The sequence below is a fragment of the Camelus dromedarius genome, chromosome 30, assembly GCF_036321535.1.
Source record: "Camelus dromedarius isolate mCamDro1 chromosome 30, mCamDro1.pat, whole genome shotgun sequence".
NCBI lineage: Eukaryota > Metazoa > Chordata > Mammalia > Artiodactyla > Camelidae > Camelus > Camelus dromedarius.
Window position 1 is genome coordinate 8882669 of NC_087465.1, and position 288358 is coordinate 9171026.

At 38.6% G+C, this 288358-nt stretch overlaps 3 protein-coding genes across 6 annotated transcripts; 1 reads left to right on the forward strand and 2 right to left on the reverse strand.

The window, feature by feature from the left end:
* Positions 1 to 53743: 53743 nt before the first annotated feature.
* On the reverse strand, positions 53744 to 80063 carry ARMC1 (armadillo repeat containing 1). Its single transcript, XM_010986862.3, has 7 exons — positions 79869 to 80063; positions 76337 to 76557; positions 71171 to 71262; positions 60926 to 61115; positions 56586 to 56702; positions 56425 to 56499; positions 53744 to 55673 (listed from the first exon to the last, which is right to left on the reverse strand). Exons 2-7 carry the CDS (start codon positions 76517 to 76519, stop codon positions 55482 to 55484), a joined length of 849 nt encoding a protein of 282 aa, XP_010985164.1. The 5' UTR covers positions 76520 to 76557; positions 79869 to 80063; the 3' UTR covers positions 53744 to 55481.
* An 8573-nt stretch (positions 80064 to 88636) lies between these two features.
* Positions 88637 to 121736, forward strand: MTFR1 (mitochondrial fission regulator 1). Of its 3 annotated transcripts, XM_064480845.1 has the most exons (8): positions 88637 to 88707; positions 95986 to 96123; positions 102681 to 102779; positions 109088 to 109203; positions 116416 to 116651; positions 118304 to 118571; positions 119129 to 119297; positions 120162 to 121736. In XM_064480845.1, exons 2-8 carry the CDS (start codon positions 96061 to 96063, stop codon positions 120228 to 120230), a joined length of 1020 nt encoding a protein of 339 aa, XP_064336915.1. In that variant the 5' UTR covers positions 88637 to 88707; positions 95986 to 96060; the 3' UTR covers positions 120231 to 121736. The 3 variants fall into 3 exon arrangements, with proteins under 3 accessions (XP_064336915.1, XP_064336914.1, XP_031297418.2); XM_064480844.1 differs by lacking the exon at positions 120162 to 121736 and having other exon boundaries at positions 119129 to 120138; XM_031441558.2 differs by lacking the exons at positions 88637 to 88707; positions 120162 to 121736 and adding an exon at positions 88722 to 88801 and having other exon boundaries at positions 119129 to 120138.
* On the reverse strand, positions 115273 to 226783 carry PDE7A (phosphodiesterase 7A). Of its 2 annotated transcripts, XR_010378471.1 has the most exons (20): positions 225686 to 226783; positions 170125 to 170185; positions 166925 to 167008; positions 147430 to 147581; positions 145611 to 145674; positions 139678 to 139773; positions 137782 to 137882; positions 134968 to 135099; positions 134683 to 134774; positions 132612 to 132756; positions 131920 to 132016; positions 131162 to 131242; positions 126636 to 126908; positions 126323 to 126554; positions 122642 to 125180; positions 122261 to 122373; positions 120610 to 121699; positions 119217 to 119380; positions 117003 to 117350; positions 115273 to 116623 (listed from the first exon to the last, which is right to left on the reverse strand). XR_010378471.1 is itself a non-coding variant. In XM_010987163.3 (13 exons), the coding sequence occupies exons 1-13, from the start codon at positions 225821 to 225823 to the stop codon at positions 129196 to 129198; spliced, it is 1452 nt and encodes a 483-aa protein (XP_010985465.3). In that variant the 5' UTR covers positions 225824 to 226775; the 3' UTR covers positions 127621 to 129195. The 2 variants fall into 2 exon arrangements, 1 of the variants encoding a protein (XP_010985465.3); XM_010987163.3 differs by lacking the exons at positions 115273 to 116623; positions 117003 to 117350; positions 119217 to 119380; ... (3 more) ...; positions 126323 to 126554; positions 126636 to 126908 and adding an exon at positions 127621 to 129404 and having other exon boundaries at positions 225686 to 226775.
* Positions 226784 to 288358: the final 61575 nt, after the last annotated feature.

Sequence of the window (288358 nt, forward strand, 5' to 3'; positions counted from 1 at the left end):
GTTGGGACAATATGAGAAAACCATGACGACTTTAGCCTAGGTCTGAGAAACTGTTTTAGAACTACTACTGGATTGACATGGATATAATGTTTATTTTCTAATATATTTACCTTCATTTCTGATAGATATTGGCAGGTAACCCTGAAGTCAAGCTTCTCATCAAAACAATTTAGTCCCCAGAAGAGGTATACGTGTTAAGGTCTAGAATGCTTTGCCAATAGACTATGTTTGACTCCTAACCAGGGGCAATGCTCAAAATATTCATAACTGGTCTGCATTGGCACCAACGAGTCAGAATGGATTCCTGGATGTCATTGACTAGAGAACAGTCTGAAAGGTTCCTTGATGGGGAGTCCCAACGGATGAGTTCCAGGGCAGGGGCCAAGGAAGCCAAAATAGCAGGGGAGTCCCCAGGGTCTTGAGAAAAGTGGCTATTTACTGACCAATTGAGATATATGTCAATATTGTAACTACTGTAGATACATCTGTGTGTACTGACTCATATCAGCCTTGCTCCTTCCTCTGAAACATCTATCACACTGGGCTAGACCTAGAGAAAAGGTATTTTTAAAAGAGACTGGTGATTTGCATTGAAAATGCTGACAGGTATCAAATGCACCTGAGGACTTCCCGTCAGAACACAATGGGTCAGGTGGGAGGAGAAGGAAGGAAAGAAAGAAGGAGTTCAGGGAAAGCCATAACCTATCACAGCAATTAAAGGATTTGGCTGCTTGGATCTTGAGAAAAGGGAAGCAATATTGACTAGAAGGGAAACCTTAAACAAAAAGGGGATGAGGCAGGTAAAAGCTTGCCTTTCCCCTGGGTGACAAGAATGACAAGTTGCTGGCCACCAGGAGCAATGAGGTAAGCACTGGTTTCCATCAGCACCCCAAATCCAATTTGAAATCTTCATTCCATCTTCAAAGCAATAGATGAAAAAGTTTACACTGAAGACAAAGCACCTGGAGTTGAATCACATCATCAACCTGGGGCTGATGAGACACTGGATGGATTTCCTATTACGTTTCAACAAGCCGAACATCTGTCTTAGAGTGAGCTTATTCAGCCTCAGCCAAAAGCTTTCATATCCAGGCATACCCATCATCATCTGAGGGCGCTGAACTGAAGGATACTCTGAGGAGGCAAGACAGACCATCGGGAAATCGTTTTAACTCATGAAAGCTTATCCTGAACAAGATAAAAAAAAAACAAAAACACACCCCAGCTAAAGCATCATGAGAAAGAAGCTATGGCCTAGAACCAGGTTCTTCTTAAAAATGAGCCCGCACACTGTGGCTGTGAGAAAGTCACCTTTCACTTTCTGAAGAGGCAGCAGGTACCAAAGGGTGACTGACGTAATGAAGGCACAAAACACTCTCTCACTGAGGCAGAGGAAAATGCCTGTATTTCTATTTTCATACAATAGGCATCAATAAACGTTGACCAAAAAATAAGGGGATAAATACATCCAGCTCAATTCATTGTTTTATTCTGAAGATAGAAGGGAGTTATGACTTAAAATCTCATCTTTAAAAACAGTGATGAGCGTGAGGTCTGGAGATGATAAATATCTGCCTCAGCCAGCCTCCCCTGAAGAAATCCTGAGGGACACAGAGGACAAACTAGTGGTTGCCAGGGGGGCGTGGAGTGAGGGGGCAGGCAAAACAGGTGCAGGGGATTAAGAGGCACAAACTACTAGGTATAAAACAAGTAAGTTACAAGGATGGAATGTACAACACAGGGAATACAGCCAATATTTTATAATAACTTTGTATGAAATGTAACTTATAAAAGTATCATATTACCATGTTGCAAAACTGAAACTAATATAATACTGTAAGTCAACTATACCTCAACTTAAAAACTTGTACCCTTAGGGAGGCCTCATAGGATCCTGGAACTCAACAGAATGAACTTGGAAAATCGTGACAACATCCCACAGTATGTATCAGTCTCTTCCATTTCCATAGGTCGGCCTTTCTTTAGGCTCTTCTACAAGGAAGCAACATTGGGAGATTATTGACTGTGCCAAAATAGTTCCCATCAGTCCCAGGACAAGTAAACAAATTCGACCCCATGTCTTAGTTGTCCCCAGAGATCTACAAGAGAAGACCTATGACTCAAAGAAATAACACTTCGGAGCAGGCACAAATTAAAGCTGTGCCTTCTTTCTCTGGGGAGAACTCATACACAAGCTCCCAGATCCAAGTTCTGAAATGTTTTTGCAAATGGTGTGGAGAAAAATTTATCTCACTTTCTCAGCTGCCCTTAAAGCTCTGTTTGCAGCCACCTGATCAGATTCAGTCTCCTTGAGATGTGACAGACACCTCTCAAAGCAGTGCTATCGTGCATTTCACAGAAAGCCTCTCTCTGGAAGGCAGAGTTCCTTGGAATGGTACCACATTGGCCAGAAACCCTTATTTCCTGCAGTGCAGCATCCATCCAAGAAATAGTCTCTCTAGGACCAATATTGCCAAGAACAATACAGAAAAACATGTTGGCATTCACAAACTTTGAAGGTAGCCCAGAAACTGAGATTCTCAGCCCACTCACAGAAGCAAAAGACACCCCCTCCCCACTTCTTTGTCTAGATTACCTACCACTTACCTGAGAGATTTAGCCAGCCCACTAGTCACTAGTGAACAAAGACTAGCTCAAGGAAATAGGTTTTTTAGGGGAAGAAAAAACAGCAGCTCATGCTCAAGAGTCAGAGACTTAAGCAGAGTCAGATTCTTTTTAGAATGGTACCTCTCAATGCTGCTGGAGCAGACTCTGCAGTGTCCATCTTCTACTTTGTGACTGAAGTTAGACACTCAGGACAAGGGTCCCCAATAGGTCAACTAAAACTAATTAACTGATCTCAGTCTTGATCCAGTAGCATGCACATGTTTGGTAAAGCTAACTCAAAGTTTGTCTCACCTTTCAACTGCCCTTGGGCTAGAGAGAGTAAGGGTGTGACCAGAGGTGATTATCATGGTCCCCTTCCTGGATCTCTATCCCTCAGCCTTTTTAACAAGGAAAGAATAAGTGTACAGAAGCGACAAGAGATTTAAATATTGACAAGTATTGTTATAATGTTACTTCTTTCCATTTAATGGCAGGAAACCTTGGTCAGAACTTTCTAAATTTCTTTCCATACTTCTCAGTAACTACGACCCAGCCTAACATCCTTACAAACTAATTAATGTCCTCTACCTTCTTTCTGGCTAGAATAACTCCTTACTATGAAAAAGAGGGACTAAACTCTTAAAAGGATTATGTTATTTCAAAATATTTACATATTTTAATCTATAAATATTCCCTAAATAGTAAGTGTTTTGGTACACTGGACTAATAATTTAGCTTACGAAACTATTAATGACTGGTTTAATGCAACTTCATATGTGACCAACTTATATTTTGGACTAATCTAGACAATAATATTTCCACACACTAGGCTCAGTTTCATAAGCCAGATTTGCAGATATTTTAATAGAAAATTTTGATCTGAAGAAGAAGACTGGCAAACACCCTGGAAAAAATAATGTTAGAGATTGGAATCACAGGGCCATCAAGAGAGGCAGAGTAAAATTAAGAAAGATGGGCAAGGAGAAAATATCTAAATACCTTTTAAATTAGATTTGAAAAGGAGATGGAGGAGCAATGAGCTGTAAAGATAAGACAAAGGCAAACTTTCAGATTTCCAGATAAACAAGCAGACATCATTCACACCCAGTGAGCTACGTGACGCAGAGAGGTCATCAAGCCTCACGAGGAGCAATGCTCCCACCTCGCACGTTAATTATGAAAGGAAGTCTAGTCCTTGTCTGCCATATAGCTAGTTAGATTTCCAGTTTTCCATCTCACTGCTCTAAGGAATCATTTATGTTGGCTCAAGCCACCAGAGACTAATGGATATTCCCCACTCCATAAACCAGCCGCCACATTCATGTGTTTCTATGGAGAGGCTGGGGAGGGGAACACACACACAAGGTTTTTCACATAACCAAAAGTACCATTCACCAACAGTGCCGATGGGCATGCACTCCCACGTGTAAATCCAATGGGCATATATATCTCTAAAGTGTTGTTGTTCACCTTAATAACTTAGGCAGATGCCTATCAGTTCTGGTTGTGAGCACAAAGCTGCGCCCATGAGGAGAAAGAAACTGGAAGCTGCACTGAGACTAATCCTCGCATCACAACAAATTTGAGAAAATAAACTTTGACCTTCAGGTCTGCTAAGGTTCCTAGGACAAAGAAGCCTGGCTGGTTGCTCAGGACCCAGATCAATTAGAAAGTTGAATCAGATTGCTTGTGGCTTTTTCTTTCTACCAAAAATACCAACGCTGATCATTTTCTTTTTCATCAGTACCCGCATCAAGGGAATTTTTTATTATCACTTAGACTTTATCTTACAAAGAGATTAAGCACAAAAAAATAGGGGAAAAGAGCAAAACAACTAGGCTATTTTCTCACATTTAAAAAAGGCAAAAAGAATATTGAAATTATAAATAACTTTTCACTTGACTGAGAAAAAAGTTCAATCACTGTTTAAAGCTGAGCAGACCAGGTTTAACCCAAGATACCAGGCACTCAATGGCACCATCTTTTACTCAACTGAGTAGACCAGTCACACTTAAAGAAAAAGATGGAAATCTAAGTCATACAATTTTGAATTAAATTCCAAGCTCCATGAAGTTAGCACCAGAATAAAATGAATTGTTGGTTATTCTAGCTTCATCAAAATAAAGTTCAGATTTTTATGCTTGTGGCTTTTTTGTATGCATATCTGCTTTTCTGAGTGTTTTTTATAGTTGGTGTTGTCTACTGAGTTCAGCAAATTCCAGGATGATGCTGGCTAGAAATTTTGCTCTCTAGCTTAGAACTCAGAGGTAAGCCTAATCAAATTTCTTTGGCAATAAAGCCAGAAATTCAGTTGTCATGACCCTCTCATAGACTCAGGCTACTCCTGTGGTAATTTCCAATTCAGGAATAGGAAATTAATCTCAGGTGAAAGCATTTAGCTCATCAATGTGGAGCAAACCCAAGTTCTTCTACAAAATGGTATCAACCTGGACTATTCCCATGCCTGAGTCAGTGTAGAGAGTTGGCTCTCTGTGAACAATGATTCCCTGCAATTCATGGAGAGTCTTTTACCCAGCACCGTGGAAAAGTCACCATTGTTTTTTTGGTGGTGGGTAGAAGTGATACATGGCGTTTAACTTTTCTTTAATAAAATCTTTTGTGAATAAGAGCACTCATCATTTTTGAAAAGACACAATATCTCCTTTGTATTGTTTTTCTTCTAATATAATAATTCATTTTTTAATCCCCTCTCTAGTTCTTTAAGAAAGCTGCAAGAGGGAAAACATAAGAATAAAAGCTCTATGGTAGCTGTGAAAAACAACAGTCTAGCAGACACTGGAGGAAATGGGACACAGAATGGGAGCTCCCAAAAGCTGTCTCCAAAGAACTGTGACCATTTGATCTGTCTTGCAACTCACTGAAAAGCTCCATTCTCAGGGCCTTTCTTTATTTGACACGATTTAGAACACACCCTGTGCAAACAGTCCTATCTGCAGGACATTTGTCAAAAACAATCAGTGGCAATTGTTTAACATTGCTGCTGCTTGAGGCAGCATCACCAATCGGGGTTAAACAAAAAATTTAAAAGAAAAAACTGGGTAACGACATGTCTACGTGAGCTTTGAAAATTCTGAAATATTACTGGCAGCAAGAAAGTCATGTGTCTGAGCAAGGCTCTGTGCATACCCAGGGCTGTGTACATGTCCAGAAAAGACCCAGGAAGGCCATGATTTTACACCCTTGGCTGACCATGAGATTCTGCCCAAGCAGAGAGTGAAGCTAAGGCAGATTTATAAATAACTTGCCATAGCATTGAAAGTGTGCCCCAGACACACACTTAAATACACACACACACACAGAGTCCATTAGCAAAGTCTGAGAGTCTTACTAGTTCAAAGAATTGAAGGAAATATCCATTTAATCATTAGCTGATGATGAAGCTAACCAAGCAGAGACTTCAGTGGCTACACATAACTTTATAGACTTTACAGAATTAGCTCAGGAATATCACTAAATAAATAAGCAAACAGTAATAACAAATAAAAATAACTCAGGTGGGGTGGAAGGGGAGGAATAAGGAGCAATATGATTTCCAGAGTTGTCACATCATATTATTTAAGGTGCCCGATTGCAATAAAAAACTACAAGATAAACAACGAAAGGAAACGTATAACCTACACACAGGAAAAGCATCGGTAAGAGAAACCATCCCTGAGAAAGTTCAGATGTTGAACTCACTTGACAGAAATTTTTAGGCAGCTATTATAAATGCATTCAAAGAACTAAAAAAAACTGTGCAATGTATTAAAGGAAATTATGAGAATAATGTCTCAATGAATAGAGATCAATAAGACATAGAAATTAGGATGGAGAAGGCGGAGGAGGAGGAGGCAAAGGAGAATCCCCTGTCCTTGAAATCTGATCAAGTTCCTCATTTCTCACTTTCATTGTCTTAAGTCCTTGACTTCCTTCCAGCAAGCCTGTTTGGCCAGTTTAGCAAGAGTCCCACTGCTCTTACTATCTCCTCTTAGACATTCCACATCCACTGACACCATCACTGTCTGTTGGCTATAAATCCCCGTTTGTTCTTGTTTATTCAGAGTTGATACCAGGCTCTCTCCTCTACTGCAGTAGTTGCAACGGTCTTCGATTAAGTTTTCCTTATTATTTTAACAAGTTAGAATAATTTTTCTCCTTATCCCCATATAAACACAACTGAGAGAATCTGTCACTACAGACAAGCCCTACAAGAAACACTAAAGGGAGTCCTTCAGGCTGAAATGACAGGACACTAGACAGTACCTCAAACTCATTTGAAGAAATAAAGAGTTTCCTTAAAGGTAAATACATAGGAAAATATTAAAAAATAGTATAAATATATTGTTTACAATTCCTTTTTACTCCTTTCTGCTTTTGAAAAACCAGCAATAAAGAAAGAATTATGGGGGAGGGTACAGTTCAGCGGCAGAGTGCATGCCTAGCATGCATGAGGTCCTTGGTTCAATCCCCAGCACTGCCATTAAAAATAAATAAATAAACCTTATTACCTATTCCCCCTCAAAATAAAAAAGTTCAAAAAAAAGAAATAATTATAAAACTGGGTTGTGGATTATAATGCATAAAGATATAATTTGTATAACAATATCCATAGAGGCAGGAAGTAGATTAGTGACGAGCAAAGGCTTGGAAGAGAGAAATGGTTGCTATGGCTATGGTGTTCTTTTAAGGGTGATAAATATCTGGAATTAGATACTGATGATGGATGTACAACTCTGTGAATATGCTAAGAAGACCATTGAATTGTACACGTAAAAGAGCGAACTTTACGGCATGCGAATTATACCTCAATAAAGCTACTATTTTTAAAAAGTCATTTCTTATCAATGTCTTCTTAGATGATAAGCATGAAAACATTTCCTTTGAGAATAAAAATGTCTTCCTAATATCACCTGCCTAACCTTCATGGAAAAAGATACAAAATATCAGGTTCCACTCTACTTATTTCTTATAATGCTTAAAACCTAGCTTTTAGTTTATGTGTATTCAATGTTGACTTTTCATTTTCATTCATTCATTCAAGAAATATTTGTTGAGTGACTATGGTATGTCAGGCACGGGGCCACACACCAAAATGCAGCAGTAGTCCCTGTCTCAAGAAGGTTCATAAAGGACTCAAAGAAATAAACACAAAATGTGCTGAGATAAAGATGTGCCAACTGCCACCATCACATCTTGCCTTCTACCTTCTGTACATACAAATACTCCTTCTCTCAGTTCACTGCAGATTATTCTAGCTATTCCTTAAGCCCAGCGCCACATTCTACAAGGCTATTTCTCCAACAACTGTCCTTTCTCTGCTGCATCATCAATTTTTCGCTCTCACTAGATTATTCTCATCAGCATATAAACCTTCAGATATTTCTCCCCCATATATTTTTTTAAAAACTCCTCTTGGCCTCACTTCTTTCCTTCAATTACTTCTTTTTTTCTATCATTTCCTGTAAGGAAAAACTCTTTGACATGGTGCTCAGTTACTTCCAATTTCTCCACTCTCGTTTTCTGTTGAACATGACACCGTTTTTCACCCTCACTGCATCACTGAAACTACTCTTCTCAAAGTCACCAGTAACACAAACACCACACTCCTGGTAATATCCCTGCTTTCTTCCTGCTCCTTCTAAGTCTCTTCTGCTCAGATGTTTTATCTCCCCAATCTCAAAAGACGGGAAAGCCCCAGAGATCAGAGGTTGGTCCTCTTCTCTCTACCTACATTCATTCTCTACTTCATTTCATTCAATCACAGACCTTAAGTACATCCATATGCCTCAAGTTTAGGTCTATAACAGGAACCTCTCCCTGAACTCAAACCTGTATACCCACCAGCCTACTGGATATTGCTGATGGATGCCTAATAAAAACCTCAAAATCCCTATGTCCAAACTGAGCTGCTGATGCTCTCCCCAAAACAAATCCTAAAATCCTCCACGTCCCATTCAAAGCAACCACACCCTTCCACCCAAGGCAAAAGCCGTAACTCCTCTTTTGGGTCACCTCCTACATCTGGTCCATCAGCAAATTCTATCAGCGTTACCTTCAAAACACATCAAGAATCTGAGCACGTCTCACCATCTCACTATCATGACCTTGACTTACAGATCAAGGTTACCTCAGTTACTTCAGTAATCTCGTCACTAGTGTCTCCCCTTCAGAAGAATCTATTTTAAAATCAGTCAGATCATGTTACTTCTGTGCGCAAATCCTGCAAAGATGACCTAATTCCCTCAGAGTCTTTCCTATGATATAAAAGATCCCATACACTCAGCCTTGCATTCCTTCCCCTCTCTCATCTTCTGTAGCTCTCGCCTTCTCCCCACTGCAGCCACACTGGCCCGCCTGCAGGTCCCTGAACATCTCAGGTGCATTTCCACATCAGGACCTTTACACTCGATGGATCCTCAGCCCGGGATGCTCTTCCCCCAAGTAGCTCCTTGACTTTGTTCAGACCTTTATTCAAAATTCACCTTCTCAGTGAGCCCTTCCCTGGCCACCCTATCGTATTTCAATATTCTCCCAGCAACTTATTTTTTCCCTCATTTTTTTTCTGTACTTATCACTAAAACTGTATCTCACTCAGCATCTTATTTATCATCTGTCTCCCTCTCTAGAATGTAAGCTCCATGGGGACAGATATTTTGTCTATTTTGTTCACTGCATGGACTATGTGCAAGTCACACGGCACTCAATAAATGAGTTATTAAATGATTCATAAATGAAGGCAAACATGATACTATGAAAACAAGGAAGAAAGAGTGGAGTTACCATAAGAAAATGAACATGTGTTTTAGACACAAATCATAATTTGTCTCTCATATTGTGACAAGTTCGACAATCTAATTCTTACTTATTTTTCAAGCTTCAACTCGTATTTCTCCTTTTTTCATGAATTCTTCTGAGTCCTAGTATTCTGGGACTCTCACCTTTGCTCATCTTCTAAACCCTTATAATTGACATTAATCAGTTACCACTAAAGACCCTGTATAGTACTTTGCTATATGTATGTGCATGCAGATATACTTGCAAACTATTTCTCCAACCCTCTGCCATCTCTTTCAGAATGTGACCCTCATCTTACTCTTCTCTGTATCTGCCAGTTCCCACCACTGAGAATTCGTGCAATTCTGTGCATGTGTTTGGTCTGTTTTTACTGTACAGAGCATCAGGATGTTTTAAAACATCAAGATTAATCAGTGCTCAGAGCGCTGGGCACTCCTGGGGCTCTCCCAGCAGAAATCTCTCTGAATTACAGGAGATGATGACAATGGTAAGGCTGGGGGTACAGCTTTTCTCTTTTTTCCCCTCATTTTTTTTCAATTGTGGAAGCATATATATAACATAAAGTTTTTAGTGTACAGTTTAGTGGCAGTAAGTGCATTCACATTGTCGTGAAGCATCATCACCAACGTCTTACATAAACAAGTCCTTTAAATGCCTGTTGCAGAAGCAGAGGAAACCTCTTCATACTCTGCCTTATATGACACCATTATATCAATAGCAACACCCCCCCAAATTCCTGGGGGTTGAAAGTTATCCTTGTATTTTTTCAAGTTATCCCAGGATTTTAAGGGGCATAATTACTGGGAAAAAGTCACTATAAATAGCATTGAAAACTAGATAGAAATAGGAAAATATAGAAAAACATCCAAAAATATTCAAGGAAAACTTGGCAAATAACTTTTAAAACTATTGCAAGTAAAACTAAAGATAACTTCCAGTGATTTTACATAACCAAGAAATCATCAGCATAACAAAGTTTATTTTCATTACCCAAAGGTTACTTTACAACTCTATGTCTTGCAAGCACTTCACAACAAATAATTCTCTGCATATGTATAACTGAATTGCCTTGCTGTGCACTTGAAACTAACATTGTAAACCGACTACACTTCAATAAAAATATGAATTAAAAACATAATTCTGTGCAAAAGATGTTTCCATCCGTCCATTTAACAGCTGCCCTCCACAAAAAGTGGCCTCTTTATTTGCACGCCAGATAAATGAACAAGGCAGCTGAACCGCTGTAACCAAACTCTTTACATCACCATTAGCTGCCAGAGAACAGTATCTTCCCTTTAACCACACTCCTTTTCCTCTCCCCATAATAGTTTTTTTAATCATAAATCGTCTATTAAATCCATATACCTAAGTTCAAACAAAAGCATTGGGAAAGTTTGTATAAAAATAAGGGAATAGAACATGATTGTGTGTTAGGAGTCACAGAAAGATGCCTAAGAAATCCATGTCAACACTCGAGCTTGGATTTTTGAATAAATGTTACATTAAACTATACACTGGGCTTTCAGTTGCTACTTCTCGTGATGACGTTGGGATCTGACCCAAATGAGCAGGCAAAAACATTGTTTTTATTTACAAATCTACTACCTTTAGAAGCAAACAGATGCAAATGTAAGAGCAACACACTTACAAATGTCACCACTACTATGGAGAATGCAGGTGTTTCAAAACAAGAAAAAAACCAGGGGTGCACATCATTTAACAGATTCACATAGTTGAAGATAAGTGTCCAAAGGCACCTACGAGTCAGCCTCAGGTTCCCTCCATAACACAGCGATCTGCAGACCTGGCTTCACGCAGCTCCCGCAGGAGCCCTGGAGAACTCTCTCCTCGGAGTTCCACCAGCCCCCTCACACAGGTTGTAGTCGCCTCCCAAGGGTAGGCCGGGCACCATAAAGGACCAGATGGATGCCTCTGCTCAACTACCTTCATCTTCCCAAGGTTGCACTGACCTACGCAACACTCCTTTTCCTCCCCTGTCTTTTCCTAACCTCCACTTCAATTTTTTATGAGTGTTCTCAACAGAAACCTTAACTAAGCTGTTAGCACCTTAGCCCGGGACGTGAGTTCTGCTGGGTGGTTCCAGGTACCAGCTAATTTGGTAGCTGTTCCTGAACAATTGAGGTTTGTGTAAAGATGATGTCCTGAAATCCTGGAAATAAGAAAAGGAATTCTGCCAATCATTAAGGATTAAACCACCATTTTAAAGCTGACACGAAATTTAGCGTTAAATTCATTACTGGAGTAAGACACGGTCAACGTAGCACCCGTAGAGGGAAACTACAAGCACTTAATGCTGAGGCTGTTCTCCTGGACTCTAGTTAGCTGGTTTCCTTAAAGCTGTATCCAAACACGGTCCCATCCGTCAGTTGCAGTCAGTTGCAGTCACTTGCTGCCTCAGTCACAAAAGCCCCCTGTCATCTCTGGACAGGATTCTGACAGCTTCCAGAGCATCGGTTCTGTCACTAACACTTATTTCTTTTCAACCCACATAAGATTACATTAATTTAACCAGGCTAGCGACATTCTTTTTCTGTTAAGATCAACCTTGAGGCCAGACCTGTCCTGACTCGGCGGTTCTCTGCAGGGTCCGTTTCGAGGGCTCCCCCTCCCACCCCTCTCGGCCGCCTTAGTCGGTGACTCCGTTCGCAGCAGCCGCGCCGGGAACACGAAACTGTCTGCCTCAGTTGACACTCCGTTAACTTTGGAGGTGCATTACTTTAGAGGAGTGCTTCTGCTAAATTGTAGCTGGCACATTCAGGTTGATTACCGCCCTTCTATCTGACCTGACATATTTCTTTCTCGGCGGTAGGAGCGGCCACCTCTCGCTCAGGACGCCCACCTCTCATAGGAGACGGCGGCGAGCAGCCACCTGAGCTGCCCGAGTCGGAGAGCACCCCCACACACTCTAACAACTCATCCCATGCTGAAGGTGTAACGTGGTTATTTTCCACATGTTGGATACCATAGGAATTTTCATTGATTCATGTAGAAATGACTTGAAATGTGTTAGTATTTGCTGGTACTTTCTAAGCTCAGTTAACCAGCCTGTGTAGGACACCATGCAACACTGACTGGACTTGAGATCAGTTGGAAATGGGAAATGAGAGAAAGCTGTATAGACGAGGATGCAGAATGAGTTGGGGGGCGGTGAAGACTTAATCTGTGAAAGGAATTTCATGAGGGGGGACCAGATGGGAGGAGCTTGCAAGGTGGAGGAGCAGGGAGAAAAATGAAATTGGTGTTAAACACGCTGCATTTTGAGATGTGTGAGGCACTCATGAAATGAGAACTGGGAACTGAAAGTCAAAAGGGAAGTAGAGGCTGAAGAAACGGTTTGAGAATGATCATCCCAGAGATCGTTACTAAAGCATGGGAGTGGTTGAGATTCATAGAAAAGAGAGAGCAGAGAAAGGAAAGAGAACGCTAATTGCTAAGACACGTTGCCATGCCTCTTTTGTCTGTCTCTTTGGGAGCACAAGTCCATTCACGGAAGAGTGGGTAATTTTTGTGACTAGAGTTTAGGATGGATGGAAAGACAAAGAGGAGACTGAGGCATTTCAGTCAAGGAAATCATTTTCTCAGCTACAGTAAGAGATAACAAGATACAGATTTTAGCAAGTCCGGCTAAAATTGTCTTTATCACCAATGCCCCTCAAACTTATTTTATTCACACTGGACAAGGGAGCCTGGTAATCTACTAGTCAAATCTAGAGAATGAAAAATCTAAGCTCAGTTTAGTTTTTAGTTTATCTATGGTGAAACAACAAAAACCCATCTATATACTTTTCTTGTAAGATCTTGGAAAGGTTCACACAGGATTTTGCATATAAGCACTGATAGAGTCAATCATAATCATTACCTTTCCCACGATAATAAAATTTGGATTGCAAATTTTAACTTTTACTTTACTACACACAAGGAACTTGATTTCTATCTGCTACCGACCAACCATTCTGAGGATTTCTAGAATGTAAGAGTCTTTGTGCTTACACTTGTCCTATACCTATAAATCTATCCCTGTCCTGCACAATGAAAACCACAGATTATTCACTTATTTTCTGCTCCAAACCTCTGGACACCCAAAATTCTTTTACCAAGTCCTACAAACATTTGGCAGAGTCTCACTGAAAGCTGCAGTTCTGTGTATCTATCTGTTTTTGCTAACACAAGCACAAGAGAACAAAGGTTACATCAACCACCTTCCAGGCTCTGCCCCACCACTGATTCTCTCTCCTGAAGCCCAGCCCACTCACACCCTCAGAGCTTCTCACGAGGCTGAAGCAGTAGTTACATTACAGTTAAGCCACCCAGCAGAGAGACTCCCAAACACACACTAGAGAAGGTATTTTTCTCTGTCTCCCATAACAGCCTGAGGTGATACACAGTCCTCAGGGTTGGTGGCCCTGCTCCAGGAAATCATTCAGGAACCCACATTCCTTCCAGATTCTTGTCCCACTCTCTCCAAGGGTGTTGTCCTCAGTCCCATTTTCAGAGCTGACGAACCACACCACAGTTTGCAAGAAGGGGAAGGAGAAAGCACATGTTGCTTCTGTTCACATCTGGTTGGCCAGAGGTCGGGAAATGTAACCCTTAGTTGGGCAGCCATGTGTCCCTGAAACTGGGGGCGGGAGGGCTCCTTAACTGACAGAAAGAGAAAATGGATGTAGGGGGACAATTATAAGTCTTTGTCACAGCTGGTTCAGATTCAGGTGTAGAGAACACGAGGTCCATCCAGTCTGGGCATTTCTCACACCAGATTTCTTGTGATTCCCCTGCCATTGCTACAGTGCTAATCTGTCAGCTGGAATCTTTTCCAGTCTCAAGGACTGTGCCAAGTACTTTAAATACATTAACTCATTTAACTCTCATAACAAAGGTATGTAGTGGATACGATCATGCCCATCTTAGAGATAAGAAAAGCTGAACTTAGAGGAGTAAATCAACTTTCCCAAGCTCAGACAGCTACGTGGCAGAGAGCGGAGGACCGAGTAGAGTGAGGTGGTCACGTGGCTTCTAGAGAGATTTGAAATAAACTAGACCATTGAGAAAGCTCTGAGCTAATAAGGATGGAATTGAAAGCTGGGCTCCCACAGGGAACCAGAGTGGAGACAGGGAACCAGGATGAGAGCAGAAGGCTGCTCTGACTGGAGGATGCGTGAGGCTGGAGGTACTGGATGAGCCGTGGTCCAGTCTCTCCAGGGCACTGAGTGAGTTTGATCTCTCTGGGGCCCATCAGACCCCGAGTCTAGACATAACATGTCATTTTCTGCCCGGCGCCCTGGAGCAGGACTCCTGCATGGCGCCACAGTCAGTTTCCGTGTTTCAGGACCAGGAAGCGGTTCTGTCTGTGTTCAGTCACTCAGCACATGCATTGTGTGTCATCCTTTAGTCAGAATCTGTCCGGGCCTTGGGACTGTAGAGATAAGCAAGAGCAAAAGCATCCTCCCCTCACAGAACATGAAGTCCAGCAGGGAAAACAGACAGCAGACATTGTGCTGCTAAGAAGGCACAACAAACATAATGGTAGGAAAAGTACTGGCTGGTGAGGGCCACCGCCTGCCTGATGTAAAGGGGCGGGGGGCCCACTCTTCCCGGGGAACTCAGGGAGCAGCACACTATGAGGGAGTGACCCTGAAGCTGACCATGAGCAATGACAAGGATGAGATGAGATAACAACCAGAGGGGTACTCTGTGTAGACCACAGGACACAAAGCATTACTGCTTTAAGCCATTCTCTCTAATGGCTACAAAAAGAAGACAGTATCAGAGATTTTTTTAAAAAAAAAAAGTAACCATATTATTGTACCATTGACTTTCTTCTCAGATTCTCATTTCTAAGATCCTCACTCTGATTTATTTTAATTTGATCTTTTTTAAGGACTGTCTTTTCCTGGTGATTCTTGCCTCCATAATATTGATGCTTTCATTTAATTCCTTCAACTTCGCCCATCTGATTCTCCTCCCCTGAAGCCACCAGTACTCATGACAGACAACACCTTGTAAATAACCCGTCGCTCTAAAATGTCAGTTACATTCACCACTACTAACGAAGTAAACTGCAAGAATATTTGTATCCTCAGCCCGACCAGAGCACCCCGGAGCCCTCTCAGCCTAAAACACCTTTGGCAAATGTTCATAGGATCAGAAATGTACCATCATAAAAGAAAATAAAGTGACTGATAATCAATAGTTCTGATGTCATTACTCACACAAGCCAAGACTAGAGTCTGTTAAGTAAAGAATGGTGAAGGGCACTCAGTGGGTGTCTCTGGAGTGTGGACCCTCATGACTGACCAAATTCAGAATTAACTCAGCTTAGAGAAACTACAAAGAGTTAAAAAAAAAATCCCCTGGCAAGAAATAAGAAAAGGTAAAGAACTGAAGAAGCAGTGCTTGCATCTTCAGAGGGTTAAGTTGTTGTCATCTAGGACTGTGACGCTGTACAAATCAGAAATACTTTATTTATTCCCCCTGACACCTACCAACCACCCGACCACCTGCTACGTGCCACACAGTGTCCTGGGTACTGAAAACGCATTAACAGGTAGACACAGTCCATGCCACATGGGCCACGATACACACAAATAAATCTATGATTATAAACGGCGATAAAGGCTATGGAGGAAAGTTAATGGGTTTGATGAGCATTTTGAGAGAAGAGTATTTTTGGCTAGGGGGCCAGGGAAAGAATCACTGAAGAAGCTATTTAAGCCCAAAATGAACAGAAATAGGCCAACGAAGGGATAGGAGATGAGAATGGCAGTGAGCTTTGAAAGCAGAGGATGGGAGTTGACAATCAAGGCTATGGGAAGAGGAATCAAGGCTCCTATGTAAGCAGGACACTGAGGCCACCTGTGTTCTGCAGCCAGAAGCCCAGCTCCCCTGGCGACGGTAAGCCAAGAGGGTTATAAAATCTCTACCTCTCAACCCAGGTCTCCAAGTTTACAGTGTCGTCTTCTGTCTTCAGAGTCAGATAAGAAGGAAGACGTTACCAACAGTGTGAATTCTGACTGCTGAGGTGGCCATTATGTCAATCCTTGAACTCTCCAGGTAGAATCGATCATTCAGTTCAGTATTCTGGGTTCACGGAATACTTTGACCACACTTTACTGTCTCACCACTGCTGTATTATAATTACACCTTTACAAATGTTCTCCCCTAGCTTTTGTGGTTACAATACACTGAAATGCTATAGTTTTATTCCTACCCCTGGAGTCTAGAATGCTGCCTAGAAAGGAGTAGCTATTCCATAAACATATAATAAATACATGAAAAAAAAGTCAATGAGTCATTACGTTCTATAGAACTCCCTTATATTTCAAGGAGATATGGGTTTACATGCATTTTTTTTTATGTGAAAGTGTCTAAAGATAATAATGACAAATTATTTCTTTATATTATTGGTTGATTCTCAAAAATCTTAGTGAAAGAGAAAAGAAATTGAAAAATATGCTGATCCAAGCACTAAGTAGGCAATCGTTATTATAAAAATATCAGTGCATTACAGTCAGCTGAAGGTACAAAGCCCTCCACAGGCCACCTTACTTCAAAATAAAGGCATACATCCTTAAAAGAACAACATCAACACTGACTTATTGTGTGCTCTCATTGCGAATATGATGGTTTCAACCAAAAAAGACTTATATTCCAAGCTAATACCATATGAATGTAATTATTCTCACAAACATTCTATTTGGAATCATTGCGTTTTGCACAACCATGCCAGCCGCCTGCAGTCGCTGAGACGCTCTCACCACCGACAATGGCTGGGTATCAAGTGTAATGGGACCAGACGCAGCAGACAAATTAAAATGTGTGTCTTTGTCGAATGATACTGTTTCGAGGGATGTAAGTGACATGGCAATTAATGTCTGTGAACAACTGGTTTTAAAGATTAAAGAAAGTGATTATTTTGCCCTGCCAATGGACAGATCCACCTAAATGTGCTGAGATGTTGGCATTTTAAGATACACTTCCGTGAAATTCTATGCCTGAGAGCACATTGTTTAAAAAAATTTAACCCAGTCTTACAACAAGAGGAGATCATTTTGAAGTATGGCAAAAGGCACCCCAGAATTGCAATATATGAACCAGGAATTGTGTATTGCTGCTTATATGGTCAGAGCCAAATCACAGATTTATTAAAACAGGAAATCATCTGATTATAAAGAATGATTCAGATTCTTTTTGCATATGCTATTTCTTTTCTTCCCATAATAGTGGTCTTTAAAGTAGGGACAGAGACAGAGACAGAGAAATGTTCCCATGTATTAGCAGGGCTCTCTTACCAGTAATAACAGGAGCACTCCTCGAAACGGCTGTGTGATCACGAAGTCCCAAAGCCATGAATACAAAACACGTATTACACAAAATACAAAAGTCCAAAGAGCAATTTCTCTTTAAGCCAAAATGTCTCCACTAGCAAATCAGCATGGTGAGCTCTAGTGATCAAACCCATCATGGCAGAGCCTTGACATCCCAAAAGTATGTGTCCTGTGACCTTCCAGATTTTACAAATAATCAGGAAAAATAACACAGAACTGGCAATGGACTGTGTTTTGAAAAATACTTTCAGAGGTAACAACACTCATCACTCCAAGAGATTTACTCCTCGGGAAATGAGGCCAGTTCATTGACACAGCAAGTATCTACTGAGGTCTTTGTTTTATAGCAACTAAGGCAACTAGGAAGATGAAGGGAACCACACTGTAGATGTAAAGAGGGAAAAGGTAAGATTACCTGAAGGTAGAGTTGCTTTTTGGACTGGATATGGTACGTGAAGATGATGACAGTGGAATCATGGATGACGGCTATGTTTCTGGCTTAAGTAATCACAGGTATATAATGCCTTTATTGTGTTACAGAAAATTGGAAGTGGGGAGGGCAGAATGAAATTTTAAAGAGAAAACAAGGCTCTTAAGGAAAATCTTCTTAAGATATTATTGACTGGAAATGTAAGAAAAGATATGTCAACTGCCAAGTATCAGAGCTGCATCACAGCTTCAGGATATATGGCATTCATCATTTGGATGGATATGAACATTCAGGGCTTGATTTATTGGCTTTTTGAGTATCCAAGTGCAAGTATTAGGAGTTTCAGTGGGTGGAGACAAGAGTGAAGCATGCAGATTGAAGCTGAGTAGATTCTTTGATATGCAAGTCAGGAAAAAATTACAAAATATTTACCCATCATCAAGTAGCTTATTAGCACTGTCACACCACATATCGTTGACAGTGAAGAGTCTAGGCAGGGATGTTCTACCATGTTAGTGCCACAGGCAAGACTCAAAGGCAAACAGAAATGTTTGGGGGGAAAAAAATTAAATGACTTCCCTGTAATATGTAAGGCTGAATGGCGAAGACAACATCCTGTCCCATAAGCTCATGTAATAGAAAATCCTTGTTTACAGTATTGGTCTCTGTTATCATTGCACTAATTGGCATCTAAAAGTCATCATGTCTACCTTCATCTTTATTTAGAAACATCCAGATGTGAAATATCTTGATGGTACCCGGAAGCAGCTAATCAGTAGTGCAGGGATTCTTTCTGACTTGGAAAATCAGAACCTGGCAGATAAATGGGCTTTCTGTCTTGGCTCTCAAATCAATAGGTCAATTGGTTCTGGCTCCAAGTATTTAATATATATTTAACCTAAAAATAATAGACTCTTTTGACTCAATTCCATGAATCTCTACTAGTAAGCTATGTCTATAAGTTATTGAGAAGAGTCCAAAAAATAGCTGACAGGATAATTTCAATAGTGAAAAGGCAGGGAATCACTTTCATACAGGATCCTAGAGACATCTCTGGTTCATTTTCCTCTCTAAGTCTAATAGATTCTACCCCTGTAATAGCTCTCAGACCTTTCTCCTCCTCTCTTCCCAAGACCCACTCTCACCATCTCACCTTTCAACACAAGGGTCTCCCTGCTCTCCAACACTCTTACATTCATTCGGCATATATGATTTGAGCAGCTCTTTAGGCAGTGGGCACTATTCCAAATACTTGGGAACAAAACAGACAAAACTCCCTGTGCTGAAGGAGTTTACATTCTACTGGGAAAAACGTACAAACAAGAAACACAGTAAGTAAATGATACAGTATGGTAACAGGTGGTAGGTGCTACGAAAAGACCAAAATGGTAATAAAGTGAGGTCAGGAGGATGGAGGTGGCAGTGTGGGAGGGTATGCTACCGTGTTAGGTACTCGGGTCAGGGCGTCTTCCTGGAGAGAGTAAAATCTGAGCAGAGACCTGGTGAAGCGGAAGGAGCTGGCAAAGCAGATACCCGTGGGGAAAGCCTTGCAGGCAGAGGAGATATCAGCCCAAAAGCCAGGGGCTCAAAGAAGCCCTGTGGCTCAAGTGAGGGAGGGAGGGAGGGGCGTAGGGAGGAAGGGGCAGGGAAGTAAAGTCTGGCTCTTTCCCTCTTCCCACAGCAACACTCAGGTCAGAAATGTAGGTGTCACCAGAGCTTTCGCTTCTCCACCGCCACTCATTCTATCATTATATTGTGTTGATTTTACCCCATCAATATCCTTCTGTCTTTATCTTATACTCTCATCATTCCTTATAGGGATTGTTGAAGTAGGTCTTATCTGTGTCCACTGGTTTTCAGACTGCATTCCTGTGAATTTCAGGAATTTCTCAGAAGTGACTCAGGGCTTGTGGGGGGACCCATTTATCATCCTGATAAGGAGATATATCACAGAAGGTTTTTCAACATGTTCATTGGGGTTGTCTCTGGGTGATAGGATTTCAGAGGCTCTCTACACTTTTTTTTTTTAGAACTTTTTGTATTGCTTACTTTTTCGGAAAAGTGTGTATTTATAATAATATTACACAGTTGAACCTTGGACAAGGGGGGTTAAGGGTGCCTACCTCCACATAGGCAAAAATCTGCATATAACTTACAGCCGCCACCTCCATACATGTGGTACCTCCGTGTCAGTGGATTCAACCAACCTCAGATCATGTAGTACTGTGGTATTTACTACTGAAAAGAATCTATGTATAAGTGGACCCACACAGTTCAAACCTGTATTATTCAAGGATGCACTGTAATAATTTGCATAATAAAAAAGTTAATAATAAACCTTTTCATCTGAGGGATGATGCCTTACCCTACTTCTTTTTTTTTTTTTTTCTATTTATTTCTTGACATGGAGAAAAGCATTACATTGTTGAGTAAAAAGCAATTTGTAAAATGATAGAGTATATATTACTTTTACAATTTTTTAAAAAACAGCAATGTTGTGTTTTATATGTTCCAAACATTTTAGAAAAACTAGAACTAAAACCTTAATACAATCACATTTTTACATGGAAACTACCTTTGTTAATGCTGATTAAATCTCCTACCCATTCTTGCCTCTTGATTTGTACTCTTCCCTACCAACTCACCGGTCACATCAAGAATCCCAAGAAAAGACATTCATGCAATCATTTTTCTGTGTATGCAGCTCTAAGGTAAGGGAAAAGGACCCACAAGATGGCATTGGAGAGACTGCATAGGGAGAGCCTGCCCTCCTCCAAACACCTCCTTATGTGGATGAAGGCAGGGACTATAAACATCACCTTGAGGACTCTCACCATGGTTTTGTCCAGATTCCCAACCACAATATTATTGTCTATTTGTTGCAGCGGTTTAATACTTGCCCTTTAATTTCTATTTTCCACACCTCAAAGCCTGTTTTTCCTCATGTTGAAGTAAGTGCTTTATCATTTCACTCTCCCCCCTTTGGAATTGCATTCTCTTTATAATAAGGGGTTAACTGTGGACCTTTCCTTACACTTATTCCTAGAAAACCTGACCAGAAAAGCTCTCCTCAGTGAGCCCTCAGTGTCTTTATTTTATATCTAAGTCATCTTCCTAGTCAATGAACCTCCCTAAAAGATTAATGTAGTTTGAACTTTTATAGAGGAATATCATTTGTGCGCTGTCATATTTAGCACAAATGGTGCTTCAGTCACAGCTCAGTAATATCCCAGCATATTATTTCCAAGGCATTTGAGAGTTTAAAGAATTATTGAAGGGCACGCTGTACTCGTTCGGTAATCAGGCAGAGAGCACTGCCGTCTACATACGATTTCGACAAATGGAATCACCGCTAATTTCATCGCACATAGCAAAATAGTTGTGATAATAACCCAGGTAACATATCCCACTGGAGGACATAGATGAGATAAGAGTCTTTTAGAAGACCTCCAAGAAGTATTGAAGAGGGAGTCCTAGGAGTTGAAGGCAAGATGCTGAGAAATCAGCTTCCCACGTTGAGGACATACCCTTGACGCTGTGGTTTTGTCAGCTCTGGGGCAAGGCCATGGCCCCCATCTGGCCATCAGTTGTCTGTAGAAGGAGCCAGACTGCACTGCAACATGTGGCAGGATGAGGCCAGCAGAGCCACCGAAGAGGGAGAAGGGGGTGACCTCATTTAGAGGGGGGCCGTAACGACACTGAAGAGCAGGTATTTGGTGAGAAAATTCCGATTACTGCAGCTCTGTAAACAGCATAGGTGAGACCAGTTAGACTATTCTTTTTTAAACATTTGAGCTGACAGATTTGTCTTAGAGGAAGGAAAGGTCTTGCTCACTGTCAGGTGTCACCAAATCGTAGTTTAAAGGCGTCAGGATGTACGCTAATCAGACAGAGAGAAACCTACTGTCATGAAAGTTCCTTTCACCTATATTGCCCAACTCTATTTCAGATGTTGACTTTTTCTTACTAAGCTATCCACCCTAAGCCATGGTCGTAGTGAAGTCTCCACATTATGAGAATCCTGAGAGCAGAGCAGGGATCTCTTCTGCTTCTGGATCAAGAAAGGCAAGATACTGCCTTTTGGGGAACTAGTTTATTCAAAACACATTACAACTCCTCCTGCTTATTAAAAATCAATTCTCTGCTATGGGAATTAGTGAGAGACAGTCCCCTATTTAGACAAAAACTGTTCTACCCTTGGGACTCTTCGTTGCCTCCCAACAACTTCACGTCCCTCCACTCTACCTGCTGCGTCTTTGCTCAGAGCCACCAAAGCAGTTTCGCCTCTTAGAGAAGAATGCTCCTGAAATGCTTTGCGGGCAGCGTCTACCTTTCATAATTAAGGCAACGTGAAATCATTTCAGTAATATTTTGGTAACTGTCAACTTCTAGAAAAAAAAATAGTAACATGGGCAGGTAGCACATAAAGCTCCTCTGAGTTTTAGGTTAGATATAAACTAGATGAGAACCATAAGGAGTATACAAACGCCAATAAACGGTTCACCCAAGTAGAGCGGAAGCGACTATTGCCAAAATCCTTAGACGTACAGGAGCCCCACCTTGCCGGTGGGGAATACATTTCAAGACCCCCAGTGGATGCCTGAAACCACGGATAGTACCGAATCTTGTGTTTACCATGTTTCCTCCTATACATACCTACCTACCATAAAGCTTAATTTATAAATCAGGCACAGTAGGAGACTCACAGCAACTAATAATAAAAAGGAACAATGCTAACAAGACCTGTAATAAAGGTTATATGGACGTGGGCTCGCTCTCTCACATCTGGTGTTGCGCTCACCCTTCTTCCTGTGATGACGCGAGATGATCAAACGCGCACGTGATGAGATGGAGCGAAGTGAATGACGTGGGACCGGTGACACCGTCAGGCGACCCTTACTTCACAAGCCAAAATGCTGACGCTGGGGTTTGCAGCAAAGAGAGGGCTTATTTGCAAGGCAGCCAAGTGAGGAGCCGGAGGGGAGAACGAATCTCAAACAAAGGCATGGCGCTTGGGGGGATATTTGGGGCATAAAGAATAAAGCAGCGGCGCGGTGTGAGGCGTGCGCGCCTGGGGAAGGACGACTGGAAAAGGCGCGGCGATCAGCCTCCTGCGCAGACATAAGGAGGCGACAAATCGCTGCACGTTCAGGGGGGGCGTTTCCGGTCCGCCGGCGTCCGGAGGTCACGGAGCAGCACTCGCGCATGCCCAGTGGGAGGCTCGGCGGTCCGAGCCCGTCCGGACCGGCTCAGCTCCAACGGGACGCGGCCGACTCTCCACTCCGCTCGGACCCCAAGTCCTAGAAAATGACTCGGGCAAACGTCTTACTGGCTAGGCTGCCTGCCGCCTGGAGGACACGCTCAAGTCTTGAAATACCTCGACTGGTGAAGGCAGGGGAAATGGATTTAACCCACGGTTTTACGTGGGGTGATCCTGGACCATCAGGCCACGGCGGACAACGTCGCCAGTTTGGAATCCGGGTGGTGGGGACGGAGCGGACGACAGATTTCATCCGCCGACTCAGGAGGGTGAGAGATTTTAAATGCATAAATTGTTTATTTCTGGAATTATCCATTTAATATTTTCAGACCTTGGTTGACTTGGGGTAACTGAAACCACGGGAAGCGATAACACGGATAAGGGGGGGACTGTGGGTAAGAAGATGGTTTTTACAGATTTCCTTAACATACGGAGCCTGTATCTTATGGTATTTGGCATCTGGTATTTAACCCCAGGAATGTTTTCCAGTACCTTACTCCTCCCCAGGTAACTTATCCTACGATGACTTCAACTCACCAACACATCTGTTTCCCTGGCTAGGTCACTGTTCAGGGGTGGCCAGAGGCGTTACCAAGATCCAGCAAACCTGAAATTCAGAATACTGGTTCACACATGTTCTTTCTCCCACTAGATATAAATGATAAGGAGCAACTGCACTGTGAGTTGCTCGAAGTCACTTTGCAGCCACGAGGAGAAATCAGACTTTGGGATAAAGTTGACACTTTAGGAGGCAAAGTGGAGAGAAGGGGGGGGGGGGGGAGCCTTAATAAAATGATTGAGCTCAAAATGAAGCCCCAAAGCCTGGCTTAACTTTCTATTTTTCAGTGACATAAAAAAAAATCAACCTCTTTTAATTTCAAGGTAGTTTGAGACAGGTTTTCAGTGATTTGCAACAACAGTTTTAAACATACTGGTAGATCCAGAAAAAATTTGAATCATATCTGTTACAAATCTAAATCAAGAAGTACCACATCAAAGACAAAATAAAGCATTTTGGCCTATAATTTTCTACAGTACTTATCACCGGGCCACCCAGGTGCTGTGACCAAGTGAGCAAGTTAGAACAGGCTACCATATCGTTTCTCAGGTTCTGCTGCCAAATACCCTTTTATTCTTTTAATTTTTTGTCTCTGAACAAAACTGGAACTGAGGATTACATACAATTTTCTCTTTTATTCAAGGCCCAGATGGCAGACTGCAAAAACTTGATTTCTGGTCTCTTGGTAGAAATTTGAGGACTGTCAGCTCTTAAGATTTTAAGCAATACAGTCAAGTGACTATAGGCATTGTAGTCTTGGGAACTGTGCTGTCTTCAGTTTTATTGTTGCTTTGTTTTGTCCTTAATAATTGTAACATATCTTAATATTCATAGGCTGTCCTCAGAGAAAATCAGCAGGGTGCCCCCTGGTATCTGACAACATGGATTGTTTACAAGCCAAGGATCCCCAAGGATCGAGCTTGGAGCAGCTGGAGCTTCTGAGGACTGGTGTGATGGAGCTCAGTGAGCATGTGGGAACATTTGGGAATTGTGCCATGAGATGCTGCCTTGAGGGAGGGTTGACAATAGGAGAAGAATGACATGTGACAGAGGCAGACGGGGACAGAAGGAATTCAAGTTGTCCATGGTGCTTGGGAGAAGGCTTTTAAAGCTCATGGATTTGATTTGTTATTAGGTTTTAGGGAGGGGAGGGGACGAGTGCAGGCAGGACTCTAAGATGGACCCAGGTTTTCCTGCTTCTTTCCCCCACCCCATGCACACCCTGCATGATCCTCAGTACTGTGAACCTGATGCGTTTTCTTCCACAGTTAGATTGTCTTATATGACACAGGTCATTTTAAGAAAGGAAGATTATCAAGATGTACACAGCCTAATGGGCTGAACCCTTTCAAAGCTGGGAGTTTTCTCTGGCTGGGAGCAGAAGAGGAAATTAGAGATTTGGTGCATGAGAAGGATTCATCTCACCATTGCCAGCCTGAAGTTGGAGGAGCCCCATGGCAAGGAATGCAGGTGGGATCTAGTTGCTGATAGCAAGTCCCAGCTGACAACCAGCAAAGAGATGAAGTGTCAGTTCAATGAATGCAAATAACAAATATGCCAACAACAAGCTTAGAAGTTGATCTTTTCCCAGAGTCTTCTGACAAGAACTCAGTCTTGGCTGACACCTCTATTTCAGTCTTGATTCATCCTGAACAGAGAACCCAGCCACATTGTGCTGGACTTCTGACCCACAGACCTGCGAGCTAATGAACAGGTGCTGTTTTAAGCCTCTACATTTGTGGCTATTTGTTACACAGGGATAGATAACAAATACATTTGTCAAATCAAAACAGTAAAGAGAGAAAATTACTTTGGCAGGAACAGTGAAGAAAGAGGTAAGAAGGTAGAGCTGAATGGAGGAAACCTACTGAAGAAAAAGTTACTCTCATACTAAGGGCAAGTGGCAAACAGTTCAGTCACATAGTTCAGACCTACATATCTGAACCCCTTACTGAGTCTGGGATGGGATCATTTATCAACACAGAAGATATAGGAAAATCACATAGGAATGAACACAGTCTTCATAATTTCTAAAACCCTGTGGTTCTGAACACTGGCAGCAACCTTTGGGAAAGATGAACAGTACAGCTTTCATGGGATAAGATCATATGATTTTCTCTTATCATATGATCATATAAGAGTATGTTTAGTTTTGTGAGAAACTACCAAACCATATTCCAAAGTGACTGTACCATGTTCCATTCCCACCAGCAATGAATGAGAGTTCCTGTTACTCCACATCCTCACCAGCATTTGGTGTTGTCCGTGTCCTGGATTTTGGTCACCTTAATGGGTGGGTAGTGGTATCTCATTGTTGTGTTAATTTGCATTTCTCTGATGACATTTGATGTGGAGCATCTTTTCGGATGCTTATTTGCCATCTGTTTATCTTCTTTGGGGAAGTGTCCATTATGATCATTAGCCAAATTTTTAACTGGGTTGGTTGTTGTCTCATTGTTGAGTTTGAAGAGTTCTTGGCACATTTGGGATAACAATTCTTTACCAGAATTGCAAATATTTTCTCCCTCCCAGTCTGTGGCTTGTCTTCTCAGTCTCTTGACAGTGACTTTTGCAGAGCAAATTTTTTCAGTTTTAATGAAGTCTAGTTTATCGATTCTTTCTGACCCATGCTCTTGGTGTTGTATCTAACAATTCATGCCAAACCCAGGGTCATCTAGATTTGTCTCCTATGTAATCCTCCAGGAGTTTTACAGTTTTGCGTTTTACACTTAAGCCCACAATCCATTTTGAGTTAATTTCCGGGAAGGGTGTAAGGCCTGTGTCTAGATTCATTTCTGAGTGTGTGGCTGTTCAGTTGTTTCAGCACCATTTTTTGAAACGGAAGTTTTTCATTTCTCTACCACCTTCTTTTTGAAGGCACCTGCTAGTATGTTAAAGTACACTTGTTTCTAACAATAATAACAAATCTCTCTAAAAACTTAGGATGCAGGAGTTTCACATAAAGACCCAGAAACAGAGATGCTTTTATTCATTTCTCTCACAACTGCTCTCTGAGCTGGATTAGTGGTGTGACCTCATTTTACTAACAGAAAAGCTGACAGAGAGAAACAGGAGGAAAGCTGCCTGTTCACCCTACAAAGCCCACTGCAGAGTGAGAATTCACTCTTAACGGCTGCCTGTGCACCTGAGTGCCTGGGCCATGAGGGTCTACTGTTTCTACACCGTCATTCATAAAGCAACCAAGAGGATGCATGCTGGGTTCTCTTGGTCCTGCACTAAGGAAACACCGAAAAGTGATCTTTGTCTCATATTATAAGACATATGGGAGGAGAAACCCTGAGTGACCCAATCACAGGGAGTATGAAAGCCCCTTCTCATCAGGAAAGGAGGCAGCTCATAGTTTGCATCCTTGTACAACAAAAGCAAAAAATACAAGCCCTGTTCTTTTTCCTCTCTTTGGCAGTCATGCTGACCAACAGACATTCTAAATTGTGAGCCTGAATTGGAGGTGAAGAGAAAGAACAGTTGCACACCTTAAAATATTATGCTCATTTATGAAAATGATTCTACAGGAAATTTATAACGAAAAAGCATACTGGGAAGTTGGCAAGTCGAGAGGTCTTTGTACCAGGACACATATGAATAATTTCAGAAGCAGAAGGAAGATGATTAAATACTACCTGTCCTAATTGAACATAATACTGCTGATTTTTGTGATTTTGTGACATGATTTTTACTTGTACGTGACTGAAAGAAGAAAAATTTTATATGACAAATTCACTGATTCTTCAAATTAATATTCTGAGATTTGTGGGACTGTGTACAGACCTTTCTGGCTTCGCCGCCTGGCCTTGCTGCCGACTCGCTTCGTTTGCTGGCTGCCCCGATCGCTTGGAATCCGGGCTGCTGTTGCACAGAAGTTCCCACGCAGCCGGGGGGCCTGACACCGTGCTTCCAACAGCTGTCCGTGTGGCCCCAAAGCCCTGGAGTCAAACTTGCGTAGTTGTACAAATTGTTTATATGTTGACTCTAACAACTACATTTGAGAAACAATGACTCAGAAAGAGGAACCTTCCAAAAAGCCACTGGATTATCTGCCAGCTTTCTTTTTTTTTTTTTTAAGTTCAAAAACAGCTTTATTAATGCATGTTTCTTTCTTTTTTTTTTTTCAGATAGTATTTTTTTTTCTTTTTTATTGAAGTCTAGTCAGTATATGGCTTAGTGATTCAGTTATACATATATTCCTTTTCATATTTGTTTTTGTTATAGGCTACAAGGTACTGAATACAGTTCCCTATGCTCAACAGTAAGACCTTGCTGTTTATCTATTTTATATATAGTAGTTAGTATCTGCAAATCCCAAACTCCCAATTTATCCCTCCACTCCCTCGTTCCACCCTGGTAACCACAAGTTTCTTTTCTATGTCTGTGAATCTGCTTCTGTTTTATAAATAAGTTCATTTGTCTCATTTTTTTAGATTCCAGATATAAGTGATATATGGTATTTTTCTTTCTTTTTCTGGCTTACTTCACTAAGTATGATAATCTCTAGGTCTATCCATGTTGCTGCAAATGACATTATTTTATTATTTTTTATGGCTGAATAGTATCCCATTGTATAAATATACCACCACTTCTTTATCCAGTCATCTGTTGATGGACATTTAAGTTGCTTCCATGTCTTGGCTATTGTAAATAGTGCTGCTATGATGGTTAGGGTGCCTGTATTTTTTCGAATTAGAGTTTCCTCCAGATATATGCTCAGGAGTCTACCAACATTTTTAACACAGAGAAAGGTTTTAATTAATATACAGCTAACTCGATCTCCTGCCCTAATGTATTTTGTAAGTGTGATTTTACTTTGCTCCTAAAACTAAGCTTCTAATATCTCTATCAAAGTTCTTATTTTTCCTCCTTCCCGGTGACATTCACCCCTGCTAGGACTTAAACTTCTTTTCCTCGATATACATTTTGTCTCTGTACTAACCTCTTGTACTATGTCAGCATCTTCATCTTTAGCTACATCCTGAGAAGACAAAAGTAGGGTACCCGGGAGTTAGAAAGATCACAGCTTGCAGTGGGGAGGACGTGGTCAAGGGGACAGTCATATTTGTCACATATGAGCTGAGGGACTTGGGACAAGTTCCCTCACAGTCACCCCTATGCCATAGATTTTGCAGGAGCATTAAATGAGACACTGCCTGTAAGACTCACAGCACTACGTGAATAGCCAGTGTGGAATTGGGTTCTGATTTCAGTGAATGCACTTAACTTCTGTGCCTCAGCGTTTTCGTCTCTTAAGTGGTAGTGACAATATGTGGAGTAGCTCTGAAATGGAAGTAAGACAAAGCGTGCAGTGTATGGGAAGCGCGAGCACTCAGAGAACGTCAGCCCCACACCCGGGATCAGTGCAGAGATGATCCCACACCCGGGATCAGTGCAGAGATGCCCCACACCCGGGATCAGTGCAGAGATGCCCCACACCTGGGATAGGTGCAGAGATGACCATGGGGAGAAATTTTCTGGGCTGGAAAACACTGTGACTTTTGTTTTTATTGTGAATCGATGCATCATATGTCTTTTTATGATAACGGCAGAGATCCCCACTCATCGACTGGTTCCTTTTAAACAAGGCAGAAACCATCACCACCTGAAGGTTTTTAGACTGGTGTTTGCTCAAGTGCACCCTAGGGCACGTTCATGCAGGGCGTACTAGTGTCAAAGGGGAGGCAGTTCAGTGGTCAAACATGTTTTGAAAATATGAGTTAAGCAGGGTTAAACAGATTCCTTGAACCTAGAATATTTTAGAGTTTTTAACGTGCAAATGTCCATCACGAACCTCTAAAAAGGTAATATACTGTAGATTGTTCTCCAAAGTCCATGAACCTGCCGTTGACATGCCCCTAGGGCGCACGTCTTAAGAACCCATTGAGAGAGGGAGGTGTGGCTCAGCGGTAGAGCGCATGCCAAGCACGCGTGAGGTCCTGGGTTCAGTCCCCAGGACTGCCATCAATCAATCAATCAACAAACAAGCAAACCTGATTACCACCCCCTCCCCCCCAAAAAAGAACTCGTTAATAAATGCTGCACTCAGTATGATTACTAGCAGACCATGCTGTCAATTGAGGACCCAGATTTATTCTCTATCAGTCCTGGAGGTCCAGAGTCTAAAATCAAGATGTAGACAGGGCCCCATTCCTCCTGGGGGATTTAGGGGGAAATTTATTTCCTCAACATTTTTAGCTTCTAGAAACTCCTACAGTCCATGGTTCTGGCCCCTTCTTCATGTCACTGCATCTCCTTCCAGTCATCACGTCTCCTTCTACTGACTCTGGTCCTCCTGCCTCCCTCTTACAGAGACCCTTGAGGCTACCTGGGCCCACCTGGATAATCCAGGATAATCTCCCCGTCTCAAAATCTTAAGTTAATCACATCTGTAAAGTCCCTTTTACGACATAAAATGATATACTGACAAGTTCCAAGGATAAGGACTTGATGTCTTTGGAGCAACTACGATTTAGCCTGCCCACCACATCAGTGATTTCTCAATTCATCTCAACCGTGTGTGGGTATATTCACTGTCTAAAATGTACAGGGTGTACATTGGTGCTATCAGGGATCATAAGGATAATAAAGCCAAGTCCCCAGTCTTAAGGAATTTATGATCTAACAGGGCAAATGAAATAAATCCATAAATGATTTCGAGTTCAGAGATTCATATCAACAAGCAAAGGGGACAGAACAATATGGTCTCTCAGAGCCAAGCGCAGGAAATTAAGTAGGACGCTAAATTCAGAAAGTGCCAAAAGTTAAGGTTGTCATGGTAACGTGAACTCAGCAACACAGCAAAACCTGTTCCTCAAAAGTATACACTTAACAGCTTTGCACAATTATGATCTGCTGAAGGAGCAGCTTTCCTTCAGTGGTCCAGAACCCTTTACAGCTATGGATGAGCTCTTGTTGTGTGGCTGGAAGACAAGAAATGACTTGCCTCACCAAATTCAATTTCACAACTATTTAATGTCATCTATGTGTAAGATGAGTAAGACCTGGAGTTAAGTGCTGAGGGGATACAAATATTAAATAAGACATAACTCCTGACCCCAAGAAACTTTTCATCCAGGGCTAAGTGTGTAAGTGGTGGTGGAGAAAGTCCACTGGACAGAAGGAAGGCTAAGGAGGGCAAAGATGCAAGAGGCTCACGCTCCTGGGGATGACGAGAGGTCTTCTGGGTCAGGTGACATTTGAAATGGATGGGAAATTTGCAAGAAGGTGCTAAGCTGGGAGCACCCGCCGATGGAAAGCTCAGAGCAGGAAAGAGCAGAGGATGTAGGGTACAGTAACAGTCTGGCCGAAAGAAAGATGACATGAAAGGGTCTTACAAAGCCAGGGCCCAGAATGATAGGCAACGATGTAATTAGCAGCTATCAGTGTCTTCAATAAAGATAGGACACAAATGTAAAAGGTCAAAGGACTCTTTCCAATCTCTGCCTTACCTGATTCCCACACTGTAAAAACTTCCTTTCCAAAAAGCCCTTTATCTGACTTCCTGAACTTCTTACTGTTCGCAGTGTGTCGTGGCCACATGCCTTGGCACCCTTGTTCTCTGCACCTGAAATGTGAGGCAGAAATTGTATCAGTTTTCTAGATGAGGAGGGTGAGAATCAGAGATCAATTCCCCAAGGGTACACAAGGAAGGAAGTGGTGAAGTAGGGGGGGGGGTTGACATGTTGTCTGTCCAACTAACAAACCCCAAGTAATCTCTCACTTTGATTATTGAATGCATGGTGCTGTATTACAATTACTTATTTGATGTCTCTCTCTCCCCCATTAAACTGTATCTCATGGATACGGTTCAGACCTTGCTCAATTTTGTTATGTCCAGGACCCAGTTCAATGACTGACACACAGCGAATCCTAAGTAAGTTTTGCTGAGTGAGTGAATACATGAATTTATGTGAGCAGTTACTGAAGGCAAGGGGTTCTTTTCCATAGGGCAGTGATGCCAATTGTGTACGCTCTTACAGCAAACTCTGTGGGCTTTATCCATCAACTGGTTATTAATAATAATAAAAAAATAGATATGAGATTCCTGGATGTTCCTTCCCTCATCTTGATTTATGCTTTCATCTTTCCCTTCTGTTCTGCCCAAAACTTGTTCCCAAGAGTCTTTTCATGCTGGCATCCTTGGAGGATAAGATCATATTTCTAACATCCATATCAACTGGTTTTTATCTCTCATGGTCCAGAGACCCCACCTAAAGCGTCTATGTAATTTGTGAGTTTCCTGGGTACCACTGACTTCTCAGAGCCCTGTTTGAACAGGAGAGGTTTGGAGTCCTCTCTCTCCTCTTCTGGAAGCTTTGTATCATCTAAGGTCACCACGACGACCCTTTACTTTCTCTAACTACAAGAAGAGAAGACATTTGCACCTTGCCTGTTACTTCACCTAACCTTGGAAAACCCCCAGCCTCCTCTGCCCCTGTGTTTTCATCCTCTGAGGTTATGAACTCCGCCTCGTGCTCTTTCCACAAGATCTGTTAGATTAGATGTTTCTCAAGAGACACATCGTTTACTCTTCGAGCACGACCCTTCCCTGGTTCTAGTTTCCAAGTACTGGAAAGACCGCTAGCATCTCTTCAAACTGCAAACTAGAAACTTTGAAGTAGTACTGAATTTGTCTTCTGTTCCATACTCTGAACACTAAATTGGTTGCCAGATTCTGCAGTGTTTTTTACACCAATTTTTTCCCTTACTCTCCTTTCCCTTCTGATCCCTGGCTCATCACAGGTTTGTTGAGTTGACTAAACTTTCCCAACACTCTGTGCCTTTACTGCAGGCATATTACTGTTGACAAGGGATTTGCTGCACCTTCTGCTTCAAATGGGGCCATTTCACCCTTTAAAACACAATGGACTCCCCCTAGCCTTTGGGTCGTGTCCGAAGTCTTCACTGTGCACATCAAGTCATCAAGATGCTCCGAATTACCCGACTTCTTCCCTTCCTTCCATGTTCCAAAGTTTCCCCCTCTTGTCAGATTTGTCTCCTTACCGATCTCACCCCGCTCTGCACTATAAGTTTCTTCTCCTGCTTCTCTGTTCATTTAAGTCATTTCAGAAAGTCTCCCTCCCTCACAGCCTCACCAGGTAGATCCCACACTTTCGGGAAATCTGGTCGGCAGCACCCTCAGAATGTGTTCCGAATCTCCACATCCACTGCTATGACCTGGGGCGGGTACTGCCACCTCCTCCTGAGAGGACAGCAGCCACCCCTACACGTCTCCCTGCGCCCCCTGAACTCCACCTCAGCACCACAGCCCCATGGATCCTTTTAAAAATCAAATCAAATCACTTTCCTCCTCTGCTTGCAGCCCAGATGGCTCCCCAGGTCTCTCCAGGGCCTACAAGGGCCCATGCAGTGCGGCCTCGTCCCTCTGACCTCCCATCCCAGCCGCCCCCTTGCTCAGTGCACGCCCGCTGCACGCCTGCAAGGCAGGTCTCAGAGTCTCGGCATTTGCTCTCCCTCCTCCTCCAGGCGCTCTCACCCCATTTATCCACCCCTTCAAGTCAGTGTTCAAATGTCATCTCATTCACCCCGTCGGTCCCTGCTCCGCTCACCACCTTGGCGCTGATCAGCATCGAATGCACTAAGATTAGTCTCTTTGCTTATTATCTGTCTCACTTCTTTCCCAACAGGCTTTAATCTAAAGCCCCCAAATCAACCCACTGAAAATTACCCTGAGGACAAGACCATTGTCTTTTTTTATTTCCCCTCAAAACAGTAACAACAGTGCCTGGCACATGGCAGGTACTCAGCGCAAACTTGTTGAGTGAATAAAATCAAAGCCCTAATGTGCTGCAAGCCTTATGTTTTGTCCTTGTTACTGTAAAAACTTCATAGAGACACAGGACATAGGAAGCACAGGCTGGACAGCGCACAAGCGCACATTCAGGGGTTTCACCTGTTCATAGGTTTTATTCGTCAGCAGCAGAGCCATGCAGCTTTGTAAAGTCACAAACAGCAATGAGGTCGGAAACTAAAAAGGGTCACTGAGACACCGGACACATAGCCAGGAGTCCAGACAACGACACTAGACATGGTCCAAAAGTGGGACAAGAAGAGAAGTTATTGTCTAAGAAGATGTCTGCCTAAAGTGCGAAGAAAAAGTCATTTCTAATGGTCTTAACCTGCAAATCTTGGGACCTAGTAAAGCGTCAGGATTTTTCCCCGTAGTTCCTGCAGAGACAGAGATCAGAACGGTGCTCACTCCTCAGTTTCTATAACCCATTTGATAAACGATTCAGTAAATAATAAAATAATCATGGGGCTTGAAAAAGAGTTCTGAATTTGAGATGTGACACCTTGTTGTCTTAGATTGTCATTTCCACCATTTGTGTAAAACGTTTATCAGCCGTCACATGGAATAAATGAGTCTGAATCCCTTGGCTGAGAAGCGCTATTCTATAACAATTCCCTGCCAGCATTAGCCCCTCCACGGGAAGTGGCAAAGACGACGAGATGCTGGTGGGTGAGGGGAGCCGCCATACGGCGACCACTGCGACCGGAGGCCGAGCGGACAGATGGGCTCCGATGTGCCCTGAAGGCACACAGACCCCGCTCCGCGGGAGGGAGTGCGTCCCAGGGCCCCGCTTGCCTCCTTGAGGACACCCTGTCCCTGGGTTCCCAGACTTCAAACCTTCAGCTCCTTAATCTCAGGGCCCTGGAGGAATCGCGTAGGAGGGTCCCTAGGGGGAAGGACACTCAGTCCTGCCTGGCTGCCCACACAGCAGCCAGCCCCGGAACGGCTCGGCCAGGTAGGCGGGAGCCCGCGCACAGGTGTGGGGACGCTGCAGGGGCGGGGCGGGCGCTTACAGCCACCGTTGCTGTTCAGTGACTTCTAGAACTGGAGAAAGCGCGTCTTCTGTCCTTGGCTGCCACTGTTCAAGAACAGGCATCTCCCTAATACTTTTAAAAAGGAAAGGAGAGTTTATGGACATGTTCTTAAGTTTAACCTACAAGCGTCGTCCACTCTGGCTACAATGTAATTGTAGGATTTTGTTACTAATTTCAATGGTGGTGGTCCAGTTTTGAAAGTGTTCTTCGGTCAAAAGTTTAGATTCTAAGTACACAAAAATAAGCAGGCAAAATTGTTCAGTGCAGCACTGATATTACAGCAGCAAAAAACACGAAAAACAACACCCATCCATAGAGGTGGTTTAAGAAATTATGTTGCAAACATACAATGGAATAATATATAGCGTACAGAAACTAAGCATGGAAAGATATCCATGGTAGAGTCAATATAAAACTTAAGTTACAGAGCAGCATGAGTGTGATATGATCTTATTTCATTTAAAATGTAAAGGTTTTCTAGAGAAATACCTAGGAGGAGATGAACAGACTGCCTCAAAGGATTATGGAAAACTTCCTTTTCTATTTCATACATTCCTGTATGACTTAAAACTTTGCAACAAACATCTATTATTTCTAAAAACAAAAACACATTCAGGGGTGTGTGTGTGTGTGTGTGTGTGTAGTTAAGTTTGCTGAGCTTTGAACATAATGAAATTAAAATAAATGGTACAGAGTAATGATGATTCATTTGCCATTAATTATATCTGTAGAATAGACTTAGGCCTTTTATCACTTCATAAGACATACATAACCCTAAAACAAGAAAACTGAGGTCTTTCACAGGAAAAAACAACAACTTTTCTTTTGGCTCAAAAGCACCTGCAACTGTCTATTAACTCCAATTACCCACTCAAACAAATAAGAGAAAACGAAGCCAAAAACGTAAAGATAATATAAATTTAGGTGAAAACTGCAGTTTATGGAGAAATATCCTTTTTCCCCCATGCACTTCCTCTTTTCTTACGCTGCCCACCACATACTCCATCAAATCAGCTCAGGCTTCCACCTGGAAAACTCTTTCTTCCACCTTCTTGCTTCTTCCTAAGTGATGATGGGAGTAGGTTGTAAATCCCCACAAAGAACACACTTAGTGAGATTCCAAAGTCTGGTGTTCTCAGATTTTCTGCGATTACTTATGAGAATGGTAACTGCGATGGAAACACATAGACCAGCGTGTACGCTGCATGGCATTTAGACTGACTCTCGTTGCAAAATACGCTAAAGAAAGAAAACGACTTTAAGATGGATAAAGAAAATAAAATCCCCAGTACAGCCCTCATAAAAGACCTGAGAAATCACTTTAAAGCTCTGACTGGCTACTCTTTGTTTAGAAGGACCCAATTATAAAGATTCGTCTATTTTTTTGCTAAAGCACACTTGTAACAATCTCTCTGAATGATAAATTTAAATGAACATATTTCTCTGCTGCCATCTCGTGGATTATTTAGGTAATGCAGTCAAGGCTCGGGAGCAGGCAAATTCCCTCGAATTACACCAGATACGAAAAGGTTTCACGTCATATGAAAAGAGTTTCATATCATATGAGATCTATCTACGCTCATCGCCAGAAGAGCACCTTTTAGCAGGTTGGTGCTCTGGGCACCATAGATACAGTAAATCAGTTTTAAAGAAAGGTGGGAAAGCAGGGCAGTAATATGTGCTCTCAGTAGGTATTTATTTACCTGTGATTGTAATTTAGATGGTTGTGTGGGAAGAGAAGGGAGCCAACCGGTAGATCATAGCTTGTTAGTCAGATCCTGGCCTCTAAAATACTGTTTCTCCTTTAGATTCTGTAGAACCTACCTTTGGAAGGCTCTAGAGACAGACTATTAGATTGACCAGGAGGAGAGCTTGGAGCTATTAGATTTAGGGGGAAAAAGGGGGGGGGGGGGCACAACTAGTTAAATTAAAATTTCAGAAAAAAAAATTGGAACACACTAAAATTGAAAATGTATTCATTGTCTATCTGAAATTCAGATTTCTAATAAGCAGCCTGAATTTTATCCAGCAACTCTAATTATTCCCTTTTCCAAGACATCTCAACTAGAGGAAAAGAAACAAGCTGCTGGTTCCTTTTAAATTATTAAGATAAAATAGCATAAGAAAACACCGAGTAACAAGTTTTCCATATGTTATGGGGAAAAAGAGTAAGGTTAATTACATTACGGTTATAATTACAGGTAGAACCGAAGGTCAGGTAGAATTATTCAGTTCTGTAGTTCAGATACTTAGTAAGCACCACTGCATGCAGGCACCGGGCTCGACACCAGGAAGAGTGAGATCAAGCTCGTAGTCTAGCAGAGGGAAGAGACAGGGGAGATGATACCCGTGTGACATAGAAAGGAACACAGAGGACACGCGGATTTCACACCTCTCTTCTACCGCACATAGAACCTAGTCTCGTCACCGATGAGGTGTGACTATCAGGTAAACAAACCTGCACTGACTCCTGGTTAACATCAAAACTATACATTATCCATCAGATGATAAAACGTCAAAGCTGGAAATGCCCCTAGAGATCTCACCAAGCCAGACTGTTTGATGGAGTAGAACCCGGCACAGCGTGAACATCACAGCAGCTGCCCCCTAGTCTACAGACTCCAACCCCAGTCTTCTCCTGGCTGCTGCTTCCTCTGGTGAGGTCTGGCCACGAGGAAGGGCTGGCCCATATCTCAGGTTCCAAACGACGAATGAATTCATGCTTCCAGAGACCAAAGCTACCAAAGCAGAGGGAATTTTAGGAGGAACTACCAGAGAGACCACTGCCACGTGGTAGCACTCCAATTAGAGCAAAGTGCCCAGCAGGCTTAGGAAGGCAGACAGACAGTTACCTAGTCAGAAGTGTGCTTGTTCAGCAGGTAAAATCTCCTATTCTGTCCTTCGCCCTCACATGGTTGTGCCAAAAAGCTAATCTCTGGATTTAATAGAACAAACATTAGGACAATTCACGTTGCGTTGACAGTTGGTTCACAAGGCAGACTGACTTAGACATGCCTGAGGCTAGTTGTTCACTGCCAAGAGTCCTTCTTTCCCCTACTTGCCACTTGAACTTAGAAGAATAAGGAGGAGGGGGAAGAGGAAGGAACAGAGCTGAGATTCAGTATCTGGGAGAGAAGTGGAGCACTTGTCTCCATTTTCCCCTCACTTCCCTTTCTTCAAGTCCTCCTCTGCAAAGTCCTGGGTGTCACATTCAGCAAGTCTTGTCTCCATCTCCCCAGTAACCCCTGTCTCTACATATGGAAGCATGGGCTGATCGCTTCTAGAAATAGGAAAACCCATTAAGACGATTCCCATTAAAATGTGAACAATAAATCATTTCTAATCTTCTCAGTCCACCCAGCGATATTTCTCTGTCTTAACAAAACTGATGAAATTTTAGGCATCAGCACAGAGATATTTTTTAGTCATTAAGAGTTTCTTTCTCTGCTCCCACCATCACCTCTAATGGTGAAATATGGAAACCCTCAGACAGACAGTTTTTATGGTACACAACTGGCTAGTCCCTAGTTCACTGCTCTTCGTTTCAGTAACATGCTCAATACTCATTCACCCATTGCCCCTTGACAGTCAAAACTGTCCAACTTTTCTAAATTATATGATTGTAGAAAATATTTATGTTTCATGCCTAGGACTCCGCCTGTTTTGCTCTGTTAAGCCATATCATATAAGCTCCCGTGTCAAACTAAACTACGTCCAAGCAAGCCCTACTACTGAACTTCTTAGCTTTGTGAGCAATGAGTCGCCTCTTTCCTGATGCAGTTTAGATTTCCTATCTCTTTCAGTCAAAAGAACTTGATACCATTAGCATACTTAGGAATATCGGAGACAATAAACAAGGTCAGCTGCTCTAAAAAGGGGGCTGAGAACCAGAAAGATTCTTAAAAATCAAAAATATTTTTTTTTAATAAAATTTCCCATAGAAGGCCTAGAAGAGAAAGTTGAAATAAAGATCCCACAGTGTAAACCAAAAAGATGAAGCAGTGGAAAAAAAGAAAAAAGTTGAAGAATGGAGAATAAACTGAGGAAGTCTAATATTAGCCAAAAAGGAGTTCTTGTGGGTAGGGGGAGACAGAGGCGACCAAAGTACGAAAAATCTTAGAATCAAAAAGACATAAAACTGCAGAATTCCAAGCAAAAAGTAAACATCCCAAAGCTTCTAGAGAATAAAAACAGGCTCCCTACAAAAGAATGGAATTAAAGTAATACTAGATTTCATAGCAGGGTCCCTGAATGATATAAAACAATGCCTTAAAAATCAGAAGGAAAAAATAGTATGGACATACAATTCTATGTGACATAGTACTGGGCATCCAGATCAAAGCAGTAAGATTTTTTAAAAGATAGGAATTGGAAGGAAAAAGCTAAAATGGATTACTTGCTGATGATTTGATCTTCAAATCAGTCAACTCTTAAAAATAATAAGAGAATTGAGCAAAGTTCTTAGAAAAAAGATAAATTCATCGATAGTGTAATTCTACACTCACCAACTAGAAAATATAATTAAAAGTAAGATACTATTCAGAGCAGAAAAATCAATAGTGAGGGAAAAAGATCGTATAGATATGCAGTGACTCCTTTGACACACTCCGATGGGAAAAAATTAAATAGAATCTGAAAACAGTAAGACTAACCCAGAATATAGCGAAAAGAATTCCACAATGAGTGGATGTCACCTCCAAAGTTTCTGCTGAGAAAGTAGACACTTGGGAAATAATTTTGATACAATATTTGACACAATGTGGACAGTGGAAATTACCCAAGCTGTCACATACCCAAGACAAAACAGAAGAGAACTGAGTTAACTTAGCAACTCAGGGCCCAATTTTAGGGCCCACAGATGAGTCTGGCACTAAGGCCCAGGTGGAGTGAGCCACCGAGAGAATGGTGGCTTTTACTCAGCCTTCTTGATGGACTGTGAGCCCGTCACATTTCGCTTGTTTCATGAGCATCATCTACAAGCCACACTAAAAATTAATTAGCGAAACAGAGTCATCACTGCGATTACAGGACACAGAGAGTCTAGCATCAGGAATGTAATGTTTGCCATAGACCTGTCTGGCGAGGCCACAAAGACAGGACGAGTGCCTGGCCAAAGAGGATGCTGAATCAAAGCTCCCCTGAGCAGCTCTTCCACAGTGAGCCCGCAGTGGAAGAGGAAGTGCTGGGAGGCCCGGTCCCTCCGAACCACGTGATCAGACTGGAGAAACAGGGTGGAGGCCGAGCTGAGGCTTCCATCAGATATAGAGCAGCTCATCTGATTAATTTTTTATTTGGGCGGAGGATGTAACTAGGTTTATTTATTTTTTAATGGAGGTACCGGGGACTGAACCCAGAACCTCGTGCATGCTAGGCATGTGCTCTGGCACTGAGCTTACCCTCCCCCTGAGCAGCTCCTCTTAAACACGTGAAAGTCTTATAGGCTAAGAGCGCCAACTGCAGACATTGATGGGGCTTAAGATTCCCACATGATTCCAAACAGGGACACTGTGGGAGACACAGATGGGGTAGCTGCCAGTATCACCCAGGGTCGCGTCTGTGGTCCTGCTCATCCCTGCTCTCTGGTAACAGATGTTACCTCTCTCAGGCCCCAGGGCCGCACACGGCTGGGTTCATCACAGGGTAACTCTCCTACCTCGGCCATGATGCTGGTCTGGGGTTGGGTGATGGCCAAACCTGTAAGCAGGAGGCAGACCCCTTATTGCCTCTCTCAGGGCAGCACTAGTGGGGAGGATTCAGGAGCAGCCCGAGCCTTGCTCTCTACCTTTCGGGAAAAGCTCTTCTGGGGTAGCCTGTGGAGGCAAAAACGAAGTCACCGTGTTCACAGGTTCCAAAGGGACCCAAAGCTCTAGGTCCAGCCAGCCCCTGGGCTGATTCTGCCCCCGCCCTCACTGCAGTTGTCCTTATGAACCAACACATTCTTTTCGGCTTGAATTAAAGTTGGGTTACTGTCATCTGAAAGTGGCCTGATGTCTGTCATATGTGTAGCCAATTTACTGGAGAGACGCAGCTCTTTGGGAGAGAAAATGTAAAACAATTTTTTGAACTATTCTCTCTAGCTGTACTGCATCGCGTCTCCCTCTCTCATCTTTTAAAGATGTGTACAAAATAAATGCCTTTCAGTTTTCACAGAGGTCAGGACACTTTTTCTGCAGAGAGCCAGACAGTAAATATTTTAGGCTTTGGGGGTCACATGTGATCTCTGTTGTAGATTCTTGTTTATTTTCCAGTCCTTTAAAAAAAAGTGTCCAAACCATGGACTGGGGCTGAATTTGGCCATGGATTATTAAAACACTTTAGTGTTGAGCTTCAGTCTCATTGCTGGGAGAGGCACGCTGCATCCTGAGGGTCCCAGCACATTCCTGCCGAGTGTCCTAGACTGTCAGGTTTGTGTGTCCTCTGACGTGGAGCAAATTCCATAGCTAGTCACACAGACAGCTAGGTCCAGGTGGCTACCAGGTAGCCCAGCCTGACCAACAGAGCCAGGATTAGCCTGAACGAGCAAGGTGCCTGGGGCACAACATCTCAGGAGGCTCTCACGCTTAGTTGCCAAACCTGCATTTGCGCGAGACCAAGTCCTTCCCTTAATTTTGCACCGTGGGCACCGTCTCTTGCCTCATCCTCCCAGCAGACGACCACCATCTACCTGCTCATTCTCAACGAAAGGGGAACTGGCTTCCTTGCTCGAAAAGCACTGGGCTCTTGGCCTTGGCTTCTCCTGGGACATAGCTCACGGCATGTATTTATATTATCTCAGCCCATGAAATCACCCCCGTGGGGCTTGAGGGCAAAGGAAATCCACGTGAACACACTGAGGCTCACGTTTTTATTGTGTGGTGAGTAATAAAACCATTTGTCTCTGACCCAGGAGTCTGATGCCTTCAGCCAGCAGACATGAAACCATCAGGCTAACTCGTTAGCCTGCAAGATAAATCAGGCCCCTCATGGTTCTGGACACTCACATCTGATACAAAACCTCCGTGCTGATCCGCCCTCCTGTGTCCATCTCAGTCGTGGGCTGGGAGGCAGCTCTGGTACTTGTAACAGCACTGCCTGGCCTTGTGGTACCGTCTCTCCTTCCTTCTTTCGGGCTGGAGTTGGGAGCAAGGAGGGAGAATTAGCGGAGGGACATGTAACCGCCTGCCTGGTGACGGTGGAGGTGGCAGGGATTTCTCATTTCTCACTTCTACTGATCGGACTTGGTTCTATCTGATGCTAGTGGTCTCCAAAGGGGCTATGGTGGGTGTTCCTTGGGCCACTGTCCACCTCTCCCCAGCCCCTTCCATTGCCAAGGAGCCCCTCGGGGAGAAGGAAGCTGTTCTCTCACCCAGGCATGGTAAATGTTTCTTGAGGTGGGTGGTCCTCTCGCTCAACCTAGGTGATTGTACAGTTCCTGCCCAGTGCCTTCCCCAGGAGCCCAAAGAACCTCTAGACAACCCTTCCATGGCCTCTGAGGGCTGCGGAGTTCTAGAACGGGGCGGCAGTTACCACCCTCCTCTGCCTGGGCTTCTGCATCCACGTCCCTCTGCCTCTGCTGCCGGGGCTGCTCTCGTAGGTTTCCTGCTTTTGGTGGCCTCCAGGCAAGAAAAGATACTTGTTTCTCTGTACGCCTCCTTCCCCGCATTCTGCAGATGCATTTCATTCTCTTTCTAGTGTCTGGCCCTGCTCCACTAAGTGACAATCCCAGAAGCACTTTTGATTCCAGGCTGGTTATCTTAAAGCCTCGCCCTACTCCACGGGCTGGGGAGAAGCCACTCCTCTCCTCCCTCCCCCACGAGGAGGAGGGGAAGTGGCTGCAGGCTGCAAACACTGTTTCCCCTCAAGTTTCCTCCTCAAGCCTCTCCTTTCATAAACTTGTGGGTGAAGAAAGTGATTGATAAAACAAATCCAAAATTTGACAGTGTTAGACAGTGGAACATGGAGAATTAGTACCCTTTGTTCTCAGTTTGGGGGCTTTGCCAGAAATTCCAGAATAACAAGAAAGTTCCTCTGAAATATCCTGATGCAGATTATTTGTAAGATGTGGGCCTTTTAAAACCACACCAGAAACAGTTGTTGGCATTAACTTTGCATCACTGTCAGGGTCTCTAAACTGAATCCCACAACAGGAAACTTCGCACTATTGTCATGGGATTCAGTATATATAATGACAGCCCATATGAAATCTGCTTTCAAATTTAAGGGAAATTTTTTCAAGAGAAACTTAGAATGCATTCAAACAGAATAGACAATTTCATCAATTGAAAAAAAAAGCAGTATTTCCTTACTAGAAGTGTAAAACTATTTTCTGACTCAACAGAGTGCTTGCAGTTATTTGAATATTCAAATTACTTTACTGTCTTGCGCCCCAATAGTAACACCACCAAAAACATCTCGTGTAGTTTTCAGGGCGGCCCTAAGGGGTCTAGATCTTTAAAGCGGTGGTTCTCAAACTTCATCATGCATGAGTCAGACCCCTTGGAGAGCTGGCTAGAAGCCTGATTTTAACCAGCCCTCCAGTTTCTTGACTCAGAAGCTACAGTTTCTGACTCAGAAGCGCCTGCTGCAGGCAGGGAGGTCTGAGAACTTGCATTGCTAACAGGATTCCAGGGGTGTCAGTGCTGCTGATCTGGGAGTCACATCTCGGTGGGCTCGGGAGAAACCACTCCTGGCTTTCTAGCTCAGAGCATCCGGTGGGCCCAATCCAACCCGTCATTTCTTGATTAAAACAGTTTTGTGGTGACACAGCCACGTGCGTTTACCATATTGTCTTGTGGCTGATTTCCTAGTACAAATGCAGAGCTGGGTGGTTGTAACAGACTTCAAAACCTTCGAAGCCTTTTTTGGGCCTTTACAGAAAATTTACTATTTGGTGCTTTCTAGGAAAAAATTATTGACCTCTAGTCTAGTACATCATCATCTAGGGCATCGCCAGCCCTGCCACATCATGTCCTGGATGGGACGGGGGATGATTCCAGAGGATAATGCTGTAAGCATGGGGCTTATTTCACTAAATATGCAATGTGATCAAATTCTGTAATAACCTTGACTTCACATGAGTCATTTACAGCTATATATAAACTAAAGATATTTGTGCGAAACTTTGCTTTATAGTCAGGTCATTGTTTTAATTCCTTTAAGAAAAAGACTTTTTTTAAAAAAAAAAAAGGTCTCCCTAGACCTTGGAAGATAAAGAACTGTTGCCAGTCTCTGTGTTATCCAGTAACCAAGGAAAATGGGAAGGATGCAGCATTTATTATAGTGGAGTTTCATCTCATACGGAGATGTATACACAAGAGAAAAAAAATCTCATGGAGTCAAAATTATGCTTGGAAATCAAAGTCACCTTTAAAAAATACAGTATACAACATTTACAGACCATGTTGGAGGCAGACTCTCAATATGTCCAGCACAGCCAATTTTTCCTTCAGTGTTCAAACAGATGGCTCATTCTTTGGGTGAGCACCAGATGAAGTAGTTGGCTTGCATTTGAGGCCATCTTGTGTAAAAAATACTTATCTTTAAACACTAGAATCACACTCTGCATAGTGAGAAGCTCACACTACAAGGCACAAAGAATCTATGACCAACTGAGGTTGCCGTGGATTTAATGTCTCCCTTTTAACACTTGGTCTGGGGAAGACTCAAGAGAAAAGGAAGACAGAAGTGACTGCATGACTTAAGTTCTCAACCTGTCTCTCTGGCCCAGCACCTACAGTTGGAGTCATAAAACTTGAATGTGCCTTTGATGGGACTCCACTATGTTCATGAAAACAGTGATCATAAAATAAAAGTCCTAAAATGGTGGTTTACATCCTACTCCAGGCACCAGTTTCTCTTGCTATTCTCTCTGCTCAGATTATAAATAAGAAACACTCCCAGGTAAACTCAAAGGGAAAAAGATGTATTTTTAAGATATGTCAGCATCACTAATGGCACTAGTACTTTGACATTGTCATCTCTGTTTATGTAAGGACTTTTTAGCTCCAAATAATCCAAGCTGAAAGCTGACTGGCTCATTTTTGTCACCACCCACCCTCTCAGATCCCTGAATAGTGATGGCCGTAGCTGAATCAACACCATAGCGAAATGCAAACCCTCCTATTCCACAGAGACAAAGCTGCTGGGGGCTACTTCCCTCTGACAAAGGCAGCTTAAACAGGCTATCACGTTAACTCTCCAACTTTATTTAGTACAAACACCAAATTCCAAGGCCTGCCAAATGATCACAAAGATTGTTTTAAGCCACATTTATTCTTCATGGTAAGTTCACATAAAATTATGTTTTTTAAAAGGTAATTCTTGGTTTAAAAAAATTCTGTTTAAAAAATTTTTAAGTCTAAGTTTGACTTCATTTGAAATAAAATGTTGTCTATATTGAGCCTTACATTAATTTTGTGAAGATGGCTATTAACCTTACTTTGCAATATGAGAAACTGAAGACCGTAATTAAGTCACAAAACATTTAGTCTGGAGCTGGACCTTGAACCCAGGTCTCCTGGCCCCAGCACACCAAGTACCAATAGTTGGTTCCATTACTATGACTACAACCATGTGTGGGCATGAACCATAAGGATGCCCCAGACACTGCAAAAACCCTATCGTTAACTCCTCTCAACCCCTTCAAGAACCATTGTCATAGAAATGGATCTGGACAAAGCTGGCAAAAAAAAGCCAGTTCTTCAGAAGAGGTTTTTACGAGACTAGATATATTCAGTGTAAGATACGGCTGGGAAATTTTTCTGTAACTCATAATTTGACTTGCTGACTTATTACTGATGTATTATTAATACATCCATATGATACTGATTGGGAACAATGAACACTGTTTATTCTAGTAGATAATTGTGTTCATTTAAGTTAAAGAAGGGTTCTGAGTCAGAACTTGAAACTCAGGAATTGGACTTTTCTCTCTTTCTCTGCCTCCCACCCCATTCCCAGTCACTACACAGGACTTGGACCTCTTTTTAACTTGAAAGAATAAAATATAATGAAAATCAGGGTATCTCTATTTATAAATTTCATGTATCATGCAAAATTTTGCTTTAAAGAAATTCAGATTTATTAACATTGATTTTATAGTGCACAGTTATATATTCGTTTTAGATGTGCTTTTGGAAAACTGTATGCCTGTACCTTTCACAAATATATGACACTGCAGAGCCCTTGCACAATTATAAATAAGAATTACAAACCAGAAAGCCTTAACTGAACAAGATTGCATGGAGGCAACTATTAAAACACCTGTGTATCTGAAATCTCAGAAGTGGGTAGAGAATCAATATGCTTTCACCCTTTTTCTTCAATAGTTCATCTGCACACACAAAAAAGGGGAGGGGGTTAAAATTTACTAAGAAAACTTTCAAATCTACAGTTGAAATTGGAACCACTCCTTAGAGAGCACACAGGCACAGACTCTTTGTTTTGTATAAGCTTATATTGAAAATAAACCAAAATATCCATTACATCTGTGTCCTTGATAGTTACAAATTGTACGTTATAGATCCCTGCATCCACATATGCACATAAACTGGCTCTATTTACTTTAGTAACGAGATTGCTTCTGTAAAGTAAATGATACAATAAACGTTCAACTATTTCAAATGCTTCCTATTTCTATTTTATGGTCAGTGATACGTCTTCATTGTTTTGAAAATGTAGACAACTGAAATTAAATAGTCAATACCATTCCTCTACAGTAAGCGCTAATAGGTATGTTTACACATGAACACACTTACTCCTTTGAAACAAGTGAAGAAAAATTACAGCCATAACTTGCTAAAAAAGTCGTGTAAAAATGCCTTTCTACTTACGGCATTTTTGCCGCTGTGGTTGTGAATTAACATTTTTAATTTGGAGAATTTATAAATACACAGGAAGTGTGTGACACCCAGGAACCAAGATTCACAAACCAATGTAACTCCACATTTATGTAATAATAGAGGCTGTAATTTATAGCATCTACCAGATAACAATGCAAGCTTATTATAACTATCAAAAGCTCCTTCGTCTTAAAACATTTATACTTTTGAATAGTTGCTAGCTCTAAAATTTTTATGTCCATTTTAAGTATTCAATTGCTTCAACTTAAGCCTTCTCTCCAGCAGTGCCTTTGAGAAATTTCTGAACTATATTCTTGCCCTTTTAATATTTATCTTCTTACTTTGATCATGGCCTAGATTCTAGGTATCCAGAGAATCCAAACACTGGGGGGTATATGTGTTGTTGAAATATTTCAAAATAGGTAATACTACTGGGGACTGAAATAAAAAAGAATTTCAAGGCTAAGAACTCCAAATCTATAGGGAGTGTCTGCCATCAAATGGGTGGCACCATTTAGGGAAGTCAGGGCACCCTGCCGTCTGTGATGGGAGACACTTCAGAAAGAAGCCCAAGGGCAAAACGAACACGCTAAAAATCATGCAAAGTCGAGTAACTAATGAAACAGCAAAGATATTCAACCAACAATCAGAGGTTTTACATATAAGCTTTTACTGTAAACTTCAGTTTGAGCAGCTTCTGAAACCAGTTGGTTGGAGGAAAGGGGCTTTCCTGAACTAAGCAATGGCTTAAAGGAACAGCTCTCAGAAGATCTTTAGATCTTAGAAGAGCAAGAACTAAGTCATGGTTTTCAACCTTGGCTGCGTATGAGCATCGCCTCAAAGCTGTTAAAAATACCCATGCCCTGGCCCCATCCCTAGAGACTGGTTCAAGTGTCTGGAGTGGGGACGGACAATGCTATTTATTGAAAGCATGCAGAGAAATCCTAATGTCTAGCAGGGTTGAGGCCTTTTGAACTAGATGCATGAATCAAATGAAAGGATCAGAGGAAGCAGATGGTAATATAGGAGTCTGATGATCTTTCATGGAAATAAATTCATCCATGCTAATATAAAAAATATGAGTGCCTAGAACATTCAGATTGAGCACAATTCTCATTCTGGTTAATTTTAAATAGGCTTAGGAGAAAACTAATTCAACTTGCCTCCTCCGTCCACTAGGAACTTAAGAACTGTAATATAAAAAATTTCCTAACAGGTAAATCCAGCAAATCTGTTCAGCCCTAGAGAAGGACCCAGTGGAGTCCACCTATCAAAGGCCAGACCTTCCACCCTCACTCTGGACTCCACTTGAGTCTGAACCTCATTCTATGTTAAATGTTCTAGTTTCTGTATCTTATCTCTCTCGGATCCATCCCACTAACATTTAAACATTTCAGTCTCTCCTGTCTTAAAACATGCATCCTTAGGTCTCTCATCAACATCCTCGCCCACAATTCTGTTCTTCCAGTGTCTCCCGACTCACTGTCCAACAAGCCCACCCGTGCAGCTGCTGAGAATCCTGGAGTCTCCCCCAACAACGAATCACCAAGTCCCTCTGTGATAATGCCTAAAAAAATCTCTCAAACATGTCACCTCTCTCCATGCCCTCTGCTGCTTACCCAAGTTCAAGCCACCATCGCCTCTGCTTGGCAAGTACAGTAGCAGCCTTATGCGCTGGTGTCCTCAGATCCGCTTCTCTCCTCTCAGGTCCATTCTCCGCATTGTAGCCTACCTAATCTCACCTTAGACACATGGCCAAATTCGTGCTTCAATTTTTTCACATGTAAAGTCCATTTTTTTTTAAACAGACCTCATAGGATTGTCGAGAAGATCAAATGGATACTAGACAAAAGTAATTAGCAACTGTGATGTATAATAAACGGTGGCTATCATTAGTTTATTAATGTACAAATATTTAATAGCAATTGAACTAGTTGCATTAGGAGAGGAAATAATACAATACTCAGGGACTAAATCAAAGGGCCTATGAAGACGTGGTTTATCTGGCCTCCTCCAACATTCCAGTCTCGTCTTAGGTTCAACACACCAGCCTCACTCTTATGAGCCTTCACAAAACTGTCCCCTTTGCCTGGAACGCTCCCCTGTCCCACTTGGTCAATGAACTCTCAGGTTCAGGCTTAAACTTTAATCCCTTCAGGAAGCCTATCCTGACTCCCTCAGCCCCTTCCCAACCAACCTGCGGTCTGGCCCTGCTGTCCTGCTTCCTGCTATATCACACTTAGAGTTGCCTGTTCCATGAGCTTCCCTCCCACTAGACTGCGAGCCCCATGAAGGACTGTGTCTGTAACTCCATCCATCAGCACTGTGAATGGGACAATGTGAGTTTTCAAAAGTTCAATAACTGACTTTAACGATCTAACTGAAAAATACCTGTGTCAGCAGAAGTTGGTAATTGTTGGTATTTCTCTATTTCTTTGTCTCCTTTGAGATTCACCAACCAGAAATGCTGTACACATAAAGAGTATCTTCACTTTTTATTTCTAATGTAAGCTTTCTAATATAAAAGTTGTATTTCTTAACATAACTTACTGAGGGGACAAATCTGCTTGGCCTATTTTGCTGTGACAACATCAGGAAATGGAACACTAAAGAAAAGTTGACCTGCTCTTCCATCCTGGGTTATAACTAATAGCTCGGGATCAGGATCTTAATTTAGAACACATTGTCTTTAACTCACTACCTTATGCGAGTCTACACTTTCGACTTCTAATCACAGGGTGAGAAGATCCCCTAGATTGTTGTCTCTAAGTTTTACTACACACTGTTTCCACAAGAAGTTAAAGAAGACTAGGAGTCCTCACACTGAGCAACATTAAGTATCTTCATCCAGAAGCATCTTTATACTTTGCTTTTTATCCTTAAGCTAGTTTTCTACTGAATTTAACTCTCAATGGGACCAGAAACATTTGGTTTTTTCCCACTAGGTACATTCTGCTTTAATTCCACGTATGTCATGTGAATCTAACGTAAAACAAAAACCAAACCAAAAAAAAAAAAAAAAAAGACCTTATATTACCTGGGGAAAATTAATACATTAAAAAATAAAATCAACCACAAAGGTATAAATGCCCACATAAAGTTCGTTTTACATAGCTTTATTTTTACATGCAAATTTTCTTTAGACAGTACACTTTTTCTCTGATTCCTTTTCCCCTTAAAAAGTTATCTCCTAAAACAGAGTCCTGACTTCTAGCTCCTCAGTCTGCCTTAGGGTTGTCACCCTATTTTTTTCATTCATTGGCAAAGTCAGTATGGCTTCCTCTCTTTCCCATCTTCTTCCATCCCCTACCACCATTTGAATTCCCTACATGTCACTTTCTTGCCCACCAGTCCTCTAGAAGCCAGCAGTACTGAGGAGGCTTGGACTTAGGCATCAGCGTGGGCTTGGGAGAAGGGGCAGAGCGAGAGGAAGCACGCACTCTGAGAGTGGTCCACGCTGTCGTAACCCACAAAATGCACACGCTTGGGAACGCAGAGACAAATGACACAGCCAAGGGGTCAGAGGTACAGCAGACCAGGTAAGTGCTCCAAGAGTTTAAATGATGGGGAAAGAGGCTGGCAAGGGCCAAAGGGGGCAGGGAAGGCCTTGAAGAACAGATAGAGCTCGATCACTTGAGAAGAGGATGCAGTTCAGATGAGCACAGGCGTACAATGCACTTACTGAATATGTCAGGTCAACTAAAAATACAAGTGTCCGGTCAGTTAGAAGAGTAGGGAAGGTTACAGAGAATCTTGAAAACATAAGAATATATTTGACGTAATAAAAGTCACTAAAGGCTTAAAGCCAGGAGAGTAGAAAATATATATAGCAATTATTTTGGTCATTATTTGGTCACTAAGAAGGACCGCTGGGCTTTAAATCCCAAATCTGACACTTGTTACATTTGACTCCAGTTACTTTATTTCCAAGTTTCAGTTTCCTCTGTAAAAGGAGTACTAAAAACCCCAGGTCACCGAACCATTGTGATGATTAAAGGTGATGATACAAGTAAAAGGCCCAGTGCAGAGCCTGGAATATAGTTAGTGCTCAAGTAATATTAGTGTTATTACTAAGCTGGCAGCAGTAATCCGGATGTGCAATAATTAATCCAAACAAGAGAAGGGCCAATATGCCAAATGCCCATCCCCCGAACATAGAAATGCACTACTCTGTTTTTACCACCATAACTCATTCATCAACACTCCCCAAGCACTCAGCGCACACAGAATTATGCTCCATACTGTGGAAAACACTAATAAGAAAATCTAATACTCCCTTCCCTTACAGATAGATCTTGATTTCAAAAAGAATATACTTACGGAAAGTAATGGACCATAAATGACAGGTTCCCAAACCAAAGTAGGTACCACAGCAGTTAAAACATGGTCACATGAGGAAAACGTGGTTTCCCTCTTCAGACAGGCCAGGTGCTCTCCACGTGTTCCCCTACGTTGTGGCCTGAACAGACGTACTTCTTTCAGGTACTGAACTTTTCTGGCCTCCAGACAGAGTTCTTGATTGCTAACAGCCACCTGGGTTAAGTCACTTGGCCGGATGCAGGCGGAGGGTCTGGACTGGAACGGCGGTGGCAGAACCGGGAAGGCTCAGCAGGGCCCCACGGTGCAGGCTGCCTGTGAATGCGGTGCTTGGGAGCCACACCACTGGGTCTGAGGGGGTCTCCACCCATGAGCTGTGACCTGGGACTAGTGAGTCACTTCCGTGCTGTCTGATTTGCCCCCGTCTATGAAATGGAGATACAACAGTACCTACCTCACAGTTGTTAAGGATTGAGTAATCATCTGTGAAACACGTAGCACCGTGCCTGGCACGGGGTTAGTTGCTGTTGAATTTACTGCACGCCTACTGTGAGCTCAGTTCTAGAAGAAATAAAAACTCACAGACTTGACATCTGGCAAGTAGGCATGGGGGGCTAGCAGAGATGATGGGACAGTGGAGACTGAGAGGGCATTTACACAAAGGTAAATGACATCCTCATGACAGGTGAGTTCTTCAAGGGACCACAATTAGATCAAAACCCAACAGCTGAGGACTGAGCCTCAAAAACAAACAAAAAAATCCCTCTGAAGAAAGATGAGGAGTCACGTAAAGTGTGATTATAAAGGTGTATCTGATCTACTCTAAATAGAAAAGAAGCAGGATGCTACAAAAATGAGAAACTCATAACTGGAAAGGAGATAAATGCCATGAATTACAAAAAGAATAAACATGAAATTGTAAAAGAAGACAGCTAAATCATTAAGAGTGGGAGAGGGAAGCAAGGAAACCCACTGTGGAAAACAGTATGGATTCTTCAGAAGACTAGGAATAGACTTACCGTATGACCCAGGAATCCCGCTCCTGGGCGTATATCCAGAAGGAACCCTACTTCAGAATAACACCTGCACCTGCACCTGCACCCGATGTTCACAGCAGCACTATTTACAATAGCCAAGACATGGAAGCAGCCTAAGTGTCCATCAACAGCTGACTGGATAAAGAAGATGTGGTATTATTTATACAATGGAATACTACTCAGCCATAAAAACCAACAACATAATGCCATTTGCAGCAACATGGATGTTCCTGGAGAATGCCATTCTAAGTGAAGTGAGCCAGAAAGAGAAAGAAAAATACCCTATGAGATCGCTTATATGAGGAATCTAAAAAAAAAATACAAAACAGAAACACTCATAGACATAGAATACAAACTTGTGGTTGCCAAGGGGGCAGGGGGTGGGAAGGGACAGACTGGGATTTTAAAATGCAGAATAGATAAACAAGATTACACTGTATAGCATAGGGAAATATATACAAGATCTTGTGGTAGCTCACAGCAAAAAAAAAAAAAAAAAAAGTGACAATGAATATATGTATGTTCATGTATAACTGAAAAATTGTGCTCTACACTAGAATTTGACACAACATTGTAAAATGACCATTACTCAATAAAAGAAGTAAAAAAAAAAAAAAAAAAGTAGTGTTTTGCCAAAAGGGCTGCCATAAAATGAACCTAAAAAAAAGAGAAAAAGGTGTATCTGAGAATCAAGGGTGAGAATCATGTCAAACTTCTAGTAACAATGATTCCGTCTTATACTTGTAAATTGTTAGTTTTTCAGTTACTCCTGGTGATTTAACTGGATTCTAATAATGACTCCACAAAGGAGAGAAATTAACTCTATTTTACTAATGAAGAAAAACCTCAGAAATTAATTACCCAAGATTACATAACTAGTAAGTTATAAAACAGGAGATCAAAACCACTACTATATACACTCTCCTATAACGCTTCTATAAGAAACAGGACATTATCAATTTCATCCAATGGAGCAAGTACTATACCTCTACCACCTTTTAAAAAAATAAAAACCAAATGACGAAGGAATTTGCTTAATATTAACCAATCAGAAACAAACGTGCCCAGAAAATAAAAAAATACCTAACATTCTTCCTATTTGCCCAACAAGTCAATTAGTACCTTCTATTTACTTTCATTGATTAAAAAAAAAATTCTTTGTTCATTCTCTTAAAAAAATATTTGAGCATTAAATACTAGCCAGTTATAGACTTTCTTGGTTCTCAAAGAGCTAAGCAGGGGAGAGACACTGGTAAATACAACTTTAATTTAATGTGATAATTGCTACAATGCATATATATACAGGGGCACTGATCCAAACCCGGGGAGAGGCAGGTGTGGTGCTGGGAAGGAGATGAATGGAAGAGGCGTGGGAATTAGTTGGGTAACACACCGACAGGGAGCTAGAAGGTGCCAGGCAGTGTGCATGCAAACAGGCTTTGGGGGAATCAATAATGCTTTACTGCAAAAATGCAATATCCACTCAATTTTAATTATGTTATCTTTTATTATTTTACAATATATTTCAAAAAATGCTGTTACAGTTGCCTTAACTGCTCTATGAGACCTGGAGTCAAAGAATACTGGGAATTAGAACACACAGACATCAAGCTGCAACACCTACTTGTGCGGAACCATTGCTACCAAAGGGATGTCGTTTTTTAAATAAGCAGATGTGTGGCGAGGCAAAATAAAATACAAACTTGTTAAAACACAACAGTAAACTTTGTTTCCATGGCTATAGAAAGGAGGTGGTTTTGTTTTTTTTTTTTTTCCAACACATCTGGTCTGGCAGCAAGCTGTATTATGCATTTAAAGCAATACATGCCCTGAAAGCTTATATTTTCAGTTGTGCGTGTCACCTGAAATCAGAGCCTAGACACATGAAAAAGTATCGCTCTCAATACCCTCAACGCCCCTCCCTCCATAAGGTCACAATGTTCTTGAACTCAAGACTCTTGTTGGTGGAGTATTTTACAATCGTTTTTCTCCAGAGACACTAGATCTTTTAGTTTTCTTTAAAAGAGAAGCGATAGAAATGCAAGGAGACCCTCCAGGGTCCCAGTCTCACTTCACATTGTCCAAGTAGTAAAATAGCAGCTCTACACGTTGATGAAAAAAAAGTCTTCAATTTCTTCCTATGAGTTTTTCATCGTATCAGCATTAAGATTTATCTGGATTTAGTCGGGAGTTCCAAAAGAAAACTTTTAATTGCCAAATATTTCAGAAATTTAATAAAGCATTACATATATGTAATTAGCTCTTATCTACCAAAAATATATATATATGTATATATATTTATATTTATCTTACTTTCACCGAAGTCGTCTTTTTTTTTTCTGGCTGTTAACATGAGAAACAAGATTAAGTGGACGAATGCTGGCTTTATTTCTTTATAAGCAATAATTTGAGTCTTTTTTCTTTTCGTTTGATATGACTACATGTTCGTAATAGATTCACAAAAGGCAATACAAGGAATAGGCATCTGCCAAGCAATTCACGTTTTAAGGTTAGACTCTACCAAACACCACTGTGGCATTAGAGGCATTCCATTTTTGTTTTCCTTTTTCAAGTCTGTTAGTTCTTTACTACTATTTTTTTTTTCTAGCAGGGGATAGTGTGTAACCAAAGTAAGGCCTAAAGGCCATATACAGTCACTCCCAGAATTTGGGTGGACATAACTCTCAAGCACTGACGTAAACCCAACTGAAGAGCGGTCAACTAGAACCACATTTGGTCACATCCAAATAGTCTCCAGTAGCCCTGCTGATGTACGTGTTTCCTTCTCAACTGATTTCTGTGTTAATCTTATTAAAATTGTAACAAGTAAGACTGCCAAGTTTTTGTAGCGTTGTATTTTTAGGGGACTATTATGTTCAAATGAATATGCTTTAATTCACAGAATATCATTTGTAACGTCTCTTCTATAAACATGGTTGGCAAAATAAAAAAGGCACAAAAGGGGAATGATGAGACATGCTTTCAACTTTCAGTGACGAGTACCAAAGCAAGTCTCTTTCATGAAAAAAGGCAGAGAACAATGTTCAGTAATTCATGCATAACTTGAGCTAAAAAAAGCCACTTCTCTTCAGACAGGTCCTAAGGCTTCAGAAAGCAAGTTTCCCTAATCACGTGCTTCATGTCACATAAAAGGTAAAGCTGTACATGTGTATGTTTGGTTTAACAGTGGACCCATGTTTTTTAAAAAGTGAGGCAATTAAACAAAGGAAAACAAAGCCAAAATATCTTCATAAACAAAGCAACTCCACCTGCAGCCTCTGTCCTTTTTACCACTCAGTGGGTAGAATGTCCAGTAAAATGCGAAATGCAGCATACTCAATCATGTCGTCTAGAAACTTTTCATGATAACTTATTGCAAATTGCACTTGACAGTTCACCACAACAATGGAAAACTGGCCCCTTGTTTGTTCACACAGTCCTTGAGCCCCAAACTGAAGTCACCAGTAAAATGATCTGGATAGAAAGTTTGCAGCTGTGCTCAGCCAGCTAGCTCCACCCTCCGGGTGTGAGCCCACCCGGGACACTGCTTTGTCCTGCTCCTTCGTGGGACTCTCATCCTCAGGCAGGTAGTCGGGCAACTCTGTGTTCTGTTCTACCTCCACAGGTGTGTCTTGGAATGGGACCAGCATCTGATACACAGAACATGTTAAGAGTTATGACAAGGTCAACCTAACTGATACACAGGTACACGTCATAAGTTAAAAGTCAATTTTACTTCTCATCCTAGTCACCGTATTTATGCTCCGAGGCTATATTCCTTTCAAAAGTATCCCCTTACATGACGGTGGACCCAACTGTTGAGCAGGATGCAAAGCACAGAAAGGAGGAACTACACAGGGAAATTCTGACGCTTTTCTCCAGGGGCTCCAGGAATAAATGTTCAACCTTTTGTCTATTTAAAAATGACAAAAGCATCTGGCTGTTGGGGGCCCCGAAGGGCCACTGAACCCCCTCCTTTCTATGGGAACTCAAATGAGCTAAAGCCACATAGATTCCTTTTGGCTCTCACAAAGCTAGAGGAAACTGTAGCAAGAGGCAAAGATTTTCACTCTGCACACTTGCTCAATGGTGGGGTTGGGTCTTTACTTTCTGGATTGGCAACACTGAGGTTAGAAAGGATACGGAGGCAAGGAAACCACATATCCTTTATTTCCATATAAAATCAGCAAGACACCTCCGCCAAGAGCAAGGACAGACTCTGAAATCCACACGAGGGCTCTCTCTATTTCTAAAAGTGTTTACTGTTAATCAGGAAACCTCAGGGTAATCTCGCTCAGTCACATTCCTACACAGGCAGCTACAGGTCTAGAAACGCTAGCAACCTGCCAGCCAGCAGCAGTAGTCAGAGCTAGGCGTGAAGCAAACTGAAGGAAGCTTTACCTCCTCTCCACTTTCACTTTTCACGACTTGCTGAGCCTTCATAACCTTGGTTGATGCTATTGCCGATGCCAAGGCCTAGGCCAGGATAAAGAGAAGACAATTTTGAACACTGGCGTGTCTCCCTGTAACTGCAAGCGTACTCAGCCATTTAAAATACCAACCTCTGCCTTCAGATCTGAACGGATTCGCACCACACATCTTTGAACGGCCATTTGAAAAGTAAAACTAATGACGCCTTTAATTTTTAACAAAGCCTCTTCACAAAGATTTCGCCGAGACTGAAAAAGTAAAAGCAAACTGTGATTAGAATTGGCAAAACAATAAAGGTCAATTCAAACATCACTGAACCCATCATTATATCTGGGAGGAAGGATGGAGCAGGGGGCCAGGGGAAGCAAATGTCCCTATCTGAACTCTACAATCTCGTATCTGAAGGGACAGAAAGGCTTGTGCCTAGGCAAGTTTATTACAATTTGTAAGATCAACAAAATAGTTCCTGCTAGATTTTTTTCTAGCTTCGTCACTAATATTTAATCATTTTAATCAGAAGTAAATGAGTCAATGTTGATTGAAATCTTTAATCAAACAGAATGGAAGAATAATACAGAAAACAAGCTGAAAAGCAGAGGTTCCTCTAGCTCAAGGGTGGGTCCATTATGGTCCAACAGCTATTTTTGTAAATAAAATTTTATTGAACAAGCACCTGCACCTATCTGTTTACACACCATCTAAGTCTAGTCATGCTCTAGCAGAGTTACTAGTTGCAGCAGAGACCACATGGCCTGCAAAATCTCTATTTACTAACTGGCCCTTTAAAGAAAAGATCTGCTGACGCTGCTCTAGCTTAAAAGTCTCCAGGGACAAATTCCAACAGACTGAAGTGAGAATTGTGAACGGTCAGTGTCGGAGTCACTATTTTTTAAAGCACTTAGTATTTATAACCATCACTGCGTCCTTCATTTATGGCATTGTCCATGGTTACCACCGCATTCTCCAAGGTCATCAATATCCTCTTTTTGGTTCTCATTTCCCCGACAACACAACATAACACACACCCTTCAGTGCGTCTTTGACTCCTTAATAACACACTGCCCTGGCCGTCTACTTACACCGCTGAGTAGTTCATCTCCATCTCATTTTATCTCCAAGGTCCAGTGCTACAACTGAGTGATTTTCTTTCTACTTCATCCCTCAGTAGACTATTCCATCACTTAAGCCATCACTACCACGTAGAAGCAGACGTGCATCTCTAAACGTGATTTTATATATATAGGATTTTATTTTCATTTGTCTACAAACACATCCACTTGTGGATAACAAGCAGTCACCTCTAACACAAGATCCAAAAAGAAAATGGATTAAAAAGTAACTACAGTTTCTCTTCATCCCTCCCTGCACCTCCAGCCCGTACATCAAATCATCTCCTCTAAATTCTCCTGTTTCTGTACTGAGACCAAGCTCTGTTTTGGTACTTGAGAGGACAGGAACCTGCAAATGACTCCAAGTCTCTGGATCACAGCCTAAGAAGCAATGCCTTCAAATTATCTGATTCATTCTCCTCTTCTGTTGAATAAAGGCAGTCTTCAAACTTATTCCCACATCCTTCAAAACAACTCACATCTCTGTTTATCTCCCTACTTAAATCACTCTTTCGCTTCTGCATTTCAGCGCTCCTCAAGCAAGGATCTGAGATACAGTGGTGCGTGGCCACACACAGACCCACAGACGACTCCTGTAGCGCACTGCCCCTTCTGCAAAGCCCTTCAGGCAATGAATGCCAAAAGGGTGGGTGTTTATTTATTCCACGTATTCCACACATAGTAAACTTGAAAGTGAAGACAAGTTTGCATAGCACATATAGCTATGCAGAAAGTCAGGATACTACTGGTCTAAGCTGATGCTTTATTTTAAATGTGAGGAAAACAAAAAACAGAAATGTTAGGCAACTTGCCTGGTTTATCACAAGTAAAGAGTCTGACGCTAAATTTCAACTATGTGTGACAGCGAGAAACCAGATTCATGAGGCTAATTTGTCTTTATTTTACACAAATTAACACATCTGCCAGGGGTGGAGTTCAATTTGAAGATTTGATCTCAGGGACAGGCTATTTCCCTGGTAACCTTGAGATCTTCAACAGAGTAAACAGGATCAAGCATAAGCCACCAAGGATGAATAACCTCTTGATCGGGATGTAAGGTGACGATTAGGTTGTGAGAATCGTAAGCAGATCAAATTAGGAACTGGGCCAGGAGGTAGAAGGGGTAAAGCTAACTGTCTGCCAATGTTAGGAGAGAAGGGAGTGGAGTGGGGGGAGGGGGAGGGAGATGGAGGGAGGAGGGGGGAGGGGGGAGGAGGAGAGGGAGAGAACATGTACTCTTCCAGTATCCACTGGCTCACTCTCCTAAGTCTTTGCTGAAATGTCAGTTTCTCCAGGTTTTTTTGAACCCTCCTATTTTAAACTGTAACCTACCACCCCACCCCTCAGCAGTTCCTAGTTACCTTGCCTTTATTTTTCTCTACAAAACTTACCACTTCTAATATACCGTACAACTTGGCTTACTGACTTTCTCCTCCAACTGTGTGAGCTTAATGAGGTCAAACACAGGATTTACAAGAGCTTTTGCTTATTTTGGTCCCTGCTGTACCCTTGGTGCCTAAAATAGTGCCTGGTATGCACTATGCGCCAGGCTATGTCACCAAAAAATGTTAATATTACAGCACAGTTTTAGAGTTAACTTGCTTATATTTTATTTCCGATTTAAGCAATTACATTCTTAAGACATTTCGGCCTGTATTTTGTGTGTGTGCATTGTTGGGTTTTATTATTTGCTTTGTGCTCGATTTAAAAAGGAACTGTATTATTCTTATTCATTAACATTAAACAGATGGTACTTGTGACATTTTATGTATCTTAATGTCTTTCACTCAATCAATTTACATTTACCAAAACCTGCTTTCTAGAAACTTTTCAGACCTTGTGGCCCCAGTTTCAGTAAGATAGCTGTTGAGTTATTTGGCAATGCCGCGGATAACATGCATACAAAAAGTTTCCCCAACCCCTATTTACTGACTCCTAAACCCTGAGGCCCAATATTAAGAGCAAAGTAGAATGAGTTGAGAAAAACTACACTGTACTACTCTAGAAGACGGTACAAGTGTCATTACTGTCTCCTTAAACATTTGGTAGATGTAACTAAAAAACTGTGCTCTACACTGGAATTTGACACAACATTGTAAAATGACTATAACTCAATAAAAAAAAAGTTTAAAAAAAAATCTGGTAGAATTCACCTTGAAGGCATCTAAGCTAGAAATTGTCTTTATGGTAAGGTCTTTAACTACAAATTCAATTTCTTTGATAGATATAGAGCTATTCATTCAGGTTCCATTTCTTTTTGAGTGAGCTTTTGTGTCTTTCAAGAAATTTTCCTGTTTCATCTACATTATCAAATTTATTAGCATAAACTAATTTAAAATAGTCACTTATTTTCCTTTTAATATCTATATTAAAAATCTATAGAAATGTTCTCATTTCTGATACTGATAATTTGTGACTTCTCTCTTGTATTCTTGATCAATTTGGCTAGAGGTTTTTTAATTGATCATGTCAAAAGTCAGCTTTAGATTTCATTGATTTTTCTCTACTGCTTTTCATTTCATTGATTTATGCTTTTTATGTTTCTTCTCTTCCTTGGATTTAATTTGCTCTTCTTTTTCTAGTTTCTTAAGGTAGAGGTTGAAGTCATTGAGATCTCTTTCTTTTGTGTAAAAACATTTAGGCATTTGGTGTTAATGAATTCCCCTCTGAACACTGCTTTGCTGCTTCCCACAAATTCTGATAGTACATTTTCGTTTTTACTCAGTTCAAAATGCTTCCTAGTTTCTCCTTGACTTCTTCACTGACACATGGACTATTATTTAGACATGTGTTATTCTGTTTCCAAAGTACTTGAGGGATTTGTTACTCCTAATCTGCTGTTCGCTGTGCTCAGAGAACATACTCTGCATGGTCCTAATTCTTTTCAATTAAGAGTTGTTTTATGGGCCACAATATATTCCATCTTGGTAAATGTTTCATGTGCACATGAAAAGAATGAATATTATCTTGCTGCTGACTGCAGTATTCTATTAATATCAATTAGGTTAGGCTGGTTGTAAGCGTAATTTGAGTCTTCTATATCCCTTCTGATTTTCTGTATACTTGTTCTATTAATTGAGAGAGTGCGCTTTAAATCTCCAGCTCTGTGAATTTATTTCTCCTCGCGTTTCTGTCGGTTTTTGCTGCATACATTTTTAAGTTCCATAATTGGTGCATAAATATTTAAAATTGTTATGTCCTTTGATTAACTGACCTCTTTAGCACACGTGCCCCCCTTTATCAGTATAAAACACTGATACTGGGACTTATTCTTAAAGACTGTTCGCAGGTGACACTTAAGTAACTAGTTAACGTGGTTTCTCTTCCCCATGTTATGAACCATGTGTTTACAAAAGCCTTACCGTGTCATCAAGACCATCTATATGCAAAACCACTGTTTTGGCACGTTTGTTTGTGGTTCCCAGAAAAAACTGAGCTTTCCTTCGACGTGAATTCATTTCATTGAAACTATCACCATCTGCCATGTTAGAAGACTGAAGAATGTCATAGATTTCAGAGGCCAGCAGTTTTGTTTCTCCTGGAGTTGTAGTCCTTGAAAGGAAACATATAAGTTAATAAATGAGTCCTGTCACTTCTACTGAATCTGTAATTTTATTTCTCAACTTTGTAAAAACTTTGTTTTCTTCATTTTGATGCTTTGTTCAGTTTGAAAAAAGTATCAGTGAATCCCAGAATAATCAATAATGTAGAAAATCATGTAGTGCATAATAAAATCTTCTAATTTCATTTTAAACTTATGGTTCATTAATATTCAAAATCCATCACCAGAATGGTATAAAAGCACATTTAATAGAAATCATTAATTAATAAGAAATCAACTAAAAAGATCAGGATATAACATGTCCCCGGATTAATACTAACATTCAACACTCAATTTGACCTTGAAGAAAATACAACACATAAAAATCCAAAAGGAGGTGGGTGGGTATACCTCAGCGGTAGAGCACATGCTTAGCATGCACAAGGTCCTGGATTCAATCCCCAGTGCCTCCATTAAAAAAAAAAAGTTTAAAAAATTAAATTAAATTTTTAAAAAATCCAAAAGAAAACAAATTAGAAGAGAATCATTTACATTACTTATTTCAACAAAAGGATGTCTTAGTAAATTCAAACTGATCTTCTCAATTCACATTTTTTATATACCTTTTACAAAGTATGTATATATCATTAAACCACAACTCAAACGAAAGTTTTCCTTCTTAAACTTTTAAATCCTACTGTAGCTCCTCAAGTAAACATCTATTGTCAGGCTGCCCGACAGCACTTCTGGCATCAACAGAAATGCTCTGTCTCTGCACTGTCCACTCACATGGTTCCTGAGCACTTGAAATGTGGCAAGTGCAACTAAAGAAATGAATTTTATTTACTTTTAATTAACAGCCACACATGGAAGTGGGTACCATAACTGGAAGCACAGATGTAATGGTTCTTATCAGCTGAATAGCAGAGACAAAAGTACACAACTATAAGAAAATAATCCTCATATCACCTCTAACTGGGCTCAATTAAGTCCAAACCCTTTAGCGCACATTCAAGGCCTTTAAAATCTGTCCCCTTCAGCTTTACCAACATCAGCTCACTGTGCCCTTTTATGAATGCCTTTCCCTCAGTCAGAAGAGCTTCACCTAGACCACGTCCTTGAAGGCTCAGCTCAACCACCGTCTTCTCTATGAAGCCTCCACACCCCAACACCCCACTCCTCCCCTGCATTTAAAGCACTACGCTTGCACTTATACCATGGATCTTAACTTTCTATTTCTTTCTCTTCAAGAATAGGGATGTATTCTCGGTCCCTAACAAAATTTTTGGCAATCCATTTGTTTAATGAATGAGCAGAAATACTTCAATTTCTGATATTCGGACTGTACACATTCTAGCTCTACAGATCATCAATTCCAGGGGTGCTAATATGGCAATATTCTGGATCCCCAATTTACTATACCGAGTGTTTTTCTGGGCTACTGTTGACGACAGAGATCAATTACTTTTGAATGATTTTGGCTTTGCAGGAAGCTACCAAAAAGACTGTTTTTTTAGGAGATGTCTCAGCACTTTTCTGAGAGCTGTATTATAGTTTATTAAAAAGGTCACTGCAATTCTGAGATATTTTAAATACTAGCCAACCACAAGCTGTAAGAAGCATGAGGACACTGGCAGGAGGTATTCATGAATTAAAGAGGGAAAAAATAGTCTCTGTTACCCTTCTCTACCATGAGTATTGTTTTTAGATATCTGCATCAGATAAAAGAATGATCACAACACATAACAGGAGATTCAACTAATGACCTTCTCATAATAATTTTTAAAACACACACTCTTTCAGAACTTTTTAATGTGCTTCCTAACCAACCAGCAGCGACAAGAGTCATTAAAAGACTGTAACATCATATTATCATCTTCCTGTTCTGCAGAATAAGAACTGTAAGACTAGTTCTTAATAACCAAATAGGACTACTAACCCCTTTGAGAATCTGGTTTAAAATTACAGACTGTATCACAGGAAAAATGCAAATTAAAAACTTTTCCAAATCGATTTGTGAGTTTATCACGTGCTCACCCAAACCAGCCATCTTATCTCAACCTCAAGGAACACAGACAGTTTAAATCTTTTTTGGAAACTGATCTAGAACTGGAGGGGACAGGAGAATGGCAATGCAGCAATTCTATCCCATGTTTGAAAAAATGCAACTGAACAGTAACTGCTGGCAAGAGTACAATTGATACCATCTGAAAAAATTAATAGTGATTAAAAACACACAAAAATATCTACACTTTTTGACTGAGAAATTCTTCCATTAAAACTTAAAAAAATAATCCATGAAATAAAAGTAATCTAAACTATAAAAATTGCCTTTTATGCAGTTAGGCAATGAAGTTTTAGAACAGTACCGTCCAATGTAACTTTCCTGAGATGACAGAAACGTAGCCACCAGCCACATGACTACTGAACACATGGAATATGGCTAAAGTGACTGAGAATCGGGTTTTGGTTTTTTTGGAGGTGAGTGAGGGCAGGTAATTAGGTTTATTTATTTATTTGTTTGTTTTTTAATGAAGGTACTGAGGATTGAACCCAGGATCTGCTAAGCATGCACTCTACCAGTGAGCTATAACCTCCCGTACTCAAAGGAGCTGGTTTTTAAATACAATTTTAATTATTTAAAACTTAAACTGCCACATGTGGCTAATGACTACCATACTGGACAGAGTTTCAGGGAGAAAGGAAGACTGCTTCCGCTGTCAGCTTCCTTAAGCTAGCTTTCCTTTTCCTGATTGTTGCTCCTACTCTTCTGACAAACCATTTCTTTAGCACCCTTTCTGACTGAGGTCCTGCAAAAGAAATTAGCTCCACAAAAAAACCATCTGAGTGACAATTTCTGTAATTCTCCCAAGATGGTACAGAGCTAGACTGATGGCATATGAGCTAGATGGTATAGAGCTATTCTCCCCAGATTCCCAGGGCAGAAGAAAATCAGTGTAGCTGATGGATTCCTCAGGGCTTCTGGACTTAATTCTCTCATAAACCTGTTCTGGTGGTTTCCATATTAGTAGCAACATACTAAGGAGAGAAACTATCATTTACTCATAAGAACAATCTGCAAAGGTGATACAAACACAGTTAACAATTTTACCTGTGTAGCTCCAGAGGCCAATCACACTAACTTTCAATTACAAAGTTGCAGATTTACAACAAAAACTATACCTTATCTATGGAGTCACAAAGGCTACATCTACTTAGATAAACAAAGCAATTACAGACCACAAACTGGCAAAAATGGTTATAGAAAATAAATACTCCCACTACCGCTATTTTTCACTCCCTTTATTTCATAGTTTCAAAGCTTCCTCATTTTCATACACTAATAAATTCCTTTCTGGAAGATTTTCAATCTTTATCTACTTAAAACCAAAAGATTCTAAAAGAATAAAATAATCAAATCAACATGACAGTCTCACTATTATTCTAAGCATGTTCTTCCGGTATATCTTGTAGAACTAATTTTATTGCTGCCCCTCCTACGAAACAGTTAAGGGAATACCTCTAACTTATAGTCACAGATGTCTCTTAAAACTAAGTAAAATTCTGTCTCAGGCAAAATGAAATTTGCAAAAGCGTTTAAACAAAAATGAATTAAAACAAAGTTTCTTCTTGACCTGGGCACTATATGAAGTATCACAAATATCTCTGCATAATTGCTGTTCAACAAATTATAAATGATTTCCTTATTTTTAAAAAATGCTTTGAAAACCAAAAAGAAAAACCCAAGATTAAAAAAAAAAGAAAAAAAAAAAGAAACTTACTGTTCAAATACTGTGATTCAAAACATTTAAGTACAAAAAGTCTACAGTTACATGGTACATTTGGCCATAAATGTAAGAAAGACTGCATAATTAAACCAGTATTAATTGCTCTAATCTTCTTAGGCAAGTGAAAATTGAAAGAGCTGATTAGTGTCCTGGATTTAGTTCAGTCTTTAAAATCTGACACCTGAAAAAAAGACTATCTTGAAAAGCTCCTTCATCTAAGTAACTGGAATTTACTCTCAGTAATTTACTATTCAATAATGAAGTATATTGATTCCTCACCATTTTTTCTAATTAGTTATGTATATTGAAAACGTTCAAAATGTTATTCATAAAATACAACTAAAGGTGAGCTCTGATCTTTATTATATATCAAAAATAATTTTAATTTTGAATATATTTCCTTATTGGTCATAAACACCAATTCACTCTAATTCTAGATGCTGCTAATAACATTTTATATTGCCCATAAAAGCCAATTAAGACTTCCATATACTTCATGGAAGCAATGAATATACCATTTTATTGTTGAAGACTTGCTATGGTCTTTTGAAGAACTGCACAACTTTTCCCTTAGGAGTTGGTTTTGCATTTTTTCCTCTGTGCTGTTCACTAAGAAAAAAATGTTCTTGTAACATTTATGCAATCCAGAAAATCATCCCTTATCTTTTAATGTAAAAAAAAATCCTAGAGAAAGGTTCCAAGAAGGAAGTCAACAGCTCTGTTTAGGGAACAATGAAGTCCAAGGCAGGGAAACTATGATCCTTGAGCAAAAGCCCATTCATTTACACATCATCTGCGGCTGCTTTGACCCACAAGGGCAGAGCTGAGTATTGCAACAGAGATGATAAGCCCAGTAAAGCCTAAAATAATTACTACTTGGCTTTTTATTCTATAAGAGAAATTTGCCAATCTCTGTTCTAAAAAAAAAAAGTACAAAAAAGAACCCCCATAAAAATCAAGGCAAAATGTAGCAGCATTTTCAAGAATCACAAGAGAACAAAAAGGTGAACCAGGATGGTCCAGTTGTCCTTTAACTATCAAAATTATAGAAAAAGAGTTTTAAACATGAAAGAACTCAAGGAGTATTTGAAGCTTACTTGAGCAACTTCAACCAACAAAGAAATGATTGGGAAAGCTTTAGCAAAAGGACTAATGATAAGCATTTTATATATCTTACTGTAGATCTAAATTTAAAATAAAGGTGGGAAAGAGAATGGAAGAATATATAAATGTTCTGACAAAGTAGACATAATGCAACTTAAAAAAAGAAAGGAAAAGGGAGAAGAGGAAAGTAGAAAAAGTCAATGACCACGGAACACATAATAGGTGGGAGTCAAAAGATTACCATTAACAAGATTATACTGTATAGCACAGGGAAACATATACGAGATCTTGTGGTAGTTCACAGCGAAAAAAAATGTGACTAATGAATATATGTATGTTCATGTATAACTGAAAAATTGTGCTCTGCACTGGAATTTGACACAACACTGTAAAATGACTATAATTCAACAAAAAAGTTTAAAAGAAGATTACCATTAAAATAAGCAAGATAGTGAAAGTTTAAATAAGAGAACAGACAACTTAGAACCTTTTTTAAAGTATAAATACAAAGGCAACTACTAAGACAAATCTAAGTATCAGAAGAAATTTTCAAAATAAAACAGCATGCAGAGAAACACAACTACTGTAACATGATGTACCCGGTAACTATAACAAAAAAGAGTTAAGATGAAATATATCAGTAACAGCAGTAAATATAAATGGACCTAGCTCATCAATTAAAAGAAAAAGTTTTTCAACCAGACTCACAAAGCAAGACACAATTAAGACAAAGTGATTCAGGAATAAAGGAATGGGGAAAAAAAGAAAGGAATGGGCAAAGGTAGGCCAAATAGAAACAGCCTATACTGACATCAAGCAAAGGAGAATTCCAGTCCCAACTCTGAACATTAAACATGACAAAGGACATTTTTTAACACCTAAAATACATAATTCACAATACCTATATATAAGTTATGAATACATATGTACCAAACAACACGTGTGGAGAGGGAATGATAAAGCAAATACTGATAAAGTTCAAATATTAAAACAAACAGTAAAATGTTAACATTTGGGGACTACAGGTACAGGTATCTTGGTACTATTATGCTGTCTGTACCACTTTTCTGACAGTCTGATTTCATGTCAATCTAAAGTTTAAGTATATGTATGTATAAGCACATATTTAAATGAAAAGATAAATGGCATTATGGATTTTTATATTTTCTAGTCTTTATAAATAAACCACAATAAGATTTTAAAATATTTAAAAAAAAAAAACAAAGGAACACAAAAAAGGCATAAAGAAATGAAGCACACTTTCACTCAAGATTTTAGCAAGAAGAATAGACCACCATTACTATGGCACTGTTTCAAAATCTAGAATTTTAGGAAGTTCTCCAAATGAAATGAGATATTTTAAAGTTGAGATGCCACGTTTTATTAAAGTGGCTTTTATTTATAGCATACTTCATGTTAGATATTCACAAGTGCTTTTATGAACTGCATCTTGTATCAGAAGTATTACTTCTGAAATACCAATTAACAAATGTCCTAAACTTGATTTAAATGTTCCCCTAAATTGACATTCTGAAAATTCTCTTCGCAGAGGGATCCAGGACTAAAAATAAAGTGTAAAAAGGTTCTAACCTCTAATGACAAGTGTTTATTTATGGAAGAGAATAAAATTAGAACACAATACCAGATTCATTTTGAGTGACAGAGACCTTAAATTTCTCTCCACAGTTAAAGAACTGAAAGTAACAGTGACTTTGAAGTCAATCCAATTGTCAATCTGTGAGCACCAATTTGACGTAAACACAAGTCAAACCTGCTGCTGAATAACATGTTAAAATCTCAGCAAAATTCTGTACAAAACATAATTTGGTGAATAAAGGGCAAATATTTTAGTACACAGAAACTTCCCTGTTTTCCCCTCTGCTTCTCATGTTAAGAATAACCTCTACTCTCCCTACCTACTTCTGCCTCTTGGTTTCCCCTTGGATCACTCTAATCAATAAAGCAGCGTCCCTCCACACAGATTATCTTTGTTCTGTGGGTCTTTCCCAGGTATAGGAAGATCCTTCTGCTTCCTCCTTAGTTGCACGGTTCCATAGAATCATAGCTAAGTCTCTTCCTAACTCAGTACTCCTAAACAGAGAGAAATGATCTGAATCCCACGGTGACTGCCCGACTGTCATGGGGCAGCCACATCACTGAAAACCATTAAGATATATAACAGATCTCTTGTGCTACGTACGGCTCACCAAGATGACCTGTATAAGAATGGGATGACTATTAGTCCATAAACTACTTAATTTGGAATAGTGATAAATCAGTTATCTGTATCTGGCAACACAGATGTCAAAGTACAAAACAGTATCTTAAGAATATATGTTTACAGTGTCAAAACCATTATGCATATAGAAAACCCTGCTCTATGATAAAAACTTTTCATTTTGATTTTTAATACAGGTACCCAAAAGAAACAAGTACATGAGGAGAAAATAAAAATGCCAGAGCAATCCAATTTCCTAAAAAAGAAAATCATGTCCAAGCCATGAGACATTCACAACACAAAGTTAAACATGCTGAACCAAGACCCGACTCTAATACTTCATTGTCTTAACGTTTATAAGCCAAAACACAGTTTTATTAACCTGCTAACATTCAAATACACTGATAAACTTCTAGGATGATTATTTTGGTAAACAGAGGTGACTTTTTAAAAAGCTTGAAAGGCAACCTTCAAATCTGAGATCTCTAATAGCCAAATGAGCTGAAAAACGTATATAAAAATAATTATACCCTATCTCTACTTTTGAGAGGGTGATAGGACCAAACTATAACGGAGTATGCAATGAATGTACAACTGTTTTTACTACTGGAAGCACCAGTAATGATAGCCACATTGTCCTAAAGATATACGTTATTTGAATTAAAAAGATAAGCCTCTCATGGCAGCCACGGAGATACACTGCTTATCTCCCTCTAAGAAAGACACTTGCCCTTCGGCTGCAGCAAGTATAGTAGCACAGCCACCAGCAGTAGTGGCTCTGAGATCTATTGCACCATTCAGTCCTTCACTCCAAGGCCTGGCTCTTCCCCAGCAGACCCCAGCCAACGACTGAGCAGTGGGGGCACTAGGGCCGGGCCACTTCTGCCCAATGCCTGTCTCATCTACAAAGTAACCCTTGCTATGGAGCTCCCCCCTTGAACTGGTTACCTATTTGTACTGTAATCTGAGACTCTCCTGGCCCCACCCAGTTACCAGACCTGCACTGTAGCCTAAAGACGGTGATCCATTCCTGCTTCATTCCCCTGTCTATACAGACCTTACCTCACAATAAACCTCTTCCATTTATAACTCTATCTCAGGATCTCCTTTCCAGATGCTATTGCAAGATAACACAACACTTCTCTTACAAAGATACAAGTAGTCTACCTACTATTCTGCAGAGGTATCACTCGCTCACAGATACATATATATACACCACAACCTTAGCCAACCAAGCTAAGAAACTGTTTCATAGGTTCAACCTATAGTACCTCTAAAACTCGCTCCAAATCTTTAAAGTTCAGATTTGAAGTATATTTAAATATATCAACGTTAATTTTTCATCTTATTTCTTACATTTAAAAAATTTTACCACCTATTTTCAGCTTCAATAACCATACCTATCAAAGGAATACACAATCTTAAGTTCATCATATTAATAAAATACCATGCTTAATTTATTATTATCCATATTATGCTTAAACCTTTCAGTGTTTCAAAAAAAACTAACATGGCAGTTAAAAATACTCAGTTATATGGCATTAAAGCACACTAGGAACAAGAATAATGCAACCTTTCATTTTGTACAACACTTTAGAATTTACAGAGCATTTCTACACATTATTACCCCATTGAATTCCCAAGCACTTTGAAGATGTTACTGCAGGCTGACAGATAAGGAAACTGAGGGTCAAAGAGATCATATGTCTCAAGTCATAACCAGAACCCAAATTTTTATTAATGGAATTCACCTCAAACCATAAGCAATGATTAACACGATGACGGCAGTCAACCTTTTCTGTTATTTGTTCCTAGCTTGTCATTATCAAAGACCAAGGCACCATAAACTACCTTATCAGGTAGCTGACTCAATGAGAACAAATATTTAAGTAATCTTTCAAAAATAAGATTAATAAAACAAAATTTATCTAGAAGCCAAGAACACTAAGAAAATAATATTCTGCCTTGGAAGTCAGTTTAGATGATTCTCTACTGATACAATTTAACTTAAAATGTGAATTACAGAACTTTTCTGAGCACTCAAGCCAAAGAAACTAAGTTTTAAAAATCAAATTAAACGCTAACTTATTATAGATTTAAAGGCAGTCATGTCTTGCTTGAGATCAAGATACAAAGTAACATAAAACCTCAGAAAGCATTAGCTTTTTTGCTTCCAGACACAGTGGAAATATCAAAACACTTAATCTTCCATTTCAAGTCTTCTACAAGGAAATCAGCAAGGTCCAAGAAAGGGGCAATACCTGACACCCCCAGAGGCAACACAGCTGAAGGACTACAGACAAGAAACCTGGCCTCTCTGTATTTTTCTCATCCATAAAACTGTTATCTGTCAAACCCAAATCAAAAAGTTGTAAATAACAGGATGAAATGACAGATAGGCAAATCTTAGTAAAATGAAAGGTATAATTAAAAACCACCCATTTGCTAAAATTCAAATTAAATAGCTCTACATCTCTTAAGACACCTCTCAATGGTGCTCAGGAAAACATCACCAAAAGTTCTTTTTTGTCATGATACTGGTCAAGGTTCTTTTGAGTAAGATTTTAAGATCCTGAGATGAAGTAATGAAGAATTCTGTACTACACTATAATATTGCATATTTTCAAATGTCACATGTGTTGCTCGGCTAGCAAGTCAATTCACATACACTTAACAAAACTTCATTTAAGTTGGGATTTTTCTTTTTAAAAATATTATTCGTAAGTAGAACGTTTATCAACATTTAAAATAAAATTTGAACACTTTCAGAAGGACTACTATTAATATTAAAAAATAATCAGAACACTGACCATCAGAATATTTCTGGACATAATAACCCACAGAAGTATGACTTTATATTAGAATACAAATCTCAGCAAAATTTTGTATTAACCAGTGAACATTTAACAAGATCCATTTTTCTATTCCATTAGGAAACACCATCTATCGTACTTACTTCTGTATGACATTTTGCAAGCTTAACATCATACCCAGTTCTCCTTTCATCTTTTCTCTGTTAGCACGGCATTCTGCCAAGTATCGAAGAGCCTACAGCAAAAACAATATAGGTTAACTCGTATGTCTAGATGATTCAAAATTATACCTGCTACTAACTTACTGCAGGAGGAAAAAGAGTGAAACATTGGTTTTTGTTTTTAGAATCATTTGGTTTTGAAGTGTTTAGAAACTCTTCTTTAAGTGTGACCATCAAATCAGTCCTCTAGGGGAGAAAAATAATCCAAGCTGAAGTAGCTGAATCTGGTCTTTGAAATGAAGGTTCCTAACTTATCTGCAAGGTCAGAATTAGGTTGTTCTGATTCTATTTTCATCATTTCATCTTGTCAAGAATACGAGGAACTGCATTCCTGATTTATTAATTTCAGGGAGTAGTCCCAATAGCCACCATTTCCCTAGGTGCTTTTTACATATTAATTAAAATAAACTGCTGAGGGGACAAAACATACTACCACCTTATGGAATTAACAGTTTAAAGTTTTACAATTTATCTTTAAAATATCTTTTTTTTTTATTGCTGAAAAGCAAAAGATGAACTCACTCTCACAAATTTCTATTTTGTGAATCTAACTTTTCTAGGGTGCTTTTCTCTTAAGATTTAAAGTACATTTTTGCAAGTATTTGCTTCATATGCTGATTCTTAGGGATTTCATTAGCTGTTCCATAGACCTCCTGTACCATGAGACAGAGCTCTCATCCTTCACTGAAGACTATTCATACCTGATTTGCAGGGGAATACCTCTGGGAATTACACCACCCAGAACCATCTCAGGCCACTGACCTTCATGTTGTCTACTGGTCCTCTATACTACGTTCCCAAAGTGCCAGCTCATTACATGAAATCACAAATTCAACAACCTGTCTCTGACTACAATCTCCTACCCTTTCTGTAACCACTACCTTAATTTTTACTTCAGTCCACAGAGGATTCACTGCCAAGGGAACTGCCTTCCCTCCATAAAAAACTAACAAACAGGACAACATTTATTAAACACGCTGGACAAGAGGCTGGACTGGAATCCCTGGAGAAGAGAAACAATGAGGCAGACCCGACAACTGCCCCATCCCACTGCTCTGGAGGCGGCTCCAGACTGCAGCACGGGGAGGGAAGGCCAGCAAAGCCCAGTGGTCTTGCTGAGCTGGAGAGGCAGAGATCAGAGTTGGGGAGGTTAGGGTGGTACAGAGTAAGTCCATATTTGGTCTTTGTCCATGTCCTGGCACAGAGCTCCTAAAACTTTTGGAATTTTCTGATAGGAGTTTCTTTTGTTCTCTACAAGGCGGTTCTTTGGATCGCCCTTGGATGAGTTTATGTCAAATAAGTGAGTTAGGTTAGGGCCCCTAGATAGCCTCAGGAAGGGGCTAGTCACTAGAAAGACCAAATGACCAGAGGGTGGGAACTTTCAGCCCCACCCACTGACCTGGGTGGGTCGAGGGGCTGGAGACAGAGCTCTGTAAAAATTCAACAAGGAGATACAGTTTCTGACTTGATGAATACATTCACGTGCCATAGGGTGGCACACCCCAACTCCACAGGGATAGAAGTTCCTGTACTCAGGACCCTTCTAGATCTTGCCCTATGTACCTACCTGTTCATTTGTATCCTTTGTAAGAAAAACAAACAAACAAACTGGTAAATGCAAGAAAAGTGGCTTCCTGAGTTCTGAAGCCACTCTAGTAAATTATCAAACTGAGGGGGAGTCAAATGGATCACCCAATTTATAGCTGCTTAGTTAGAAATCCAGGTGACCTGATACTTGCAACTAGCCTTTGAAGTGAAGACAGTCTTGTGGGACTCATGAGCCTTAAACCTGGGGAATGTGATACTTAACTCTGAGTGGTTAGCGTCAGAATTGAATTGCTGAACACCCAGCTGGTGTTCACAGAGGATCAGAGAACTGGCTGGTGTCAGAAAACACCCCAGGCAGCTAGAATTTGCGGAGCAGAGTAACAGAGGAGGGATCTGCACAGCAAGGGATCGTTTGTGTCTCCCCAGCCAGAAGTGAAAAGATCTCATAACGCAGGAGGAATCAGGGTGAATCCCCAGCAGAGCATCCCCTTAGTAGTGGTGATATCACAGAACACAGGCTGCTTTGGAGTCACTCTACAAAGCCTAAATGCAAGTCTTGAAAAAATCAAACTGATCCCAAGTAACCTACCTACAAGCAAGAACAGGCTGAAGAATACTTGTAAGGATACCAAAAAATCCAAACCCCAAACCACAAAATCTGTCTGGCATCTGATTAAAAGTGGCCAGGCATGGAAAGCAGCAGGAAAATATGACCCATAATCAGGAAGGAAAAAGGTCAATAGAAATAGACCAAGACATGACAGAGGTGAAATTAGAAAACAAGAACACAAAAACAGCTATTATAAATACATTCCACATGTTCAAGGACGAGTAGGAAAACATAACAAGGAGGCGGGGAAGAAATGGAAGACATTAAAAAGACCCAAATGTAACTTCTAGAGAATAAAAACGTAATGTCTAAAATGAAAAGCACACTGGGGAGGATTAATAGCAGATTAGATACTACAGAAAAGAAGATCAGTGAACTTTAAAATGTAGCAACAGAAACTACTCAAAATTCAGAATTGAGAAGGAGGGGAAAAAAACTTAAAGAAAAAAAAAAAAAAAAGAACAGTGCAATAGTGACCTGTGGGACAACGTGAGCCTAACACACACATAACTGGAGTCTCAGGAGAGGAGTGCGAATGAGGGAAAAAAAGTTGAAAAAATAATGCATGACAGTTTCCCCAAAGTGATGAAAACTACAGGTCCAAGATCCAATAAATTCCAAGCAAAACAAGAACAAACAAAAACACAGCACAAAGAAAGCCATCCATATCAAGCACATAACAATCACTTGCTGAAAACCAGTGATTAAGTCACAAAAATAGCAGGAAAAAGGCTTAAATGTTATATAGAGAGGAACAAAGATAAGAACCACAGCAGTCTTACTAGAAATAATCTGAGCCAGACAGCGAAACAACACTTTGTAACGCACCAGGCAAAAAAGCCACCAGCAAACCGGCATTACAGAAAAGTGTTAAAGTTCTTCAGGCAGAAAATAAAAGACACCATTAGAAACATGAATCTGTGCTAAGAAGTGAAGAACACCAGAAAAGGTAAATGTGACAGTAAATATAAAGTACACTTGATTTTTAAAATTTTAATCTTTTAAAAGATAATTGTTTAGAGCAAAAAAATACTGTAGATTTTTTACATATAAGTAAAACGTATGACAAAAAATAGCACAAAGGATGGGAGGATATGGAAATATAACGCTGTATGATTCTTACATTATATGTGAAGCATGTGATTTACTTAAAAGTAGACTGTGACAAGTTAAACCTAGAGCAACTGCTAAAAAATTAAAAACAAAAAGGTTTCTTTCTTCTTATCCTTGTTGCAATTCTCACTGAAGTAGGACCCAAACTAGGGGCCATGCAAATTCTCCCATTTGTTACTACCAGTCACTCACATTAGTGTCGGTTCTGCCTATCAAACTTCATTCTGTGAAGGGTAACATAGGAAATCTGCATTACGTAGTTTGATTTTCAAAAAGGAAAAAAAGCCTGTATTATTTTTCTGTATGAACTTGTGAAATTAGACTAAATGAGAAATGATCATGGGTCCTTAAGTAAAGGACAATGAGTTTTAAATTTTCTATTACATTAATTTTCATTTAAACTCTGTTATGAAAATTTTAGAAGACACAAAGTATACAAAGTGTGTGGTCACCCCATGTACCCACCATTCAGCTTCAACAATTCGGTAATTGTTGGCAATCTCGCTTCATCCATCTCCCCTGCCGCTAACCACACTGGAGCACTTACAGCAAATCTCAAGAGGACGTATAATTCCATTTGTAAATACTTCAGCACAACCCTAAGAAATTAATGGGTCTTTCTAGTTAACTTAATGATAATACTATTAGAATACTATGCAAAAGCAATTATGGTTTTTTAATACCTACTGTCCAGTCTATATTTATTTCAAGCTATCTAAAAATGTATTTTCGGCTGATTTGTTCAAATCAGGATTCAAATCAGTTCCACATATTACACCTGGTTTGATATCTCTTAAGTCTCTTAGTCTATAATAGTTACTGCTACTCTCCTACACCTCAACTGCTTTTTTTTTTTTAATGAAATTTATTGTTCACAGACCTGAATTATTTGTCCTCCAGAAATGATCACTTTCTGGATTTGCCTGACTGTCTGGTATTATTCTTTAACATGTTTCTCTAGTCCCCTCATTTCCAATATGGTAGTTCCTTCTGCATTAGTTATGATCCTGTATATGTTCTCTTTTCCTTTCCGTCTTATATTAAAACGAGTGCCATGCCCATCTACTGATGAATGGATAGGCAGAATACGGCACAGCCATGCAATGGACTGTCATTCACCTGTAAAGGGGAATGCAGTACCTTGCAGCTACTGTGTGGATGAACCTTGAAAGCATTATGCTCAGTGAAAAAAGTCACAAAGACCACGTATTATATGATTTTATTTATTAAAGATCTATAGGCACTTTTGCTGGCATAGGCAAATATAAAGAGACAGAAAGTCATGGCTGCTTAGGGAAGGCGGGTGGGGACTGAGGAGAAATAGGGAAAGAGCAGTTTCTTGCTGAGGTAATGGAAGTGTTCTAGAATTGACTGTGGTGATGGTTGCACGACTCTGTAAACATACTAAAATCCACTGAATTGCATACTTTAGGTAAATTATATGGTACACGATTTACATCTGAATAAAGCTGTTACAAAACAAAACAGTAAGTGCCTCTTTAATGTGAGTGTTTTTCTGTACTGTTATGATTTAACCCTTAAGATTTCTTTTTAAGTGAAAAAAGGAAGTTGCAGAACATTCCACACACATGGTATCCTATGATTTGTGTCAAAAAATAAAAATACAGTGTGCTACCACTTGTGTAAAAGGACTCTACACATACATATATGTTTGCACATACAAAAATACATCCAAACTTTTCATTAATTCCTCTACAGTTACTTTTAACTTTTTACCATGTCATCTAGTACTTTTTCAAATTCTCCTTTACTGCAAAATTATAACACCAAGACTGAGATTCCTAAAGGCAACTTACCAGCAAAGCTGAGTGGACAACAGGGGGGTTGGGATGGTCCATAAATAAAATAAGGCCGGGCAGACATCCCTGATCCTGGACGATGGCTCTTCGATTTAATGGATCTGCTGCCAGATCCCGCAGCTGGTTCACCACCGAGAGTGCATCAGGTTCTTCATTCATGGTGGAGGAGGAGGAATTCATCTTCTATGCCACACACATGAACAAAAGCTTCTTAAATTCTGTAGAAAGGTTTTGTAAAATTAGTTCTAAGCTGCTGAGGTATGTTATGGCATTTGTTAAATAATCAGAATTATAACACCTTCAGAAAAAAACAGATGAATCTAAATCACACAGAAACTTAAGAATTGGCAATTCCAGTTTAAGAAAAGTAAAATGAACATGAGAAGCTGACTTTAAAAAAAAAAGTTATTTATGTGTGCAGTGTTTAAAGAACATATGCCATCTTCATTATTCCAACAAGTTCCTTTTTAGCAATACATATTTTAACACTAAAGTCACAATAAACAAGAGCTTTACAGTTTACGCTTATAACCTTTGCTACACTTCTCAACCTGCAACGCTGCCAATGCTCCTTTCCGCTAGAACATTTCTGGAGCCTAAGACAAGTGCCTCAGAGAAAATGGCTAGCTGACAGCTTTTTTCTTATTCTTCAGTGAACAAAACCCAGTCTACTGGGTTTACAAAAGATAAAATCCCCTTAGAAAAAGGAGGGAGTCAAAGAAGGTTATGAACAAAGAAGCCAAGAAGGGTATCTTGCCCTGTGCCTCAGGCCAGTGAAGTCTGGGAGATCAGGGTGAATCTGAATGGAATCTAAGCACACCTGCCCCCGGAGTGTGTCACACTCAGAAGAATGAAACAGAACCTGAGGTGAGGAATTCATCTGGCAGCTAAGCAAACAGTCACAGAGAAGTTAAGTAACTTGCCCCAGGTGACAAAAGGTAGTTAGTATAGAACTGGGCTAAAACCTTATTTACTATCTCCTAAACTGGTCAGCAGTCTTTACACTTCCCATATCTTCCTTTTAAATTCAGCACACTCTTTTCCCATAAAAGCAAGATATTTTAGAAAATGTAACACGATAAACATATACAAAAGCCAAAATACAAAATATCAAGGAACAATCCTCATATAGGCATAAAGTTAAAAACAGTAACTCCATTTAACCAAATTACACATTATATTTCTTCTCAGAAGAATGTAAAGGTGTAAATACTTTCCTCAAATTAATGAGTTAGTTTAACGCTAATTACAGAAACAATGCTAACTGGGGGAGGAGGGCTGGGAACACAATTATTCTGTAACTCTAGAAAGGCTATTCAAGTTATTGGAGGGGTGGGGGAAAGTAATTAAGCAGAAATGGCTTCCCCATGTATTGAAATACACAAAGATACAGAGAGTAAAGCAGTGGTGGTGGGTGGTGGGGCAGTGGCTGAGAGATACTTCTCCCAGGAAAGTTGTTTATACATTAGTTTAAGAAAGCAGGCTCTCAGTGAGTCAAACCCAGGCTCCACCACTTGGCAAATGTGATTTTAGGCAGATAACTTAAACTCTTGGTCTTAGATTCTTCATCTATAAAATGGGACGAATCATAGCAGCTATCAAATGGATATTACCTGCCAAATACTATCGTGTTAAAGCCTCATTTTCTCTTGAGTCCTTTATTTCGCATTTGCTTGAAAATTCAAAAATTTTTAAGTATTTTATCTGGGTTTTTTTCCACAGCTGTTGTGAGTTAAGATCCTTTGCAGTGGTTTTTAATTGCTTATAAGTTATATCAATACCATTTCTTGAATAATCTTACTATTTTCCATTGATGTTTGACTCCATGTAACTTACAACTGTTACTGAGCATTTACAATGCGCCAAGTACACTAAGCCTTTTACATGTATTAATGGATAGTATTTGGCATGGAAGTTTCTCAAAATGAAAACAGTTACTTAGGCAACTTAAAAAAGGATTTAAAAAAAAAAGCAATAGACTGCACAGAGAGAAGATTAAAGGGTTTGGGGGCAAGTTGCCTCTTAGGTACAACATCCTCAATATCCCTGTTTACAAACCAGCTTACTCATGAGCTTTTTATGCGCTATCACCAGCACAAATCCTATCCAAAAGTGGAATCTGCAGAACCAATCACTGGCCCAAAGGCCCAAGAATAGAGTTGCATTTAAGAACTAAATATCATAGATGACAGTCTTTTGCACACAATACTGGCCTTGGATCTGGAGAGCTCCATTCTCATCTAAGGAGTACTTAGAAAACTTAGTAGGAATGAGTCTGGAAAAGTTATGGCCTTTCCTGTTTCTTTGAGGTGAACCAAAGGCAAGAGTTAAAACTTCCAACCTTACCAGTCCACTGACTAGGAGCAGGCTCAAATTAGGATCTGCCAGGAAAAAGTAGAGAATAACATAAGGTATACCTTTTAATTTCTCTTTTATTTAGCTTAATGTGGACAAATAAATCATTATAAGACCATGAACGCACCCCAAACTCTAACAAGAACTCTGGTCACCTAAGGAATCTTTTATAAAAAAAAAAAAAAGCCAGCAGGCCGGGTGAGGCCTGAGAGTCTCACTGCCAACAAGCTCCCAGGTGAGGTCTATCTATGCCGCTGGTCAGGGAACCACTTTGGGAAGCTAGGAGTTCGCTGATGTGAGGCACCTGTATAATTAGGCAGCTGCCTGAAAGATGTTCTTTCAGCCAAGATTTACCACTCAACTTAAAGAATTATTTAGCTCTTACATGCAGAATTAAATATAACATAAATACACAGAGCCGCAGAAATTACACACTCAAAACCTAAATTCACACCCAGTTAAGCGAGTTTTTAAAAAGTAACGTTAAGCATTGACACCAGACCTGGCTTTCCCTTTACTAGCAACTAACTGTAACTCTTTGAGAAGTTGGGTTACCTCCTTTGAGCCTCAGTTTCCTCTCATAACAATCCTGAGGGGTTGTCAGGATCAAAGAAAATAAAAACTTGAGATGGTGTTAAGACTACCAGCAACTATCAAACAAGAACAATACCTGAGACAGTGGGGACTCCTATTCGGCCAGGTGTTGGGGTACACTGCACTACCCTCAGACATCAGTTCACTACCACGAAAGGAGGTGCTACATGCACGAACGCCCCCAAGAACAGTTTTTAAAATACAGAGACGTGAACACTGGCCTCGCCTGAATGAAGCCAAACACAACCATGTCCTCCTCTTAATAGACACGCAGGTGCACAAAACTAATAGTTAACAAAGAACAACCTGGAGAGAAGAAAGGAGATGACAGCCATCAGTAATTCTAGGGTTCGTAAAAATCGGAAGTGCAGAGGATAGGGGGTAAATGAACAAAGCGAACATTTTCACAGGTCACAGGGGAGCAAGGCGCTTTAAAACGCCGGAGGGGAAGCACTGCTGGGTCCTGAGAAGACAGGCAGAGCGCCCCCGCTCAGGCCGACTCGCCGACTGGGTGCCGGGGCCGCTTTCTGTGGCCTTCCCGGCTCCACCGCTTTGTCTGCCGCCCCGGGACCCTACATACCGCTCCAGCGCTTTAGGAGTCCAGAGCCTGCCGCAGCATCAAGGCCACACCAACGAATGAGGTAGAGGGATCCTGGAGGCACGGAGCAGGTCCCTCCGTTCGGAGCCGCGGGCTCAGCGACGGCAAACGACCATACTGCCTCTAAGAGCCAGAGAACGAGGACGCTGGCGGGGAAAGACTCTACCGACTCTCCCCCGTGACCCAGGCGCATCCGCCGGTTCTGCCCTCCCATTGGCTGATACCATTCCAAAGCGAGGATAAGACATCCAATCCGCGAAGACCTTCTTAGACTAAAGCGTTCATTGGTGACCAAGAGAGATGCCCGAAGTATTGAACCAGAAGGCCCAATGAGAACCCAGGAAAACTGAATTGGCCCAAACGACTCTCCGTCCATTAAGCGCTGAGCCGTGGAACTTGATTCCAGCTGAGAAACTTCCCCGACTACAATTCCCAGCTTTCCCGCTCTGGAGGGACGCTTCCACTCCTACGTTCAGAAATTCGAATTGAACTCTTCGCTAGCAGCTCTCTCAGTTCCAATAGAGTAGTTTCGTGGTATTCGCTTCTGTGAGAACCTTAAAAACAATTTTTTTTTTTTGCAATTTTACTAAGAACATTAGCACTGTCTTCCGAGCAGCGCGAAGGTCGCAAAGTAGCTTTTTGTTTTAAATAGAAACTTCTTTTTGGAACGATTTTTTTTTTCCTTCTTGTAAAGGAAAGAGACGACCAGAGAGAATATTCTCCAGTTCGTGAAGAAGTATTTTAAAAATATCGTCTGCTTAGTTCATCAAAGTAAGTGTTTAAATAGTTGTTTTACCGACGACAGTCACTTAAGTTTTTGTTTTCTTTAGGTATAGATTTTTTTAAAAAATATTTGTCTAAATATAAGTGTAGTCTAAATCCCACAGGACAGCCTGAGAATACGCTTCTATTGTATTCAATAACCTCTCTGGATAGATTCCAGATTTTCTTCCACAGTTTGATTCCGCTACGTAGCTCATCTATTAAAATCAGAAGGAATTTGAGAGGCCTCTAATGGGGAAAGAGTGTGAGTGAGAATAAGTGTCCTGAGCTGTATTCTGTGCTAATGTCTCCAGTACTTTGATTCCTCTGAAAGTGAATTTACAAACCAACGATTTTACTTATGTTCAAATTTATTTGCCTTCCCTTATCCTTGGTTATCTTTCTCTTTTTCCTAATAAACTCAAGAAGAAACAGTCTCTTTCACAACATTTGACCAATAGCAAAAAGGTGTGTTTTCTGCTTCCCAAAGACAAAAGAGGGCATGGTGGTAAGTGAACAGAGTCCAAAATAAAAAGAAAAAAGAGATGATGCATAATGTTCAGTGGTAGAAGCACTAGCCTCATTAGTAACAATTAACCAGACCATTAGCTGCTGGAACTGGGAAAAAAAAAAAAAAAAAAAAACCAAGAGAAAGAGACAGAGAGAAATGAAAAAAAAGGAATCATAAATGTAGAAAGCTATAAAAAAAGTAAATATAAGAAGTCCTAAGGACGGAGTCAAGTTAACCCATTTGACTGAGTGAATCAAATTTAATTCAGTATTGTTATTAAAAATAATAACCCAGGAAAATAAACTTGCTATTTTTGCTAAGGTTAATTTGTATGTTAGAAACGGGGGAGGATTTCCCCAACTAGTTATTGATGCCATAGCTCTATATGGTCAATAGAGTCTTTGTCTTTTAGAAGTTAACAGTCTAAAATTAAATATAGTCATGCTTCTGACATTAAAGTATTCAGAAGACCAATTCTTCCTAGCAAACTGCGATTACAGAGAGTAGGTGGCATTAAAAAGCAGGGGATGTATTCACAAAAAATAATTACCAGTTTCATAAGCACCTATAGATTACAAGCCACAGGGAAGTCTTTTAAGATTTTAAGAATTTATATCCCCATTTTAAAAACAAGAACTGGACACCAGTGACGGTACACTACCTGCCATCATGAGTCACTGCTTATGTTTAGCCTCAGATGTGTTACAACAGGACACAGCTGGAATGTCGAGTTTCTTAATGGCTGTGTTGCTTACGACACATGAATCAGATATTGGCAGTTTCATTCATTCGACTATTTAACAACCATTTCTGAAAGACATACAATGTGCCAGAGACTGTTAGCAATGGATTCAAAGATAAGGAAAAACATAATCACTGCCTTCAAGGAGCTCATGGTCTAGTGCAGTAGTTTCCAAGTCTTTTTGATCAAGCACTCCTTTCAGCTTAAAAAGATTGTTTTTGAACACATAGCTCTGATATATGTATATGTATTTATTTATTCATAAGTTCTATACATATACCATCAAAATAATATGTAGACTTAAAAACACGTCAAAATAAAAAATGTTAAAGGATGAGGAATAAACAGAAGCACTGGCTGTCTATCTGAATGAAAATGAAATTGTATCCATATATTACATCATTTACCAAAAAATTAAATTCCAGATGAATTAGATACTCAAGTGTAAAAAATAAAATATTAAAAATCCTTTAAGAAAATCTTGGCAATTACATATAGCAATGAAGAAGTCTGGGGGACCTTAAACAAAAGTGGGAACCAAGAAGTTAGAAAAAAGAAATGGACACATTTGACTAGTTTTAAAAAACAATTTTTTGTGTAGAAAAAAGATACATAAGCAATGTCGGTAGATAATAGATTTGGGGGTAAATTTGTAACTCAGTGGGCAGATAGAGAGTAACATCCAAAAATTAATTACAAATTGTCAACCTTATCAAAATTGGGTAAAAAAAAAATAAATTGGTACTTAATCAAGAGAAAATCCATCTGGCCAATAAATATGAAAAGACATTTCAACTCACTTGTAGTTAGGGAATGCAAATTAATATAACAAGGAGAAAACTCACTTGATGCTTATCAGACTGACAAAAGTCAAAATGACACAAAGCTGCTGTCGGTGATAATGGGTAGGAAGAAGACTCAGATGTTGCTGTGAAAATGTAAATATTACAGCCTTTCAGAAAGCTATCCAGCAAAATCAGTTATAAAAAATAGTATATATTGACCCAGAAATCCTGTTCTCAAGAATCTAAACCATAGAAATAAAAAGCACCAGTATATGGAAACATAAGAACAAAGATATTTATTGCAACAATGTTAATACTGGCAAAAAAAAAAAAAACCCACCAACAAAAAAGTCCAACATCAAATGAATGCATATCAGTAAGTGGGATGTTTTAGTAAATGATGGTATCTTTAGAGACCATGGGCCATTATGAAAAATATGTTAGAAAGTCATTAAGAAAAGGAAATTAGAACTATAGGAAGAGACATTGATGAACTTGCACAGTGTCAAGTGAAAAAAGTAAGATGCTTAAAAGTATGTATATTATGATCTGATTTTTGAAAATAGTAACAAATCCTACCCTATACATGTTTATATATCTTTGTATGATATTGTATGATCATGGGAAATATATAGAAAGATATAATCTAGGTTTTCAGCATATACTACCTGAATGAGTAGGCTAGGATCTGGGAGACTGGGAGCCCACCATGCAGAGAAAAGCTAAAAATAAATTAACTTTACTTGGGGTGGGGATATAAAGTAGTTTTATATATAATGTGATAAATTTGCATTAGGTAAAATCATGTGTAAATGAAATAATATGTATTCAACAAAAATCTATGTGTTAGATTAAAAGGCAGAAGGGAATTTGGCAGTTCCAGGAAAGTACTTTTGCAAGTATAAGAGTGACAAACTGGGGATCACCAAACAGTTATATCCAAGAGGATATGTAAGGGGCAAGATAGGAGGCTGGTGGGGTAAGCAGCGAGCCCTACTTAGTGACTCAGTGTCTGGAGGACCTCGTTCCAGAAAGCTACCTTAGTGCCATGTGGTTCAGACAAATCTGAATTTGATCACTTGCTGGCTGTACGACTTTGTACTAGTCACTTTGCTGCTAAGGACCTCAGTCTCCTCTGAAAAACGGAGATCATGGCATCTGCCTTCCAAGACTGCTGTGGGAATTAAATAAAAAGTGTAAGTCAGAGCACCTAGATCAGTATCTAGAAGATGTTCTATAAATGTACATTTAGTCCCAAGTCTCTCTGTATAAAAATCTGCAATCTAGAAAAGATCTGATAAAAGCTAATTTATAATGATAAAATTCATGAGTGCTTGAATACTAGGAAAAAAAAAGACAAGAAAAAAGATCACTGGTCACCTTTAAAGAATTTGAAGGAACCAACTCATTTTTCTGACAACTGCTAAATAAAAAGAGAAGTTAGCTTTGATCACCTGTCCTGGAGCTGGACCTCCTAAACAGTTCCAGTCTCCCTTTGTCTTAAGTGCCCCTCACATGGGTTCTTCACTGTCCTACCCAGTGGTCTTTTACCAGCTAGGTTTTCCTGGATTCTAACTCAGGACCTCTTGAGGCCCATTTGAGTGTGATATATTTTCTGTAGACAGGCAGTCACGGGTGGCAAAAAGCAGAACTAGAGAAAGAGTCTCGATTTCCTAGGAAGGTATTGTGTAAGACTTGGAGATTATTCAACCTGTCTCATCATATGGGATTTGTCATTAAACCTAATATGAGAAACAGACTGATGGACACATTTGGACATTTGTTTGTCCCCTATTTTACTAATATCTGGATCACAACCACATAAACTGACTGTCCTTCATTGGATTATTAATTGGGCCCCTTGTGATAAGCCAGGAATTGCCCTTAGTACGGTCAGTTCTCAGGGCTACCTTTGAGGGTGGCTATTTTACCCACTGTGCAGGTCAGGAAATTGAGACCAAGGCAGGTTGGCTAGCTTGCCCAAGGCTGCACAGCTGGCAAGTGGCAGAGACATATTTGAATATAGGCCTGTCTGACTTGGAAGCCCACATTCTTTCTACAACAGAATTCAGCCTGACCATCTGCCAATAAGAACAAATAGGAATCTGACCTTTTGTTAAATCTCTACAAGGAAGCTGGCCCACAACTGGCCTTGGTCACTTTTCTATTGCCTAATATACACTTAAAGATAAATCTCTTTGCCAAAATAATGGCATTATAATCCTTTAATTTCCTGTTAGGAGTCTGGAGGCATAGAAAGGTCAAGGGACTTTTTCAAGGCTGTACATTGAGTAAGAGTAAACTCTGTTTTTTTCCCTCTCTCCTCTATTCAGTAAATACTTCAACTGGCAGGTGAAGTTTCAGTTACTCTGGATTCTGCCAAGAAAGCTGGGCTGTTAATTTTGGTAAAGAACTCCAGGATCAGATACACTAAAAAGAAAAGAAAAGTCTATTTTCTTCTAAAATCCCCAAATGGATTGCCCTGTAACCTCTACATTTCTGAGCTTATCCATGTAGAACAATCACCTAAGATTCTGGGAAGGGGCCTGAGCATATGTATTTTTTAAACAAACTCCAGAGTGAAATTTAAGAATGACTGATCTCGTGGAAGAGTCAGAAACTGTATTACTTATCTACTGCTTCCTAACAAATTACTCCAAAACGTAGCAACTTAACACAATAATCATTTACTATCTAGTCGTTTCTGTGCATTGAGGAATCAACATGTGGCTTAGCTGGATGTTCCTGGTTCAGAGTCTCTCACAAAACTACGGTCACGGTTGTCAGTGGGGCTGAAGCCATTTCAAGGCTCAAATGGGAGAGGGTCTTTTTCCAAGTTCACTCAGATGGCTGTTAGCAGGATTTGGTTTCTTACAGGCTGACGTAAGAAACCCAACAGGGCCTTAGCTCCTTGCTGACTCTTGGTCAGAAGCCTCCCTCCGTTTCTTGCCTTGTGGGCCTCTCCATAGCATAGTTCACAATATGGCTGCTGGCCTCTCTCAGAGTGAGTGAAGGAGAGACCAGGAGAGAGCAAGCAAGATGGCAGCCACAATCTTTTTGTAACCTCATCTTGCACATGATATCCCATCACTCTTGCTGTATTCTGTTCATTAGAAGGAAGTCACTAGGGCCAACCTACCCTCAAGGAGAGAAAATTACACAAGAGCATGAATATCAGACAGGGATCTTTGGGGGCCATCTTAGAGGCTGCCTGTCACAGGGATGTAAAAATTAAAAAAGAAGGTGGTAATGTATGTCCATTAGGGGAGGCTAGATTCAGTGACACCTCAGAAGCAACAAGTACACCCACTATCTAGGTTTTGGTTGGTTTCTAAATACCATTCCAGGATTTCTTGAAGAAATGGAGAAATGGCTGACTTTAATGCCAGGGCAGGAAAAATACAAGATCAGCCTGCAGCCTCTTGTAGCTCAAGAAAACAGGAGACGATCAAAAACCAGAAGGACACACGAGCCAACCTGAAAGAGTTTCCAGTGGTCCAGCTGGAACAATTTGAACAACAATATAAAAATCGTAATATAAAATATAAAATGAAGTATTAAATATACATGAGAATGTATAAATAAATGAATGGAGGGGTGTGCAAGAGACTAATCTCCCTTACAGGAGAGTTCCAAATAATTTATATAGATATTCTGCTCCAGGGATTGAAGCTTAACCTCCTACTCTCCTTCAGTGTGGGCTAGATTTAGTGACATGCGTCTAAAGAAAAGAACAGAAAGAGGAAAAAACTTTATAGTGGAGAAACTAGTGATCACTACCGTGGTCAGGTGATGAAGGTTAACATCGGCAGTAATAAGCCATCCTGCACCCCAGTATTACATGATGAGAAGGGCATCTCACCCATGTGGTACTTTTCTCAAACTTTATCATCCCACTTGCTTATGAGAAAAACACTAGGAAAATTCAAATCGAGGGACATTTTAGAAAAATACCTGACCAGACTCCTCAAAACTGTCATGGTCATACCAAGGTTATAAAAAACAAGGAAAGACTGAGAAACTTTGACAGACCAGAGGAGTCTAAAAAGATATGATGACTAAATGCAATGTGGCACCTTGGATTAGATTCTTTAACAGAGAAGGGGTTAGTAAAACCTGAATAAAGCTTGGAATTTGTACCAGTGTTGGCTCCTTAGTTTTATAAATACTATGGTAATATGAGATGTTAGCCTTAGGGGAAACTGGGTGAGGAGTACACAGGAACTTTTTATACTATCTTTGTAACTTTTTGTAAATCCAAAATTATTCCAAAATAAAGTTGACTAAAAACAAAAAGTGAGACACCCTGCTTATAATTTTAAAAGTGTGATGACTGAAAGATTTCCCCCTAGATTAGCTTCTGGCTCAGCACATTTCAAACCCTCTTTCTCTTCCACCAGCCACATAATTCTAGTGCCATGTGTCACAAGACACATCCATTTGTGAGATGGAATAGAGCAAGGCTAGTTTTGCTGGAAGACATTCCAATACAGGGAGAGCCCAGCAATAACATGATGGAAGTGGCTCAATTTCATCTCAGTTCTTTCCCTCGCCCAGATCCGCACAATGCCCAGGGCCACTCCAGGAGACCTAGCATGGAGGGAAGTGTGAAGGAAAGGAAGTTGGAATGGAAAGAAAGCCTTATCCAGTCCCCATTGAGGAGAGCTTTAAGACATCTTCCTTCTGAAGAGTAGAAAACTAGGTATACTCAGTGCTAGGAGCCCCCCTCCGGTCTTGGAAAGTGCTGGGGCAAGTCATGGGGCCTGGGTACAAGCTTCATTACCTTCACACAAAACCCACCCTGGAATGATCTCAGGATAAACAAGTGAACTTTGTCAGAAATGCCACGGTGCTTTGCCCTCGCCCCTTTAGCTCAGAAGTTTTAGGTCCCAGCCGAAGCATTCACTCTTCCCGGATGTGCTCCCTGAATACCCGGGGGGGGGGGGGGCAGGCTAGGCAGGTCTCCCAGGCTCTCTCCAAGACTCCATTGTATCATTTGACTATATAAATTAAGTTTGTTGTTAGCCTGTAGGCTCACTCAGGGCGTGGTTCAAACTTTTTAAATTCTTTGTACTGTCATAGTGGGCCACCAACAAGCCCTTGTTGAGTAAATGAATTAATGCTTTTGCTGAAGGAGGGAAGCCCTCGCCAGGAATAGACTGGGCACCCAGGATAAAAACATCAGAGTCCGAGGGCTGCTGATTGACCTCTGGGATCAACTACAATGGGAGGGTAAGAGAAACAGCCAATCAGCAACCGCCTCTTGAAAGGGTATCCAGAAATACAGGTTTCTCAGTCTACATATGAATATTTAATCAGTCCTACACACGTTACCATGCTTAATATACTGTTACCTATAAATGTATTTTCATGACAATTATTTGAAATCCCATGTCCTAGGATATTCAACTCTTAAAAATCACGTCCCAATGAATCAGGCTAAACAGATGCTGGAACTGAAGACTTAGTAAAATCCTCATCCATCAGGCACTTTGTACAAACCCACATCCTCACTCCCGCTAAAGACGGACACACCCGGGATATGAAGTCTGTCTGCATAGGCAGGAGATAGGCCAGGTGAACCCAAGCCCCTAAGCGCGAGATGAAAGGGCCCAACGTATGTTAGCTTAACAAGGGCTTAAGAGTCATCAGCTTCTTCCAAGGTAATACGCACTCGCGGATACACTCAGAATTTGGGCCTTCCTACACATGTAAAGTTTGAGGTTTACAAATCACTTTCCAGGGCAGAGAAGCGAAGACAAAAAGTGAGGTCCACGGGGAAAACGCACGCCCCTAGCCGCGTCCTGCGCATGCGAGCACGGCTAAAGGCGGCCGCCTGCAAGTCCGGCGGCCACCTCGCCTTCCGCTCCCGGCTCTCTGTGCCCGCCTCTCGGCCGGAGGAAGCCGCTGATTGGGCTGTCTGGCCCCGGTTCGGGGCGGAGGTTGGGAGATTGGCAGCAACGCCCCGGGACAGCGAAACCCGAGGTGCTGAAGAAGGCGCCTAGCTGCCGCGCGGCCGAGGTAAAGTGGGGCTAGGGACTCTGGAGAGCGGTTGGCGGGGGCGAGGAGGCGCCCCGGGGCCTGACGGCTGTGGGAAGCCCTGGCGACTGTCAGGGTAGGAGCTGAAGGAGCCGGGGGCAGGCTGGCGGGGAGGGCGGCGGGCTCCGCGGGCCGGTTGGGTGTCTGCGCCGCGGCTGAAGGGAAGCGGAGATGTTCTCGGGCAGCCGGGGTGGCTGAGAGCCCGGGTGGGGCTGGAGCTTGTCGGGGCGGAGGGAATTCGGCCGACCCTCCCGGAAAACGGGCTCACCCACCCACCTATTCACCCCACCGCTGCCCCCCCGCCTCCCCCCGGCCTTCGATCGATGGTCCGGAGCCCGCAGTTCGCGCGCTGGCGGCCGGGCGGCGGTCCCAGGGAGGCCCTTTGCGGCGGTTCGTTTGGGTGTTGCTCTTTCCCAGGACTCGGCGGTCCGTTCTCCGCGGTGCACTTCCCGGCCAGGCCCCGGGGCCGCGGGAAGGGAGGGGCGCACCGACCGGGCCTCCTGGGAGGTGTCACCAGCCTCAGCTGGCTTGCGTTACTGTTTCCACCTTTCGCCTCGCGAAACTTGCCACTGTGTCTTCCTGACCAGGACCAAGATTTGCATTAAGCCCCAAAGGAAAAAAAATTGACCTTTGGCCATTGGAAAATACGTTTTATTATGGGAATCTTCAGATTCTCCAGAGGTCGAGAGGATAGTATAAAGAACTCGGTGTACCCATCACCCAGTTTCAGCAATTATCAATGAATGGTCAGCCTTGCTCCCGTTCCCCGGGTTATTTTGAAGTATCGCCGAGGTATATCATCTCTTTTTCATGTTTCTACGAATTTCTCATGATCAGTAATCACGCTTCTTTACCAGTCGTTTTGAGTTGAGTAAAATAAGGCACACTTGAAGGCGTAGAGAGCGCCAATTTAGTTTGCTCTCCAAGACTGTGGGCAATTCCCCGCAGTTTAATTGCCTGGTGCTCAGGTTTTCAAAATGACTGAAAACAAAGGTACCAGATAATCTCGTCTTGGCAGTAGCTTGACTGCTTTTGAGTAGTAATAATATTGATAATTTGTACTTACCGAGTTCTTGGTATGTATGAAGCACTGTGAAATTGTTTCCACCTGTTAGTTCATTTAACTTGTATAACTGCTATGTGAAGTAGGTATTATCCCGTTTTACAGATGATGGGAAAAAGAAGTTAAGAGAGGTTAAGCAATTTGCCTGAGGTCACACTGATGTAAGGGGTAGGGGACTGGGATTTAGGATGCTAACCCTGATCACTGCAGAGTTTTTGCTCTTTTAGCCATAACTGAATGTCCCAGGAATTGTGGAGTACATGTAACTGCGGTAGACAGTTCTGTTGAGCTTCAAATCCATGATGAGGGGGAAAAAAACCCCTAGGTTTTTGTGAGTACAATAGTAAGGTATTTTTGTTTGCTGGAAAATAAAAGGTTAATACAGTTGAATCTGAAGTTCCGAGCAAAATATATAAGTGTAGTTCAATAAATACAATAAAAAAATTTTAATTCTATAGAATATGGCTAGGCTAGTTAAGAGGGGAAGGAAAAGGGAAAAATATACATACATCAGTGAATAGTCTCTTCTAGCACTTAGCATATACTGGCTATTTATACTGGATACTTTAATCTGGTTTTTTTGTTGTTTTTATTTTGAAGTATAGTTAATTTACAATGTTATGTTAGTTTCTGTGATAATCTTTTCCATTATAGGTTGTTACAAGTTATTGAATATAGTTCCCTGTGCTATACAGTAGGACCTTGTTTTTTCATCTGTTTTAAATATAGTAGTTTATATCTACTAATCCCAAACTCCTAATTTATTCCTCCTCCCTTCCCCTTTGTCAACCATAAATTTGTTTTCTATGTCTGTGAATCTGCTTCTGTTTTGTAACTAAGTTAATTTGTATCATATTTTAGATCTCACATAAAGTGGTATCATATGATATTTTCTTCTCTGTCTGATTTACTTAGAATGATAATCTCTAGGTCCATCCATGTTACTGCAAATGGCATTTCATTCTTTTTTATGACTGAATAGTCTTCCATTGTGTATATATACCACATATTCTTTATCCATTCATCTGTTGATGGACATTAGGTTGCTTCCATATCTTGGCTATAGAAGTAAATAGTGCTGCTCTATTTATAATAGCCAAGACATGGAAACAGCCTAAATGTCCATCAACGGATGACTGGATAAAGAAGATGTGGTATATTTATACAATGGAATACTATCCAGCCATAAAAACTGACAATATAACGCCACTTGCAGCAACATGGATGCACATGGAGAATGTCATTCTAAGTGAGGTAAGCCAGAAAGAGAAAGAAAAATACCCTATGAGATCGCTCATATGTGGAATCTAAAAAACAAAAACAAAAGCATAAATACAAAACAGAAATAGACTCATAGACATAGAATACAAACTTGTGCTTGCCAAGGGGGCAGAGGGTGGGAAGGGATAGACGGGATTTCAAAATTGTAGAATAGATAAACAAGATTATACTGTATAGCACAGGGAAGTATACACAAGATCTTATGGTAGCTCACAAAGGAAAAAATGTGACAGTGAATATATATATGTTCATGTATGACTGAAAAATTGTGCTCTACACTGGAATTTGACACAACATTGTAAACTGATTATAAATCAATAAAAAATGTTAAAAAAAAAAGAAGTAAATAGTGCTGCTATGAACATTGGGGTGCATGTGGATATTTTAATCTATATATAATCCCAATCTTACACTACTCTAAGTGAGTCTCTTCATCCAAATAGTGTTAGGCAAGGACTAGAAAGAGACAGATGGGTTATTCAGAGGACAGTAGAGAAGACCTGTTAAATTGTTAGGATTCCTACTGTAGGGAAGTAATTCAGAAGTCTAGAAATAATGTTAGACTCATACATGAAGGAACTTGAGTGCCAAGTTTCAGGTGTTTGAACTTGAGCAAAGAAGTGACATGATTGTAGCCATATCTCATAGGAAGATAGTGAGCCGGCTGTGTCAAAAATGGCCTCACCTGAGATGTAAAGAGATTAGGGAATTGACTTGGTGAATATAAAAGAAATAGATATGGGTAACAGGTGAATTTATGGATGTTAAGGAAAGGAATGAAAAAAAAAATCTGAAAAAGAGAGGAAAAGACAGCGTGGTACAGTGTGGTACAGTGGTGCAGTAGGTTCTGAAGTGCTGGTAAACTTCAGTTTCCAGCTGTTTTCTTGGGCATTCTTGGTGATGAGTATTATTACTGTATCACTGCTTTTTGAAATGTTAGCTACTGCTCTGCTGTTCATCTGTTCTTTTATATGTTTATTATGTGCTATTGATACAAATTATACAATTTAGATAAGCAAGAAAAAAAAATGACACTGTAATCTAATCATGTAATGATACAGAAGTGCGTAAAAATAAAGGGAAAGTGGAGAATTCCATCACCTGGCCTCAGACACAGCCAATGTTATCTTTTAAGATCTTTTCTTGTGTGTTTGTGTGTACCTAAAATATCTATTTCACCATTTTTTCTGTGCTTTATTTTTTAAAAAACAATCGTATATATTTTTTTCATTTAGATTTTTATCATGAAATCCTTTCATGTATACCTTTTTGTTTTAATGGCCATAAACTTAGAATGGGTATGTTAAATTTATTTTAACTATTTCCTTATTGAAGGACATTTAGTTTGCCTCTAGATTTTATCTTTTAAAGCTAATGCTTCAGTAAATACCCTTGCTGGCTTTTGTAGATGTAATTCTTGGTTTGTTTGTGGGAGACGGTGAGCTGTGAGTCTCTCTACTCTGCCATCTTGACCTGAAGCAACTTCTTTTTACCCTTACTGGCTTTTAAAAACTAAACATCTTTACTTACAAAGGAGTGATTTACTGAGTTATTCCATAAGGCAGTTTTTATACACCTAATATGCAGGGAACAGTAATTATTACACAGCTTATCAAAATCACCTTTATATTGAATTTTCATCATTTAGTTTGGCCTAAGGAAGCACTTTTAGTTAGTGAAAAGTATTACTGACTTCCAAGTGGTTGTGTGTTTGTTTCTACGTATGTCCGGGATCACTCAAGATATTTGAGCAGTCTTTTCAAAACAGTCTTTTAAAATTGATGCCAGAATACTTAATTCATTTGCATGGGAATGCTTAAAATGACACTGTAAGGAGACAATTCCTATGTCATTGACAGTAGGGTTATAGTTCAGAGATCCTCACGTGAAAATGGCACACCTTTAGTTCAAACAGAAACGTAAGTCTACCTCTAAGCTCGTTTATATCAGACAGAAGGTTAACCTCTAAAAAACGTTACAGAAAATGTCCTTCAGAAGTTCGGTTCATATCTAAAACCCATTAACTCACAAGAATTTTCATCAAATTTTAATTAGCTTGTGTTCTTAGACTTCTTATCTAAACAGTTCTGTTGTTGTTGGGAGATGTAGTACAGGTCATGAGATTTATTCATTTTGTGGACTGAAAAAAATTAAACTTACTACATGTCAGACTCTGTGCTGGGTACTGGGAATGTATCAGTGTACTTAATTTTGCATGAATAGTATAGGATATTCTAAGTTATTACCAGTAAATTGTACCCATAGGTCGAATACTATGTCATTGTTTTATAGTGTGGTAAAGTCTTCTGAATTAAAGTCTTAGCCAGACTGCTGTGAATTATAGAAGTTGTCACTAGACTTGAGTTTCAAGTTTAATTTCCAGAAAGCAGGATAGGATGTTGCCGTAGAGTTGACAACATTTTATTATAAGTAAACATTAAAAAAAAATTCATCTACTGTCCCCACATCTTTTAAAAAAAGCCATTTTCACACCAAAAAGGTAAGAAGGACATATTTTCAAAATAAAGGACAGTAACTTTTTTTTCCTGTCTTTTTTGACAGTAACTTTAAATTGAATACGTTTTTGTTTTCTACTTCACGGTCCTTATTTTTCTTTTGCGTCTTGTTTGCAACAAGAAGTTTCTGAGGTTTCTATCCTGGCTTCTTACCCAGTGTGAGTTGGCCCGTCCACTCTTACTTAGGTTTCATCTCCTTTTTCTAAGCCAGTGCTCCCTCATCTTTATCTCAAGCCACAGACTCTCTTCCTGGCAAGAGTAATTTTTAAAAATATCTTTTAAAAACCATCCACTTAAAAAATGAGCAAAAGACACTTCACAAAAAGAACATATCAGGAGGGAGGGTATAGCTCAGTGGTAGAGTGCATGCTCAGCATGCACGAGGTCCTGGGTTCAATCCCCAGTACCTTCGTTAAAAATAAGTAAATAAGACTAATTACCCCCCCCAAACAAAAACCAGAAATTAAGAAAAAGAACATATCAAAATGCTCCCCCAAATATGTGAAGAACCCACTAAAATTGCTAAAATTAAAAAGACCTACAATACCAAGTATTGACCATTGACGATACCAAGGATTGTAGAACAGTTGGCGCTCTTTTTATTTACTTGCTTGTGGGAGTGTAATTGGTACAACCACCTCAGAAAAGTGTTGGTTTCTATTAAAGGTACAGCTACATGTCTATCTCTGTATACCTTATGATGTAGCAGTTTTACTCCTGGGTATATACTCAAAGGAAATTTGTTCTCATGTGTACCTTGCTATTTTATGTGCATGAATTTTTTCAGCTGCTTTTTTTTTGGTAGTAGCTAGAAAGTGGAAATAAGCTAAGCGAATTATGGTATAGTACCACAACAGAATACTACACAGCAGTGAAAAAGAAATGTGACTCACAGAAGATGTGTAATAAATATTGAAAGAAGTCAGACACAAAAGAGTACATATAGCATGCAAAAGTGATATGCTGTAAAAGTTAGAATTGTGGTTAGATAGGTGAGGCATGGATATCGACTGGGTAGAGGCCCAAGGGAGCTTTTGGGGTTCTGGAAGTGTTTTATATCTTGACCTTTATATCTTGAGGTTATGCAGGTTTATAAATACATAAAAATTCATCAAGCTGGACACTTAAAATTTTCTGTGTAAAATACCTCAATTTTTTAAAAAGTGATACATTTTCAGATCCTACATAAAACCATCCTTTTTCTCTGACCACTTTTTTTGTCAGTCATTTCCAGCTTTGATGTTGTTTTTAGCCCTTTGCACTTTTTATTCACATTTACTCTCAGTATTCATTCTTATAGGCAGTAATAGATGTTGGTAACATTAAAACTTTGGTGAGACAGGTACATTTTAGTCATGACCGTTTCTTAGTTATCAGTAGATTATGTGTTCTTAGAGTTCTTAAGAGTACTTAGAACTCTTCCATTACACACTTTCATCTGTCAGTAGGGCTGGGCTCTTTTCTTGTTCATGTTTCACCCCATGTCTGGCATATTTGTGGCACTTTTATTCTGCCCCCTACCCTGCCATTCTTTGTAATTGTTCATCAAGTTCTCAAAGTGTAGACCCCAAGCTTTATTTCTAGTTCACAACGAAATGAGCTTACATCAGAATGTAAATCAAATATGTCATTAAGTACACTGCCTTTTTTTTTTTAAGCCTTCCTTGACATTGATTTATAGTCTGGTGCAAGCTTCTTGTCATGTTGGAGACCAACATTTCCAGTAAACTGGCTTATGCCGTATCAGTTAATGATTGTATCAGATAAACAGTATATTGATGGGCAGGGGAGGAGGGTGAGTGGCAGGGGTTAGAGTGCCAGTGAGTGTGAGAGGACTTTTTATTTTTGACCTTATAGCATCTGAATTCCTGGTTTATATTTCTGGATTGATTTTGTGGGAGGCAGAATCTCCTTGTACCTATAGCCAGGTAGATTTGGCCAAGCAAAAGCTGGCAGTATGGACAGCAACCCAGGAGCCAATGAGCTAGAAAAGTGGGAACTGGTAGATTCTGTCCTGTCTGGGGTGGTAGAAGCAGTTGCCGTGATGTCTTCCCAGACCAGTTCTGCTGCCATTTGGGATGTTTTTCCTGGCTGTGTAGCTTATAAGTCAGGTTCTACTGAGATTGTTATCTGCTAGGTGTCTTTCCAAAAATAAATCAACCACAGTAGGTTTTTTTGCTTCCACTTAGAACCCTGCCTGGAAAAGAAATGCTAAAAAAAAAAATATTATTAGTTTACTTAAAGCAGATCACGAGCAAAATTTGTTTTTTCTTAGGTAAATTTATACACACAAAGGTTTAAGATGTTGTAGACTGGGCTTACTTTGTGAGATGTGTTGCAGACAGTAGGGATTCTAAGTAATAATTATTTCACTTTAGTATTTGCATTTTAAAATTTCAGTGTGCTTTATGGACCATGTGCTGCTATGTATGCCTGCAGTACTTGAAATGCAGATTTGGAAAGACTGCCATCTAAATGCTTGGCTGGATTAAACGCCTAATTAGGATGGTTTTTCAACAGGTTGGAAGCATGCAATCGGTGAGTGCTCAAAATTTATTTTTAAAATCCAGACATTAAGAATTTTTTTTGAGAAAGTGAAGTGAATCTATATATGGCTAACATTTTTTAATTCAATGTGTTTATGTACTTTTTAATTTGCTTACTATTTAAATCATGGAAGTGAATCTTTACCCAGCATGCTAATTGAGGGAGTAACTTTCTGGGTTACGCTGAAAATTTAACCAGTATTCATGTGACTGTTAAAAGCAATGCATTTCTTATTAGTGAGGAAGAGGCTTAAATATATGTAGAGATCATTGAATGAAATGTTTGACTAATACTTGACAACTCTGAATGTTGTAGAACTATTAATATTGAATGCTGTTAAAATGTGGTTTATCATATAGCTGTTTAAAGTAAAAGGTAAGTCATGTCTCCTAAAATACAACAACTATAGATACAAAGGGAAAAATTGGTATCATATGGTTATTCTATGCCAAAGATGTTTGTTCTAATCTTGACATTTTAAAAGATATTTTCTCCTGATACATACTTGTTTTTCAGGTCCAGTGTAAAGGTGGAGTATTAATTGTGCCAGGCATACTTTGTGGAGTATTTGTTTTTCACTTTCAAATTCTGTGAAATTTGTTATCAGTGACACACTGAATTAAGTTTTATACATTAAAGATATAGGCAGGTTACATAATTTGAATATAGGTATACTTTTTAATGCACTACTTCTACTTTTTTGTTTTTATTTTGTGTTTCTTCATATCTTGCTAAGAGAAGTTTGAACTTTTAACCCCACTACCCCCCCCCAAGTAACATTTATTTTCTTTGGAGATAAAAAGCAAAGAACCGAATAAAATTACCCTTTTTTATAGTTGCATAGTTTTGAGATTTTTATATTTGAGGATAAACAATGGGAAAATAATCTGTAAGCTTAATAGTATTTTCATCTTTTTCGGTTACATCTTCCCATGATTTGAGCTTCACTTAACGCAGCTCTGCCGCCCTTCTCATTTGTTACTTGCCACCACTTGGCTGCACAGGGTGGATTAACATTTCAGTACTGACAGCAGAATAATTTCTTTTCCTTTCAGAAACACAGGAAGCTTTTGTTGCTGATGATCCCCCCAAAGTGAAGCTTTACAATTTATGATTCCTATTTATTTGCAATTTTGGTAAGAAGTATAGTTTAGTGGAAAGATTGTAGGTCTTGGATTCAGACAAACTTGGGTCTTAAATTTATTGCTGCCAGTTACTTTCTTCGTTTACAAATGACAGACAGAAAGAACTGCTGCTGAGTGAGCCTGTGGGTTACAGATAGTGTGTGAAATACTCAGCACGGTGGCGTGTGTGTGGTGTGGGCACATTCAGTGACACTCACTTTCCTGTGGCTTTGCTCTGTCATTCCCCTGCCCCCGCCCCAAGTCCGGCAAAGGTGACCAGAGCTGATTGAGGCCAAAGGGCAGAATTTTGTTTCAGGAACGGATAACACACTTTATTTAGCTTAGTTTACTTATTCAGCTTTGTTCGTTTTTGAGCTGTGAAACGTGATATTCACCAAAGAATGGTCCGTGTGAAACAGCATTAACCTGTTCCCGATATTGTGATCACAGCTGAGGGCCCTTTCTACTAATAACTGATGGGAAGATCATTTTTTCAATGTAACGTAGAGTTATCAACTTTAATCCATTCACTGAAAATCCATATAAAAATAAGTTTTCTTCTAACAAGAAGCAGTTTAAACCTTTAGAGTTCTTTTCTGTCTTAGTTTCCAGGAGCTCTTAGCCTGCTACCTAAGAATAAAAGGGGGGATGTAGTCTACCAACATTTTACCTTTGGGTATGTGAAAATAAAAATTTTAGCTCCACTTTTCAATGCTAAATACATATTTTCCTCACTGGTTTGACATATAAACGAACTTGATACTTTGAATGTATTCAAGGGTAGAAACTGTCTTCATCCTTTACATATTTTATCTGATTTTTTAAAAGTGCAGGTTTTGAGATGAGGGTTTTGTTTTTTGCCATTAGGGCAACTGGTGATGATTGTTGGCTCTCTGTATTTCACTATACTGTATATTTTATTTACAGCACCCCTGTAATAGCTACCGTGGATGGGCTTCCTATGCCCAGTTCTTTAACGTACGTGTATGTTCACTCGAGCAACCTTTTTTTTAACACAGGTGAGGGATCTGAGGTTCAGACTGTTTAACTGACTTGTCTGAAGTTACCCGACTAATGTGTGGCAGAGCTGTAATATGAATCCAATTCTGACTCCAAAATCCTTCCTTTTTTTAGTGTACTTTGCTACCTCTTATAATAGAAGGCAAAGAAGGCAGTATTTATTAAAGACATTATATGTAAATTACTCATCTGATGTTCATAGGCTCATGAAGTAGATGCTGTCCCCATTTTTACAGATGAGGAAAGGGAAGCAGAGGGATCCTTACTTTGCCAACATTACACAGGCAGGAAACGGGAGAGCCTACTTTTAGAGCCAGGCCTGAAGGCTGCCGTGGCCTTTGTTTTCTTTTGACTGCCTGCCTTTTTGTCTCAACATTTGTTTGTATTTAAAACTATATACTGTCGACCCTTGAACAATATGGATTTGAACTGCTTGGGTTCACTCATATGTAGATTTGTTTCAGTAGTAAATACTACAGTACTTCACAGTCGAGTTTGGTTGAACTCGCAGACATGGAACCCCCGGGGAAGGGAGTTAAGTGCAGATTTTCGTTGGGGAAGGAGCATGGTGTCGGCACCCCGAACTTCAGTGTTGTTCATATCAGCTCTATTCACATTTGTCCAAACTTTCCCCTCAGGCTGTTATTACTATATTTATGTCCTTAAGTAAAAATATTTTTAAACTAGAGAAAGCAAGGATAATATGAAACTAATGTGATTCTGATTAATCTCAGTATTTTATGTTGGAAAGTTATAGCAAATATCTGATCTGAGTTAGTAATATATTTCCAGTAATACTTAAGCATTGTACCCTTGTTTTCGTTTTGTGCCTTGGAGAAAGAATGTGAATGTGGCTAGGAGCGTAGAGTGAGGAAGGAGAGAACTGAGGGAAGTGCTATCTTCACTTGGGGATTTCAGAATTGTTATAGAATTTCATCTTCCCATCTCTACCCCTGCTCCTCAAGACACACTTTTTATTTTTCCCTGGCTCCCTTAGAATTAAGAATTTACACTTTGTTGGGTCCTGTCCTAGACTCCCTGAAAATTTGTTCATGGTATGGGCCTTTTTCCCAGAAAAATGTTGTATGTACATACAGTTTTTTTGTATATACATACAGTGTTGCATATAATTTCAGGGAGATGTGAGCCTCAGAACAAGAACCTTGGGTTAATACTACATAGTTTTTCTTGAAAAAGATACATTTTTTAGAATTAAGTTTATACTTCCTCCTGCTAAATGATGACTCTCAAATAGAAACATAGATTAAACTAGTCTATAAAGCCTGAGTGCAGTCATCATGTTGAGACAGATGACAGCTTCAGATTCCAGCCACACACTCCAGCACTTTGACAGTAGAATTTCACATTGTTAGAGAAGAACAAATTGCTTTCCTGTTGTCATCCTCCCTCACTGTCATCAATTTCAAACTCTGTTGCTAAACGTCATGCATGGACTGTTATTACTAGATTCAGACATGCAAACACCCCCCCACCACACAGATTCATTATTACATTATTTATCAGTAGTTCTTGTAAATAAAGCAAAACAAAGTTTTTCTGTTTAATAATGACTGTTATTTAATTATTTCTTAATGGAATTGAAGTCTTGTTTTTTAATGAAATCGAATTGTCTAGTAATGACAGCTTTCTCCCTGCCCTCTCTCTTACATCTGAAAAAATATTAATGACAGTTTATCTTTAGAGGAAGTCTTTCCTTCTGCAAACAAATGTGCTGACAAGACATAGTTCAGCCACCAGTCAGGGCAAGAGATGTACTTGGGCCATACAGCCTCCCAGTGCACAGATGGTGACTTTTCATGCCATCTGTTCATTATTTCTTCACAGCCATTTATAATTTCTCCCCCTTCATGAGGGCTGAATAGAAAAAATGAAGGAAGACCTAGTTTTAGAGTTCCTGGAAGTTAGCTGCTCCTTCCCCTTACTTTACTTTTGCAACAATCCAGTAAAGGTTATGGCTCCTCTTCTTTATAAATATCCCAGTGCTTAGCTTATGTAGACCTTTGCTTATATTTTTTGGTGCTCAATGCTATGCAGTTCACAAGTGACAGAACAGCATTAAGTTAGTCTACTGTGTATACTTGAAAAAATAATCACATAAAGCAATCTGTTCTTTTACTTGTATAAGAAGCCTAAATAATCTACTTATACTCCTTCTCAGTAATAGCTGAATCTTTGGGCCACTTCCTCATGTGGAAAGCACCTGGTATCCTTCCCTTCTGATACTAAGCAGATGGGGAGATGATGGTTGAAACTTAGCCCTGAAGCATGCCTAGCGAGGAATGTTAAAAGCTGGCAGAAACCTTAGTTCCTGACCTTGGCAAGTCCTTTCTAAACTTTTCTTTGTGAGCTTTTTTGTCCTCTTCATCTGCAGTTAAGATGTTTGCTTACTGGAGAGATGGAAGATTCCGATTATGTAATTGTCACATTGTGATGCATAAGTAGCATTCTACTACTCCTGCGTCATAGAGCAGATTTGACTTGTGGCTAAATAGAAGACATGAGAAGAGAAGTGGTTGAGTGGTGTAGTTACTATTGCCCTATGGATATTTTTTAAAAAGTTTTCAATGCCTATTAGTATGTATAAGGTAAAGAGTTTGCTTAAATACTGTCTATTTTAGAATTACTTGCCCTGTTCTTATTTTTTCTTGGCCTCTTATGTTGAATCAGTAAGACTGATTCCCTCTAGTCAGATGATTTTCCTCCTCTTAGTTCTCATGTGTTAATAACACTGTTCACATGATGATCCTCTGTCTGGTCACTGGTGTGAGTGATTTGCATTCCTCAACTCCAGGTGATTCTCTTCTAAGCTTCACAGTAACTTTGCCCCTTACATTCTTTGTTTAATATTCATATTTCAATATTGATGTCTTGTTAACTTTCCAGTGACCAATTTTCCAATCTATACCATCCTTTTACATTTCTAGAGAGTTATCGTTTTTTGTTGGTTATAGTGGCCAGTGTAGGTTATAGAACTTTCTGGAACTCTCCTAGGTCATAGTCAATAAAACTTTGAATATACTGATGATGAGATTTATATAAAAGCTGAGGCAGATGCCAGAGGTATTATATATACCCCGTGACTCATGCCGTTAACCTTAAATTGGATTTGATTGCTAACAATCTTGAGAAGTTAGATTGCCTCTCTGCTCATTTTACAAGTTGTGCATGCTTTATAATGATCTAAAGGTCTAGTTAGGGTTACATATTGGAGCCACCACTGTTTACAATAACATTGCTTGGTCATACTGTTGATGATAGGGTAATTCCATTCCTTAAATTAGAATGGGCATGGAGTGACTTTAAAAAGGGGTCAATGTCCATTGCTCAGAATACATGCCAACTGATTGGGCACCATAAATTTAGTTTTAGGATATAATTGAATGTTTAATGAATTAAGTAAATATTTGTATCATTTTTTTTAATTGCTTTTAATAGCATACCACCTCTCTCTACCTCTTCTGTCCAGGCTTTCAGGTATAGCATTCAAAACAGATGGATAGTTTTTCTCTTTAAGGAAAGATCATATACTTGGGGAGAAGTTTCAAGGTACAATTCGTAATGATTTAACATTCTACTCTGTGTTTTTTGTTTGCTTTTTGCTTTAAGGTTTGTGTTTGTTTTTGCTTTAAGCATAGCATAATGTCCTCTGTGTATTACGATTTCCTCTGAGAAGCTGTGCTCCTTGGGGCCATCGCTAGCCCATTAATGCCTTTGTGTGACTAAGGAGAAGGCATCTCTGCCTGAGACAAGGCCTCACAGGAAGAAGTCGTGCAGCTGGCTTTTGGCCCCTGCTCACCCTTGGCCAGCCTTTCTTGTGTGGCAAACAAAATGCAGCGTCCTGCATGGTACAGATTGAGATTTTGAACTTTTAACTTTGCATTTGTTTTGAAAGTCGACTGTAACAAAAGTAACTCATAGTTTTAAAAAATTGATGTGTATAAAAAATTCTTAAACTAAAAATATAGCAGAGAAAATAAAATAGTGATTCCTTTGCAGAACAGTATGAAAACCTAATGAAAATAGAAAATTTTACCCCAAATGTAGTATTATTTTACAATTACTAGTTATTCTTTTACATTTTTATATAATGTCTTACATTTAACTTCATTGCATTAATAACAACCTGCTATATATATTCTTTAATTTTTTTTTTCTTAATGGAGGTACTGGGAATTGAACCCAGGACCTCGTGCATGCTAAGCACACACTCTACCACTGAGCAACACCTTATTTGAGAAATAGCAGCTCATTTCCTGTAACATTTAAAGCATTCTGATCCCATAATTAATGTGTCAGCATGTCGTGCAGTCAGTTGTCTAATGCCTTGTATTAATGGTTCTATAAGTTTTATAATTAAACTTCTGATTTTTCCTACTTCCTCAGGTACTTTGGTCTGGGAAGCCATATGGTTCATCTCGAAGTATTGTAAGGAAAATTGGTACTAATTTATCTCTGATCCAGTGTCCAAGAGTTCAGTTTCAGGTACTGTATTTTATATATTTCAAATTTTATGTTAATATGTACATTAGTAATATAAATATGCAAGACAGCTTTAAAAGTGCTTTTTGAACCTCTCCCCCTTACTGATGTCACTATCAGTAAAATAAAAGAGGATCAAAACCACAGTTAAGTCTTTCTAATTTTAGTTCCTCTGTGAAGTGATCATTTAAGCTCTTTAAGACATTTATCCTTAACAATACATATAGGACGGTTTAGACGCATGGAATAATCTAAGCAGTTGCTAATTCCCAGGTGACCTTGAACATTCTCTTCTAGCATCAGATCAGGAGCAGCTCAACTCTTTGCTTGGAGACAAATTCCTGTTTTCTTGATTTGGGTTTTTGTTCCTTACTGTTACAGGGTTAAGACATATCACATAGCTTCGCTCTTGTTTTTCATTAATTCTCTACAGCAATAATGTGACAAAACCTTTCAGTTCAACATTTAAGAAAATAAAGTTCAGCAGGTATCTATTCCAATTTTGAATAATAGATTAGCATGTGAAATGTGGAAGATATGTTGAGCTCACAATTCAGAAGCTCACAAGTGCCCCTGAGAGCTTATTAGGGATTGTCTTATTTATAAATCCCTCCTCCTTGTACGTATTAAAAAATCTGTTCCTAAGTGAGTGGTAGAAATTGGCGTTTGTTTAGATTGACTAACAAGGTTGTTCCCTGTTGTGCTGCTTGCAGATTGACCTGCAAAACCTTTGTGCACCCATCTAGAGACTGACAGGTTAGAACTTTGCCCAAGTAATTTTTATCAAATGATGGACTATTCTTTTAATCAAAATGCAGAAACCTGTGGTAGTAATTTGCTCAAGCACAATTTCTGAGAATTCACTTAAAGACACCAATCACTGATTACTTTATTTGTCAGCTTCCTTCAAGTAGCTATTGTGTTAATTAACTAAGGCTTACTAATTTTCTTCTGATTGCTCAGTTCCATTAGAATTTTATTTTTGTCTGTCTGTCTGCTTAACCTCCTTGCAGGAGAACTTGCTTCAGCACTTGTGTTCATGTAGCTAGAGACATATGAAAGGACACGGAGATAATCTGGCATTTTCTGGTAGCAACCCAAATCTGCCTTGACAGTCAGTGGGCCAGAGTACTGGAGCCAAGTTTATTTCCTTGGAAGAATTCTCTTTCTCAGTGTTATTAGTCACTTAGAAGGGTCTGAGCAGAATAAGAATTTTAGATTTAGTATAGGAGCTGCATTTGAAAAGAGTAACATAAGGAGAGGAGTAAGGTAAGAGAAATGTTGGTGACCCACTTTAGAATGTAGTGGAAGACAGAAGACATTTGTTTATAGTGGGATTTTTATGTCCAGGCAGTTTTGTAGCATGCTGCATCTTTTAAAATTCAACATCAATATTAAAGTGAGTGTTTTATCTGCCACTTAGATATTTTAGATCTGCTATTATTCCTCTATCTTCTGTTTTTTAAACTACATCTATTGGAAATATGAGAAACGTAGTCTTCAAAAAATAGAAAGGATGCAGTTTAGAGTCATAAAATTACAATTCATTTTTGCAGTTTTCTCTGGCTTATTTGGGGGTTTGATATGGAGTGTATTTGGACTGTCTATAAGAGTACAACATGAGTAAATACTACTATAGAAAGTCTGGAACCGGGGAACCACACTTGGATCCAGGGAGGGTAGACACCACTATAGGGCCATATTTGAGAGATGGAAGTCGATATAGATTAAACTTGAGAATGAGGCAGGAGTTAGGTAGTCAAAAACCAGTCCTTTGTTGTTCTGGGTGATTTCAGTGTCTTTTGGGCTCATCTGAAACTTGGTCTCATATTTTCTTTACTTCCTCTACTCCTGTTGACTTTCACTTCCATTCTTTTTCTAGTACCCACTCTCATAGGCAACACCTCAACTCTGTCACCCTCACGGTTTCACCTCTGAAATCTTAAGCCTCAGTATGTTCTTTCTCAATCACGCCATCTTTTCACTGTCATCAGCTGACCCATGTGTCTGCAGGCGAGTAACATATAAATGATGAGCAGGATGGGCACATTACTTTGTGAGGGTTAGACAGGATGATCCGTGTGAAGTCCTGAGTGTAATAACTGGTACATAATTCGTGCATAATGGAAGTGTGCTAGTCATGCGATTTTATTGGTAACAGTGGTCCAGGAAGACCTCTCTGCAGGAATGACATTTGATGATTAGAAAGAGCCAGCCCTGCAAAGAGCTGGGGAGAGGGAAGGAGGTGATGGTGGGGCTGTTGTGGGCAGAAAGAACACTATGTGCAGAGGTCCTTGGACAAGACTGAAGTCATTGTTTGAGGAACTAAGACAAGGCCCGTGTGTCAGGAGCTCGTGAGCTGGGAGATGCAGTTGAGGTCTTTGATGTCTGAGTCATTTGAGGATAAGTACCTGAATTCATACCGCAAGTCACTGTTAAACCTAACACTCTCCCCAGTTACTGTCTGATAATCTGGAATGTGCTAACGTGACATCGTACTGTATGTGATGTCCGTTTCTTGAGATTTTTAGCTCTAAAATGGCTGTTAAGGATAACTGAATCCATGATACAAGTATTACATTTTATCAATTTGGTAGCATGGCTTAGTAATTTGAAGCCCAGCTCTGTAAATAACCAATGTTTGTGACATTTTCTTCGTTCTCAGTAATTGACGTCTTAAAGACTTGTTTCTCCATGGGGACACTGTCGCTTACCTTCTTAGATGATTTTGAGAGACAGACACACATTTCCCTCCCTCTGGTCTCTCTGGTCCTTTTTCTTCTACCTGTTCTCCCCCTACGTTCCCCGCCCCCCATTCTAGGTGTGTCACAAGTAGAAATCTTTCATAAATGTTCTATTTTTTAAAAAGTGGCTTAGTGGCTGAGTCTCAGCTAGAGTATTTGGTTGGTGTTCTTTACACAGGTGCACTGCTCAGCCTTTTGGTGTCACTGTATGTCCCTGTATCAAAATGGAGATATTCTGCCTTCAGTGTTTCTTACTATGGCGGAAGTTAGTGGAAAAGGAGGAATAATGAAATCTGTTAGTGAAAAAGCTAGAAGTTACTATTTTAGTATGTTGCTTTTAAGAATACATATTTTGCATTTGGCTGTAAACAAATGGTGGTAAAATAAACTGAATATATTTACTCTTACACCCTTCTTCGCAAGAAACTGAGAGAATCTTAGTTCCCAGTACCAGTGTGTTTATTTTATGAAAAGTCACATGAGGACAAAGTTAGCTGCTCTTATATGTTATTCTAAGTATTTCAACTTCTGTACAATTGTTAGATGAATCAATTTCCTCAGTTATAGTGTACATTATCAGAATATTTAAAATTACCTAAAATTACTTTGGTATAATTCTTGAAATATAATTGAATCTTGGATAATTAACATTGTATCAAATGTTGAACTTCTCAAAATCAGTAAAAAGTACAATGCTGTTATTGAGTTTTGGTCTGAATGAAATGCTTTTTATACTTTTCTGAAAGAAATCTGAATACTTAGCAACCAATTGTGCTAATTTTTATTTAAAATTTTATAATGCCCTTGATTTAAAAAATTTTTTTCTCTATTCCCTTCACTGTGTTTTTTTTTTTTTCCCTCCCTTACTAACAATAGCTGTGGTAGGACAGGACCTTGCTGGAACCTTCAGTAAGTTGATCTTTCCTTTTTCAAACTTCCCATCAGTCACCCATGCATGCCAGTAGTGGGCTCTAAATCATGCTTCTAAGAATCCACGCTGTCAGTCCCCTTGCCTACACTGACCTCACCTAGACTGGTTCTTGACTCAGTGAATTGTCCTCTGTTTCATACTTCAGTTACTGAGTGTGCATTTCAGCAACAAATGACGCGGCCTTTTAAAAAAAGATTAATGTTACTATATTTTCAGTTTTACTTTGTTTTCTGTATGAGTTTGGTTTCCCCAGGATTTTGTTAGGCTTCTTTTTTTAGTGGCATAAATCACTGTTATGTAGATGCATGACTTAAATATTAAAACTACTTTGTTTTGTGGGACAGGATGTCAATTAGAAATGATAAAGATATTATCAGTTCTGGAACTGGTTCTTGACAGTATCATTAACGTTTTCATCTCATTGAGCACATGTTATAGACAAACTGTTATTTCAGTGATTGAATATAATCAATACTTAGACTGCAAACTAAGTCCATGGAATAATTTTTTTTAAGTTTGTACAAAATCAACATTTCATGTTTAATATGTGAAGTTATTACAGATATAAAACAAATATTGTTTGGTCTTTATAAAGTACTCTGAAAAGCTGTCACAAAATTGGGTTTAACTTTCATATTTTTGAGTATTCTTAGAAAAATATCATTTTGCTTCCTTTTATGAACAAAAATATCTGGGAAGAAAACAGTGCTTTTTGTAACTTTATGGGAAAGTAAGAAGTCTTGAGGTCAAAACTAGATTTTATTTATCTTAAATAAACCTTTCTTCCTACCAACCAGTAATTGTATTGGAAAAAAATTTTATTTACTAAACAAAAAGTTATATAATCAGATTGATCTTCATGAACTAGCACCTTGAGGAAGGCACCCTCAGGTTTCTTTATGATCTGTCACTTATACAAAACAGCCCATTAAACACTGTGTCTTCTAAGAGCTTCCTTTTTGGGGACCTTCCCGTTCCTGGATCTCCATGTAGCCCACTTAGCGTCTCCCTTTTATAATGTTATGGGAATATTAATACACCATTCTGTTTTCAGTAATGGATAGAAGCAGATTCTATTACCATATTCTCAGGCTCTTGAGATCAGGTGTGATGCCGAGTTTAGTGATATTATTTCAGTTGTACAAGATACCCATTTACTGAGTGTTTGCTTATTGACTTATTTGGATACACTTCTAAAACATACAATGGCAAGGTACAAAAATCTTCTTTTTGATTTTTCTTTGATCATATCCCTTGACAGTGTACTTGCTAAAGTTTTTACTTTTTTTCTCTTCTAACCACAATTATTCTACTACATGCCTCTAAACATTGGTATTTTTGAAAGCCTTTTCAACTTAATTCCATTATTAGTTCCTTTGTTTTTGTTTTTTGCCCAGGTTTAAGTTCTTAAATTTCTACTCTTTTTAAAACACTTGTTTTTTCTCTTCCCTGGACCCTTGTACTCCCCAAAAGCCATAATTTAAGGTATTTTAAACACTTGATGTTCTTACTGAGTTACTGTTAAAATGTCAGTTTTTTAATACTACTTTGTTAAGTTGATAATGTTAGGTAATTATGATATCAGAATGGATACACATAATAGCAGTCAATATGTTTAGTTAAAATTTTATTCCTAATATTAAAGATATTTAAAATTTTAACCATATTACTATTCTGTGGTTGTATGGTATATTTTACAGTTGAGGAAGAAGTATTACTTAAGTGTAGCTTCCAAAAGCTTCATTTGGCGATGTTAGTATTAAGAAGGTTCAAATAAAGCATGGGTTACAGTAGAACCTTTCTGATAAATACATTAATATGTAATTCTCTTTGGTCTTTTAAACTTTTTTCTTCAGTTAAAAAGTCCGCATTTTCATTTTTAGTTAAACCTCACTTCAATTTGTAGGAAATACTACATTGATCTGATAACTTAATTTTTAAATTATTATTCATTGGTCATCTGCCTCTGAGGCATTATACTTATAACAGAACTTCAATAGTTATATTTCCATTTTTTCAAGGTAAATTTCAGAACTTGAATCCTTTTTCTTTATTGTATTTCAGAATATTCTGTTCCTTCATCTGTGTGTTGAAGATCAGCTCGAGAATTCTGTTCTATTGCTATGTTTTTTTGGTTCTTTAATATAGTTAATACTTTTATTTAAAAACAAGAGATTTAAAGATTAAAAAATGTATTTTCAGTATTATAATAGCATACCTATGTAATATTCATTTCAAAATGTTCCCAGATTCAGCACAAATCGGTCATTTGTTCTTATTCCTATACTTTTTTTTTTTTAAACTAAATCTCTTCAGAAAAGAACTGATGTATAATGATTAAATTCTAAAAATTTTCTCAATGTTTTAGGACGAACAGAGGGTTTTTTTAAACCAGTTTTAGTGACCTTAAAATAAAAAATTGAGTAAGGTTAAATTATAATTCAGAGATTGCATACACTGTTAGACAACAGTATGACATAACTAAAGGTCCTTTTCCATGGAGACCTTCAATGGGAACGCTAGAAACTGCCTGTGTTTGTTAACGTTAGAGCTCATGATTTTCCTTTCGGTGATTAAATGTTTTATTCTATCATTTTGGTGCCAGATGAAGAAGTTTCCCTGTTTGTAACTTACAGCTTACCAGCCCTACAGCCGAATGGAGCCCCAGCCACCCAGGAGAGGATGCAGTGGCGTCTTTTGCTGATGTTGGGTGGGTAGCCAGAGAGGAAGGAGAGTGCTCGACAAGACGAAGGTTAGTCTGGAATCTGTCAGAGCTGAGATGCAGTATTGATTATTTTAAGAGATGATACATTTGCATTGTTTCCTTTTTTCGCCTAATTTGATCTCTAGTACCTAGTTATTTTTTTCAAGTGGTCGTCTTCTGTTCATTTTAAAGACTCAGCTACTATTTGTAAAGTTTCTAGTTAAAGAACTGTGTCCTAGGTCCATAAGAATTACAGGATCCCCTAGCCTTCAGAAGTTTACATTCTAAAGTAAGAAACTGGAAAGAACTGTCATAAATATGTTTAGATTGATGGAGTAACTCTAATGGTCTTACTGGGGCAGAGCAATCCCTGTGGATCATATCAGGGAATTTGTGTACTCATTGGAGACCGTTTCCTAAAAACTGAGAGTCAAGATGAGTTTTGATTCAAAGGAGGCAGTGTGTAAGATTTAGAGAAGTGCTTCCATTTATTTGAAAGAGCCTGAATAAATTGTTGACTCCTCTTCAATCTAATAAACACTCAGCTGGTCAACTCTTCATTCTTATTAGGCATCGAGGAAACATAGATAAAATAAGATACAGTCCTGGCTTTCCAGGAATACCTGGAAATACTTGCCAGAGGAGATGAAACAAGGAAATCAGTAATACTGATGCTGGAAATACTACTAAATAAGTACAGAAGGCCTCTGTGGGATGAGAGGCTTGGCAAGGCTTCTCAGAGGAGGGGATGCTAGAGCCGAGTGAGGAGGGTCAGTAGGAGCCACTCACATAGGATGGTGGTGTTCCAGGAAAAGTGAATGTGTTTAAAGGTACTCATTAGGAGACCACACGGCATATTTAGGAGACTCCAAATGGCTCCATGAGTCCAGAGAGGAGCAGAGAAGGAACAAGCTTGCTCTTTATTTGGTTTTCCTGTTACTTTGTTTTCAATTCTACTGACATCTGCGCCTAATTTTCTCCTTCTACTTGGAGTTTTTCTTTTTTTCTAGATTCTCTAGGTGAGAGCTTATATTAATTTGAGACTTTTTCCTTTTTCTAATATAAGCATTTTAGTGCTATAAATTGTTTGGTTTCCAAATGTTTAGCACTTTTCCTGTTATTGAGTTCTAGTTTGATTCTGTGGTCAGGGAGCACACGTATCCAGTTGATCCTTGAACAACTTGGGTTTGCACTGTGGACTTAGGACTGCATGGAGGATTGGAGTCCCTAATTCCTGTGTTGTTCAAGGGTCAGTTGTATTTCCATTCTTTTAAAAATTTGTTGAGGTTTTTTTAAACGGCTCAGGATATGGGCCATTTGGTTTATGTTCTGTGGGTATATAAAAGAATGTGTGCGCTAGGGGGTGAGTGGTACAGCTCAGTGGTAGAGCTCGTGCTTGGCATGCACAAGGTACTAGATTCAATCCCCAGTGCGTATGTTAAGGGTAAAAATAATTAATAAGTAAGTAAATGGTAAGTTAATTAGTTAATTAACACATATGTAAAAAAAGACCAGAAAAGAAATATATACTCTGTTATTGTCAGTAGAATATCCTGTAAATGTCAGAGACCCTGTTGGTTGATGGTGTTGCTGAATTCTGTACTTTTTTTTTCTTCCAACATTTGTTTTTACTGAGTTATAGTCATTTTACAATGTTGTGTCAAATTCCAGTGTGTATCTTTTTTGATTTTTCTATTTGTTCTAACAATTTTTGAAAGGAGGGCATTGAAGTTGTAGTCACGCAGGTCACTGAGACTCTGCTTACGTTTCTTCCTGGTCTGTTCACTTTTTGTGTTTTCATATTGGATGATTTCTATTGTTCTGTCTCTGAATTCATTGATTCTTCCATCTTCTCCATTCTGCTTTTGATCCTATCCAGTGTGTTTTTAATTTCAGTTATTTTACCTTTTAGTTTGAAAATCTTCATTTGGTTCTCCTTTATATCTTGGAGGTTTTTGCTGAGACTTTTTTTTTTCATTTGTTTTACAAATGCTAGTAATTGCTCATTTAAGCCTTTTTATTATAGCTGTTTCGAAATCTGTCAGATAATTCTAACTCTTGTCATCTCAGAGTTGGCATCTGTTAATTGTCATTTTTCATTCAGTTTGTGTTCTTTTTGGTTCTTGGTATGAGTGATTTTTTAAATTGAAATCTAGATATTTTGAGAATCTGAGACTCTGGACCTTATTTAAGCTTTTTCTTTTAGCTGGCTTTCACTGATAGCACTCTGGCAAGGGAAGGGTGGGTGCCATCTTGTTTATTCATTCAATTTTAATATATTAATTTCTAATTGCATCTAATTCTTAATTCTGAGTGCCACACACATACCAAACTGAATAGGTGTTAAATAAAAATGTATAGGTTCATAGGATTTGAAAGTATTTCAGGCAGCCCTTTTTCTTACACCACAATGTAATCTAATGACCAGGTGAAAGTTTTTACAAAATCTGTAATATAAGAATAGTGAATAAAGTGAGACTGAAGACTTAAAGATACCCAATTTAAGTTTTTCAATCTGACATGAAGTGGATGGTGCTATTAAGGAGTGCTGGGGAAGAACCCCAACCTCATACAGGATGACAATGAGTAACAAGACTCCAAAGGAAATGACTCAGCACGCAGGCAGGCTGGCTTGCCAGGGCTCCCAGATGGAGTGCAGACCAGAGCAAGTTAGCTTCCTGCTCGCAGCACAGCAAACAGCACGTGCTGTTCATTCCCACTTTGACCTTAATTATTTGACACTAGACAATAACTAATAATGTACATCACTCAAGCACTGCATTCAAGGGACAAGCGTCATTTCCACTAAACGTCACTTGTAGAAGGATCCAGCTTTTAAGATACAAAACAAGAGCCTAGAATAGCGAGTAAGAGGAATCCCACCAGTCGTCTGGGTCTGTGGCCTCGTGACATTCCTGCTCCATCCCCCACTGTAAATCCTCTGATGGGCAACTTCCCTCTGAAAACAGCTTTCCTAGTCCAGGTATCTCTAGCCAACTACTCACTCACTTTGCAAAGATTGTTAGTTTTCTATGCAACTTTTTACTTTCAGAGAACTGAATCAACCAGTCCCCCACACCAGCCCCCGTGTATCCCATTGGCAATAGTGTCTTTTTATTCATTTCTAGGCTGTTCTCAGTTGAAACAGTGAGACAGTAAGCGCCATCCTGGGAATAGCACCCTCCACAGAGCACTGGGCTGATGTAAAACGATCTCAGATTTTGGTTTTCATTAACTGTGAGATTAAGGGGAAGGACCCCACAGGTGCACTATATTTAATTGAAGATTTTCTTTGAAATGATCAGTGGAACTTGAAAAGCCCTTCATGGTTCTGTACGTTGTGCTCCCAAAGTGGCTGCTAACCTTGACACGGATGTTGAAAAGATGAGAGCGAGGTCGCGTGCAGGGCCACTCCAAACGGGCGCCTGTGCCCTCGTGCCACAAGGCCCTTTGGAGCCAAAAGCAAACAAAAGGTAGAAAGTACGAGCACAAGCTGGTACACAGGAAGTGTTTTTAAGAAACGGCCACACTCTGGCTGTCTTCTGCTTTGGGGATATCCAGACTTGACGCCTCTTTTGTTTTTGTTTTTTTGTTTTGTTTCTTAAATTTCTCTGTATTATACACAAAAATTACAGTAGGAAAGAGCATTTTTCTTAGTTTGGATTACTTCTGCCTCTATATTCTAGCTCTTAATAGCCTTCTATTCTGAAGGATGACAAAACAGATTGGTTCTGAGAATGAGTTTTGACTGCCTTATAAAACAGATGTCTGTGGGAAAAATGTGTGTGTGTTTGTATTTTTAAAGGAAGGGACATGTCTGAGAATTTTCATAAAATCTAAACTTTTCCATATACAAGTATATTACAGAGCAACTCTTTTTGTTTCTGGTTCTCGAGCTCCTGTAAATGTTGAATCTGTGTCTTTGAGAAGACGTGATCATTTCAAGATTACTTTTTTAGCTCCTAAAAATCTACATTTAAACTCCCACATTTCCAGTGATTATTTTGTTTGAACCCACAGCCATCAACGGTATTTCATACATGGAAATGCAGGATCTATGCCGAAGTCACAAAACTAGCTATGGACATAAAATACAGATGATCTGCTATTGTTACTTAAATCATTTTGCTAAAAGTCCTAAACTTTTTCCTTCTTACCCTGGTACACTGGTTTTCAAGATTAATGAGTACTTTATCCTTAATTTTCAGTAGATGGAAAAACAAATGATAAAATTCATCTGTAGGAGTTACGGGGGAGAGGCAGAAGCTTAATTCTTCCCTTTTAAAAAAACATTGTAGTTTGCTGTTCACTATTCATTAATTTTTCTCTTACAATGTATTTTGCCTAGAAGGATCTTAAGGAAAGAAAGCTGTTTAAACTAAACGCCTTATAGTTGATCTCATAATCCAAACTGTCATATTATCTTGTTCCAGTTGTGGGTATTGAGGAAATGTTCGTGGGATTTGAAGACTGACTGACTTGAATGATAGTGTTTTAAAGCAAACTTAAAAGCACTTAATACCATTGGCTCCTGTGATCTAGGAGAATCTTAGGTGGGGGTATGTACTCACTACTGAAGAGACTACTAGTTCTTGAACAGGACGGTAACATCATTTTTTGTTTAGTAGCACTGAAGAGTCTGGCATTCAAAATTTATTTGCTGTTATAATGCAGACTTGATGAAGTATCTGTGCTCGTACACAGAATGAAAGCAAACCATCATCCTCGCTTCCATTCTCAGATATAAAAATTTTCATTCTTTTAAGTGAGTTTTGACAAACAAAGCAAAATTCAACATTCATGGAAAATGGAAGAAGGTAGGGGGAGAGGTGAGGGAACGCTGAGTCTGCACCTGCAGTTCTGTTTCTTCCCGCTTCCATCTACTTGTCACCTTCCTGATACCCCCTCCCCCGATGCCTGTGGGGCAGCGTGTCCTCTGTCCTGAGAACACCGCTTCTGAGCACTCTTGTTGCTTTAAAGTCATGAAGTCACAGTCTCTCTCCTACTCTTATTTCTCCTCTGGTGTTTGGAACAAATGTGATACTTTAATTCTACATTTATTTGAGATTTCTGTATTTTACCCAGATCTCCTCAGAACTAGTATTCTGTCTCTGCCACTGTCCCACCTATGAGTGTTTTCCCTAGTTCTTTCAAGAAAAAGTAGTATTTTAAAAAATCATTGTGTTGTTTTTATTAAAAACATAAGCTGTCAAGAATATAGTTGAGGAAGCATATTAAGAATATGTGACCTTATACTGATTAAATCAACCCATGCAAATAGCCTGCCCCTCAAAAGAATGTTATTCAGTAGACTAATTTTTATCTACTTGTAACCTAATGTACAGAGATGTTTAACAAAAGTATTTGACCTACCCTATGAAAGGTGGGTAGAAACCAGAATTTTGGCTGTTACATCAACAAAAAGCCACAGTGATTTTTTTTAATTGTTAATGTGTTATTAAAATTTTTTCCTTATTGCAGGATGATTAGAGCACATGCGTCTAATCTCTTATAACAAATAATCTTTCAAAGAACATTTTAATATATTTAATCAGAGTGTCAGTATTATTTCTTATAAAAGTTTTTACCTTTGTTTAATCTTCATGTACTTTTTTAGACATCTCATCACCTATTTCTTCCCAGTGTGGGGCTAAGAAAGGGAATGGTAGTTGAAACTTTGCAAGCCAAATATACTTCCCTATCCCACAGATATTCCTAATTAAAGTTAATAAAGTTAGTATTGATTGAAGTCGGCTGCTAATCTAAATCTAAAGTAGAGCCTGAAGTAAAGGTAAGAACCAGGATATTTATTCTCCAGGTGTTTTTGTTTAATACTACAGGTAAAAAATAATTTACAAGCATCCTCAATATATGATAGTATAATTAACATGGCATAATCAGAATTAGATATGAAGAAAAACACCTGAATTCAGTACATAATACCAAAAGCTAAAGGTCCGAGAATTCACTCAAAACACAAGGTAGAACGAATTAACACGGCTCTCCAGCACAAACAAGGCAAGACAGCAGTGTCCAGTTAAAGGAAAACTAAAACAGAATGTAATGTTGGTGAGCGCTGTAACGGTTAGGATTAAGTGTGACTGCGTGAAACAGAAGTCAAAAACAATGAAGAAGTTTATTTTTCTCTCAAGTCAGAAACATCCAGAGTGGAGAGTATGAAGCTGACAGTGGCTCCACTGTGTCCCTAGGGACCCAGCCGGGCTCTCTGCCATCCTTAGCACTGGCTTTCACGTCAAGGTTAGCTTGACTCTCGGAGGCTCGTGGGGCTAGAGATGAAAGGACGCGCTTTCTCCTGGAGCGGCCTTCCTGGCGGCTCACCCACGTTCTGCCTCCAGCTTGTCAGTCAGCACTTGGTCACATGACCATGAAATGGAAGGAAACTGGGATATGTTAACCTGATTGTTGTGATTATTTCAAAATGTATACACACATCAAATCATGCTGTACACCTTAACTACATACAGCATGTGTCAGTTATACCTTGGTAAAGCTGGAAGAAAAAAAAACGGATTAGAGGCTGGAAAAACCTAATTGTAGAAAATAGGAGGAAATGGTAAGTATAGAAATTGACAACTGAAAAGGAATCTGAACTTTATTCTCACCCCCCAAAGACTTCAATATAGAGCTGTGGAGCAATGCATGTTAGAAAAGCCTTTTTTTTTTTTTTAAACACCCAAGTGAAAATGAGATCATGTATATAGTTACTGCATGAGTTCCACTATAATGATTACTTTTTTCTCCTTTGTAGTTTCTTACGCTGTAATTTGGCCCATATTGTTACAGTATGTCTTACAATTTAGTACATTCTATCACATGTGGAAAACACTGACATCCAAGGGTAGAAGCCAAGACCCTGGGGAAGGGCTAAGAGATTACTGATTTGATTTGTCACACATAACCAGTAATTAGTTTATCATTAAAAGTTTCTTCACCTTAGTTCATACCATCAAAACAAAACGTGAATTAGCAAAGACACTGCTGGAAGCTGTGTTGCCTCTTGTAGTGCAGGCTTGTGTGTATTGTGTGGAGATTAAGAAGAATGATGGCAGCAAGAAATCTGGCCTGGCGCGTTCCTGCGTGAGGTTGACAAGTGCTTTGTTGTTGAAACTTACAGCAAGGGCTTTATGGACGGTCAGCCTGAAAAGTGGTTCTCAGATGTTAGGTTCTGATTAACTTTGAAATGATTGATTGTATTCCCTGACAAAGCCTGTGACAGCCAGCCTTCTGTCTTCCTTGCAGGACACAGGTCAGGTCAAGGCAGCCCCTTCAGGATGACCTTCCTTTCCTTGAGAAGCCCCCAAGCAGGCAGTTTTCCTTACCAGACCTGTCTCCAAAGGAGTGTCAGCTGCAGAGCACGACGCTGGCGAACGAGGAGGCACTGCAGAAGATCTGTGCCCTCGAAAATGAACTCGCTGCTCTCAGAGCTCAGATTGCCAAAATCGTGACCCTGCAGGAACAGCAAAACCTCAGTGCAGGTCTGTAAGTCCTACATTTGTTTTAACCAGGGAACTGGGAATTAGAAGAATGCCACTCATGTAAAATTTATTAACAAGTAACAGCATTGATTGAGCTTGTTAGAAAATCTGGGGTCAGTCCTCTATGCGTGGTCCAGTAGAGGACCCAGGCAAGTTTAAGTGGTTTTTGTTTGTTTTGAACCACCTTGATGCTGTCAGAGAGGATACTGAGTATATGCATTCATTTAATGGTTAAACTGCTACTCCTGTGAATGCTGCGGGCACCTTAGCTGTCTGTGATAGTGGCACCATCCACGTTAGACGCGAGGTAATCTCTGTCAGCCCTGACGGGGCTGAGTGCTGCTTCCCTACCTGCGTGTTCTGCGGCGGGTGCTTGGCCCTTCCACCTCCCAGGTCTGCTCTGCAGTGAGGACAGCTGCCCTGTGTTACGAAGTTACGTGGGAGTAAATGTGCAAATTATATGAAATGTCTTCAGCACATTGCAGCTACTTAACGGTCACTTCTCTTCCTCTTGCCCAGAGTGGAAACTGAATTCAGGTCGTCTGACTCTTGGTCTAATACTGTTGCTTCTGTGTGGCACTGTCACTCGGGAGAAGAAACCGTGGTGTTGAAATCCTAGCCCATGAACCTGCTGGCACGTAGTGGTGGTGTTTCCTCGTGTTGTTCCCGAGTCCTGGCTCGACTCAGTATAAGCCAACTCTAAAAGTTAAAGGACAGGATAGTTACTCTGCCTCTGAGTCACTGTGCTCATGGCCCCAGGGTTTAATGTAACCCCACGCATTAACCTCATCCAACCTGTGTCTGGCCAGGATGGACCGAGGGCGCATGCATTCGGGCACCTGCTGTCACTTAAGTGAAATTTGTGTGTCACTTTTATAGAACCGAAGTCCTGCCCTTTTCTTTTTTAAATTATAAATTGCACTCCTCTTTTGCTCTACCTCCCTCTACTGGCAGACTAAGAAAACTGCTGTAATAGTGAGAATTGGGGGATTTACATTAGGTGTTATATTTACAATCCAAATCCCTTGAGGAAAACTCTTGCACTGAGTTCCCCCTAATCAGTATAGTTCACCCAAAAAACAACTCACTAACCTCCCATTATGCAGAAAGATGAATTTTTAGGTCCTTATTTTAGAACTACTTTAACTTCTTATTTTGGAAATTAACTAGAACTTTTTTTCTTACAGAAATTTGTTCAATAAATCTAAAACTTTCCTTTTAAAAACATTCTAGTTAATGCTTGATAAGTCATATATAAATATACTTAAAATGAAACAAATTTATCAAAGTTTTTTCATATAGTTACTCCAGTATTAAATGGTCAAACTGTATCCTGAAGACAGTTACATGTGCAGTGCGACTGCTGTGTGTTTCATCTAGAAGTGGGGACAGACTCTGCAGCCGGCCCACGACAGTGCCCTGTTAAGTGGAACACTTGTATCTGGAGGGTCTGGGATTAAAAGATACAGAGACTGAGATTCAGGCATTTAGATTCTAACCAAGTAGCTGACACTTCCTTTCTACTTACATGATTGAGATTCTTTTTGAGGATATTATTTTCAAATATAAAGTCCTTAACATAACTTTGCTTTTAAAATATTTTACTTGTCCGTAGCCATCAGGATTGAATTGGTTTTTCCTTATTTCTGTAGGTGATTTGGAATCTGCCACAGCTGTCGCCACAGCACCGCCCTCTGCCCCGCCAGCGCCCCCTCCGCCCCCGCCCCCGGCGCCCCCGCCCCCCCCTCCATCAGTGCTCCACCAAAGCACATCTGCTCTTGATCTGATTAAAGAGCGAAGAGAGAAGAACGCCTGTGCTGGGAAGACTTCAGTCAAGAACAATCCAAAGAAACCTGACATGCCAAATATGCTAGAGATCCTGAAAGACATGAACAGTGTCAAACTTCGGTCAGTAAAAAGGTGAGGACACACTGCCTTCTTTCTTACGTCCCCCCCCCCTTTTTTTTTTGCCTTATAAAACCAAGTACTAGGCTTCTTGATAATTTTGTTTTACAGCATGACTACCATGAATAATTTGTTTTTAATTTAAAAAAAAAAAAGACATGCCCCATTGGCTCCTATACGCTGTTAGCTAAGAGATTAGCAAAATAAACACTTCCCAGGTTACTTTTTCACCACCCCCACCACTGCATTTAAAGCCTTTTCGTGACTGTGCAGCCATTCATCCGCTATAGCTGTGCTGTGTACCTACCAGGACAGTCGCTGGGCACTTGGAGAAGAGTGGAACTGTGATCGCCCTGAGGGCGTGTGGTCACTGCTCCTGAGAGGAGCTGACCTTGGGTTCATCGGGCCCCTTGTGCTCTTCTGTGGAGCCTCTAAGTCTAGGGTTTCCACGTCACTGCGTCAGTATTTGTCTGTGTCTTTTTTGAGGGTCTGTGATGCTGTCAGGCCCACAGAGCACCTCCCAGAGGGACACCAGCATTGAGTGTCCGGCTGGTTTCTGTCACTTCTCTAAGGTCAGAACAAGACGTGAAGCCCAAGCCAGTGGATGCTGCTGACCCTGCTACCCTCATAGCAGAGGCTCTGAAAAAGAAATTTGCTTACCGGTATCGAAGTGAGAGCCAAAGTGAAGTTGAAAAAGGAATTCCAAAGTCTGAATCCGAGGCCACCTCCGGAACAGTGTTGGTGAGTGCTGGGCAGGCCTCTCTCTGGGGCAGCTGGTGGTCCACTGCTGTGCACCTGCGTTTTGCAAGACATTCAACTGTGTCCTGCAAGATTCAAAAGGATGTGCTACAGGATTTGGTTCCTACCTGCAGCTAGTTTGGTTCCTACCTGCAGCTAGGTTACTTAAAGAAGAGCACAAAGAAGGAAGCAAAATTAACCTCTGGTTTCACTCCTTAGCATGAGAAATTTAACATTGGAGATAAACTATGTTTTATTTATATTTAAGCATAATGACGTGAAATTCATTACAATAAAATTTATACCTTAGGGCAACCTGAATGTTACGATACAGAAATTCAAGTAAGGGAAGATCGTTTTCTCTTAGGGCACCTGTGACAGTCTTCTGAAGAGGGAGAGGTTTGACCAGGGCCTTGCAGGATGTGGGCCACGCCACAGATGGAGACTGAGCAGATGTCACAGACACTCTCGGACAGGGATCCAGTCCCTTCAGTCCAGTTACTGTCGTGGGGGCTATTAGCTTGTCTGTTCCAGAGAAGCAGATATCTTAGAAATTCTAGCATCTTTGAAACTCTTCATACATGGAAAAGGAAACTTTGTACCATTCTTCTTTTACTCAGAGAAGTAAAATTGGACTAGCTAGGGTCTTGCTAAGATGATAATTTTCTTTTCTAGAAACTAATCTTGTTACCAAAGTCTTTGACTTTGTTGACATACGTTTATAACAACCTGTCAGTTCATAAAGGTTTTAATATTGTCTAGTTGCTGGATTTTTCATGCAGAACATACCCAGCCCTTTGATCCATGATTGGGAGGGGGCATATCAGTACTGTTACATTAACCAGTGTCTTTCTGTTTCTTTTCTAGTTTGGGCCACACATGTTGAAGTCTACAGGAAAAATGAAGGCTTTAATTGAGAATGTTTCAACTTCCTAACAGACAATGAGCTGAGAAGGACTATCCTAGTTCAGCTGTTGGTTTGTTAGGACTGCTTGGCTGGTAGAAATCAACACTATTTGGTAAATACCTGCATTTAGTGTTCAGTGGTCTCCTTTTAAGTCTCATTAGAGGGTTAAGCTATAACAAAAGCACTCTTAGGTTTGCTTTTAAGAGAAGGTCAGTTCTGAAGTTTTCTATAACGTGTATATTCTGACATAACATGTTTTTAATGTGTAGCCAGGATATTTAGGTTTCCAGTCTCAAAAATAGTTAGATTTCAGAACAAAGGAACTTTGTAGATGTGAGTTTTAAATTCTTAACACTAATTTATCTGTACAGATGTTTTATGCGCATGTATTTAGACATAAAACAGTACCTGACATTTAGCAGAGGCAGTGATGAGGGTGCTGCTGGTGTCGTTCATTCTCAGCGATCGTTTCTGCACAGCTGCACAACCAAGTTGTTGGAGTGACATGTTTGAGACTGTAGTGTCTTCTTGCCTTGAACAGAACTTTCATTTTAGATTCTTCCTCACATTGTCTCGGAGGTGGGGTTTGAGTGGGAACTGGATAATGTTCGCTGCTGAAACTCCATGAAGGAACGTCAAGGATCGTGAAAGCTGTTCTCGCCTCAGTGCCACCCAGTGCTGAGGAAGGGAACGTAGTTTTCCAATAGTGAGGAATCAAATTATTGAATTAAATTACTTTTTAAGTAAAAACCAGAATGTACCATCTTTTTTTCTTTCAGTTTAATAAATGGCATCACAAAATGACTTGTTACTAAGTTAATACTTCTGGAAATGTCAGCATAATGGAGTTTAAAAATTTTTAATATTGTCAAAAACTGTAGCTTTATAGTGGAACACTGAATAGGCAAAAGAATTTCCTGTAAGCTGCTTATCATTGGTCAGAATGCTGTTCTGTTGCGTTACATTGTGCAACATAAACTGTAGTGCTACTAGGAGTGGAGAGTTGCCTTTCTCAGCCAGGGCTTCTAAGGAATTGTGACAAGTGATCATTTTTAAATGCTTCATAAGTCTTCATGATTTTCTGTATTTCTGCTAAACTCAGTTATAGTTAGTCAGACTACCATGAAAACATATTTGGATTTACTATTTAAATCTAGTGGGGGCAGGGGGAAGTTGTACTTCCTGGGGGGTGGGATTCAGAGATGGGAAGAACAGACATTCACTGTTAGGTTACTGAAAATATGTGCAATGTTCTAAATAATAGCAGATAATAGTTGAAGTTAATGTACATGGTTTGGTTATTCACCTAAAATTTGAACTGTGGCTTATTTTACACGTTGTCAATGCACATTGTTTCTCACTGTTTTATATGGTTTAAAAATTCTGCCTTAAAAAGAAATCCAGAAAATTCCCCTGATAGACATACCTTGACCGCCTAAGAAATTCGTATTTGTATCAGTATTGAATTTGGGCCAGTGCTCCAAGATAAGGAAGGTAACTGTTTTGAAATAAAGCGAACTTTTATTTTCCTCGGACCATAACATCTATAAATATGCTTGCTTTTTCTTCACAATAGGTAAGATTCTTTTGATTCTACATGAAGCTGCTTTAGAATAATCTGCTTCCTGCATTTTTCAAGTGGAAATATATTCCTTATAATACATCACCTCTCACTCACTTATCTCTCAAAGAGATTTCAGCATCAAGAGAGAAAGGCAGTCACGTGAGGGGAGCTTCCCCGGGGCTCTCAAGCCTATATAACCCGCCCCCGGGACTGAGTGCTGGATGCTGCTTACCCGTCTTCCCGCGTACCCTCGCATTCACTTTCTGGCTCCCCCAGCAGCACAATGCCTGAAGTGGAAGAGCTTCAAAATGATTAAACTCTGCTTTATAGCTGAGGCTCAAAAAAGTAAGTAGCTGGTACAACGTTTTGTCTGCTGGGGCTCTCTACACAGCTGACCCTGGAAAGCTCTGTAAGGGCTGGGGCACGGACCCCCCGGGGAAGAGTCGCGGACGGCTCGCTCTGCTTCAGCAACAGAAAAGCAGACAGCTGGCTCACCCGAGGGCGGGAAGCCGCGCCAGGTTTGGGTAGTCCAGGACTCAAACTTTTGTTTCTTTGATTCCACATATTATGATCTCTGATCAAACACAAACTTTTCCCCACTTGCAGATCTGTAAAATGAAAATACGGTACTATGTTTACTGAAAAAAGTCCACATGTAAGTGGACCCACGCAGTTCAAACCCGTGTTGTTCAAGGGCCACACGAAGCGCACTGGACCTGGAGTTACACGTGATCCATGTGCATGATCCTGGCCAAGTCACACCTCTATTTTTAAAATGGGAATAATGTTCAGCTCAAAAAATTGTTGAGGATTAAAAAATGATTTTGAACATTTTCTATGAATGGTATATAGAGTGCTAAGGAAGTTATGACTTACATTGTTTCACATGAGGGCACTAGTTCTCAGTGGACTGATTTCTCCCAGGAGACGTGGTCCCTGGCACCTGGAAAAGGTGTCATCTGTGCACAGGGCTGGAGTGGAGCAGCGGGTCTCACAGGCTTTCATTCTGGTTGTCCTCCCAGTCATAGGCCCTTCTGTCCTCCTGCTGTATTAAGAATTCCGGTGAGTCTGTGTCTTAGTGGTGAAGGAAGACAATATGAGGGAACTACTATTAGAAACAAGAGTTTGGGGAAATCATCCTCCAATAACCTCTCTGAAAACAGAAGTCCCCGCTGTGGGTCAGATCTGGGAGAGAGAAGTTTAAACTTGCAGGCGTTGCCCAGTAACAGCAGCTCTGGGGTTGTCAGGCAGAATGAGGCAGCTGGTGACCATATCGTTCTCACTGTCACAATACTTCCCGTGAGCCTTCCGCCATTCCTAACCCCTCTGCCCCTCCTCATCCTGGAGCATCAGCGTTCTTCTGAGCTACCCCCGAACCTGCTTCCTAACATGGTTAGTTCTCCCTTGCAAGCTAGTTCTTCACTGGCACTAGTGCGATCACTTGAGATCTGACAGCATAACCGCAGAAGGATCTGGAAATCTTGTATGTTCTCCTCTGAGACTGTTGTCCTTAGTCCACTTCATGGGGCTGGAAGCCTTAATAACGTCCCTCTAGCTTCTCAACCTCCTCTCTGGTAGACGCTCCAGCCTCTTCTAAAGGTCACAGAGAGAGAGCCTTCCATAAGCCCGGAGTGTAACCCGAGCAACTCAGACGCGCTCAGGAAGGTAAATGGAAGAGGATCCAACAGTGCCTCACCCTCCATCCAGGGAGCCGTGGCTGTTCCAGGGCCGTCCAGCCCCTCAGACCTGCTCTCCTAGCTGGAAAAGCCTTACTTTGGGGACAAAGACTTCATGACAGGATTTCTACCACAGCTGTGAGCAGCAGCCTTCTGCTCCTGCTGCCTCGTCACCGTCCCTCTTCCTTAGCCAGTCACCCTGGTCATCAAAGGACGAGAAAGGATGAGGTGGAGGCGTGGGGGGAGGCGCTTCTGTAACGACAGCTGTGTTAGCCGTGAGGGAGGGGGTGCATATGAGACACCGGTCTGGGGTCCGGTCGTCCAGGCTCTCTGACCTTCCCTCTGCAAGGAGAACACCTGGTGACGCAGAGACTGGTCTGTGACCCGGGATGCAGCCTTGGTTAGCTGGTCCGATCAGATTCTCCCTTGGGAATTTGAAGAGGAAACCCTGAGAAGGGGGGCAGTTGGTATCTGGAGCTCAAATAAAGATGTCATGAGGTACAAGTGTCCACGGGCAGTTCATACAAAGCAGATTATGAAGAAATGAACAAGGCTGTTTTACAGGTTAGGAAGCCACCGAAAAGACTGGGTGACTGGCTTTACATGACGAAAGACCCAAACCCAGCCCATCTAGCCACAAAGACAACACTTTTAGAAACTACACTATCCTGGCCTTTCTAAGCAGACACTCCAAGGTAGAGAAGATTCGGGAAAAGGACCAGGAGTGTGGGAGAAAGCAGCAGATGCAGCAAAAAGCAACATCTCAGGATGCTCAGACCCCAGCTTCTGCTCCTCCAGCCTTCACAAGGGCTCGTCTGTTATGAACACGAATCTTCAAGATAAAGTCCCCAGTTAACATGCACTTATCTGAGTGAGCCTCTGCTCCCTGTCATGGAAAAAACTAATCCCTATCTTGTGATGATTCTTAGACGGAAATTCAAAAGTCCTGTTTTCTGCAGATGTTCACCTAGGATCTTAAAACACATCCCTTTACGATACTTTCCTCAAAAAAGTTTACATATAGAACTTATACAAATTTCAGCTAAGCTATAACGGGGGGATACCATGCAGCCAGCCTCCTGGTTCTTTACAGGACATGGCTCAACAGTAAAGAAACACTTCAAATTTATGCTCAAAAAGCTCAATGTAGAGCTCAAAGGTAAATGTAATATAAGATGAACTATGTTAACAAGACTGCTGATGGTACCAGTGGAAAGTGTCAACAGTGTGCTCCAGTTTTATGTTACAGCTAGAAATACTCTAATATTAAACACACGGGTTTCAGGATGACTTAGAAAGTAGTAAAGGAGTAAAAAATGTGATTGTGATTGAGAAGTATTTTACATACTGAACATCTAAGACTTGTATTTTAGAATCAAATTTGAAAGCTAAATGATTTTTACCAGTCAAGGATATTAATAATAAAAGTCAAGAATTACTGGAAATGGTGTCATTTTCAACATGAACCCAACAAAATCATTCATTCTCAACAGCTCCCAACACTTTGCACTCATTTTGTACAATATAGAAACCTGCCATATTATGTAACAAATGCTTTTCACACATCATCTTGTCACCCAAAGGTTTTGAGAACAGAGATCATGTTCTGCAATTATTTATACCTTCATTACATCCAGTGCAGTGCTCTGCCCATAACAGCAACTCAGATACTGGTACCACATGACTTCAGCACAGACAGACTGGTTTCAACATAATTTTCTGTAATGGTAGACTGATAGCTAAAAAGGAAACAATACCAAGTTAATTTGTTCAACGTGTGTTGACGGCACGATTTACACCAGCCCTGTGTCGAGCACAAGAGACAAGATGGAGGAGAGCTGCGTGTCCCCATCAGCCCGCCCCCAAGTAGTGATCCCTCTTCCTGGAGACCACGACCCTCGGGGGCCTTCCAAAAGACAAATCCTTAGCAAACAAAGAATGGCTCAGGCTCAGCCTTGCAGATATCTGAACAACTGTGTGTCCCAAATGTATGCTGATTAATATGTGCATTTATTTAAAAACATTACTGAATGCATATCAGCTGTCGGTCACTGTCCCAAGCTGATTGGGAGGAGATTTAAACAAAAAATTTATACATTTTTAAGAAGAGTACACATGAAAACACTGTAAACCTCTGATGTGAAGTTTTAGGAAAACTGAAAGCTTTAAGAGTCAAGGAAGTTTTTTTGGAAAAAGAGGCTGTTATAGGAACCTTCAAAGAATTACTAGCACCTCTAACTTGTACCTAAGGTACAAATATATTTCCCAGGTTTGCAAAGGACATAAAATAGTTACTTCTCTTGAACAAAGAGGATTGTTATAAACCATCACATTTACTGAGTACAAATACTGCCCAGGAACCAGTTGTTTTAAGTGTTTGTTGTGTTAAGCTGAGGCTTACCAGGTTTTCTCTCCGAGGACCTGTGCCCTAGAGCAGAGGAGATGCCCCACCACTAAAGGCTGGCCCAGAGCCCCCAAGGGCTGCCACAATGCTCTACACTTCTTTGAAGTCTCCTATTTTTATCTTAAAAATTCATGTGAATTTTGCATTCTGTTTCATAATGTTTAATTACTTATTTTAAATATGATCTTCTAAATGTACTGTTTCCTCAAATTTTTCTAGAAAATCAGTGTTCACGGAATATAGGTCCTATTTAAAAAGCAGGGCTGTAGATGGTAAGCCCTCATATATGTAACAAAACACAACTTTCCAATGGGTTTATCACATCTTTAGGCGGGAAATGAGAGCAACATTCAGGTGTCTCCCCTTGAGAATGGAAATAAGAAATCAATCCTCTGAATATCAAACAGTGAAAAACGCAAGAGGTCAGAGAAGAAGCAAGCAGTCACACACCGGCAGACAGAGCCCGAGCAGGCTCACCTGAGACAGGCTGACAGTCTGGCATCTACTGGACATGCCAAACAGAAGCGGACGTGGAGGAGCAGATGCCGGCAGAGAACCTCCAGCATCGTCCTGGGAGCCCTGGTCCACAGACACGAGTGTCAGCAGGAGCATCCCCATAGGATGCATGGGGCAGCTTGTTCCCCAAGCTCAGAATCCATGTTCACCAAGTAACTGGCTGATCAGAACTTAGCTTCCCAAGAAGATCTGCCTGAAGGGAGAGAATAATTGATAGTTATATTTCTCATTGTAAATTACACTAAAATAAACACCTTTTAAAAATATCATTTACCGTGAGCTTGGTTAATGTAAGTTTGCTGTGAGGTAGTTCCACCCTCCGTGTGCTGAGATTCTAGGTCTGTGAGTGGGTTGGATCCTTATCAGATTCCAGACGCATGAGATCTGCCACGGTGATGCTGCCTCATGTAAGTGGCCAGTTAACCTTCCCCAGGTCACCCTCAGCTCTGCCACCATCAGACTTCTGTACCCAGCTGTCTAGCATGGTGGCCACAAGCCCATGTGGAGACTGGGCACTTGAAACGTGGCTAGTCCAAACCGAGATGTGCTGTAAGCATAAAATACACGCCAGATTTGAAAGACACTGTAACAGAAAAAAGAAGGTAAAACATCTCCTAATTGTTTTTTATAATGACTATATATTGAAATGAGAAAATATTTTGGCTGTATTGGAATAAATGCTATTAAAATTAATTCCATCTGTTTCTTTTTCATTTTTCAAATGTGACTACTCAAAAATTGACAGTCACACAGGCTCACATTATATCCTATTGGACATCACTCTCCCATGCAAATAATGACTTTTTAAAAAAAAAAAAAAAACTGTTTGAGTTCAAAGTTTGCACTCATCCCGTCTAATGAAATGGACTTGGAAAGATCCAGAGAGGCCCGGTGGTACCTTTCTTACACTGACAGTAATCAAGTATAATTAAGTGACCATTTCTCACTACTTGAGTTTTAAAAGGCCAACAAAACTAGTATCTTGGTACCTGCATGAGGCGCTGGGGTTCCCATCTGTGGAATCCAGAGCTGACTTCCCTTGGGGATCAGTCAGGACTCTGCAGACTGCGCCTGGGCCTCAGCTCACTCCCCGTGAGGTGGAGATGACCCCCGCAGGACCGTGCCTGCACCCGGCTCTGCCTGCACCCATGTCTGATGAGTGAATGCCAGAGCCAAGAAGCTAATTCCCTGATTTCCTAGTAATTTAGCATCATGAATTCCAAAAGATTGAGTTAGAAGGTAAATATCAAAGATGAAAATGTGAAAAGATAGGTTTTTATTCATCAAAAGTTAAACAGCAACAGGCACGTATTAAAATGAGTACGGCAAAGCCTCTGACACAGGGCTTTACACTCAAGCTTTCTCCCAAGAAAATGGCTGTTGCAACAAACTGTAAACATAATTAAGAAACAGTCTTTTACAGTAACAAGGGAAATACAATTGAACTAAAAGAAAGCACCAGTTTCTCTTAAAACTAGATTACAGTTGTGCTTACTATACAGAAAACAATGTAAAACAAATTACAAAAGTGGAATGTTGTAAGTTTAAAATTAGTCCTTAGATTTTGTCCTATAAAACATCTGTTCACATCAAAAGGCCCGTCAAAGGGTAACGTTTCATCAAAGGGAGGGACAAGAAAACAATGCACTTTTTTCAAATCAAAACAAGAAGTTTGGTCACTTAGCTTTGTGCATAGTTTAAGGCAACTGGAGCGATCAGTCGCAGCGCACCTCCCTGCCCCTCCCCAAGTGTGGCTGCTCATTATGTCACATTCTAAAATAATAAATAAAAACGGACGTTTCCAATCCCTCCCACGTGGATAAATAGGACACATGCACAGTCACACATGCACGAGCGTGCCCGCAAACACACATCCGCACACACACACCACGCCTCTCACTCACTGCAGCGAGAGGGGACTCTAGTACCCTTGCTCTGAAGGACACACGTGCCCATCCCACTTTATTTCAGATTGGCAAATACCCTGAGCTGATTATGGTGTTTTAAACATTCCACCTTTTTCTTGCATGTGCAGGTCAAGTGTACAGTAGTGAAAACAACATGCAATGTCTTCACTGCAGAATCATAATACAGCTAGGACACTGGTGTTCCGCCCCGCCCTCCCCCAATTAAAATCTAAGTTAAAAAAATTGCATTGCCGAACAGCACTGGAGTGAAAGCTGGCGGTGCTCTAAGATAAATGCTCAGTTTCCAGTGCACAAAGTAAAACTGGAGCAAATGGGAGGCTTTGGTGGCATCCAAAGAAGAAGAAAAGGCAAACCGGGGGAAGAGCTGCAGTTTTAGGTTTGATCTTTAAAATTCTTAGTGGTTCTTTCACAATCATGCTCCAAGGCAAATTTAGAACCAATATTTCAGAGTTGGTTTGTAAACATCGAGTCTTGCCAGAGGTGGCAGAGGCTGGGCACTTCACAGTTCCATTTTCTCCGAGAGAACTTAGTGGAAGCTACAGACACACACTGCTGCGTCGGACTGGTTAATTCCAAGAGACTCTGCTGAAGGCTTCAGTTCAAGTCTCATGGCGCTCTGAGGAGCATGGGGCTCACCACAATCTTCCTTCGGCCTTCCCTTGGTTTCGCTCCTGCTGGGCTTCGCATATTCGAGGTTTCACACAAAAGCCAAACGCATATTGCTGTGTGTTCAGGTCGGGTAATTAAAAAGTGGGTTCAAATGATCCAACAGAGGAAATCTTGGAAATAAATAATGCTGGCATCATTCACTTCCCTTGACAGTCAAGGGTCAGTTCTCTCACCTCAAGACCCCATTCACATTTCTAAAAACCTCCAGGAGGCAGTCTGTCTCACCGATCCTGGGGGTTATGATAATCGGTTTTCCTGAGGTAATAACTGTGCGTTCAGCTCCTCAAATGCAGCATCAGTGTCCTCACTGCTCGACTGTTCTCTCTGCAGTCCCTTCCAGCTGGCTTTATTCAGCCCCACGTGCCCGAGCATTGTCTGGGACAGCCTGGTATTGGAAAACCGGGCCCATTCTGTGAATAAAGGCTCCACTAGGTAAGTCATGAAGCCTCGAGAAAATAAGAGAAAGAAGGTGTTAACCTACATCCTGAAACCTTATCTTTAAAACACCTATATAGTGTTTACGCTCTTAAGTCCTATTCCTATTTCAGCCAGCTCTCTGAAGAACGGGGCACAGCACAGTTGGAGGGCGGGGGGACCAGGCCTGGACTGAAGTGCAGCTCCAGCTGGGGTACCGCTCTGTCCCCTCGGGGATGGTAATCTGCACGCCCGTCAAGATCACAGGTGGCCATTTTAAGTAATTCAGAGAGGGGAGGGCATAGCTCAGTGGTAAAACACATGCTTAGCATATACGAGGTCCTGGGTTCAGTCCCTAGTACCTCCATTAAAAAATAAATAAAGGCTTAATTACCTATCCTGCCTCAAAAAAAAAATTAACTCAGAATTTATGAAGCCAAACCTCATGACAAAAAGTATGTGTCTACAAAGAACAGAGGAGATTAAACCATTATTAAAGTGAACACCAAAGTGTACCAAGGTCCTACTTTGTAGACAACTCATATAATCATCTCCCTTAATTCACAGTCAGAAAGAGAAAATGAGTAAGTTCGGGACTGTCCGCATCTCTAGGTTATACAGCACGTTGTTCCCGACTCAACACTACACAGGGTAAAAAGCAGCACCGTAGGAAATACCTCAACAACCAAATCACATATATTAGGAGAAGCAAATAAGACTATCTTCCTGCATTTTTGATCTGTTGCGGACAGAGGAAATGTACATTCAAATTCTATCACTCCTTGTTTAACAATTTTTAAAGTTTCTTCATCTTTAAAACTTTTCTTCTCAGCAAAAGACCACGTGGCCCACAGACAATATGGGTTCCGTTTAGCCAACAAAAAAAATTTCACTGGAAGTAAAGCAATAGCAGCCACCACTTTTAATTACAAAAGTCATATGAGGTCTGATGGTTGAATTTTTTCAAGTGTACAAATTATGGTATCTGCAGTAGTAGTTATGAGATTGGAAATAAGGCTTTCTTCCATCTCGTCCATTCCCTCTACACACGTTAACTGAGAACCTACTATGTGCCAGACACTGTTTGGTGGGGGGAGGGCAGGGATAAGCATGAACAGACAGACGAGATGTGCCCTCAACGAGTTATGTTCCGGTGAGGAGGAAGAGAAAACACGGAAACATGTCATTACTGCAGTCAAAGAGCATCATGGCATTTTTGGGCAGCCATCCTCACACCTCTGTGTTAGGCTGATCCAGACACCCAGAGCCCTGTCTTTTCCAGGAGCCAGAGTTAAGTCATGAGCAGCTGGAGTTCTGGACCCAAAGGCAGAACTTTATCACAGGTTTCACGATTCTTCTTACTTGATTCTCCCCTTGTTCCACCTGGTGAGAACTTCTGCATCCTGTCTCTAACATCCAACAAATTAGCTCTCACTTCTGGCTCTCTGTTACCTAAGATTCTTTTAGGTCTCAAGCACCTGGTAACAAAGAACAGGCCGGGGCCACAGACACCATCAAACAGGCCCCAGTCAGAAGGTGGGACTCCTGTTTATTTGCTGCTCAACCACTTGTGCACCCACTTAACTTTCTGTGAACTTAAATCAAATGAGAGTAAATTATAAGAGCCAAAAAAAAAAAGGAAAAACAAGGGCAAAATTTCTTAAATTATTTAAAAATTAGAAACAAGCATAATTTTAATACTCATATTTCAAATGTATATCTCTTCTTGACAAAATTAAAATCAACAGGATTTTTTTTAAACCAGTTACATCTGAGTATGCATAGTTACCAATCTGGATGTTGGCAATAGATTCAGTCTGACGATCACAAAGTGGACTCACACCCAAATGATACTTTTTTTCTATATCTCCTAGAAATTAAAAAAAGAGAGAGAATTCTTAATGTGGAATATACCTATTAGTTAAATATATAATTAAAGTCTTCATCTTACTCATAAATTCCTTAGGAAAAAATGTAACATACCTAGTGCTCATGAAAGGACGAACGGCTTCTAAATTAGTTCTTTTTTAAATTTTAAGTTATTCACACACAGAAAAGGTTACCAAACTGACATCCTATTTTAAATGGCGAGGGTGGAAAACTTTCACTAGGTGTTACCCCAAGACTGAAACTCTGTCAGTATTTTAATTTCAAACTTAGATTTCTAAAAGGAAGTTGTATGGAATAAAGATCCTTTCCTCTTGGCTTTAGATCACAAAATATGTCTTACCTGTTCACACGGCCATGGTCCCTGCACAAGACAAGAATGGAGCAAGGGCAGGAAAATCCTGTACAGCAAAATTTCCAACCTGGTCTACGTCTATTCATCAGTGCGTACACACACATTTTGATTATTCCAAAAGAAAATTCTCAAAACAGATGCTCAATTTGTATATTTGTATATTATTGGTTATATGTACATTTACTGTGAATTGTCACTAAAACTATCAAACACCTACTGCTGGACTCTGCAAATGTCTGAGTTATTTTATTCATATGACGCTAAAAAATGAACTGAACAGATTATCACCCAATACTGTAACTTGCCTTGGTGGAAGAATTCCTCTGTTACTTTTTCACTCCACTGCTTGCTTAATTCCCAAGTCCGACATGGGTTACAAATATCAGCACATTTCAAAGCCATCTAACAAGCAAAACAGTAAAATTGTCTTAAGAAAAATAAATAAAATTTGAATTGTATTAAGTTTAAATATACTCTAACAGTGAGGAGAAGAACCCCTGAAAAAAGAAAATGTTGCAACAGGAAATTCATTGTCTTTTATACTGATTTTTATGATGCTCCTAGGTCTACCAGTGATTTTTGTGGAAATACTGAAAGACTGCTAAAATCATTATATATATAACATTATTATACATGTTTGATAATTCCAGAGAGCCAAGCATAGGACTGGATTAACCAGAAAGTTACAAACAAATCATCCAATTCTCCCTCATTTTTCAGACGTGAGAATTTCCTAAAATAAAATGCTGTTTGTTGATTGGAACCCTCATTCTGCAAAAACTGTTTTTGTCAGAAATCCCAAGTATGGAAAATACAAAAGCAACAGTGCTTTCCTAGGCAGCAGACTTGCCTTTTCGAAAGTTTTGCTGATGGAAGGAAACACCACGGTTTCCCCCCAGATTTAACCACTCAGAAAACGACACAAGAATATTTCATTTTCATTCTAATAATCACATTATCCGCCTAAGAAATAGGACCTTTCCAAGCCCCATTTTACCTGTAAAACCAAATGCCTATGCCTGGCGTCTTCCAGGCGTAAGTCGCCTCTGTCCAGATGGGCCCTGAACAAGGACAGGTACTCGTTCTGGCGGCTGATGTCTGTGGCCAGTATCAGAGCGCCTATCTGAGCCTCCATCTGTTGCCTGGAGTTAGAGAAACAGAAACAGAAACACAACACTTTCAAGTAAACAGTTACTTCTTGACTTTTTTTCCTTAATCTTAGTACTCAGAAATCTTTATAGGGCCTAAGATACTGTAATTGCCATTCAACCATTAACCTATCATAAAAGATGGATTTTAAAGAATGCATACGAAAAAACCCACTAAAATAATCAAAACTAAAACCAAGAGAGTTTGTAGGAAAAAACTATTATGCAAACATTCCAAAAGGAATGCCTTTACTTTGCCAGCCAAGGTGAAATTATACGGCTGAAAAAGGAAGGGAAGGGAAGGGAAGGGAAGGGAAGGGAAGGGAAGGGAAGGGAAGGGAAGGGAAGGGAAGGGAAGGGAAGGGAAGGGAAGGGGGAAGGAAGGAAGGAAGGAAGGAAGGAAGGAAGGAAGGAAGGAAGGAAGGAAGGAAGGAAGGAAGAAAAATCTGTGAAAGATTGGTATGTTGTTTGGGAAAATTCTTTGCTGGGATGGGCTGAGGGTAAACAACTTTGGATTCTTTTTTGGAGCCTGAGATCTGAGAGGCAGAAGAAAAGTTCTGATGGAGGAAGAACAGCCTGGCCAAAAACTGTCTTCTGCAGACATTTTGATGATGTCTGATTAAATCCTGACAAAATTCCACCAAACAATTTGATAAAGTTTAGCTTTAACTATATTTTCAGGGTTAAATTCAAGAATCAATTATCTGTATGGCTATTCAAATTTCCTGGAAGGGAAAAGGTAGCATGTTAATACAAATAACAAATACATTATTATATTATTTTAAAAACTGTCTTAAGTCAAATAAGAGAAATTTTTTAAAGACTCTTGCCTCTGTTTCAGTGGGCCACAGAAAATACTATCTCTATATAATGATCAGTATAGAGCTGTCAATAACAGATTAAAAGGCTCACAATATTGAATATTAAGTAAAATAAACTCTAAATAAGGAAAACACAGAAGAATGCTAGTATGTAGTATTCCTTATGTTCAGTTTTTATTTGCATTAAATCTGATAATTCAGCAAGGGTTAATCATCAAATACAAAACATGATAAAGAGGGAACAAACAATTTAATCTGAAACAAATAGTTTAATCTTAGTCAAGAAAAACAGAATTTATATAAACAAACACTGTGTGGGCTAAGCAATTTTTCTATTTATACTACAGTAAGAAATAACTTTACTTACCAGAAATATTGTCATAACTCCAAATGGTATCCATGAATAAAGATTTAAAAAAATAAAAAATAAAGTCCAGCTTTTTTCTTACGGTCATTATAAAAAAAACACTTCAGTTTTTTCTAGAGGTGTTTTAAATTGTGAAAGGGAAAAAGGAAAGGACGATGATATGATTTTTCCTTAAAAAGATTAGTACTTTCTGTTCTTTCTGTTCATTATTTTATCCTGTAACTCTGGAAGTGACTCCAGGACTATGCTATTGAGGATAGAAAGTATTCTTTTTACTTTTTATCAGTTTTGAAAACTTCCTGAAACAGATTTTAACAATTCTATTTCTTATACAGAATGTTTGCTTTCTAGATGTAATTTACCTTTACATCTAGAACTTACGGTTTTAGTCAAATGAGCATGAAATGGAAATATGTAATACTATTTACATAAATAAGCAGTGAACTATGACTGAGCCATTGTGTATTTGGAGTAGATTTTATACTATCCATGGAGTAATCGTTCATAAAATTTCAATAAAAAATACTATTGACTGTACTGTAAAATAGGTTTAAATAACCAAAATGTTGATATAAATTTGTAAAACAAAATAATTTACCCGTTAAATTGAATAAAATCTGAAAACTGTGGAACATCTGAATATAACATAATTTTTAAAAACTTTATAAAATTGTTTTGCTAATTTCATTCCTATAGTTTATAACTAATTAATTTTGTCTTAATCCAACCAACCTGCTTTCTAATGGCATATGTGAGAATAAACCAGATTCTCTCAATAATCCCACTGCAGATCTCCAGTGGTGATTTTCCAGTACTGAGGTATTCTACAAAAAAAGGACATATTTTGAGTTACTAAATGGTCTTTTTCTGAACATAAAGAATTATTTGTAAATAACATTAATCTGGTTAAAATTCTAACATTCATTGAGAATTTGTTTCCTACCTTCACTTCTTTAAAACATGAAAGATTTTCTAGAATGCAAGAACATTCAATCTGGATGATAATATTGTACTAACCTTGTATAAAGTTGCCAAGTAATGGTTCGTTTTAATAAGGAAAGGTTGATTAACACCTGGATGATCCAGATCATGAGTGGCAGCTGCAATTAAGCTGAGCAAGATGTCCCAAGGAGTTACAGAGTTGGCAAGCTACGGCAGGACAAAAAGAGTAACTGACGACAGACATTTCTGAAACAAATCTACTACCTCAATCGTAGCTATCAGCCCCAAGTGACAGTACTGACAACCTCCCCTCCTTCCGTGTTTCTCAGGGTGTTCACTTAGGTCACTGAGCACCTGCCAGGTGCTGGTCTCCTCGTCACGCTGGGGGCAGATGTGATATGACAGTGTCCCTCCCATGGGGCGCTGACGGATGCAGCTCCTCCTTACACTGTTGTTGTTGGCCATTTTAAACAAGCTTAACTCAGATGACAGCTAAAGTACAAACCATCTTTTTGAGAAATATTAGCTATAAAACAACAGAGGTTTGAGGGTTTCTTTTTTTAACAGAGGTTTTTGTTACTGTAGCTACTACCAAATAGAAAAGGTTTAAAGAAAATTTTTATTGTAGTGAGAATACTTAGGGTGAGATCTACCCCTTCAACAGATTTTTCAGCGTACAATACAATAGACCTATGTATTGTACACAGTTACAATGTGTCAATCTCTGGTGTACAGCACAATGTCCCAGTCATGCATATGCATACATATATTTGTTTTCATATTTTTTTCTTTACATTTTCTCGGTGACTTTATTTATTTATTTTTGTTTATTTATTTATTTATTTTTTTTGCGGGGGAAGTAATTAGGTTTATTTTTTAGAGACGGTATGGGGGATTGAATCCAGGACCGTGTGCATGCTAAGCATGTGCTCTACCACTTGAGCTACACCCTCCCCCTAGATTTCAATTAAGAATCTAAATGCAAGGTTATTTCTGAGGTCCTAAATGTTTAAGGAAGCTACTGAGTCTCTGTGGAATTTGTAATAAAATCCCTTCCCAATGGGTGGATGCATTCAGCACAACATACACAATGTATCCACAGCAGGAAAAGCCATCTTGTAAACTTGCCATTATTCTTTACTCTCAGTAATTATTTACTAATTTTACTTGATACAATAAAATAATCACAATAAATAAGGTTACTGAAAATTTCCATGATAAAAAAATAACCGCCTTGAGTATATCACCTGCTTTTCATGAACCACCGCTCATGTTCTGGCCAACTTCCACTCATCTTTCAAGGCCCAACTCCACGGACACCCCTGCCCCACCTCCATTATCTGCCTCCAGCCCCTTCCCCAGCAGATGACTGAATTGTGCTCCTACAGCACTTTGCATGTCTTGCCACAATAACACTCCGCAGAGTGCCCCAACAGTAAGAGGTCTGAGCGTACGCCACCACTATAGGTATACTTATTTACAGATCATCATACTGAGCGGACATACATGGCACATGATAAAATGAGAGTGAAAACTGAAAAATTTAAAAATATGAGATACAAATAAATTTAGATTCAAATTCTAATATATTCTCTCTATGCCAGAATGGATCTTTTCCCATCCTGTGTCAAGTCCATCTCAGTTTGGGAGAAAAAACAACAAAAACAAACAAACAAAAACTACTGAGAGCCTGAATCCCCTAAAATACTGTAAGCTGTTGGCAGACAGAGAATGTAAATTATTTATTTTTGTGTTACGTATAATCGGTATTATGGAGTTCAATGAATGAGAAGATAGTAAAGACAATAATTTGTTCTTTAGGATATGCAAAAGCACTTAAAAAAATAAGGTTTTTTTTTTAAAGCACAGCTTACTTACAAGGTTCTGGGTGCATGCTGGGAGGGAAACCAGCTAACTAAACCAGGTTAGCCAGTTGACGCCAACTCCGAGAACATAGCCACGTGGCTGCCACGTTTCTGATGTTTCAAGAGATTGTGGAATATGTGAAAACACCCCAATTTATAAAGTATATAATTTCATGACTTAAAAAAAAATCAGCTATGGTGGCGTTATTTATATGCAGTAATAAAATGCATATATTTTATGTGTATATTTTTGACAAATGTATACTCCCAAACACCCCAATTTTTAAATTAAACTTTAAAAAACTCTAGGCCAAGCCTGAAGTGCCTGTTTGAGAGTCTTGTGGGAGAAACTGGTACCTAATCACCATCCAGCCAGGCAAACGGATTGATGGAGGAAAACACTGAATTCTCTGGGGCACAGAGGAGGGTCTGTGAAGGATTCTCCCTTTGCCTCACACTGTCCGCACACAACGAGAAGGAGCTGGGGTGTGTGCAGGCACTGGGCAGGACGGCGGGGCCGAGAGTGTGCAGGGACGAACGTGGACACAGACGCTGTCTTATGCAGCTCTGGCTGTACTAATTTTAAGCACCTTTTGCCCATGTAGCTCTAATAATTCTTATTTTAAACAGTTTTCATTAACATAGCCAGTGAACTTATCCGTCAAAGCTTCAATTAAGGACATAGATAAAGTCACTAAGCCCTGAAACGCAAGCACCCCCTTCATCACTGAACCGCCCCTGTGGAGTTTAGCATCAGTGCCAATGTCTGGACGCAGCATGGGAGGGTCCACGGGTCCTGGCCACCCCTAGACTTCTCCACCTCTCTCTCCACAATGATCCCAATTCTCTGGCTGTGCACTTACAAATACAGGCACATCTGGTAACCTGATCCAGCTACGTCCTATTCTCGTGAAGGACACTTCTGATTTTGAGTCTGATTAAATCACCAGCTCAAGGGAAAGTGTCTGCAATTAAATCAAAGGAATCTCAGGATTTTCACCCACTGTGTACGTCAAGTCCTTACCTTAGGTTCCTTTAAGTAACAGTGCATGGCCTGAGTAACATCTGCAGCGTGGACGGCATTGTGGTAAGGGTTCTGACTGTGGTAATCCTCTTGAATCATAACTGCATCAAAGAAAAAAAGACCCCAAATTCAACTGCAAACAGGAGGCATGTACAAGTACAAAATCTGCAAGGCTTATGAGCCCTCCAGCTATGCCTCACATGTCATCAGCTAACCGTGCAGATTCAGAGACGACGGCCACTTCACATTTACCTAAAGCACTGATCCCGCTTTGACGCCTAACCTGTTTGAAACTTTTTTAAAGAGAAAGTATTCGTGTCAAAATTATAATAATTTTTATTTTCTCTTTTAAAATGATAATCACTGTGCCAAACTCCTTTGACTTTTTTAATTTAAAAAGAGTTTCTTAGTTTAATAAAAACAGTACAATTTATTCAACAAATATATACTGTGCCAGGTACTGTTCTGTGAACTAGAAATTCATCCATGAACAAAATTCTAAAATAACACAGACACTGGGGTATGTGGAAACAAGCTTCTGGATGTGTCATCAGTGCGGTGAGTGTCGGATCTGAAATTAGTTTCTCGGTGGTAGGCAAGGCTCTTCTGTTATCCCGCCTCCTCTGCTCACTGTCTGTTATGCCGGCATAAAATAGCAGACGAGGACTAGGGGCAGAGTTGTCCCCGCCACCGTCAAACCTGTACTTGGGCCCCAATGGCTTAACATTCAATCCAGTGTTTCCAAGCAAAGTGAGCTGAGCCCAAGATGGTGAACTCACTGGTGAGATGGAAAGAGTGTTAGAATTCTGTGTTCACTTTGAGCCCATCCTTTAAAATAGCCTGAATACTGTGGTTAATATCTATTTTTGTATGTGTTTTATTATCTAGATATTAGTGCAGTATTACAGGGACATAATTTCTAAATAAATATGCATTGAAAGTTTCTCAAAAGTCCTAGGTAATAAGTTTTCTTAGTTTGGTACTTAAGAGGAAAGAAAATATTATCTTCTTCCTTAAAAAAATTAGAATTCCCACACTAATTTTTTTTCTAACATATTTATTTGGTGAAAGACTCCAATTTTGCTCCTAGCAGAGTGGGCCAAAGTAAATACCACTCTTCCTATTAAAACATATTCAAAATAATCTTTGAAGTTTACTGTCAAGAGATTTCTGGGATGAGAAAAACGGAAGATCTAACTAAGTGTGATGTACCTGGTCGTTTAAAGTTTTAGCTTCAAAACTCCAGGAGGGGACAGAAATGTGTCATTTCTGTCAGGAAGCTGTGGCTGATCTAAGAGACTGACTGCAAAACGGTCCCAATTCTTGGCCAGGCCCTCCCACCCATGGCTTTGAGCCTTCAAAGCTTCCCCACCAAGAGGTGTGGTCCACCCCCATCTGACTGGTTCTGGCCACCAGCACGTGGTGGATGTGAAGGCGAGCCAGTGCTGAATCGGGCTCCAGAGGTCTGGGCACACCAGCTCTCTCCTACAAACTGGACATCTCTTTTTGAACAAGCTTGCCTTGTTGTAAAGTAAGTAATTTTTTCTTTTCTTTTCTTTTAACGTGACTCTATTATGGTGCCAAATTCCTCCTCTTCCTTCTAACGGGAGACCATGTAGAGCAGAACCAGGTCAGGCCCAGTGGCCCGGCTGAGGGCCCGGCCGAGGCCCCCCACAGCTCACCTGGTGTTAAGGGAGGTATGCAGACAAGCTCAGCCAGACCAGAAGAGCCTCCACAGCCCCCCAGACTCGAGGCTAAATAAATGTGCGTTGCTTTAAGTTGCTAACTCTGGGCTGGTTAGTTTTAGAGCAATAGCTAATTGATATAAAACTAAAGAAAAGTTAAACAAGTTCTTGCATGAATCTTATCACTGTTAAGTGAGTTAGAATCACTTACCTAAAAATCTACGAAGTTTCATCATATCTAAATGGAAGTACTCAATTAATCCATGAAGATTGAATAAATGGAAGGTTAAACTTACTAGGCTATTTCCTGAAAAGAAAGAAGAGGAGACATTAGTAGGAATACAAGCTAACATAATTGTACTGTGCTTCTAAATATGGGTTTGAATATAAAACAGAGTACTAATTCCCACTTTTTGTCTATCTAAAATTTACACCTTATTTTTACCAGCTATGAATTTTAAGTATCACATCTTTTTTCCATTCTAATAAAAATGACTCTATTTTTCCAAAACCAAACCACCAGAAGATAAACATTTTTGAATAGTTTTTTAAAAAGACACCAAAATAATTAGAATCGATAGAAAACTTTGAAAATTGTCCCACAATGAGTAAGTTTAATTCAATTTCCCAAAGCACCTAACACCTGGCTACACTTCACCTCCTTGTGAACATCCCTCTACCTCACTGCTCTAACTGAGTGAGGGGGTCCCCGAGCAAACTGCCTGGCTGCAAACCTGTGAAGTGGAGGTTGTGTTTATTCCTAAATATACAGGGCCAGGAGAAGGGATCAGTGACCTCAAGATCAAAACTCTGAGCTCAGCCACTTGCCTCTCCCAGACTTGCAGCAGAAAATCGGAGAGTTGCTGAAGGTGTGGTCGTGTTTGGGGTGTTGTGCTCCCCCCCACCCCCCCAGGATCACAAAACAAGGCAGAATTCTAGCACTATAAATTCATAGTCAGCTATCTAGCCATCTTACCACATTTTTCTAATGAAATAGTTCTTTCACTTTTTTAAATGCCCATTTTCAAGGCTTCTCTACTTTTTTCAGACCTGGAACACACTCACTCTGCATTCCCCCTCTCATCCTTGATAGCCTCATACTTCATGGGAAAAATACAAGCCTGTAAGTTTCCATTTCTTTCAAAAGCCAGTCCTTCCACAGCTTCTCAGGGACCTTCCTCAGTCCGTCGGATACATCTACCAACCCCCCAACCCTGTTCCCACTGAATCAAAACACGCATCCCTCCCCCCCTCTACTGCCCCCCCAGTTACCACCCTCTATGCCCCAAAAAGTGCAGTGAAGATTATCTTCACCCTCAACTTCCACTCCTTTGCAACTGGAGTCACACCAAGTATAGAAATTAAATTTGGAAAAACGACTATTTTTATAATGTTCAGTTTTCCCTTCCAAGGTACTTCTCCATTTTTTATACTTTCTATTATATTTTTCTAAGTTTTATAGATTTCCCCTATAGGACACACATTATTTTAACAGTTAAACAGACTATATGTTTTAAAGGTGTGTGAGCTCATAAATTACTGCCAGTGTTCAGACAATAACAGTAACATGAACATGATTCTAGTGTTCTCAAAAGAAATTTATTATTCTAACAAACATGTATAAAAGGCCTAACTAGTTTCACAATGAAAAATTATACTAATAATATTTATGAAGAATTATAAAGGACTATTGGGCTAACCTAATTATCCCAAACTGCCTAAACCACTGTCAACAGAAGCCCATGGCTGAGGAAAAGTTAATTAACTAGAACAATATTTGCCTGAGTAACACTGAAAAAGGATGTGGCAGCCAAGAGTCTTCTTAAAAACCACCTGACGTAACATTTTCAAACAGAAAGAAAACACGATTTCAAATCTTTTAAGAAATTAAACGTTAAAATGCATTCAAATCCTTATAACACTCTACTAGTACAAACATGAGCCCATGCGGTCTGGAACCATTTGTGAAGAAGTGAGCTCTGCTTCTGTCATCACCACTCTATAACAACCAATTTTTCTTGGGGTATATACATAGATATTATAGAACGTATATTCAAAAACCACTCTGGTTTAAAAAAATGGGCAGAGGATCTGAATAGATATTTTTCCAAAGACATACAGATGGCCAACAGGCACATGAAAAGGTGCTCAACATCACTAATCACCAGAGAAATGCAAATTAAAACCACAATGAGATGTCACCTCACACCTGTCAGAATGGCTACTATCAAAAACACAAGAAATAACAAGTGCTGATGAGGATGTGGAGAAAAGGGAACTCTTGGTGCATGTTGGTGGGAATGCAAATTGGTGCAGCCACTATGGAAAACAGTATGATGGTTCCTCAAAAAATTTAAAGTAGAACTACCATATGACCCAGCAATTCCACTTTGGGGCACATATCTGAAGGAAATGGAATCACAATCTCAAAGAGATATCTGCACCCCCATCTTCACTGAAGCATTATTTACAACAGCCAAGACATGGAATCAGCCTAAGGGCTCATCAGTGGATGAATGGATAAAGAAAATGTGGTGTATATTCAATAGAATATTATTCAGCCACAAGAAGGAAGGAAACTTGCCACATGCTATAATATAAATGGAGTCTGCGGGAATCGTGCTAAGTGAAGTAAGTCAGACAGAAAGAAAAACTCCGTATGATCTCAGTTACATGTGGAATCTGAAAAAAATAAAAACAATCTCGAGTTCATAGATACAGAGAATAGACTGGTGGTTGCCAGAGGTGAGGAGTGGGGGAGTGAACAAAACGAGTGAAGGGGGTCAAAGGGCACAAACTTCCAATTATAAAATAAATAAGTCCTGGAGATGTAATGTACAACATGGTGACTACAGCTAATAATACTGCACTGCATATATGAATGCTGTTACAAGAGTAGATCTTAAAAATTCTCATCACAATGAAAAGAAAAATTGTAACTACATATGGTGACAGATGTTAATCAGACCCACCGTGGTGATTACTTTGCAGTATATACAAACAGCAAATCATTACATTGTATACCTGAAGCTAATATAATGTTATATGTCATTTATACCTCAATTGAAAAACAAGAATGTATATTCATTGTGTATAATTAGGTAATCATATGGTTTTCCCCAAATTGTTTCCCAAACCTAATGAAATAAATTGCCAACTTCTAGGGTCTAGAATAAGTTTATTTTTTCTTCCAGCTGCTTTATTTGTTCCATGGCTGCATGTTTGAGCTTTCAAAATGTTAGAATAAGTTTTAAGAAAGCTGCAACCCAATGGTAAAACACTCTTATCTGGAATTCAGGCAAACAGCAGTAAGAAACACATGTGACATCCTCCACCAAGAATCTTAAAGGAATCTGGTTAAGAACCAATCTATCAAAGTGTACTACCCTATAGAAACGAAAAACTGCATGCAATATTTTTCCTCATTTTCAGTTCATAAGATACCAACCAACTTAATACTAGTGAATAAGAACACAAGTCAATGAAACAGTTCAAACAAGAACCAGGCACAGAACTTATTTTATATGATAACAGAAACACTTTGAAAAATTTTTTTTTTAAAAATTTTTGGGGGGTCATTAGGTCTATTTATTTACTCTAAGTTTTTTTTTTAATGGAGGTACTGGGTATTGAACCCAGAACCTTGTGCATGCTAAGCACATGTTCCACCATTTGAGCTATATACCCTATCTCCTCACAAACACTTTTTTGAAAAGAAAATTGCACTTACAGAAAAGCTACCCTCATAAAGATAAATCATAAAGGATAGCCCCTGCCAAAGGTGTTACAGCCCTCGACAGTTTTTAGGATGTGATTCTAGGTGGAGGCTGGCAGGATTCGGCTCCCGCCATAACACAAGCCTGGCCACAAGGATCTTCAAGTGCCAGGCAGCTTCTGGGGGAGACAAGCCAGATCGTGCTCTCTCATGTTACCTAAGTCATTCCTGCCAAAGAAGTTATCAAATATATCTTACTGGACAGTCACCTCTTTTCTCCTTGCAGTGGACAAGCTAGGGACCATTTGCATGAGTGAGAATCACTAAGCTTTCCTTCTTCCCTGTGCTCCTCACAATGTCAATTAGGAAATCACCAGAGTAAGAAACACAGAGCACACTGGATCAACAAGCAAGAAGGGGAAGTTAGATACTTGGATACTACGGACATACACCATCCAGAATTCATTTCAGGCTAAAGCAGCTTTGAAAGGAAAGCAGTTCCAATTAAATAATGCAAGTTGAAGGAATTTTCCTCTGCCTGTTTGTTCCCTGACAATATCTCTTCATGTACAGAATTTCTGTTACCTTTGGGTGACTGTACTTAACTGAAAATATATATCACCATCTGCAAATGCACAGGTGGGGAGCTAACCATGGGTGGTCTCTATTAACCCGTAACGACTCTAGGAAGAAACCGTTTGGCCATCTTCTCCACAAAGAGGAGTGAGAGGGTTAAAGGAAGACAAAGTGCTCAGTTAACTAACGTGGACCAGTGGCCCTTACTCCTGCCCAACCTACACCATCACCCGCTCCACTCCCATCACCAAGCCCCTGACTAGCAGGACACTTTCTTTTTAAAAATAAAATCAGAGAAGAACAATCAACTATTTCAGGGAGTGACAAGTGTTCCAGGAGACTAAGAACAGGCTGTGAGCTGTGAGTGTTTATATGAGGCTGGACCTTGAAGGTGTTAAGGTCGGCCTCGTCTTATCTGTATTTATCTTGTGATTGCGACTAAGGAAATATTTGTGTTGCATTAGGAAAGCGAGTTTCCCAGACCTTCAAGAAGCTGAGCCGCCTGTATTCTCAAAAAGGGGAAGGCTGAAGGGAAGGACAGCTGTGTAAATGATACCAGAGCCCTTCCGCGTGGACAGGCCAAAGTGGGGGCAGGGAGAGGGATAGGCACCGTCACCAGAGGGCAAAGGAGAGGGAACAGGAAGGGAAAGGGGGAAAAACAAAAAGGCAGGGAAGCTGCAGGGCGGTTCTGCTAATCAGGCCAGCTTCACTGTCTTCCCACCTGCGCCTGGGTCAGTCCGGTTCACTTCCGGTCCCCACGCAGACAAGAGTAGGTGATGGCAAAGCACCCTCCCCGTGCCCAGCCGCACAGCTCAGAGGGAATAACACAGTAACACGAAAAAGCTACACTCACACTGATTCTCAAGATGAATACAGTCGTATTTGCTTGTCCATTTCCCACACTTGGCTTTCTTCTGAAAGGAGCTTTAATCCAAAGTAAAATTTTAAAAAGGTGAATTCAAAGTATAGTAGTGAACCACCTATTTACTTCATTCTCAACAGTCAGAACTGACTTCCTCTCGGTGAACTTTCCACTCTGCTTCACTTGTTTAAAAGATACTAAGGCAGAAGGGGCAAAGTCTAGTTGCACTACAGGTACCATCAATTTTCTTATGCCAAAAATTCTACCCTAAATAGAAAAATGATTCCTAAAGAGACTTCTGTTCCTGTTTCCAAAGAAAATAAGGGAAAATGAACCCTCCCCCAAAAAGCAAAACTCAGGAGGAGGTTAACAGATCAGAATCACCTGTTTTTTTCAAAGTACTCATACTTTCCATAGACTCTGGTAAGCCCCCTGAAGAGGCCCAGAGCTCTTCCCCACCCCACAGGGAGAAGCAGCACCACAGGCACCGCCCCTGCGGAGCTACCATGCCCTCTCTCTCTGTGCCACACCCTCTCCTCTCCTCCGGCTGCAGACGGAAAGCCTGGGCACCAGAGCTAGAAGCAAGGACATCTCTCAAAAGGTCGTTACTCTACCACATGTCTGGGGCTACCAACACTGGAATACAAAATCGGAGGATGTCACTGTAAATGGCTACAGTCCAAAAGAAACTGAAAAAGAAAAATCAGAAAAAATGACAGTAATGTTCACTCTGGGTTATTAATAGTCACATTAAGTAGGGATGTCCAAGTGATGACAATGATTACCTGTGATTACTGCTAAGAGTAATAATCAAAAAATAAAATTTTAGATCGATTCTTTAGGCTTATGGATCCGTCAATAAAGAGGGAAGAAAATGCTCCCTCTGCCAGCAGAGGGCTCATAACCTAAGTAAAGCAAGCAGCAACCCACCAGCAGCTGTACCATCAATGCAGCAATCGAGAGAATACATTAAGTCAGATTCTTCACTTACCATTTGTTAGTCTATCAAATAGAAAGATATCAAAATTCCAATTTCCAACTTTTTCCAGCATACACTGAAATGAAAACCAAACATTCCTACTGTAATTTAATTTCAGTAACATTGTCTTTTGTAGATAGTCCATAGGGAAATCAATGAAAATAGCTGATTTACTTTAAGAAGTGTTAAGTATCATTCTTTTAATCAAGACCTTTCCAAAAGGCTCTGAAATATGCCCAAGGGGATAAACTCTATTTGAAAAACCAATTACTATTTTGTTTCCCAACTAATAAATGTATAGGAAAGGTTAGTGTTTTTTTCAAGTTACTCCTATTCTCCCATGAACGGTCAAGAATTCTAATATAATTTAATATCACAGACGTGTAGTTCATACACTACATGGTCTAGGAACTAGATTTTAAAACTAATAAAAATAAGTTGGAAGGACTGAATACTTACTATATTCCAAGCACTGTTAAGAGTGCTCTACTCTTTACTCACTATTCATACCAACACTATCAAGCAGGCATTGTTTTCAATCCTCATTTACAGATGAGGAAATAAGCAAAAAGTAACTGACTTGTTCAGTGGGAAAGTAACAGCTGGGGTCTTAAGTCAGACGGTCTGAGCCTGGAACACAGGCACCTGACGTCTATACTATGCTATGTTTAAGTTATTTGTTACTCGTTTTCTTGAAACACACTCCTAATTTATGGGCATTTATTTATGTTCTTTAAATATCCCTATAAAGCAGTTATTTAATAGCATTTACTACATTAATTTCTAGGTTGATGTATATTTCAGCCAAGCAAATAAATCCCACAACAACCCTAAAAATCAAGCAGATTATATTTTTACACCACATATTTGTAACCTGGAAATTTCATAGATTTTATTTTCAAGAAAAAAAAAACTTTGTATCCAAAAGTTCATGTTGAATACATTTATGACTAAACAGACATAAGCAATACTAAAGTATTACTAGTAGAAACTGTGATAGTACTAACAACCAATCACACAGACCAATATTCTCATTCTAAAAAGCAGAACTTGTGAACTTTTTAAAATTTAAAGAAATCATGAACGCTTTTTCATTGATTTGTTTTATCAAACAGGAAAACAAATTTTTTTCACTGTAATGTAATCATATGGTGGTATCCTGGCCTGGTCTACACAAACTTACAATATCTGGCCTGTAACTATTAAATCAGAGGATATTTTTATAAATATTAGAAATGTTAAGATTATTAAAAATCCTCATTCGGTCAAAAACAAGTTCATCTAATCTCCACCTTCATTAACACATTTCTTCTAAACCGTATAAAGAAAATAATGCTCACAATCACTGGGTTTAATTTAAAAAAATCTAAATCCTCAAAACATCTCACTGATGCAAGAGACTGTGAAATCATTTGACTGAAAGTCATGAGACTTCCTGTGCCAGGCTCACCTCTAACCAGCTGCGGGAGCTCAACCCAGTGGTTCATGCAGTTTAGGCCACAGTTCCCTCACCAACACAGAAACCAGATCAGATAATCCAAAATCTTCTTCCCTGTGTTAAGATTCCATACGATCTTATAGTTTAATGTTCTACTCATCTATTTGCTATTTAATATTGCAATAAATGAAAACATTTTCATTGTTTTAGTTACTTCAGGAATGTTCCTTGCTCTCTAATACCTAATTCTAAAATGAACAGCTGCTCTAAAGGGAAAACCTGAAAAACGGGTTCAACTAATTTCACATACAAAAAATCAGTACCATGTAAGGGGGGAAAGGCTGCGTTAAACTTATCTAAAAATTAATGTTTTCTTGAAAAAGCTATACGCACCTTGGCTTGTCCATTATAATCATCATCTAAAATGTTTAGAGAATTTGAAACGGTAGTACCACGAAAAAAGCGTGAAGATCTAAGATACCGCTGGAAACTTAGTAATCTTCTGATATTCCTCGCAGACACAGAAACTTCAATTTCAGATGGAGCTGAAATAAAAGGAGTAAAAGGTGAGCACAGTATACGCACAGTTTTGACTTGCTATCTTAATAACACCCCTTCTGTTCATACACAAGCATTTCTTAAAATTGATCAATTGTCACATATTTCTAGGAGAGAAGAGGTACTTTATTTGTATTTTCAATCAAAGAGCTAAGAATGAAGGCATAAATGGCCAACTGTGTTAGCATTTAGAAAGCTAATGAAGAGTGTGATTGGATTAATAATCAGCTTTTTTTAAAAAAAAAAAACTTCCAAGAACATTACCTCTCACTCTGTTGCTTCAATACACTATACAAACATTATGGAGCAGAAAGATAAAATTTAGTTTCAAACTACCCTTCGTATTGAGAAGCCATGTCCCAAGTTACGTGTGAGGCTTTAAGAATTATACGACTAAGACATCTCAAATCCTAATGAGTTATCACTTCAAATATTTCCTTAAAATACTTTTATTTACAGGAAAAGGAGATGGAATGGAGAATAAAGTAGTTTATATCCTGTAAGAGTTCTAAAGGATACTGATACAAATTCTGTAAGATGGAAAAACTCTAGGAAAAAATGTGGTTCCTAATTGAATACTGGTATGTTCTCTTCAAGTCTAAGTCGTTCTTCCCTCTGACATTAGAACTAATCAAAGTTTCTGGGGACACCAGATGAAATAACAGACTTTGGTTAAAAGCTATCTTGTAGGAAATGAATGTTATCTTTAAATTCTTAACTAAATTCAGTGATATGTTCCCAATACAAAACACATGAAAACAAAGACCAAGGATCAAACAAACCATCATCTCCTATCTTAACTTCCATTAGCATTCCACCGGTAGAATAACAGGTAATCACACACATTCTCTCGTGTGTCCAGTCACCACTTCCTCTATTAACCCTATTACCCAGTGTTTTCTTATCTATAAAACAGTGGCAAAAGTATCTAATTCAAAGGGTGCTGAATTAAATGAGATAATATATACATGAGTCAGATATGTAATAGGTATTAAATAAATGGTGGCGATGTAGATGCTGATAAAATTGATGTTGATGCCACTGCTTGGAGGTGTGCTTCTAGGTAGTTATCCTGAGTTCCAAATCTGTTCATGTTGGTCTAAACAAAAGTATTCATTGGCTCCTCATCGTTTTAAAATGAACTCCATCTCCTTAGTCTGGAAGAAAAGCCTTCGTGCTCTTTATCAATGTAACTTACATTGAAAGGGCTGGAACCAAAATGGTAACACTATTAATATCAAACAATTATGTCTGAATGAGAATTAGCATGTCTGAGGAAATTAGGGTAGATTAAGTTCAGTGAAAGTAATGCTCCAAGTGCTTTAAAAAAGTATTTCACTTAGCCCTCAACAATCTCAAAAAGTGAATATTATTATCCTCCACTTTACACACGAGAACACTGACTCTATAAGAGATTATATAAGGTCACGTAGCCAATACAGGGGTCACAACTGGATTTTAAAACACAGATCTGTTTACAAAGCCTGTGTCCACAGTCTTACTCATATGTTTCTTATTATATGTCTACAGTATTATGTATTGACTGTTTATGATAAAAATTCTGTGTATGCTATTATTCAAAATTGTCCTTACTTAGATGAAAGTATGTATAAAAAGAAGAGGGGAAAAAAGCAAATGCATAGAAATAAAAGTATTAAATGTGACCCCTCCAGCCTTATTCCTCGAAATGATTGGACCTGGAAGGAACAGAGTGGAATGACAGGAATATACCGGGAGCAGATGAGACTAATTCATACAATATTAGTACTGCCGTCTCTGTATTTACAAGGCATTTTTTCAGTTTCACAAAAACATGTCCACACCTGTGATCCTATTTGGTCGTCACAACAATCCTGTGAAGTACCATGCCCATTTTACAAACACAAACTTTGAAACCAAACTAGAAATACAATATGATTAACACATTAGACCCAAGGCATTTAGAAAGCTTCTTAAAAGTGTTGCAGAAGACACATATTCTATTCACTATGGAAAAGTAGCCTAAAAGAGTTCAGGGTCGTAAGCAAGACTTCATGAGTGTTCCCTTCAATTTACTATCTTAAATCACACACAAAAGGTAACAATTTTATCACTGGCAATTACTTTACATCGTGTGTGTGTACACATATAGTAGGATTACTGCTCCCAAATTATATGTCCAAATGAATCCACCCTGGAGTAAATTTGAGAATCTCCTTGGGAGGATAATTGCATAAGGTCCAAAAAATGAATGAGCCTCATTTAAGGCAGCTCAATCCACTATGCTAAGTCCCTGTATCAACATGGCAAGATTCACACTGTCACTGGTTAAGAATGCTAGCACTGTCTGGGAGTCAAGGTTCTACCCACCATGTCATGGCTGTACCTGCCCCTGCCTTATTCCTATTTTCTGGGTGACTTCTCACAAGTCACACTTTCTCAATGTCTCATTTTCCTTAACTGAAAAATACTAGCCATAATTCATGTCTTTTTCCTGTTTCACAGAGCCCTGAAGTTGGGACTCATTACCAAGAGCTCTGTTTTGCCCATACTAAGATGAGTGTGAATATCGGACATTAACTCAAGGGGAAACGCTCACTCATCATAGGAGATGCCTTCCAGCAAGACAAACCCCACAAATGACCTACACAACAGGGTAACAGACGACCTTCCCTTAATGGCAGAACCAGCCGTAATAATCACTGACTATTTCACACACCTAAGGAAGGACAGAGAACCTGTTCAGATAAAATGACAAATCATCCAGTGAAGAGAGTTCTCTTCACCCAGGGGGCCTGCGGAGCCTGTACTTAAGATTACATTCTAGAAATAACTGAAAATCCCATGAGACTTTGCAGAGATGGTAATTAAAACTAGCTGAAAGCTTTGCCTAAGATTTAATATAGGACCAGAAAGGTGGGGAAGGAAGGGAAGGTATATGATTTTTTTCATTAATCTTACTTTTAATATGTACTGTACTCACGTTTCAAAAATGAAAACAAGAAGGGAAGGGGGGAGGGAGGGAGAAGAGAACACAGTGAAAAACCTAACCCCTACCTAGTCCCCCATCCAACCAACTGCCAGACCTTTCCCTAAAATGATCATCTTTTTCTCAAAAGTTTTGTGGCTATCCTGCCTGAGTTTAAGATCAAATATATGGAGACATCATTATATATTATTTTTCTAACTTATTTTACATAAATGGTAGCATGTCATACAGCCTGTTCTGCACTTTGTTTTTTAACTTATCTTGGGGCTCTTTTCCTATCAGTACCTAGAGACCTTCCTCATTCTGAGGCTGTAAAGTATTCCATCATATGGATGAACCATAATCTATTTAACCAATCCTCTACTAAAGGGCACTGCTACAATTTCACAATTTGCAAACAGACCCTTGTTTTATTAAATAAGTTTATATTTCTACCACTTTGTTTTATCAGCTTGAGATATCACCCTTTAAGGTTTTGTTATTGCACAAGAGGAAATCAGTCTATATCTCATCTTATTTTCCTTTTCCAATGTTTGTTATGTGTCAGAGTGCTTTTTCCCCCTTTCACTCTGATCCCTATTTTCATTTTAGGTTCAGCTCTAGAATTAAATATATTCAATATTCAGATCCTTTTACCATGGGTTCCCCAGTTATCTTTGTCTCTGGGGTTCAACAATTGGACTATAATGTATCTCAGTGTGGGTCTCTGAGTTTATCCTGCTTGGAGTTCACCCTCCTTGGAGTTCACTGAGCATCTTAGATGTGCATATTCATGTTTTCATCAGATCTGGGAAGTTTTCTACCATTACAATTATTTTTTCTACCCCTTTCCCTCTTCTTTCTCCTGCTGGAGCTCCAATGAGTCATAGGTTGATACACATGGTTTCTTGGGCTCTGTCTCTTTTTCTTCATTTTTTTTTTCCTTTCTGCTTCTCAGTCTGGATAATTTCAATGTTCTTATCCTCAAGTGTGTTGATCCTTTCTTCTGCCTGCTCAAATCCGCTGCTGAATCCCTCTAGTGAATTTTTTATTTCAGTTATTATACTTTCACTCTAATCCCAGTTATCAGCTCCAGAATTTGTCAGGTTCCTTTTTAAAATTCTGTCTATTGAGATTCTGATTTTGTTCATTCAATGTTTTCCTGACTTCCTTTAGTTCTCTGCCCATGGTTTGCTTTAGCTCATTGAGCATTTAAGACAGTTGATTTAACATCTTTGGTTAGCAATTCCAACGTATGGGTTTCTTCGGGATGGTTTTTGTGAAGTTCTTTTTTTCCTATGTATGGGTCATACTTTCCAGTTTCTTTGTATGTTTTATAGTTTTTTGTTGAGAACTGGGCATTGTGAGTATTATACTGGGGTAACTGGAAATCTAATCTCTCACTCTTCCAGAACTGTTAGTTTTGCTTGCTCTGGGCTGAAATCATCTGTTTTGTGACCTTTCCAAACTATTTTTGCCTCTGCCTACCTATTTGACTGTTTATTCCTTGCTGTGTGTGATCACTGAAGTTCCTGTTACAATATCTCTGCAGTCAGTCAGTGACCCAACACAGATTTCCTCAAATGTCTGGCTCCAAAGAGAGGGGTGGAGAGGGAAAGCACTGATTCTTTAAATCTGCTGGCAGATGCTGCTGCACAAAGCCTCTGCAGCTCAGGGGCTGAAACCAAGGCAAACACCTGTGTCCATCCCTCGGGGATCTGCCAGATTGGCTTAAAGAAGCAACTCCAACTTTCTGGAGGACAAGGTGCCCACTGCCTGCCCACCCTGGCTTCAGCAAGCCAATACAGGAACTTGGGCCACTATCCCCACAGGCCGAGGGGCTGAGGAGTGACTGTTTGTTGTGTCCAATCAGGGCCTAGAGCCTGAAACAGTTGATTCTGGCCTCCCGTCCCCGCAACTTTAGTGGTGGAGAGACCAACCCCAGAGCTCCCCACCCTGTTATTTTGAGCCATATCATTCCTTCCCTTTAAAAAAGTGTACTTTTCCTGGTCCTTTCTGGGAGGAGCTGCTCTAAGCCTTCTCTTCTGCTCAACTCGGGTTTGAGAACGCGAACTAGTTGCATGGAAGGGCTTGGCAGTCCAGAAACAGCAGCTGTCAACAGCCTGGCACCCTCGGGACTTTTCTACGAATTACTTTCTGTATACAGACAGTTTTTCTTTCATCTCAGACAGTTCACAGTACTTTTTAACCTAAAAATTCATGAACATCTTTTCAGGTCAATGAATACACTTACATGTGCCATCCTTTTTACCAGCCACGTATTGTTCTAAAGTATAAGACTACCATAATTGACTGAATTCTTTTGCCGTTACGCTGTTCCTAATTTTCATTTTTCTTACCAACAATTCTGTAATAGACACTCTTGTAACTAAATCTTTTCACACGTCCTGCTTCCCTTAGAACAAACCCTCAGAAGTCAGACAAGCACCCAGGAGTACATTTCAGTGGCTTCTAAGACACAAGCAAACTGGAGAATAGGTTTTTTAAAAGGAAATGAGAGAGGTTTCCAGAACTGCCCTAGAGTGGCTTCCAAAATATGATCTAAGAGAAGGGAATCAGTAACAATAAATCAAGGATGAAGCATGAGATCATTTTAAGAAGGAAAATTTTAGTTTCTTCAGGTTTGCTTCACCTCACCCCAGTCCTTTCTCTACACACACACACACACACACACACACACACACTGATTCCCTATAATGATCAAAAGTAAAATTCCTATATTGAAACAAGCAAGCAGAGGCCACTACTGACAAGGTCTCAGGCTGAGTAAAGAAGCATCATTTAGGAATATATAAAAGAGGATACATGGGGAACCAGGAACAAGAATGAGTGATTATGAGAACTTAACTAGTACTTTCATTCAGTTACTAAAAAGCTCACCTCCTGACCATATTACATAAAATCTGACCCGATTACCAATATTTTCATGAACTCATTTTGTGACATGAGACACACTGTTATTTATTTCACAACATAACAGACAGCAGATTAAAACTGTCTTCATTAAAGTCCAGCTTCCACCAGGCTAGGACTGTTTATTTCAAGTCTCAGGCTTGTTCTAGTTTACATGGTTACCTACATTCCAATCCAGCTTAGAAAGCCAACAGGGCTCAGTGAATTAATCAAGTTACTGTTAAAGAACTGTTAGCTCTGCTGGTTCTCCTCTAAAATATCACATTACTTCACTGTGTGACCATGAACAAACTAACCAACCTCCACCAAAACCAAATGAGTGTTGTTCATTAATGATCGTGGGAATTACTCCCAGTCTTCTACTCTTGGCTTCTCTGAGCCAATGTGAAATGCAGGATAGCAGCAAGCTGAGAAGCCATGTTTTTATCTTGCTTTTATCTTTCAAACTAGAAAGTGGACAGGAAAAAATAAATGTAGGTAATAGGTTAAGGAAACACAAGGGCGGGAGAATCAACACATCTTGAGCAGTATTCCTTCCAACTCTCCCACAAACCCTCTTCTCTGTCATCCGAATGGTATGGCAGAAATACCACTTATATTTAATTACTGGATAAAAGAGATTTTTAACAGAAAAGCCTTTAGATCTTGAGACTTAACCACTACTTGCTTTAATGTTCCACAAGAGGGAGTTCTGAAGTCACTATATTTGATAACTTAAAACCCTAACAATCATTTAGATGCTTAGTATCATGAACTACCCCGGGAAATTGTTTAAAAAAATTTTTTTAATTCAGTGCTATAAGGTTTTAACTCTAGTCGAGGGTAAGGTCATATTGAATGATAATTGAATAAAAAATATAAAGACATTCTATGTTCTAATCTCTGCTTTCTTTAATTTTCCTTACAAAGAATAAGAGCCATATCTGAAAAGCCTACTGTTAATACTGAATAACTACATTTAGCTACATCGAGATTCAAGTTTTCCAGGGAGAATTTTTACATTTCGCATGCATGGATAAATGGGGAAGAAACAGCACGGTGTTCAGAGCACTGGTCTTTAGTAAAGCAGCTTGTGCTGATCCAGAGAGGCAGCAAAGCAGGGCGAATAAAGACGTGAGCTTCCGGGTTACACACCTGACTCTGAATTCCAGCTCTGCCACTTTTACTAGTTTGTGACATTAGGAAAGTTATTCACTGTAAATTAGGCCTTACAGAACTGCTGTAAAAATTAAATGAGATAATACAGCAATATGCCTTTTGGGGCAAAGACTCAACACTAACGTTAATGGCTATAGTTGTTATAGTTGGCAGTTTTTTCTTAAGTGATGTATAATTGATATATAACATTAGTTTCATGTTTAAATATTTTTAAACATGTGACATCATAATATTTATTTTAACAAAGCTAACTTTATCCTTCATGACAGCATAATTTTATCCTGAAGACCACTGTATACTTTTACATACTATAGAAATAAATGCACATATTTAAAGATTTCAAAATATGCATACAATGTCATTACTTTAAAACAAATATATAGACATTCCAAGCTTTATTACAAACCAAAGAAATAAATACTACTCATAATCTAAAATTAGATCAATGTTAACATGACAATAAACTGTATAACTAATATTCTTTCCCTTAAGCAATTCTTAAAACCTTAGTTTGCAGAATTCAGCATTCACTTTGACAGGATTTGATAAAATAGTCGATAAAACCCCTTTTTAAAAGATTACTCTTATTACTGTTATGTAAGCATGTCCACCCTTCAGAGATGGGATATGGTGGGTCCTTCTGATGCTTAAACTTGGGACTTGAACATAGGTCCTTATTCAGTGCATTCTTAATTCCCTAACTAGTGAGCTTAGAGAAAAGGAAGGAAAAGAAAGTACGCAAGGCTTTAATGGATAACATGCAAAATAAAGCTTAAAGTTAAATCTCCGATTTCCCCAAAGGACAAGTAGAATTAAACTACCATTAAGTTGTATGAAGGTTAATGTCCAATCCATATTGGATCCCTAATTTATGCTATGAAGTTAGAGAAGATATCCAAGAGATAGAATATTCTATACTTTCAATGTGAGACGAAGAAACAAAAAATCAGTGGTTTCTCAAATGCAGGCATTTCCTAATTATCTAGAAAACAAGATAGACTTTTTTTAAAAAATACACATAGGTGAGCAGAATGCTCTGGTTCCTAATTTGATTCAATGCAGCAGTTCTCATCTCTACAAGCACTGCTCGGTAAGAGGGCTGTTCTAAGAAGGAGGCAGGAACATTCATGATGAAAAAGACACGAGACTATTTCCTGTGACACTTCCATGAACTATTACAGAAATGTTTTTGAAACAATCAGATATGACTTCAAGATGAATGAATGGGAACAAACCAGAATTTAATAGAAACCCCAGACAAATACGACCTCAGTCTACAATACCAAAGCTGTAAGTAGAGGCTGGCATGCTCACATCTGAATGAGAGACTGAATTACAAATGATGGACAGCCACCTTATTAGAGCAAACAAATAATGGCTAAAATATATATATATATATACACACATGCTTGTAAATAGGAAAGCAATGACCAGGCAGTACAGTATGAAAGATAGTAAGAAAAACAATATAACAAAGAGAAAGTCATGGCTGAGGGAAACAGCAAGCAACAACTTCTATTCTTTTGCGTGATTGTTGGGAGATAATTTGATTGGTTGATTGATTGATTGATTGATTGATTTTTAGAGGAAGTACTAGGGACTAAACCCAGGACCCCATGAACGCCAAGCATGCGCTCTACCACTTCAGCTATATCCTCCCCCAACAACATCTATTCTTAAAAGGAAGAGGCAGCAAAAACTTTGAATTTAACAGGCTCTGCCCTTGTGTGGGAGTTACTACATATTAAAGACTAAGCTAACCTAAGACAATAAAATCAGTATGATATAAGCTTTTAAGCTCCAAATAAACACAGAAACAGATGTCCCTTCTGATCATATAACTAAATATGAAACAAGTATCCAAGTCTAACATAGCCCTGTTAGGAAGACAGGAAACCCCAAATTAAATGCATATGAGGCTCTACAGCAAAATTTAGAGAGTTTTGTTTGCTTTCAAAGTGGGTTATTAGAATAAAGACAACATGAGACATTTGATTGAACAGAAGGGGAGCAACCAGCCTGAATCTGGTTTACAGCTAATACAGATCATACTTAGAGAAATACAAATAGGACGCTATGAAGTCTAACTGGTAGAAGATACACGTTTTTGGTCAATTTGATGCAACAAGAATATATTCAATCTCTATAATGGGTTAGAGGCTGCCAGAAACCAGAAACAAAAAGATGAGAAAGGCTAAAAGGCTAAGGTTAAGAGTTTTTAGGCTACAATGTAAATATCCTGAACGGTCCCCTTGCTGCCCTAGTATGGGGTGGAATAAAGTGCTAAAATGAACAGAAAGCTCAGGATAATGGGCAAAACACATTCACACAGAACGGAACATTACCACGTGTCAGGAGTAAAAGAAAACGGAAAACTGCCATTTGTATGGACACGAAAAACATTCTCCTTGTATTACAACTTGTCCGACGCTGGCAGAGAGACCATGGCTTCCAGTCTGGATGACGTCAGTGAGCTTTGGTGAGTTCCATGAAAAGAAGGAACTGTCAAGCTGGCAACTTCCATTACTATTTAATAATCATGCCAAAATCTTTCAAAGGAACACATCAGGCTTTCTAAGTGCACATGTGGAGTAGAATTATAATAATTCTTTTATGTTTAAAGATATAATTTGTTATCATATAACCTAAAAAGAATGTGTAACTAAAAGAATAATTTATTAAATTTACGAACATAAATTTAGAGCAAACGAGATGAATTTTGACAAAAAGTTAATATGGAATTCATTTTATCAAGGCCAATTAATTTCAGAGTTAAAATATCATATTTCAAGAGAGCAGGTATATGGTCAGTTGGACACAGAAAAATATTTGTAGGAACATCTGGGGCCCTTAATCCAGGCTACGGAAAGCTGGTTACTAAAGCCAACATACACAGAAGGAGGAAACTGACGTGACGGAGGCTTCTGGTCCTCTCTCCATAAAGAGCTGAGTGAAGGCAGGAATCTGAGAAATCTTGGTGAGGGACGCGGCCACAGTAAGGAGTGATGCTCAGGAGCTAAGAAGCCGTGTCAGAAGACACAGCTCTGTGACACCTGTCAGTTCAAACCACTCTGCTGTCAGTGGAACACCTATGCCAGTCTCTCTAACCAATCAACTTCTCTCTCCGCTGCCTTCTCTTCCCCCAATAGCTTTGCCTCTCAGTTTGTTTGTGTATTTACTGCTCATACGTTATCAGATGCCTCAAACTTAGAATTTTCACAACATAAGGTTGGGAGACTATCCAGGTTAAAATTAGTTGAATGAACAATATCAAAAATCAGTTTATTAAGTGCTAGAGGACCAGAAATCTGTACCTTAGTGGGAGTAATTCCTAGATAGGGCAGGTCTGAGGGGTAAGGATCTTTTAAAAATGGGATGAAAGATGAAGTTTTTCAGTGGGTCTCAAAGAAGTGTTAATGCTAACATTTTCAGTTTAAGTATTTGTCAGAAACTAATCACCTGCCTATAGAAAAGTGGACCAACCCTTTTTAAAAAAAGGTTATAAAATGATTGCACACTTAGACGAGCTAGCTACTTCATCTGCTAGTAATCCTATAGCCCTCAACAGGATTTCACGTACAGCTCTGGGGGACAGGCAAGAGACAAAGAGGCTAGATAAGAAGCATCAATCTTAGCTTCTTGTTATCTAATTAGTGATCAGCATACTGTGAATACCTATGGAGTACTTATGACACTTTAAAAACTGCAAGCCAGAAACTGCTTTCTATTCAATAGGCAATCTCAAAACTGCTTTCAGGCTGAATAAAAATTTCTGACTAATGGGAGCATCTGAGAATTTTAGCAGTATCTTCAACGAGCTAAGATCTTCCAAATTTCTTAATAAACAACCCACTCATACAATTGTGATATGTATGTTCTATCTGAATTGCAAAATGGAACCCTTCCCAGAGAAAAAAATATTCCTTTGAAACAATACTCCAAGGAATGTTTCTGGTCATCCTAAAATAATGTCAACAAGGACTTCCTTACATGAAAAATCCCTTTCTCAAAATGAAACTATGTAAATATGTATGATATAATCTTTTGTGCTATAATATAAAAGATAGGTAATAAGAACACAAACAATGACACAAACAAAAGAATGCTTCAGAAAATCTCTTTCGTGAGAGATGATACCTGGGAAAATTTTTTGACTTTTCATCCCATAGACCCAAGGTAATAACACCTGATAAACTCACAAAGAAGTTAGTATGAACAGTCCACTTACAGCATCAGAGACCAGAAAACAAACCAACCAACTAACAAAAACAGAAATCTAGTTAAGAATGAAAGCTTTTGTATGATACATCCATTATTTGGGGAAAGGTTTAACTTGAAAATTATAACAGTAGAATTTATTGATTAAAGCAGAACACTGCGACAAGTTACCAGACTAACCCTGACTTCAGATTTATTACAGGCCTTTGGGAAAGACTTCTCGGCAAAGAGGACTCATGATCATCCAAACCCCTCCACCCTCTGTAACCGTGAATACAGGTTAGTTTAAAAACGTCGTCCCAAAGTTTGAACTCTTTCAGTTCTTTATAAATAATCACAGACCTGGTATAATACCGGTTAATTAACAAATATGTACTTTGACTATAAATTCACGATTTTTAATACATGCATAATTTAATAAACATACTTTAAAAAGTTTTTGTTGGGAGATCATTTCAAAATACAAATATAAAATACAAAAAGGTGCAAAACTTAACAGTACAAGGAATAGCCTTTATCAAGTGCCCTTTGCTCAGACTTGCCATTGTTGACATTTCATTTTTTTCACCTGCTTTACCATTTGCACTGTGTGTGTGTGTATGTGTGTGTGGTGTGTACATGATTCTTTTTCTGAATATTCAAGGGTAGGTTATAAGCATTCCAGTCTTTCGTCCTTAAATACCTTAGTGAATAACACCCCAACTTAATATATATTTCTACTATAAATAAGAGCAACGTGAATGTATTCACATACACGTTAACATTTGTGTATGACTATTCCTTTTGCATACATTTCTAGTGCTGAAATCAAAGAGATAAAAATGTTTAAAACTCTCGATGCATAGTGCTGAACTGCCCTCTAGAAAGTCTGTGACTTCTGTTATTAGCACCTGAGCTGACTGTCTGCTTAACTTTCTAAATTTGACAGGAATCTGTTTAGTAACGAGGTTGAACACTGTTTCTCTAACGTACTACTGTGTTCAGCTAATTTTCTTCTTTTGTCTCTTTATACCCTTTTAGAAAGACTTAAAGTCAGAACTTGCTGCATGATAATGCCAAGGGCAAATTCTACTGTGAAGATACATTTATGGGTGTTACAAGAATAAGGATTTATGACAAAAGACAATCCAAGCCACAAAAGCTCAAGGCAGAAAACACCTGTGACAGCTATACAATAAAATCATGACTGAGGTCCTCCCTGTTCACAGTGGGGCCTGTAATTGTTCCCTAACTGGATAAATAGCTGGAGAAGAACGCATCTTGATATGGTAAGCCCGAACACTGCTTATAATAAACTGTATACATATAAAAAGTCTTTCTAAAAAAAGCTCAATACTTCAATGCTGATGTCTAATTTCTAGGTGAATTTAGTAAAGACAATTATGTTTAACATGGAGAAAATCATAATCCAGAAGTTAAAACTATTCCAGCACCTAAACAAACCTCAGCAGCACCTCACAGATACAACACATGGAAGAAATACAAAATTATAGATAGATAGTTATAATATGCTGATAGTATGTTTTTAACTGCTAACATGCATTTCCCCCTATATTTTAAGCTGTCCTTTTCTTTAGAAAGACCCTACTCTGGGTACAGAGTAGAGCTCAGATTCCAGGACAGAAATCCTAAAAGTAAAGACAATGGTTAAGAGAATGCCAGGATAACCCCAGACAGTGGTGACAGAAGTTCTAAATCAGGCAGGACAGAAGAGGAGGACAGAGAGGAGAAGAGAGGAGAATGACAGCTATTTTTGGTTACAAAATACACAGGATTTAATGCAGACTGGATGTAAGCAATGAAAGAACAGAAAGACAAGAATTTCACAACAGGGGAAATTAACAATGAGTTTAAGGTAAAACCAAAGAGACGCACAGAAGGTGGGTTGAGGAGCTACACATAGAGAAAATTCTAGCTTCAGTGAATTTAATACACCTATCCAGAATTTGGTCATTACAACATCCTAGAAACCACTTTAACTTCAGCATGTAAATCTTTGCATCATTGTGAAAAATAAAATCTCAGTTTTAGTTGCATACAAAGGAGAGGGCACATTACTAAAGTCAAACGCTCAGTCCCTGGGAAGGATTACACCCACCCCACAGAGCTGCTGACGGGCAGCGCCTTTGCCAAGTCTGCAGACTCGGCCTGAAGATGGCTCAGGGGAGGTCTGAGTCATAGTAGGAGCACGTGCTCACTCCCTGATTAGATCACATTTCACAAAACCTACTAGATTAAAATTTTTTCTTTTCAGAATTCTGAGCTGTGTGATAAACAGACCTACTACACCAGTAGGAGAGAATGACTCATTTTTCTCTATTTAAAAAGCCCCTCTAAATTATATTACCATTTTGGCTTAGAGAGATGTTCTTGTTTTGTACTAACTGCAGGATCAGTTCTACAGTGACAATTTCCAACTACAGCCCTGAGTCTTAGACATTTGTCACGACGCGGTCGTGAAGAGGAGCTGCGTCCCTAGGAGCTGAGCTGCCTCCGCTGTTCTAAGATACCTCACCACAGAGGCCCCGCACCAGGGGATCAGGATGCACATGCGGACTCTGTGTGGTCCTACAAGAGTGGGTACATGCCATTACATCTGTGTCCAAACCCAAAGAACGCACAACACCAAGAGTGATTCCTAATGTAAACTCTGGACTTTGGATGACTATGTGTCACTGTAGGTCCATCAGCTGTAACAAATGTACCAACCACACTGGGCAGTGACGCTGATAGCAGAGGAGGCTACTATGCATGTGTGGTGCAGGTATGTGCAAAATCTCTGTACCTTCCTCTCAATTTTGCTCTCAACCTAAAATCACTCTTTAAAAACTCTTTTTTAAAAATTACATAATAAACCCATGTTAACGTAAGTAACACTATATTAAACAAACTATTTTCCTAATAAAAAATTAAAACTAATCAGAAGAATGTTACTGTTTTATATTTTTATAAATCTCTTTAATGTCTGGAGACATATATTATGACGTCTCTGGAAAGTTCCACTATACTTTTGAGAGAGATGGGAATGAAAAAGGCAAATAATGTCTTAGTATTATTATGGAAACAATTTTAATTTCATGAACTTCCCCAAAAGGGTTTTGAGAACCCCAGACCACATTCTGAATAATACAGGTTTAGTTTGTCTATCTTTGCTGCATTCAGTTTTGATAAATTATAATTTTCAAGAAAATTATCTGGATTATACAGGTGTTCAAATCTATTTTTAGAGTTGAGTAAAGTTGTCTATTTTTCTTTAATTTCCTGTATTTCTGTGAGGTTCCTCCCTTATTTTGTATTTTGAATATTCATCTTAGTTCAATTTAATCTGTTGATTGAATTTAATCAACCACCAGCAGTTTATCTATTTTACTAGAATCAGCTCTTATCCACTTTATTTACATTTTAGTTTTCTAACTCATTCATTTGTTTTTTACCTTTACTAATTGATTTCACATTTTTCTTAGGTCTACTTTGTTACTCTTTTTCTAACTTCTTGGGTTTGACTACTTAATTCACTTATTTCATTCTTTCTCATTTATTAATATAAGTATTTTTAATGCTATGAATTTTCCTGTAAGCACTGCTTTAACTGAATTTCACAGCTTTCATATGTAATCTTTAATTATCAATTTTTCAATAGTCTGCAAAATCAGTTTTCATTTCCTCTTTGACCCAAGAAGTATTTATTTCAGAATTCAAAAAATTTTCCAGGTGGCCAGCGTTTTTGTTTTCTAGCTTTGGTATTTCTAGCTTCAGTGATCCTACTTCCCCTGCCAGCTGCCTCTCTCTTTTTTTTTTTTCAGCAAAAATATCTAACAGAGTTGTCTGTACTTATTAAATCTAATTCCTTTCCTTCCTCTTAAATTTTCTCTTGATGATTATCAGGTTTCCTCTACCGCCACCTCTACATTGCTAAATCACTTCTCATTCCTCATCTTATCAGACTTGACAGCATAATTGGCCAACTTAATACATCAAAATATGATTTTTTTCATGTATGGTATAAATAAGGGATCAAGACTGATTTTTTCTCATATGGATAGCCAATTGATTTAGCACTATTTATTTAAAAGATCATCTTTTCCCCACTGCATTACCACATCTGTCACAAATCAAATATGTGTAAGTCTGTTTCTGGACTTTACAATGTTTCATTATTCTGTTTGGTAGTACTTGAACCAATATCACTCTAGCTTAATTATTATAATCCATAATGAGTCTGTATATCTGAGAAGAGTTACATCTATGCTTTCTTCTTTTTCCCGATTGTCTTGACTATTTTCGCGTTTTCAATTTTTATATAAGTTCTAAAATCAGCTTATATATGTCACCAAAGGATTAAAAAAAAATCTGCTGGGATTTTTGTGATTTCACTAAACCTATAGGTCAATGAAAGAAAAACTGACATCGTTATTAAATCTTCCAATCCATGAACAATTGTACACACTTCCATGTATTCAGGTTTCTTTTAATTTTCCTCTGTGATATCTTACAGTTTTCTATGTAGAATCACACAATCTTTTGTTAGGTTTATCCCTACATATTTGATCTCTTGTTGATGTAAATTTAAACTATATATTATTTCAACTTTTGTCAATACTGCTTTATAGAAATACAAATACATATTGACTTTGTACCCAGCAAACCGCTAAACTCACTTACTAAACTTAATAATTTTCTAAGTATATAATCACATCATCCATAAATAATGGTACTTTTTTTACTTCTTCTCCAATCCTTGTATCTTTTATTTCTTTTTCTTAAATTATTGTACTGGCAGGGACCTCCAAAACAATATTGAGAAGGAAAGGTAGAACATGACATTCTGGATTTCTCATCTTAGAGAGAAAGTTTTAATACTGCACCATTAAATACAATGTTTGCTGTAGGTTCTGTAGAAATCCTTTTTTTGTATTCCTAGCTTGCTCAGGCTAAGCATGAATGCTGAATTTTATCAAATGCTTTTCTGGTACATATTGGTCTATCCATGACTGTTCTTTTGTGCTCTATTGAAGTGGTGAATTACAACAACTGGTTTTTAAATGTTAAACCAATCTTACATTTCTGGAAAAAAATATAAATTGGGTCAAAATATATTATTCCTATAAATTACAGATTTAATTTGATAATGTTATTTAGGATGTTTCATCTACATTAGGGAGTGACAGTGACTATATTTTCCTGCTTCTGTTATGTCCTTTCCAGCTTTTCATGTCAAGATTATAGCTGGCCTTACATAGTAAGTTGTGAAGTGTGTCCATTTTTCTCTTATTCTCTGGAAGAGTCTGTGGATGAAATTTTAGCTTGATAGTTATTTTCTACCCCCATCACTTCAAAGCTACCTTTCCTTTGTCTTGAAACTTCTTGGTTTCTATTGAAAATAAAACAGAATCTGTTTCCAGCAATCCTATACGTGCTCCTTTGAAGGTAATAATTTTTTCTTGCACTACTTTTCAAGTATTTTCTCTTTGATTTTGGCTTTTCATTATTCTACATTACATTTAGGTACAGTTTTCTTTTAATGTTAACTGTACTTGAGATTCATAATGCTTCCTAAATCTGTACCTTAATGTCTTTAATCAAGCTTTAGAGATTTCTCAGTCATTATCTTTTCAAAGATTGCTTCTGCTATATTCTCCCTCTTTTCTCCTCAAACCCTAATCACCTTCCCAACACTATTTTGTTCCAGTTTAAAGATAGAAGATTAAAACTTTTTTAACCTTACTCCCTTTGACAAGGGGGGTCTATATCCTTCATGCATGAAGCTGAGCAAGCTGTGTGGCACAGCTGACCAACAGCATATGCAAATGTGATGTTGTACCACCTACATCGTCAGAGACCAGAAGCTCCCACACTTCCTCTCTCTTGCTCTGGGGAAAAGCAGCAGATGCTGTGTAAGAAGTCCAACTACCCTGAGACTGCCATTCATGGAGAAAGAGAAATGGTGGCCAGTTCCCGAAATTCCAGCCATCCCAGCCCTGGCACCAGATACAGGAGTGCAGAAGTCATCACGGATGTTCCAGCCCCAAGACATGACACGTGGAGAAGAACCAAGGCCCCAGACATACAGACCCAGTGGAGCTACTCCAGCTATCTCTAGCTGTTTGAACAATCCCCTCTGAAGATCAAGACATTGCGGAGCACAGACAAATCAAATCTGATATACCCTGACTGAATTACTAACCTTCAGAACAATGAGTATTAATAAGGTTGTTGTTTTATGCCAGTAAGTTTTTGGGTCATTTGTTCCTACTGGGAAAGGTAATCCTCCAGGAAGGCTCCTAGTGTCCCTGCACATTTTTGCTGGATGTGTGAAGAATGCCAAGCCCTAACCAGTCTTTCCCTGGGCCATTTCTCAGGGTTGTGTTTGCAGCCAGAGGCCTTGAGGGGTAAGCAATCTCTTTCTCTGGGACAAAGAGTAGTATTACTATAAAAGGGGTTAATTCACTCAGCTCATTGTTTCTCAGATGTGATGCAAGCTCACAGTGTGCACACTATGCACATAAATCCCTCTACTTGCCACTGCTATGTTCCAGAAGGACTGACATGATGTTCATGTTGCTTGCTGTGCCATGAATAATAAAGTCCTTTTTCTCTGACCCAAGAGTATCTTCTGCTAATATCCATAAAACAGTAACAGGCTGATTTATTCGTTAGCTTACAAGGTAAAATTCCAGACCCTTCACAATTCTTGAAAGGTACAGGCTGACCAATAGATAACCAGAACATATTCCATGTGTCTTTTCTGTATTTTCTACCTTTTACATCAAGTGTTTCATTCTAAATATTTTCTTCTGACCTATATTCCAATCCACCAATTCTCTCTTCATCTTAAACTTATTTGCTGTTAAAACCATCTCCAATGAGTTCTTATTTAAGGTATGGTATTTTTCAGTTTAGAATTTCCATTTAGTTCTTTTTCACAATTTTCAGTTCTCTACTCAGATTCTCAATTCTGTCTTTTTTTCCCCCTATCAACATAATTATGTTCGGGTATTTTAAAGGTCATGTATAACAAAGCAATTATTAGGATCCCCGGTGTATATTTCTGCTGCCTGTTGTTTTCTTCTTCATTTTTGGTCACATAGTCCCCTTCCACCAAAGACGATTAACAACTACTTCTGGCAGCACTAACATCACAGGTCACCTTAATCTAACCGCTCACTGAGACGTTTTAAAGCTGGGATTTATTTCTAAGGTATAGCCCTTTGGGTCTCTAACTTAAGCACAGAGGTTTATCAGGACAATCCCCCAGCCTTGGTGAGCTATAACCATCTGTTTTTGTTTTTTTGGCCTCAAGTGTCCATCAAAAGCTCTGCTCAGCCTCTCACCCACTTTTTCCCGCATCAGCAGATCCCACTAAGGGGAAAAGTAGCCTGAACTTGCAGGTTCATTTCTGCCTTAACAGCATTCTGATACACTCAAATACATGTCTTTTATATTTTGTCCAGTTTTTCTAATTTTTTAATTGAAGTGTTAATCTAGGTAATTTATCCAACATTAGCAAAAGTGGAACTCCTCCAAAAACAGATTTAATATGTTTAATATTCAACAGTTTTAGGAGTTCTGTTTTTTCCCTTCTATCCATTATGCATCAGAACCAGTGTTTTCAAAATATGCATTCTACAAGCATCTTTCAAGGTTATGTGTATTTTAAAATAAACCCAAAGGATGCACCTAGTTAACTATGAAATACCTTTATATAATGTCATTTGCACAAAAACATTCTATCTAGAGTAATGAAAACAAAACATTTTGAATAAGACAACTTTTGAAAAACATATATTTAAAAAAGAAAAAAAGTATCAAAATAATCTCATATTTAAATTAGAAAGAAGAAATACTATATTCAGCTTTCTTATTTTGATAATTTCCAGTTCTACCTGCCTTTAAATATTTACTAGCATTATTTAGAAATAAACTGTCATTTATTATGACCCAGTATTTTCAAAACATTCTCCATATAATACAGTTTTTTCTTATATTCTTCTTCCTTTGGAATATTATGTAATTTTATGAAGATCTGAAGTTTACTGAAAGTCTTAGAGAAATACTGTGTCTGCGAACACTTACCATGAAAAATACGAAAATCAATATACGGGTGAGAACCTCTTCTTTCTGATTCAAATCCTGCTCGACTCCTTACGCGTACATCTCCTGAACAGAATCAGGAAAAAAATGCAAGTTTAGCAGGCTGCCGTTGGGAAGAAGCTCTCACATGCAACAAAGGTCTATGCGGTATACTCAAAAGTAAAGGCCCACTAATGACATACATGGACTAAGGAGTTAAGAGCTGATTTATTTGAGGAGGGTTACAAATTTTTGGTACTGAGTTGTAAGGCTACATGAGGTGTTTTTTGTTTTTTGTTTTGGTTTTAACCTCCTACGTAATTAAAATCTGTATTTTAAAGTCATCGTCTGAAAGACGACTCAAGTATATGATAATCCAACCTCACATCTTATTACTCACATGGAATTAAAAAAAAGTCTCAGCACAAAACTTCAAAAAAAGCCACAGCAAAAAGCAAATATTTACTAAGTGTCTACTCTGTGCCTAGTACTATACTATAAAAGATATAAAGAAATAGAAAACATATTAATTATTCTCAAGCAGCTTACAATTCTTTAAATGTATGGAAAATTAAAATATTAAAGATGTTGTCAGAAATGTTTAATTTGATTCAGCTTCTCTTTTCTCATTGACAGTGGATATACTCGAGGTCTTTAGTTGGGTCTTAAACTTTGGTGGTTGTAAGCTCAGTATTGTTTCTCCATGTATCCATATGACTTTTAGATCTACTCCACACAGCAACACAAGCACTGCAATCTTGGGCCAGGCACTCTTTTTGTGTCTTATAGGCATTATTTTATTTAATTCTCTAACCAACTCTGAGAGACAGGAATCTTAACCCCCATTTTACAGATGCAAGAACAGACATCTGAGACGTTAACAAGCATGCCGATGGCACATAGCTAGCGTAAAGATGAGTCTGGATTTAAATCTAGCTCTGTGGGCTCCAAGGCAGCACCTTTCCCACCAGACTTCCACAGCCTCCAAGTTCAGAACCTTTAAGTCTTCAGTCCCTATCCCTTGTTCTTGCAATTCTGTTTGCCTGAAGGCTTTCCGGCTTACTCTTCTTTCAAGGAGCATGTCATCCACCATTGAGTCCAACCCACAATGATTAACCACTTTTCTCATGTGAAGATTTTTTCACTCTGCACCAAATGTTTACTGAGCACTCACTACATGTCAGGAACGCAGCAGTGAGCAAAACACATAAGGCCTTCATGTAGCCTATTCTTTCATGGAGTGAGACAGGTAACAAAACAAGTAAGTAAGTTCATTCTATGGAAGATGGCAGTAAGTAACCTGGAGGAAACGAAAGCAAGGTGAGAGAAACAGGGAGGGAGGGGCAGGGGAGAAGTGACGTGTTAGTGACATCACAGGAGACCCCAGCGTAAAGGAGGCATTGGAGCAGAGACCTGAAGGCAGTCAGGCAGTGAGCCACAAGGCTATCTGGAGGAAGAGGTTTCCAGGCACAAGGAAGAACAAGTACAAATACCCTGAGATGGGAGCATACTTGGCATGTTCAAGGACAGGCAAAGAGGCCTGCAAGGCTGGAATGAGATAAATGAGGGAAACTGGTAAGAAGCGAGGTCAGAGAAGGTGTAGAGTCACATCATGTTGGACCTTCATAATAGGTCTGGCTATCACTCTAAGATAGAAAACTTTTGGAAGATTCTAGACAGAGGAGTGAGACTGATTTAACATATGTCCGAAAAGGTTCACTCTGGCTGGATAGACTAGAATCAAGGAGACACAAAGGAAGATGCAGGGAGACCTGTCAAGGAGTGAGTGCATTAAGCGAGGCAACCACTATGGCTGGGGTTGGAGGGTATGGCGATATGGGGGGGTGTTGGTCAAGAGGCACAAGGTCTCAGTTATGCAAGGTAAGTTCTGGAGATCTAATGTGCAACAATGTGACTACAGCTAACAATAAAAACCAAGTACATGTGGTTTAGATAGGGATGGCAACAGCACTGGGGTGGTGAAATTCTGGATATATTTTGAAGGTAGAAGGCAAGAAGATTTGTTGATGAAGTAGACAGAGTAAATAAGAAATTAGAGTCAAGAATGATTCCAAGGTTTCTGATCTGACAACCGGAAGAACGGAGTTAACATTTTCTGACATGACAAAAGAATGCAAGATGAACAGACTTGGGGAACACAAATCTTTTAACAGATATGTTAAATGAGGGGTACCCATAATACACCCGAGTGGAGACATTCTAGAGAGTCAAGAAAACATGAGTCTAAAGCCCTGTTTTAAAGAGAGCAGAATACTGACTTGTCTGTAGAACAGGACAGAGACAGCAAAGAAAAGGCTGAACATTCCTGTGAGGAAAATATGTGCTAGAGCAGAACGGAGCTGAAGCAGGTAAGATGCACAGAGTAAATTCAAGAAGGAAAACGGGAAGAAGAGCAAGGAGAACATGTAGGCTTAAGAGTAAGAGAAGGAGTTAGGGAAACAGGCAAGAAGAAAAATACCCCCAAGTAGGTGAAGAATAAGGATGACTCAAAAGCACAGAAACTGAGCACGGAATTCTGAGCATATGTAAGTAGTCACGGAAGATCCTCTAAGAAAGGATGAGTAAAGGGGACTATCAGAATCTTAACAATACATTTTTAACAATATGTATTAAAGTACAAGGGATCAAGGACTGCATGGAAGAGGAGGAAAATCTGGCAAAGAGAGGCACAGAGGAAGAAAATCACATACATACATAACAAATTCGTTTTACCCTATGGATTTGAGTAATACATTAAAAATTTAAGACCCGAGACTAGGGAGAAGACAAATGGTCTTCTGGCCAGCCAACTGAGAACAAACACATCCAGCGACAGGACTACGTGAACAGGTATGTCACGGTCTCTCTGTATCCATGTTACTATGGACATCTGTTCAGTATTCAGGAACTCCACAAATTTAAGATACTTCTTATGAAGAATATTCAGAATACAACCTAAAATTGTGTGCTAATGACAGTCACAGTTATTACGCCAGAGATTTCTCAATTACCTATAATTCTATAATGCCTCTCTTTATTCACATCACATTAATTTTGGTTTCTAGACTCTACACTGCAAAGTAACAGAACATTCCTGCTGCAAACATTGACGAAAAGCTACCTAACAAAAGTTGTCTCAATCTGAAATAACAGTAGATGATAACAAAATTAACTGATATTGGTACAAAATAAATAATGCTTACCTAGCATACGAATGTACAATGCGGTCTGATCAGAGCTGTCATAGGAAATAGCTCCCCGCCTCTAGAAAAAAACCATACACACATTTTAATGCATGACAATTAAATGTGTTATAATATTCAATTCAACAAACATGTATTTATCATTATTTGTGAAGCACCATGCAAGAGAAGTTGGATATACAAAATGAAATTAATATGTATCTGCTCTCAAAGTCTCTAGTGTAAGGAAGACAAAAAATTATAAAACAATATGATTAAGCACTACCTTAAAAGTGGATACAGAGTGAGGGACATGCAGTGGGTAGAAATTTAATGTCAGAGTGTATCAGACAAGCCCACTTAGGGAGAGACCTGAAGAGCTAGATAGACTCGACAAAGAGATATGGTTCAACTACTTCACTATTCCTTTCATTTAAACCTGAATGAGTAAGCAAACAAGAATCATGAGACATTTGTAGAAATCCATTAGCTAAAAATAAATGGAAGAAAGTGAAAAACCCAAATGGCCCAGAGGCTAGGAAAAAATAAGAGAATTTTAAAAAATGTAATTAGCGAACTCGAAGAAATTTGAGAAGACACTGAATCTAGAAAACAAAAAATTGTGTGCCACCAAAAGAGAACAGATTTAAAGATACATTTTGTGCCTAAAAATAAACAGATATTAAAAGTATCTTGCAACATTATTCTTAACAGCCCCAACTGGAAGCAACCCAAAGGTCCATCAACCAATGAAAGTATAAATAAAATGTGGTGTAGACGTACAGTGCAGCTCAGTATTCAATATTCAGTAGTATTCAGACATGAAAAGGAATGAAGTGCTGACAGATGCTACACTGCAGCTGAACCTTGAGAAGAGCACATTGAGTGAAGGAGCCGGTCACAAAGGACCATATAACATACCGTTCCACTTATATGAAATATTCCAAATAGGCAAATCCACAGAGACAGAAAATAGACTGGTGGCTGCTGAGAGTTAGAAGGGTTGATGGGAAATGGAGAGTGCATGCTGATGGGTACAGGGTTTTTATCCGCAACGAGGAAAGCATTCTCAAATTAATGGTGATAATCATCGCACAACTCTGTGAATATACCAAAAATCACTGCACTGTACCCTTTAAATGGGCGAATTGTGTGGTATATGAATTATATCTCAATAAAGCTATTATGAGAAATAACAAGTATTGTAAATATTTAAAATATAATTTCTAAAACAAACAAAACTTTGTACAAGCTAAAATACCCTCAACATGTTCTGCCAACTCTACCTCCACACTCATCTCTCGTCCTCCATCTCCACGTCTTCATTCTGTCTCAGAGAATAGCATATCTCGCCTGCACTCCTACAATGGGCTGCTGACTGGTTCTCCTGCTGCCTCTCTTGGCTCCCAGTCCACTCTTCACAGACGCAAGAGTGAACAGAACATTTCAGCTACTGCTCAAAATCTTCCCATGGCCCCCACTATGCCTGGAGTAAAGCCCACACACCAAGCTCTCAGTGATCTGCCTAACTCTTAGGACTCAGGTTCTACCGACCTCTTCTCACCGTGAAGACCAGCCACCCTGGCCTCCTTGCCTCTCCTCAATTATGCCAAACATGCAGCCTTTACACTTGCTCCCCTGTCCAGGGTCACTGCATCACTGTCTCCTTCTTAGGTTCCAGATGAAATGTCGTCTCTTCAGAGAGGCATTCCCAGGCTACCAGATCTAAAGTCACCTGAGACTCAGCCTCTTCCACTGCTTCCTACCCTGTACACATGTGCTCTGCATGGCACACAACTGATGTTTTCTTGTTTGCTTGTTCTAAAACAAAAGCTCCACAAGAGCAGGAACCATGTTTGGCTTACTCACCGCTGCACTCTTGGTCCCTTAAACAGCAGCAATTATTTAGTAGATTTTAAATAAATATTTGCTAAATAAATGACTGAATGCATTTACTGTAATTAATGAATAATAATTTACAAACTAAATTGATAAATTAATGAATAACAGAACTGATAAAAAGACGAACTAAAACACAACATTGTAAATCAGCTACATAGATCACAACAACAACAACAAGACAAAAAATCTAGAAGATAAAATTAACCAAATCTCTTATTAGAATCTAACCTCTGTGGGGGCAGCAGGGACTTCATTCAATGCTGCATCCCCAGATCTAGAATAAATCCCAACATTCAGAATAGTGCCTAGCACAAAGAAAGTGATTATTAGTTGAATAAGCAGGCAAGCAAATTCTTACAAAATAAAAAAGAGAACTAGTGCCTTGAGCTATATTAATAAAGTAGACTGACACTACAAAGAAATAGATAAATAGTCTATAAAGAATTTAGAATCAAATCCAAGAATATACAGTAATTTTGTATACGATAAATATAGGATTTTAAATCTGTGGGGATTTATTTTTATTTAACTAAAAATGTTATATTAAGTGGTTGCTATCTGGAAAAACATAAAGCTGTATTATTATCGTCCTACTTCAAAATAAATCACACATGGAAAAAAATTTTACTGTAAAAAATTAAAGCATGAAAACATTAGAAAGCATGACTGTATTAAAAAAAAATTTTATAGGAAAGGCCTTTCTAACTGTTCTAAAAAATTCAGAAGTCATGAAAAACAAGTCAATTTGGCCACAAAAAAGTTAAATTATGTATGGCAAAATATATCATAAATATAGACAAAAGACAAACGTCAAACCAAGAAAATGAGTTTAACAGATATGAGGAAGAGCTCATTTTTCCCTACTACAGCTAAAAATTAATGGAAAAAAAAAAGTGCTTCACAAAACAATTAGAAAATGATGAATAACGGTGTAGAAAAACAGGTAGGACATAAACACTATTCTCAGGAAAAGAAATCATACACTAATAAATACAAAAAATATGCTAGAGTTCAGTAGCAAAAGAAACACATATTAAAACAACAAGTGGCACTTTTACATATCAGATTAATGATCTTGTTTCCTCACAAAACTCTGGCATGAGATTTATAACTCAACATACACCTAGAAATCTCAAGGAAAAAGTCATGTTTTATACTATTATTATAAAGAAAATTTACTGTGTTTAAAGCCCTCATTTGGATTTAGTATGCAGAACTCTTCAAATCATTATTAACTCCATAATGCTTATCATGTAAGAAAAACATCAAACTCCTATACAATTTCATGTATCCTTTTTTTTTTAACATGTATTTGTTTTCATATTCTTTTCCACCATAGGTTACTACAAGATATTGAATACAGTTCCCTGTGCTATACAGTATGAATTTGTTGTTTATCTATTTTATATATATTAGTATCTGCAAATCTTGAATTCCCAATTTATTCCTTCCCACACCCTTCCCCTCAGTAACTGTAAGTTTGTTTTCTATGTCTGTGAGTCTGTTTCTGTTTTGTAAATAAGTTTGTTTGGCTTTTCTTAGATTCCACATATAAGTGGTACCATACAGTATTTCTCTTTCTATTTCTGGCTTACTTCACTTAGAATGACAATCTCCAGGTCCATCCATGCTGCTGCAAATGGCATGATTTTATTAATTTTTATGGCTGAGTAGTATTTCATTATATAAATATACCACAACTTCTTTATCCAGTCATCTGTTGATGGACATTTAGGTTGTTTCCATGTCTTGGCTCTTGTAAACAGTGCTGCTATGAACTTTGGGGTACATGTATATTTTTGAAATAGGTTCCTTCTGGATATGTGCCCAGGACAGGGACTGCTGGATCATATGGTAAGTCTATTTTAGTCTTTTGAGGAATCTCCATACTGTTTTCCATAACGGCTGCACCAAACTACATACCCACCAACAGTGTAGGGGGGTTCCGGATTTCATGTATCCTTAAACAAACAAAGAAAAAGCCCCAACAGATTATGAAATATAAAAGGAACACAAGTTTCAAGCAAAAATAAAATCCTAAATTTCAACACTGGTTGCCTCCAAGGAGGCTGAGGAACACAGGGGCAGGAGGAGGACTTTTCAAAGAATATCTTTGGAATTTTATAGCATGTGTAGTTATTATACATTCACAAAATAAATCAACTAAACTTAAAAAGCAGAGCAAGAATCTACTACAAAGAAATCTGCAAAGAAATGGATGATCTCAAATCCCAAGGGACTAAAGTATACAGAATATACTCCTGGCAGCATCATGCTTAATAAAGTTAAAGTGTCTTCCACCAACAGAATTCCCTAAGCCTCCTGTAGTGTTTCATGGTAAACTACTTATTCTGCAGCAAACAGCCACTGTAATCACTTGGTATTAAAAGGCACCACTCACACCTGCTGTCCCATCCCCACCCTCAAGATATCTAGCTTATTAGATTACAAGCCTTTCCTTAAAATACCGTATTAGAGGAAAACCTGGTAGCCTGGAGAGCACATATGTGGAAATAAATATTTCTATCAGCCAAATCATATTCATGAAATCATACATATGATTATGTACCAGCTTATCATGGTCAATACCTGTCAACCTGCTAGTATCCAATCACAATCTGGGTAAACAGCTTGTTGAAATAAATTTTAGCCTGCTGTCGTAATAGTCCTCTTTAGGAGAGGGGATGTCTTCTTTTCAATGTAGGAGGGGTTATTTACCAAAACAGCCACTAATCAGAAAGGTACACTCTCATTTATCACCTTAAGGATTAAGAAAGATTGACTAATATCAGTTCTTTGTTAAATAAAACAGTACAAATCAAAAACTGGGTAATGAACATAATCTAGATTATAACCATTACATACTGAATTTATTTTAAGGTAATCACCGTAGATTTATCTGCAGAGGCACAAACTTATATATTAAAATAATAGGGTCTGTATTTAGTTAATCATAATAAAAACTTGGCAAAAGGGCAGTATTTAATTTTAAACAGGTATTAACAAATTATTTAGGGTTGTGCAAAAGTATTCAAGTTATTCTATTCATTACTAATTTAAGTAAGTCTGGTCCACAAATATTTAGCTTAAATGCTATCATTTAGACAAAATTTAACTCTAATGGAATAAATCCAAATGAAACAAAAAAAATTTTTTAAACAATGGACTTTGAAAAATATATATCCAAACCCATCAACAAATGCATCCTGAGGGGTAATTCACTCATTTACTGCCTCACAGATCAAGAGTAAAATGAACATGACTGAACTGTCTCACTGAGCTGTCTAGGTTGAATAATCTGAAGTAACTCATTTCAGAAAAATACACTATAAATTATGAATTATAACAATAAAAATTTTGTTTCCATGTTAGAATGAAAATGATATTTTAATTTTTTAATTGATGTATAGTTAATTTACAATTTTGTGTTAGTTTCAGGTGTACAGCAAAGTGATTTGGTTATACATATATATGTATATATCTATATTTTCCATTATAATTTATTATATAAGACATTGAATATATAGTTCTCTATGTCACACAGTAAATCCTTGCTGTTTATCTATTTTATATATGGTAGTGTGCACCATATTCTGAAAAATAATTATACGTGCTTTACACACCAAGGCTGTAGCACAGACTTGACATATTTTTTTAATGTTATCGTTTGAAAAGCTATATACCAGCAAAATTCTATTTTTAATAAAGACAGCAAGACAAAATTACTTAAAATCCCTTGTCACGCTGTCAGTCATAAAACACTCTGAGCTATCATCCCTACTCCGTCATCACCTTTCCAGTGAATGGAAATAACTGAGAAGCTCCTACTCGTGACTTTTCTAATTTAGCCATCCTGGGAACAGCTTGTAAAGCAAACTAGCATGGGTCAAAACATGGGAGAGCCTGAGCTAATCAAAAACTGACAGCCGCAGCATAAACAAGTTAAACTGTAAGGTTCCAAAGGGTCCTCTGCCACGCGGACAGGAGATCCAAGCGCCACCGTGAGACCCTCACCTCAAATCAGGGCGACTCACTCTTCCACAAAAAGTCTGACTTACAAGGTAAATGATAAAAGGCATAAAAATTGTTCTTGATATTAGTTAATACATAACTTTTAAAGACACATTTTAAAACTGAGCAAAGATATTTTAAGTGCTATTGTTTTCATTTTGTTCAAGTTTCCACTAAAATGATCTCCTGTGCAAAAGCGTGTGTATTTCCCTTACATGGTGAAGTAATCACATAGCAACAACTTGCTGAGGTCCTACTCTGTGCCAAAAAATCTTCCAGGCACTGTCATACAAAATCTCATTTAATCCGCACAAAACCTCTGTGAGGTAGATTTTATTGGCCCTGTTTTGCAGATTAGTAAACTGATGGTCACAGGCCTTAAACACAGTAGCGCTAAATAGATTTTTGGGTAACACTACCAAAAAATAGTAACATACTACAAAAGATGAAGCCCACAATTCTGAAAGCAGTTTTCCAGTTAAATGAACTTTTGGCTGGAAAACGCATGTTTCAGAGCCTACCCAAGTACTGCCTCACCCTTCCGTATCAAACAACATACTTTTTTAAAAAATCACAAATTTAAAATATCAGCACTCTTTTTGTTTAAAATTTCACTTAAAATTTTTGGTGGTGATAAAAAAAAAAGTCTGTAAAAACATCCACAATTCAACTAATGCATTATTAATATTAACTTGACCTTCATTCAATAACTTGGAAAAGCTAATCCTTTAAAAACAATGAGTAAATAGGTGTCAGTACAACAAAATTCTTAACTTATAAAACACAGGATTTTTTGAAATTTGAGTACATTGTTTTTCTTTAAGAGATTTCTTCAATCATATTCACTAGGAAAGCAGGACTGCGTAAACTAAGAGACAATCATGCTTAAAACAATATGGTTAAATCAGAAAAATTACATTATCGGGGATTAAAAACCTCATTTGAAAAGGAAATTGACTTTACAGGAGCTTTTGTGTTGCTTAGCAAATAGTGATGCTCTTATACATTTTATGTTAACACTGATACTTCTCAATTTCTTAATATAGGAAGAAAAAAGCTGCACAGTGGATGGAAGATACAATCATTTTTACGCAAGTACAGAAAAAAATAAGTTCAAGTAGTATAATCTTAAGTATTTCCTACTGTAGACTCTCATCCAAGTGGCAAACGGCAAGCATTCTATCAAGCATTTCTTAAGTCCAGTATTTGGAATCCAAATTAAAAAACAAGATATATAATAATCTTACTTTCTTATTCAATATAAGTTACGAAAACATTTCAGTTGCAGCAAGACCTTAAGAACATGACAGAGGGTGGTATTTAGTTTTTAAATTATTTATAATTGTGTAGAAATCCTCAATAATTATACTTTGATAAGCAACAGTAAATTCTATACCTCTAGAAGAGAATGTTTAAAATCTGTACACCAACAGTCTACATTAATAATTTTACAATCTTGAAAGTTGAACTTCTTTAATCATAAAATCTTCTTTAAAGGAATGCTACTGAGGAAAGCTACTATGACACCAAGGAATGATACCATAAGAAGCCCTTAAAGAGAAGTAAGGCGGGAGAAGAAATAAAAACTACACGCAGTATTCTCTTAAGCTTTTCAACTGACAGGTAAAACACATAGCTCTTTTAATCAAGGAAATAAAAACTGAAGCAAAAGGAGAAGAAACTCAACTAGCAACTTCACTCCTACCAAATATACAAACTAAAGATTAACGTCACGATCCTAAAAATAAAGATGGCCTACCTTTGAGGCGATCCACTTGATGAGAACCAAGGCCAGACACCAGATCAATGTAATTCCCATTGGATTAATGGAAAGCCCGCTGCAAAATCTCCCTCCCCTCCAGCGAGCAACAAGCAAGGAAGATTTGTTAGGAGTCTGACAATAACCAGCTGTTCCGAGGCAGAGGAGAGGGGACACTGCCTGCCTGGAACCTCACGCAGCTGCCTTCAAACAAGGATCACCTGACTCTTGTGGGAAGGCGCTGCCAGCCAGCCTTCCTCCCCGGCCCGTGTTCAGTGCCACAGCCCAGGGCTGGGGCAGGAGAGGGGCAGGACCGCTGGGAGAGGAGAGGAAAAATCTCAGCGAGTGCTGACCTAACAGTCTCACCAAATGGAGACGAACGAGGTCTCAGGCCAGCCCCAAGCACATCCACAACCTTAAGACTAGAGACTTTCAAGAAATGTTTGGCAGTACTAAAAACTTCCTCATTTCTTCCACATAGACCAGCTTCATAGGTGTTAACACCCTGGCATTTAAAAATATGAATGCATTTTATTCCATCTTTTCAATGTTTAATACTGAATTTGTTCAACTTTTTATTTCCTTTAGAGTAGAATTGCTTTATGAATGCTAGAGGCTTTACAGACACTGCACTGTTTAACATTGTAATTCACTAACTTCGGACTTATTGACAAAGGCCTGTCCAACCATGCATTTTCAAGCCCTGATTTGCAACTCGACTTAAATGACAATGTTTCTGTTCCATGTCTAGTTCTTCTCTTGGCTGTGAGCGAGCTCTGTGATAGCCAAGTGGGCCCATACTCATCCATCTTCACCATCTCTCACAGCAGCCGGCAGAGGCACAGCCCTTCAGGAAACTTTCATGCAAGCATTCAGCAAATACTCATTAAAATGGAACTATGTACCAGGCCCTGTGCTAGATGCCAGGAGCGTAACCTTATAAAACTAGAAACGGCTCCAGCCCTCCAAAGCTTAGTTTTGTCAGAGTCTACATTAATCAAAGTCTGCAAGTAAATACAAAATTGCAACTGTAACAAGTAAAATGGATCTGAGACAGGAACTGCCAACAAAGCCTGGTTCTGAGCTGGTGAAAAAGCAAGGGGCTTCTTCCCAGGGCCCTGAAATGTCCCTGAGCTGAAATGGAAGAGCAGGAACATGAGGATCGGAAGAATGATCTGCATGTCACGACAAAGCATGATGGCCGGGGCGCAGACAAACCAAGCGCGGTGAGAAGATACAGGAAGAGCAGAGGAGGCGGAGTGCAGGAGGGCAGCCGGGAGGCCACTGCGGAGGTCCAGGAAAGAGAGGACGGCAGGGGAGGCTAGGGGGTGGGGAGGAAGAGAGGGCCAGCTGGGAAACACTCAAGAGGAGACAGGACTGTGTCATAGAGAGACAAAGTCACCTGCCTCATGACGGTACCCGCATGACAGTTCTAAAATACGTGAAAACAGCCCCAACAGTTCAAATACCAACGCTGTTTTCATTATCCAATCTCAATACAGAGTTTACTTAAAAGAATAGTTAATTCTAGACCTGTCAAAATGAAGCATAAATTCAATTTTCAGGTCCAAATCAAAATTTTTCTAAATTCAAACTATACATTAAACACATGGCTGTTCATTTCCCACTAGACCTTACATGGCATCTCTTCTTCCTACTGAACTAATAAGCTGTAATGCCAAGCCCTGCACAAACGGAGATAACTTTTTTAGTTTGTCATGAAACTAGGTGTGACATGAGGTTGAGGTTGTCAGGGTTTTGGATTACTCTCTGGGTTCCAGCAGACTCCAAGGATTCCCAGGAACAGGACAGAGCAGCGAGTGTACATCAGCTCCATCCTCAGGAGAACTGCTGGTGGTCATCATTCATTATCTGTCATGCTAGCCCGGGTTACACACTCCAAATTAGCCCACACCTTGATGCTCAGCCCAGAAATACTTCTCATCCTCACAGTCTCCTGCCAATCAGTTGCTCAAAAAGTCAAGTTCTGACATGCAAATACGATACTGCTATTTTTGGTACAACAGTTAAATATTTTTAGATGTCTTTTTGGTTAATGGTAAGGTCAAGAATCTGTACTTGCTTTTCTTCTAAACGAGAAGGACTGGACAAGGGAAGAGGGAAAGAATCAGAAGTGAGACACAGAAGGGAAAAAAGTAAGAAAGTCAGTACCCAAAGTTCACTCACTTAAAATGAGCTTCTGTCGAGATTATTTCTATCATCACAAAACTCTACTGGGTTTGGAATCAAGAGCCTGGGTTTATGTTCCAGCTGAACTGCCAAGAGCTGAGTGACCCTGGGCAAGTCCACCTGTGTGGGCCTTCCTTTCCTCCCTTCACAGGCATTAAATAACATCTGTAAACGAACACCTGGCTCATAGCAGGCTTGCAATAAATTTTAGCCAAATCCAAACGAAATAATTAAGACCAAAGAATGATAAATGACCTAACCAATCCAGTTCCACTCCAGCTCTGGGCTTAACTGAAATCACATGGCCCATGAGGGACCTTGTGCTGTGTTTGCCCAGTGCCCTGAGAACCTTTTCTGATCCCTGGGAGGCGAAGGTCTTGGCTTTCTCTTTTCATACCAGTGAACAGGTTGGCTCCCTAAAATGGGATCCCCCAGCGTCCTCTTAAATTTCTACTATATGTCTGACAGAAATACAGAGGTAATCAAGACATAGTCCTCCCAGATCACAAAATTTCCTATTTGAATAGTAATAGCTGGTGAGTTTATAACTAAAAGCATAGTTTCTTTATTGCTGATGACACGTTTACATCACTCAAATCTGACAAAAATCTCAGGCAATGCAGTTTTTCCTTAAAACACTACATTTACCTTTCTTAATGGTGTGAACATAATGGCTTTAAAATGTTTTCTTATTTTGAGATACGAAATATTTACCACTAACTTATCTGGATAAATTACAAGGCTTCCCTTAATAAATGAATCTCAATAAGATGAAACAGAAACAAAAGCTTGTCAAATTATATTAATACTTCTTTAAAATATTATGTTTATTTCTTAGAAAATATCCTAAAATTAAATCTTTCCAAATCAAATTATACAATTTTTATCCCATGAAGAAGTAAATGCCTCTTTCACACTAACAATAAATGCATTCTTTCATGACATTAACTTTTCTCACCTGTCTCAAAGCCTTAGTGAAACATGGCAGGGGAATCAAAAAAAAAAAAAATCACTTGACTATACTAGAAAAATTAATGCACAGGATCCAGTTAAACTTTTGATAACAGAATTTGATACTATAAGAAAAAAAGTACAAAACTCTACCTTTCTAGGACTTATAAGGCTAGTATCTGAAAAGTCAGGACATTAAAAGCAGATCTCACTATTTTAGGAGCATAATCAATAGAAAGAAAAGGTACAGCTTTGATCACTGTGTCTTAGAGAAGTAATCCAAGTGCAAATTTTATCCCTGGACTCTCGGCCACTCACAGGACACCTGTCAATCTTGGCAATAGCCTTTAGCTATCCATACAGAGACTCAGCATGTCCTTCTCTTGACCAAATTAGGCTAACCTTCATCTGCATTGACATCAGCGTCTATAATTTTGGAATCTCGTTGACAGAAATAGCCTATCCCAGAGTTCTTTATATAAATGTAGTGTTCATTGGAAACCATAACCAAATTTATGATAGCAAAATGTGAATACTGTAGTCAAAACACTCTAGTTGTGCTTTTATCATTTTGAATTCCAGTTAATTTTAATAACAAGTAATAAATGAGGGCAGGTTTTTATTTCTTTTACTAAAAACTACATGTCAGGGCTTATTATTTTTCAAATGTATGAATTTCAAGAGCTATGAAACTGATAAAAAATTGAGTTTTGATAACCAACAAAAATTATTTTAAAACTATGGTAACATGGGAGTTTCACCAGTTAATTAAGGCCTTTGTGTCACACTGATTTAGACTTCTGAAATAAGTTTTCTGTTATATAGTATCTCAGTATTTGGTGGCAACAGACATGTGATTGGTCCTAGTATGAAGGAAGTAATAAAAACACCTTGGTATTTTATACATATCCACATCTTTTTGTCCAGAAAACTACATCTTATGACATTAAAAGAACTTACATTTTTAAAAATTATGGAAAAGTAAAAATGGTCACAATTTCCAGAAGGTAAACAAACCAACAAACAAAAAGTACTGGTATAGATTCCACAACTGTACAGTTTAACTTAGGCTGCTAGTATATAAGAGCAGGAGGATGTCACAGACACGGGACACCTTAATTTCAGCAAGGCTGCACACACAGAGCAGTGTGAGCCCCTACCACAGTTAGGTTGACTCCTAGCTGACTATACAAACATAAGCAGAGATTACGTACTTGATATCCAACTAGTGGAAGAATTCTAAGGTAGCTAATAGAACTCTATACTAGACTTTGTCTAGTGTTCTGCAGTTTATTTATTGGGGTGCAGATCAGACTAATGCATATCAAATCTGTATATAAAACACAAAGTGTAAACCACCATGCTTAATTACAAAATAACTTAAAAAGAATAAAGTATAAATTTTTATATAAAATAAACTGTATGCATACAGAACAATGGAAGTGGTGTTTAAATCATTTTCCTTAGGGAAAAAAAAAGCCAAAATGTTTAAGGTAATAAGAGACAAATAAGGCAATCTTAGGAAGCACTGAGAGTCAGATAAACATCCAAATCAAGGATGCTCCAATATTCTCAATACAGGCCACATTTATAAGACTGAATTCAGCTCTGAATATTACACTGAGAGATGCATACATACATCACATTTTTAATGCAAATAAGGATAATATATAAGGAATAGCTTTATGAACTGAGATGCTTTAGGCAAAGAAATAAAAACAGGGTGTTAAACTGCTCTAAGATAAAGTAAGCTAAGGAGTTTAGCTTTATTCTGTGTAATTACAGGTGGAGGTAGAACCAATGGGCAGAAATTTGTGGGAAATAGAATCTGACTCAATATTACTTACTAAGAACTTTCTACAACTTCTAAGAACTGTCTACAATTAGAACCATGGAAATTGAAAGAAGCCGCCTCAGACTAGCCTCTGTCAAGGAGGTTGTGGGGCAGGCTAGAACAAAGGACCTTTGAGGTCTTCTGCCAGTTCTAGGATTTCACATTACTGTAACTGACTCAATTTAAATATCAGAGAAGTCTTTCTAAGAAAGCTACTGTTATTAAAGGCTCTTCAATTGGAAATGCATCCCCCATCATACCCCACTCATCTAGCCATACTGACTTCCTCGAGGCCACTAGAACAACAAAGCGGTTACTGATACTTACCTCAAGATACTTTCCGAATGAGAACTACTTGTAGGCAAGGAAGAAAAAACTTCACTCCTAAAAATATAAGCAGACCACTACTTGTGCATAAATATATATCAAAATATTTATAACACAGATACTAAAGAAGAAAAATACTAATCTCCACAGAGACTGGCCAAATTTAAAAAGAAAACTGAATAAGGATGGCAACTGCCAATAGCTCCTCCCCTCTCCAAACCAATCAGAGAAGAAGCACAAAAAATTTCTGAAGTTGTATGTAAGGCACACTGAATAGCAGTATCTCATCTCCACATATAGTATCGGAAAGGAGAGAAGCAGATAGAGAAAGGATTTTGAGATCTCCACTGTGTTAGGCATGAGGAATATAATGTAATTGGACATTGTCCTTCCCTTCACACAGCTCAGATTTTTGTAGGGGCTAAAAACGATCAGAATAACAACTACAATTACAAGTAAATATAAGATGCTTTGAGTACAAAGAGTGACACCTAACCCAGGATTTGGCAGTATCTAAGGAGACTACTGGGAAACAGTGACATGTAATCTGATCCTTAAATGATCCCTAAGAGTTTGTTGTACAAGAGGTAGGGGAAAGTGCTTCAGGTGGAGAGAAAGTAGTATGTGCAAGTATCAGAGGCAAGCAAAATCACAGCCAACTAAGTTCAATAAATGATGGGGTAACTGGTACTGTACTAAGCGCCCCCATCATTAACAGCAAGAAAGCTAGGCTTTCAATATGAAACACTGTTTCCAGGTGTTAGACAGCAAGGAGCACAGGATGTTGATCTCTGTGAGAAGAAACAAACAAGGTGAACCTTGTAAATTGCCCAGGTTTCTTAAAGGCAGTTACCAAACCCTGAAGCAGAAGAAAGTAATCCTGCAGAGCAAGTAGTCTCACAAAGCTGCAACTGGAATTCTGGGAGGCTACAGCACTTGGATTTTGCAGGGCTGAGTACAACAGAAGAAGAGCTATGAAGACAACAGGCTCCCGAAGTCTGAAAGTGGGTCCCCTTGAGTCCTCGGCTGAATACTAAGCTAGGCCTGCATAGGATGAGATTCCATACGGCTGGGACAAGAACAACTACCAGGGAAAGAACAATTTACAGGGGAATTAGGAGACATTTGGGTCCCAACCAACCACGGCGAAGAGCTCTCACAGAGTACCTGGGACATTCCATACAGACCCCAGAAATGCCATAGCATATGAGAAGGGCAAAAGTAGCCCATCAGTGCCGGAAGTTCTATTGGACAGAACTGTTTTGGTCCCATGTTAACAATGCTTAATCTGCCTAAAAGGGTCCGGGTGATCCATGAGCAACTAAATTGCTTGCCAGATCAAAACTCAACACTCTTTTAAAGATGACAACTGAAAAATAACAAATTAGGAGAATAAACAAGAAAATGCAACCCCCAAACCAGGGATGGGGGGAGGGGAGTCAATAAAAGCAAACCTAGAAATGAACAAGATGAAGGAATTAGTAGATAAGGACTTTGGAAATGTAAATGCATGCATTCATGCACACTATGAAAAAAGAAACTGAAACAAACAAAAAACAATTACCTATAGCTGAAAAATACATCTAAAATAAAAACTCGCAATTAGCCTTACCAGCAGACTAAATGCTATAGAACAGATCAACAGAAATTACCTAAACATCTTCCAAATTCCAGATTCCTCCCCTAGAGCCTTTAGAGAGAGCATGCTGACACCTTTCTGACTCATAGCATCTAGAACTATGAGGATAAATTTCTGTTACTTTAAGCTACGTAGTTTGTAATACTTTGTTTTGGCAGCCCTTAGAAACTAACACACAGGTTTATGGATTGGAAGGTTCAATAGTGCTGCCAATTTTCCTCATGTTAATTGATAAAGCCAGCACAATCTCAATTAAAATTCCAGTATGCTTTTTGCAAAAAAATTGACAAGCAAATTCTAAAGTTTATATGGAAACACAAAAGATCTAGAATAGGCAAAATGTTTTAGGAAAAAAAAAAGATTGGAGGACTTACACTATCTGATTTCAGGACTTCTTTTAAAGCTACAGTTAACCAGACAGTATGGTTTTTACATAAAGGCAGACAAAGAGCAACAGAACTGAACAGAGTTCAGAAAGGGACCCACACTTATGCAGTCAGTCAATACTTGACAAAGGTGCCAAAGTAATTAAGGGAAAGTGTAATCTTTTCAACAAATGGCACTGGAAAAACTATATAAACTTATGAAAAAAATCTCAACACAATCTTATGCTATACAAGAAATTAACATAGATCACTACATCTAAACTTAAAGGCTAAAATAATAAAATTTCTAAGAAAAAGTATGAAAATGTATTCATGATTTTAGGTTAAGATTTCTAGATACAAAAACACCAATCACAAAAGAAAAAATACATTGATTATACTTAATTATAATTAAAAGCTTCTCTTTGAAAGACAGTGTTAAGATATGAAAAAGAAACCACAGACTCAAATATTTGCAACACATACATCTGACAGTTTATATACAGAACTTACATCTATTTAAGACTCATAACTTAATAAGACAAATAATTCAATTTAAAAATACAGGCTAAAAAGCCTTGAACAGACAAATCACAACAGAAGATATACAAATAGCTAATACACATAAGAAAAGATGTGCAACATGTTTAATTGGAGAAATGAAAATTAAAACCACAAGACACCACTGCACACTCAAAAGAATGGCTAAATTAAAAAGACCGATAATATCCAGCACTGGGATGTGGAGCAATTAGAACTCTCTGCAAGTGAAATATGTGTTCCCAAAATGACCTGAACATGAATGTTCATAGCTTTACACAAAATCCAGGTGTACCTCAGTGATATTGTGCATTCAGTTCCAGACCACTGCAATAAAGCAAATGTTATAATAAAGCAAGTCACATGAATCTTTAAGTTTCCTAGGGCAAATAAAAGTTATGTTTAAAATGTCCACTGACAGATGACTGGATAAAGAAGCTGTGATCTATTTATACAATGGAATACTACTCAGCCATAAAAAGAATAAAATAATGCCATTTGCAGCAACATAAATAGATCTGGAAATTGTCATTCCAAGTGAAGTAAGCCAGAAAAAGAAAAATACCACATGATATCACTCAAATGTAGAATCTAAAAAAAAGAAAAAATAAGACTAATGAACTTATCTACAAAACAGAAAAAGACTCACAGACATAGTAAGAAAACTTATGGTTACTGGAGGAAAAGGGTGTGGGAAGGGATAAACTGGGAGTCCAAGATTTGCAAATATTAACTACTATATATTAAATAGATAAACAAGCTTCTTCTGTATAGCACAGGGAAGTATACTCAATATCCTGTAGTAACCTATAATGAAAAAGAATATGAAAATGAATACATGTGTGTATATGTATGACTGAAACATTATGCTGTACACCAGAAATTGACACATTATAAACTGACTATACTTCAATTTTAAAAAGTCAAAAAAATAAAAGTTATGTTTACACTATACTGTGGTCTATAAGTGTGCAATAGCATTATGCCTTAAAAAACAATGTAAGGGGGAGGGTGTAAGCTCAAGTGGTAGAGCACATGCTTAGCATAGACAAGGTCCTGGGTTCAATCCCCAGTACCTCCTCTAAAAATAAGTAAGTCAACCTAATTACCTCCCCCAACAAAAAAAAATTAAAAAAAAAAAAAACAATGTACATACCTTAATTTAAAAATACTTTGTGGCTAAAAAAACAACCATCATCTGACAGTGCAGAGTTGCCACAAATCTTCAATTTGTAAAAAACACAGTATCTGCAAAGTGCAATAAAATAAGATATGCCTGTATTCAAAGCTGGTAACAACCCAAGTATCCAACAACTGATAAATGGATAAATAAACTCTGGCATATCCATACAATGAAATACTGCTCAGCAATAAAATGAAACAAACTACTGATACGTGCAATGACATGGATAAACCTCAAAAAAGTGGCTAAGCAAAAAAAAAAAAAAAAATCAAGAAAAAAAGGCTACATTTTGTAGGATTTCTTTTATCTGAAGTCCGAGAACAAGCAAAAAAACCCATTGACTGTCTGGGGCAGGAGCTGGGGGAAGTGACTGCAAAGGAACCCAAAGCAACCTGTGTGGGTAACTGAAGTGTACAAGATCCTGATTAGGATATTAGCTGCATGGGTGTAGACACTTTGTTAAAGCTCATCAAACTGTGTATAAGTTCTATCTCAGTAAAATTTAATTGCAAATAGAGGAGCAAAATCTATTCCCTCCCACCCAGAGAGGAAGTTTAATACAGGTTGCAATGTAAAGTGAAGTTGGGAGTGGTGATGCCTTGTTGAGACTACAGAAGTAATAAAGATTTTGTCAACTACTGAGGATTCTGAATTGTATGGAAAATACAAAAGGAAACACTGAAAGGCTTTATTTAGGTGAGTGATGCAAAATTATGTTTTGGAAAAAATACTTTTGGTCCCAGTGTGTGAAATGGATTAATACCGTGGAAGACTTCAGTCTTCAGATCTTTAGGAAGGCTGCTGCCTTAATCCAGAATGAGATGATGGCCTAGATGAGGGCAGTGGTCATGGGAATAGAGAAAAGTGATTAAGATTCAAGAGACTGATCTGCTCTGTTTCAGGAGGGGGTTAAGTGCCCCAGGGACAACCAAGTGGAACTGTCCATTCAGGAGTTGGGTTTGTGGTGGGCTAGAGAGGGATTTGGGAGTAATCTGCTACTAATCAAGACCATATGGTGAGAAAGATTACTCAAGGAGAAAGGAGAAGATGCTTTAGGCTCACAACAGGAAAGGACTGGGAGGGCAAAAGACCAACATTCACAAATATTAACTATTCAAACTAAACAGCACCCTCCCGCACTGTTTTTTTCTCACACATAAAGCTAAGTAACGTTCCTTTCCTCTTCTATTCCTATATTGTTAAAGCCAGTAAGAAACAGCTTTAAACAGAATACAAAAAGCAAGTGACAAGAAGGCCACTGCTCAACAAATCTCAAACTGAATCCCCTTGTAGGGCTCAGTTTCCTCCAGGCCTAAGCTGGAGAAAGAACTTTTTGTTCAGCCCCTTCCTCCAATCTAGGCTCCTTTATTCAGTTCCTTCATTAAATGAAAGCAAGATACAGCAGATAATACTAAAAATTCTTGCATCCAGTTCTGTAACAGACACTGATTTGGAAGGAAAAGCCAAGAATAAACTGTAGCTAACCAAGACAAAGCTTGTGCCCCTGTTATTATTATTATTTACTTAGTGGCAGCAATGAATCAGGTTTAAGTAGTCTCTGAAATCACTTCCATTTCCAATAGCAGACTAGTTAAAAGAATAGACACTACCACTAAAAACAACTTAAAATGCTGTAAAACACAGAAAATACCTACTAGAATGAATCCGTGAGCTGGGAAGGAAAAAAAAGGAATACTCAGGCAAAACCTAAGAAAAAGCAGGAATGCACAAAGGTAAGCAGAGTACTGAAGCTGGCTCTCACTTCAAGGTCAAAGTAAAGTGAGTGAACCTGAACTTTGGGTTTTTCACAACCTCTTGGGCATATCATCAAACCAAAAGAGCCCAAAGCCCAGAGTCTGGCCAGAGCATAGGGCACTTCCCAGTAACTATTGCTAATGAAATACAATGAGCAGTAATAATTACATTCTGTGCTCACATCAAAAAATAGCTTGAATCAAATCATGTGCAGTTTGACAACCATCAGCTAGGAGAACATGATACAAATTTATGCAGGCTAGCAAAAAGGTTGTCAGCTTTTGGATTTGCTACTATTTTGATTAACTTAATTGCAAAGGCAATTAAGACTCATTAATGCTACCTTAAGGAGCTCTAACTAGAACAATGCATAAAAAGCAATTTGGTAAGGTTCAGGAAAAAAGAACTATTTTCTCTTAAATTACCACCATTTGTTTACATTTAATAAAATGAAGAGAACACGAAGGCTTCTGTACTTAGCATATATAATTATAATGTTTTGTTTAAAACAGAATAGGCAAAGAATTAAAAGGGCAAAAATAACTTTTAATTTACATTGAAGTACATGGTACTTCTTGTTCAAAAGAAATACTTTTATAACCAACATTCTACAAAGAAATTAAAAACTTAATTTATATCATCTAACATCAACAAAACTCTCTCACTAAAAAGAAATTTTCTTCGTAAAGACAGAAAGTAGAACAGAGGTTACCAGGGGCTGGAAAAGAAGGGAATAGCAATTAGCGTTTAACGGGTACACGGTTTCTGGGTGGCATGATGGGCAAGTTTGGCAAATGGAAAGCGGTGATGGTTGCACAACACTGTGAATGTACTTAATGCCACTGAAACATACACCTAAAAATGGTTAAAATAATAATTTTATGTCAGGTGTATTTTAGCACAATAAAAATATGCATAGGAAAAATATTTTCATCTAATTTTCCTCCAAGTTTGGAATTCTCTTAAGTTTGAAATTCATGCCAACAAATATCGTCTTAAAATTGGACCAAGGGAGCAGAAGCTTTGGATCATGTGATCGTGGGTTCAAATCTGAGGTCTCTCCTTCCTAATCATGGAGCCTTGATAAAAGTTCCATTCTGAAAACCTCCGTTTCCTCCACTCAGATAATGGGAAAGTACTTGGGCATAAACAGACAGCTAAGGTATAAATAAAGATAATTCAGGAATGTTAGGAAGGTGTTCTTATCCAATTCTCTGACACAGTCCAAGTGAAGAACCATTAACTAAAATTTATAAGCCTTTAAAAATCATTTAACACCCTCTAACCAGAGCTTGAATATGTTCAGGCATATCAGAGACTTGATTCAATCTCTATAATGGTTTTCCCTTTCTGCAGGGCAGACATTAATCAACCTAGCTCCTATTTAAATTGGCAGTTTCTCTAAGTTACAATATGAGACAGTCATGGAATTTAAAAAAAAAAAAAAAACAGTAAGTAAAACAAAACGACAACCTACGCAATGGGAGAAAATATTTGCAAATGTTGAAACTGACAAAGGCTTGATCTCCAGAATATATAAGTAGCTCATATGACTTAATAAGAAAAAAACAAACAACCCAATTCAAAAATGGGCAGAAGACCTAAACAAGCAATTCTCCAAGGCAGAAATACAAATGATCAATAGGCACATGAAAAAATGCTCAATATCACTAATTATCAGAGAAATACAAATCAAAACTACAATGAGGTATCACCTCACACCAGTCAGAATGGCCATCATTCAAAAGCCCACAAATGACAAATGCTGGAGAGACTGTGGAGAAAAGGGAACCCTCCTACACTGCTGGTGGGAATGCAGTTTGGTGCAGCCACTGTGGAAAACAGTATGGAGATTCCTCAAAAGACTAGGAATAGACCTACCATATGACACAGGAATCCCACTTCTGGGCATATATCCAGAAGGAACCCTACTTCAAAAAGACACCTGAACCCCAATGTTCATAGCAGCACTATTTACAATAGCCAAGACATGGAAACAACCTAAATGTCCATCAACAGATGACTGGATAAAGAAGATGTGGTGTATTTATACAATGGAATACTATTCAGCCATAAAAACCAACAACGTAACACCATTTGCAGCAACATGGATGTTCCTGGAGAATGCCATTCTAAGTGAAGCCAGAAAGAGAAAGAAAAATACCATATGAGATCGCTCATATGTGGAATCAAAAAAAAAAAAAAAAAAAAAAGAACATAAATACAAAACAGAAACAGATTCATAGACATAGAATACAAACTTGTGATTGCCAAGGGGGCGGGGGGTGGGAAGGGATGGACTGGGAGTTCAAAATTTGTAGATACTGACAGGCATATGTAGAATAGATAAACAAGACTATACTGTATAGCACAGGGAAATATATACAAGATCTTGTGGTAGCTCACAGTGAAAAACAAATGTGACAATGAATATATGTATGTTCATGTGTAACTGAAAAATTGTGCTCTACACTGGAATTTGACACAACATTGTAAAATGACTGTAACTCAATAAAAATGTTTAAAAAAAACAAACTCATTAACTTACTCACTTTTTTTTAAAGTCTGATCATAATACTCTCTTTTGCAAATAATTGTCAGTCATTACCCAATGGTAACAGTCCATTTTCAGCAGGCATTTAACAATCAGTCAGAAATTTGCCCAAGTAGTTCAGAGTCGAAATCACAATTTTACTCCTTTAGGAAATCAGACGTGGCAGGCATAATAGGGGGGCGCTTAATCTTTAGTATCACATAGTTCGTGCGCCCTCACATGATACAAGTTATTCTTCTGATATCCTGTACTGTGTGTGGTATTATTATTGTTATTATTAGCTGTATATTATGGTGTTTTGACATCATAAAAACCTTTCTGACTGGGGAGACTGCACCTCCCAGGACTAGCCAACTCTTAAAGATGGCAAAGGCCCAACCAGAAGTATGTCTTTGATTATGCAAACTAACCAATCCAGAGCCAGATCTCTATCAGACCCTTGCACTTCAAAAGGCCTTAATCATCCCAGGGCTAGGTACCAGGCAATTATGGACCACTCCTGTAACCCAAAACTCACCGAAATTATTCAAATTAACTAGACCTCAACTATTCACTCTGCCCTGCCTTGCCTTTCCCTGGGAAACCCCAGTGAAGGCCATGGCCTAACTTGTCCCTCGCTCCTGTCTTCTGCCTTCTGACCACCCTGGTGGTCTCCCACGTGGCCCTGTACTGTGTGCCAGGGCACCTGTCTCTAGGACCTGAGAGTATAATAAACTGTTTCTTCGTGAGCTTTTCCCACGTCTGCTCCCACGTGACTGACCATTTCACAAAAGGAGACAGAACATAACAACTGACTGAGAAAGTACAAAATAATATAACACTGTGAGTTCAGTAATGTTGATATGAGATTTACTCAGTTAACCACAGCAGTATTATGTATGAGTTTATTTTTCCAAGTTTACTCAGAAATACATATGGATTCAAGAATCCCTTGCCAAACTCCCAGATTCTCCTGGGATTTGCCATTATCCACTAGGAACTACTGGTCAGGGGAAGATAAGGCCTGGTGAGTGTACACGTGCCCTTTCCCCTCTTCTCCACCCCAGACACACACACTTCTCCAAGAGACATGCCCCATTCAGTATGCTATCATACCTCTTTAAAAAGAGCTGATAAAACCGAGGAGGAAAAGCTGATATGAAAAAAGATGATATGATAAGAAAACCTATATGATCAAGGTTAAAAGGAGGGCACTCCAAAGAGAAGATACTTACCCTCTCAGCAGACTGCAGATACGGACCTTATCATTCATCCTTCCCTAGTCTACAGTAGGGTATTTTTTATTACCAAGAAGATACAGAAAACCAGTTAATATTTGTCTTTTATGGCACAAATTTAACCTTATTATACCATTTTCACCCTATATGTACCCTAATTCCAACTAAATAATTTGCTCACCATTTCCGGAACCGAGCCTGGACATTACCACCGCCACACCTGTACCCAACTCATTTCCTCCAGCTAGAATGAATTCCCTTCCACTTGGGAAAATCATGTCAGTTTTAACACCTCCAAAATGTGGTCATATAAAGAGAAACATGAAATTCGGTCATTTTGCCATTCTAATGGCTTACTTCAAGATTTACCAAGGAAGCTTAAAAAGAAAATAAAACTAAGATAGGTAATTTGATATAGCTGAAAGATTTAATTTCTTGTATGAACAATTAAGAGTCAGTTACATAAAGTACAGGCAGTTTACAACTGGTGAATAAGATATATTTAAAGAGTTTCTTGTTTTGAACCCAGTGTATTCAATACAAACTGTTAGCAAAGCAAATAGTTGCTTTGCTAAATTGAGGTAATGTTTCAAGTACAGCTGAGTTTAAAATTATGACTCCTGTTCACGGAAAAGTTTCTAAACTGTCCAGAAGAAAACAATTTTCAAAATTAGACAAGTAAACATCTAACTGAAAGGCAATTATCACCCTCTCTACACACATACATACATAATTTACTTCCTGTATTTTCTTTACAGATTATTATGAGTCTTTCTTATATTACTTGTAAACTGATATAAGACTTCTGGAAGATAATTTGGCAATGCTTATCAAAGGGCTTTAAACTACACCTAACATTTTTAACTAGCCATACCACTTCTAGGAAATAATCTTTAGGAAATTACCATAATGGACTGATTAGCTGATTACTAAAATGAAATATGAATACCTACAATCATTTAAAGTAAATGCTATAAAAACATAAATGTTCTGTTTTCAAAAAGATTATAATTTAATTCTTGGATACTTTTAACTATTTCAAATTTGTAGTAAAAGTAATGCACATACTCCCTATGTAAATATGTAAATACACAGGGACAGAAAGTAGATTGCTGGCTGCAGGGGCTGGGGGAGAGAGGAGTGAGGAACGACTGCTAGTGGATAGTTTCTTTTTCAGGTGATGAAAGCTCTGAAATTAGATAGCAGTGAAGGTGTGCAATATTGCACAACTTTGTGAACATGCTAAAAAATCACAGCATGCATTTTAAAAGGGTGAGTTTTATGTTACGTGAGTCACTTCTCAAAAAATGCACACATTCAGACACTTAAAAATTTTAACCCTGGGGACTTCCACCAAAACATTAATTTATGCTGCCAGATTAACCAATTTTCACACGTATCTTAAATTAGGCCATTCTCTGGCATTCCTGTATAAGGCTGACTGTTTCACACACGTGTTATTAATTAGCAAAGTTTGGGCTCTGAATTAACCTTTTCTTTTTTCATTTGAACCTGTGCACGGCTCCTCATGCAAAACTGCGCTCCACCAGAGCAACTAAGCTCCTTAAAAAATGCGAGGTAAAGCTCAGGCGCATCTGTTCAGCATATATTTTCATTAAAAGGAAGCAGTTTCATACTAACAGATGAACATGTAAGAACACACTGCGGTTGCATACTACAATTTTAAAGCTTGTACAATTTTGGTGTACTTTTCTGACTTTATGTTTTTGACAAAGTGGACAGAATTTTAGATATTACTGACTCTATATTGAAACAAATGTTTCTGACTATTTTTCCTTCAAACTTCTGGATCATTAATTTAAAAATATTCTGAAACTGCAAGGGACGTTTTAAGTAAAACACTGTTAACATTTTTTAAACAGCTTTCTGGAGATACAGTCCACAAATCATACAGTTCCCCTCATTAAATGCACAATGCAACGGTTTTTAGTATAGTCAACAGTATGTGCAGCCATCACCATTGTTAATTCAATAATATTTTCATCATTGCAAAGAAACAGATTATTGTTTTTGTTTTCTTTGGATAAATACCCAGAAGTGGAATTGCTGGATCATACGACAGTTCTTTTTTTTTAACCTTTTGAGGAATCCCCATACTGTTTTCTATAGCGGCACCAATTTACATTCCCACCAACAGTGCTAAGGGTTTCCTTTTCTCCCCATCCTCACCAAGACTTGTTATTTCTTATCTTTTTGACGAAAATGATTCCAACAGGCACAAGGTGATATTTCACTGTGGTTTTGATTTGCATTTCTCTGATGACAATTAGTGATGTTGAGCATCTTTTCATGTGCCTGTTGGCCATCTGTATGTGTTCTTTGGAAAAATGCTTATTCAGGTCCTCCTTCCATTTCTTATTCAGATGTTTGTATCCAAAAAATATCCAGGAATAAATTCATTGAGGGGCTGAAAGACCTGTGCTCTGAAAGCTTAAGACTGCAGAAAGAAATCGAAGACAACACAAATAAATGGAAAGACAGACTGTGTCCACGGATTGGAAGAATTAATACTGTTAAAATGTCCATACTATTCAAAGGAATTTACAGATTCAATGCAATCCCTATAAAAATACCAATGGTATTTTTCACAGAACTAGGACAAATAATCCTAAAATTTGTATGGAACTACAAAACACCCCAAATAGCCAAAGCAATCTTGAGAGAGAAGAATAAAGCTGGTGGTACCATACTCCCTGACTTAAAACCATACTACAAGGCTATAGTAATCAAAACAGTATAGTACTGGCACCAAAAGACACAGAGATCAATGGAACAGAATAGAGAGCCCAGAAACAAACTCACGCACATGTGGTCAATTAATCTATGACAAAGGAGGCAAGAATATAGAATGGGGAAAAGAGAGTCTCTTCAATAAATGGTATCAGGATACACTGCCAGTTACTGCCAGAGACTGAGTTAGACATGGCCCTGAGAAACAGTCAGGTGTAATGTGAAACCTGTGGGGGAACCTCATGGGATGGGTTTTTTCGTGCTTATAATGATACAGAAGGGAGGAGACAGCCCTTTTCTTCCTCTGGAATTTGTCATGTCTGGATACATGGAACTATTAAAGCCACTCTGCAGCCACGATGCAGGTTAGTGCAACATGCTAAAGACAGCAAAACAGAAGGAACCTGGCTCAGTAATGAGTATCTTGAGCTGCTGGATTAAGCAAATCTGGAGCCACTCAACCTTGAGTCTTCTTGGTAAGTCTTTTGTTTGAGGAAACTGGAATTTGGTTGTTCTGCTTTGTTTTGGTTTTTGTTTTGCTATTTGCAAATAAAAACACTCCAGCTGTATAATGTGTGCTGGAGCCTGCTCACACTGGCTCAAGACAGCCACCTCTGCATTTTTCCTGACAATGACACTACGCTGACAGCTTCCTATCAACCATGGTAAGAGTAAGTGCACTACAGAAACCAGCAAACACCACAAATCAGGGTTATTTTTCCCTCAGAGACCCAGTTGTTACAAGCACTTCCCAGCACACCACTGGATATAACCCTATATCAAATTGTTCTGTTCATCAAACCAACCTTTTTATTCTCATAATAAAGCTGTAAATTTGTACTTACCAAATTTACCAAGAAAATACTGCATATATTTAGGTTTCTAGTAAGATTTAGAAAAAATTCTTCAGTATCTGAAATACTGCTATAAAATAGCCTATATGAAAAAAATTATTAATTTTTTTTAAATTGTAAAACATTATGCACAGTAAGAGACAGAAAGAGAGAATGTATTTAGATGGATAGATATTCAGATTGCTGAGCTAGACACCAATATGTTCATTCACACTGTCATCTCTGGGTGGGAGAACTACAGATGATTCTTACATTTTTGTGTGATTTTTTTTCCCTAAATTTTCCATCATGAACATTACCTTAGTTATAAAGAAAAATACAATTCATGCTTTTAAAAGGGAAGAGATTTAGTGTTTTTGTTCATGAACACAAGACAATATTATTTTTTCTTCATTTGTGTCTAAGTAGAACCTACATAATCCTTTGCAGGAAGGAAGGTAGCTCCAGTTTTTAAATTGGATGATTCTGTGCTACTATTTATAGTACAAAGCTATAACCTTGTTCTCTGACACTACCTGAAGATGTTGCAGGCATAAATTGAATTATAATACGCATTATAAGAAGAGTGCTGAATTCACATAATCACTTTGAAAATAAAATCTGAGCCAAATCTCTCCTACTCTGAAATATGCATGTGATATGATCTGCGAAATTGCATTAACTCTATTCTTAAAGATAATGAAGTAAAGGGACATTGGCCATGAGTCAGAAGATATGGTTTCCAGGTCTACGGGTCAACCTTATTAGCTCTAGACCCTCTGAAGCAGCACTCTCTCTGAACCTAAACCTTCTCACTTGTTAAACAGGGTTAATATCTACCCATTTCTCTTCACAGGATGAGAGACAAAGCAGATGAAAGAACTACCAAGTGAAAGATGGTATTACATGTCACCAGTTCATTATACACACATTTTAAGTTTTGTAACAATTGTATTTTGTTCCACTTTGATACAAAAGACAGCCTTATAATCAGCAAAGTATGATGCTAGTTTCCCTGGTAACAAGTTAACCTCTTCACTGCTCAAAAAAGCTTTATATTAAAAAAAAAAAGAAAATCTCTTTTCTTTGCTGCCTTAATGTTTTTGACTTGCCTTAAAACAAGGATGATATTGACAGAATACTATTACCACAATGTGACACTGGATGGGGAGAGAAAGCTATAGATCATTTTCAGTAAGGAGTATTGCTGCAAAAGTCCTAAACAAAACACTAGCAAGTGGAATTATCAAAGGAACAATACACCTTACCCAAGTAAGAATCATTCTAGGAATATAAGGGTAAGTTAATATTAGAATATTTACCAGGGTAATTTACCAAATGAGATCAAGAGGTGAAAAACTTGAAGCATTGCAACAGATGCCCCAAAATGCATCTGAATAAAATAAAACATTCCCATATGAATACTCCTAATGGAGTAAAGATAAAAAGGCAAAATATCATTATTTGCAAGTGATGTATTATTTGCAGGTGATTATGAAAGAAACAAGAAAAGGCACCAAGAAACTATTAGAAAAAATAAGAAAATTCAGTATGCAGCTGATGAAAAAAAGTAACATAAAATTACAAACAGAAAACATAATGAGAGAAAAGATTCCATTTACAATTCCAACCAAATAGAAGTAAAACAAATATAAGTAAACAACAAAAGTGACACAGGGCTCTACAAAGAGAATTTTTATTTCTATTGAGGGATCTCAAAGACTGGAATGGGAAGATTCAGTATTAGGGTGAGAGCAGCTTTATCAATCAGGCACACTCTAAGGAGCAACTGAGGAGAAATTCATGAAAGAACTCTTTCCTAAGTCTGGGCAGGGTGAAGCTCCCAGGGGTTAGTGATAGCAGGAAGCTGTTACGACTGTTACTTCTAGACCCTAGTGAGGACTCTCACTCTGGGAGAGGAAACACCAGGCAGAAGGTGTGGCCTTAGGTTGACAAACAACCCTACGAGGGTGATTTGCTGGGAACCATACCCTAACCTCTCTTTCCTCCCACCCTCCCATCTCCTACCTGCCCTCCCAACCCAACAAGAAGCCAGGGGCCAAGAGAGCCGAGATGATGCAGTCCATAGAGGGCAGCCTCTGAGGCACAGAGCAAGATGCAGAGAGTGGAGAATATATTTGAACAGGCAAAAATAATGTCCAGCACAGCAGCCAGTCTCTTTTGACTGTTTACTCTATGCCAGGCACTGCTCTAACCATTTAATTTGGATCAATTCTAATAATAACAGTTTGTTCAAACTACAAATTCAATCAATCCCACTTAAAAAAAAAAAAGCAACAGGGTATCCTACAGGTAGAGAGAGGGAAGGGCATTGTTCTTGACTAATAACTTTTTCTAGAGTGATAACTTTCTGCACATCAGGTAGGGGGGGAAAGAGGGGAGAATAGCCCTATCAAATATTTTAAAGTATTGTTAAACTATAATAATTAAAACATTTTAACCCTGGCACATTCATAGACTGCTCAATGAAACAGAATAGAGTCTAGCGAGAGATCAAATAGATGTAAGAATTTCACACATGATAGAGGTGGCGTTTCAAATAAAGGGGAAAAGATATATTATTTACTAAGTGATTTAGGGGAAACTGGATAATAAGTAGAGGGAAAAAGCTAGATCTCAACCTTATTCCATATACCACAATAAATTCCAGATAAAGCAACAACCAAAAACACGAGGGGGAAAAAGTGGAAACAGAATTATCAAAAGAATAATGTAAAAGACTGCAGATTATAAGAAAGAATGTATCTATTATCTTGAGGAACAGCAGATAATACTTAAGTATGACATAGAATCAGAAGCCTTAAGAGGGAAAAAATGATGTATTTCACTAAATAAAATTATCACACACAAAAAACTACCATTAAAAACCAAAAGAGATTAGATAAAATATTAGTAATACTGTAATACGAGTTTACTTCTCTAATATTAGAGTATTACTTTCCTAATACAATATTTTATGTATTTTTAAAAATATAATTGCCATTAAAATAAAAATATGCATAGTATCACTTATAATTAAAAAGAAGCAAAACAGATCTAATAAAACGCCTTTTTATTTTTAACCCATCACAATGTCAGGGACTAACAAGACTGATGCTACCTCAGTGCCCGTGAGGGTGTGGAGATGACACAAGAAAGAACCAGCAAGTATTCTGCACTATTCAGACTTTGACCATGCAACTCAGGAACCAAACAGGTTACGATAAATTTTCAAACAGACCCCTCATTGCCCCTACTCCGGCCCCATCCATATATCAAGAACTAAACAGATTTGGATAACATCACATCTCTCACTATTTGAAATCACTGTACAAACTCTCACAGTGCTAATTCAAGAAAAGATTTAGACAGCAAGGAATACACCATGAAGTATTCATGGAGTTTCGCAGTAAGAATGTATACTGATGCAGCCTTTTGGAGATACCAAAATTGTAAATGCACATAGCTTTTGACCCAAGTTATTTTCCTTCCAGAAATGTATACCATGGACATATTCACATGGGGATACGAAGATATATGTACCAGGATATTCACTGCAGCACTGTTTATAAGAGGGGAAAAAATACTGTTAACCTAAATATCTTAATTAACAGGGACCCGACTAAATTACAGTACATCTGTGCAGTGGGCTTCATGAGTTCCTGTTTTTCCAGAGATGGCTGATAATGGGAAAAGACTACTTACTAATTTCTCAAACTAAAGACCAAAATGTAATTGAAAATATTGAAAATGATAACTGGTTTTCAAGATTTTGACTTGAAAACTAAAACAAAAATATAAAAACAAGTTTAAGTCATATTGAACAAAATTTAAGTTATAATTTCAACTATGCACAAATTCTTATAATTAAAAAAAGTCATGTTGATTTTTTTTTAGTATAAATCTTTTCAACAAAATTCTATAACACAATATAACACATCCTTCACATTTTTTTCTCAATCACAATAATCATCTTCTTAAAAAGACTGAATGGCTTCATTCATTTTTTTCCTAAAGGCCTCTCTAATCCTTTGCACCAAAAGCCACTGTAATCATATCAGGCTCCCTTAAAAGCATGAAGTATGTCATCATCCTTGATCTTCAACTGGTAGTCTGTCAACAGCTTTGAGTTCTTTAATGTCACACCCATGAATTTCATAAAAATCTGCATGCTTTTGCAAGATATGCAATTTTGGTTTGCAACTGATTTTTATTGTATTTGACCAATAAAAATGTTAACAAAGAATCAGGAGCAATATTTGAGTGGGAGCTAATTTTAAAAGTTGTGCTTTATTGCTAAAAATTTTTTCTTCTGATAACCAATCTAGTAACATAGATACTAAGCAGTCATTAAGAGAATGACATACCTACTGTGCTGACACAAAGATGTTCAAGATTTACATATTTACAGAATATGTATGTTATGATATCATGTGCTCAAAACAGATTTTCACATGTATACTTATAATAATACATGTCAAGATATTTATATGTGAACAAATTTTCAAGAAAAGTATTTAAGAAACTGTAAACACTGCTCATCTCTGCAGAATTAGGAAGGAGAGGTTTCCTTAACTGCATTTCATATTCTTATGAATTTTAAAATTTCACCACAGGAAGGCATTACTTTTACAACAATGATGATGATGACGCTATAGCTTAGTTTTAAATTAAGTACCTAGTAATGATATAATCTATGATTCCAGCTTCCAGGTGTTTAAGCCTTAATTTATTGAAGGCATTAAACTTAGAAATCTCAAATACTGGTTAATTAAAAGCCTTTCAAAAAACATTCTTATGCAACACTTGATTACTCTAACAGTTTTTTTCCAAATGTATTACTTCAGACAGAAAACTTTTTATTCCATTAACCTTTAGGGATAAACAGAAACCATGGGTTTCAATGGAATCAAGTTTAATGTAACAATGAATCAAAAAATTCATTGATAAGTTTTAGATCCCATATTGCAACTAACTTTTTGCAAACTACCCCCTCCCCTTGAGTTCTGGCATCACTCTAAGAAAAAAATCCACAATTATAAGGAAAGGCTACTATAATACATCTCCCTCTTCCAATTAGTGGGGCTGGATTTTCTTCACATACTTCAGCCCAAGCAACACACCACAGCAAGCTCCACACACAAGCCTGGATGAGAACTCAGCTGTCTTTTATGAAGCCCAAACTAACGTGATTTGAAGTGTAAATCAATGCTGCTTTCCTTATTAACCTTGCTCTGGAAATTTTAGGGTTGTGTTTTTTTCATTAAAAAAAAATTTATGTTAACATGTAATTGATACTATTGTTATTTTTAAATGAATAGTATTTGAATTTTTAAATTTATTTTCTAATACAAAAAATATCAATAGATGAAACTCATATAAGTAACAGCCCTTGAGTCTTCGATAATTTTTTAGAGTGGAAAGGGGTCCTGAAATAAAAAATGTTGAGATCGTTTGGACCAACAGGCAAACAGCTGGGAACAATTTGTGTACATCTGGGATGAATGTACTATAACATGGTTGAGGTGTGGGAAAATGAAATGTTACAGATACTAAATTTGTTTTTAGCTATAATATAATGCTGTTTAAAAAAATTAAGAAACAGGGAAAATGTATTTAAAGTTTTTATATTAACCCACATATTTAGATTTCTGGTGTCTTCATTTCATCCTGTGGATGTGAGTTACCATCTGGTGTCATTTCCTGACAACCTTAAGAACTTGAAGTATTTCTTGTAAGTAAGTATTGCTTGCTACAGATTCTCTCAGTCTTTGCATAGGAATGTATTTATTTCACCTTCATTTTGAATGATAGTTTTGCTAAATACAGAATTATTCATAGACAGTTGTTTCTCTTTCAGCCCTTCAGAGAACATCACCCTACTGTCTCCAAGTTTCTGATGAGAAGGCAGCCATTAACCATGCTGATGCTCCCCTGTGTGCAATGAGCTATTTTTCTCTTGCTGCTCTCCAGGTTTTCTCTTTCAACAGACTATGTCATGGGTCTCTTTAAGTTGGTTTCTGGATGTGTAGTTTAAGGTTTTTCATCAGTTTGGAAAGTTTTCCAAAAGGCTATTTTCTGCACCTTTCTCTCTTCTTTTGGGACTCTCATTTACACATACATCATATGCCTGACTGTGAGGCTTTGTTCATTTTTCTCCAATCATTTTCTGTTTTCAGCTTAAATCATTTCTATTGGTTTGTCTTAAAATTCACTGATTCTTCTTACTGGCATCTCAAAACTGCTGTTGGGCCCCTTCAGTGAATTTTTCATTTCAGGTATTGTATTCTTCAAGTCTAGAATTGCCACTTTAACTTTTTACTTTGGAATAAATTTGGAAAGATGTTGCAAAGACAGTACAGAGTGTTCCTGTGTATGCTCCACCTAGCTTCTCCTAATGGTAATATCTTATATAATCACAATGCCTTTGTCAAAAGTAAGAAATTAACATTACTGCAATACTATAGACTTTATTCAGATTTTTCGTTACTCAAATTTTCTACTGATGGTTTTTTCTTGTGCTAGGGTTCAGTGCAGGATGCCTGCACTGCATTTAGTCATTACGTCCCCTTTGTCTCCTTTCATCTCAGTCTTTCTTTTCCATGATACTGACATCTGACATGACAGCACCAGTCATTTGGAACAGTCCCAAGTTTCACTCTGCTGTCTTCTCATGATCGGACTCAGGTTATAAGTCTTGGGAAAGGGCAGTACAGAGGTCAAGTACCCTCTCATGACATCATATCAAGGAGTGGCTTGGTGGTTTTTTTATGTTTTTTTTTGAGGGGGGTATTGCTTTTAATAATTTCTGTACCCATATTGAGACTCTCCATTTGTTTATTTACTGTTGTTACACTTTCCTTTAATTATTTAAACACAGTTTTCTTTAGTTCTTTTACCATAGTTATGACAGTTGATTTGAAGTCTTTATAAATTTAACATTTGGGGACATTCAGAGACAATTTTTTGGACTGCCTTTTTTCCTGTGCACTGGTCACACTTTCTTGTTTCCTCCCATGGCTTGTAAGTCTGTTGTTGTTAAACCCACGAATTTTACATAATATAGTAACTCTGAACCCTGATTCTTTTCCCCCTTAAAGGAATTGCTGCTGTTTTGTTTATTTTATTTCTGTTTGGTATTAGGCCTGGGCTAAATATGTGAAATCTGGCTCCCCGTGGTATGCGTCACTGGTGTCTCTGCTCAGTTTTGTTTTAAATATATTCCTGTTATTATTTTTAAGCTTAACCTCATAGGGAATGCAGCTTTGCATAGCTTAGCGGTCATCTTGTGACTGGACAGCGGTTATGCTCAAATACCTCAAGCCAGTAAGGCTCTAACCTCTGCTGATGGGTATATGTGCCCGGGTAGGGGAGGGCAGGCTGTTTTCCAGTTCACCCAGGTTTATCTTTCCACAGGGCCCTTTCACTTCTCCGAGGTTGTGCATGTGTGCAACTTCAGGGTCCATCAAAAGTATGAAATTCCTTGGGCCTTCTCAGGTCTTCCCTGTGCTTATGCGCAGCCTCATCCAGGAATATGTTTCCTCCAAACAGCACTGTAATCCCAGGCTATCTGAGCTGAGTCACCAGCCCTCCCTCACAGCTCTGAAAATTCACATCCACAGAAAATGCCACTGGGCATCACCCACGACTCCCAAGAGCTGAGCCCCGTTCAAGCTGAGGTCTTTATGGCCAGCTTCTTGCTGGCAGAACCTCACGCCAACCAAGCTGGGACAGAGTGGGGTGAAATGTCAGTAGCCCCAACCAAGAATGCCACAAATTCCCGTTTTTCTTACTCCGATTTGAACAGCATAACTCTTTTCTAAGTTTTATACAATTGGCCTTTGGTCAGTTTCCAGAGTACTGAAATGGTTGCTTTAGAAAAGTAACATAGAAATAAAAATTCCATCCAAATGTTCATACCGTTTGGACCAGTAGTCCCAGTTCTATAAAAATCAGCCAAGAAAACAACCCAAAATGTGGATAAAGCTGTGCATAGCACCTCCCTCCTGTGTTATTTCTCCCTACAGCCTCCTGGACGCTAAGTGGAGCCACGTGAGTACATTGTCTCAGCAAGGCAATGAGAGCAGAAGAGACACCACGGCTTCCTGCTCACCTCCTCGATGTAAACTGCCCGGTACTTCCTCGCTGTCCCCTTCCCACAGGTGAAGTGTGCACTGGCCGCAACTCACAGACCACCATGACAGCTGAATCCCTGTATTACTTCATGGAAAAGAATCACTTCACCAGCCTGTACGTATTTTCAGCCCATTGTATGACAACAAAATAAGATGTTATTACTGAATAACATTACAAATCCATTATTTTAAAAAGTAGTGTGTTCCAAAAAGCTACAAAATTAAATGTACCCATTCATCACAACTATCTTAAAATATGTACATAAATATGGCAATATAAAAAAAATGCTATATAATGGTGCAATTATGGATAATTATTCCTTTCAAACTTTCAGTAATACTAAGTTAGTTTGATAATTTAAAAAGCTGAAATTGTTGAATTAAATCTGTTTTGAAACAGTTTTTCTCTCTGTTTTAAGATTGTCTTAGGCCGCTCTCGCTCTGTGGCTCTGTCGCTCTGACCTTCTGAGACAGCCCGCATTCTGTCTATGGAGTGTGTATCTGGCTTTTACTTTAAACACCCCACACCTCTCGGCTTCTATTCCTCTCACCTGTCTGAGATGGCCCACATTCTGCCTAGAGTGTGTGTCTCCTAAGCCGTTTTCCCTTCTGAGTGAGACAGACCCCACCCTATCTGTGGAGTGTGTATCTCTCTAAATAAACTTGCTTTCACTTAAAAAAAATATGTATATATAGTCTTTAAAAATGGTTTCAAAGCAGATCTAAGGGATTTTTACCCTATCCACTTTCACGCTGGGATAAAGCATGACTCCTCCGGCCGATGTTTACATTCAAGGGGCCTGGTCTGCAATCCAGCCATTGTGTTCTTTAATAATGAAGAATAAATTATCTACTCACGTTCCTCAACGGCACTAGCATACCAGCCTTATTCAAATAAGACTGGCTCCACGTAACGAAATAAACTTTTTCTACTTTTTAAAAAAAGCCTTTTGCTTCATCTCTTATATTTGTATTTCTTAGAGGAAACAAAGTCTCCATGCAAGGGGTATACTGGAATCTGACCCAGTAAGAAGCTTTATGCCTTTTCTCTCCCAACAGCTTCCCTCAACCTAAAATTCTTTCTGGAGGAGAGATGGCCCCTCTATGAAAAGCATAGCTTTTAAGGCTGAAGTTCCCGACCCTCAAAACCAAGAAACTAAAACAGCCAAGCCCAAAGAAAACAAAACAGAGCTGCTCAAAACTTTGTTGTCTTCTTATTTTTCAAACTACAGTAGTCAACCCTTATCTGCGGTTCCCCTCTCCACAGTTTCAATTACCCACGGTCAACCGCAGTTCGAAAATATTAAATGGAAAACTCCAGAAATAAACAATTCACAAGTTTTAAAAAGCGCATCACTCTTGCGCAGTGGAATGAAACCTCACACCGTCCCACTTGGGACGTGAATTATCCCTTTGTCCAGTGTGTCCCGCCTGCTAGTCACTGAGCATCGGCACCGCCTCAGTTATCAGAACAACATGGCATCTCAGCACTTGTGTTCAAGAAAGCCTTATTTTACTTAACAATTATTCACTTAACAACAGCCCCGCAGCACAACAGTAGTGATGCCGGCGATTCAGATATGCCAAAGAGAAGCCATAAAGTGCTTCCTTTAAGTGAAAAGGTAAAAGCTCCTGACTTAATAAGAAAAAACCCCCACAGGCTGAGGTTGCTAAGATCTACGGTAAGAACGAAGGAAAATGAAATTTGTGTTAGTTTTGCTGTCACATCTCAAACTGCAAAACTTACAGCCAGAGTGCATTTTAAGTGCTTAGTTAAGATAGAAAAGGCACTAAATCTGTATACCAAGATTTTGAGAGAGACCACATCCACATAACTTTTTCTACAGTATAATTGTTCTACTTTATTAGTTACTGTTGTTAATATCTTACTGTGCCTAATTTTTAAACTTTACCATAGGTATGTCTGTATAGGAAAAAACAGTATATGTAGGGTTTGGTACTATCTGTGGTTTCAGGTGTCTAGTAGGGGTCTTGGAACATATCCCCCGTGGATATGGGGGAACTACTGTATATAATCTCTCTAAATATGCAGCTAACTTGCACAGTATCTTGATAATTCCAAGCCTAATAATTAAACTTAAGGTTTGAACAGAGGAAATATATAGAACCCCATAAAATATAACTACAAGTGTGTCTAATTATAGAAAAAAGAGGTGGCCCTGACTCTCTCTAATAAAATGTACTATAAAACATCATTATTTCTAGAGCCATGTTGTCCAATGAGAATTAGCAGCCACTGAGGCTAGAGAGTGCTTGAAATGGTGCTGGTTAGAACCGAGATGTGCTCTCCAAAAATACATAAAATTTATCACTAATATCTTTTTAACATTATATGTTAAATTAATATTTTGGATAGAGTTGCTTAGATAACATATACTAAAACTAATTTCACCTGTTTCATTTTACTGTTTTAAATGTGGCTACAGGAAGATTTTAAAGTTCACATATGTGGCTCACACTGTACTTCTACTGGGTATCACTGGTGTTGTATGTGAACCAACTGGTCCAGTTTCTAACAAGAAAAATTCTACAGGCATTTTCTTTCAGTTTAGTATTCTCTATCTAGTTCTATACTTCTGTGCTAAAAGATAAAGAGGGTGTGTTGACCTAGGGTTATGCCCATGGTGTACTGAAGAAAAAACTGCCTAGAGTCATCACTTGGTTACTCAACAACAGTGGTGTATGATCTACTATGACAACCGATGCCCCAGGAGAAATCGAGACATTTTTTAAAGTCCTAAACAGTTGAAAACCTACCCCTGATTCTGACCATGCCATTTACCAGCTTTATACGAAGGGATCTGAATATTACCACCACTTCAAGAGGCCTACCAGAAATCCTTTACTCATCAAAGAATTAACAGTGGCCACCTTGAGATGGTATAAGGTCCTTTAAGACAGAAGTAATTGTTGCCATGGCAGGGTTCGGGACAGCACTGTGAGAAGGGGGACAAGGAAGGAGTGTGGGTAGAGCAGGAAGCTGGACTCTATAGGACTGGGTCACTGACAGGACTTCATAAAGGTTCAATGCACTTTTTACATTTGCTGAGTACCTTCTCTGTGTGAAACACTGGGCTGAACAGAGCTAAGTAAATACTGACCACTCTTAAGGAGTTCATAGTTTAATCAAACTGAAATCAGGACAGATAGGTATTCAAAGGTCAGCTGTTCCAAGAGTTAACCCTGAGCTAGAACCTTAAGGATAGAAATCAGAGTTGGCTAATAAAATCAAATAAATCAGTAGACAAAGAGCTGAAGCTCAGTGCACTCAGGAGGCAAGGAAGGTTATGGTTAAATGGGAACACAGGTATTCCACACGTACAATGGATGAACTCCAAGAACCCTTTGAAACGTTACATAGATTTTGCCATGACTTTTGTGTCTCTGTGTCTACCTCCCTGTGACATAAATAAAATCATGATCTAAAATAATAAATTTAAAAGTAAACCTAAATAAACGTTCTAAATTTTATTTTTATATCTTCAATGGCCTTTCTTGTATAGCCCACTTGAATCCTGCTCTAAAGTATCCTAACCAAAAAAAAAAGAGAGAGAGAGAAATTGAAAAGTACCAATGTTGGGGAAATAAAAGTGGAAAGCCTTGAAAAAGTTATTAAAACTACACTTCAAATGGAAATGAGCCAAAGACAATCACAAAAATCCTTGGAGTCACTTCTGGGAAGTTTTTCTCTGAATACAAATTTGGAGCATTTTCACTGTGAAACAAAGAGAAAATGAAAATGTTGGTTCTATACCTTTCAAGTAATCTACGGGTTTACTTTTATCTTCAAATTGTCATCTTTTATGATAATATTATAAGCCACTAAAAAAATCCCTTTAAATATTTATAAGATATAAATTCTCTTCAAAATTGTAGAGATTTTTAGAAATGCTATCTAAAATGAGTTCTATTTTTCATTTTTCTTACTATAAAAGTTGAGGTATTATCACAAAATTAAAACTATTTGAGAGAGCGAGTTAAACTGTGTGCCAAATGCTTTAATAGTGAGTGTGCTGAGAAAGTGCATTCAGAAGTTCTCAAGTCATTTTCAATACACTTTCCCAGCATAAAATTTTTCCTCCAATTCCACATTCTCAGTTCTTGAAAAATACGTATCATGTCACCCTCCTTTTACCATGTATTTAAACTACAAAGAGATAATCAACAATAATGTTATTGATAATTAGCTCACAAAACTTATTTAAAAAATAAAAAAGATCTTTATCCAATTAGTATGTTGAAAACAAAAAGTTTATGTGTGAAAGAATTTAAAATACTTAATACTTCTTTAACAAAAATTTACTCCCATGATTACATTGTGAAAGAGATAAGGCTTACCAGATAAAGGCTTAGCAGTATATATAGAACATCATTTTATTAAAAAAAAAAAGGCCAAAAAGGGAAGTTTGCCACACATATGACAAAAATGTTCATTATCAATATAAACCAATTCAAAAGTTTAAAATATACTAAGTTGCCAATAGAAAAATAGATAATGGATATAGAAGATAGACAGTAGGTAATTAATAAACACATTTCAAGTTTAATACCAAGAAAAATCCAAACTAAAAATATTGGCAAGGTATGAAAAGGTACTCACATGCTGCTCATGGAAATGTAAATTGGGATTATCTTTCTCTGGAAAGAGATTTGGCAATATGTTTTCATCCAGTAATTAAGAAGTAATTTCAAAATTTAGAGAAAGATTCGTATAGGAAAATTACATCACAATATTTTATTTCTGTGCAGAAAAACACTGGATAAAAATGTTCTAAAATGTTAACGGCAGTTATCTCTGGGTGGGAGACTATGGGTGCTGTTTACTTTCTTCTTTATAACAAGCATGTATTAACTTTAGTTAAAAAAGAATTCAAGTTACTTTTTAGAATTACTTTTAACAAATATCACCCAATTCTTTTTATAGAGACAAATAATAAGTATTTTCTATTTCTATTCCAAATGGACAGGGCTCCTATTCTAATTTCGGATTTTTACTTCCCACTCACCAAAAACATCATTCTCCCACAGAAGCACAGCAGAAAGGCATTCTAGTCAGAGAGATCTAAATTCAAACCCTAGAAACACATTTACAGCTGTTACTTTCTGCAAATTTTCTAAATCTTGATGTATGTCTTAAATAAGATTACATAATTTTAGGGATTAAGATAGCTCCAATACCACAGAGGGCAGCTCAGAAAGGGTATAAACATGGAGGTAGAATTTTGCAGGGAAGGAACAGGCTGGGACTATAAAAAGAAATGATGAGAATACAACTTGGCATTCCTCCCAATGAGAGTTATGGTGACATGTGATCTGACATGATAAGCATGAGACTAAGAGAGTTAAGTTTTTCATTCTTCTGTGCTAAACACTTCCGTGTGTTGTACACTAAGAACACAGAATTGAGTAGGTAAACAAGATCGCTGCTTCCTGACCACACATTCTATGGAGGCTGGTGTGGAAAGTGAGGTGGGGGCAGAAGGCAAGCAGAGACACACAAATCCAATTAGTGGTGTGTGCCACAAATCAAACAAGGTAACAGGACAGCTGGGCGACAGGTGCTTTTTAAATAGGTAGTCAGGGAAGACTCCCCTGTAAAGGGTGGGCTGAGACTTGAAGGACAGGAGCCATGGGAAGATCGTGGATCAGAAGGCAGACCGAACACAAAGTCAAAGATGGGAACAAGCCTGACAATGTTAAGACAGCAAGACAACCACTGTAAAAGGAGACGAAACAGAAGTCAGCAAGGATCGGATTTCATGGGGCCATACCATGAAAAGGAGTTTGGATTTTAATTTCACTGTGATAAGAACCCACTGATGTTCACACAGAAGCATGATCTGGTTGCATTTTAAAAACTACTTCAACCGACCTGTGGAGAGAGAATTCTAGGAACAGGATGCTACTGCAGCAACCAAGCGTACCTTCCACCAGGTAGGAGTGACAGCACGGGCGGTGGCAGAATCAAGCGGAACTCCCACAGAGGCTGATTTCAGCTCTCTCTTTCACACCAAGCAAAAGGTCTCTTGTAAAACCTTCCCTGGTTCTCCCGCTTCTGCGGTATCACATACACCCTATGAACTTCCTACACCATCCTAATGGACCACGTATCAGGTGTATGGCAATTATGTATTTACATAGCTGTCTTTCCTGATGGACTGAGCCCCAAGAATGAAGGCGAGAAACATGTCTTATTTATCTTCAATATAACTGGCAGAGTGCCTGGCACATAAAAAGTGCTCTATAAACATCTGAAGACCGAAAGAATGAACTAATACATTTCAAACAATCAAAGCCATTTGTATGAGTTTCCTATGGCTGCCCTAACAAAGTACCACAAACTGGGTGGCTTAAAACAACAGAGATTTATTCTCTCTCCAGTTCTGGAGGCTAGAAGTCCAAAATCAAGGTGTCCACAGGGCTGTGCTCCCCCTGAAGGCTTTAGGGAAGAATCCTTTCCTGCCTCTTAGTAGTTTCTGGTGTACCCCAGCATCCTTGGGGTTCCTGGCTTGTAACTACATCACTCCAATCTCTGCTCCATCTTCACCTGGTCTTTTTCCTTGTCTGTGTCAGAGTCTCTGCATATTCTCCCCTCTTCTTGTAAAGACTTCCCTTGGGGCCTGTCCTAATCCCATATGACCTCATCTTAATTATATCTGCAGAGATCCTTGTTCCAAATAGGGTCACATTCTATGGTTCCAAGTAGACGTGAATTTTTGGTAGACACTATTCAACCCATTACACCTTTTAACACCAGAATGCATTGCCTTATAAAGTGGTAACTTTCTTATTCCAAATATGTTCAAGCAAAAACTGAGTAGCCAAAATCAGCCTGTTCAACAGAAGAGATTTGCAGATTGCTCTATGTGTCCTTTAATCTCTTTGGTTTCAGTTTACTCATCTGGATGTTGATGGAGCTGATTTCTATAGTCTCTCCTAACACTGATGTTCTATGATTCCAGGTCATAAATATTCTTGAAGACGTTTTATGTTCTGTAAATATGTTATAATAATATAGACACCCTCTATATTAAGTTACATGTAATTTAATTATAACAGAAAGCTTGCCTTCTTAGCTCTGCAATAGGCAAAATATTTTTTATAAACTGTCACCAAACTCACTTCATTTTTCCATTAACAATATAGTGCATTCCTCCATACATCAAACCGCTATACTTCCATTTTAATAAACCACTTTAAATACCTACTATGTGCCAGTGAATAACCCACTTCTGACCCACCTATTTACGCTTATTAAATTATCAGGCAACTAGACTTCAGTTTCTTCATAATTTTATTTCTACTTAAATGACATTTAGAATTATCAATTCTCCCTATAGCCAAGTTTAAAAGATTCTTCTGATTACAAAAATGACATACTTGTATTACTTTTCTTAAAATCCACAAAAGTACAAAGATAGTAAAAATTACCATAAATTCCACTACCCAAAGACAGCCACTGTTAACATTTTGCTGAGCAATCTTCCAGACTTGTATGTATTCATAAACTGGTGTATACAATATCCTCCGTGTTTTTATTCACAAACACAGGTGTTACGTAGAAAGTTACATTAATAGGCTAAAACACATGCCACTTTGCAGCTAGTATTTTCCCCATTCAAATGGTTATGTATACCTCTCAAAGACAAATATGGATCCACTGCACTATTTTACTGACTGTAGAGTTTTGTGCTGAACTAAAACACCATATTTTAACCAATGCGCCACTGATGAGCACTGAAATAATCTAATTATCCATCATTATCAGTGCTGCAAATTGTTACCAAAAAAATCTACGCACATATAGCTTAGCAAAGTTTTGCAACTGCACTTTTGCCAGGACTGCAGAAGGGGTAGTACTCACATTTAAAATTTTGATTAGTATAATAAAGACCTACTGTCCTCTCAATGCATTGAATCAAATGATGTTCCCAGCTCCATTTACAAGAAGAATTATTTTCTCACACCCTGTGAACATCGGGTTTTGTCAGTCTTTGCCAATAGGAAAATGTTCCTCCTCCCAAGTTTTGTTTTTTTTGGTTTTTGTTTTTTTGCATTTTCTTTATTACTAGCAAAGCTGAATCTGTTTTTCTACATTTGTATTTCTTTTGGGAACTGAGTGAGTCTTCTGCTAACTTTCTACTGAGTACTCTTAATTTTTTTCCTATGTATCTTACTTACAGTGTACTGTTAAAACTAAAGAATCCTTCAAGGACTAAGACCACCCACCACTCCTTTTCAACATCATACTGGAACTCCTAGCTAATGCAATCAGACAAAAAAGGAAACAAAAGGTATACAGATTAGAAAGAAAAACAAAAAACTGTCTTTGTTCACATATGACATGATCATTTATGCAGAAAATCTGAAAAAAAAAAAAGACAAAAACCATTCTGGAACAATAAGTGATTACAGCAAGGTTAATATACAAAGTCAATTGCTTTCCTATGTGCATTCAATGAACAAGAAGAATTTAAAATTAAAAACACAATTCCATTTACATTAGTACTCCCCAAAATGAAAAACTGAGGCATAAATACGTACAAGATCTGTAGGTGGAAAATTACAAAACCTGGATGAACCAAATAAAACAACTAAGTAAACAGAGAAATATTCCATGTTCATGGACAATTCAATATTGTCAAAATGTCAATTCTTCAGAAATTCATCTATAAATTCAATGGAATCCCAAACAAAATCCTAGCAAGTTATCTTGGGGATACTGACAAACTGATTCTAAAGTTTATATGGAGAGGCAAAAGGCCTAGAATAGCCAACTCGATATTGAGGGAGAAGGTCAAAGTCAGAGGACTGACACTACCCAACTTCTAGACTTACTATGAAGTTATAGTAATTTAGACAGTATGATACTGATGAAAAGAATAGACAAACAGATCAATGGAACAGAATGGAGAGCCCAGAAATAGAGCCACAGAAATATAGTTATCTGCTCTTTGACAACAGAGCAAAGATATTCTGGAGCAAAGATAGTCTCTTCAACAAATAGTGTTGGAACAACTGAACATCTTCATGCAAAAATGAATCTAGACAAAGACTTTACATCCTTCACAAAAATTAACTCAAAACGATTACAGACCAAAACATAAAAGACAAAACTATAAAACTCCTAGAAGAAAATATAGGAAAAAATGTAGGTGACCTTGGGTATGGTGATGACTTTTTAGATACAACGCAAAAGGCAAAATCCATGGGAAAAAAATAAGCTGGACTTCATTAAATTTAAAAACGTCTGCTCTACAAAACACAATGTCATGAGAATGAGAAGACAGCCATGAACTGGGAGAAAATATATGCAAAAGAGACATCTTATAAAGGCCTATTATCCAAAATATATAAAGAACTCTTAAGAGTCAACAATAAGGAAACAAAAAACTCAATTAAAAATTGAGCCTAAGATCTTAACAGACACTTCACCACAGAAGGTATACAGACAGCAAAAAGCATATGAAAAGATGTCATCAGGAAAATGTAAATTAAAACAACAATGAAATACCACTACAGACCTATTAGAATGGCTAAAATCCAGAACACTGACAACATCAAATGTTGGTTGATAGTATGGAGCAACAGGAATTCTCATTCATTGCTTCATTGCTGATGGGAATATAAAATGGTACAGTCACTTTGGTATATAGTTTTGTGGTTTCTTACAAAACTAAACATACTTTTATTAATATGATCCTGCAAACACACTCCTTAGACATTTACCCAAAGGAACTGAAAACATGTCTACACAAAAAACTGCAGATGTTTGCAGCAGCTTTACTCATGACACCCAAACTTGGAAACAGCTAACAGACGTCCTTCAGTAGGTGAATGGATACACTGTAATACAACCAGATAATGGAACAGTATTCAGTGCTAAAAAGAAATGAGTTACCAAATCATGGAAAAAACATGGAGGAATTTTAAATGCATATTACACAGTGAAAGAAGCCAATGTGAAAAGGCTAACGATGATATGAATCCAATTATAGGACATTCTAGAGAAGGCAAAACTATGGACAGTATAAAGATCAGTGGTTGTTGGGGACTGGGGAGATAAAGATAATTATGTGGAGCACAGAGGATTTTTAGGGCAGTACAAGTTCCCTGTATGATAGTATAATAATGGATACATGTCATTATACATTTGTCCAAGCTCACGGACTGTACAATACCAAGAGTGACCCCTAATGTATAGTTTGGAATTTGCATGATTATGATATACTAATGTAGGTTCATCAATTGTAACAAATGTACCACTTTGGTGGGGGGATGTTGACAATGGGGGAGGCTATGTTATGTGTGGGGACAGGAGATACAGGAGAAATCTCTGTACATTCCTCTTAATTTTACTGTGAACATAAAATTGCTCTTAAAAAACAAAGTCTTTTTTAAAAATTTGCTTTCTAGAATAACGTCATTGTTTTTCTTTAAAAAATAGGTTCACTATTAAGAATTCAAGCAAAAAGTAAAATGAACTAAAAACAAAAATTCCACCATCCACCCTTCCATACATAAATGACTAGAGTGAGAGCTCTTTGTAAATCAAGCATATTCTTTTAGTCACTAAAATTCTTTTATTCACTGAAGTGGAAGAAAAAGGTTTATTCCTAAATTTTAAAATATAGGTAAAATATGTTTCTTTATGAAAGGTTTTTCCTGCTAAGCTGCACATTAATCACATTTTAACAAATTAAATGGTCCAACAGGCCCAATACACTTTCAGTAATAGTTTTGCTTTATCTCTGACCATATTTTAAATAGAAGTAATTTAGACATTTTAAAAATTGAGTGTTTTTTCTCTAACTTATCCAAATAATCACTGGTGTAGAAGAATCCTGCTCAAAGGAATAATGTTCAGTCAAGAAAGACTGCAACTTAAGGAAATCCTAAAGATCAATCCTTTTGTAAGAAAGTCAGAGTATAGTGAGAAAAGCAACAGATTAAAAGTTGGAAGAACCAAGTTTAAATCTCTAACTTCTCCACTTTCTGTGTAATCTCGGAGAAAACACTCGATCTTTCTGAGTCTTAACTATCAAATCTTTAAAATGTTGAAGATGAATTAAATTACTGATAGGGTCCCTTTCAAGCATTAATACTCTGATTCCATTCTCAAAGAAGATCTAGAGTAATTAAGTATGGAGACCAGGGATTAGGAGCAATCAAAAACCTGATAAAAACTGATATATAAGGTACTATTTCTGCATACCTTGGAAAAACAGTAAAATACAGCAATAAGGTAATAATAAGGTAGAATACAATAAACAGTGGTCTACAAGCAGGGTCATGAATACATACCCTGGGGAGCACACAGGCCTGGAGAGTTTCAGAGGAACTGATTTCTAGGTTCTCAATTTTCATATGTACAATTTTCTAGAACCATTCTGCTGACACACGTCAGTTTTCATCTACCTCCTCTCCCCGTCTGCTGTAGATAACTCTCAACACTTCCTGAAACTTACTGTGGAGCTGGGGTCTAACGACAGCTGAAGAGCCAAAAAAAGAGTTTAAAATATTCATGCTGAGAAAATTAACTGCTCTCCAGACTGGGTATCTGGAGGGAAAAAAAATCTTTTTTTCAAGTCAAGAGGTCACTAATTCTTACTTTCGTGAAAACGTAAGGAGAATCAAATTCAGCTGCTACATAAGAAAGCATTAAAAATATTTTTGATTATGGATTACTTTGCTGTCAGCTCAAAAGAATGAGTGATAATGTTAAAATAAATGGCACTTTTTATTACCATCTACTACACTTGTGAATGAGACTTCTCAATTCTTTCACTATTAAAGTAAAACTAGAAGAGAATGTAGAACCCCATCTTCTAATACTATTTATAAATGGACAAAATATAAATATTTATAATTTAAAGTAAATAAAATGCATTTCCAATAGAATTTTACTATTTAATATTTACTAAATTTTATAACTCATATGTGCTGTTTTAATTGCATACTGGCTATCGTATTGATAACTCAATCCGAAATAAACGTGACATAGCCTTACATCACAGGAAATTTTAAATGTTTTAAGTTATAATGGTTTTTGCATAGAACTATGAAGAATTGGGTGACACTGCTAAAATAAAGCACTTTATATTCCCATCTACTAAATTTGTGAGTGAATTTACTTTTGTTATAGGTAAATATGATAGACTGATAAAATACTTTCAAGTATTAAAGAATACATTAGGATAAGAACATGTAGAGACAGTTAAACAGAAATGGGTTCAAAAAGACAAATAAGGAATGTTAAAATTCTGACTGAGCTTGTTCACATTTTATTATAATGGATGATGGGGGATATCAAAGTGTTAAAATTCCCCTGGATATATTTAAATCTGTGATTTAAGTAATATACCAAAATTTACATCATTTACAAATACTGAAACTTAAGACGAAAAATTCTAGATGTGTAAGAAGGTATATATAGTTTTTTCCCCAAGTTTTTTGAAGGGATGTATGAAAAAAAAAGTCTGAAAACCCTTGTAGTTGAAGTCAGAATATATCACCACCCTTCCCCAACCCTCCACACACATGCAGGAAAGAAAAACAAAACCTGCCTCCTCTTCCTTTTGTATTTTTTGTTACTAGCTTCACGATTTACCTGGTTTCCCAAATTAAGAAGGTGGAAATTGGGGTGGGGGGTATTTTTGTTTTTGTTTTGTTTTAACCTCTCAAATCAAATCAGGAACTTGGACCCAACTCCTGACTTTTCTGTCTCTGTTCCTTCCACCACTGCCATTGTTTAAGATCTCTTAAAGGGCTGTCGTCTTTAAAACAGAAACTATACTTAAATTTACTTTCCAACATCTCCCAAGGAAACTGCTTCATAATTATCAGAGCTATACAAAAATACCTGTCATGCATATGACTGAGTTACCCAAATAATTAGAGAATCATGAAGCTGGAAGGAACTAGAAGAGTCAAAATCCTTGACAATATCCTTATCCAAGTATCTTTTGTGAATTTACAATCTCATGAGGCAGCCTACTTCCTCTCTGGACATCTCTGTCAGAGATCTGGGCCAAAATACAGCTTGTTTGACTTTTTCTAGGATTACTGCAGTTAAAAAGAAGATCCACGTTAAAAGAACACTGGTAAAATTACACAAAATTCTAAACAAAAAGTTAAAAATTACTTATACTTTCACCACCCAGAATTAGCTTCAGTTAGCATTTTGGGATACATCTGGCTTCTTTTTCCTTCTGCAAGCATGTATGGTGTGTGGATATGTATATATTCTGTGATTTACTTTTAAACAAAATTGAGATAAAAATCAGTAGATATCCAGAGGTTTTTTGGTTTGTTCTTTTACTCAATGTTGTTTAAGGAATTCTTCATGCAATTAAATATTCTTCAAATTCTTCAAAGTATTTTAGTGGGTACATAATACAGAAACATTAAGAAATACTAAAATTTCTTTAGCCGTTTGTAAACCATTTATATTAGGTATACTTTAAATTCTTCAAAGCATTTTAGTGGCCACACATTATAAAACTAAATACTATATATTCAAAATAAGAAATACTATAATATGTTTAACCATCTGTAAATTATTTATCTTAAATTTTTCAGTGATAAATACATGTTGAATATCCTTAAGATTAATCTTTATCTACATTTCCAGTTATTTGCTCAGCATAGAGCCCCAAAAGTAAATTATCAGGCAAAAGTATTCGTTTCCTAAGTATTAATTTTTTTATTCAATTGCCAAATTACTTTTCAGAAAACTTACAACAATTTAGACCCTACTAGCAGTGCGTAAGTATGCTCTTCAGGCACTTCTGTAACCTTACTTGTTAAAAATTTATCTGAGAGCAAAAATCAGTATCATTCTTTTTAACATGCACTTCTTTTATTACTAGACTGGTTAAACACAAGATCTCCCTTTCTATTTCTATTGTTTTTACCTAGTGGTCCTTATCTACCCCGAGGTAACATCCTTCTCCCATGCAGTGAGAGGAAGAGAACACACCGGCTTTAGGGTCAGAATGACCCAGAGTTACTCCACTCCCTACTTGGGTTACCTCGGGCAAGTAACAACTTTAAATTTGCATCTTCTCCCGTATATTAGCGACTGACCCCACAGCAGGAACAGGGTATAGCAACTGAGAACATACAGCCAAACAAAACCTAAATTAACCCTCTTCCCCTTCCTCTCCTTCTCATGGCAATCCTTCAAATATTCAAAGCAATGCTCTATCATCTTTCCCCAACACTCCCCCTACCCTCCATTCTTCACACCTCCTGGCCCAAATCGTGAATCTTTTATTCTCCAAACTGAATGTCTCCAATGTCTTCAGTCACAGATCAAACAATATGGTTTCAAATTACCTCACCACCCTGGTCACTGTCTTTAGGGTACAATTTAGCTTAATCATGTCCTCCTAGAATGTGGCATCTAGAACAAAATACTCCAGATAGGATTTGAAAAGACCAGAGTGAAGGCTATCACCTCAACTAATCACCTCAAATCATCAAATTTGTTTTCTTTATCTAGATCCATGAGCCAACAAAATCTATAATCCATAAACCTAAAAGCCTAACTATATTCCACTCACCTTCTCCAGTGAGGCAGGCCAGTCTGAAAGTAAGGGTGTGGAATGTGACAGGCTCTTCAAGATCTTGCCCGATGCCTCAGGCAAGCGATTTAATGTCTCTAAGCTCAGTTGACTTACTCTCTGGTAAAAATGGGAGCACTATCAATTATCTCATAAAGTAAAGGTTAAAAACATCAACTACAGTATCTGGCAGGTAGGAGGTACTCAAAAGTGGAAACAATTATAATTAATACTGAAGCAAAACTACTGATCTTTATTCAGCACTGTTTGCCAAGTACTTTACACGGTCCTGAACTAGAGCTGGTCTACTCAAAACTCCAAGAAACAGAGTAGGCTTTACAGAAATTTAATTATTCAACTAACAATTTATTTTCTTTCCCAAATTATGCCCTGCCTTTGTCCTCTCCTTCTCCTTCTAGCCATCATCTTCAGAAAATGAAGAGCCATCTCTACCAGCAGGTGGAGGCATGGAGCAGTAGTCCAAAATTCCTGCTCAAAATTGTACCGTATATCACAGGGAATATTCAATTTCTTATAGTAACATGTAATGGAAAAGAATCTGAAGAGAAAATACGTATGTATGTAGAACTGAATCACTCTGCTGTACACCTGAAACTAACACTGTAAATCAATCACACTTCAATGAAAAAATTGTTTTTAATTATTAGCAGGAGATACCCTTCTGTCAACCACAAGATCCCTTCAGAAGGTTTCCCGCCAGCAGGCAAAATGAAGCCCAACCCGCAAACTGAGAAGGCTCACCTCCAAATGCAATTTCTGTTCCTTTCCTCAGACACTGATCACATGAGCACTTACACCTGAATGCAACCATGCAAAAGTATCATTTATTTGTGAATAAACTGCTGAAAGGCACATTTGGCAACTGTGTACAAACTTAACAAAGTCTATGCTACTTCCAGGCAAGAACAGGCCACTTAAATGTGAAAGAGAATAAACACTCAATTTTCTCTCAATTCAAATTAATCATAAAACATGAGCATTCTGTAACCAGAATAAAAAAGTTCTGATCTGTTCTTAAGTTAGAAGATTAAAAGTTAATTGTTGAAGTTTTCTGGAGTGGCCAGAGGGAATATAAGAATGTCCAGGTCTGAAAAGATCTTTAGTCGAGACTTCTAACAAAATTATAGAAATTTTACATAAACACAAATAAATGTGATACACACACACAGTCTTTAGTACAGAAAAATAAAAATTAAATTTCTTAAGAGGATCTGCATGCAATAAGGGATCTTTATCATCTGAATTTCCTAGGTGTCTTTATGACTATTAATGATCCCAGACAAAAACTTTGAGTTAAACTAAGCTTTGTCCACTTCCCTTTCTTCAGCTCTCCTCTTCCCAAACTTGTCTCTGTACCATCCCCAGTAAAAAAGACAATTCTCTAAAACTGCTTGGATCCTTTTGAAAAGAAAGGAAAAAGGGAATGGAGGGAGTGAGGGAGGGAAAGGGAAACGAAGAACTGAAATTCACACTGTTAGTATTAGCAGAAGTCTCATGAAATCGCCTTAGAGAGAATGGATGGTACCAACCTCTCCCTCTTTCCAACCAAAGTGAGCTCCCTAATCTTCCTAACTCCTGTAAAGAGCTTAATATTTTACCTCTTGGAGGACCTTTGTGTTTAAAAAAGAATTTTTGAGTAGACAGTATGTACAACTGACGGAATTCTAGGCACAGTAACAAAGCAGCAAAATCTGGGCATAGGTCTAAAACTTCTCAGATCACATGCCACGGGCTAATGCATTCCTGATGACAGCTTATAAACCAGTAATTTGAACATCTACTCCTCAGTCAGAACTACAGCCCAAATACGCTATAAATTTACATTAATATTATGTTTGAGCATATATTTGAAGTATAGTATAAATACGTACTTGTTCAGAGGTAAAAACCGAAACATGGCAGTACTGCATTTAAACCAAAGAATGAAGCATTTCTGAAAACAGAAAAGATGAAACTAAGGTCCCAAGAAAACAAGAGTCTTGGGAGTGGGCAGGGAGGACGGTCTCGGGAACAGGCCCACTCCGGTCCACAACTGTTCACACCACCCGCTGTACTGGCTTTGGCACCCAGGTTTGTGAAGAGGCGACTACTAGAGCAACAACATTTGGAATAATGCACACTTACAAGCTGATGTTAGATCGCTGATGTTAGGTATAAAGAGCCCTCATAAGCAAGCACAGGATATGCAAATGAAGTGTCACAAAAGAGGAAACACAAACGCACAAAAAACACTTCAGAAAGTGATCACTCTTGTTTACTGTCAAGTGAAAACAAACTCAGTGTATCACAGCACATCTATGAAAGTAGTAAAACATTTATATAAATGTTTATAAAATATTTATAAAATCTTTATTTACATAGTATTTATTCTGATTTAATACTGTAAGAATGGAGATGAAAGTTACGATCATTCATCTTGGTACTGTAAAAGAACAGAAAATTCTAGAAAGTCAAAAGTTACTTCTTGACCCAATCTAGGGATTCCACTCTAAAGGCCTCATCAGATTTGCATGAAGGTATTCAATACAGTTTTTGCAGACAACAGCAAGAATCTGAAAGGAGCTCTAATGTTCAGCACCTGGAGCATGTGCTACTGACAGGTCAACATGATATCACTACTAGTGACCATTAAGTACAACCATACACCTGCTCTGCCAGTACAGTACCCACCAGCCATATGCAGCTATTCAAATAAAACTGAATTTAAAATTCCTCAGTCAAAACTAGCCACATTTCAAGTGCTCACTTAGCTGCACAGGACTAGTGACTATTATGTCAGACACTGCAGAGAACATTTCCATCATCACAGAAAGTTCTATCGACAGGGTTGATCTACATGGCTACCTGCGCCATCCTCTCTCCGTCTCCCACTACATGCACCCATTTACCTAGAAACATCTATTTAACCTCAGGCCTTGGCCTAAGGTTCAACTACTACGTGAGACTTTCCCTGATTTACCCAGGAAATTTAGGTACACCTTCTCGCAGTCTCATTACACCTTGGTAACTCCAATAAAAATTATCACATGTAATCATACCATTCCCCCCACCACAATCCTGTAAGCTTCCTGAAGGGGGAACCAACTTGTATCCAAGGGGCCTTGAACTGTTCTGGCACATACAGGACCTTAATAGTTTGTCACATACTAAGAACACTGCTAAAGACAAAAGACATGTACGCTACAACCACAGTTAAAAATGTTTATGTATAAGGAAAGCAACCCATCAAAGAAACACTTGGTTAGGTTGGCAGGCTCACAAGTGATTTTTTTTTACATTTTCTCAGAACCTAATAGAAGGAGCCTCATTCACAGAAGGTGTTCAGTAAATATTTGTGGAATAGTTTCTGAATTAAAAAAAAAAAAGACACCAAGAATGAACTCTAATGTAAACTATGGACTCTGGGTGATAATGATGTGTCAACACAGGTTCAGCAATTGTAACAAATGTACTGCTCAGGTTGGGGATTCTGATGATGGGGAAGGTTACGCATGTACGGGGTCAGGGGGTATATGGGAAATCTCTGCACATTCTACTCAGTGGTGCTGTGAACCTATAACTGCTCTAAAAAAATTAAATCTATTTAGAAAAAATATATATAGATGCTAAATTAGAAATCAAATTTAGTTCGTTATTAAAAGCATATGTTTACATGTTAGATTCCAACATTTGTTCAATAAAAATGTGTATCATACATTTATGATAAATCTTAAAAATTAAACCTCAAATTTCTAACCCAGATAAGATTTGTTTCCAGTGTAGAGGAAATCCGACTGAAATAATCCCAGGTGCACTACTTTGTTGTGCCATCCATACGCTAACTCAACTTCCACGCTTAATTAGCACCTATCTATGCAAAGCACTGTGTGTGAACAAGATAAGTTCTGCTCTCACAATGTTTTCTTCCAAATAAGAACTGTATTCTGCAAGATAAATGTTTCAACTCAGTAATCAACAATAGATACCCCCAAATGGCAAAAACACTCTTCTTTTATTATCCTCATTTTAAAAATAATTTTAAAAATTCATATTAACCATTTGAGAAAGTAGTACATAACTTGGTTTAAAACAAAAAAATGAATGCCTCATTTACTTGGCATCCTTGAGAAAGCTGGTGTTCCACATAAATGAATTTTCCAGATAACTGATGCTTGTCCATTTAAGCACCAACACTTAAATTGACGTGGAGATCTTTTTTTTTTTTTAGTATAAATCTTTTAACTGTTAAAAAACAGACTCTATTAAACATTATTTTGACTAATGTCAAAAACATTACTGTGTTGTACTCAAGCCCCTAAACTGTATGTCTTTTTGAAAGCTGCCAGCTTTGAAGAGTGTTTCTTTTGATCCCAGGCTTTTGGTGTATCAGCTGTCAAGTTTTGCTGCTATCAGTATGAACCTGACTCTAGCAGTCTCCCATCCCCCTTCAAATTTACTGCTACTTGGAAAACAAGTTTGTCAGACTTTTGCCTAAAACATACAGGCTCTGAGAGGATCTCCAAATCTATTTTGGTTGCTCAGAGTCTTCTGCTTATTTCCTGAATCTGCTAAAGTCTGCAGTTACAAATTCCAAACCAAGTTTTGGAGAAATGAGTTACTGCTGAACCTCAGTGAAAGTCCTTACCTTATTTCCTATCTTAAGCCAATGCTCAGTCAAAGATGACTTCATTACCTATTCACTCACTCAACAAATACATATTAAGTACCTACTATGAACTGGGCTCCAATATTATGATGAAATAAAAAACTGAAAAGATTGCTAGTTTTGAACACACTTTAAAATAGAAAGACTCTAATAAAAATAACTGTTCTACTTCGTGCTTAAAGAAAAAAAGAAAGAAAAAGAAAAATGAGGTTTTTTTAAGTCTTTTAAATGAAACTAGAAGACCACCTAAACTATTTATAATTCCTGTAGATTTAGACTTAGGAACTGATAATTCAAGGGCAAAGAAAGCTTTTGATTTAACCAAATATTTATTTTACAGAGCTCTGAATAAGTTTCCAAGATTTTCTACCTCTTTTTTGTCTATTACAAATTTCCATTTGGCCCTAAAGAAATCACTAGCAACATGTATGTCAGTACTAAATGATAAGCAAAGTCTTGATAATGATAAATATACCCATTCAGCATCATGGTAAGTTTACCATCATTTTAATGCTGAGTATCACTGATTTGAAAAGAAGTGTTAATTTAGGAAAATTCCTGCTCAAATTTTCAGAAGTTCCTATATACTTCACTCTGGGATACAAAAAAATTTTTTTTAAGTTTTAAGAGTTAGTAAACTATGGTGTGACTCTACAATATTTGCTTTATCTGCTACAATCTTATTTTTTAAATTCCATTACCCATTTAAATTTAAGACTAGGAAATAAGTCAAGAAGGAGTGGGGCTTAAAATTGGTCTCTGTGGATTAATTAAGACATCAGGTAAAACCCCTGGCATCAGCCTTACTTGTTCTAATTCCCTTGGAATCTCCCAACTCATTCATTTTCTCCTCGGGGAGCACAAGTAACCTTATTCATGTTTTATAATTTTACAAATGACTAGCGATTGCCTTTAATATTGAGAAAGAGCCAGAAATGGGTATTAGTCATGTGCTGCTGATATGAGAAAGTAAAATAATATTGAGAAATGAAAAAAGTTACTACCATTAAAAACCTTTTCAGCAGTGCATTAGTATCTCTTCAACATTAATTCTGGAACCTGAAAATGCTTTAAGCAGTACTATAAAGACAGATCACTGACCTAACTTTCAAAATAACTATGCAGTATTATTTTTAAATGCCACTTAATATTATAATAATGTTTACAAGTTGGCTCTGACCTTATTAGCATACCACCTTGTCCTGTGAAAGAAGTCTGATTTTAAATAAAAACAACTCAGAGAAACCCAAATACAGGCTTTTGCTCTCTCTCTACAATGTAGGCGAAGCAGCAAATGACAAATACTTACTGGACACACCTGTTATAAGAAAAATCTCTACCAGGTGCCATCTACACCAGCATTTAAAAAAAAAAACAAACAGATCGGGCTCAAGATATTTACAATATTATTGGAGAGAAGAAATATACTCCCATAAAAATGCTAATATTAATCAACAGGAAAAATAAATACATTTGATATTAAAAGGGATCATGAACATGTAACGTTCTGGCAGCAGAAATGGAGGGCACTCAGTTCAAATGCAAACAAAACAAAATTCTTTTCGCCTATTTTAAATCTGGCAATCAACATCAGCCAGAACTAAGGCGCTGGGCCAACAGCATCACCACAGAAAAAAACTCGAAATTCTCAGGAGCAACTGGTATTGGACCATTCAAAACAAAGTCTTCCTGTGAGTGCTCCATCAGTAGTTTTTCTCTTAAAATCTGTTTATCAAATTAAAAACAAAACTGATTCCTGGCTATCAACTTTACGGAAACCGAAGCTTCAAGGAAGCATTCTCGATACTTGATTCTTTGATACCACTCAGGGTCCATCCACACAATCGAAGGAGTCGGGGACAAGAGCAACCGAGAATTGGCCTATTGTTCGGAGAACCGCAGGACCAACCGAGCACCACGGGGCGCGCGGGAGCTGGGGAAGGCGAGGCTCGAACCCCGCACAGGTGTGCGTGCGTGTGTGCATGCGGGGGGCGGGGGAGACAGGTGTGCCCAGGACCACAACTGAGGAAAAGAGGCCCAACTTCTAGACTGAGACGTCGAGAAACGGAGGAAGACAAAGTCATTCCTGAATCTTAAGCCGCTGAGCACGGAGAGGGGCGGGCCTGAGGAGAGTCTTAAGGACTCCCAGAACCCACCCGTGTCTGGGCTTGGGGAGGCCGGGGGTCTGAAGGTGTACCGCCCCAACGGTAAAAGAAAAGGCTCTCAAACCGAGGGGCCAGCCTAGAAATCGCCAAACAATGGGCAATGCTGGGTCTGGGGTGAAAGGCGGGGGTGGGGGGTGTTGTCGAGGAGCTGAAGCGCGGCGGGAGGGAAACAAAAGAGAAAAGCCCCCAAGTGTGGGTCCCCGGAGGCGGCGTTTACCTGTGAGAGCTGCCGGGGATTGGGGCAGCCGAAGAGCGCGGAGCTGGAGCTGAAGCTGATGGCTCCTCGGCGGCTGAGGACGTGCTGGGGGACCGGCCTGTCCAGGGGCAGCACCGGCAGCTGGTAACATACTTCCATTGAATAAGCCCGCCCTGCCCCCGCGCGGCGCCCGCCCTGCCGCGGCCGCCGGCCCCTGCGTTGGTAAGGGGCCGCGGCTCGGGGGCGCCAGGCCGAGGCGGGGGCAGGGCGGGCGAGCGGCGACCCCGGGCCGGGAAGCCGCGCTCACGCCTCCCCCACCCCAACACTCCGGTCGGGCAGCCGGCGGGAAGGCGCTGCGGCGGCCGCCGCGACAGTTACGAGGACCACCGCGCGCCCGGCTTCGGGGTGCAAGCGGGGGCAGCACAGGCAAAGTAAGAGGGGGGAGTCGGGCGCCCCAAGACTCTTCGGCCGAGAGGAGAGGATCCGGGAGGAGCGGAACAAGGACAGAGTAAAGCGGTGCAAGAAAAAACGCTGGAGGCACGGCGAGACCCAAAGCACGCGGAGCTCGGGTGCAGCCACCAGCTCCGGCCGCCGCCGCCGCGGTCCTGCCCCTCCCCTCCCCCGGAGCCTGACTTCACTCCGCCGCCGGCGCGAGCCCGGCGTAATTCACACTTTGCAGCCGCGGACCCTGCGCCAACCACGGCCGCCGCCACCGTGACGTCACGACGCCGCGCCGCAGGCCCCGCGCCTCGCGCCGCCGCAGCGCCCAGGGAGACCCGCTAGCGGCCAAGGGGTCGAGTCGCTCTCCTCCTGTGCGGCACCCTGGAGCTCTGTCACCGTCTCCTCCCGCCAACTCTGTCCTCCTTCCCTTCCAATCCTCATCTTGCTGCACCCCCAGCTCTCCACCTCTCTGCCCCCGACCCGAGGCGCGTGCGCATGAGGCCCCACCGTTTGGGGACATTCCCCTTATCGCTAAACTCTGGCTTTGCGGCGCGCGGAGGGAGGGTGGTGGGGTCAGCCTACGCGAGAGGCGCGATTCCGGCCTTTCCACCCCAGAAACCCGAAGCACTCGGCCCACTCGCAGCGCTTAGCCCTGACCGCGGGGTCACCGCTGTGTTTCCCTCCTTGAATTCCCATTCTTGGGCTTCGCTCGGAACCGCTGCGGCAGTGACGTCAGCGGGCCGCGCGGGCACCGTCTTTCCCTCTACGTCACTGCCAGCCCCTTGGCGGGGTCGGGCTCCGGCGCTCCCCTGACAGGTGCGGGCCCCGGGGCTGTCCCACGCAGAGGGGCTAAGAGCGGGGCCAAGAATGCGGGCTTGAGGAGGGGGCGAGGGGTTGGAGGGAAAACACCGAGCCTGAGAAAGAAGAAGTGAGAGTATGCTCTGGAAAAAATGAGAAAGAAAGGATGAAAATGAGAAGACAAAGAGGGGAAGGAGACTGCATGCCCTTTTACCAAAAATGATTTGTTTTCTTGGCTTTCATTTCTACAAGACAGGGAAAAGTAAAGAACTCTTGACCTGGTTTGTAAACTGGATATGTAATTTGCAGGTTCATTTGTCACATTTCTCCTGAAACTGTCAAAAGCTTTTCAGCTGCAACCCTTTGTTTCAAATGCATCCCAGCTTCTGGGACTTCAGCCTGAACAAGCTTTCCCCTGCTGGCGAAATTGCTGATCTGGCTCTGGTCTCCAGGTACCTACCCTTCTTCCACTTATGTGTTAGGACCAGCCACTGGCAAGGTGACAGGTCCTGGAGTGTTCTGCATAGCCAGTATCGGATGAGATCAGGTATCATGTGTTCATGATCCCTTAAATCAACGGAAGTCTGCAAGACCTTTTATCATCTTTCCACGGTACCTATTTCTTTTATATCACTTAAAACTTTCTATCTCCTCCTGGGTATTTTTCTACTTGTTTGCTCCCTACTATTAAAAGAATATAACTTGCACTGTGATTTCATGGATTTTTGTCTTCACCAGATGGTAAGCTCGCCTTTAGTGCCAGTGAACCAACCCATCTCTGAAACCCTAATTGCTACCACAACATCTAGTAGATGTAACAAGCATCCTCTGTATGCTTGGGATTAAGCTGAGCACTTTCTCCTATTTACCTCTGACAGTTTCTAAGGTAACAGTTTCTAAATGGAAACTAGGGTCAGGGAAACATGATGTAATAGAAAAGAACAAATCTGACTCCATATTAGATCTGTTCTTCGGCTTTAACCCTGTGCTCTGTTTCCTAGGCTTAGTCTTCCTGGTTCTGCACCTTTTGTAAAACAATGTTGCCTATAGCCTGAAATAGGATAGCCTATTTTCAAGGCTCTAAAGTTTAAGGATATTAACACTTTCTCATTCATATAAAGATAACAAGTTGCAGAATAGAAAATTACATTTGTTTTGTTGGAGGTTTACAGGAACACCATGATCCAACCCATGTGGACAGCTGCAAGAACAAAGGATTCCAAGAATAAAGAATTCCTACACCAAGAAGTTTGCAAAACCCAAGCATACCTCCTCCCCTTTTTAGTATAAAAGGAGCCTGAATTCTGACTGGGGGAAGATGGTTCTCCAGGACATCAGTCTGCCATCTTCTTGGTGGGCCACCTTTCCGAATAAAGTTGTTATTCCTTGCCCCAACACCTCGTCTCCCAATTTACTAGCCTATCCTGAGGCGAGCAGAACGAGTCTGGACTCGGTAACAACAACTTGCCTTAGATCTTCCACATATATATGGCAGAACTAACTTCAAATAATATTGGAATTTTGTGTTCATCTAAACACCCAGAAGGCAGAATTGGTGTAATATCAGACAGTATATGTCAGATAACTATATCATATTTAATACCATCTAAGAGACTCAGTTCAATTAAATCATTTAATAAGACTCAGAGCACTAATGTGTCTCCCGTCTGCAAAGAGGGGAGCTAACATTTACTATGCACTCACTGTGAACCATGATAGGTATTCTACATACAATGTTTAAATTAACCCTACACAACAGCCACATAAGTAAAAATTTGATCTCAATTCTACAAATAGGGAATCAGTTTCCAAGACCATAAATCATTTGTGCCACCAAACTCTGTTCTGTATGATTTCAGAGCCATACGTTTCCACCACACCATGTGGTATCTCAAGACCAGAACTTCATCTGTTTTCAGTGTTCTTTACTGTTTTGAGGAATGTACTAGGGTTCTTCGAAAAACAAAACCAATTGCAGATAGATAGATAGATAGATAGATAGATAGATAGATTACTGACTTCCTTTGTGTTCAATTGATTTTTATGCAGTGACATGTTCAGGTTCCCTTCTCACTGGATATTGTCTTTGTAGTTACAATGGGGACTACAGGTATCATCTAAAATTATCTCTCTCTCTCTCTCTATCTATATCTATATATATATCTAGATAGATATATATATAGATATATATATAGATATATATATACATATGGGTTGTGTTGCACATGTGCCTTGTCCAGGACATAAAGAAGCAGGAGGAGCTGCAGATTCTGCTGCTGCCCCCTGCCAATGAGGTGAGTCAGAAGATCATGTGCAAAATCACAGTGGTGCCTAGGAACCTGTATGGACCTTTCAAGGGTAATGGCCGGTGCTTCACTTCCACTTTTTAATTCTTTGCAAATTTCTACTGTGGCCAACGGTAACCAAAACCATAAAAGGAAGAGAATTCTGGGAAATACAGTTCCAACTTAGCTAAGCTGACAATATAAAACCACCCCAGTCCATCTCTTGTCAACTTGACATCTATACATACTGCTTAATTGTAATTAATTTTCAATGAAGATAATAGCAAAATCATGCCTCTGTCCATATGATGCAACTGTCTTTCATACAACCCAAAACAGCTCCCTCCTTTCCCAAAAGAGGATGGAGTCTTCTAATGATGTTCATTCCTCTTGATGAGTCACAGTATCCCTCGGCTATCTTGTAACTTATGTACTAAGATAGTAGTTTATCTACTAGTAACACATCTTAGGGGAATGAGAGAGGAGTGAAATAAAATAATTGGTTAATAAATACACAAATATATTCATTTCAAAATTAGGAAAAAATACTCATTACTATCACAGTCCTTGTATCTGCAACTGGCAACATAATCATAATTACTATTTATAATTACTTTCTTTCTCCCATTATCTGTCTCATATCTTCTTTGAGGTCAGCACACATCTCAGCTGAAAATGGTTCCCATTGTGTAACAACTCAGAATCTGTTTACTAGTCAGGATCAATCACCCCACGCATTGTATAACTATCTGTGTGAGTCCCTGCTTTCAATTTTTAAATAGATACAGAAGTGGAATTGCTAGATCATATAATTCTCTCGGTGAATTGTCTTTATAATAGTGATATCATATCCTTCTTTGTCTCTTGTAACAGTTTTTGTCCTAAAGACTATTTTGTCTTATATTAATATAGGAAACCCAGCTCCCTGTTGTTTATTATTTCCTTAGGGTATCTTCCCCTATCCTTTCATTTCCAACCTGTAAGTCCTCTTAGATCTAAAGTGAGTGTCTTGTAGATATCATATAGTTGGATCACGTTTTTCAAAGTCTATCCTGCAAATCTATGCCTTTTGTTTGGGAAATTCAATCTATTTACATTTACAGAAATTGTTGATAGGAAGGAACTTACTTTGTCATTTTGTTGTTTTCCATATGTCTTACGTTTTTTTGTCCCTTATTTCCTCTATTACTGACTTCCTTTGTGTTCAACTGATTTTTATGCAGTGACATGTTCAGGTTCCCTTCTCACTGGATATTGTCTTTGTGGTTATAGTGGGGACTACAGGTATCACCTAAAATTATAATAATCTATTTTGAATTGATACCAACTTAACTGCAATCACATATAAAAACTCTACTCTTTTACAGCTTTCCCCTGACTTTACATTACTGATGTTTCAAGTTACATCTTTATGAATTGCGTACCCATTAACATAAGTTAATACTTATTTTTAAGTATTGGTCCTCTAATCCTGTAGAAAATGGAAACTGTAGTTAGAAACCAAAATTACGGTAACACTGATTTTTATATTTGCCTATGTATTTATTTGTCCATTAAGATCTTTATATCTTCATATGACTTCAAGTTATTGTCTAGCATTCTTTCATTTCAAATCAAGGAACTGCTTTTAGCATGTCTTGTGGGACAAGACTAGTGAAATGAATTTTCTCAGCTTTCATTGTCTGGGAATGTTTTAATTCCTCCCTAATTTTTGTGGGACAATTTTTCCAAATATAAAGTTTTGGGTTGGCAGATTTTTTTTTTTTCTTTCACCACCTTAAATGCACCATCTTACTGCCTTTTGGACTTCAAAATTCCTTTTGAGAAAATGACGGATAATCTTATTGAAGATCTCTTGTATGTGAGGAATCACTTCTCTCCTGCTGCTTTCAAAATTTTCTTTGTCTTTCAACAATTTGACTATAATATAACTCTGTATGGGTCTCCTTAGGTTTATCCTATTGGAGTACCTTGATCTTGGATTTGCAGAAATCTTGTGATTTCCACAAACTTGAAAAGTTTTCTGCCATTATTTCTTCAAGTAACCTCTTTGCCTCTTTCTCTCTTTTACTTCAGGGCCTCCTGTATTGCACCTATTGGCCCACTCGATAGACTCCTATAATTCCCTTAGACTCTGTTCACTTTTCTTCATTCTTTTTTCCCCCCTGCTTCTCAGTCTTGATGATTCCTATCTTGAAGTCTGCTGACTCTTTTAAGAATAAAAGAGTCAGCAGACTGCTTAAGTCTGTTCTTGAAAACTACTAGTGATTTTTTTCAGTTCAGCTATTGTATTTTTCAGTTTCAGAATTTCGATTTACCTCAAATTTATAATTTCTACCTCTTTGTTGATATTTTCATTTTGTTTACATATTGTTTTCCTTATTTCCTTTAGTTCTTTGTGTTGTTCCCTACCAATTTGCACATATTTAAAGACAATTGTTTTGAGGCCTCAGTTAAGATGCCTGTGTTTCTTCAGGGCTGGTTTCTGCCACTTTATTTTCTTCCTGTGAATGGGTCATGTTTTCCTGCTCCTTTGTATGCCTTGCGATTTTTTGGTTGATCATTGAATATTCAAAAATAGTCACCTACCCCAGGCTTTGTAGACTGGCTCTGTGCCAGGGAAGTTCTTCACTAATTACCTAAGTCTTGGTTCTAAGCTTTGAGATCAGCCCAAGGAGAAATCTTAAGATCCTTCCTGAGTATGCATCTTGCCTGGGCCTGTGTGTGACTTTTTCTTTATTTCCCTGTGTACATGGCTGCTTTTAAATGTCTTAATATCCCCAAATGTCTCTTTTTAGGGCATCTACCCATAATCTCTTACCCCAGGTATCTGTGGGCCAGTCTTCCTTTAATTTTCCTGAGCAGCACCCACTGTTTCTTCCTGCTTGAAATCCAAGTTAGATAAACTTGAGACCAGTCCTTCAGGCAGCCCCAGGCAGGTTAAAATGTTAAAAATAAGGTCTGCTCTGCTCCCTTTGGTGTATAGTTTCTTTCCTTCTTTTTATTAACTTTCCTTGGTTTTGATGTTAAGGTAATGTTGGTCTCATAAAATGAGTTAGGAAGTAACCCTTACTCTTCTATTTCTAAAAGAGTTTGCATACAAGTGGTATTACTTTTTCCATAAATGTTTGATAGGATTCACCAGCGAAACTACCTGGACCTGGACTTTTCTTTGTGGAAGATTTTAAACTGTTAGTTCAATTTCCTTACTTGATAAAGCTTTTACTGTATAGTAAGATCTTACAGATTCCCCCAAATAGTCCTCAAGGCGTATCATCCCCCAAATGTCAGAAGTGGTGGGATTATGGTTTTTCCTTTTCTTTTAAAATGTTTTCTTGATCAATTCCAACCGCCAATTTTTCTAAGATGAACATATTTTATAACAAAAATTTATTTGTTAAAAACATAAACCATGAGTAAAAATAAATGTTTAAAATGCAATGATGAATATTTAATGAAATAAAGGGCAACTGAAGGAAATTTTCACCTGAGGGTTGGCTAGTCTAGACTATTTAGTAACTCAATGGACAAGCACCTTCCTTGGTGGTACAACAATGAATAATCAGTCAGAGGACATCTGGCTAATCACAGCAGATTATACACATATATCTATCAATGTTTCCTCACGAAACCCTACTAGATGCCACCGAAAAAAGAAAATAAGGCATAAACCCAGACGGACAAAGAGAAAAGGAGGGGAAATGAAAACTGACAAGTTCATCTTTTAGATACTGAAGGTGAATAGACAACTTGTACATGTCTTAGCAGAACAGAAAGTTAAAACCTAAGCTTACAAATGTGGGGCACTATATTTGGCCAAGTCCTGCTGCAAAAACCAGAATAATCTCAGAAATTCGAAGCCCCAGCTGTTCTGGAAGGCAAGAATGTTAGTGGGCTGAAAAAGAGAAGGATCAATTGAAGTTCTTTAAAACAAGTCGTTAGATCCCCAAATCTCCTCCCCAACCCTGTGCAGACAGGTAACTCGCTCTCTTTCACTTCAGCAGAAGATTGGAGAGATTGAACTAAACAGGCTCTGGACTTGAGTTCCCGTGTGGAAAGTGGTGTGCCATATGGAAGGAGTACCCTATGGAAATTGGTGGGGTAAATGAGAATCTGTCTACTTGTTGACAACCAAGTTTATATCCTTGAGGCAAGAGGTTGGGAGATTCCTCTTTTAGAAAAGTGAACCTATCAAAAGCAAAAGTTTTACAGGTTCTATCAGTCTGAAGTCCTCCAACCAAATAAGTGGGTCCACACATAAATCTAAGGGAAGTCCTACCCATGTACAAGAAGTTACAAACAGCATATCAGTACCTCATTCTTTAATATGAAAGCGCAAACAAGTATTACCCGAATTTGAATAAACACCATAAAATGACAGACAACAGAAAAAATAAACAAACAAACAAGAGGAAACAGAAACAATACAGAGACTCTCCCCTCCAAAAAACCCAATAATATCACTAGAGAGATAAGAATTTATAATCCATAAGAATAGGATGATATGAAAGAAGAAATAGAATAGTTTTTAAAATTAAAAACTTGGTAGTAATAATTAAATATTGAATGGATGTGTTAGAAACTAAAGTTGAAGATATCTTCCCAAAAGTAAAATGAAAAATTAAAGACATAGATAATGTGAGAAAGGATATTAAAATTGGAGTCCCAGTCCAGGGTGTTTAGCATCCAAATAAAAATGATTTCAGAAAAAAAAGAATTGAGAACTGCAGGGAAGAAATAATTCAAGAAAATTCAGCTGAACTGAACAGCATACATTTCCAGATGGAAACAGCCAAGTTTGTGCATAGAATATTGGCTAGAGAAAAGAATTACACCAAGGTATATTATGACATTTCAGTATAATGGTAACAAAAATAAGAACTTAAAACCTTCCTGGGAGTGAAATAAAAACAGGTCACATACAAAGAACCATAGATTAGAATGGCAAGGTCCATCTCAACAACAAATAGGAAGCTAGGAGACAGTGATGTACAGCCTTCAAAATTGTGAAGGAATTTTAATTCCTACCTAGGAATCTGTGAACCTGGCCATACTAACAATTTAGTGTGAGAATAGAATAAAGATATTTTTCAGACATTGAAGAACTCAAGTAGTTAGCTCCCACTGCACCTTTTCTAAGGAAGTGATCATTAGAGGTTGTGCTGTAGCAAAGAAGGGAGGAAACCAAAGGGCAATCTTGGGATCCAGCTAACAGGAGATTCAACACAGGAGAGAGGGAAAGGGAGCCTCCAGAACAATAGACCTCAGGCCTCAGCCACAGAGAAGACCTAGAGAGAAACCAGGCCATGTAGGAGCAGGAATATGGGGGCTCTGAGATGACAGTGAAACTAAGAGATGACCTGAAGAAGCTGAACATAATGAGAAAAGCTCTGGCAGAGTTTTGGAATAAATTTATTATCACTACATAGAATATTAAGAAAATAAAAAGATTCAGTTACTAACACCAAGAAAAAAAGTAAAACAAAATAGATTAATGTCATACATTATATGGATTTTCTATAAATAATAGTTACATATTCACAATGATATAAGCACTGAATACTGATTTAGCAAAAATATTGTGTTATAACTATACTTAGGGGGTGGAAGTGGATGAAACTGTTTTGTTTGGGTGGTATTAGAAGGCTAAATTTTCAACTTTCACAGTAGAATATTGATAGATAATATCTAAAATTGAGATGTGAGTTAACAATATGGAGCTAAATATTACAAGGAATAAGTAAAAACAATGAACATTCTTGCCTCAGCAGAACTGGAACTGGTAGTGTATTGAGATGGAACAAGATATTGCTAGGTTTATTACAAACAGTTAGACTACTGAACTCTAAAAACTATGTAAATGTATTATTTTTCTTATTAAAAATTTAAATAATTGTAGTAGATTCAAGTATGTTCCCCAAAAGATATGTTACAGTCCTAACTTCTAATACTTATGACCTTATTTGTAAATAGGGTCTTTGTGGATGTAATCAAGTTAAGATAAGGTCATATGGGATTAGGGTGTGTCTGATACCCAATAACTAGTGTCCTTATAAACAAAAGCTAAAAGAATTCAGCACCACCAAACCAGCTTTACAACAAATGTTTAAAGAACTTCTCTAGGTAGAAAAGAAAAGGCCACAACTAGAAACAAGAAAAGTAATCGTGAGAGGAGGAGGGTATGAATGCAGGATATCTAAAATATATTTGAAATTAACAGATCAGCAACTTAAAACAATCATGTATATGTAAAGACTTCTATACCAAAACCCCATAGTAACCACAAACCAAAAATCCATAATAGATACACATACAAAAAAAGACAAATGAATCCAAATGTAACTCCATAGTCATCCAATAACAAGAGAAGAGAACAAAATAGAAGAGAAAAAATCTACAAAAATAAATCCAAAACAATTAACAAAATGGTAATAGGAACATACATATTCATAATTACCTTAAATATAAATGGATTAAATGCTCCAACCAAAAGATATAGACTGGCTGAATGGATACAAAAACAAGACCCCATATATACACTGCCTACAAGAGACCCACTTCAGAGCTAGAGACACAAGCAGACTGAAAGCGAGGGGATATAAAAAGATATTCCATGCAAATGGAAACCAAAAGAAAGCTGGAGTAGCAATACTTCTTTCAGACAAAAGAGACATTAAAATAACGACTGTTACAAGACACAAAAGACACTACATGATGCTAAAAGGATCAATCCAAGAAAAAGATATAACAATTGTAGATATATATGCACCCAACATAGGAACACCTCAATATATAGGCAACTGTTAAGAGACATAAAAGGAGAAATCAAAAATAACACAATAATAGTAGGGGACCTTAACACCCCACTTACATCAATGGACAGATTATCCAGACAGAAAATCAATAAGGATATAAAGACCATATATAATGCATTAGATCAGATGGATTTAATTGCTATTTATAGAACATTCCATCCTAAAGCAGCAGAATACACATTCTTATCAAGTGCACATGGAATATTCTCCAGAACAGATCACATGCTTGTCTACAAAGCAAGCCTCAGTAAATTTAAGAAAGTTGAAATCATATCAAGCATCTTTTCTGACCACAATGCTATGAGATTAGAAATCAACTACAAGAAAAAAAAAAAAACCTACAAAAACTGCAAACATGTGGAGGGTAAACATATGCCACTAAACAACAAATGGATCACTGAAGAAATCAAAGAAGAAATAAAAAAAAATACTTAGGGACAAATGAAAATGAAAACATGATGATCCAAAACCTCTGGGACACAGCAGAAGCAGTTCTAAGAGGGAAGTTTATAGCATTGATACAAGCTTATCTCAGGAAATAAGAAAAATCTCAAATAAACAACCTAATCTTACACCTAAAACAACTGGAGAAAGAAGAACAAACAAAACCTACAGTAAGTAGAAGGAGAGAAATCATAAAGATTAAGCAGAAGTAAATGAAATAGAGACTTAAAAAACAAAGAAAAGATCAATGAAATTAAAAACTGGTTCTTTGAAGAGATAAACAAAACTTATAAACCCTTAGTAAGACTTATCAAAGAAAAAAGGGAGAGGACTCAAATTAATAAAATCAGATATGAAAAAGGAGAAGTTACAACCAACACCACAGAAATACAAAGGATCATAAGAGGCTACTATGAGTAATTATATGCCCCCAAAAAGGACAACCTAGAAGAAATGGACAATTTCTTAGAAAGGCACAATTTACCAAAACTGAACCAAGAGAAATAGAAAATATAAATAAACCAATTACCAGTACTGAAATTGAGTCAGTAATTTTAAAACTCCCAACAAACAGAAGTCCAGGTCCAGATGGCTTCACAGGCGAATTCTACCAAACATTTAGAGAAGAGTAAACACCTATCCTTCTGAAACTATTCCTGCAAAGGAAGGAACACTTCCAAACTCATTCTATGAAGCCACCATAACCCTGATACCAACACCAGACAAAAATATCACACACACAAAAATTACAAGCCAATATCACTTATGAACATAGATGCAAAAATCCCCAACAAAATACTAGCAAATCAACTCCATCAATGCATCAAAGGGAGCATACACCATGATCAAGTGGGATTTATTCCAGGGATGCAAGGATTTTTCAATACCCACAAATCAATCAAAGCGATACACCATATTAACAAATTGAAGAATAAAAACCATGTCATCTCAATAGGTGCAAAAAAAGCTTTTGATAAAATTCAACATCGATTTATGATAAAAAAAAAAAAAAGACTCTCCAGCAAGTGGGCATAGACAGAACATACCTCAACATAATAAAGCCCGTGTATGACAGACCCATAGCTAACATCATACTTAGTGGTGAAAAGCTGAAATCATTTCCCTTAAGATTAGGAACAAGATAAGGATGCCCACTCTCACCACTTTTATTCAACATAGTTTTGGAAGTCCTAGCCATAGCAATCAGAGAAGAAAAAGAAATAAAAGGAATCCAAATTGGAAAAGAAGACGTAAAACCGTCACCGTTCATGGATGACATGAACTATTTTACTATACATAGAAAATCCTAAACATGCTATCAGAAAACACCTATCCTTCTGAAACTAGAGTTCATCAATGAATTTGGTAAAGTTGCAGGATATAAAATTATTATACAGAAATCAGTTGCATTTCTATACACTAACAATGAAATAGGAAAAAAATTAAGGAAAAAAATCCCATTTACTATCATATAAAAAAAAAAAAAAAGTACCTAGGAATAAACCTACCTAAAGAGGCAAAGGACTTGTACTCCAAAAACTATAAGACACTGATGAAAGAAACTGAAGATGACATAAACAGATGGAAAGATATACTGTGTTCTTGGATTGGAAAAATCAATATTGTTAAAATGGCCATAGTACTCAAGGCAATATACAGATTTAATGCAACACTTATCAAATTATCAATAACATTTTTCACAGAGCTGGAACAAAAAATGTTAAAATTTGTATAGAAACACAGAAGACCCTGAATCGCCAAAACAATATTGAGAAAGAAAAACAGAGCTGGGGAATCAGGCTCCCTGACTTCAGACTATACTACAAAGCTACAGTAATCAAAACAGTCTGGTACTGGCACAAAAAACAGACACATAGATCAATGGAACAGGATAGAAAGTCCAGAAATAAACCAACCACTCATGGTCAATTAATCTATGACAAAGGAGGCAAGACTATACAACTGAGAAAAGATAGTCTCTTCAATAAATGGTGCTGGGAAAACTGGACAGCTACCTCTAAGAGACTGAAATTAGAACATTATCTAACAGCATAGCAAAAATAAACTCAAAATGAATTAAAGACCTAAATGTAAGACCAGATACTATAAAACTCCTAGAGGAAAACCTAGGCAGACACTCATTGACGTAAATCACAGCAATATATTTTTTGAAACAGCTCCTAGAGTAATGGAAATAAAAGGAAAAATAAACAAATGGGACCTAATTAAACTTAAAACCTTTGCACTGCTAAGGATACCATCAACAAAATGTAGAAGACAACTTTCAGAGTGAGAGAAAGCATTTGCAAATGATGTGACTGACAAGGGACTAATTTCCAAAATATACAAACAGCACATACAGCTTAATATTTAAAAAAAGCAATCCAATCAAAAAATGGGCAGAAGACCTAAACAGACTTCTCTCCAAAGAAGACATCCAGATGGACAACAGGCGAGTGAAAGGATGCTTGATGCTGCTAATTATAAAGAAATGCAAATCAAAACTACAATGAGGTACTACCTCACACCAATTAGAATGGCCATCATTAAAAAGTCTACAAAGAATAAGTACTGGAGAGGGTGTAGGGGAAAAGGAACCCTCCTACACTAGTTGGTGGGAATGTAAATTGGTGCAGCCACTATGAAGGACAGTATGGAGGTTCCTTAAAATACTAAAAATAGACTTACCATGTGATCCAGCAATCCCGCTCCTAGGCCTATATCCAAAGCAAACTATAATTCAAAAAGACACATGCACCCCAGTATAAACAGAAGCACTATTTACAATAGCCAAGACATGGAAACAACCCAAATGTCCATCAATAAATGACTAGATAAAGAAGATGTGGTATATATATACAAAGGAATCCTACTCAGCCATAAAAAAGAATAAATTAATGCTATTTGCAGCAACATGGATGGAACTGGAGACTGTCATTCTAAGTGAAGTAAGCCAGAAAGAGAAAAAAAAATACCATATGATATCACTCATATGTGGAATCTAAAAAAAGACAAATGAACTTATTTACAAAATTTATTTACAGAAACAGACTCACAGACATAGAGAACAAACTTATGGTTACCATGGAGTAAAGGGGGTAGGAAGGAATAAATTGGGAGTTTGAGATTTGCAGATACTAACTACTATATACAAAATAAGTAACATTTCTACTGTATAGCACAGGGAACTATATTCAATATCTGGTAGTAATCTATAATGAAAAAGAATATGAAAACAAATATATGTATATATATGTATGACTGAAACATTATGCTGTACACCAGAAATTGACACAACATTGTACATTGACTATACTTCAACAAAAATATTTGGAAAAAAAAAAGAAGAGAGGGATTTGGAGGCCCATATAAACACAGTGAAGAAAGCCATGTGAAGACAGAGACTGAGATCGGAGTGACTTGTCTATAAGCCAAGGAACACCAAGGACTGCCAGTGACCACCAGAAGCTAAGAGAGAGGCATGAAACCAATTCTCTTCCAGAACCTTCAGAGGGATCGTGGCATTGCCAAAACCTTGATTTTGGATTTCAAGCCTCCAGAACTATAAGAGAATAAGTTTTTGTTTTTCTAAGTCACCCAGCTTATGGGAATTTGTTATGGCAGCCCGAGGAATCTAATACAATGCTGTTACCCAACTTCTGTATATCTGATTGGAGCAAGAGATGTTTCACAGAGTGTCAGTTCTTCTAAATTCATTTCCACATCTGAGGTTGAAAAACTAATCAACTTAGATTCTTTTTTTTTAATAGGGCACAGTACGAAACCCATCTGTTCAATTAAGGGATGTGGGAGGACTGGGAAATGTGAAGCACAAATTTTGGTCTCTAGTTATAAATATTTAAGTGTATGCCTGCCTCAGGTTTACTTTCTGTTTTTAAAAATACTGTTCTCTCCTGTTATCTCTGAAGAAGAATAGTTATAAAGAACAGGGCCCCTTCCCTTCACGCCCTACACAATAACAATGTGAAATGTTGAATGGAGTGATTATTACTTAGAACCACAAACTTTTTTAAAGTAGACCTAAGAACTGATTACTAAACATCTTTTCCAACTAATAAAGATGTCTGAACTTGTTAACTATCATTTTTATATGAAATAAATTTTATACAAAACAAATTTAAAGAAAGCATTGGTATTATTTACATTTCATGTACTCTTAATTCCAGTGTCTTGTCTCAGAGTCCATAATCATCTTTAACATAGTTCAAGTAATGAGATATTTAAGATCTTAAAGCAGTTGGTTACAGGATGTTATGAGTTGAATTATGTGTGCTCCTCCCCCTGCCTCCAAAAAAAAGGTATGTTGTGATCCTAACCCCTAGTACCTCAGAATGTGATCTTATTTGGAAATAAGGTCATCACAGATAGAGTTAGGTAAATTAAGATGAGGTCATACTAAATTAGGATGGGCCCCTAATCCACCATGTCTGGTGTTTTTATAAGACAGCCACGTGAAGGCATAGGCACAGGAGGACGCCATATGAGGATGGAGGCAGAGATTGCACTGATGCATCTACAAGCCAAGGAACACCAAGGATCATCGGCTGTCCCAGAAATTAGGGTGGAGACATGGAACAGATTCTCCCTCAGAGCACTCAGAAGGAACCAACCCTGCACACACCTTGATTTTGAACATCTGGGCTCCAGAACTGTGAGAGAATACATTTCTCTAGTTTATACAGCATAACATAAAATTTACCATTTGCCATCCTGTTTGTGAAACTTTGAACAGCAGTCCTAGGAAATACTCAGTGCTTTTATCAAAATTATAATACCTGGGGTGGGGGAAAGGGTCCTTTACATTTTTTTCAATTCCAGTTTTTTCATTCGTTTATTCACTCATTATATGTTGAGTGACTACTACATGTTAAGCCTTCCTCTAGTCACTAGAGATAAAATAAGACAGAGAAAGGTCCATCTGCAAGAAATAAAAATTCTGATGGAGAAGAGTGATCAACAAATAAATACATAACAAATCATAACAAGTTACTGTTAGGTGCTGTAAAGAAAAATAAAACAGGGAATAGCACAATAAAGGCGTTTTTTAAAAAGATGGTAAAAATAAATAAATAAAACAAGGAAGTGTATTAGAAAGTGGTATATGGAGGTTTAGAGAAGGCATCTTTGAGAAGATGACATTTGAGCCTAGCCCTGAATGAAGTAAGGAAGTAAGCTAGGCAAGGATTAATGGGTATGGAAGAACTTTCTTGTTAGAGGGAACCAGCACAGATACCCAGCACATGAATAAGGCCAGTGTAGAGGGAACACGGTGAGAAGCAGGGAAGGGAGATGAGACTAAATCAGTGTAGGTCCTTGCAGGCTTGATTAAGGATTTGGATACTATTCTAAGTGTGATAGGAAGCCATTGGAATGTTTTACTATTTTGTTTTGTTTAATCAGAGAAGTGACGTTCTCTGATTTATATGCTTTAAAGATGTCTCCAGCTGCTCTGTATACAATGCTTTCTAAATGAAAAGTGGAAGCAAGGAGATCGGTTAAACAGCTTCTAAATAATTTGTAAGAGAGATGGTGGTACCTTTGAGCATCTTTGGAGGTGTCACTATGCAGATTTATACAGACTGAATTTACAGATAACCATCTAAGCCTACAAATATTATCTCCTTTTCAAGTTAAAAATCAGACAATCATGGGGTTCTTCCACATCCCATGAACTTCTTTAAATTAGATAGCAAAAGGAGTTTCTAAATAAACCAGTTAAATCCATTTAGAACATCTTATTCACAGCTCAAAACTTAAAATAACTCTAAAGTTGAGGGATAAAAATAAAATTGCTATTGAAAAATCTCAGGATTAATTTTTTTAGGTAAGCAATTTATGCAATATAACTAAAATTTTGTAAGGTGTAGCAAAATATATATATTAGCAGTATCAAATCAAATTTTAAAATGCAACTAAAATATTTCGTCTATTTATAATATTTAGAAATCTCACATTGTCTAAGAATTAGTAAAACTTCACAATTCTTAAAGTGAAAAGATCAGTATTCAAAATTCAGTTAAGTTTAAAGTGAAATTTGTTCATTTTGGAATAAGTGAACATAACTAATAATAATGTTCATTGAGTGTAGAAAATAAAATGATCCAAGGTCAAAGCTTTAAAAATTTTTCTCAGAACAAACAACACAGTTTTAAAATGGGCAAAAGACTTGAGTGAAGTCTTTTCTCAAGTCTTTTTTGCCCATGATTTTTACTCAACGACTTTTAAATAGTCATTTCTGTAAAGAAGATATACAAGTGGCCAATAAACCCAAGAAAAGATGCTCAACGTCAGTCATCATGTGAAATGCAAATCAAAACTACAGTGGATACAACTTCACACAAATTAGGATGGTTATTAGCAAAGAAATGGAAAGTAACAAGTACTGGTGAGTATGTGGAGAAGTTAGTATGCTTCTCATGATTTTCCTTAATACTTTCCATACGTTGATTTTTAAATTCAGATTGGGCCTTTCATAGATGACCTGGATGTTGTCGATACTGCCTAAATACTTTGTTGGCAACAGTATGCCAGGACAGCTCAGATCTTGAATACATTTCCTTGGCTTAAACAATTTACCCAACCCCAATAGGCAAAATACTACAATTGCAATATACCTTCTGGCAATTATGATAAACCATACAGCCCACAAGTCAGCACCACAAGTAGAACTGTGGTACACATATGGAAAGACAAAGGAATCTGTAAAGCAAATAAAAATGTTAACAAAAGACTTAAACCAAAGGAGTGCTTAACAAAAAAAGGTCCCCCAAAACAAAAACAAAAGTAAGAAAAACCGCATGTCAAAAAAACTCTGGCACAAAACCACAAGTGGCTTTTACTTTTGCTTTTTTTTTTTTTTTTTTTTTTTTGGTTGGGAGAGGTAGTTAGGTTTACGTATTCTTAGGGATTGAACCCAGAACCTCATGCACACCAAGTATGTGCTCTACCTACCACTTGAGCGACACTCTCCCCCTACACGTTGCTTTTACTTTCAACACAGTTCAGTCTCATGAAAGAGATAACGGGAAGAAATGTTTTCCTTAATCTGTGGAGGGTTTCATCTGCCAAATAATCCTCAGATGCCCTTTCCTCACTCCCTCATGTTTAAGTGAAATCACAAACACTGTTCAGGCTTATAATAAATGCAGCAGTGGTGAAAATTCTCAAAGAAGTAGAAATAAAAATGTTCACACACACATGAATAAAAGTTATCCATGAAAAAACATACCAACTCTCCTGGAAAATAAGTGACCAGAAATGGCAGTGAGGAGGGAGAATGCTCTGGCTCTGCACAACTCACGTGACACGGAGTCTTCGCCGTTATCTGCATCCTCACAGCCCTTACTCTAGCATTCTAAACTTCTCTTCCCACAAGTGCCTCACCCTTTCATCTCCATGTCTTCACTCATGCTAGTCCCTCTGAATTGAACAACCATTCCTTCCCATCCAGCCCACACAGCCTCCCCAAATTCAAATCCCATATATCATAAGACGCAGTTTAAATGTCCATGTTCAGTGAAGCCTTTCCTGAACTCCTCAGCTGGAAGCAAGTCTTACGAAGTCCTGTAAGATCGTCTGTGCTTCTCTTAAGGCACTCCTATTTCTGCATGGTATGATATTTAATTCTTACTCTTGATTCCAAAGGTCTGAATTTCCGGGGCAAGCAAAGGCACGTTGCTGGTGGTAGATTCTTGTCTCTGGAATTTGCATTCCTTGTTATCCTTTTGAGATCTGGGAGTTTTTGTTTCTATCTATCCCAGATACACAACCAAAGTCCTCAAAAGTTCAATTCACTCCTGGTTTCTGATTGATCTTCATAGTGAAGGGTAATGACATTGCAGGAAAAGCACGAAGAAACACACTTCTGCTTGACTGCTGCGTCAATTTTTGTCTTTTCATTCTGGAGTTAGACCCTTTTCTCTGGAGTAATTATTATCAAGTTTTCTTTCTCCAATATAAATCTTACAGACAGTATGTGGTTGACTTATGGTAATAGCTGGATTAGAGACTGGTAACATCCTGCTCTGTCTGTTTTTCTCTCTTTGACTTGACCCCTGCTAAAAAAGCCACTAGACAGTTTTGCTCATAGTGTGAAGGAACACAGCATAACACTTAGAAAATCCAATTATGGAAAACAGATTACATCTGTCATGTTTTCTGCATATCCTAATGCAACAAGGATGTATAAAAAATATTATATCAAAAAATTTTGAGAGGATATATAGAAGTTTCATTGGGCTTCACTTCAAAAAATGTCATAAATTTTATCCACATGAGGAAGTATATTTAATCCACTTGTTGATTTCATTGCCAATAAGTATTTGGAATTACTTAAATCTATTACGGTCTCTGTTGTGTTGGTAGAATGACTCAATAGAAGTTTGTGAACTGTTACACCAGTATGGATGACTTTCTGTACATTGTCACACTTGATCAGAAAAATCAGTCCTCAGAAGCATGGCAGCAAGTCTCCCAAATGGCACAATTTGGTGCTTACTTGACCTTATCAAGTCATAAGCGTTTTCTGTTTATTGAACTACGCTGAAGGATTGCAAGGAGAATATAACCCATTATATCTCTACTGTATTTTAGTCACAAAAAACAAACTTCTTCCAGGCAAATCCTCCATAATCTGAAAACCTTGATAGTGCAACACTTTTATTCAAACATTCCAGCAAATCATTAGCTATTGTGTAACACTTGCCACAGAATACCCAGATTCTATTTGGCCAAGTTTGACCTTGCCAGTATTTTAAGTAAGTTTTTATGTATGTATATTATTCAATATATTATCTAATATCAATATTATGTAACTTAAATATGTATATAGGTAATCCTTAAGCACAAAAAGACTTTTAACTCAAACTTCCAAAGGATTAACAAAAGAACAGTGAATCAGAACACATGGATTTTCTCAGTTTGATTTTTTTATTTTTTGTTTTAATTATTAAAGCAATACATATACATAAGACACTCATTTTAACAATGAGCATAGAGAAAAAAGTTAATAGTCCTTCCTCACCTCCTTTTCTAAATCTCTACCTTCTAGTAACCAAGAATAACAATTAGTTAGGTATTTTCTCATATCTTTCTCTAACACTACATAGCTCTGTAGATCAGATTTTGCTCATGACTAACTGGGAAACAAAACGTGAGACTCAAATCTTCAGCTTCCTCTTGCTGAAAATACGGATGATTCCAAACCACAATGAGATACTACTTTAAACTCCCTAGGATGGTTAAAATAGAAAAGACAGAGAATAACAAGTGTTGAAGAATGTAGAGAAATTGGAACCCTAGTACACTGCTGATGAGAATGTAAAATGGTACACCCACTTTGAAAAATAGTTTAGTAGTTCCTAAAATATTGAACATAGGCTTAATGTGTTTACTGTATCTTAGATATAGTGTTTAATATTTCATTTATATATACATATGTTATATAGTGTTTAATATATGTTAGAATATGACCTAGCAATTCTACAACTAGGTATATATACAAGAGAAATGGAAACATATATCCACAGCAAAACAAATGTTCTTAGTAGCAATAATTGTTAATTATTGTGGAGAAGCAGAAACAACCCAAATGTCCATCAACTGATGAATGGATAAACAGAATGTGGCACGGCCACACAATGAAGTATTATTCAGCCATAAAAAGGAATGAGGAACTGACATAACCTATAATATGGACGAAACTTGAAAACATGCTAAATGAAAGAAGCCTGTCACAAAAGACCACATATTGTATAATTCTATGTATGTGAAATATCTGGAATAGGCATATCAGACAGAAAGTAGATTAATGGTTGTCAGGGGCTAGGTTACTGGGCTTCCTTTAGCCCACAAAAATGTTTTATAATTACATGCTGGTAATGGTTTCACAACTCTGTGAATATACTAAGAACCACTGAACTGGAAACTTTAAATGGGTAAATTTTATGGTATGTGGAATATATCTCAACAAAGCTATAAAAAGGAAAAATAATGATGTTTAACTTAGTTGCTTTACAACATCTCACCAGATAACAGAATTTCTGTCTCTCGCACAACATGAAGACACTTCCATGTTCTTTCTTACTCTATTGACAAATTCATGTCAATATCCAGTTCTTCACCTGTTTACTAGATTCATTACATTTCTCCCATTCTCTTAAAATAGTTCTTCATATTTATGCTAAAGTTTAATATTTATTCTACGATATGAATGTCAACTTTTAGTTAGGACAAAATAGAATCCAAAATATCTTGGTAAAGAGGAAAATAAAAGTGAGTTATCATAACTAATGTCCTTCTGGCTTCGTATACATAGTAGGGTCTGTTATTCATCCTAATAATCGATAAGAGAGTCAAGAGAGCAAAATATTGGACTGACCCTGTATGTATGGGACATCAAATTTTAGTTTCTAATATTTTTAGTGCAATTACCATATTTTGTAGCCTCAAACCAAATATGCAAATAAACTTAAACTAGTTGTCATTTTGGCCAAGGCAAATGTCCAACAAATGAACCATCCCAGTATAGTCCTTCAGTGACTGCTCCACGATATCTTAGAAGACAGGGGGCTTATGGGCTGCAGCCTATCTAGCTGGGGGAGGGGACTAGAGACTACATTTGCAAAAGATTGAGGAAGCTTCAGGTGACCATTTATGTACATGTAATATAGAAAGAGGTATATTAACTAGGGTGGGTCAGGGAAGAGGGTAAAGGCTTTCCCCCACCCTTTTCTTGGTGCTGGCACTGGCTTGGCATTTTCTTAGTGCTAGAAATAATTTTCTCCTTGTCTGTACTTCCAATGTAGAAAACTCTATACATACTCAGAAAAAGCAAACCTGAGCATGACACTGATGCCTAAATGGTAGCCAACTAGAGTAGAAGTGGCCCTCTTATTCAAAATAAGTTTATAGCACTCTCTTAGAATGCTCACTTCTTGGAAGAGGGACAAGAGATTGAGTCAGTTACCTGTGAGGTTATATATTTGCCTAAAGTAAGTTACTATCTAAAGTAAGGAACACAGAAAATAAATTTGGAAAAGTAAGTTGAGGTTGGATTATACAAGGTACAGCATGCCAGGTTAAGGAGTTTGAATTGTGTCTTAGAGGTGAAAGGGAGAAATGAAAGGTTTTGAATAGGAGATTGACAAAACTAAAGAAATGGTGCACAGGAGAAGCTGTGGGAAGACAGACACTGAAGATAAGTCTATGCAGATCACTGCAATGGTCCTATTAAAGGGTCTGGACTAGAATGCTATAGGAAGGAGTGAAGGAGGAGGAAGAGATTTCAGAGGCACTGAAGTATAAGAGTCATGGAAGTGTGTGGCTGATTAGATATGGGAGCAGATGGGTAAGGACAAGGAATTAGACAAGCGTGAGAGTGGTATTAAATCTCAGTAGTGAGATGGCTGATGCCATAGCATAAACAGGAAGTCTGGAGAGGAGACATTTTGTGACTAGGTTAGTGATTTAAATTATTGATATCACTGACGGCCAGACATCTGAAATGAAATGCCCAGCAGGTCACTGAAGCCAGGGAACTGGAGCTGAGAAGAGGTCTTACTTACACCTTGGGCCTTCACAGTGTGACAGCTGATGTTGTGAAGTTGGACAAGATTTCTGAGGGGGGGGGGAGGAGCAGATGGCTGAGAGCTGATCCTTGTGGACCCCAACTGTCCTGGGACAGGAGTCAAGGAAGCAGCTGCCAGAGAAGGAGGCAGTATGCCAAAATCTTCATTGTTTCTCTGAACACCAGGAAGAAAAGTGTTTCGAGGAGAAAAAGCTTAGAGTAAACTATTTCAAAAGCTGCTAAGAGAATGGGAATGGAATTTAGTGAGAAGCTGAGTTTAAGTACACAGTTGCAATGGAGTCCTCAGTCCAGAATTCATATAATAAGGGACTAAAGAGAGAGCAGTGACAAGAAAACAGAAGCAGAAAGTGAGGTCACTCATAAGAATTTAGGAATGAAACAAAGAAGAAAAACAGTAAATTAACTAGGAGGAGTAGGAGGGATTAAAAGAAGAGTTGCCTGTTCCACCTTCTCCTCCAGTAGAGAGGAGACATGCATGTAGGAAGATGGCCAGGGGACAGCAAAAATAGTTGAAACTACTTAAAAAGAAACAATGAGAGAGAAAGCAAGGTGCACATATTTCGGCAGTTTTCCATTTCTGTTAGCCAGAGTTGCTTCTTTAAGCCAGTCTTGCAGGGAGCCCTAATATGTAAAACAAATAAAAGTAGAGTTGCTCTGTCGAAGGGGTGTGTGTGTTGGTTGGGAGGTGCTGCCTTGGCGTTTGGTTTATTCTGTGGAAATCAATGCCATGCCTTATCTCCTTTGGCTCCCACATCAGTGGAGAAGGCATTTCTCCTGTTCCTGGGTGACACCTGAGGAAACTGATTTAGAGTGGCTTAGTGACTTATTCAAAGTCACACAACCAGTATAAGGCAGAGTCAGGATTAGAACCCAGATCTCACAGCCCCAAATCCCTGCTCTTGCTGATATACCACTCAAATGCCTTGTTCTTTCTGCTACAGCACACTATCTTCCTTTGAAGAACCAGGAGCAACAAAAAGAAAATAAAGTTTTGGGGAAAATACGTGGTAAATAATAACCCAATAAAACCAGCTCATTTATCTTACCAGATGCCCTAAAAAGGAGCATATTTTAGGACAGAGTTGCAGTCCCACAGCATCTTTAAAAAATGATTCCTTATTGAAAAATGTGATTTGTCTTCTTTTCAGAAGAGACAGGCATTTCTGGTGGGAATGTAAAATGGTGCAGCCAAAGTGGAAAACAGTGTGATAGCTCCTCAAAAAATTAAATATATAATTACTATATGACCCAGCAATCCCATTCTGGGTGTAGACCTGTAAGCTGGGACTTAAAAGGATATTTGTACATCAGTGTTCATGGCAATATTATTCGCAATCTCCAAAAGGTAGAAACAACCCCAAAGTTCATTAATGGGGGAACAGACTACACAAAATGTGGCAAAGACATACATATAGATGAGATGTTGTTCAGTTTAAAAAAAAATAAAATTCTGATACAGGCTACAACATGGATGAACCTTAAAGACATTATGCTAAGTGAAATAAGCCAGACATAAAAGCACAAACATAGTATGATTCTACTTGTATGAAGAGCCCAAAACAGTCAAATTCATGGAATCAGAAAGTAGAATAGCGGTTGCCGGGGCTGAGGGAGGAAGCATGGAGAGTTACTGTTATTTAATGAGTACAGAGTTGCTGTTTGGGATGATGAAAACCTTCTGGAGATAAACAGTGGTGATGGTTGCACAAGAATATGAATATACTTAATACCAATGAATTTATACTTAAAAATGATTAAAATGGTACATTTTAGGTTATGTATATTTTACCACAATAAACAAAAAGAAGAGGAATTTTATTCTTTGTTAGCTTCCTGCTATATTTAGCACAATTTCTTTGCTTCCATAATCACCGTTATAGTTGAAAAGCAAGACAAACTTTGCTTTTCCTTGCAATAGGCATGCTTTTGCTCATCTTTAGTTTTTCTTAGCATTCCTGAGAGACCCTCAAATGAGTGATCATCAAACCTCTGGTAATAAGAATGGCTCCTACCAGATTTTTCCTTTTTTTTTCTTTTTTCAACATTTTGGGTTTTCAAAAATTTTAATGACATTTATTGTTTTCTAATTTTATTTTGTCCCCATTTTGACTGCTTTTGATATTTCACAATTTTATATATATAGTTGAAGTACAGTCAGTTACAATGTGTCAATTTCTGGTATACAGCATAATGTCCCAGTTATGCATATACATACATATATTCTTTTTCATTAAAGGTTATTACAAGATATTGAATATAGTTCCCTGTGCTATACAGAAGAAATTTGTTTTTTTACCTATTTTTATATATAGTGGTTAACATTTGCAAATCTCAAATTCTAAATTTATCCCCTCCCATCCCCTCTTCTTACTAGATTTTTCTATCTTACCTAGATTTTCTAGATGTATGTTTCTTATTTCTGGGTCAATGAATATAAATGAAATCAAACAATAAGAAGTCCCAGATTTTATGTTCTTCTTCCAGGAAGCCTGGAGTCTTACTAAGATGCATCCCCATATTAGCTAACTCTTGTTCTGACGTAACAGCAGTTTGATGATATTAGCAAACTCGGCAGATCCTCTAGACCTTTGCTACTAAAACTGTGGTTTATGGACCAGCCGATACAGCTTTACCTGGGAGCTTGTTAGAAATGCTTAATCTTGTGTATCATGCCAGACCTACTGAATCAAAATCTGCATTTTAACAAATCCTCAAGTGTTTCCTATGCATGTTTAATGTCTGTGAAGCACTGGTCTACCCTGCTTTCTTAAATGCAACACAGATATTTTTCTCCTTGGAGAAAGAGAGCTCGAAGTAGGGCACAAACATTGATTGCAGATCTGCTGTGTAATAGGCACTATAGTAAGAGAATCACCAATGTTACATCACTTAATAGTTAAAATAACAATAGAGGTATAATTTATTGCCCCCAAGTAGCAGTTAAAAAAACCCGAGGCTCAGTTGGCCCACTGTCACCCAGCTAGGAAGTGCCAAGACTGGCGTTTGACTTCAGGTGTTTCTAACTCCAAAGCTTTTTCTGTTACACCAAGCTACATTTTAAGCATATGAAAGAGGGCATTCTAAAACCTTTTAGAATGAAATATTACCTAAGACTTTCACTAAGGAAAACACAGCATGAGTCAGAATCATAAAACTATAAATATTGAGCATTTATTTTATCATTGCAAAGTGCTTTCCTTTGTTAATCCTCACAATAACCAGGTGAGGCAAAAATTATCTCCATTCTGTAAACAAAAAAGCTGAAGCTCAGAGTAGCTAAAGCTTTGTCCACAGTTATAAAGCAGTGAGTCAGAATTGGAATTAAGGTGAGACAGCTTGACTGTTGACTGCCAATACCCTGACAGTCTACTCTCTGAAGTCATTTAGATACTTAGAAAGCCAAGGTAACTCTTTTCCAGCTGTTGGCTGTTGCAGTTTGTAGCCAGCTGGTCGCTATGGTGCATTCAACTTTCCCTAATGTGACTAAATGAAACCACATGGAACCCACCCATGCATTAGCAGCTGGCTTTGCCCTGCACTATCCACCAATATGTAGTCATTTGTGAGGTCTTGTGATCACATTGTCATCTTCAAAGCTGAGCATGATGTGACCCTTAGTCTTCCTGCTGATTCTCTCTTATCTCCTGTGACTTGTCTCTGAGCTCTGGATGCCAAGCCACCCCAGCATTCTTGCATCACTCCCTAGAATAGGCTGTGCCCCTTCCAAACTCAAGCCCTTTGCACAGCTATTCCCTTGGCTTCGCACACTCACTCTCCTCTTTGCTGACATTTTTTCATTCATTCTTCAGATTTCAACCTTCACTTCACTTCACTTTCTCAGGGAAGCTTTCCCCACCCTCCTAGTCTAGCTCAGGCTCCCCTGTTGGAGACTCTCCACCATGGCACTTACCATAAGTGTAATTTATTAATTACTTGGTTAATTGTTTCTTCAAGGTATAACTTCCTCCCCTGAACTGTGAGTTCTGAGAAGGCAGAACCATTAAGTATTTTATACTATTCTCTCCTGGCACACATGCCTAGCACATAATTAATGTCCAATAAATATCTGTTGAACTAATCAACGGATATCAATGTCTGTGAAAATATTTTTGTACCCTGTAAAGTTTTATGTAAGTGGTATTGCTATACTCATTATTTGTACTCTCATTACTTAAAATTTATCTTGTATTTTAGTGATATTGATGATAAATAATAATTTTTTACATGTTAAATTAATTGTAATACATTTTATTTTATTTAAATAGCTTAGCCTAACTTTGGCCAGTCTTGTGGTTTTATATGACATGCATAGGAAGGGCAAATGTTAACCAGGCAAAGGCAGGCAGATTTTCATTCAACTGTGACAGGAATCCTAAGTAGATGAGATGAGAAGGCTCTAAATGCCACACCCAACCTCTTACCCATAAGATGGCAAGTCAATTCTAAGAGATTCACACTCAAGCCAGAAGAGTTCTGGCAATCCTTCTGGTACTACTCGTTCCCAAGAGAAAGTATGTGTTTGCAGACAAATGTGTTTGGGATTTTTTTTTTTTTCAGTCAGAAAATGTAGATCATGTTACATGAGACGCTTCCAACTTCTGCCATAGTTGCCAAGATATTAGATAAATTCTGTGTCCAACTTTAACTCTTCAAAGCCTGACATTCTCTACTTTTCTGCTCTTTTTCAATTACTTTGGTCCTGTTTTTATTCCTAATTGTACTGTTTTACACTGTACTAAGAAATCCGGAGTCCTTTTGGACAGTAGGCATGATAAAAACCTATATATATATGGGTCTAACCTGAGTTATCAGCAGCTCAAGAAGTAATGGTGTTTTAACGGAGGAGCTGGCAAAAATTAGGATTTTATCTTTACTACAGTAATGGAATTCAGACATTGCGGCATTTGGGTTGGAGAAATATATTATGCATTAAGCTTTCTTTAGTGTTCCTCAAGTTAAAATCATATATAACTCCCTGTTTTGACTAAGATGAGATTATCTTTAACACAGACTCTCTAAGACTAGTCACTATTTTTCAGCTCATGGTATAAATTCAATACTGTGTGAGAAACCACTTTGTAAACATTATTTAGTAGAGGTTCTATGTAAAGTTCTAGGCTACATAATCAAGCATAATTCTATGGTTATAATTATTCTTACTCTTATTACATAAAAAGCCATTTAAAAATGTAAATGTATTGAATCTTGAATATTGAACCTGGGCATTTTGAGCATCTTAAATAGCTGTACACTAGCTTCTTTCATTTTAAGCAAATAATTTTCTTTTGCTAGCAAAATAATAATAGCTAACATTTATAAAGAGTTTATTGTATGCGAAGCACTGTTAAGTTTCTTATGCAAATGATCTCATATAATCCTCACAATCCTAAGAAAAGAACCACTATTATTTTCACCCTCATTTTAAGATGAGAGGAGAGGTTAGGTAACTTACTTAGTAAAGTTTGATGTTTGTTAAATACAAACCAGGGTGATGTTCACAGCCTTTAACAGTAGTTACAGCAAGTAGTTATGGCAAGGACACCTGTCAATCAGAATGGACACAGACAGTAGCCCTGCAAGGTTCAGAAGGCCAGTAACATTTAGGTCTTGGATTACTGGCCAGTCTAGGGGTTGGGAACATGGGATCAGATAGACTGGGAATTTAGCTGAATATCAGCTCTAAACATAAAACAAGACATTTGTGTGGAAGTAGATGGAGCATTAGACTGAGAATTCAATGCAGCAGATACCTTACTCTGCACCAGACACTAAGCAAGCCCTTCGGGGTAGAACAGGAATGAGGAAGATGTAATCTGTCATCTCAAGGAGCTTAAAACTGGAAGACCTGAGATTTGGTCTTGGATCTGATTTGGGGAGCTGGGTGACCTTGATAAAGTCACTAGATTCTTGGAACTTCTTGGAAAATGGATTCATTTCCTAATACAACTCAGGGTGGGCAGCAGGGTGATTGATTTTTAAATCATTAGTGATCACTTCTAAAAGATGTGCAACTTCCTTCGCATTCACGTCATGTCGCATTTAGCTGATGTTGGTCTCTTTTTTGGTGGCACTGTGACAGTCTGAATTTGAAACTCTACAAAGCAGTAAAATTGATTCAAACTGTTAAATAATTTAGACCAACTACACCCTAAACACAAATATGTAATTATGTAAATTGGTTATTGACATTAGAATGTAACTGTTTACCCAATGAAAGCTAAAGGTGTTCTCTAATGAAACTCTTTTAAATTCATGCTGATATTTGCACAGTTGAGATGCCATAATTATGTTCAAATGAATTCCTGGTACTTCAGGGAACACGTGACTATAGAAAATAATAATGTTGCTATAATTATTTTCAGTGTTTATTTAATGATGTAATGGTTTATGCAATGTTACTGTTCAGATGCGAATGGGTTATTAATGATGTGATTATCGAAAACAGTTAACCATGTGATCATTAAAAATCTGTGACTGACAATCTAATTTTTGTTGCATTATGCTAAAGCAATAATTTTTCACAAGTTGGATAATAAATATTGTGTTAATTTCATACAGGATTCATCATCTGTATAAACATGCTGGGACAGGACTTCCCAAGGTTCATGTCTGGTGTGCACTCAGAATGCACAGACTCTGGTATTTATCATCCATCCTCATAGAAATACATATTTCTGAGTGTTGTTAGCAACTGAATTCCAGTAAGTGAAGCAACAGAAACTAGAAAGATGGGTAAACAGAAGCAGAAGGCAGACATAATTTCATCTTCCAGGACCAATTCTTTTCCTACCTGTAGCACTGAGAAAGTGTGCTACTCCACACATTTGTTGTATTACTCTAAGGCCTGAGTGAACTCTATTCAATCAAAGCTTCCAGGAAACAGCTACACTTTTTTCAACTACTGAACAGGACCGCGTTGTCTAAATCATCAAGGCACCCGCCACTTGGAGCTGGACATCTGTATGTTCAGAGTTAAGAGACTAAAGTAGTCTTCTATTATTGTGTATGAATACACCCATGGAAGAGGCCATTCAGTTCTGCTTGTGACGGGACAATTCATGGTATAGTGCTGCATGTGGCAAAGTTGGAAAGTGTCTAGGATCCAAAGTCAGGTGGACCTGGGTTCAGACCATGGCTCTGAAACAGCTGTGACTGTGATCAGGATGTGTATTTACTGCAAGTCTCAGTTACTTTAGACCTGGGCTTCTCAACAGCGGCACTACTGACATTTAGATAATTCTTTATTGTGGGGAATGTTCCAGGCATTGTAGGATGTTTGGCATCTCTACCCACTAGATGCCAGTAGAAGTTCCCACCAGTCATGAGAGTCAAAAACATCTTCAGACATTGCGCATCATCCCTAGCTGGGTATCACGGCTTCAGATATTAAATTATGAATCACAGAACCCACTTCATAGGTGTGGTAAGCAGAATAGTAGCCCCTGAACATGTCCATATTCTAATGCTTGGAACCTATGACAATGTTACCTTTCATGGTAAAGGGGGATTAAGGTTGCAGATGGAACTAAGGTTGCTAATCAGCTGATCTTAAAATAGGGAGATTATTCTAGATTATCTGGGGGGACCCAACATAATTGCAACTACCATAAGTAAAAGGGTGAAGCAGAAACAATTAAAGTAATTATTGATATGTTAGTGTTTAAGTCTACATTTTACTATTTGTTTGTTTTAAAATACATTGAGCTCACATTAGACAGTGTTATGCTTTTTACTTTTATCATGAAAATGATTTAAGAGAAACATGAGGGATAAGGATAACAATGGAGTAAATTGAGAGTCCATATATAAACCCTGATATTTATAGTTAATTGATTTTCAACAAGGGTGCCAAGATAATTCAAATAGGAGAAAAATAGTCTTTTCAACCAATGGTGCTGGAACAACAAGATATCCATATGCAAAAGAATGAAGCGGGACCCTTACCTTGTACCACAAAAACTAACATTTCTCCAAAGAAGATACACAAGTGACCAACAAGCACAGGGAAAGAAGCTCAGCATCATTAATCATTAGGGAAATGCAAATCAAAAGCACAGTGAGATCCCAGCTAAGATGCCTATGATCAAAAAGTCAGACCATAAAGAGAGTTGGCAAGAATGTGAAGAAACTGGAACCCTTCCACATTGCTATCAGGAATGTAAAATAATCCACAATTGGACTAAAATTTTGATCCATGATTGGTTAAATCCACAGACATGAAACCTGGGGATATGAAGGGTTGACTGTATCTATGCACACTGAAACATGGGTGAATTTTGAAAACAGTATGACCAATAAAAGAAGCCATCCATAAAAGGATATGTATCATATGATCTAATTTGTATGAAATGTCTGGAATAAGCAAATCCATAGAGACAGAAAGTAGATTAGTGGTTGCTAGCAGCTAAGGGGTGGGAGTGGGGAAGAGAGTGTGACTGTCAGTAGGTATGGGGTTTCTTCTGGGGTGATAAAGATAACCTGGATTTAGATAGTGCTGATGGTTACACAACTTTGTGACTATACTAAGAATCACTGAATTGTACACTTTAATACAGTAAATTTTAAAAAAGTATGAGGATAATCTATTATAATTACCCCTACCTTTATTCCTTCTGATGTCCTTTCATTCCTCTCTGAAATTCCAAGCCTTCTTGTGTTATCATTTCTTTACTGTTTAGAGAACTTCAGCTACTCTTTAAGGGTGGGGTTTTTTTTTTAGCAAAGAAATTCTTTAGTTTTCCTTTGTTTGAAAATGTCTTCATTTCCGAAGGATATTTTTGACAGATATAAAATTCAAGGCTGACACTTCTTTTCTATCAGTACTTGAAAAATGTGCCACATCTTTATGACCTCCATGGTTTCAGATGTGAAATCTGCTGTTACTCAAATTGGTGTACCCCTGTAAATATTGCATCATTTCTCTCTGGCTGCTTTCAAGGATTTTTTCCCTCTGTTTTTAGTTTTCAGAAGATCAACTTTAATATGCTTGATGGGAATATATTTGATTTTATCCTATTTGGGGATTTCTCAACTTCATGAATCTGCAAGTTTATATTTCCCCAAATATTTTGGGTGAAGTTTTCAGCCCCTTTTTCATTTTTTTTTTTTTTTTTTTAGTCTCACTCTCCCTTTTCTCTCATTCCAGGACTTCAGTTAGTCAAATGTTAACTTTTGTGTTATTGTCCCATAGCTTCCTGACACTGTTGCTTTCAGTTTATTTTCTCTGTTTTTCAGTTAGGATAAATTTTACTGATATGTTTTTTATTCTCTGTCATCACTCTACTATTGAATTCATTCACTGAGCTTTTTACTTCTGTTATTGTATTTTTCAGTTCTATCATTTTGGGGGTTTTTATGACTTTTTTGTGAGATTTTTCTGTATTTTCATTTGTTTCAGGAGAACTTGTAACCTTTTTGAAATACTTTTATGATGGTTGCTTTAAAATCCTCGTCAGATAATTCTAACAGTGTTGGAATGGGTAAACAAATGCAGTAAACACTATTGGATAAAAAGTGTTGGCATCTTTTTATTGTTTATTCTTATTTAAGTTGTGATTTTCATAGTTCTTTATATAATAAGTAATTTTCAGTTGTATTCCGGATATTTGGGATATTATATTAGAGTCTAGATCCTACTTAATCTTCTTTTTAAGCAGCAGTCTTCCTTTGAGGTATATCATGGGTAGGTAAGTGTGCTTGTTCAGCTTACCATTGAGCCCCACTGACAGCTTTCTTGATGAAAAAAGCAGGGCACTAACCTGCACCACCTTGTCTCCAGTTTGGAGAAAGAGTGTCAAATCTGCTTTCCACTGGCTTCTACAGGACACCAATGTCACCAAGGTCAGAAGCAACAACACCTCACACAAACTTCCAATACACCCTCCTGGGCTCCAGCTCATGTTTGTGGGTTCTCGCTTGTATTCACTTTCCCCAAACTTATGTCAGTCTTCCCTTTCAATGTGCCTGCCCTATAGACTTCGATCTTCAGCATCAGAAGCAGAGAAAACAGCCTTACGTGTATTTATTAAGCAGCTTCGCAATTACATAATGTCTGCTGTAAGCAATTCTCTTTTGTATATATTCACATCTCCTTGTGGTTCTGCCTCTATGATTAAACTTTGGCTGCTACACCAAAGTGAATGTTTCTTCATCAGTCTTTTACTACTTGTGTTGGTAACATCATCTTTCAACTGACGCCCTGAACGTTAACCTGTTTCACAACACCCTCACTGGCAGTCTAATCATGTTAAAACAAAACAAAACTTGAAATGTTGATAAAATTGGTATCTCATTAGGTAGAAAAGCAGAGAGAGGCCCTGGTATGAATTGAGGGGGAATACCAAGTTAAGCTGTAGCTAAACTCTCATCAGATGAACTGAGAGTATGTGTGCAAGGCACTAGAAATGTCTGTTACAGTCTAAAACTTGCACCACTAAGCTTTGCCCTACTGATAACTGACTCTTCGAGATGGACTGGATATAATCTCTAAAGTAAATCAGACTTAAAATGGGAAGCTCAGTGAAACGAGCCATAGTCTCCATTTCTACAGCTCTTCCCAAGACCATAACTGATAATCTGCATCTCTCTCCTCCAATATTCGCTTTATACATTCTTTATTTTTGGCCAGTATTTCAGCCTGTCTGGATTCCCCTTGCCTCATGGAATGACATAGCTCTTCATTTCTTGCAGAGTGAAGCCCTGATTGCCTTACTCTCTCAGACCATAGTGACCACATTTGCCTGTTCATTGTTATTCACTGGGAATGAAAGTATCTAGAGATGTTCCAATGAGATCTTGGAGTTGCAGGTTCTTCCATGGCCCATACCATAGCAGCAGTCTTATCTCTTCATTATAATGAGAGTTAGTTTTCCCTGCCAAAAGAGTAACGTTTTTATTTGCCTGTTGGCTAATGAACATGAAGCATCCAAAGTGTCCAGGCATTAGTTGCAGTTCTGGGTTCTGGGAAACATTATTATGTGGCTGGTGAAAAGTATTCCCCAGGGAACCAGGACCCATAGTCCAGCAGAGTCCAGAGCTGTAGGGATGGAAAACATAAATTCTGCAAGGAGGTGCATGAGAGTAATACTTGCAGAAGCCAATCCCTTAGTTCCTGGATGTGTGTAGTGCACTTACGAGGAATGGGCGTCATATATTATGCATTTGTTAAATGCGTGTATCTCATCTTGAAGGGCTCTGCAGCAATCCCATATGATATTGATTCCAAAGCACTTTAACCAAACTTTTCCAAAGATCTATTAGGCTGAAGCTCTGGGGAACATACTGTATGGTAGGATCAATGCATCATCCCATGGCCTTATGCCCACTGTCACATACCGTTTCGCTGTAAAATGGCTCCTTTGGTCTGTGGCAGTGTTATGGAGGATCCCTTGTTGATAAAGTACATTCTATAAGCCCTTTGGGAATGATGCTGTCAAAAGTTCTGCAAGCAGGAAAGTCATACCCTTACCCAAAGTAAGTGTCAAAGACTCCTGCCCCTTCAGGATTGAAAGGGTCTGAAATAATCAACTTATTCAAGAGGCTAGTTGGTCTTCTCAAGGGATATTATATTGAGAACACAGCTTTGGTCTCTTGCTTCCTAGCTCAGGATTCAGCAGTGGCAATAACCAGGTCAGCCATGGTGAGAGAGAACCTGTGAGGCTGAGTCTGTGTATAACCTCCCACTCTGCCACCACGGTTACTCTGCATGGCAGAGTGAGCACACTGTGCAAGCACTGGGCCAAATAAGAAACGCAACTCAGTCTATGTAGTTGTTGAGTACTTCCTCTGCAGTGGGCATTTTCTGGTAGCTATTAAAACAAAACACAAAGATCACACTTTGTGCCCACTCCCACATGCATCTTTCCCAGACCTCCATGTCTGTGATTTTTCATATTTGCTGCTTTTAATTAAGAGCCAAGCCATTCACTATGGCTCATTTTCTATAATACTGGCTCCAAAATTTTAAAATATCTAATTAAATGTTTACAAAATATAATATGTCAACTGGTCAAGTCTAACTCATCTCAATACTCATGATATATAAATATATAATTTATATCATGAAAACAAAAATAATAATTTGTAACTAATAAAATTGGAAAACTATAAAAATTATTTCAATTTTTTAAAGCTCTAAGAGAGTGTCCTTTGTGTGGAACATGAGAGCCGTTTAATAAGGTTGACTAGATAGGGAGAACAAGATGAACAAGATGGTCTGGGTCTGGCTCTGAGCAGCTCTGTTTACTCCCAAATGCCACAGCTGTCTATTGTCCAGAGTCAGCTCCATTTGGCCCTTATCCATGTTCTCTTCTGAAGCTACACACGTCAGTGATATTGATATGACAAATACAAAACAACTCTTTAAATTGTGAAGATGTTTTCTGGTTCTGGACTTAACATTCTTCCTCCCAGAGCTACACTCTCTTTTCCGCATCAAAGTAAATCTTCCAGAAATTGATCCACACTATGCAGTTCTATGCAGAATACATCGCTCAATGAAACACAGTAAAGCCCAAGTAAAATCTGCTTCATTTTCTCCACTCTGGTGCGATTTCCCCAGAATAACCTCCTAGGGAGGCAGTATCTGATTTTATACCATTCCATTGTCAATTATCTTAATGATTCTACATACCAGCAATTTATCAGGACCTGTAACTGACAGCAATTATTCATAATTGTAACTTTTTATAACCACATTTACATTTACATCACCTCTCTATCCATTTTGACATGAGAAAAAAGGACAAATTAGAAAGAACTAGCTTCTCTTTTGATTCTCCCCCTTAAGTACAAGAACAGATAAAGATATTTTAAACTCTTGAAAGAATAAGCTTTTTATCTTTTACACTAAGCAGTTATTGAGTATTTGGGGTCTATGATATCAAAATGAAGATCTTTCATTCCATGCTTCTACTGTAGCTAACTTTTTCCACAATCAACTCTCTCATTGTGAGTTCCTTAAGAAATTTTAGTCATTCAAAATGTCTTCATAGGATGCTGTATAGATTATATGTTATAATGGTTACAACTAATGACCATTTTTAAGAGATATCTAGCTGGTGGCAAGTAAGCAAAGAAATTCTAGGTAAAAGGACAGACTTGAAAACCAGAGTTGACCAATTCTAGTTTCAATATGTCAATGATCTCTTCCCTACAAAAGCGCTACATGTTACAGGCATGTCTCAGATTGGAACTTCCTAAAAGGAATGATAAGACTTAAAGTGTGTACCAAATCTGATTCTGGACCTGGGTGACAGCGGAGTCCAATGCAAACCTTCTCTGTGAGCTGTACAGCTGTCCATGAGAAAAGGTCCAACGTGGGCTCAGAGCAGTAAGTAAACAACCCTGCTTCACTGAAGGTCAGAACCTGCCTTAAAAATGCTCAGAGTGGAAGTCTCAGGACTAGACAGAGAGGAACCAACAGGACATCAGAGAGTGAGAAGACAGTGGGATCCCTGGCTTGCTCCTCGCTAGAGGGCTATGGATTGGCTGTGTTCTCCAGCAACCCTCTTCAATTAGCACTTTCTCTGGATTCTGGCAACCCCAGCCTAGAGGAGCTCTCTGCAATTGTTAGCACCAGGGTTCTTCCCCATTTTTTGATGATTCCCGTAAACCCTGCTCATGCTTCTATAATTAGATCAATTATTAATTCTCTTTACTTAGTTGAGTTGTGTTGTTTCCTGCTGAGATCTAAGGGATACCCATTTTGCTGTCAAGACTCAAAATAGATGCTTCTCCTCACAGGCTATGGAGGAAGGAAAATTCAGATTTATTTACAGTTCACTCATGCTCTGAGGGTATAGACTTTTGAAGTCCCAGTCTTACAGAGAAGGAACATAAATTAGACTCAACTTGACTAAAACCGGGGCACTGTCTCTTCTTCTCCAAAAGACACCAAAAACTGAAGGTTAAGTTCACCAAATTCAGCAAGAGTCAGCACTTCAAATCATCAATCAAGGTTTTTGACTGGGTATAAAATCCAGAGATACAAATCATTTACCAAAAGAGTTTTTAATGCATTGATCTGTTGTCTTCTTGTTTTAGCGTTGCTATGGAAAAGTTTTATGTCATTTATGATTCCCAATTTTTTGTATGTATCTGTTTTTTCCCCTCTCTGGCAGGTTTTAGGATCTTCTTTTTCCCCCCCTACAATTCAGTATAGTGAAGTTGATATGAGTTATTTTCTTAAAATCTATTTTACTAGGCATTTAGCCACTAATGCCCGAAATTACTGTCCTTTAGTTTTGGACAATTTTCTCAAATTATTTAATAACTCTCCCTCTTTAGTTTTCCCTTTTTCCTCCTGAAACACTTATTAGTCAGATGGCTACCAGTCTTCTAGGACTGATACTCTAATATTCCTATGTTTTATGTTTAATCTTTGTCTTCTTGTTTTACTTTTGGTGAGATTTGTTTAATTTTTTCTTCTAATACTTCTATCAAATTGAAACAGTGTTTTGATGATATTTTCATTTTCAAGAGTTCCTTCTTGTTCTCTGTTCCTTTAATGTAACATACTGTTCTTGTTTCAGTATGAAACATCTTCTCTTATCTCTCTGGGGATATTAATTATAGTTTGTGTTTTATTTTGGTCTCTATCTTTTGTTTTGGAGGCTATGTTCAAAGAACTGGTGATACACCAGAAAGCAGATTAGAAACTCTGTGTAAGGATTGGCTTGCAGACTAATAAGCTTCATTGTTGGTCAGTAGTTCTGTATACCGCCCCCCCGACATACCAGCCCCCAACCCTGGCCTCTGACTACCCAGGGACATTTGGCAATGTCTGGAGATACTTTTGACTGGGTGAATGATACTACTGGTATCTAGCGGATAGAAGTCAGGGATGCTGATGAACATCCTACAATGCACAAGGACAGCAGCGCCTACCCCTACTGTCCCCTCATCCCCAACATAGAATTATCTGCTCCAAAATGTCAATAGTGCTTAAGTTAAGAAAACCTGGTGTAGGGGCATGGGCAGCATGCTTTCTCATTGTAGAACCCCTATGTCAATAGCTAAAAGACTTCTCTCCAGTGTGTGTGATCTCCAGGGAAGAATCTTTCAGTCCGCTACTGGAAGGTATAAACCTGGATGCTAATATTTAGAATGGGCAGGGCTCTTAAGCTTTAATACGCAGATTTTTGCTAAACATACCATTTTCACTTTTGTTCATCTCATCATTCTCTTTGTTAATATCCTCTCTGGTTCAAATTTCTCCAGAGGAATGGTCACCTGGCTGAGAGAGGTAGGAATGAAGATGTGAGGACCCAATTTTTCCTTTTACAAACTTTCCAACCATCTTCTTATTTACACTTCTTATTAACATCCTTATCTTTCAGGGTGCTGGTGTCTCCACTTTCTGAGCCATACTGGACTCCTGGAAGACTAACTGGCTTTCTTCTGGTTGGTATCACCTCTGAAGGTACTTAGATTTGACCTCCCTGTGTTCTGCTAAGTCATTTATCATTCCTCCATCTGATTTCCCTCCTAGTACAATGTGGTCTGGGGTTACAGATGTTTCCTAAATTCAAAGATGAAATTTAAGTTTCTGTTTCTCGTTCTTCATGTGAGAAGAGGGCACTGGAAATATCTTTAAGGAGGAAGTAATCAGGACTTTTATCCCAAATTGCACAAAACTCTAATTCTCTCCATCTTTAGTTACTTCAAGTTCACAGTTTAAGCATAGTGTGTGTTCCTCTACAATATGCTGATATAAGCTCTTTGAGCCTTTCTCTTCTGAGCCCTCATGCCTCCATCACAGCTGTCCTATTGCTATACTTTTTTATGCGAAGAGGACAAAAGTAATAAATAAATGCTTTAGAGGCCTAGAGGAGAAATGAATACTTTGGTAGAATGGAGGAGGATTCAAGAGAGGTGAGTCTTCGGTTGAAATTTAGAGGTTGATGGGCATTTGGCTGTCAAAGAAGGGAAACAGAGTGCAAGGGTGCAAGGTGGAGAGAATTCTAGACAGAGCAAACTGTAAGTTAAAAAGGGTGTGGCAATGTGAAAGAACTGTTAGGGAGAATAACAGTGGCTATTATCGGGGCTTAAACTCATCTAATCCTCACTCACATTAATCCTGTGAGGAAGATACAGTGATTATTTTTCATATTCCTCATTACACATATGAAGAAACTGAGGCATAGAGAGGGTTAGCAACTTGCCCCAAGGTCCCTCAGCTAGGAAGTGACAGAGTGGGGATTGAGACCCAAGCAGTGCAGCCCCACAGAGTATGATCTTTATGACCACCCTAGACTGTACCTTAGTGAGAAATGTTACTACTAAGATTGATTAGTGCTGGGAGATAGGACTGGTGAGAAAGTTGGAAACCAGTTTATTAAGAGGTCTTGTATTAGAGGCTGAGGGGTTTAGAATTAATCATATTTCTAGAACTCACCAGCCCATGGACTCTAAATAAGGCCAAACTAAGGGTTTATTTCTATGTCCTCTTGATTAATAGTTCCTACCTGCCAAATGAAAAGCTCTCAATGCCTCTTTTTTCTGTGATATCTCTTAAGTCCTAGGGCTGAGAGTTGCCTCCAGAGCAGCAGGGTTGGCCTAAACCATTTTTTAAAAATCTGCTGCCCCAACTATCCACCCATCCTGAACTGGTATGGCCTCTACCAGTCAGCTGCACTATTGATGCTCTCTGGGCAATTGATTGATCTTTCAGCAATTGGGTTCCTGACCACGCATAATTCTGCTGATTGTCTCTGAAAGGATCAAAAGTCTGAGCAAACATCTAGAGAGACATTTACAGAAGAAGCATTTATATGCTGATAAAATTTTCCTTGGAATGTGGGGCAATTTCTCACTTTGTTACCAGAGACTAACATGTATTAGGATCATTAAATAATTAATGGTCATGGGTCTATTTATATAAGTATGTTATAGTTATAATGAACTATGATATTAAAATCTCCTTTCATGAAAGTGCAATATAGTCTTACGTTGGTAGAAGCTTTTGAGCCTATATGCTATTGATCACTTGATAAAAAAATCAACAAACATGATTAAGCACCTTCTAAATGCTATGGGAGATACAAAGAACTGTCAAGTATAGTCCAAGACTTCAAGCAATATATGATCTAACCATGTGTCATTCTGAATGGTTTTATATACATTTTTGTTTGTTTCTTATTCTTTCCACATCTTCGTTCCTTATGGCTTCATTTGTTCCTGTGATTTGAATTACCACCTGGTGTCATTTCCTTACTCCAATACAGCTTTGCACCCACCCACTTTCTTTATTCTGTCACTATCAAATATATTACATTTCTATATGTTATGGCTCCAGCAACATAATTATATATAAAATATAATTAAATATATAAATTATGTAAAATCATATCATTATATATACTTTATACAATCACTTTAAAACTCAGTTAAGAGAGGAAATGAGATGAACTATGTATTTATAGTCCACTGTATAATCACATAAATACCTTTACTGTTGCTTTTTGTTTTTCATGTGGATTTAAATTACTATCTGGAGTCATTTGCTTTCATCTTGAAGAATTCCTTTAGCATTTCTTGTTAGGTGAGACTTCTAACAACAAATTCTCTCAATTTTTGTTTATTGGCGAATGCTTTTATTTTGCAATCTATTTTTAAAAAATAGTTTTGCTGGATATAACATTCACTCTTAGTTTTTTCTTTCAGTACTTTGAATATATCATCCCACTGCCTCCTGGCTTCCATTGTTTCTGCTCAGAAGTCAGTTGTTTATCTCATTGGGGTTCCCTTTCACATGATGAGTCTTTTTTTGTTGCTTACAAAATTTTATTTTTTTTCCTCTTTGTCTTTCAGCATTTTTACTAATGATATTTCCAAATGTAGCTCTATCTGTGCTTATTTTACTTGGAGGTTTCTGAACTTCCTGGATGTATAGAATAATGTTTTCATGAACTTTAAGCTAAAGTTTTCAGATATTATTTCTTTGAATATACTTTCTGTTCCTTTTTTCTCCTCTTCTTCTTATACTCCCATTACATACATGTTGGCTTCCTTAAATGTGTCCCACATTCCTCTGGGGCTTTGTTTGCTTTGCTTCATTTTCTTTTTTTCCTTTTTTCTTTGCATTGTACAATCTCTATTGATCTATCTTCAAATCAGCTGATTCTCACCTCTGCTATTTTAAATACACATCTGAGCCTCTCTAGTAAATTTTTCATTTCAAATGTTTTTTCAACTCCAGAATTTTGATTTGGTTCTTTTTAATAATTTCTATCTCTTTGATGAGACAATGTCATCCTATCACCCTTTACTTCTTTAAGCAAGGCTCCTTTAGTTCTTTGAATATATTTATAATGGATACTTTGAAGTCTTTACTTATTAAATCCAACATCTGGGTAGTTTCATAGACTTTGCTAATTGCTGACTAACTGCTTTATTGTTTTCAGCAATGTCTTAGGGTGTAAATTGCTCTATAGTCCGACTCAATTACATTCAAGAGCCTTTGCAAGGATAGTTACTGTAACCAGTCTTTGAGTTTGGTTTGTTTTTCTAAAATCTAGGAATTCATAGCTGTTGTTTTCTCTGGTTTTCTGATAAACTAGATGGCCATGGTTTAACTTCTTCCTCTCATGGAACTACCAGATTTTGCTTAATTCCTTACCACCAAATTATTTTTCAAGAGTCTCCTTAGACTTGAATTTTCCCAATCTCTTTCCAATAAAGTCGGTTATTTTGGACAGTACTTCAGAGCTCTCTTTTCTTCTGTACTGCCTGCCTCCTGGACAAAATCTCTGAGCCACTGCTCCAGAGCTAGGGGCAGAGACAGGAGCCCACTTTTATCAGAGTGACACCCCAAATTTATGAGTAGGGCATGGAGGGAAGGAGGGTGAGGTTAACTGGAGTCCCAATTTTTTCAGCCTTCCATGCCTGGGGTAGAGCTTCCACCATATGTGTCAGGGGTAGACGGAGGAAGGGAGCCTCCACTCTCTTAGCCACACTCACTCACTGACTTAGCCTCAGCAACTTGGAGCTAGGAGAATGAGAAATGCTGGTTGGTCTGCCTTTCCTGGGGAGATAGCGAATCCCTTGGCTAGGTGCTGAGGGTAGGGGCAGCCCCATCTTCTTGGCCATACCAACCTGGATTGGAACTTTCATCATGCTGAACTGAGAGTGGGTAGGTGGGTGGGAGGGAATAAATTATGTTCAGGAAAGGTTTTTCTTCCATCCTTAGAGTGCAGCATCTGGCTGCATAGCAAGATCTTTCTAGATCTCTAAACATTATGTTTTGGAAGAATAGAATATGAAAGATAAGGGCTGAAGGGGCTATAAGCCAAGTTTACCTCTTTAAAAAACCTTTCCTCACTTACAGTGTGTATAAATATCAAAATATTATGTTGTACATGTGAAACTAATACAATGTTAAATGTCAATTATACTTCAGTTAAGCAACAACAAAAAACCTTCCTCCAGAATATCTTCCTTATAAATTTCATTTTCTTTTCACTGACCAGAACTGTTTCCATGACCACTGTCATCTTCAAAGGAGTGTGAAAGAAATTTCTTAGCTCTGAAGCCTCTCTAGTTGAAAAAGACAAGGGGGGAAGGCTAAGAATGACTTGTGGGCCCTCAATCCATTATGTGCCACACCCCAAGGTCCTATAACTAATAAATGGTGCAGGTCAACTCTCTTAGCCTCTCTCATCATTGGCCTGCAGGAGTTCAGAGATTCTATTTAGAGTATACAAATGATTAGTGTAACATTTTGCCATTTTATGACTTTCAGATTTGTAGCCACAGGGCCAGACAGAGGATTGAGAAAATTCATGATCCACATGATGACATTAAGAGGACAGGAGAGCTGTTGCCTAAGAAAGATCTAAAAGGAAGGCAGACTCAACCATGCAATAAAGGGATTCAGCTTGGGTTAACAAGGGGAGGGTGGAGGGTGGTTTGTAGCATTCCAGCTACCAAAATCAAGGTATAATAAACAATGATAAAAATTAAAATTAAAAATAATTTTAAAAATAATAAAGCTGAAGAAAAGAAAGGCAAAACAAACCCAGGTAACAAGTATTAGAATCCGCTAGTGTCATATATGTTTCCTTTGCAAGCATGTATCCTCAGGACTGGAATCTCTCCCTGATAAGCAGCCATCTCAGGGGTTAACAGTCAGCACAGTCACCTCGACTTGCCTGAGATGTTACAACTTCACTTCTGTCCAGCTAAGTGTCCCTCCAACCATATGGATTTTTGAATTAAATTTAGATACGATGAAATTAACCAACCCACAAATAATACTTGTGTATAAAGTACAGTAATAAGTAATCATGGGGATAATCTATTATTTTTGTTATTTAAAGTGTAATCCTTAAGGTATCTGACACACAACCCATGTGCTTTCAGCTTTGCCTGCATTACAAACTTATAATTTTAAACTTGTAATTTTACATTGATAGGCATAAGAATTTGGCTAATTTTATGACTAGCTCTTAAATTTTTAGGATAACTTGAGGTTCACTACATACATGCATTAAATTAGCCTATGGTATTATTTTGCTTATAAAGGTTATTTAGTGTACCTTGTCAAGCATTTGAAGTCCTAAAAGAGAATAGTAAATACTGTGAAATTTGCAAATGTAGTTGAAATATTTAAGGAAGTGACAAAATAACTTGAGGAATTAACTAAGTCTATAAATAGGAATGATGATTAAAAACAATTTAGCTTGTTTAGCTTGAGTTAGTCAAATATTAAGAAAACAATAAGTAAAAATGATTCATATTTTATTAGAATTATAAATAGAAGAACATGAGTTATAAATTGCACTTAAAATGTAAGGAAATTAGGTTAAAATTTATAATGTTCATAAGCAAGTATTAATTTAAAACTGAAGTAACTGTAAATAGTTCTTTCTCTGCACAAAGGTCCCTATTGGACTTTAAAAGCTACATGTTGACACATTTTCATTCTGGATGAATAGAGGCTTTATGTAGCAATTCAGTGTTTACACAGCCCATAGCACTTGTCTAGACAAGGACAATGAGCTGGTTAATGCCAAATATGAAGGGAGTAGTAGGTTCCAAGAACTTGTGGTGCACTCTGGATACTGGAAGGGATCTTTCTCTAAGATTCCAGCCATTTTATTCCTTGCATAACATTTTACTTAAAACCACTTTTTCTAACTATAAAGAGAAATCTAGCCTTGGATTGAGGCAAACCAAGGATGTTCCACTCAGAAGGTTTAGCTGGTCTGACAATGGAGCTGAATTTATATTGCTCAGAGGATTCCTGGACACATGACTTTGGACCTGTGTTCTTTTGGTGAGAGGCTTCAAGACCCTCCAAAAAATGGAGAGTTTTATATTTTCTGTAAAACAAATGATTTTCGGCTGTATTGACATCCTTCCTTGTCCCATAAAACTTCAGCTTATTCATCTTGGTTGTATCAAAATCGCTGGATTGAGAACTCATCTGATGAAGTACTGTTCAGTTCACTGCCTTCTATGAAGTATTCTCCTTTTCATGTGTCTAAATTGATTATCAGTAGAATAATGTCCTGTTTTGACAGGAGGAAGGATGAGTTTACTTGTTTGTTCTTCTTGGTATCTCCCTTATGTGGGGCTGCAGCAGAAGGCATTCACTAGCGGGTGTTTGTGAGTTTGAGGTTTTTGGTGGGCGTGTCCCTTGTAGTAGGCAGCAGTGTCTCTGTCTTTAATGAGTCACCTATTCCTCAATGACGATCTACTTCCCAAGTAGTCAAGAGCCCTCTAATGCGCTCCTTCCTAAAATCTCTATTATTTCAGCAGAGCTTCCCTTGTCAACTGGCTTTATTTTAATTCAAAAAATTGTACCAGACACCTTCAAGAGTAACCTCAGTTCCAAAGCCCTACTGTACTAGAGGGACAGAATCCACAACAAAATGGCTTCCCTGATAGCCAGGCAGACCTCCTGGGAATGATGTATCACTCAGCCCTTTGGCGTCTAGAGGCGATTTCTAACCACACAGGGTCCTCAGAGCGGCAGGGATTTGGGACTGATTTCCAGCCACATCCTTGGGCCCAGACCTCAGTCCCATGGCCTGTGCCTCCTGACGTGCCTCCCACGTGACTGCACTTATTGCCTATTCTGGGCCCCGTGCCTGCGTCCTCTCTCCGCTCTATTAACATCCTTGCCTCCTGGGTCTGGCATGAAGCCTGGGCTGTCTCCCCTTTCTCTAGCTAGGGTGCCAGAGTATGGAGGAGAGTGTGGCTGAGGCCCTGCACCGTCTGGAGCACAGTGCTGCTCTCATATGCTATAAACCACCTAGAGACTCTTACATGCACATTCTGACCTTCCTTCTTTCCTTCCTTCCCTTTTACTCTTCTCCTTTTGTTCTTTTCCTTTCTTCCTTTTCTTCTCTCTTTCTTTTTCCTTTTCTCCTTTCCTTTCTCCCTCCTTTCCTCTCTCTGTCCCTCTCTTTTTTCTTACTTTTTCTCTCTTCCTTTCTTTCTACTTTCTTTTTTCCTTACTTCCTTTCCTTCCCTCTTGTTACTAAGAAACCTGTGCCTAATCAAGGTTGTGTGGTTTATATCTCTTCTATAAACTTGGGTTACACTTCAAAAGATCCCTCTCTACACCTACACCAGGATTCAGGGAAAAAGATGTGTGGTGGCAGTGCTGTGCTTAAAAATCATTTTGTCATTCAAATGTCAGCCTTTCAAACTGTCCTTCAATTCAAAACATCTGCCTAGATTCATTGTAGATACTTGTTTATAGTGTATCCAATAAAACTCTGAAGATAATTTTCTTTATATCTCTTGTCTTTACTTCCTTTTGAAGAATAGAGCTCAGCAAGACAACAGAAATAAAAGACAGACTGGGAGTTCAAAATTGTAGATACTGACAGGTGTATATAGAATTGATAAACAAGTTTATACTGTATAGCACAGGGAAATATATATAAGATCTTGTGGTAGCTCACAGAGAAAAAGAATGTGAAAATGAATACATGCATATTCATGTATGACTGAAAAATTGTGCTCTACACCAGAAATTGACAAAACATTGTAAACTGTCTATAACTCAATAAAAAAAAAGAAAGAAAGAAAAGCAAAAATAAACAAATGGGACCTAATCAAACTTACAAGCTTTTGGACAGCAAAGGAAACCATAAACAAAACCAAAAGACAACCTACAGGATGGGAGAAAATGTTTGCAAATGAGACAACCAACAAGGGATTAATTTCCAAGATATACGAACAGTTCATATAGCTTAATATCAAAAGAATAAACAACTCATTCAAAAAATGGGCAGAAGACCTAAACAGACATTTCTCCAAAGAAGACATACAGATGGCCAACAGGCACATGAAAAGATGCTTAACATCACTAATTATTAGAGAAATGCAAATAAAAACTACAAGGAAGAACCATCTCACACCAGTTAGAATGGCCATCATTAAAAAGTCTACAAGTAACAAATAGTGGAAAGGGTGTAGAGAAAAGAAAACCCTCCTACACTGTTGGTGGGAATGTAAATTGGTGCAACCACTATGGAGAACAGTATGGAGGATCCTTTAAAAAGTGAAAAATAAGAGTCACCATATGATCCAGCAATCCCACTCCTGGGCATATATCTGGAGAAAATTCTAATTGGAAAAGATACATGCACCCCAGTGTTCATAGCAGCACTATTTACCAAAGCCAAGACATGGAAGCAACCTAAATGTCCATGGACAGATGACTGGATAAAGAAGATGTGGTATATACATATATACAGCAGAATACTACTCAGCCATAAAAAGAATGAAATAATGCCATTTGCAGCAACATGGATGGACCTAGAGATTATCAGACTAAGATAGTAAGTCAGACAGAGAAAGACAAATACCATATGATATCACTTATCTATGGAATGTAAAATTGGATACAAATGAACTTATTTACAAAACAGAGACAGACTCACAGACATGGAAAACAAACTTATGGTTACCAAAGGGGAAAGGGGGTGGGGGAGGGGTAAATTAGAAGTTTGGGCTTAGTAGTTACAAATTACTATATATAAAATAGATGAACAACAAGGACTTACTGTATACCACAGGGAACTATATTCAATATCCTGTAATAAGCCATAATGGAAAGAATAGGAAAAAGAAAATATATATGTATAACTGAATTACTTTGCTATGCACCGTACACCAACACAACATGGTAAATCAACTATACTTCAATAAAATTTTTTTTAAAAGAAAAATAAGGCTCAGTAATTTTTTGTTCACCCTTTGGAAAAAAATAACTTTCCTACTCGATTCAGTGACAGTATTACTTTTGGATCTCAGAATCCCCCTCAGTAATTGTCATTTATAATAGAAACTTATGTTCTAAATAGCCTGCCCTTTATGCAGTGATGGGGAAAAAATGTTTCCCATAATTAATTTAAAAAAACCCACATCAAAAGGATATTAAGTTTTGTTAAAAAACAGAACTGAACCGAATAAGCTTGAAGAGCTAGTTGGCCTATTCAATGATTTGCAAATCTGGCAGCATCCCATCTAGCAAGTACATGCGTACCTCAGAGATACTGGGTGTTTGGTTCCAGACCACCACAACAAAGCAAATATTGCAATAAAGCAAGTCACATGGATTTTTTTTTTTGTTTCCCAGTACATATAAAATTTGTTCGTACTTTATAATATTAAGTGTACAATAGCATTCTGTCTAAAAAGCCAGTGTCCATACTTTTAAAATATTTTATTGCTAAAAATTGCTAACCATCATCTGAGCCTTCAGTGAGTGCTAATCTCTTTGCAATAGTAACATCAAAGATCACTGATCACCATAACAAATATAAGAATAATGAAAAAGTTTTAGATAATTCGAGAATTACCAAAATGTGACACAGAGACAAGAAGTGAGCAAATGCTATTAGAAAAATGGTACTGACAGACTTGTTTAATGCAGGGTTGCCACAAACCTTCAATTTATAAAAAGTGCAGTATCTGTGAAGTGCAATAAATCAAGGCACACCTGTAGAGAGATACTCAGGAGAGGCTACACAAAATGTAAGGTTTTTATAGGCAGAAGGAAGGCGGGGCAAAGAGGTATTAGAAAAGAAAGGACTGTTTCAGGCCTGGCCATCTTCTTTAGGAGGGAAGGAACGGGCCGGGGTCTTTATCATGCAGACTAGCTCACGAGTGCGATCAGTAAATTTCAGTTGACTTTCAGAGATCACATTTCTGGGAGTTTTGAAGCTGCAATTAAATCTTGGTTTGGTATCATTAGGGGCAAATGGCTCCATTTTGGGCCTGCAGCTGCTCTTTCCCTGTTTTTGCTTTTGCTTTTGTTTTAAACAGTTTCTAGTCCTTACTTTTGGAACTGAAAACACTTCAGTAGTTATTTTGTATGGCGTGTGCTCTGTACGTTATACTGGTTTTTGTATTCTTCCCTACTAGTTTCTTTAACTCTTGTAGCAGCCGCTGGTCTCATGCATTTACCAAAGGCACCAAGTTTCCTCCCTGTGCTGTCACGTCAGATGTGGTCAAAGATATCCTGTTTCTGCAGGAACAAGCACAACTTCCTTCATGCTGCACAAACACAAGCTGCCTCTGAGAAGTAATAAATTCCATACAGAAAAGTCTTCTAAAAATTATCATTATAAATTAGCTTTACAAGAGAGGAAGCCACAATGACAGCTACACATTGTTGATACCACTCCATCTTCACTTCCAATTTCCCTTCCTTTGCCAAAAGAGCTGTGAGCAGATCAAGAAGATGCTGACAATGTTGCCGTGCTGGTACCTCAGTCTACCCTTCAGGTACTGTACAGCTGAAGGGAACACCTTAAGTCTACCGGGCTCCTGTTAACTTCAAAGATGGACAAGATGCTTGGTTGGAGTTGGTAGAGGCAGTGGGTTGGGCCTGGACCCTTGAAAGAACTTGTATTCACGAAAGTGAAATAGTAGGTCAAAATTGCACACTGTACTCCGTTATACTCTCTCCTAAAAAAGCATCTTTTTGTCATGCTGCCAATTTCTAGTTCTGCCAACATTATTTCTATCATTTCCCTGGCACCTAAAAATCATTTAAATATGAATACACTAGCACTGCTAAGCATTTGGTATGTGCCAAAGGCAGTTATTGATTCTTTCAGAAGGGCCTTGAAGAAATTATTATCTCTATCTTGCAAGTAAGGAAACCGAGACTCCAAAAATTTAAGTAACTTGCTGAAAGTCCAGAGAGCGTGGATGTGGTCTGCCCTGAGTTCAGACAATAAGGAGGTACATTGCCTGCAGAGAATTTAAATGTAATAATAAAACTGATGCAAAAGTCAGCCTGTCTTTTTTTTAACATTAAAAAAATTTGTGGTAAAATATATATAAAAATTTACCTTCTTCATTATTTCTAAGTGTACAGCTCAGGGGCATTAAGTATATTCATATTATTGTGCCACCATCACCACCATCCATCTCCAGAACTCTTCATCTTGCAAAATTGAAAATTTGAACCAATTAAACAATAACTCCTCACTTCTTTCTTCCCCTAGTCGCTGGCAACCACCACTCTACTTTTTGTCTCGATGAATTTGACTACTCTAAATACTTTATGTAAGTGGAATTACAGTCCTTTTGTGACTGGCTTATTTCACTTAGCATGTCTTCAAACTTTACCCATGTTGTAGCAAATGTCAGAATTTCCTCCCTTTTTAAAGGCTGAATAATATTCCATTATATGCATATACTTCATTTTGTTTATCTATTCATCCATTAATGTACATTTGGACTGCTTCCACTTTTGGCTATTGTGAATAATCTCCTATGAACAGAGTTATAGGTGTGTTTAAATCATTATGTACCAGCAATTCTAGATGATGTCAGGGATAAAATACTCCTTCACCTCCAAAAACTTTTGTTGGCCATGTTTTAAGCAATTGTTGTAGGTAATATTGAATATTAACAATATAGTGTATGCCTTAAAACTAGCACATTTAAAAAATTACTTTTCCTTTAATAAACATTGGATTCTACATGGAAGTGAATTCTGAGAGCAAGAGTTACAGAGTCTTCTATTTATTTAGAGAACAGTTCACGATGGGTTAAGACTGAGCTTGCTTTGAGTGAAATTCATATCTTGAACCCCTACGGTACCACATATTCCTACATTTAAATACTAAATTTAAAATAAACAATGATAGCACATGATTGTAAAGACAAAGAACAGAACTTCAGTCACTCTAATGCTGTCCTATGTGAACAATCTGGAGTTTTTTGCTTTTGTTTAAAATTCAAAGTAATAAAACAGCTGCCAACCATGAGGTATAATCTTTTTGTTTAGTAAGTACAAAGAGTTCATTCATTAAATATTCAGCTGACCTTTGATATCTTTAGCTTTAAAATGTACTTTTTAAAATTGTTGTTTAAAACTAAAGAATTAATCATGAAAATAATGACCATTTACTAATTATCACATAAGTATTACTGAAAAAAAACTTTGTTGTATAGAGGAGAGGAGGTTAAAAATAATGGTCTCCTCTGGTTGTCAAATATTTTAGGTTTATCAAAGTCACAAGCTTATAAGCAGCAGGACATGTGTTCAAAGCCAGACTTAACTGACTCAGTCAAATCTGTCTAATGTTTTCTACCCCTACTCTAGGATATTTAATTATTAGCATGCTTGCCCATTTTCTAAAGATAGTTTTCCAGCTACTAGTGCGGTGTAACGGTTAAAACACCTACTACATAGCAAGTACAATGTCATGCTGAACATGGCATTCTCCTCCTCTCAACATAACCTCCAAGGCGCCAAGAAAACAGTAGCCAAGTAAATAGTTGTTTAAGGCATAACGCTATGCAAACATCCATGCCAATTTTACTAAACACTAAAGGGAAAGTATGAGTAATTAATTGTTTTAGGGGAAACACCTTTTAATTTTAATTAAAATCTGTGTGTAATTTGGAAGCTTATCAGAAAATTGAGAAAGCTTAGATTTTGTCACCAAAACTTAGTTTCAGCTATTTACCAAAATGATAAAAACCAGGACATCAAGAAACTTGAGTTAAATTCTGATTATATCATTTTGCATATGAATTTGGTATAACATAGTGACACAGTATGACTGGCAGCACTATGTCTCTTTTTTTTATAGAAAGAATGTATCTCTAATATAAGATGGGTACTTTAACATTTTCCTGGCTTTAGGTTATGGAGTAGAGCACGTAAGGTTTTATTGCCTTCTCTGTGAATGCAGACCATGTGGTCTACAATAATCAAAAGTATTTTAAAGAGTACACACAGAGAAAAAAAAAATTCAAGGAGCCTAAGCCTGTTTTTCTGGTCTGTGGACAGAGCTCCTTTTGGGTCCTGAATCCATCTTGAAGCATTTTGCTTCTCTCTTCTAATGAGAAGCCATATTTTATCACACTGCCATTAAAGCTCTTTTCTAATTTGTTCACAAATTTTTTGAACTAGAAGGGCAGAACAATGGCCCTATACACTTCCCTTCCGGTTTACATCTCCCTTTGGTAAGAACCGTCAGCAACAGGCAAATCCACTCACTGTGCCGTCACTTGGCCTAACCTAGTTTTCCCAAACACCTAATGGTGTGATGTGGGAGACTTTGCTGGGTGCCTTGCTAAACCCACTGATGCTATGTCTACTTACTTCTTTTTATCTGACTTGTTAGTAATTAAGTGTGATGGTAACCTTGCCCCCCCAAAATGAGGTTAACTATACCTGATTTGTTAGTAAGCCTGTTATAGCTTTCAGTGGTCACATCTTTCCTTTTTTAGGAGAAACATTATTTGATTGTTTTCAAATTTTGCTCAGGATTAACATTACCAATACATAGTTTACAAATACAACAATAACCCCAGTCACTGCCATTTTATTAAGTGACTACTCTTTGCCAAGCATTGTATTAAGTGCTTTATTTATGTTATTTCATTCAATTTCTACTACAAGCCTATGAGATAGATTTTAGCAGATGGAGAATGACGGCCGGGGTTGTTCAATTGCTTTTCCAGATCCCCAGGCTTATATAAGACAGCCAGTATCAACTTCACATCTGTCTAATTTGTAAGCCCATGCTCATTACTACAGCTTTGATCACCTGATGATATCCTGTGCAAATCAGTATCATTGCCCTTTCCACATGTTTACTGTATTGATCTGTTAACTGTCTCCCTTCTCTAGGAACCATGTCTTATTTCTCTTACCCCCAGTGCTTAGCACAGTACTTGTTACATAAGAAGGTTATCAATAAAGTTTTGTTAAATAAATGCATTAAAAATGTCTTTCTGTTATTAATGATATTCCCATGTCTGAAAATTAGGAGACTACTTGCCTTGTCCGATACCTATCTTCCTGACCACAGGGATTACAGACAGTGGTGCAATTATCTCTCTGTTTCTGGCGGTCAGGGGTTCTCATACTATTCTCCCTCTCCAAGTATTAAAGAGAGCTTTTGTCTTAGCTCTTTCAATATGATGATCATCACCTGTGCAGAGAACACAAGGCAAAATGGAAAACGAGCCATTTCCTTTTCCTTTAGGGCTATCAACTTTTTACCAAATGCCAGACATGAACTTATGCCTGCTCTATGCTTTGCCTCTAAAGATAAATTACTTCCCTTATTGCCTGTAACTTTTTCTTTATTAAACGGATGGCCATCTTTAAATTCATAATATGCTGTGGTAACCCATTTAAAACTGAGTCCTCCTAGGCCTGAAGTCTCATTCTTTTACTTACTTATGAAATCACATTAAAAAAGTAATTTAACAATATCAGAATACTGGGAGAAGAATAAGTTAATAAATGTTCCCTAATACTTCAAGAATTTTGAATTATTGTATATAGCGATCTCAAAAAAGGAGAAAAAAGGCAAAAATGGTGGTTTTATTCTTTAAAATGGACAGATATTCTATTTTGGCTTTGGCTAACATCTACTAATTCTTCCCTCCCTGCCCACTACGCCCCCCCCAAACACACACACACACACACACACACAGGAATACATGCTCAGTGGGTTTGGTAGTTATCTCTTCCCAGCAAGGAATTCTGTTTTGGTCAATAATTTGTAATGGGCTTGACATTCAACTTACTGTGGTCCCTAACTTATTAGCCCCTCGAGAGGGATCTAGATGGCAGAAATCAAGATCTTCATGTATTCAAGGGTTAGCTACATCAAAAGACTGACTTTAGCAAATGCCAGAAACAACCTTGAACTCAGAAGGAGAGCCATTTGCTAAGATCCCCAGCTAAGAAGGAATAAGGCTGGAGCATCTCCAAGTCATAGCGGAACCAGATAAAAGTCAGATGTAGGGTGCTGGGAGAAGTGAAATGGATAAAAGGGGTCAACTGTATGGTTATGAATGGAAACTAAATTTTGTGGTGAGCACACTGTAGTGTATACAGAAGTAGAAATACAATGTTATACACATGAAACTTTAAAAAAACCCAGACATGAATCTGCGTCAAAGAGGGTACTACATCATACAAGTGGAAAGAGGTGTTTCTAGACAAGATCTGCCTCCTAATCTCATCAGGAAGGTTTGTCCATTTTTTATCTCCCTTTTGTCTATGCTACATATCTCATAAAGTGGTAGAAATTCATTGCCTCCTTTAAGTGCTATTTATACAGCTATTCATTTCATTTAGTTAATTCAGTCATTAACTATCATTATTAGGAATATTACCAGATGTTAAAGGTGCAAAAATGAGTTAAGTCAATATATTCTCAGAGCAGCAAATGAACCAATCATGCCAATCAGTACACCTGTTCTCCATCATAACATAAAACAAAGCAATTAGTGGGGGCGGGGTATAGCTCAGTGGTAGAGTACATGCTTAGAATGCATGAGGTCCTGTGTTCAATCCCCAGTACCTCCATTAAAAACAACAACAAAAAAAAAGGCAACACAAAATACAGCAGTTAGAAAGCTCTTGCTCTAAGTCAGCATTACAAGGTACAGGAAAAGGGATATATTATTATGTGGTATGCATGCTTATCAAAGTGCTTATAAATGTAGCATTAAGTATTATAAGCATATGATGTATACATCTCAGGCCTTCCAAGATAGGATTACAAAAAGTCACCTGTATATCCCAGATCTTGCCAAGATGTACTATTTGATACATCTAAATAAAGTCATACTTTTGATAATAAATTATTATGCACTGAGTGCTCACTCATGAAACTACTGCTCTTCAGTGTCATATTTGCTTTTCCCCTCTCTCTGCCTTTCTGTACACATACATACACACATTATTACTACTATTAATTTTTTGATAAAACCATTTGAGAATAAGTTACAGACATCATGACCCTTCACTTCTAAATACCTGGTTGTATCTCCTAAATACCTCCTAAAGACAAGACATTATCTTACATGACCGCAATGTACTAATAAAATCCAGGAAATTTAATAGTGATATGTTACTACTATCCAACACACAGCCCTTATTCAAATTTACCAATTATCCCGATAATTTAATGTCTTCTACGGCATTTATTTCTTGGATCAGGAGTCAATCCAGGATCCCATATTTCATTCAGTTGTCATGTCTCCTGTCTCCTTCACTCTGGAACAGCTTCTCAGCCTCCCTGTGCCTTTCATGAAATTCACATTCTTGAGTATGGGCTGGTTGTTCGTGGAATGTCCTTCAGTTAGGTTTCTCTCACTATTTTCCCAGGCTATTTTTCAGAGTTTCCCAGGGCACTGCCTCATGTGTGATCTGGAGCCGGTCCTTCTGGTTCTTCTGTTTGTCTGGCTGACTTCCCTGCCTTCCACGTGGCTGCTGCTGCTGCTTCTGCACTTCAGGAAGAAGCCTGGTTATCTCCTGCTGACATCGCCTCTCAGATCCTCTCAGACCTCCAAGAAAGTGTGCTGTAGGCCCACGGCCTCTCGCTCCAAACCCTGGACGGGTACTCCTCAATTCCTCACAGCACACCTGAGGCCAGGTTATAGCTTTTTTTTTTTTAATTGAGGTATAGTCAGTTTACAATGTTGTGTCAGTTTCTGGTGTACAGAACATTAGTTCAGTCATACATATACACACATATATTCATTTTCATATTCTTTTTCACCATAGGTTACTACAAGGTATTGAATATAATTCCCTGTGCTATACAGTAGAAGCTTGTTGTTTATCTATATTATATATATATTAGTTAATATCTGCAAATCTCGAACTCCCAAGTTATCCCTTCCTACCCCCTTCCCCCGGTAACCATAAGTTTGTGTCTGTGAGTTTGTCTCTGTTTTGTAAATAAATTTATTTCTGTCCGTTTTTTAGATTCCACATATTATATGGTATTTTTATTTATCTTTCTGGCTTACTTCACTTAGTATGACAATCTTCAGGTCCATCCATGTTGCTGCAGATGGCATTATTTTATTCTTCTTTATGGCTGAGTAGTATTCCGTTTCATATATTCCACATCTTTTTTATCTAGTCATCTGTTGATGGACAACATGATCATGGTGTATAATCTTTTTTATGAGTTGTTGGATTCTGTCTTCTAATATTTTGTTGAGGATTTTTGCATCTATGTTCATCAATGATATTGGCTATACTTTTCTTTTTTGGTAGTGTCTTTGTCTGGCTTTGGTATCAGGGTGATGCTGGCTTCATACAATGAGTATGGGAATATTCCCTCCTCTTCAATCTTTTGGAAGAGTTTGAGAAGGATCCGTATGAGTTCTTCTTTGTATATTTGATTTGGACTTTTGTTTGCAGGAGGTTTTTAATTGCTGACTCTGTTTCACTTCTAGTGATTGGTCTGTTCAAATGATCTATTTCTTCTTGATTCTGTTTTGGTGGATAGTTTGTTTCTAGAAACTTGTCCATTTCTTCTAAGTTGTCCAATTTATTGCCATATAGTTGTTCATAGTATTCTTTTATGATTTTTTCATATTTCTGTGTTATTGGTGTTCCAGGCTATAGCTTTTTAACAAAATTTCATTCAATGCTCGAGGGTAACACAGCATAACCCAGAGAATAATGTCAAACTGTAACAGAAAAGTTAATACTCAGAGCCCACAGGCTAAAACATGACCTCAGAGTCTTTAAATAAAGTGTTTCCTGCCTCCCCATGGAAGGGTCAGCTCACTCCAACACAAATGCTCCTATAGTGTCCATGCTAGGGATTCCAGACCCAGCAATAAACCCAGGCATAGAGAGAGAAAAACATTGTCCTCAGTGGCCTTACTTCCTGACTTAGGAGGACTGTCATCCCAGAATGAGTGATACTACAGAGAGCCAGCTCCTTACCTGGGAACCTCACTTTTAAGTACTGATCAGGCTTACCTTGCCCAGTAGGTCTCATCCTCCTAGACACATTTACTAAAGTTAGGCTGTCTAGTTTTATGTAATACCACATGTGGGCCACCAAGAATCCAGCCTGGAGGCACTGCCTCAAGCCAAATACAATCCCTTTACAGCCTTTTCTCCAGCATGTGGTGAAGAGTAGAATGGTCCTTCACACACCCTACTACAGCTGGGTTTTCATTCCTGATCTCCCGTAAACAAATGCTTGGGCAAGAATCCATCAACACACCTCCCAAGAACAACCAGTAATTTTCAGACATAAGAAATTCTAAATGTAGATTGAGAAAAAAATTATAACTCTGCAGGAGCATAATTGAGCTTAAGATACACCCGATTTACATGACTAAATAGACTGTTCAAACCATTTGCATTTGGGTTAGTTCATCGCATTTTGGCTTTCTTTAAGAAAAACAGTGAGTACTTACTTGCCCTTATATCTACAAAATTAAAAGGCCCATTGAAGATATGTTTACAAAAACTGATTTAGCAGTTTGGCCCCAAAGGTAAATTCCAGTCTACCCCGGAGGTTAAAACTGCTTATAACTTCAAGACTGGAAGGTTTTCTAGCCTCAACTATTTTTTTACTTTATTTAAGGCTCATTTTCAGCTACTTCAAATATGCCCTACCTTTCCAGCTTTGTCACCCAAAGTCCTCTCTCAACATCTTGTGCTCCTGACAAAAAAGAGCGTTTTGCTGATCTTGGATTCTACACTTTACTGTCTCACTTCCAGACTCTTGCTTTTGTGGACCTCCTATCTTTAACATTCTCACCATCATACTAATCTCTCAAAATTTTACTTAGCCTTCAAAGATCTCCTCTAATGCCACCTCCCAACCTTCTCAACTGGATGTAATCAATCTTTCCTCTTAAAATCCCATAGCACAATATTGTTACCTTTTCCTTTCTTACAGCAGTACGTTCTACCTTATGTTGAAGTTATTGGGTGCATGTCTTATCTGTCCTACTAGGCATTCTCAAGGCCAGTAACAGAGCCTTACTCACCCTGGTATGTCTTCCATCATCTGTCAGTGGTACCTTGTAAATAGCAGGCATTCAAAATATTTATACAGTTGAACTGAACTAAAACCTAGTGCATACAATATCTCCCAGGAAATTCATATCTCTGACTAAATTACATCACATGGCAAATCTGAAAATATTAGTTCAAGGATGAGAGATGAAATCTGTTATTAATTTGCCAACTACAACTTTGGGTAAACATTAACAAAGACAGGCATTGTAAATAAAGCCCATTTTCAGTCAAAACTAATAGACATTTGATGACACACGGTACAACAACTGGATATAATGATTCCAAGGTGTTAGAGCTTGAAATTTATGAAAAAAGTACAATCCCAGATGAATGAAAATAAGAGATTTCTCATGCTTTCTCTACTGTTGGTTGGCTATACTGAAAGGAAAACGAAAAGCAGAAAACAAGAATGTAATAGACTAAACAAAGACCTTTAGTGACACATTTCTGGTGATGTTTTGGTCATTATATCACTATTATCAAATATAGTCACTGAAGGCTTATCAGAATGGGCTGCTGATCAGCTAACTCGATCTTAACATACTGAGATGGAAAAAATATGATATTAACAAATGTAGATGGGTTCCTCTTGGGGAAGACTCACCTTTCTTATGGATAAAGCTTTGAGAAATCTGTAAAGAGTTAATTGTACTTCCCTGCAGGGTATAGGTGTCAGATGCTTTGAAGTCTTTTGAGGGAGAAAGAGAGTCAAAATTGCAATTGGGGTGAGGCAGAGGGAGAAGGGAGAGAAAGGAAAAGAAGAGACATGAACATGAGTAAATGCCACGTTTGGTGGGGTGCTGTGAACTAAGCAAGGTAACTCTTCTCAGCGACCTCATGCACATTCAGGAAATTTTACAAAATCACAAAAGATTGAGGTGATTGGGTTTCTTATGAAAACCAGTAAAGTGGCCAAGTTCTGCATCATGGTTTTTGTGGGAAATAAAATAGAGACAGTAAGTTCTGGTGCTCGGGCCTGAGTCAGAGGAGATTTGAGGGCCTTAACTTGGTGAGAGTCCCCAGAAATCCTAGGGACTTCCCCACCCCCTGCATATGAGAGGCTTTGAAAAAAATTCCCCCCAGAGCCCAGAAATAGAGAGGTCCTCAGATCAAATCAGCATTACAGCAACTTTAGTGGTCACAGGCTTATAATTTAATATTCTAGGGATATTAACCCATGACTTATTTACATAAACACTACCTCCATTTATAAGAAGGCCAAGTAATGCTTGAGGCAGCAGAATGTAGAATTTATGAGCATAGACCCTGGAGCCAGATGTCTGAGTCTGATTCACTTTTTACCAGCTATGTGATCCTTAGTACCCACTGTGTCTCAGTTTCTTCATTTGAAAAATGGGGGGAATAAAAGTACTTATCTGTGAGCAAAGGGCTTAACAAAACCTATTATTCCTCTGTAAGACTTAAACGTTGGTTAACTATCCAGCTCTGTTCTCCTGGTAACCTGGGAAAAGAAATGTCAACAAGACATTGTCTTTTAAGGTAAAAATGAGCCCTGGAGTGGTAAATTGCTTCTGCACTGGAGGAATTAGGAAAAAATCCACAAAGGCCTGATGAGGATGCCACTTCGGGCATTGCTGGGTACAGTGACCCTTAAAACAGGGCTTGTGCCTATAGGCGTGAAGCTATGCCTCTAAAAATCCTACAGGAGATACTAAGCAAGAATCATGTTTCATGGTATTTACCCAAACGAGTTGAAAACTTATATCAATACAAAAACCTGTACACAGATGTTTATAGCAGATTTATTCATGATTGCCAAAACTTGAAAGCAACCAAGATGCTCTTCAAGGTGAATGGGTAAACAAACTATGGTATATCCATACTATGGAATATTATTCAGCAATAAAAAGAAATGAGCTATCACCCAGGAAAAGACATTGAGGGATGTTAAAAGCATATTGCTAAGTGAAGGAAGTCTGAAAAGGCTACACATTGTATGATGGCAACTATATTACATTCTGGAAAAGGCAAAAACTATGGAGACAGTAAAAAGATCAGTGGTTGCCAGGGGTCTGGGAGAAGAAGGGAGGATGACTAGATGGAATACATGAGGTTTTTAAGACAGTGAAACTATTCTGTGTGATACTGTAACGGCAGATAGGTGACATTATGCATTTGTACACCAAGAGTGAACTCTAATAATGTACTAGGACTTTAGTTAAAAACAATATATCTTCATTGACTCATCAAGTGTAACAAATGTACCATGATGTTAATAATATGGGAAACTGTGCATAGAGGACTGAGGAGGTATTTGAGAAGTCTCTTTACTTTCCTCTCAATTTTTCTGAAACCTAAAGCTGCTCTATAATGTCTATTAATTAAAAGGAAAAAAAAAAAACCCTACAGGAGGTATTGGTTCTGGTGGGGAATGAAGCTTCTAAGCCAGGCAGATCCTGCACTTACCCTGTGTGGGTCTTGTTTCCTGCCCCCATGCTGTTAGACTGCTTCAAGAATTGCCATTAAAGATTTGTCTGAAGCTGCCCTGCCGGTGAGCTTTGGTTCCTCTCCCATGTCCTGAATAGGCTAGTGGCCCATCATTACTTGAGAGCTTGAGAGTTTGGCTGAGGCTAAGAAGATCTCTTGGTGGTCTATGCACTATCTCACAGAACTGTGTGAGGATTAAACGAGCTAACGTTGGCAAAACACTCAGAACAAGGCTTGAGACATGTAAATGCTATATGATTGTTAGCTATAGTTGTTACAGGAGTGAGTGGCTGTACTTTAACATTTTAACAATTATATCTCCCCAGATTATGAGTGACATGCCATCTGCATGTCAGATCAATACATAGTGTGTATACGGATGTATCCTTAGATACAGATATCCACATGGATATATCCACAGATATAGATATAGTATAAGTATTCCTCATACAATGCCTTGCATGTAAACTTAGTGTTTGTTTTATGTTCCTTTATGAAATGGTCAGTCAGGGAGACATAGGAAAGGTTCAGAAAAAACAAAGTTTATTATAGTCACAAGTTTTAGGGACAGGAGGCACAACATACCCCACATGGCCACATGAGAAAACACCAGGATGGTCAGGAGGCAGAAGACAGGAGTGAAAAGGTTTAGGCCAGAACCTTTGTTGCGGTTTCCCCAGGAAAGGTAAGGCAGGGCAGGATGAGTGGCTTAGGATTGGCTCGTCTGAATAATTTTGGCAGGCTCTGGGCTATAAGGATGGTCTCTAGTTGCCTGGTACCTGGCCTGGCAAGGAGCAAGGCAGAGGAATATTGCCTCCCGGGGTGAAGGTGGATAGATGAGGTCTGGCTCTGAACTGGTTGGACTGCGTGTCAGGGGCACACTTCTGACTGGGTTTTCTGCTTCCTCTAAGAATTGGCTAGGCCAAAGAGGGGCAGTTTCTCCCCAGTGAGAAAGGTTCTTTAAGATGTCAAAACTTCATAACCAACAGAAAATTAAAAACACATTTACAATATAGTGTTCCCTAGGCAATCCCTGAAATTCTGCCACGTGGAAATGTTTCAGGGATTATAGCATGGAACCCAAGTCAATATTACAGCTTTAGAAAGTCCTGCCCTCAGAACAGCTGAGCTCCCTTCACAATGAACTAATTGACCCCTGACCTTTCTTGGAGAGTTCATCAGGCTGAAATCTATGCTTTCATTACTCTTGCATCCCAAGCACCTAACATAATGCCTGGCACATATTCATTTATTTATTCACATTTATGGAGGGCCTACCATGTGCCAAGCTGGACTGGTAATGTTTTTTTCAAAAACCCTAACTGAAAATATGAACCCTGTATTGAATACATCCTATGTGCCATCCCAGATTCCCTTGGCCTCACCCAGCTCCTGGGCCCTCAGCCACTTTCTTCTCCTCAGCAGTGTCTGAAGCAATCAGCTCCGTGCCAGAGTTCTGTTCAGTTGCAGACTGTTCTACTGCCTGAGGCCAATGCCCAGAGTCCTTGGCGCCTCCTGCTACTTCCTCACCTGCCTCTGGATGAAACACCAGGTCACAAGTTAGATAAATCCGCTTCACACACCAAACAGGGCAGGCAACACTACGGGCACACACTTTGATCAGTGTTGATGGCAGATAAATTTCTTCTCCACCCCTCCCTACAACAGACTGTCCTGAGATATGGTGTTCCAGTACAGTCTAAAGGAGAGGGCCCTTTAGAGAAGAGCTCTTCTGGGTCTCTTCATGAAATAGTGACACTCTCTTGTGTTTGCTTCTAGCCTCATTTCCTTTCTCTCTCACTTCTGCTGCCCTGGGACTACACTTGCCAATGAAGCATTAGCAATTAAGTGTTGCCTTAGGCTCTGTTTTCCAGTGAATGTGGGCTAAGCCTTGCTTATAGATCCACGCCCTTCATAATCCCAGTTACCAACCCTCTGCTGATTATACCAGGGGCTCTGCCCTGGGCCCTTTCACTCAATTCGCTTTCCAGTTTCACTCAGTACCATGACGCTCCTGATTTTCTCTCTATTTTGGCTCTGTGTACTCAGTCCCATTCTGGTTTATCCCAGTCCCCTTGCTATCTTGCGTTTGCACTTTAGCCTCCATTCCTCCTTCTTACTATATTATTTTAACAATATTTTTACTTTTATTTGGGAAATTACTCTTCCCTTATCCTTAGACCACGTGGTTCAGGTGGAGCTAAACGTCTTTCCTACACTGCCCAGGTCTTGGCCAACCAGCGTATTCCATACCCCTAGACATGGTGATTAGTCTGGAGACAGGCATATGACTAAGTCAGTCCAAACAGAGCCAGTCCTGAGGTCTTTGTTAGAATTACTGAGAAGAAAGCTCTTTCTCCTTTTAGAAAGAGACAGGAAGTGAGTCTGGGCATGGTCAGCCTGAGAGTGAAGCCAGACGCAAAGGAGAGAGAAAGAGACTGGTTGAGCTACTGAATTCATTCATGCCTGAAGATAGTTTTCTATCCTCAAACCTTTCAGTTTTCTAAGTGAATAAATTGCATTTTTGTCTTTCTGTCTCTGAAGTGGAAGGTAGACAAATTAATGTGGTTCTCTTTTTTTGTAAATCCTAGCCTCCTGGGCACTAATATAAAAACCTGGGGTACACAATGTGATACGACAGCAGAGCTTCCTAGGACTTTGTGATCTCTGCACCTCTCCACTACAGTGCGGCGGGATGAGCTGAGAGGAGTCACTGGTGGAGGCCAGGACTGAGTTACTTGTACTGAAGGCAGACACTCCACATCTGCACACCTAGTGCTCATGTAGCCATCCCACAGCACACTCTGACCTGTCACATCTTGCCTCTTCCCTCTCCCTCCTGACCTGTGTTTCTGTCTGAGTGCCTTACCAGCAATCTGATGCAACTTCTTGAATTCTTAAGACTGCAGGGGAATTTTATGGTCATTCAGGCACACAGTTCTGAAGTAGAGCACAGCAGGTGGAATTTCTGGCACCCTACCAGATCAGAGAGACAAAAGCAGGTCTCTTGCAGTGGGATGTGGGGGCATCTTAAGGAGGAACTTCCCAGCCTGACCATCCTGTGCCTTCCGAGGATGGTTCCTGTTTGTCATTTCTACTTGACTCATGTTCCTGTCTCTCCTAACACTTGATTAATCGCACCTCTCCACACAATATGGTTTTACTTCTACACTTTGGCACCTGGTCTGACATAGCCCTGTGTAATGTTTCTTCAGTCTCCCTTGATGCTCTGGATGGACCCTCTTCCTTCAAGTTGTCCCTGTAAGAAGGCAGTCTTTTCAATTCTATTCCAACCTGATGCATGGGACTTGGACCCTGTGAAGTCTAATTACTGTGAAATAGAGCTATTTAGTCTACTCTGACTCAAGCTCGGGGTTTACCACTGTGTCCCTGACTAGCACCGAAGGACCACTTGGGAACTCTCGCCCTACTTCACCAGGCTTCTAGTCAACCTCTAGGGTTCATACACAGCCTGCTCTGTTCTCAGAGGACAGTCCTCATGCAGTGATCAGATGTGTGTTGGGCAAAATCTAAAGCACATGCAGGGGATTTATCCTGCTT

Excerpts from the sequence above, each read along its gene's own strand:
- ARMC1 (XM_010986862.3), bottom strand. The coding sequence starts at position 76,519 with ATGAATTCCTCCTCCTCCACCATGAATGAAGAACCTGATGCACTCTCG. Across the intron at positions 56,500-56,585 it reads GTTCAGATCTGAAGGCAGAG|GCCTTGGCATCGGCAATAGC; the intron begins GTTGGTATTTTA and ends ATCCTGGCCTAG. Across the intron at positions 55,674-56,424 it reads AAAGTGAAAGTGGAGAGGAG|ATGCTGGTCCCATTCCAAGA; the intron begins GTAAAGCTTCCT and ends TCTGTGTATCAG.
- MTFR1 (XM_064480844.1), top strand. The coding sequence starts at position 96,061 with ATGCTTGGCTGGATTAAACGCCTAATTAGGATGGTTTTTCAACAGGTT. Across the intron at positions 96,124-102,680 it reads AGGTTGGAAGCATGCAATCG|GTACTTTGGTCTGGGAAGCC; the intron begins GTGAGTGCTCAA and ends CTACTTCCTCAG. Across the intron at positions 116,652-118,303 it reads ACAGCAAAACCTCAGTGCAG|GTGATTTGGAATCTGCCACA; the intron begins GTCTGTAAGTCC and ends TTATTTCTGTAG.
- PDE7A (XM_010987163.3), bottom strand. The coding sequence starts at position 225,823 with ATGGAAGTATGTTACCAGCTGCCGGTGCTGCCCCTGGACAGGCCGGTC. Across the intron at positions 139,774-145,610 it reads ATTTGATAGACTAACAAATG|GAAATAGCCTAGTAAGTTTA; the intron begins GTAAGTGAAGAA and ends CTTTCTTTTCAG. Across the intron at positions 132,757-134,682 it reads CATATGCCATTAGAAAGCAG|GCAACAGATGGAGGCTCAGA; the intron begins GTTGGTTGGATT and ends CTCTAACTCCAG.